The sequence below is a fragment of the Dipodomys merriami genome, unplaced genomic scaffold (assembly GCF_024711535.1).
Source record: "Dipodomys merriami isolate MVZ:Mamm:240054 unplaced genomic scaffold, mDipMer1.0.p SCAF_367, whole genome shotgun sequence".
NCBI lineage: Eukaryota > Metazoa > Chordata > Mammalia > Rodentia > Heteromyidae > Dipodomys > Dipodomys merriami.
In genome coordinates, this window is record NW_027205237.1 from 49,796 (window position 1) to 324,825 (window position 275,030).

General features: G+C 47.3%; 8 protein-coding genes, 1 long non-coding RNA gene and 1 other non-coding gene across 22 annotated transcripts in view; 9 read left to right on the forward strand and 1 right to left on the reverse strand.

Moving 5' to 3' along the window:
- LOC138804473 (arylacetamide deacetylase-like 2) overlaps nucleotides 1–11,947 on the forward strand; it is a 12,648-nt gene extending 701 nt beyond the window's left edge. Inside the window, exons 2-5 of the mRNA XM_069988745.1 lie at nucleotides 3,086–3,308; nucleotides 4,787–4,856; nucleotides 6,647–6,818; nucleotides 11,348–11,947. Of these exons, the coding sequence (XP_069844846.1) occupies nucleotides 3,086–3,308; nucleotides 4,787–4,856; nucleotides 6,647–6,818; nucleotides 11,348–11,947 (1,065 nt within the window). The remainder of the gene's footprint in view (nucleotides 1–3,085; nucleotides 3,309–4,786; nucleotides 4,857–6,646; nucleotides 6,819–11,347) is intronic.
- Nucleotides 3,812–3,919, forward strand: LOC138804515 (U6 spliceosomal RNA). Its single transcript, XR_011365285.1, has one exon. It is a non-coding gene; the product is annotated as a U6 spliceosomal RNA (small nuclear RNA).
- A 6,022-nt stretch (nucleotides 11,948–17,969) lies between the features above and the next one.
- LOC138804484 (mediator of RNA polymerase II transcription subunit 12-like protein) lies at nucleotides 17,970–233,155 on the reverse strand. Of its 8 annotated transcripts, XR_011365277.1 has the most exons (45): nucleotides 232,983–233,155; nucleotides 214,023–214,127; nucleotides 209,055–209,246; nucleotides 205,228–205,387; nucleotides 192,803–192,972; nucleotides 189,095–189,205; nucleotides 188,064–188,333; nucleotides 186,630–186,779; nucleotides 185,547–185,646; nucleotides 185,151–185,287; nucleotides 183,385–183,531; nucleotides 177,842–177,973; nucleotides 174,729–174,855; nucleotides 172,786–172,991; nucleotides 171,550–171,654; nucleotides 170,576–170,752; nucleotides 88,092–88,239; nucleotides 83,164–83,279; nucleotides 82,376–82,519; nucleotides 81,115–81,278; nucleotides 78,877–79,008; nucleotides 74,497–74,724; nucleotides 73,776–73,917; nucleotides 71,410–71,530; nucleotides 71,067–71,168; nucleotides 70,337–70,450; nucleotides 66,984–67,183; nucleotides 63,587–63,775; nucleotides 63,034–63,108; nucleotides 62,755–62,945; nucleotides 61,820–61,981; nucleotides 58,794–58,905; nucleotides 56,778–56,867; nucleotides 53,330–53,439; nucleotides 53,061–53,196; nucleotides 52,040–52,201; nucleotides 49,808–50,170; nucleotides 47,451–47,607; nucleotides 45,572–45,783; nucleotides 34,212–34,301; nucleotides 32,164–32,393; nucleotides 30,192–30,348; nucleotides 23,431–23,512; nucleotides 20,511–21,419; nucleotides 17,970–20,005 (listed from the first exon to the last, which is right to left on the reverse strand). XR_011365277.1 is itself a non-coding variant. In XM_069988754.1 (44 exons), exons 1-44 carry the CDS (start codon nucleotides 233,082–233,084, stop codon nucleotides 21,367–21,369), a joined length of 6,570 nt encoding a protein of 2,189 aa, XP_069844855.1. In that variant the 5' UTR covers nucleotides 233,085–233,155; the 3' UTR covers nucleotides 17,970–21,366. The 8 variants fall into 8 exon arrangements, 7 of the variants coding, with proteins under 7 accessions (XP_069844855.1, XP_069844854.1, XP_069844858.1 ...); XM_069988754.1 differs by having other exon boundaries at nucleotides 17,970–21,419; nucleotides 74,497–74,721; XM_069988753.1 differs by having other exon boundaries at nucleotides 17,970–21,419.
- Nucleotides 52,468–95,903, forward strand: LOC138804488 (P2Y purinoceptor 12). Of its 2 annotated transcripts, none has more exons than XM_069988765.1 (3): nucleotides 52,468–52,599; nucleotides 92,233–92,382; nucleotides 93,864–95,903. In XM_069988765.1, exon 3 carries the CDS (start codon nucleotides 93,878–93,880, stop codon nucleotides 94,901–94,903), a length of 1,026 nt encoding a protein of 341 aa, XP_069844866.1. In that variant the 5' UTR covers nucleotides 52,468–52,599; nucleotides 92,233–92,382; nucleotides 93,864–93,877; the 3' UTR covers nucleotides 94,904–95,903. The 2 variants fall into 2 exon arrangements, with proteins under 2 accessions (XP_069844866.1, XP_069844868.1); XM_069988767.1 differs by lacking the exon at nucleotides 52,468–52,599 and adding an exon at nucleotides 88,362–88,498.
- LOC138804489 (P2Y purinoceptor 13-like) lies at nucleotides 99,378–100,984 on the forward strand. Its single transcript, XM_069988768.1, has 2 exons — nucleotides 99,378–99,476; nucleotides 99,886–100,984. Exon 2 carries the CDS (start codon nucleotides 99,900–99,902, stop codon nucleotides 100,869–100,871), a length of 972 nt encoding a protein of 323 aa, XP_069844869.1. The 5' UTR covers nucleotides 99,378–99,476; nucleotides 99,886–99,899; the 3' UTR covers nucleotides 100,872–100,984.
- Nucleotides 109,363–127,830, forward strand: LOC138804487 (G-protein coupled receptor 87-like). The gene is made up of 3 exons (XM_069988764.1): nucleotides 109,363–109,545; nucleotides 120,080–120,193; nucleotides 126,531–127,830. The coding sequence occupies exons 2-3, from the start codon at nucleotides 120,160–120,162 to the stop codon at nucleotides 127,571–127,573; spliced, it is 1,077 nt and encodes a 358-aa protein (XP_069844865.1). The 5' UTR covers nucleotides 109,363–109,545; nucleotides 120,080–120,159; the 3' UTR covers nucleotides 127,574–127,830.
- On the forward strand, nucleotides 142,134–155,672 carry LOC138804485 (P2Y purinoceptor 14-like). 4 transcript variants are annotated; one of them, XM_069988761.1, is made up of 3 exons: nucleotides 142,134–142,345; nucleotides 142,718–142,897; nucleotides 153,820–155,672. In XM_069988761.1, the coding sequence occupies exons 2-3, from the start codon at nucleotides 142,818–142,820 to the stop codon at nucleotides 154,844–154,846; spliced, it is 1,107 nt and encodes a 368-aa protein (XP_069844862.1). In that variant the 5' UTR covers nucleotides 142,134–142,345; nucleotides 142,718–142,817; the 3' UTR covers nucleotides 154,847–155,672. The 4 variants fall into 4 exon arrangements, with proteins under 4 accessions (XP_069844862.1, XP_069844864.1, XP_069844861.1 ...); XM_069988763.1 differs by lacking the exon at nucleotides 142,718–142,897 and adding an exon at nucleotides 150,354–150,457; XM_069988762.1 differs by lacking the exon at nucleotides 142,134–142,345 and adding an exon at nucleotides 150,354–150,457 and having other exon boundaries at nucleotides 142,810–142,897.
- On the forward strand, nucleotides 159,019–166,147 carry LOC138804490 (G-protein coupled receptor 171). Of its 2 annotated transcripts, none has more exons than XM_069988769.1 (2): nucleotides 159,019–159,098; nucleotides 164,888–166,147. In XM_069988769.1, exon 2 carries the CDS (start codon nucleotides 164,936–164,938, stop codon nucleotides 165,893–165,895), a length of 960 nt encoding a protein of 319 aa, XP_069844870.1. In that variant the 5' UTR covers nucleotides 159,019–159,098; nucleotides 164,888–164,935; the 3' UTR covers nucleotides 165,896–166,147. The 2 variants fall into 2 exon arrangements, with proteins under 2 accessions (XP_069844870.1, XP_069844871.1); XM_069988770.1 differs by lacking the exon at nucleotides 159,019–159,098 and adding an exon at nucleotides 160,110–160,136.
- Nucleotides 233,156–235,977: 2,822 nt separating the features above from the next.
- On the forward strand, nucleotides 235,978–243,030 carry LOC138804474 (uncharacterized). The gene is made up of 3 exons (XR_011365273.1): nucleotides 235,978–236,094; nucleotides 240,227–240,282; nucleotides 242,908–243,030. It is a non-coding gene; the product is annotated as an uncharacterized lncRNA (long non-coding RNA).
- A 3,424-nt stretch (nucleotides 243,031–246,454) lies between these two features.
- On the forward strand, nucleotides 246,455–249,305 carry LOC138804509 (uncharacterized). The gene is made up of 3 exons (XM_069988812.1): nucleotides 246,455–246,533; nucleotides 246,933–248,771; nucleotides 248,848–249,305. Exons 1-3 carry the CDS (start codon nucleotides 246,455–246,457, stop codon nucleotides 249,303–249,305), a joined length of 2,376 nt encoding a protein of 791 aa, XP_069844913.1.
- The last annotated feature ends 25,725 nt before the right edge of the window (nucleotides 249,306–275,030 follow it).

The window sequence follows — 275,030 nt, forward strand, 5'->3', positions numbered from 1 at the left end:
TAACTTTCAACTATAGGAATGACTTTTCCAGGTTTTTGGATGACTTTAATACATTTCTTTCTTTTTTTTTTTGGTCGGTCGTGGGGCTTGAACTCTGGGCCTGGGCGTGTCCCTCAGCAATTCAGCTCAAGGCTAGTCTTCTGAGTGGTTCATTGTAGATAAGAGTCTCACGGACTTTCCTGCCTGAGCTGGCTTTGAATTGTGATCCTCAGATCTCAGCCTCCTGAGTAGCTAGGATGACAGGTGTGAGCCACCAGCGCCCGGCTAATATGTGTCTTTATGGTTACCAGCTTCTCCTGTCTGCTTCCGCAGTTCATGTGCTGTGCGCCATCTGGGTAGCCCTCCTGAGAACCCTATGTGCTCACTAGGGAAATAGAGTTTTGGTAAAGGTGAAGGCAGTGACGACATTCTGATGCTCTCTGAACAGGTCTCAGAAATTCTCCTGGTGCTTCAAATCCTATGTTGTTGATTTCCCCCGTCAGCATGTACTCAGCTGCCTCTTGGTATTCTTACTTTCATTCTTTTTTCTCTTCTGTACCAGTACTGGGGTTTGAACTCAGGACCTCACACAGTTACTTGGCTTTTTGCCTGGCAGGCGCTCCACCAGTTGAGCCACACTTCCACTTCTGACCTTTTGCTGGCTAAATAGAAGAATCTCCCAGATACATCTGCTCAGACTGACTTTGAACCATGAACCTCAGACCTCAGCCTCCAGAGCAGGGTCACAGGTGTGAGCCACTAATGCCAGGGACAAAACTGCATTTTCTAATGAGAAACTCTCAGTCTTTGGGGCTGGAAGCATCTCCACTAATCGGGAACACTTCCAAGTATTTCACATGGCTTTCCTTGCTAGTCTCTCCTCCCTCCCTCCCCCTCTCCTTCTCTCTCCCCTCCACTCCAGTGAACACTGGGAACTGGGACTGGGCACAGTGGCTCAGGCCCGGCATCCCAGCTACTCAGGAGTCTGAGATCTGAGGATTGTGGTTCAAAGCCAGCCAGGGCAGGAAAGTCCCTGAGACTCTTCTCCAACCAATCACCAGAAAACCAGAAGTGGCGCTGTGACTCCAAGTGGTAGAGCGCTAGCCTTGAGCTGAGCTCAGGACAGTGCTCAGGCCCAGAGTTCAAGGCCCACAACTGACCTCCCTCCAAAGAGAACCTCCCTTCAAGTATGATGGGAAATGAACACAAAAGACAGAGGAAATGGGAGTGGGGAAGTCTTCTTTCCCATAAGCATTCCGATGCACAGGAAATGCCTCAGCTATGTCTAGACCCACAAGTAGAAAGTCTCTCTCAGAATAGTTGCTTAAATCTCCCTTCTATAATACTTAGGCTCACTCTGAGCCCAGATCAAAACCAGAAGACAAAAGAAATAAGTGTGTAATTCACCCTCTTGTTGGACTCTTTATTCAAGCTTTGGATTTCTTCCTAAACACACTTCTGTTCACTTCTCAGAGTAGTATCTCTTTTGTATTGTGTACATAATTTGTAGTTGTGGTTAATGATTTTGAGTTCATTCCTTCTTGGCTAGGACTAAGCTACTCGAACCTATATTTTAACAATTCCATTGCAAATAAGATTTAATAATAAACATATCCATCCTCATATTCTTCAAGATTTTGAGAAACATTAATTAGAATATTATAACTCATAATAATATTTGTATGAAAAAATAAATTCATCTCTCTTAAAGACATTCAAGAATATTGAGGATAAGCATAAATAATTTAAAAATTGTACACTGAAGAATGTGATTGCACTGAGAATTCATCTCTATTCTACTTGCTTTTGACTTTTGACCAGATCTAATTTCCAAGAAGAGTAAACTAAGCCTACTTCTCGTTTCTTACCTGATGACTTGTTCCCTTGGCCAGCTGGCCTATCAAAGAGTTCAGCTAAGGATGAGGTGGCGAGGTGATCCTGAAGTGAACGAGACATGGCCATCACACACAGAGGTGTTCTTGCGAATTTAGCTCACAAAGACAACAGATACCTACACCTGACTTTTAGATTATGTTTCAGACTCCTCCTAGTTCCAAATTCCAAACATACGTTTATTTTGTGACTTGGATGTGGTGATCCCCTTGAGTATACGTTTTATGCTTGTGCATGTATTTCTGTGTGTGCTTTAAGTTGAAACTTAGTATCTTTAAGTAGCAGAACAGTTGCTTTGGGATTATACAAGGTCAACAGCACACACCAGTTCCCACATACTGTTCCTTTCAGCTATCACTTTTTAAGTTCAAAGTCCAGTTCATTCCAAGAACTTTTGGGGTTTTTTTTTTGGGGGGGGGGATTGGTCATGGAGTTTGAACTCTGGGCCTGGGCGCTGTCCCTCAGCTCTTCAGTTCACTTGAGCCACAGCACCATATCCAGTTTTCTGGTGGTTAATTGGAGATTAGTCTCATGGACTTTCCTACCTAGGCTGGCTTTGAACCGTAATCCTTGGAGCTCAGCCTACTGAGCAGCTAGGATTACAAGCATGAGCCACTGGTGCCCAGATTTCTGTGAGACTCTTAGCTCCAATTAATCACCAAAAAACTAGAAGTGGAGTTGTGGCTCAAGTGGTGGAATACTAGCCTTGAGCACAAAAGCTCAGGGACAGTGCCCGGACTCTGAGCACAAGCCCCAGGAGCAGCACAAAAAATATTCTATTAAATTGAATGACCAGTAAATTAAAATAAAATGAAAGTGTTAGAAAGATGAATACAACGAAAATATATATTTATCAAATAAATATATTTTTTCTGACAAAACTTTACAATTACGAAGCAATTAGACTCACCTCAGATACAGTATCGGGAAATTGATAACTTTAAATGAGGTTACTCTTATTCGGGACACCGCACACTTGCAGTATCTGTGAGTCAGTAAGAATACATGTTAGGGTATTCAAAAGACCATACTGTCGTATTATTTAGTCTTCCCTTTATTTTTGATAACTTATTATTGAGATTGATTAAACATTTCACAGTCTTGTAGGGCAGTGATGCTTAACATCACTAGTCTTCCCTTTAAATTGTGACGTTTTGTGCATTTGGTGTTAATGAAAATCTTCAGTGTTTTAAATTTTGCTTTGTGTCGCCAGGCAATGTTACTTGAAAACACGGGTATCATAACATACGAAGAGTTCTACCTGACAATATCGAGCGTGCTCCTGACAAGGCCGGAGTCCGACGGGAACCTGACAGTGTTGGACACGGACTTTGGTGGCGTCCCTGTGCGCCTGTACGTGCCCACGGGGGCCGCGGAACGCCAGAGGCCTGCGGTCGTTTTCCTTCACGGGGGTGCGTTTGTCCTGGGAAGCTGCAGTAAGTGCACCTTGTGGATATGCATGCATCGAGTCAAATGCATGACCTACATATGTAATGCATGTCACTGAGAGGACATTTGCTGACACAGTATCTATTTGTGAGTAGTCTCTGCATCTCAGTTGATGGTATCAATCACAACTTACCCAAATGTCCTCATAGTTAAAATAATAGATGAGATTTTATTAAACAAATGTATTGATAACATCGTCTTGGAAGTACAAAAAGCTAACATGAAGCTTATGTTTAAAAATAACAAAGAACCCGACTTCAAGTCCCCTCAAATTAAAATAAACCATATGGGGTTTTGTGGGTTTCTGCTGTGCTGGGACTCGAACTCAGAGCCTGGGTGCTGTCCCTGAGCTGCTAATACTCTACCACTTGAGCCACAGCGCCACTTCTGGCTTCTTCAGGGTAGTTTATTGGAGATGAGTCTCACTGATCCCCTGCCTGGGCTGGCTTCAAACCACAACCCTCAGCCTCCTGAGTAGCTGGGATTATAGGTGTGAGCCACTGGCAGCACATAAACTAAAACTGGGACGATTCAGAGATGATTCACATGGCCCCCACACAGGGGTGACGTGCAAATTCACGAAGAGCTCCAGATTTAAAAAAACAACAATAACAACAACCTGAATGTATTTTTATACATTGCATGCATGAGGCCCTGTGTTCAATTCCTCAGCACCACACAAGCAGAGAAAGCTGGAAGTGGCGCTGTGGTTCAAGTGGTAGAGCGCTAGCCTTGAGCTGAAGAGCTGAGGGACAGCGCCCAGGCCCAGAGTTCAACAACAACCACCACAAGAATGTGAATGTTCATGCAGATTTCTGACATCTCAGAGAGAGGATAGCTTACTTTGTTCAGTGACACTAAGAAGTATATTTGGTAATAGAGAAATTAACATCATTTCCTTGAAAAGACAATACTAACAGTGTTGGGAAAAATAAAATAGGGTCCAACCTCTGAATGTACAAAAACTGACAGTGCTGTCTGCAATACCACCTTCAACCCGAGTCTCAGTTTCTGGCTTATTGTATCAGACAATGTGATGAGACACCATGGAAATGAACACTTCTGTTGTAGTCAAGGTTCTACAGATACTCAGAGATCTGGGATCCAAATGACACGCCAGTTGCTCCCTGAGCTCTGCAGATGTCCTTAGCACTGGCAGCGGGCCCTTGAGCTGCGGACTCTTCCAGAAGAGCCTCTGGCAGGGCTGGCTGCCACAGGCCTTCCCAGGGCCGACACATGGCCAGGCCATCCCGGCCTCCCGCCCCGGGACGCAGCGCAAGGGTGGCCAAGGAGGACTCTGGTTCCCATTTGACTTAGAACTAGGAAAATTTGTCACTCGGACAGGATGTTCCTCCAAGTGGAGAGAGAGGGACCCAGCAGGGATGCCAGTGACACGTCACAAGCTCAGGTGATTTTCCAGTGCTCTTTACTTGCGGGGTCCTTCTTTATGTTTGTCTCATTGCAGAGCTGGAAGCCTACAACTTCCTGAACAGAATGGTGGCAAACAGACTGGACGCTGTGGTGGTGGGAGTCGAGTAAGCTAGCGATTGCTCCTCGAGCGGGGCAGAGCTTGATTTCCCAAGCCTGGGGGAGGGCGGGGCTGGGGGCTGGGGGCTGGGGGCAGGCAGCGCCCAGGCCCCTCCGAGACCCCTGCGTGCAGCACGGCGTGGGCCACACCGCAGACGGCAGGCCTGGCCTGGCCCCTGGGCAGCACACGCGGGAAGAGCGTGCCCCTGTTGCACACTTATACTGTGTTGAGACGGGAATCTACACAAGGAGCCTTCTATTGCTTGGAGTAATGTTAAGTAACCTGTGTTGGATCTGATGATTAGAGCATTTCAAGTCCTTCTCAAACAACAGCTTAGTGTCTCCTAACATTTAACCAAGTTTCAAAGAACATTTCACAGTCAATTAAATGCTTGTTACTTTGTAGCCTATTCAGGTGTAGTCTGTAGAATGCTTGATCCTGAGGAAAAGTTTTCCTCCTGTCTTGCAAATTCCATACTCCAGAACATACTTCAGAGACTTTAGGCTGTTTCCTAAATGAAATGTTCCTAAATGAAAATGTTGCCTGAATGAAGAATTTCTTTGCTAAGACAGAGTCCAAGGGGGTCAAATGGACAATAAGGGGAAGTCAGTGCTGTCATATTACAATCACTGCTTTCTACCAACCACAAAAGAAAAAGACATTTCATATTGATTTCCTTTTCTTCTGCAGTTTAATTATATAATGTCACCTAATCATTTTTAATAAACTTTTTAAATTATTAAATATGTTGGACAGGCTTAAAAAGTCTATCACTTACTTAGGATTTTTTTTTTTATCGGTCATGGGCCTTGAACTTAGGGCCTGGACACTGTCCCTCAGCTCTTCAGCTCAGGGCGAGCGCTCTACCACTTGAGCCACAGAGCCACTTCTGGTTTTCTGGTGATCAATTGGACATAAGAGTCTCACAGACTTTCCTTGCCTGGGCTGGCTTTGAACCATGAACCTCAGATCTCAGCCTCCTGAGTAGCTAGGATTACAGGAATAAGCCACCAGTGCCAGGCTTGTTTTTTACTTGAAAGAATATTTCAAGCAATGGTTGTATTTTTGGCATTTTAGATTATACTGTATTTTAGATACTTTAACAAGATTGCAGTTGATATAATTCACTATTTCTTATGAGTATTAAGATCACTACTATAAAAAATTTTAAACTGAAGAGGTGTGCTCCTATCACAGAAAATATACACACAGATTCACTAGAAGATTCTGTAGTAACATGTACAAATTCACAATGGTTAAACAAAATGTCTTGCATCATGATGCTTATATATTCGTAGGTCAGTTCTTGTTTTAAATGAAATTTTCACAGTGTTTCTGATATGAAATGGGACATATAACCTTATAAAGACCTAACTACAAATCATCTGCTGTCAGATTTTCTGCTTTTAAATTTTCTAGTGTATTTCCATCAACAGTTCTGGAAGTTTATGAATACCGACACTGAGACTGTAATAAACACAGTAGTGAGTCTGCTTTGCTCTTCCATAAGAATTTATTTTTATGGAGATGAAGAGAAAACATTTCCTCACTCATCTCTCCTAAAATAAACCCTTGTTCTCATTTCCATAGAATACCTGAAATCCTTTATACCAGGAAGTATTTTGATTTTTTTTTTACTGATTTAAAAAAAAAAAAACCCAGAAAGTACTAGTAAGCACAGGCTTAGCTGGTGAACGTCACGACTCCAAGATGGGCCAATTTTGATCAATGTGTCTGTTGGTTAAATTAACATGTATTTAATTATAAATGCTTTGTTGGTTTTTTGTTCCTCTAAAGCTACAGACTAGCTCCGCAGTATCATTTCCCAGTTCCTCTTGAAGACTGTATTTCCGCAGTCAAGTTTTTTCTGCAGGATGAAATCCTTAGGCAGTATGGCGTGGATTCCGCCCGCGTCTGCATCTCTGGAGACAGCTCAGGCGGTTTGCTCGCAGCCCAAGTGGTTCAAGCGGTAGGTGCTCAGCCGTCCGTGTGACCCGTGTGTGTGCATGCACTCTGTTTTATTTCAGTCTCTATTTTTATGTTAAGTATCTTACTTTAACATGAAATGGAAAGCAAGCAGGTCCTGTCTGTGTCACTTCACATTTAAAAGTGGCTTTGGTGTTATAAAGTTGAATAAAACTCTTATGTACTATAATAATTCTAAGAAAAAAATACAAAGACAAACATTAAGGAAAATAAATGAGCAAATACTATAGAGAACAAACTGAGGCCCTGAGACAAAGACTTTGTTAGGAAACTTCCAAAGAAGCCGCACAATTTTTAATTTATTAACAAAGATTGATAGGAGATTTGTTACATAACTGTTTCACGAGTTAGAGTGAAGAGAAATCCTGGCCACTGCCTCCATACTCAGCCTTCCTGCCCCAGGACAGGACCGCTCAGGCCGCAGGACGCGGGGATGACAAATGGGCTTTTCAAATTTGCTTGGACCCTAAAATGTTGATGTTTGCTTTACTTCCATGAGTAGCAAATAATCATCATTATGATGGTGGTGGTGGTGGTGTCCTGCCAGGAGACCAGCACACACAGGCAGACACTAGTGTCACAGACGCACACTCTGCACACACACAGGCAGGTGCTAGTGTCACAGACGCACACCTTGCACACACACAGGCAGGCGCTAGTGTCACAGACACACACCCTGTACACACACAGGGAGGCACCTAGTGTCACAGACACACACCTTGCACACACACAGGCAGACGCTAGTGTCACAGACACCCTGCACACACACAGGCAGGCGCTAGTGTCACAGACACCCTGCACACACACAGGCAGGCGCTAGTGTCACAGACACACACCCTGCACACACACAGGCAGGTGCTAGTGTCACAGATGCACACCCTACACACACACAGGCAGGCAGGTGCTAGTGTCACAGACGCACACCCTGCACACACACAGGCAGGTGCTAGTGTCACAGACGCACACCCTGCACACACAGGCAGGTGCTAGTGTCACAGACGCACACCCTGCACACACAGGCAGGTGCTAGTGTCACAGACGCACACCCTGCACACACAGGCAGGCAGGTGCTAGTGTCACAGATGCACACCCTGCACACACAGGCAGGCAGGTGCTAGTGTCACAGACGCACACCCTACACACACACACAGGCAGGTGCTAGTGTCACAGACGCACACCCTGCACACACACAGGCAGGTGCTAGTGTCACAGACGCACACCCTGCACACACACACGCAGGCAGGTGCTAGTGTCACAGACGCACACCCTGCACACACACAGGCAGGTGCTAGTGTCACAGACGCACACCCTGCACACACAGGCAGGCAGGTGCTAGTGTCACAGACGCACACCCTGCACACACAGGCAGGCGCTAGTGTCACAGACGCACACCCTGCACACACACAGGCAGACGCTAGTGTCACAGATGCACACCCTGCACACACAGGCAGGTGGTAGTGTCACAGACGTACACCCTGCACACACAGGCAGGTGCTAGTGTCACAGACGCACACCCTGCACACACAGGCAGGTGCTAGTGTCACAGACGCACACCCTGCACACACAGGCAGGCAGGTGCTAGTGTCACAGACGCACACCCTGCACACACAGGCAGGTGCTAGTGTCAGACGCACACCCTGCACACACAGGCAGGCGCTAGTGTCACAGACGCACACCCTGCACACACAGGCAGGCAGGTGCTAGTGTCACAGACGCACACCCTGCACACACAGGCAGGCAGGTGCTAGTGTCACAGACGCACACCCTGCACACACAGGCAGGTGCTAGTGTCACAGACGCACACCCTGCACACACAGGCAGGCAGGTGCTAGTGTCACAGACACACACCCTGCACACACAGGCAGGTGCTAGTGTCACAGATGCACACCCTGCACACACACAGGCAGGTGCTAGTGTCACAGACGCACACCCTGCACACACACAGGCAGGTGCTAGTGTCACAGACGCACACCCTGCACACACACACGCAGGCAGGTGCTAGTGTCACAGACGCACACCCTGCACACACAGGCAGGCAGGCGCTAGTGTCACAGACGCACACCCTACACACACACAAGCAGGTGCTAGTGTCACAGACGCACACCCTGCACACACAGGCAGGTGCTAGTGTCACAGACGCACACCCTGCACACACAGGCAGGCAGGTGCTAGTGTCACAGACGCACACCCTGCACACACAGGCAGGTGCTAGTGTCACAGACGCACACCCTGCACACACAGGCAGGCAGGTGCTAGTGTCACAGACGCAGACCCTACACACACACAGGCAGGTGCTAGTGTCACAGACGCAGACCCTGCACACACACAGGCAGGTGCTAGTGTCACAGACGCACACCCTGCACACACACAGGCAGGTGCTAGTGTCACAGACGCACACCCTGCACACACGCAGGCAGGTACATGTGTCATAGAGCTAGACTGCACATACAGGAATGTACCCTGGCTCTGTGTTTTTGCACTGATAAGGGACATTCTTCTTTCCACTGAAATATCAGTGTTCCTATCCTTCCTACCACTAAGAGAATCTTCTGATAGTATATAAAGTATAAGTGAACTTGTTTCTTCTTCTGCAGTATTTGCTAAGTTATTTCCCAGAATGCTTGTTGTTGTTGTCATTGATAAGGGTGTCAACCTTCGTTTACAGTGTGTCTGAGGAGTCTGCCTGCACTCTCTATGGGGTTGGGGTTTTTCTGATTTTTGGTTTTACACTGAGAAAATCTTAAGCTGGGTGTGGCAGCACACCTATAATCCCAAGCAGTCAAGAGGTGGAGTCAGGGAGACTAAGACCCAAGGCCAAAGCACAGGACTCTATCTGAAAAGCAAAACCACCACCACCACCACGAGGACAAAGGGGCCGGGCTGGCACCGAGGAGGAGCACCGGCCTGGCGAGTTTAACCGAGGTTAACCCCAGGCACTTGTTCTTCTAAGGCTGCTCCACCAAGGCTAGTGTGTGTGTGTAAGAGTGTAATCCTGCAACATGGCGGCCTGTCCACTCAGCACAGACACACTCCCAGGTTCCGACATGCCAGGAGTCTGCCCACAGCTCTCCGCGCCTGAGGCCCTGCCAGTGGCCCTATACTTCCAGTGCCTACGGCTGCCACTGTCCTAGGTTAATGCACACAGCGCAGGCTCTCGCCACTCATCTTTTGAAGTGAAGCAGGACCAGTATCAAGTGGACATACTGGACATCAGAGCACTTCTTAGGGATTTGCTGTGTGATCACCAGGAAGCACCATTTGAGGCTTTACAATAAAGGGGTGCTTACAGGGGTGCCCCGAGGACACATCTTCACATTCAGCCGAGGGGGCATCGGAAAGAGGGGCGCGGGGCACCCGACCGTCAGTGACGTCTGTGCGCTGGGCGGCCTCCACTTGGCCCCTTTCTCTAAAGCCTGGCATCCCTCCAGCTTCGGGCGTAAGGCTTGTGGCATGTAACAACTCCTATTGGGAAAACTAGTATTCGTTTCATTCACAAACTGTGAATCTCACTTCATTTTTCTTTATTCCAACGTAGCTTGGAAATAAATCATTGAAAGTATGAGCTCTCCTGCCTCAAGAACCAGCAGAAATTTCTAAGTCGTCTTTAAGGACCCTTTCTGCTCCTAACTCAGTTTTGTGTCTGTGGCCATGATTTCTTCCCTGAACTGTTAAGATGGTCCATTTCATTTCGGTAATTATCAATCAAAGGGCACCGAGGAAGGATTAAGATCCTGGAACATAAATAGGACATTGCTTCTTTATTTTCCTTTTGAACTTATGGGTCCTAGTGCACACAGACTATGTGTTCTGCAGGTGCTTGGACATTCTCCCTTGTGATGTGAATTTAATGTCAACTAGTTCTTGTGTGTTTCTGCACCGCCTACCTCGGTAGGGCAGTCCTGAAGCGTTGGTGGTGCGGCCATCTGCTCTGTGTTTGTGGCAGGACCTGGCTTTCTTTGGGGAGGCCAATCTAGGTTCTTTCTGTTGTGTAAGACTAGAAGAAAAAAGGCAAGTGTTATATCTGATATATGTAATAAGGAAGATGACAAATACTGCGCTTTTCCTGCTCTTCCGACTCCCCGGGGTCGCCGACCACCTTCCCTCACACCCCACCGCACAGCCGCTCACCAACCCGCCCCTGCTCCCGCCCCTCACAGCCCGCCGCACAGCCGCTCACCAACCTGACTGTGTTCCCGTCCCTCACACCCCGCCGCACAGCCGCTCACCAACCCGCCCCTGCTCCCGCCCCTCACACCCTGCTGCACAGCCGCTCACCAACCTGACCCTGTTCTTGCTGCTCTTGTCTAGGCTGGCTCACACCAAGATGGTCTCAGACAGCCTTTCCTAGGAATGGCACACTTGTATTTGCTTGGTGGCCATACGTGTACGTGTGCATGCATGATTGTTCACATTGCTTTGTCTGTAAGTTGTGAGAGTAATTACTAGTGATTTAGAAATTTTATAAACTACTGACCTCAGACGATTGAAGCCTAATTTCATTATGTTTTTCAGCTAAAGAATGATCCGGAATTCAAAGATAAAATTAAGGCACAGGCCTTAATCTACCCTGGGCTGCAACTGTTCGACACCCTCATGCCATCACACATGGAGAATGAATATGGCCCCATCCTGCCAAGAAAGATGCTCATTAAGTTAGGGTGTCTCTATGTAACTAAAGACCAAGCCCTGCCCCAAGCGATGTGGAAAAACCAGCATGTGCCTCAAGAGCACAAACATCTGCTGAAGTTTGTTAACTGGAGTACCTTCCTTCCTGAGAAGTATAAAAAGAGCCATGTGTATACTGAACCCATTACTGGAATTTTTAATGCTTCTTATCTCAATTCGGTAGCACACATGTCACCTTTGATAGCTAATGACTCTGAGCTACAGACCTTGCCCCTAACCTATGTGCTCACCTGTGAGCACGATGTCCTAAGAGATGATGGACTTATTTATGTCACCCGACTGCAAAATGCTGGAGTGAACGTTACTCATGACCACGTAGAAAACGGGTTCCATGGCGCTCTAGCATTCATAAACTCACCATTTCATCTAAACTTGGGCCACAGAGTCAAAGATAAGTATATAAGTTGGTTAGAGGAAAATCTATAAATGAGACATCTATCTAGATGATCACTTGCTTAGAAATGTAATACACACCAAGTTTGATGGACAGAATGAATTCATAATAAATATAGTTAAAATCAAAATAAGGGTTACTGCGTATCGTTCATTTTCCCAGTCATGGGAAATGAAGGCATTTTATTATTCCAAGGAAACATTGCTGCCATTGATCAAGAGCAGTGGGGCACTGCAGTGTGACTGTGGTTATAGGCAAAGCGGGCGTGACATCTGGCAGCGGTGGTGGTGGTGTGTGGCTGGCGGCTGGCAGTGGTGGTGGTGGTGGGTGTGCGGCTGGCGGCTGGCAGTGGTGGTGGTGGTGGGTGTGCGGCTGGCGGCTGGCAGCGGTGGTGGTGGGTGTGCGGCTGGCAGTGGTGGTGGTGGGTGTGCGGCTGGCGGCTGGCAGTGGTGGTGGTGGTGAGTGTGTGGCTGGCGGCTGGCAGTGGTGGTGGTGGGTGTGTGGCTGGTGGCTGGCAGTGGTGGTGGTGGGTGTGCGGCTGGCGGCTGGCAGTGGTGGTGGTGGTGGGTGTGTGGCTGGCGGCTGGCAGTGGTGGTGGTGGTGGGTGTGCGGCTGGCGGCTGGCAGTGGTGGTGGTGGGTGTGCGGCTGGCGGCTGGCAGTGGTGGTGGTGGGTGTGCGGCTGGCGGCTGGCAGTGGTGGTGGTGGTGGGTGTGCGGCTGGCGGCTGGCAGTGGTGGTGGTGGTGGGTGTGTGGCTGGCAGTGGTGGTGGTGGTGGGTGTGCGGCTGGCGGCTGGCGGCTGGCAGCGGTGGTGGGTGTGCGGCTGGCGGCTGCTTCAAAGCCCCTCACGCATGACACGGGGGGAGGGGGCGCAGTACGGGGTGGAACTCGGGGCCCGGTGCCAGGTGCGCCCTCCCCGCCAAGCACATTCCTGCCCCTTGTCGCTAGAGTTCACAGGAGCTCATGTTTCCCCTCTGGCTGTGGCCAGGACCACTTCCGCCATCCACGAGTGCAGGCCGCACCACCCGCTCAGCACTCTGTGGCTGTCATCGTGGCAGATCCTAAGTTCCAGAACACAAGGGACCCTTCCCCCAGTCTCACAGGGGCCGCCCGGCTGGGGCTTGAGCTCTGTGGCACGGTTGTCTTCCTTCACAGACCCGAGGAGCCCAGAAGGTACCGGTGCCCAGTCTGTAGGTATAAGCACCAGCAACGGCAGGGCATGGGATTCCCGGAGGTGCGGTCCCGAGACCTTCCCTGGCTCTGCGGGCCAGGGGCAGATGCGCTGGAGCCCGGGACGCAGGCTTTACAGTCCCAGGGTCTGTGGATGGAAGGGGCAGGCGGGCGGGCCAGGCCCAGCCGCCCTGTGACTGCGTGATGGGGTTGGGCTCTCCCGGATCCAGGCTGTCTGAGGGCTTCTGGCATGGGCAGCTGCCATGCCAAGGCCGGACCCAGGACGGGATCTATCTGTCCACCACTCTTGCTGAGCATGTCACCAAGGGCCAGGGCTGCTGGTGGGCATTGTGGATGTGGACGGCACGGTTCCCGGCTCTCGAGGACAGGACTCTGCACGGCGGGGGACAGTCCCGAGCCTGTGGGACAGGGAGGCCCGGCTGGCTCCTGCCAGGGGCACAGGCAGGACACGGTAGCCGCAGTCCTGGAGTGGACAGGTCTCCAGCTCCAGTGAACACGTGCAGGTATGGCGGTCCTCTGTGACGCCAGCTCAGTCCCAGGAGCGAGGCTGTCTCTGTCCTGAGGTGGTGGGCTGGCTGGCCGGGCTCTGTGGTGGTCCTGTGGCAGGGGCAGGGCCGGGGGCGGGGCGGCCCTGCGTGCGGCCCTCTGCCTGGGCTGCCCCCTGGCTCTGAGGCGGGGTAGGGCGCCTGCCCCGCCCTCTTCTCCAGCCCTGCAGAGCCCCAGCAGCTCCCTTGGCTCGTATTCACACATCCATCATGACCACGGTGCTTGGGTTTGTGTGTCAAGAAATTAGTTCCAATTGATAAAAAACAAGAACACCGGGTCCTCTTCTATTTCCTGTGTGCAACTCTCCAAACCTTGAATGTTTGCACAAAGTAAAGACGACTTGGTTCGCAGTCATACTACGCGCAGGCCCCCTCATGTGTCTGTCTAGTTTCATCCATCTGCGCGGCCCAAGTTGCTAACACAGAACCAAAGTCAGATGTTCACTATGGGCGTCCGTGGCCACAGACCGATGGGCCTGGGCTTATCAGGCTGGCGGCGGCTGTGCCCAGAGGAGTGGGTGCTCCACGCCAGCGCTGCCCCTCCACCCACCCCAACGGTGCCATCCATGCCCACTGCAAAGCGTCTGGCTTCCCAGCACGAGGTGCCCCCGCTGGCCGGCCAGGATGACGAGGACCTGCACCCGCTGGCGGCAGCGCAGGGCTCAGGGTGACACCTGGGGCTGCCGGGTGTCCTTCCACGGGGCTGGGACCGCAGAGGAAGGGGCTCCCCGGGGGGCGCAGAGCGCCGCGGGGAAGGTGCGACAGAGGGCCCCCAACCACCGCGCAGCTGCTGCAGGGATGAGCAGAGGGGCCCGGCCGGCACGGGAGCCACCGCCGGGGAAACCTACACCAAAACCAGTGCTGGCTGCCCGCCGCGAGTTCCTCTCCCAGTGAGAGGCAAAAAGGAAACTGCTCAGTTGTGGAGCAAGGGTGATGCCAAGACCTCGATTAACCAACAGCTGCGACCCAACATCACTGTGAGGCGCTCCAGATGAGCTTGGGCCACCGCGGAAGGCACGCGGCCCCCACGCCACCAGGACTGCCCTCACAGCCCCAGGGAGGCCCCACGGGCCTGCTGGCGATGCAGACGCCGAGGAAGTCAGCCGAGAAGCCCGCCGTGGAAGTGACGGCGGAGGGCGGCTCTGGGCCGGTAACCGCCACCGGAATGGCCGGGGCTTGACCGGATGCACAGTCTTCTAACGGGACACAGAGTCTCAGTAGCTGAGAACTTCCCTGCGACCCACCCACGCCACTCCTGGGCATCTGCGCAATGCCACCAGCCAGGACCCCACAAAGCCACTTGCACACCCGGGCTCACTGCGGCCTCTCCCCAACAGCCAAGGAACGGGGGCAGCCCAGATGCCCTGCCACAGAGGAGCTGACTCAAAAACTGTGGTTCCACACACAACAGGAGTTTACTCCTCCACGAGAAAGTAAGACCATGTCATTTGCAGGAAAATGGATGGACCCAGAGCAAATCATGTTAAGTGAGGTAAGCCAAGCGGAGAGACAGACAGACATAATGTAACTGCACATAAATATATCTGTACAGGACTCGTGGCATTCACACACAAGCAGCCATGCCAAAGGAGGGCACCGGGGAGAGGAGCCCAAAGACAGACTCTCTGGAACATGTAAAATACTGATTGAAACGAATGCCAGGAGATGGAAATACGGGTTGTGTAAAAAAACAAAACCTCACAACAATGCAGGAAAACACTGGTGTACAGCTAGAAATAAAGTTGGCAACACTGATAAATCAATCATGCGATGGTGGCACCGGTGCGGTCAGGTGGACCACACCCATCACCGCACGGACAGGCCTGGAGAGAGCGACAGCCTGTGACCATCTGCGGGCCATCTTCCACTAATGACTAACCTACAAGGACAGCGGCTGCCTTCCAGCCGTGAGTGTGGCCCCTGGCCGGGGTGAGGAGGGGACCCCAGGAGCCATGGGGGAGACACCCGGCCAGGGAGAGGAGGGGACCCCAGGAGCCATGGGGGAGACGCCTGGCTGGGGGGAGGAGGGGGAGACGCCCGGCCGGGGGAGGAGGGGGAGACACCTGGCTGGGGGAGGAGGGGGAGACGCCTGGCCGGGGGAGGAGGGGGAGACGCCTGGCCAGGGGAGGAGGGGGAGACGCCTGGCCGGGGGAGGAGGGGGAGATGCCCGGCCCAGCCGGGGGAGGAGGGGGAGACGCCCGGCTGGGGAGAGGAGGGGGAGACGCCTGGCTGGGGAGAGGAGGGGGAGACGCCCGGCTGGGGAGAGGAGGGGGAGACGCCTGGCTGGGGGAGGAGGGGGAGACGCGCGGCTGGGGAGAGGAGGGGGAGACGCCCGGCCGGGGGAGGAGGGGGAGACGCCTGGTTGGGGAGAGGAGGGGGAGACGCCCGGCTGGGGGGAGAGGAGGGGAAGACGCTTGGCTGGGGAGAGGAGGGGGAGACGCCCGGCTGGGGAGAGGAGGGGGAGACGCCTGGCTGGGGAGAGGAGGGGGAGACACCCAGCTGGGGGGAGAGGAGGGGGAGACGCCCGGCTGGGGAGAGGAGGGGGGAGACGCCCAGCCGGGGGAGGAGGGGGAGACGCCTGGTTGGGGAGAGGAGGGGGGAGACGCCCGGCCGGGGGAGGAGGGGGAGACGCCTGGTTGGGGAGAGGAGGGGGAGACGCCTGGCTGGGGAGAGGAGGGGGAGACGCCTGGTTGGGGAGAGGAGGGGGAGACGCCCGGCCGGGGGAGGAGGGGGAGACGCCTGGTTGGGGAGAGGAGGGGGAGACGCCCGGCTGGGGAGAGGAGGGGGAGACGCCTGGCTGGGGAGAGGAGGGGGAGACACCCAGCTGGGGGGAGAGGAGGGGGAGACGCCCGGCTGGGGAGAGGAGGGGGAGACGCCCGGCTGGGGAGAGGAGGGGGAGACGCGCGGCTGGGGAGAGGAGGGGGGAGACGCCTGGTTGGGGAGAGGAGGGGGGAGACGCCCAGCCGGGGGAGGAGGGGGAGACGCCTGGTTGGGGAGAGGAGGGGGGAGACGCCCGGCCGGGGGAGGAGGGGGAGACGCCTGGTTGGGGAGAGGAGGGGGAGACGCCTGGCTGGGGAGAGGAGGGGGAGACGCCTGGTTGGGGAGAGGAGGGGGAGACGCCCGGCCGGGGGAGGAGGGGGAGACGCCTGGTTGGGGAGAGGAGGGGGAGACGCCTGGCTGGGGAGAGGAGGGGGAGACGCCTGGCTGGGGAGAGGAGGGGGAGACGCCCGGCTGGGGGGAGAGGAGGGGGAGACGCCCGGCTGGGGGGAGAGGAGGGGGAGACGCCTGGCTGGGGAGAGGAGGGGGAGACGCCTGGCTGGGGGAGGAGGGGGAGACGCCCGGCTGGGGGAGGAGGGGGAGACGCCTGGCCGGGGGAGGAGGGGGAGATGCCCGGCCCAGCCGGGGGAGGAGGGGGAGAGGCCTGGCTGGGGAGAGGAGGGGGAGACGCCCGGCTGGGGGGAGAGGAGGGGGAGACGCCCGGCTGGGGGGAGAGGAGGGGGAGACGCCTGGCTGGGGAGAGGAGGGGGAGACGCCTGGCTGGGGGAGGAGGGGGAGACGCCCGGCTGGGGGAGGAGGGGGAGACGCCCGGCTGGGGAGAGGAGGGGGAGACGCCTGGCTGGGGGAGGAGGGGGAGACGCGCGGCTGGGGAGAGGAGGGGGAGACGCCCGGCCGGGGGAGGAGGGGGAGACGCCTGGTTGGGGAGAGGAGGGGGAGACGCCCGGCTGGGGGGAGAGGAGGGGAAGACGCTTGGCTGGGGAGAGGAGGGGGAGACGCCTGGCTGGGGAGAGGAGGGGGAGACACCCAGCTGGGGGGAGAGGAGGGGGAGACGCCCGGCTGGGGAGAGGAGGGGGAGACGCCCGGCTGGGGAGAGGAGGGGGAGACGCGCGGCTGGGGAGAGGAGGGGGGAGACGCCCAGCCGGGGGAGGAGGGGGAGACGCCTGGCTGGGGAGAGGAGGGGGAGACGCCCGGCCGGGGGAGGAGGGGGAGACGCCTGGTTGGGGAGAGGAGGGGGAGACGCCTGGCTGGGGAGAGGAGGGGGAGACGCCTGGCTGGGGAGAGGAGGGGGAGACGCCCGGCTGGGGGGAGAGGAGGGGGAGACACCCGGCTGGGGGGAGAGGAGGGGGAGACACCCGGCCCGGGGAGGAGGGGACACAGGGATGTCGGATGCTTCCCCCACAGGGAGCCTGGACGGCAGGACCCCACGAACGCACAGCAGAGATTCTACTCGGCAGTGACCTCGCGACAACTTACCTGATGAGTGATCTGATGTGAAGTAAAACTGAACAGTCAACACCAGTCAGAATGTACTTTCTGGAGAAGTTTAATCAAAGGCAGCCATAGGCATGTCATGAATTGCAATATTAAATTTACAAGGGACATGCAAAAAAAGACAAATGCATTATGAACTGATAAGGACTTCTTTAATGATCTCAGCACAAACGTTTAACTTAAGGCACTTTTATTTTGCCAACAAACAACAATTAGTAAGAGAGTAATGGTTCACTGTGAAATAACAAATAGCCAATGCACTAGAATGTGGTGTGAAGAGGAGATACTTTCCTTTTCCTGCCTAGTGTCCATCTTCTATCAATGTTACAAGCACGGGAAAGATGAACTTTGCAGCCTCTGTGTAAATTTACCATTTGATGTACATTTTGCCAGAACCTACAGAAAACAAGCACTCAGACTCTGATTAGACTTATCATTGGTTCACACTAAAATTTTTCATTGATGGGAAATACAAAATGTTTCAGTAAATGCATTTTAAAATAAATGCAGGCTAAATTTTCCACATGTAAAAAAGCAACCTCACACTTGCACATCACGAAGTGTGTAAAGGGGAGGAATTACATGTTGTCCAAATACATTAATTTAAAAAGCTTTACAAAATACATTGAAACTCATTTAGCTTTTAAACTCTTAGGTCGGGACTCCGGGATTTGAGCTGCTTCTGAGGAAAGTTTTCCAAGGAAGTCATTGCTTTAGCATTCTTTTATTTAAATGACAACTCTCCAGGAACATGTTTGGAAGAGTCTACCACTGTATTTAAATTTCCATCAACTTGCATCCTATCAGTGTGTGTGTGTGTGTGTGTGTGCGTGCGTGTGTGTGTGTGTGTGTGTGATCTTCCAGTTTCTACCCCACTTTTCTCCATGTAAGAATGGCAGGAATCCTGTGAAGGCTCTGACGGCTCAGTGTGCGTGCCAGCCCTGGCCGTGGGGTCGCTGGTGGCCGCCCCCTGGAAGGCTGTTTTTCTCACCAGCTGTTTTCTCTACACTCTGGGGCTGCAGGCTCCAGGGTGCCCACTGCACTGCACCCTTACAGGGATGGCAAACGGAACACGGAAAGAGCTGCTTCCATGGAGGAATTAGGACAACACGGCATGAGACTTCAATCTAAGCAAAATCTGTCTCAGGAATTCAAGACAATTATGGAGCGTTTTTTTTGGTGATCACTTCAATAGAAACGAACACATTTGCTCAAAAAAACATAAGAAGAAAAAGAAAAAAAATCAGTCAGGATAGAAAACACTTAGGAAATTGACTAAAGGAAAAATTCCCATTGCTTTTCTTTTCTCTTCTTTTCTTTTGTCAGTCATGGGGCCTGAACTCTGGACCTGGGCGCTGTCCCTCAGCTCTTCAGCTCAAGACGAGCGCTCTACCACTTGAGCCACAGCGCCACTTCTGGCTTTTTTCTTTTTTCTTATATGGTGCTGAGGAATGGAACCCAGGGCCTCAGGCGTGCAAGGCAAGCGCTCTACCACTGAGCCACCTTCCCAGCCCCCCCCCCCACATTGCTTTTCTTAGAATATACAGTGGAAAAAAGCTCTGCATTTTTACTAAACTTCCAAATTCCCACTTTAAAACAAGAAAAAATCTACCCATAGATTTCATATACAAAATGATTAATAAATTAACTTAAAAACATGTAAGGTGCATACAAATGCTATGCAAATATAACACTCATTCTTAAAACAGTATAACTGCTGTTTGTAATATAGACTATAAAAATATATGGTTCCAACTGAAAAAATGGTGTTTTAACTACCCATAATCTTGGAAAAGAAGCCAGCAAGGACGGGGCATGACTCGCTCACTAGGCACAATGTTCAGACTTGGGAGGCCCTATCACTCTCAGGCAGATACATACAACCAGATGAAAGGTAAAGAATGCTAACTTAGTGAAAAGAAGGGTGGGTAATGTTTTGGCAAAGTCTTTCCCAGCCCACAGTAAACATACAATGAGTGGCTGGAGCGAGATATTTTCACAGTGTACAAAGCAGTTCGCACGGCTGCTGCCACGGCAAAGTGAGCTGAGGCGCGTCTGAGCTCAGGCTCTGCCGTGAGTGACCCACCTGGGAGAGCAAATAAATAATTCACAGGATGATCTGTACAGACACGGCCTGGAGCTGTACTAGCTGCATTTAAAAAAAGTCGTTCTATGTAGTTTGCTCGTTATAGACAAATCTCACAGTATGCTCAACTATATTACATGTAAAAATTATACGGCCCAAAGAAAAGGAATTAACACAGAACTTGGGAAAATATCCCCCACACATTTTAAAATGCCCTGCAAGTTTCACATTCAAAATTTTATACATCTAAATCTAAAAAAATATTATATGGAGTACTTTTAAATTTACACAAACTGATAATAATTTACTGTATTCTTATTCTTATTATCTACTAGGAGCAAATTACCACATACTTGAACAAAGTTAAAATAGTTACTATTTCTTTATAATAAATTTGATGTATAATTTACTTGTGCTTTTTGCACCAACTTATAAATACAGTATATGTAATGCACAATCAAGATGGACAACATTGATAATTAAATTCAAAACAGCACATACTTACCTCACAAAATAAACATTAACGACACCTTTTATGAAAACCGGAGTCTCTGGATGCCAGGTCTGGGCAATGTGGCATCCCAGGCCGGCGTAGGACTGCGGTTCAGGAGGACCCAAACCAGGCAGTCGCGTCTCCCAAGCGGATAGCCAGCCAGCAGAACGCTCCGCTGCGGTCCCTGTGGGCCTGTTCCTTCCCAAAGACTCCCGCAAGGCGCTTGCTACTGAACACAAATCGGGGTGCAGCTGCTGACGGGCTCCCAGGGACCTCGGGGGGCTCATGCGGAAGCCTTGAAAGAAGTTCAAGTACTAAGCAACAGGTTGCTTCAGCACCTTTGACCACAACAGAAGCAAAGTCTTACATAAATAAGAATGAAGTTTATAAAGTGCTTATGAAATGATAAAACATTTCAAATAACTGTCCAATTCACCACCACAGGTGAATGAATGGGTCACTTTCCTGCACGATCTGCCATGCCTTTCCAATCAGCAGTTTGGTCCGCCAGTTTTGAAACAACGATACCTTTTTCACCATTAACAAATACATAAACATTTAAACTAACCATAATTCCTTCTGTAAATATGAGATTAAAAAAAGCACCAATTGCAAAAGGTTTGCTATCACACTCTGGTGTAGGCTGCATAATCTACATTTTTAAGTCTGCTTTAAAGTTGAATGTGACAACACCAAACCACGTGTTCACTTTTTCATTTAAATGCCTCTGTACGAAATACAGCATAAAATATCGGAAAACATCAAAGAAATGAAAGCCCACAAGGACCTCTGTCTGGGTGACTAATACATTAACTCTGCCTTTCTACGCTCCAGGGCACACATGAAGAGCACGTCTTCGTTTCCAGGTCTAGAAGTGTGAAGGGTGTCCGTACGGAGTCTCTCCCTGCTGTGGCTGGTTACCTAGCGAGAAAAACAAGGACAAGTTCAAATCATAGACGCAGTGCAATTCTGCTTTCCTCTTGCCACCGCACTCAGGAACAGCCCCAGGAACAGGGAATAGATATTCCTCGGGCAGATGCTGTTCTAGTCCTTGCAGACCCTGGCAGTGGGGTCCACGTAGTGCTGAGTCCACTCTGCAGAGGGGCAGACGGATGCACACAGGAAGTCAGCAGACACCAGACACGGACGGACTGCTGGCGGCCCCCGCGGGGGCCCTGTGCACAGGGCGGAGTCACACGGGGGCCGCCAGCAGCCAAGATGGCTGCCCTCACACTACGGCCGTCCGCAGCTCTGTCTTCCATTGTTAGCTGAATACTCTTGCAAAACCAATTCATTTGTTTGTACTTCTGGTGAAATTAGTTCTTCAGTAAGAACATCTAATCTCATAGAGCTGTTCAAAAATTAAATTAACAGATGGAAAGCCACAGGTTCCAGAAAAAGTGGATCTAGAAGATGCATTCCTCCAGCAAGTAAGAGCAGATACATGCCCCAAAGAGGTGTATTACACAAAGCCACGGGCGGCAGGGCGCTGGTGGCTCACGCCTATAATCCTGGCTATTCAGGAGACTGAGATCTAAGGATTGCGGTTTGAAGCCAGCCTGGGCAGGAAAGTCTGTGAGACCCTTATCTCCAATTAACCACCAGAAAACTGAAGTGGAGCTGTGGCTCAAAGTGGTAGAGTGCTAGCCTTGAGCTGAAGAGCGCAGGGATAAGGCCCAGGTTCTGCGTTCAAGCCCCATGACCAACCCCCCCCCCAACAAAAAAAAAATCATAGGCACCAATTTCTAGATACTTGAAAAAAAATTCTGCCTTAAGATTATTTTCTCTCAAGAACATAAACTCTAGAATTAATGAAACTATAATGAAGTCTTAATTGCAAATTGCTGTAATATCTATCTATAAAAGATTTACTTGATATAAATGAAATTAAATGACAGTTATAAGATAGCATTTTAAAAGAAAAATGCAAACAAAACCTTAATTATGACTGGCAGAGAGACACAAAAGTGTAGGCAAAGCCTTCCCTCTGTTGGGCAAGACCACACACACAGCAGCCAGGCAGGAAGTCAAGCTTGGACCCGGCTGGGTGGGGGCCACACCGGCCTGTCCTGGCAGCAGGGGCAGGCTGTGAGCCCCGGACAGCTGCCCTCCGCACAGACTGCCCTCCACTGCATCTCAGAAACACAGACCTGAGACCCAGGGAAAATGGCTCACTTTCGTTCTTGCTGTGCAGCCTAAAACAAAACAAAGCAAAACAGACGAACAAACCAAAACAAATTCATATGACTCAAGAAACCAAGACACCTGTGCTTTTACAGAATGCCACGAATTAAAAATATCTCCAGGGTTAGGCCAGGCGCTGGTGGCTCACGCCTGTCATCCTAGCTACTCAGGAGGCTGAGATCTGAGGATCACAGTTCAAAGCCAGCTGGGGCAGGAAAGTCCATGAGACTCTTATCTCCAATAAATCACTAGAAAACCGGAAGTGGCGCTGTGGCTCAAGCCGTAGAGCACTAGCCTTGAGCTGAAGAGCACAGTAACAGCGCCCAGGCCCAGGGTTCAAACTTCACTACCAACCAGCTACTGCCACTCACTACTGCCAACTCACTACTGCCAGCTCAGGCAGAAAAGTCTCCGTGAGATTCTTATCTCTAATTAGCCAATCAAAAACTGGAAGTGGCGCTGTAGCTCAAGTGGTAGAGCACTAGCCCTGAGCACAAAGAGCCTGAGGGACAGCGCCCAGGCCCTGAGTTCAAGCCTCACACTGGCAAAAAAAGGAAAAAAAATTCCAGGATTAGACAAAAGGAAACATAACGAGTTTAGAAAAAGACTGGAAAAACAGTATTTGGACTGAAATCAAACTCTTGAACTGCCCCAAATGTGACCCAGTGCCGAGGAGCCCTCCAGGCCCCAGGCCCCCGCCGCCGGTCTCCGAAGCGCGGCAGCCGGCACCGCGCCAGGGGGTACTTACTGGACAGCTGCTTCTGGAGCTGGCGCACCAGGGCGGCCGTCTGCTGCTGCTGCTGGGTCTGCTGCAGGCCCTGCCGGGGAAACTGCAAGGCAACAGGACAGAGGAGGAGTCAGCCTCAGGGCCGCCACAGACAGACGGACGGCAGTGCGTCCGTCACAGACAGACGGCACTTCAAGAGCAGGGGCTGGGCCCAGGTAGACAAGTCAGTTTCCATCTACACCTTGGTGCACTTCTGGTAGACAGCCGAGGTCCACACTGCTCAGAGACACAATGACACAAAAACGGCACAAAGACTTTGACCGACTGCTGTAGACCTTGCTTACATGCACAGAAGAAAAGCAGGCCCTGACCTGAAGAGGGTGCAGGCTGGGTCAGCCCAGAGCTCTAGCTAGATGAAAGAAGTAAGACACTGTCCTTCACACGCAGCCTTTACGGCTTTCAACACAGAAGGAAAAAATTATGAAAAACCTACTATGGCTGGTCATCCCAGCTACGCAGGAGGCTGAGATCTGAGGATCACAGTTCAAAGCCAGCCCAGCAGGAAAGTCCGTGAGACGCTTATCTCCAATAAACCATTCAGAAAAAGCTGGAAGTGGCGCTGTGGCTCAAGTGGTAGAGCGCTCGCCTTGAGCTGAAGAGCTGAGGGACAGCGCCCAGGCCCAGAGTTCAAGCTCCACAACCAACAAAAAAGAAAAAAGAAAAGAAAAAACAAAAAACCTACTACAGATTTCAGTACCCATTTAAATTACTCTGAATGATGCAGGACACTGGCAGCTCACGCCTGTCATCCTAGCTACTCAGGAGGCTGAGATCAGAGGATCAGAGTTAGAAGCCAGCCCAGGCAAGAAAGTCCATGAAACTCTTATCTCCACTAAAACTACCCAAAAAAGCTGGAAGTGGAGCTGTAGCTCAAGTGGTGGAATACTAGCTTTGAGCAAAAACCTCAGGAACAGTGCCCAGGCCCTGAATTCAAGCCCAGGACCAGCAAAACCAAACTTCATCAAAACAAACCAAAACCTCTGAATGATGGGCGCTGGTGGCTCACGCTGTCATCTTAGCTACCAAGGAAGATGAGAGCTGAGGACCACAGTTCAAAGCCAGCCCACGCAGAAAAGGTTGTGAAACTCTTATCTCCAGTTAACCAGCAAAATGCCGGATGTGGAAGTGTGGCTGAAATGACACAGTGCTAGCCCTGAGCAAAAATGCCCAGCGAGCGTGTAAGATGGCAAGTTCAAGCCCCAGCGATGGCATAAAAAATAAAATAAACTCACTACGAATGTTTCTCTAAAATTATTTCCCCACGAACACCACAAGAAGAAAAACCGCATGCAACTCTGAGCAGCATGCTCAATCCAAGGGGAATGGCGTGAGTCCAGTGGGAAACAGACCGCACGCCGGAAACCTCCGTGCCGGCCATGTCCCCACCCCACACACAGCGCGCCGACTCGACACTCACCAAGCCATCTGGCAAGCCAAAATGCGCCTCACATATCAGAATCACAAGTTGAGAAGTTAAAAAGTAGTAGTTGGAATACTGATAAATTTAAAGTTTACCTTTTGTTTACATAGGTGCTGCACAACAATCTCCCTATTAGCAACTGCTACCCAAAGTTTTGGGTACCTTATAATTGCATGTCCAAGGGTCCATTTGTGACTTGGTGGCAGAGTGCTAGCCTTGAGCAAAAGAAGCTCAGGGGCAGGTCCGAGGCCCAGAGCTCTAGCCCTCGGACCAGAAGCAAAACAAAACAAAAAAACAGGTTAAGACTTTTCCGCTCAGCATCAACTATTTCAAACATGTAACATGACTTAATTTCAGCAACATTACTTATTTTCGGCTTTCCTGAAGAATGCCAGCAGCATGTTTTATTGTACTATATACAGTAAGAAAGAGATCTACCAGATGCTCCACAGTGGAGGGGGATGTAAGCTGCTCCCTTGGTTGCACATTCTAGCATCACGGGTTAGACAGACTCTCACGTGTGGAAGCCTGGTGTGAAAGGCAGGCGTACACACCACACACCCAGGGTGCTACGCACAGGCACGCGGCGGCTAACGCAAGAGCCCAAAGCTGAGCAAAAGCCCAAATTCCTCTCAACAACCAATGCACCCCAAGCAGCATGCTTCAAGTGGCAGCATGTTTGTGGTAAGGGCTATGTGGAGGGACACAGGAGGAGAGGGAGGAAAGGGGAGAAAACGCAGCCATCACCGTCACTGTACATTCCCTAACAACTGAACTGCGTGAGTTGAGGTAGGAATGGGCGGGGGAACAGGTGAAAAGCGGCTGAAGAGCACTGATCAAAATGCACTGCAATAACGCCTGACACAGGGAGTGTACAACCACTTCATAATAATAAAAACCAGTAAGGAAAAAGATGACTCAAAGCTGCGTGCTTGTGGCTCACGCCTGTAATCTCAGCTACCGAGGAAGCTGAGCTCTGAGGATCACGATTCAAAGCCAACTGGTGCAGGAAAGAATGAGAGACTCTCATCTCCAATTAACCACCTAAAAACTGGAAACTCCAAGTAATACAGCATTAGCCCTGAGCACAAAGGCTCAGGGACAGTTCCCAGGCTCTGAGTTCAAGCACCACAACTGACAAAAATGAAAAAAGCAAAAAACCTCAAAACTTAAAGAGACAGGCAAACAGGGAGAAGAGAACGTTCTTTCTTATAATAGAGTATCAGGATGGGCTCTGGTGGCTTATACTGGTAATCCTAGCTACTCAGGAGGCTGAGATCTGAGGATCATGTTTTGAAGCCAGCCAGGGAAGGAAAGGCAATGAGACTCTTCAATTATCTACCAGGAAACCGGAAGTAGAGCTTTAGCTAAGTGGCAGAGAGCCAGCCTTGAGCAAAAAAGCTCAGAGACAGCACCCAGGCCCAATGCCCCCCACCAAAAAAAAAAGAGTATTGTGGGGCTGGAGGTGTGGCTCAGTTGGTAGAGTGCTAGCTACTGAGTGAAAGCATCAGGTACCAAGTTCTAGTCCTGGTCTCAGACCATAAAAAGATAGACTATCATCTATTAAAAACAAAAAATAGCCAGGCGCTGGTGGGTCATTGTAATCCTAGCTACTCAGGATGCTGAGAGATCTGAGGATCACGGTTCAAAGTCAGCCTGGGCAGGAAAGTCCATGAGACTCTTATCTCCAATAAACCACTAGAACAATGGAAGTGGCGCTGTGGCTTAAGCAGTAGAGCGCTCACCTTAAGCTGAAGAGCTGAGGGACAGCGCCCAGGCCTAGAGTTCAAGTTCCACGACCGACAAAAAAAAAAAGAATTAAAAAAAGAAATTATTTTCCTACTTCCATAGTGGCTTCAGGCAGGAATAATTAAGAACGTGTAAGTCTAGTGGGCGAAAGTCTGATGAGCAGTAAAACAGATTGGGCCAAACCATTCCTACAAATTCCCGAGTAACTACAAAGGGACAATCAGTAGAAAGATCTGTCAGTTTTTGGTATCACCAATAACATATATTCCAGTGTGACCCATCAAAAATGGCACAGTAACCATTCATAATATTCCAGCTCAACATGAACACAGAAGACTCAAATTACGACAAACCGAGTAAGTAACCTTCTAAAGTAAATGTCCCATGCAGTTTAAACTGGTTAACTTTCTGAAGTAAACATTCCATCCATTTTAAAAATGCCCTCGTCATGAACACAAAGGGGAAGGGCAGGAGGATTTGGAACTGGTCCTGGTAAGAGGTGAGAAAACAGACATGAAAGCGGCGCCGTGTTCCATGTGACACCAGAATGAGGGAGCAGCGGCAGCACAGGCCTGACAGGTGCACCTGGCGCAGTTCAAGACTTAGGGAGCACAGGCCCGTGTCCATGTCACAAACCCCAAGGTCCATCATCACGAAGCTTCTCCAAGAGTAAACTGGAAAACTTCCAAATAAATCGGCATGTCTATCCTTTCTACACATCACAAAGAAGAGGCAGGAGGCAAAGGGAGAGGGAGCGTGAGCGACAAAACCAACGCTGCCGCCAGCCATCAGGGAATCTGTGAAGGGTGACACGCCTCGGCACTACTCCTGCCACTTTTCTGTCAAAGTAAAAAAGTTACATCTTGTTCCTGGGCAGAGCGTGAGCAGCCATGAATTCAAAGGAGAACTGTCCCCCTGCTGCCTGGAACAGCCCAGCCAGACACACCCCGCTCCTTCCCTTCTGAGGACCAAGGGCGGGGTGGCGGATGTTCACTCTGCCACTGCTGCGCAAAGGCTTCTGCAACTGTAACAAACGCAGTCACCATCACTGGCAGCAAGGTTAGAAAAGCGAGACGCATGATGGAGAGGAACTGAAACCCGAAGCCTGTGCTGTCGAGGCAGAGTTCTGCTCCATGCTCCACTGACTTGCTCTGGCTGCCCGCAGGGCAGGCTCACTCCCCTGGGTACAGGCTTCCAGCCACCCGCACCCGTGCTGAGCCTTCCTGACGCCCTGCCATCCTCCCGCCGCTCCTGCCTTCCCACAGCCGCGAAACCATCTCCCAAATCCAGGGCTACACGCCACTGTGAGCCTACCGCTCGTGTGTGTGTGTGTGTGTGTGTGTGTGTGTGTACACCAGTGTGAGCCTACCGCTCGTGTGTGTGTGTACACCAGTGTGAGCCTACCGCTTGTGTGTGTGTGTGTGTGTACACCAGTGTGAGCCTACCGCTCGTGTGTGTGTGTGTGTGTGTACACCAGTGTGAGCCTACCGCTCGTGTGTGTGTACACCAGTGTGAGCCTACCGCTCGTGTGTGTGTGTACACCAGTGTGAGCCTACTGCTCGTGTGTGTGTGTGTGTACACCAGTGTGAGCCTACCGCTCGTGTGTGTGTGTGTACACCAGTGTGAGCCTACTGCTCGTGTGTGTGTACACCAGTGTGAGCCTACCGCTCGTGTGTGTGTGTGTACACCAGTTTGAGCCTACCGCTCGTGTGTGTGTGTGTGTACACCAGTGTGAGCCTACCGCTCGTGTGTGTGTGTGTACACCAGTGTGAGCCTACCGCTCGTGTGTGTGTGCGTGTGTGTGTACACCAGTGTGAGCCTAGCGCTCATGTGTGTGTGTACACCAGTGTGAGCCTACCGCTCGTGTGTGTGTGTGTGTGTGTGTGTGTGTACACCAGTGTGAGCCTACCGCTCGTGTGTGTCAGCATGGAACCTGGCAGGCCCGCGGGGCATTCCCAACATGCAAAGTCTAAACTGGGCTAAAACAAAGTACCGCCATGTATGGTCAGTGTTTCATTTACCTTTCAGGGAAAACATCTAAGAAAGATGCAGTTGGAGTCATAATGGTTAACTTTTTCCTTTATGGAGGTAGCCAAACATGAAAAAGAAGAGAGGCCATAACTGAGACAGTGGCAAATCGCCCTTTTTTTTTTTTTGGTGGTACTGGAATTTCAACTCGGGGCTTTGAACAGGAGCCATGCCCCCGCCTTTCCTGATTAGTTGCTTTTAGCTAGGGTCTCATCTCACCCCATGCCCAGGCGTGACCCGCCCTCTACCTATGTCTCCAGAGAGCCAGGGTTGCAGGTGTGACTCCCTGCCTGCCTTGTCTATCAAGCCGAGGGTCGGTCTCACCCTGACCTTCACCCAGGCTGACTCAAGCAGCTGGGATTACAGGTCAGAAAAACAACCGGGAGGAAGCAACAGGGATGGAGTGTAGATACGACACAATGGGATTAGGCTTTGCATAGCCATCGCCTTGAAGAACACCTGCGAGATAGAAACTGCTACGTAACTTAGGTAGTAACTACTGTTGTTACTTAGAAACGACAAATTTCAACTAGAAACAGAGTGCTTTGTATCACTAAAACTATTAACAGTCCCATTAGTGGAAATCTCAATAGTAACATTCTCAAGCTAGTACTTGGGCTGAATGTTCTTGTTTAATCCTGGTTATAACAGTATCATAATATATAATATCACCATACATATAATACTCCTGGTAGGCAGCAGGATTATTTTCTATTTTGTGGAGACTAGAGGAGTTTTACTGTTTTGTTTAAATTCATACCTGTACAACGAATAGGATCAGAATCCATAGGATGCCCTTCCCCAAACCAATGACTATGGACCACCATTAATGTGATGCAACTTTTCTTTCTGCAGTACTGGGTTTGAACTCAGGGCCGTGGGCTTGCTAGGCACACACTCTGCTACTGAGCCGTCTTCCTTTAGATACTTTGGTCTCATGTTTTATTTGTTGAGCTGGACTTGAACTCTGATACTCCTGACCTTTGCCTCTCAGACAGCTGTGCTGGTAGGAGCTGGTCACCTGCTCTAAGGAGAGTAGAACCAAGAACGGATCCATGTGAAGAACTTCTTATCTGAGCATCTCGGGCACTTAGGTCAGATGCGTGAAGGACAGTTTTTGGATTCTACGGAGAGATGTTCCTTGGAAATATTCTACCTGTGTTCTTCCCATTTCATAGCCTAACCAGGACAGAGATAACGCAGAAACGCTTCTGGGACCGATCAGAGTCCTGGCAGTTTTGCCTGGCTCCTCTCCCCGCCCCGTGCCCCCCACTCTCTCTCCTCCCCGCGCCCATGTGGAATGTGTGCATTCAGACCTCAGACGGCAATGGTCCGGTTACTGGGAAAGCTGTCCTAACCCTTTGTGAGAGGGGAGGAGGGGCTGCAAAGCGGGCTTTCCCACGTGACTGGGCACGCACTCGGCCACACTACAACTCAATCGTGCTGGCTTGGTTCCTGGGGTCGGGCCCATCGCCTCCCCCCTTTCTGCTGCAGGTCTGCCTCCCCCTCGTCTCCCTGTCCGTACCTGGAGGAGCCTCTGCTGCTGTCGGGCTGGCGGCTGTCCGGGCCTCCCGGGGTCCTGAGGCGGGGGAACTGAGGGGAGGTCTGGAGGTGCAGAGGTCAGCACAGCCGCGATGCCTGTGCCCACCAGAGGGCTCTGCTGCAGAGCCTGATGATTCAGTCTGGCAAAGAATAATGCGATTTGTTTTCAAGCCCACATGTGCGACCCCGCTGCAATCAGAGACACCGGCACGGCAGACACATCCACAAGAAACTGTCAGTGTTCAAAACTAACTTGCACAATTCTAACAGGAAAAGGCCAGAGTGTAGCTCGCAGACAGGACCACATGAGGGGGAGGGACTCAAGCACTCTGCCCAAGGTAAATGGCCATCCCCTAGGAAACACTGTCCTGACACTGCCAGGGAGCTTCATGTACACAGCGCCTGGAAGTCAGCAGGGCTTGAGAGAGCAGATGGAGTAACTGAAGCTGCTCAGAAAGTAAACGGCACAGGTGGGACTTGAACAAGAATTGTTTGATAGGAGAACACTATTTTTAATTTTTTTATTTTTTAAATCCAGAATTTATAATTTTTCTAGGCTATCACTTACTGTAAAAATAGTAAATACAATGTGTATGTTTCAAACGAAGTACCAACCTTCTCAAATTTCCCACGAGTGCAGATGACGTATTATCATTGATGCTGCTATCTGACAGATTACAAACATTTCCACAACAATGAATTTTTTTTGGTCAAAACTGCCCTGTGGACCCGTCTATGATGAATAAAAAGTTTTCAATCTGTACTAATAAAACAGACACAACCACTAAAACTCATTACCTAATTTTTGGGTCTCAATACAAAATCGCAGGACTTCTCAATCTGAAAGAAGATTTTTCAAGCCATAACAAAGCTACAGATCTAGCGAGCACCCTCATAAGTATGGCACCTAAGGTAGCTGCACAGATAACACATGCTGACGCTGGCCGCGCTGACCACACAGAGCCACATAACACTCGACAGGAGACTCATGACCACCCTAATTCCTATCGATAGCTACAGGTGGATGGCAGCTAGGATAGGGACTGATACAGTTCCATTGTATGTTTGACGACAACAAGAATAAAGAAGAGTCTATCATGATCATCCCTGAGGTACAGAAGACAGAAACTAAGTTATAATAGAGCTAGTTCTCACATGCACCATCTGGAATCAGTATTGCAATCTTGAGTTTTAATGGCTCCAATCAGCAAACTCTAGTGAGGCATTGCTAACAATGATAACCGTTTTCTCTCTTAGATATGGTAAGTTTAAAAAAAAAATCTTTAGGAAAGAGAAGCAGGGCTGGGAAGGTGGCTCAGTGGTAGAGTGCTTGCCTAGCATGCATGAAGCCCTGGGTACCAGGGTACCTCAGTACCACATACCCAGAAAAAGCCAGAAGTGGCGCTGTGGCTCAAGTGGTAGAGTGCTATCCTTGAGCACAGAGAGGCTCAAGGACAGTGTCCAGGCCCTGAGTTCAAGCCCCAGGATTGGCAAAAAAGAAAACGAAGTAAATAAAGAATACTACTATTGGCCGGGTGCTGCTCACGCCTGTAATCTTAGCTATTCTGGAGGCTGAGATCTGAGGATCATGATTCAAAGCCAAATGAGACAGGGAAGTCCGTGAGACTCTTATCTCCAATAAACCACTCAGAAAGCCGGAAGTGGCACTGTGGCTCAAGTGGTAGAGCGCTAGCCTTGAGCTGAAGAGCTGAGGGACAGCGCCCAGGCCCAGAGTTCAAACCCCACGACCAAAACAACAACAACAAAAAAGAACATTACTCTCATTTAAAATCTAACACATACACAACTTCAACAAGCAAGCTGAAACATTCCTTATTTGGAACTTCTCTGGGGACTGCTGAAAATGACTTGCAGACACACAGGGTCATTAACACAATCACAAGCTCCATCCTAGAAGAGGAACACAAGGGTTTGTTTCTCTAAGGTGGTATCACCTCTGAGCGCTAGCCAAGGTCTGCAGGTACTGCGGCGCCTGCCGCTGCACATAGCCACCGGGCTGCGGCTGCATCTGCCGGAGGCGGTCCGCCAGCACGGGGCTGGAGTGTGCGGCCGGATGGGCTCTGCCATTGTAGCCGGGGGACAGGACCGCACCACCGGCCTGCGGCTGTACCGTTGGCTGCAGAGGTGTCTGAGTTCCGTACATCGTGTACCCCTGGGGCATGGTCTGCAGGAAAGCACAAGGGAAAAAAATCAGTGTCCCCACTTCCTGCCAGGATTCCCATCACTAAGAAACGTGAGGCAAAGCAAGCCCCTGGAACTTTCTGCTCTTGGGGCCCTGATGACTGGAAATATGGCAATGCTGCTCTGGAGGCCAGAAGTGAAGCTTCTGAACTGGATGTCTGACAGCTTACCAAAGGTTTCAATCTACAAATAACCCTCATGTGGTTAATGTGGCTTATAAGATCAGCTGCTTATTTGTAGGGAAAGAAGACAATGGTTTCTATTCAGAAATAAACGGCCAAGCATTCATCTACACCTTCAGTGCATGGATACCATTTATGTACAATGGATCACAAGCATCATTAATAACGTTGCCAAGATTTGTCAGGCACAGATGCTCAGTTAAAATCATGGAGTACACCTTCCCCGTATGTGACAATACTATCTGGGACTAATAACTATGCCTGGAGTGACTAATCAGTACCAAGAAGCAAAACGCTATTAAAATACAAAGTGAGGTACACTGCTGATATGCTGATAGACAGCCTGGACCAGAGCTGACTTCAGTATTCCACGCACAGGAACCTGCCTGACACTAATGTATGGGCTCCTCCTTCTCTAACTCTCAAGGCCTTATGTAAGCAGACAGGTTTGATGGACCACTAGGCACAACTCATAGAGCAGGTCTGTGAAGCGCCTGATATTTTGGCCCCGAAGAGTCATGGATGATGAGCTTCTGCAACCAGCCATCAGGAGTGACCCACACAGAAGGGTGTGGGTCTGCCAGGCCCACCCTGGCTTTGCATTCAGCCTTGGACCCAGAATGGACATCAGCCATGCAGGGAATATTGCTAACAAGATCATGAAAGAAATGGGATAAGAGCATATAGATGCAGAAATAATAAAATAATTACAAAAGAATAACTCAAGATCCAGGCTAAAGCAAATGTACCCTCTGTTGGCATCTGTGCATTTCGCTGCACTAATTCCACAGGTTGTCTTATTCTCTCACATCTTTCATCTCTACCTCACAGAAGAGCAAACAAAGCTCAGCAGCATGTGTACAGTGTCACAGGACCCGTGAGCTGCCAGGAACTGTTGAGTCTAACAACTTAATCACAAATAATGGTACATATTCTGACATAAATAACTGATATTATTAATGCCAACTGATATTATTTAATGTCAACAACCACTAATATGTTTGAGTTCATTTGTACTTTTTTTGGGGGGTGCCTGGGCACTGTCCCTCAGCTCTTCAGCTCAAGGCTAGCGCTCTACCACTTGAGCCACAGCGCCATTTCCAGACTTTTCTGCTTATGTGGTACTGAGGAATCCAACCCAGGGCCTCAGGCATGCAAGGCAAGCGCTCTACCACTGAGCACCTTCCCAGCCCCCCCATTTGTACTTCTAATTCAAGAATGTTTTATGTTTCTAAAATGTTTTACACTCCTCAATCAATTCTGAAATTTGAAGTAACTAAGTTCTAAGTATCATTGGGAGTTCATATCCTATTTATTTTCTCTCTTAACTTAAAATAAGTTGCAATAGTATATGCCTGTATTATGTATGTATGTATGTATATATATATATATATACATATGTACACCATATACATATGGTAGTATATGCCTATATTATGTATATATATATATATATATATATATACACATATGTACACCATATACATATGGTAGTATATGCCTATAATCCCAGCTGTGGAGAGTCTGAGGCCAACCTGGCCCATTCTATCTCAAGCTAATAAACAAACAAACCCCAACCCCCACAATTCCCTTAGTGTCTCTGACACACACGTGAGTACCTGTGCCTGCTGCAGCCCTGGGTACTGAGGGGGCTGAGGAGAAGGCCGTGCTTGTGCAGCAAACAGAGCCGCCGGGTCCCCGGGCTGGGCCTGCAAAACAGACAGGCAAACTTGGTCACCGCAAGGGCCTGAGTCACCGTGAGTCCTAATGGCAACAGGCTGTCTGAAATCACAGATTTCTAAACTGCACAAACTGCTACCTCTTATCATTAGATCCTTGTTATAAGGACAGAAGGCTGAGCATTTCTTCTCTAAGACTATCCGTGTTCCCAGTAACAGCACAGATTTCAATGGAAGCACCGATGGTTTGCTCAGCAGAAGGCAGCCCAGACACGCTGGTGTCTAAGTGTGAAATCTCAAACCCTCAAGTGTGAAATCTCAAACCCAGGACTATACTGCCAATCCCCTTAAGGGAAGAGAGTGTATGGTACCCACAAATGACATATGAAATTTCATAACATCTTAGCAAGATTTCCTCACAGTAATAAAACATTCCCTACTTAGCCATGTGCTTGGGGAAAATTTGGTCCCTTTCATGACTTTAATTATCAATTACAGTATCTTTAATAAAAATTCTCCAAGTTCTTAACACTTCTAACCAACTACATGTAAAACATCTGTTCACCAGTCCTAGTTTAATTAATACATGGTTTTGGCCATAGGAAAACACATATTGCTAAGAACAGCTGTATTTGTTTTAAATTTAGTGGCAGAAGTTGTTTTATGCAGCAATCATCATTGAAAGAAGCTCAGCTTAATTTTTCCGGTATTTTTTGTTGTTGTTGTTGTTGTTGGTCATGGAGCCTGAACTCGAGGCCTCGGTGCTGTCCCTCAGCTGTTCAGCTTAAGGCCAGCGCTCTACTACTTCACACAGCACCACTTCTGGCCTTTTCTGCTTATGTGGTGCTGAGGAATCGAACCCAGGGCCTCATGCATGCAAGGCAAGCGCTCTACCACTGAGCCACCTTCCCAGCCCCTAATTTTAACGAATGATGTTTACAGTGGAATTCTTTTACTACGGGGTCAGATAACAGACGTCTTCATTTTTCTTACAGTACAAAACTAGAGTATCCTAATAATATTTTACTGTGCTGGGAATAGGTAAATCTAGAAAGAAGAAAGGGCAGACAGGGGACCAGGTCACGGAGGTTAAGAACACAGCAAGCTCCCCCACCGATACCTGCAGGGCTACTGACCTGAGCTTCCGTGAGCTCTGCTCCAGAGCCCAGACTCCTTCAAACTGTGATGGTTAAGGGCAAAAATATTTCAATATTCACTGCACACTTATTATTTTTAATTATATTCTTGGGTGCCATTGTTTACCTGACTTACGTAATTGTAACCCCTTTGTCTATGACCTTCATAATAGTAAACTAAGAAATTACATTTTATTGTTGTTAAGTAGTTGTACAGAGGAGTTATCATTCAGTTTAGGAATGGATGCCACCCTCTCATTGTCCCCCACCATCTCTCCCAACACTGACCTTCTCAATCTTCTAAGTTTTGTAGGACGTGTATTGATTTTTATGGCCACTTATTAAAATCACCCCAGTAAGAAATGTGAAGGCCTGAGAATGAGATAGTAGAACAAGTATCTATCTATCTCTATAGATATCTTAGCTGTGTAAGATATCTATAGATATAGATAAAGATCTCTCAGATGTTTTAATTCTTTTCTCTGATCCCTACAAACAAATTCTTGGAACCCTTTATGAAGACCCAAGTTAGGAGAGGCTGAAGCGTCATAAATTCATCCATATATTGTGAAATACAAGTTTTTGACAGCTTCAACAAGAACCTGACTTTCCAAAATAGGCTCCAATGAAGACAGCCTCCTCACTCGGTTCCTCTCCATTTCCACATTCTTGGGTTGAACAAACATAGCCCAAACTCCCTCGGTGGGGTTCAACCTGTTCTCCCGAAGTACCCACAGCTACTGACCCTCCAGAAACCACTAAGGGATCATTAATCAAGCGGGAATCCAAGGAACCAGATCTTTAAATATCACTACTCAAGTCTGCACCACAGCATCATACACAGTCCCTGAGGACAAACACCCAGAGAGCATGCTTTCAGCGCAGATGGTAATGGAACTTATGAGATCGACAGGTAGACTGCAAGACACAGGCTTGTGATCTGCGTGTGGGACCTGTCTGGACACCGAACACACATCTCTTCATTCCTCCTCTGATTACCCAAAATGTAAGGTGGGGTGCTGCAGAAAACTAGAACCCCCAACAAGGCATAGATGAGTTACTGGGTAGCTCCTATGGAAAGTATTAGTTGAGCTCATAAAGATTTGAGAAGTAAATTTTTTTCTACATTAAAAATTGTAAACTTTCAGGGAAAAGTATACTTACAAATGCACAGGGAGAAAGAGGTTAAAATTAAAATATAGTTTTGACATTCGAGAATTCATGCCCACCATTTATGTCCAATGGTGAGCTAGAAGCACACTAGGAAGCATCTGAGACGGAGAACAGTCTCTGAGCACTGAGCTGGCTGGCATGGCCTAAACTGTTTGCAGACAGCTGTGGAATCATATGACACCCTGAAAAGGAAACACCCTAATCTCTCCTGCCAGACTGAAATAGACTTCTGCTTGCTTGCTTGCTTGCTTACTTAATTAGTTATTTTTGGTTTAAGAATGCCAAGAACACATTATTTCAATTTGTGGAAATAGTTAAACTTGTTTAGGAAATAAGTAGGAAAAGTTCTTCTCTACCTTGAAATATTTTTACAAATGCTAAACATGGCCACAAGGTGCGGTCAAGGGAGAGGAGAAGACTGCAAATTAACAAAAAACATTTTTATTAGCAGCAGGTAGGGTTCTAGCTGCACTAAACCAAGAGCAGGTTACATAATTTATCATTCAAATTGGACAGGGTAGGTAGGACAAGAGGAAAAAGTAAATTGGGACATATGGTCACTTCCGTTACTTCACGAAAACAAATTAGGCCTTTTCATTTATGTTTAATCATTTGCCAGCACGATGTCGAATGCATAGAAAGTACTGAGCAAACAATTATTGCTGAGGGAACAGAATTTATATTTCAGCCAAAATCAATTCATTTAAAACTCCTCCTAGTTTCCAGTGTCATATTTTGTTTTAAAAACACATACTTAATTTTGCGCTGAGCATCTATCATTAGCTCGATTAGGATCTACCAAATGCTCTCCTTTTGCCTTCTTTTAATGGCTGCAAAGTAATTTTATTTTTCCTTCTTTATTCTGTTTCACTGAAACGATCAGAGAAGCCTCGACTCCTTATTTAATCGCGACATGGAAAGAATGGCCCAAGAAGCTGTGTTTGGAGGGAGTGTTTGTGTCACTCTGAGCACCGCATTGGGGGGAGCCTCTGTGTGGAGGACACGGTGGCCTGGGACCTTCCCGCACCGAGGCACATACTGCCCTTAGGTAAGTTCCAACACACAGGTTCTCTCTGCAAGCAAAAAAGGAACCCATTATGCTTTGTAAAGCCGTCACTCTAAAATCTGGTGAAGAGTCCCCGCTGTGTGTTATTAATTTACTCTCCTAGCCTTCAGAATAACAACTCTTTTATGTTATTGTTACAGGAAGTGTCCAAGGTCAAAAAGATGTTGACTCAGAGGCTCTATGCATTCATTTCAAATCTGTACAGACAGTACATTAAATTTGTTTTGGTCAGTTGTGGGACTTGAACTCTGTGCCTGGGCGCTGTCCCTCAGCTCTTCAGCTCAAGGCTAGCACTCTACCACTTGAGCCACAGCGCCACTTCTGGTTTTCTGGTGGTTATTGGGGGTAAAAGTCTCACGGGTTTTCCTGCCGGGACTGACTCTGAACCACAATCCTCAGATCTCAGGCTCCGGAGCAGCTAAGATGGCGGGACTGAGCCAGTGCCTGGCATATTACATTTTTGATAACAATTCTCAAGGATATCCCGCATTATTCTGGGCCAATAGGACAAGCACACATCGAGAAGGGCTTGTTTAATCTCCCGTAAGTATTACATGAGGCGGCATTTCAAATCCGGAGGCTCCTAGCCACTCAATTTACTTGTAATGATTCCTTCAAATTCCTAACTAGTAGCTTTGAAATGGTGCTTAAGAGTTGCCAAGAGACAAGTTGTATGCGGAAAACCATGGCCAGCTCTTGTCACTGTGTTTCTGAAAACCCTCATTTGGAGGACAATAACAAATGGCACACAGGGAAAGCCAGGGGTAATGCTTTAGGACTTGTCTAACAAAGGGTTTTGTTGATGATTACTAGTTTGAAAAGTGCTGCTCCAGGCTAAAACAACACCATGCTCATTGCATCACACTGCTCTGTTTTGATCGCAGATAACAGATAATGAGAAAACTTAATAATTATAAGAAGTTTTCTTGCTGACTGGTCATACTTGATAGGTTTATAAATTCAGCACATTAACTGCTAGAATGTCCTGGTTCATCTAAAATAACACATCCCATATTATAACAAACCTTTACAACATGCTTTATTAACATGTTCATAAATAACGAATATACAGAATGGATTAAGTATATATTCACTAGACTCCTAATAGGGAATGATGAGGAGGCAACAATGCTTGATAAAAAAGGCACTCCTTACCTTGCCCATGTAATTGTAACCGCGCTGTATGGTATTTTCACAATAAAAAAATACTTAAGTAATTATTCATTTAATACCTAACTTTGAAGGATATTAAAAACAAGGGTGACAAAAGGAGAGCAAAAATACACATTCTATTAATTTGAATACATATAAAAGTTGCCAGATTTCCTTTTACTGAAGTAACTACTAGAGAAATTGCCTATAAAGCAAGTACTTCATAACCTATATATTTTCAAAGTCTGGAAATTCACGGATGGAGACTTCCCCAAGTGAACAGGTGTCACCTCTGCACCTTCTTTTTATTCCACGGTTCCATAGGTTATGGGTGGGTGGCTGCCTGACACAGAACCTTCCAGTGATTAGCCCAGGCAAATCAGGCATTCTTAGCTAGCCCAGGCAACGCACTGGAGGCGGAGTCTTGTAACATACATGCACAGACCTATGTGCCCAAAGAAAACACCTCTTCCATACCAGAAAGTAAACAGCCTCGGCGCAGCCAGCGCGTGGGAGGTGATGAGAAGGGTATGGCCTGTGCGTGAGCACGCAGGCATCCTCCACGAATGATGTAAGTCGCCACAGAGGAAGCAGGAGCTCACCCCAAGCTCAACCGCGGACGGAGATGCAGGTGAACCGGCCTGTGCTCCCACAAGCGCGCAGAGAGGCATGGGACGATCGTGCACTGCACCGAACGTGGCCAATGTGTTCATGATTCCGTGTCTCACACAGAAACCAAGTAACCGTGAAATGAAGACGACCACTGTAACCAGCTATGGAAGAAAAAAAACCTGCTTCTTATTTTGATGTTAAAAGGGTAATGCTAAACCTTTAAAAAGTAGGTGGAGGGGAAAAAGAATGACAGCAGGGTGTTCCATTATGCTGCCAAAGTCTCTTAGAAGAGAGACAGCAGAGCTACATAATAAGCCCCACAGAAAGGGTCAGCAGGAAAATGGTAGACAGTGCAGATAAGATGTTGTAGCCTAAGGGTGTACGTAGCCAAAACACATTTGAAATATTTCATTTTAAAACAATGCATCATGGTGTCAAACCTAGGTCCTACACATCCTTTGTTCATATGCCAAATAACCTTGTTACAGACTGCTAGATTAATGCAAACTATAGTAAAATTCACAGCACAGAACACCCAAATGTTAAGTACTGGCAAAAAGAAGTAGAGGGCCTGGGAAGGTGGCTCAGTGGCAGAGTGCTTGCCTTGCATGCGTGAGGCCCTGGGTTTGATTCCTCAGCACCACATAATCAGAAAAATCTGGAAGTGGCGCTGTGGCTTCAGTGGTAGAGTGTTAGCCTTGAGCAAAAGAAGCTCAGGGACGGCGCCCAGGCCCTGAGTTCAAGCCCCAGGACTGGCAAAAAAAGTTAATTGAATGCTTTGCAAAAATTGCTACTTCTCAGTTAAAAGATTCCCTTGCCCAGTCTTTTTTTGCGGCTAAGGGGCAGCACCTGAGTTTGAACCCAAGGCCTCTGCCTCTGAGGTACCACCATGGAAGACAGGCCCCTCCACCACCTTGTCAGTTTTGTAACTAGAGTGACTAAAAGTTTAAAAAGCTCTGTGAGCTTACTGAGTTGTATAGACAGACATGAAGCAACAGGTTCTCAGAAAACCTGTTTCACTATACCAAGGGTTAGGAAGTGTAGGAGGGATTTTCAAACAACTCCCATCTGCTCTTCCCGGTTAGGCGCCTCATCATCCACTGCTCTAGCTCCAACAGCTTCCCTCCAAGGAATGGCTCCTTTTCTTTGTCCTTCCACTCCAATCCTTCTGCTCTCATGAAAATCAAACTATGTACACAGTTCTCTAGATCATTATATTTGCCCAGTCGCTTCCTCATCATTCAGATAAACAGAGAGATACCACATGTCAAGTAGCAATAAGCAAAGTACTTTCTTCCCCGGCCAAGGAATGGGTATGGAGCATGTCTCCGTTTAGTGGGTTTTTCCTCCTCTATTTCTGCCACTGAGATATATGTAAAAGACACTCTCTGAGTTAATGAATTGAAAGCTGTCCTCAAGATTCAAGATCTGTTTTAAAAAGATTATTTTGCACACGTATAGCAAAGAAGAAGAAAATTTAGAAATGCTCAATTCACATGATCTGGAACTTCACAAAAGGGCAAACTTGAATAGTAGAGTGGTAAAGGATGCGTAAAACTCAGAGGTTATCTAAAATGCAAAATCAAATGCTGCCCTCAGCATCATTTTACATGGTCTAGCCACGCCCAGGACTGCTGAAGACAGGAAAGCAGGAAGATGCTCACGTGGTGTTCGAGGAATGGACGGCACCTGCGCTGTTAGGTGTGCACCCTAAAATGCCTCCACACGTGCAGAGGAAAGACAGAAGAATCTCCACGGTAAGAAAAAAGCTGGAAATAACTTAAATAAACTAAACACTCACAATGGAACGGATGAACAAAACTGAGTGACACAGACACTGAGTCAAAATATAGCCACAGAACAGCAAGCAAGATGCTAAGCAATAAGGAACGCACGTGATTCCATTCTATAAAGTTCTGACTCTACAAAGTGAGGCCACTGGTACAATGAGAATAAAAATATGAAAACAGTCCTAAGGAAAACACACTGGTTGATGGCAGTGACTCCCTCTTCCTAGTAAGGGGAAAATAAGAGGGGCACAAAGATCCTCCTTCCATGATCTAGGGTAAGTATGGCAGAACAGAATTATAGACTGAAGCCTCACAGGGTAAGTACGTTAGCAGTATACTTGAAACACATCACTAAAGACAGAGGTGCGGAGGTGGGAGGAAGGAAGAAGAAGAAGAAAAGGAAACTCATCTATTCAAAGAGGTAACATATCTCCCACGGGCAGGAGACCAACCACTGGACCATCTGGGTGGGCGGCCAGCCTCGCCAATCCACAGGCCTGTGTGCACAGATTCACGGGCTCACTTTTGCCAAGAGCTACCCACTCTGGGAGGCTCTGACTCATATCTCCTTCCTTCCTTAAATTACCGACTTCCTTTATTTGCACACACAGTGATGACCCCCATCTCCTTACAAGCGAGGACTGGGCATGTCTGATCTCTGCCTGAAATCTTCCTTTACTGTCTCAAAAACCACTATGGACTCATTACATGTAATTGTAGCCAAATGTTTTCTTCTGAAGTTGCCTCTGTTAATTTAAACATTTTTGGTATAACTTTCTTTAGGTTCTAAAAATAGAGCTGGTGTTGATTATCACAAACAAGGGCAAAATGGTTTTGTATAATGAAAGAGAGAAATTAGGATAAAGTAACAGCACCGATCACAACATTTCCTGGATCAAAACTTAAAATGCATCTGAAAGACTCTGCCCCTAGTGAGGGGGTGGGGTGTCGGGAAGAAAGCACTGAAAAACAGACCGAGCAACACTGTGCATTATTATCATCAATACTCTACATTTCGTAATTGTTCTCAGTAAAAATAAAATGTAGACATTAACAATGTAACCGCGTTAAGAAACTAAAATGAGGCCGGGCACCGGTGGCTCATGCCTGTCATCCTAGCTACTCAGGACGCTGAGATCTGAGGATCGAGGTTCAAAGCCAGCCTGGGCAGGAAAGTCCATGAGACTCTTATCTCCAATAAGCCACCAGAAAACTGGAAGTGGTGCTGTGGCTCAAGTGGTAGAGCACCAGCTTGAGCTGAAGAGCTGAAGGACAGTGCCCAGGCCCCAAGTTCAAGCCCCACAACTGACAAAAAAAAAAAAAAAACTAGAATGGAGATAGGCACCAGTGGCTCATGCCTATAATCTGAGCATGATGGTTCAAAGCCAGCACTGGGATATGTGTAAGACTTTTTAAAAAGCACATTGCTGAGAGTTGGGGCTAGTAGGGCTTTTGAAAATGCCTCCTTGCATCATGCATTGGTTCATCTGTGAATTTCCCATAGATTTCTACTGGATGCCAAGCAGCAACCAGGACGACACTGAGTATTACAAGGCCCAGCACTAGACCTCCAGTGTGTCTAGGAAGCAGCACCACCCGAAAAGTCAGACTAAAACAGCCACTGGAATTCCACGACCAATTTGATTCAGATAAATACAAGTTCTTCAGTGTTTGCTATAGTTAAGGAAATGGACTTCTGGGAAAAAGACATTCACTGAGATAAGGGGGAAAATCATATCTATTTACTTTTACTTACAAGAAGCCAGGGGGACCCCAAAAACAACCCCCAAACCATTATATAGCTAAGAAATTCATATTATGTTTAGGTATTTAACCTGAGAAAAATCCTTCCAAAACTAGGATCAACATCCTTCAATCACGTCTTGTCATGAAATGATCAGTACTTAGAAAAAACTGACTGCTCATGTCCAACATGGTAACAATTTGTCAATACTGCTTACATTTTATATGAATCTAATTGTAAAAAATTCACAAGAGACTCTTTCCTGCCATAAAAGCTATTTAGCTGGGTTCCAGACACACTGATGACTGTCACGTGTGTTAGGGGAGAGAGGACGTGATGTATCAATGACACAGCTTACCTACTAAAAGAGAAGAGAAGGGCTACCATTCCCACAGACCTCACGGCGGATGCCACACGCAGATCCGCCTGTTCCTCCGTAAGAGGGGCGATGGGTGGGTTCTCAGTGGCTCTGGGAGGCTCACAGTTCAACGCCAGCCCAGGCAGTAAGTCCACAAGCAGAGACGGAAGGTACCAGGATGGCTGGGGCAGCAAAGTCCACTAGCAAGCCTGAGGACCGAGTTCAAACCCAATGCCACTCTACACACACACACACACACACACACACACACACACACACACACACACACACACACACACACACACACACACACACACACACACACGCACGCACGCATGCACGCACACACGCACGCATGCACGGAGCCTGTGGATGTCGCTGAGCGGCAGAGAAGTCTCTGCTTGTAGTAGGCCCTGGATCCAATCAAAAGAAAAGGAATACCTTCCTCAATTATCACTTCAAGAACAATGGGAGAAAGCATACGTCTGCTCGTGAAAGGACGTAAGACTTCATGATGCAAGGAGAGGGGGAGAGGCAAATACTAAAGGACGACTGGAAGAAGCTGAGATTGGCCTTACAGAGGAACTATGAATTCCAAAACATCACGCCAGAGTTACCACACAAGAATCTGTAAGAGAACAGACGGTCCATTTCTGTTTAACCCCTTCCAGAGTGTAATCAGTGCAAGTCTGAGTGTGCAAGGAAAAGAGAGAAGGTTAGAGAGCTTCTGGGAGGCGGCAGCTGCATTGCAGATTAAAATCTTGCCTTCCCCAAATATGCAAGGGTATCTGACTACATCTAGACATTCCGTTACACTCTTTCCAGACATCAGGATTTTTTAGGACAGGCATATTTACCTGTAATGGATTATCTGCAGTGACTCAAAGCTGGCTTCAGCAGCAAGTTTGAAAACAGGAATGAAAGTAGGGAGTATCAGATCTTGTGATGGAAGAATGGATGTGAAAAAAATAGAGCAACTTTTATTAAGGCTTTATTACTTTCAAAGGGGACTGTTCATTCTAGTGGCACGCTGATCAACTTCTAGTCATTTACTTACTTATCTAGGGAAAGATTTGAAGCAATGTCAGAGCTATTTTCACTCATCTCCAGGAAGAGCCCAATGTCCAATGATGGTTTTTAAATGTCTTCAAACATTGCTCATTGAAGCAAAATGTAGGATTTCTAAATATTTTACTTGAGTTCTTGTCACCTGTATGAAAGGAGCAACGTAGCCCCACCTTGTCTAATGCCTGGAGAGTTTTAAAGCCATCACGGAGAGACAAGCAGGCAATTCAACTCATTTTTTCTGTCTTGTCCTTACAAATCAAGTAACAAAGGAGCCATTTCTTTGCCTCCAAATCAAGTAAGTGGCCAGAGTGCAGATGCACTCCGAGTTTTACACACAGGTCAGTGGAGGAAGCGATCCCCGATGGTGAGTAATGTTGGAATGGCGTTCGTATCTCTTGTTATTCTGAGTTCTATGGTTTTTCTCAGGACACAACCACAAAGTATCTAACCCATCACTGGAGTTAGCTAAAACATTTCAAGGGTTTTGGCATATGGTAAGTGCTCTGCAGTATTAGCTATTATTATCAAAATAATGACTGCGTTTCAGAAAAAATAGCAAATATAAAAAGTATTAGCAACTAGAAAGAAAGCCACCATCTTACTTATATAGATTTTGTTTACATGTACAGACACATAGGTTTCTGAGCCTATGCTAAGTTTTATACAACTTTCAGGATGTTTTGTCAGTTACAATCACTGTCTAAAAAGAAAATTAAAAAGAAATAATAACCAAATATATCCATACATTGACTGTAATTTACTATAGGCCACACTAAGCATACACTAAAAAAATAAAAAATAAAAATAAAAAACAACCTGAGTCAAAGGCAGGCAATGAAGGAAAAAATCCAGACATCAGGGTTCAGAGAAACAATCCCAAAATAACAAATGTAAAATAACACAGGAAAACAGAGCTAAGGAGACTGCGACACATGGAGGTGACTGCAGTTCAGAATGAATGCTGAGAGAGGGTCTTTGAGGCCTGTTTCTAACTAAGGGAAAGCACTAGCATCTCTTTTTTTAAGCATAATTTAGATCAATCGAAGGTGTTTTGGTTTTGAGGCTCTCAGAGTATGTGTAAACTTGCAGGAGAGACCTGTTCCCACCCACACCCGCGTACAGGACATGCAGGCACAGGAGAGGCGGCACGCACACCCCCAGTTCATCCCTGGCTCTCGGGCAACCAAGTGAGAGGACAAACCTGCTGGAAAGGTCGCGTCTGGGCCTGCCTGAGAAGACGGTGCTGCTGCTGCTGCTGCAGAAGCTTCATCTGTATGAACTGCTGCTGGGAAGTGAGCCCGTGAAGGGTGAGGGGCTGCGTCACGGCGCCTGAGCGCCGCTGGAGCATGTAGGACAGTGCTTGCTTGGTGCTGGCTGGCACAACGGGGCCCGCGGGGTCCAACCTGGAGCCTCCTACAGCAGCACCAGAGTGGAGAGGTAAAGCAATCAGGCGTCCTTATTTTACCAAAACACAGGCACTTCACCTTCGCAGGAGGGAGTCTAATACTGTACACAATGCAACTTCACGAATGCCCTACTTCAGGGGAGAAAATGAGGAGCTGCCATAATTTGGCAGTTATATGAATTTCAAATCATCTAAGGCTATTGGGAATATATTACTGGCATAAAACACACTGCTTTTGTTGAGCACGGGTGGCTCACGCCTGTCATCCTAGCTACTCAGGAGGCTGAGATCTAAGGATCGCGGTTCCCCAGCCCGGGCAAGGACAGTCCATGAGACTCCTATCTCCAATTAACCACCAGAAAACCAGAAGCGGTACTGTGGCTCAAGTGGTAGAGCACTCACCTTGAGCAAAAGAGCTCAGGGACAGCGCCCAGGCCCAGAATTTAAACCCCACAACTGACAAAAACAAAAACAAAAACAAAACCCAAAAAGCCCACATTGCTTTCATGGCATATTTTGACAGGAGTCCTGAGCCAGACATAGAAACTCTTGTGATTTTAAACAAATCTGAAGCACATGTTATTTAAGCTTCATTCCCGGGACATAACAAAATGTATCTCTTGCAGTAGAAAAGCACAGAAAGTACTTTAACTTGAATTTCCTGGAAACTTCAAATATCACAAATCTAAAGAGAAAATACTTTTTGAAAGCTGGAAATCAATTAAACAACAAACATTGATTATACTGTTATTTAAGAAAACAAAGGAAATCCTTAGCATCTCTGGATACGGATTTGATTATTAAGTGCCTTCATGGGTTACAAAGTATTCTTTTTAGCGTAGCTGTGGCTCAAAGTGGTAAAGTGCTAGCCTTAAGCAAAAAAGCTCAGGGACAGAGCCCAGGCCCTGAGTTCAAGTTCCACAACTGAAAAAATAAAGTATTTTTTCACCAACTGCTGGCTTCACAGTAGCTGCCAACCCTGATGTACAGAGAAGAGCTCCCCATAAATGCCTCACCCACACCTACCCTTTTATAGAGAGCAGTTCACAGGACAGGCAGCTGAACCATGGCTACCCTACATGACTTCAGACTCAGCGCCACAGGCAGCCTAAGTCAGAGCCACCCACAGAGACCGTGTGAGAGGCGACCAGGGATCTGAGAGGTGGGCGGCCTGACCACACTGTGCTCACACGGTCCATTCACAGAAAGAGAATAGAGCTGTGATAGGTCAGTCAGTTTCTTTTATGGTTCGGGTTTTTTTAACTGTATTTTTTTGTCTTTTCTTTTTTGGTACTGGGGAATCGAACCCAGGACGTTGCACTTGCTAGGCAAGCGCTTTGCCACTGAGCCACATCCCAGCCCTCAGTTTCTTTTAATGTTCATAACCCTTCTACAGTCTTTACCTCTGAAGAAATGTAAGGTTATGAAATCTTTCTGTGCTGCCCAGGATGGCTTCAAACTCCTAGGCTCAGCCTCCAGAGTATCTAAGACTACAAGAGTGTCCTACTGCACCTGGCTGAAGCTTATTCAGAAGGAAAGATACTCTGAGTGAAGGGAATTGCTGAAACGTCAGCTGAAATGTGAGCTCTCAAGGTCTCAAGTTTTGTAACGCTCTCAGGGTGAAATCAAAGGGAACCTCATCTAAGAGTGACCTAACTGCGTTTTTGTTACATACCTGGAGTAAGAGACTGGTTCTGAAGGAAGAAGGCAGGCTGCGGGGGCTGGCCCACGAGGTTGTAACCCCACACGGTGGACGGTGCGTGGTGCATCACTTGGGAGGAAATGGGTGAGTAATTAGGAGGTGCTCGGTATATGTTGCTCTGTGGATACTCCTTCAACATAAAGATTAAAAAGAAAGTTTGAATCGACATATCCCACGCTAATGAATTATTTGAGATACTTCCTATGTCTGTGTAAAGGGGAAGGGGGAAGTGAATACAGGAGTCAGACCTTTTCCTTTACTCCAGTGCAGCTCAGTAGCAGGACATCTGCCTCTCATGCACAAGCCTCACAGTAAAAACCAAATCAAACCAAACCAAAAAGAAACCACTTATCTTGCAGTGGCCAGAGAAGAAAAATACCTTCTGTCAGTTCTTTAAAAAATTAAAAATGCACTCAGAATGCCCATACTGAGCAAGACTAACTACAAGCACCTTCCTTGATAAGTTCTTGATAATCATCTCAGAAGGCCGTCCCCAGTGTCTTGGGCCTCGAGGACATTTGTATCAGAAAGGCCCACAATGCTTCGGGACTGCTTTCTGCCTAGAAAGCATCCTACTGGAGTCCTTCTACTGCCCTTCCACACAGGTGGGCGCCCCAGTCCCGTGCTGCGGCTTCCTGAGGATCGGAAGCATGTCTGTCATGGTTCCATACAGCACAGGACAGAAGCATGTTCCCTGCCATTTTACACAAGGGTATATGCCACTGAGAGAAGGTGTAGAAAATAAGCTGAATTTGGAGCTCTGGTGTCTGAGATGAACAGAAGCCAATTCACATGGGCTGGTATCTGAAAAGAACAGTACCCCAGATCAGCAGGAGGCTCAGTTGGGACCACATTGAACAAGCTTTCGAGGTGGAGGAACTCGAGCACAAGAGTAACCAAGAGGCGCTGACACATGAGCACAGGCTATCAGGGAGGAACAGAGAGGTCTTGGTTTTGACACAGGTAAATTACCCTCAGATGTCTGAACACAAGTCCTTCTTATGCTGTGCAGTAAAAATTCCCCTGGGTTTTGTAGAAAGTTACTTCAAATGCTCAAGTATTTATCAGTAGAAAGAAATCCTAAGTACCACATCTTATGTTCCAAAAATCATTTATAAATTATAATTCGATACATTTCTCAGGGTGTGGAGAAATCCCGGCAGCTTGAACTTGAGGCCTCGTGCTTGGTAGGCAGGTGAATGGCAACTCAAGCCCCCCCCACCCTCGCTTCAGTTTACTTTTCATGTGGGGTAGGATTTATGCCCAGGATTGGCATCTGACTATGATCTTCCTACCTCTGCCTCCCAAGTAGCTGGGACTACAGGTATGTACCACCATATCTAGCCCGGTTTCTGATCATTGGTAAGGAATATGAGTAGAAAGCAAGAAAGACAGCATTTACAATTAGGTCTACTTATCTCTCATAAAATCTGATATGGAAAAGAAGCAGAAGGGCAAGAGAGCAAGACAATAGGAAAATAAGGAATCTCTAGATCACCATATTGGGCATCATATGTAAGTTAACACAGGGAAAAAGAAAAGCGTTTTGTTATGTTAATGTATTGCAAATTTTGTCAACTACCCAAAATTATAGGATTTGATATTTCAAAAAATTAAGGTTTCAAACCTGGGAAGTGATGAGGAACTGAGATTTAACCCAGAATTATCTACGAGAAGCAGCTCTTGGTGTATTTGTGAAAGTTTTAACATGGAATTATTTCAGTGAAATGGAGTTTGGATAAGGAAATGGCAGTTAATGGCTCTGAGAAGCAGTTCAAGTGGAGGGGAACCCAACTCTGTCCACCTGTTATGTTGTGCCATCCGGTTAAACGTCACAGAAACGAGTGAGCAAGAGCTGTCTCAGAGCTGACGGACGTGGGGACACAGGCCCAGTAGTGATTCTCACCCTCACTGCTAAGGAGCGTATGGACTTCCAGGGACGTGGGGACACAGGCCCAGTAGTGAGTCTCACCCTCGCTGATAAGGAGCGTATGGACTTCCAGGGACGTGGGGACACAGGCCCAGTAGTGATTCTCACCCTCACTGCTAAGGAGCGTATGGACTTCCAGGGACGTGGGGACACAGGCCCAGTAGTGAGTCTCACCCTCGCTGCTAAGGAGTGTATGGACTTCCAGGGACGTGGGGACACAGGACCAGTAGTGAGTCTCACCCTCGCTGATAAGGAGCGTATGGACTTCCAGGGACGTGGGGACACAGGCCCAGTAGTAAGTCTCACCCTTGCTGCTAAGGAGCGTACGGACTTCCAGGGACGTGGGGACACAGGCCCCCCTCGCTCCTAACGCGCCACGCTCTCCTGGCTCCCTACTCACATCCACGCGCGAGCCGCACTTGGTCTTGCGCTTCTTGCCCTTTGTCTTCTTCTCTTCATCGGCTGCGTTTTTCCCAGGATCTGACAGCTCAGCTGATTTCCTTTCTGGTTCCTGAGAAACGGGAGATGTGGGCTCTTCCTCTTCCTCCTCGGGAGGCAGGGGCAGCGGCTCCAGGTAGTAGCTCCGGGGCTTGGGTGTGGGGTGTGTGTGGTACAGGAGGAGGTGGTGCTGCTCCTCGTATCTGATTACTCTTCGATCCACACGGACAGTCCCAAACCAGGCCCAGGAGAGAGGAGCTGGGTTCTTCTGGCCCTCAAACAAGTCCCACGGGGACACTTTCTGCTTGGTAGAGACCTGGAGCCCCTGTGGTAAGACGGTGCGTGGTGAGAATGTGTTCAGATCTCGCCCTGGATCACGGGCAGCCTGCTTAAGACCTAGCACTCAGCACCCCAGACTGCAGAGCTAGGTCACTCACAAGAAGGCAGTGCCTACAATTCAGACCTTTATGTTCAGCTCTACAGTTCTTCGCTTGCTACACATAAGCAACACAAGTAGTCTATGTTGCTTAAAATCCATTTTTCATTTATCTTTTCAAAGAAGAATCTTTTTAAATAAAGAATACTGAAAGGCTAGTCTTACTAATACAAAGTATAATCAGTAATCTATTTTTTATGTTTGAGACAATATAAAACTTAAGAGCCAAAACACACTTGGCCCCTAAGTGGTTTCCTATTAACTTCAATCCAAACCTGCATGGACTTGATTCAACATGGAGACCTTTCACATACTTCACGAGCCAGATTATCATTACCATCATCATCATCATCTATTTTTAAATTTGGTGCCAGTGCTAGGGCCTGAGGCTCAGGGCCTGGATGCTGTCCCCCTGAGCTCTTGTGCTCAAGGCTAGTGTTCTACCACTTGAGCCATGGCTCCACTTGCAGATCTTCTGGTATCTTACTGGTGATAACAGACTCATGGAGTTTTCTCCCCTGGCTTGGCTGGTTTGAACCATGATCTTCAGACCTCAGCTTCCTGCGTAGCTAGGATTACAGTGAGCATCCTGTGACCGGCCATAAGCCAGATTCTGAACGAAGCAACAGGATGACAGAATTACATTACAGAAGCAATTATAGAAGTCTTTCCAGTCCAGCTTGTCTCTGCTAACTCCAGAAGAACACATTCTGTTTCTGAGTTATGTTAAATAAGAAATTCAACATTATTTTAGTGTCTCTTAGAACATTTCCTAGTGTACCAAGTTAAATATATTTCTCCTCAAAAACATTCATTCAGTCTATAAGATGAGAACCCTCCTTGTTCTTCTTATCTACACGTAATCTGCCACTGATGGCTTCTTCCAACACCAAGGTTCAATTAATTTCCCTTCATATGTGTCTTGAGACGAAATCATTTTCTAGGTATAAAGACCACATTACCACCAAATGGATTCTACAAGTCCCACTGCTAGAGAGCTGAAACACAGCTTGACCTGAAGTCCCACTGCTAGAGAGCTGAAACACAGCTTGACCTGATCCTAGCTTTTTCCTTTGTAGAACTACTTTGGAACTGGGTACACAGGCTTTTCTGATTGATGGCAGCATTAAGTCACATTTTTCTCCATTTTCTAATGTCCCCAACGCTCTCTACCATGACATACAAATCTTATTGCACTGTGGTTTCCTACTTCCTCTAGAAAGTAGGATGTTAGGAGCTCCACTTTTATTTCTGTGATTGTATAATGTCTGATTGCCTAATGTCCATTGAAAGAACATCTGACTATTTTTGTTCTCTTTTAGAGAACTTTCTTCAAAACAATGTCCTGAACTACTAAGGAAGATCCTGTCTCAAAATGCAAAACCATGTAAGTATTAAGTAATTTTTACTTGAAATAGCTTATTAGCACAATACACTATTTATCAATAAAATCTTTCTTGCATAAACATACAGTACTTCCAATTGTGAAATAAAATCAGAACTGGTCTTTGCTTTCATTTTCTTAAACTTTAGTTTCTCCTTGGTGGATTTCAGAAATTTATTTAGATTTAGGTAAAGATTTTAAATGAGTATCTTACAAAATATGATGTTTACTATAGTGCATAACAAAAATACCCCCTAAATTTTTTAAGAAACTATAAAGTTGAGATGTTTTAGGTACTTTCTAGGAAGATTAAAAAATTGCTTCATTTCTGTAAATAAGATGTATTTATGTGTGAGACAAACATTTACACTTGCCTGTTTTTTATCGATAGAGTCAAATCCAGCAATTTTGTTTCCTTTTGTGTCGATCAAAGAACCCATAGGCTCACAAGTGATGACATCACATGTCTGTTTGGGCAAAGGTAGCAACTGTTGAACTTTATCAATGCTTTCCGAACGCTTGTCTCCAAGCTCTTTCTATAAAAACAGAGAAAGAAAAGAGGAGAGGGAGAGGAAGGGGAGAGGGAGGGAAGGGGGGAGGAAGGAGAAAGGGAAAGGGAGGGAGAAATAAAATGGCAACTCATATAAATTACAGTGAAGGCAAAAGTTAACAGGAAGGAAGTTCCTTCATGAAACAGTTCCTTCTTCACAGCTAGCATGTTCTTTAACCCTGAAATATGCCATGGCACAGTTCCAAATCAGTACCATGCTTCATTTCTTCTATTCAAGTAGAAAACAGAAGACGGACAAAGGCAGCCTTGTTGCACAACATCACAGAGCAGAAATGACAAACATTCACGCTAGCATTTGGGAGCTGAAGACAGGAGCTGCAGCAGAGAGAGAACACACTCCCGCACCCAGGGGCGGACCTCAAGGTAACCATCCGTTATTTTACTGACAAAGTCATCAGATACGCGTCTTTCCTTCCTTGTACTGTGGGTTTATAGTTTATTTCAAAGAGAGTTAGTCAAATAAATCAGATTTTCAAATATTAATAGATGCTGATTGTTTAACTACATGAGCAAGTCCAAGCATGGATTAATCCTAAATCTTAATTTGGCATTTTGGTTAAGTTTTGATAATGAATTATTTCTAAAATAACTTAAAAATTAGACATGCTCTGTGAATAAAATTGGAAGAATCTATAGATTCTCGTGACATGCTTGTAACTTTGGGGCCTGGCAAGTGGGGCCTGGCAATAATTAGCAATCACATCACTTTACGTCGAATGTGTAAGCATTTAAATTACTGAGTAATAATTTAAGAGAAAATGCATTCATTAGACAAGAAACCCACAACCACCTTGAATGTATACCAGAAGCTGGTCACAACTTACTTTCAGTTTCTTCACTAGGTTCATGTATGCTCGTTTATTCTCTTCAGACCCCCCTGGGGATGCGTTTGATAGATCAGAGGCTAACGTCCCATTGATTAGGACACCCAGCATGTCAAGAACTGTGGTGAATAATTCGCTAAGAGGCAAAACAAAACAGTTTTAGTCCTAAAAGGAACGAAGCTAGGGAAGGCACAGAATTTTAATGGCACTAGGGTGTGGCAGCATCTGTCCTCAGGACATCAGCGCCAGAGTGTGGGGTGAGCACATACTTGTTAGTGTGCATGTCAACGGCTCCCGAGGTGATTATCTGCAGAAACAGGAGGGCCCAGTCCGTGGTCCACTGAGCACTCCTCTGCACGGTGTCGAACATGCCTCCCACCTATCATACAAACACAGCCCAGAGTCAGTATTCCCAAAGAGAGAACGCCACACCCACCACACCCACCAGGTCACCCGCACTACCACACCACATCACACCCACTACACCACCACGTCACGCCCACTACACAACCACATCACACCCACCACACATCACACCCACCACACCACATCACACCCACTACACCACCACATCACACCCACTACACCACACCACACCCACTACACCACATCACACCCACCACACCACATCACACCCACCACACCACATCACACCCACCACACCACATCACACCCACTACACCACATCACACCCACTACACCACATCACACCCACTACACATCACACCCACTACACAACCACATCACACCCACACCACATCACACCCACTACACCACATCACACCCACTACACCACATCACACCCACTACACAACCACATCACACCCACCACACCACATCACACCCACTACACCACCACATCACACCCACCACACCACATCACACCCACACCACATCACACCCACCACACCACATCACACCCACCACACCACATCACACCCACTACACCACATCACACCCACTACACCACATCACACCCACCACACATCACACCCACCACACCACATCACACCCACTACACCACATCACACCCACCACACCACATCACACCCACTACACCACCACATCACACCCACTACACCACCACATCACACCCACCACACCGCCACATCACACCCACCACACCGCCACATCACACCCACCACACTGCCACATCACACCCACTACACCATATCACACCCACCACACCACATCACACCCACTACACCACCACATCACACCCACTACACCACATCACACCCACCACACCACATCACACCCACCACACCACCACATCACACCCACCACACCACATCACACCCACTACACCACATCACACCCACCACACCACCACATCACACCCACCACACCACATCACACCCACCACACCACATCACACCCACTACACCACATCACACCCACTACACCACATCACACCCACTACACCACCACACACACCCACTACACCACACCACACCCACACCACATCACACCCACCACACCACATCACACCCACCACACCACATCACACCCACTACACCACCACATCACACCCACTACACCACATCACACCCACCACACCACATCACACCCACCACACCACCACATCACACCCACCACACCACATCACACCCACTACACCACATCACACCCACTACACCACCACACACACCCACTACACCACACCACACCCACACCACATCACACCCACCACACCACATCACACCCACCACACCACCACATCACACCCACTACACCACATCACACCCACTACACCACCACATCACACCCACTACACCACATCACACCCACTACACCACATCACACCCACTACACCACATCACACCCACTACACCACATCACACCCACCACACCACCACATCACACCCACCACACCACATCACACCCACCATACCACATCACACCCACCACACCACATCACACCCACCACACCACATCACACCCACTACACCACATCACACCCACCACACCACCACATCACACCCACCACACCACATCACACCCACTACACCACATCACACCCACCACACCACATCACACCCACTACACCACCACATCACACCCACCACACCACATCACACCCACTACACCACATCACACCCACTACACCACCACATCACACCCACCACACCACATCACACCCACTACACCACCACATCACAACCACCACACCACATCACACCCACACCACATCACACCCACCACACCACATCACACCCACCACACCACATCACACCCACTACACCACCACATCACACCCACTACACCACATCACACCCACCACACATCACACCCACTACACCACATCACACCCACCACACCACATCACACCCACCACACCACCACATCACACCCACCACACCACATCACACCCACCACACATCACACCCACCACACCACATCACACCCACCACACCACATCACACCCACCACACCACATCACACCCACCACACCACCACATCACACCCACTACACCACATCACACCCACCACACCACATCACACCCACCACACATCACACCCACTACACCACATCACACCCACCACACCACACCCACTACACCACATCACACCCACCACACCACATCACACCCACCACACCACATCACACCCACCACACCACATCACACCCACCACACCACCACATCACACCCACTACACCACATCACACCCACCACACCACATCACACCCACCACACCACCACATCACACCCACCACACCACATCACACCCACCACACCACATCACACCCACCACACCACATCACACCCACTACACCACATCACACCCACCACACCACATCACACCCACCACACCACATCACACCCACTATAGCACATCATACCCACAAATTGTCATTAGTTGAAAAAAGAAAGGTTTCTATACTCTGCTTATTATGAATTAGTCTGTTGTTTTTCTCACTTAGCTATGAGTTTATCACTATTTTGTGTTACTTCAGCATTTGTTTGGTCAAAAACTGAATGAAGATCAATAATGAGCGTGGACACTCATTAGATTTCTTTCCTTTGTCTTTCATGATGTTCAGTTTATAATGTAATTGCAATTACATTAAATCTGATCGTTGTCAAAACTATGTGATCCAATTATCTGCAGCTGCCACGTTGAATCTAACGCCTTTGAAAACACCTGCTAACCCAGAAGCAGTGCTTCTGAACTCAGCGGAGCTTTGCCCCTCAGGCTGCCAGCTCCTAGGTGTGTGACTTAGGCTAAAAGTCAAGTCAAGACTCCAGGCAAGGTGCCACTGACGGTGTCGTTGGGGTTAGCTCAGTAGGAAAGGACCAGTCCAAGGAATGTACCCTGTTTGAGAAATGAATGATTCCCATCAAACAGCCTTGTGAAATTGTGTTTGTGATCAATGTGACAGAAAGTCATAATTCTGAGATGAAGGATGTTATGGCTTTTAAATTCATCAGGTGAAAACTAACATATCCCAAAGTAGCAGTTTTTCTAGAACACCTCTAAGCACAAACTAAGAGAAAGAGACCTTTGTTAAAGAAAACAAATAATGCTTCAAACTTTGACTACTGTCTAGAACTTGACCCAGACAGGAAGGGAGGTGGCAGGGAGTGCAGAGAGTTGAAGGGAAGGGGAAGCCGTTGCTGAGGCTGCCGTCCACGCTGCCCGCAGCCCAGCTGGACCCGGAGCGCCTTCCACGCAGAAAGGGGGCCATTACAGGAAGCACACGAAGCCCCCTACCAGATTTAAGCGGAGCTGCAGGGCCTCGTGCACCGCCTGCCGTGCCTTTACGTCAGCCTGGTCGCGCTCTTCCCTCCAGTTACTTAAGATCTGAAAGCAGAAAAGAGAAAAAGAAAGGGAGAGACCAAACCCTGTCTCTCTAAAAACTGCTCTTATTTCCTCACAAAAAGGTCAGCGGAACTTGTTCCTGACAGCCCCAAACAATGTTTTAGCTTTCACAAATTAAGAAAGAAAGCTTAATAAAATTCTAGTTTTCCTCCTCTTTCACAAGCAGAGAATCTGTTGATACTGACAGTATCATTAAGCCTGGGGAAATGCCTTAGAAGGCCATTAAACATTAACAAAAAAAGTTAACTACACTATTTAATTGGTCTTATGAAGATAAATACTGGGGACATAGAAGGAAAATTTCACATTGGTCCAGGCTATATTTCCAGGGACCTGCTATGAGTGAAGACACTGCAGACGGGACACCGGGCAGGGCGAGGGGCAGAGTGACAGTGAACACGGACTTACACCGACACAGTGACCGAAACGGACCGGGAAACAAAAAGCAGGCTAGGCTGGCATCTGACAAGAACCTCTTCCAGCCAACAGCTAGGCTTCGTGGATGCAACTTCCACCCATGTGACGGCAGTGGAGTCTATGGGGCGTAACTGGTGCCGTGGTGGAGAGCAGTCAACGCCATTAGTCCAAACAACTAGTACAGATTTATTAGTCCACATTTCTAAGTTTTTATTGCTTCCTGGGATTTCAACTCAGGCCCTCAACACTAGCTGAGCAGGAGCTCTACCACAGAGCCATACTTTACCCGCTTTTCCCACTGGTTATTTGACCAGAGTGCGTATCTGAACCTTGATCTTATTTTATGCTTCCCACGGTAGCTGGAATGACAGGTATATGTCCCCCTCCCTCCCCCACCTTCCCGACTGGGTTCTTCTATTGAGATGGAGTCTCGCAGACTTATCTGCTCAGTTGGACGGGAACCATCAGCCAGAGTGGCAGGGGCCTGCACTGCACTCAGCTGCTGGATGTTCTAGAAGTGCCTTCTGTGAATGCCCAGGCTTGACGTGAACTGTGATCCTCCTATCTCAACCATTCAAGTAGCTGAGACTGCAGCTGTGGACCACCAGAACTTGACCCAGACCTTGTGAATTTTATTTGGATGTAAATATAAGGAGCTTAGACACCGAAGGTGTAGGTGATTCGTATTTCAGAAGTAGAGCTATATTTCACACGAGTAGCTATGTGGAGAAAAGAGCTCCTAGATCCAGCAGTGGGAGATGGCAAGGAGACCCGAGCAGGAGTCAGTGTCCTTGCTCGTGCCCATCACCGCCACGCAGGAGAAGACCTGGTGCCACGAGGTGGGCTCACTGCTCTGCCAACCTGGCCACTGCTCTTGATCCACGCTCAGAACTTTCTGAGTCATTTAGTTTCTAGGCAGTACATAAACAGTGTCCCAAACACATATCCAAAGAGCCACGGTGGCTGAAAAAGCCATCTCCAAACTCGAGGAATACGTTAAAATGCCTCCTGGTGCGGCCAGCGAGCTGGCATCAGACCACGGCAGACCCATACAAATATACTCCTGAACCCACCCAGCTCAGGCCGGGCCAGGCTGCGGGGTGCAGGGGTCACAGAGGCCACAGAGGTCTCATCCCGGCCCCTGCCCAGGCAGACTGTCTTCTCCAGAGGGCAGCAGCACACAGCTGCCCCGAAGTTCTCGACACTACGACGCACATCTTAATGCGCATGTCTATCTACCTTGTCACGTGGGTCACTGATGCTGTAACACCGTGAACCTGTGAGTGGTACTTGTGGCGGGCGCTCTGAGGAACACCAGGTGGGAGAAGAGGGCGTGGGTTACAGCGCCCAGCATCTACTGAAACCATGGTGCATCCTTATTGGTTAAAGCCCCAGCACGTTGTCAGGGAGTCGCTGGCTGCACCTCACCTGGTGCATCCTTATTGGTTAAAGCCCCAGCACATGGTCAGGGAGACGCTGGCTGCATCTCACCTGGTTCACTTGATTCTGGAGCGATGTCAGGAGGCCTTCCCGCTGCTCGTCCTGCCCCTTGAGGCAGGTGAGGACCAGCGACAGGAACGGCTGCTGGCTCAGGAGAGACATGCTGCAAGGGAAGCGACCACGGCACATCAGTCAGGAAGAGCTAGCCGTCACTACATCTTCACTGACTCATATTTATTTCACTAGTAAAGGAAGGAAAGGGCAGAAAACAGTGACAAGCAAGCGAGCACAGATTAAAACCCAGGCGAGGCTTCTCAATATCTAGGTGCGTTCTGCTGCCCTGGAAGGCACCGGCAGCCATGTCGGTGCATGCCGCAGGGCAGCGCGCCCCAAGGGGGGAGCGCCGCGCCTGCAGCGTTTTAAACTTTCATAAGGAAACAGATTAGCTTATATATGGAATAAAGTGAGAATTAAGACAAGGTTCACTTTAAACGTTGACTTTAAAATTCAGAAAACATGCCTCTTCACAGTGTTGATTCTTTGGGAGCTGGCTTTCCTTCTTAGCATACTTTCTTTTTCCTTTTTGCAAGTCATGGGGCTTAAACTCAGGGCCTGGGCACCGTCCCTGAGCTTTTTCTGCTCGAGGCGAGCACTGTATCACTTGAGCCACAGCACCACTTCCAGCCTTTTTGTACAAGTTTATTGGAGATGAGCATCTCCAGACTTTTCTGCTCAGGCTGGCTTCAAACTGCAGTCCTCAGATCTTAGCCTCCTGAGTAGTTAGGATTACTGGTGTGAGCCCCTAGCACCTGGCTTCAACACATTTCTTAAGACCAAACAGGACTAGCCACAAGGTTGGAGGACCGTAAGAGTGGGATTCGTGCTAGAAGCCCCTAGGGTCCAGGCTCTTCGACAACCCACAGCTCCCAATGATAAAGGGGCTTCAAGACATTTGACAAGAGCCAGGAATGTGAGGTAGAATTCTGGAGGATCCAAGTTAAGCCAGCCTAGGCAAAAATTTATTCTCATCAAGGGCAGCAATGGGAGGAAGGGAATGAGAGGGAAAGGGGGAACAGTTTACACTAAACAAAAGGAAAAAATGTACGTATCACCTGATGTGGAAGAAATAGAATATTGTCAAAGCTCATAGAATTCACAAACATTATAGACCACGATAATGACAATTTGCCTTGTGAAGCTTAAAATGTGTTTGTGACTTTAAGTATCACTATCCCACAATACTGTGAAATTTATGAAATCACTTAGTCTCAATAAGAAACTATTAAAATTTATTCTCAACAAATAAGCCAACCTAACAGTACATGCCTGTAATCCCAGGTACTTGAGAATTTGAAAAACATAGGTCGGAGGACCAATGGTCTGAGGACCCCTGCTCCCAAGATCCTACCTGGAAATTCACTAGGACAAAGGAAGGCTAGGCTGGGGGCATGGCTCAAGTGGTAGAGCACACGAGACCCTGGGTGCAATCCCCAGTACTAGCTACAAAAGAGAAAAAAGACAAAGAAGACAGACATTTGGAAAAATTTCTAGTTTCATTGGCATTTAAATAAAGTATCATCAATTAAAACAAACTGACCAAACAAGCGCTAGAGGGAAAAAAATCTACATGTGGGCTCCAGACCAAAGTATTTCAGTCAGCTTACAAAATACAGGCACTGGCCTTGAGTAAGAGGCCAACAAAGACAGTGTTAACTGGGGGATAAGACATCTGCCTGTTCTGAATTCTTAGAAAACGGAAGACATGATTACTTTTCCCCTTTACCCCAAAGATGCTAAATTCATAGTGTGATATCTGTTCCTCAGAAATGTTACTTTTTAAAAATTATTCAAAACCTTTAAGGGCAAGGTAGGCGCTAGTGGCTCACGCCTGTAATCCTAGCTACTCAGGAGGCTGAGATCTGAGGATCGCTGTTCAAAGCCAGCCTGGGCAGAAAAGTCCATGAGATTCTTATTTACAATGAACCACCAGAAAGTGATGCTGTGGCTCAAGTGATAGAGCACTCGCCTTGAGCTGAAGAGCTGAGGGACAGCGCCCAGACCCAGAGTTCAGGCCCTATGACTGGCAAAAGCAAGCAAGCAAGCAAACAAACAAAAACCCAAAACCTTTCAGGGTATAAAATTAACTAATATTAGTTTGGGTTGCTTAGAAACAGTACTAAATGGAAATGTCAGTAACTATTACAGGGCCTAGCATTCCAAAATTTCCATTTTACATGTTTTAAACACGAATATTACCTATCAAGAACTAGAAATAACTAAAACTAACTGTGGGTGTTGTGGCTTAATGATCGAGCACCTGCCTAATAGTGTGAACACCGCGCCAGCACCCCTTGCCAGACACAGAATGTCCTGGCTACCACGACCACTGTCCATTCATCTGAACTCAAGGTGCTTTCAAAGGCTCAACCATGACTTAGACTCACAGGGACAACTGAGAGCCAATGCACTCATGAGACTGGGTGCCCATATGTTAAGTATTACCACATGGCACTGGGAGCCGGGGTACTAAGTATTACCACATGGAACTGGTAGCCACGGTACTATTACTACATGGAACTTTCTGGGAACAGAACCTTGGCTGACAGACCATCTCTGATTCCTTAAACAATGAAATGCCTATGGGCTCTGGGGTCAGGACTGTGGGGTGGGTGGCAGGGCTCATGGTCTCTGTGGGCTCTGGGGTCAGGACTGTCAGGTGGCAGGGCTCATGGTCTCTGTGGGCTCTGGGGTCAGGACTGTGGGGTGGGTGGCAGGGCTCATGGTCTCCGTGGGCTCTGGGGTCAGGACTGTCAGGTGGCAGGGCTCATGGTCTCTGTGGGCTCTGGGGTCAGGACTGTCAGGTGGCAGGGCTCATGGTCTCCGTGGGCTCTGGGGTCAGGACTGTGGGGTGGGTGGCAGGGCTCATGGTCTCCGTGGGCTCTGGGGACAGGACTGTCAGGTGGCAGGGCTCATGGTCTCCGTGGGCTCTGGGGTCAGGACTGTGGGGTGGGTGGCAGGGCTCCCGGCCTCCGTGGTAGAACCAGACACCTTCGCAGACACACCCCCTTCAGTCCTACCTTTTCTGCTTCTGTCTGTCTCTCTCCTTCTTTGAAGAGGAGCCCAGATGCTGCCCCTTCTCTAGCTCTTCTCCAGCAGCCTTCAGCACCCTTCCCTGAACAGAGGTTGGCAGCCTGGCGATGAGGGGGGCCACCAGCCACACGCCCCTGCGCTCTGAGGAGCTACAACCAGAGGCAGGTGTTACGCCGTGAAGCAGCCGAGTCTGACCCCACACAAGGACGGAAGCGCCCACAGCAGTCTGATGTGCAGGACATACTATGCAAAAATTTCCTTCTCATTTCTCAACTATCTTCCTCTTGCCAAAACCAGACATGTGCTTCTACATCCCATCCATGTGTATGGAGAGTTTGGGGCAGACATTGTATATGAACTGTTTTTTTGCAGTTCTCTGTGATTCTGGCTTTTTGACTACTAACAATCATTGTGTTGGCAAACAATACACTTGGCTAAATAGTTACAATATCAATACTTTTAAGCTTTAAAATTCACTAGTTATTGTTTTTACCAAAATGATCAAAGACAGTCAATCAGTTATGATTAAAAGGATTACTTTACAATTCATACACCTACTGGTTCTAATACTGAATGCAAATTACCATGTCATATTACTGAATAACTGCCAAATAAGAAAGATAACAGAATGTGTTTCCGATTTAATGAATACCACGGAACACAGTAGCTCCTGAAGACACTGAAATCATGGCTTGAACCTGAGTGCATCTGTGGCTCGAAGGCATCTGAGTCTACTCAATTAAGTATGTTAAATGCCAAGAGAGATATCATTCACCTAGCTTTATCCTCTAAGTTGTTGCTTAATGGTAACTGTCACTAAGTAGTTATTTTCTCATACTTCCTGCATCTTAATTAAAAAAGTATTATGCCAATAAAATTCACAGTAACCTGTGAAGAGTTCATGACAAAGCACGAAAGATACCTCAGAAATGTCTTTATTCCGTTTTGCCTCGTGCTACTCGCATCAGCATTTCCAGCACCGTGTGGGTGGAAGAGGCTCAGGCCAGCGCTAGAGGAGCTGCTATTCAAATCTGCAGACTGCTGGAAGACCTCTATGGTGGCCTTTGCAATATTGTCCAATAAGTTGTTCATTTCAGCCACAGAACCGGAGCCCTAGAGCGAGACATGGGAAAGCTAGAGCCCACCAGGCTCTCCTTCCTCCTGAGATTTCATCCGTGTGCACCCTGCGACGCATACTCACAGGGTCCTTCACACACTGCTTGATCATGAGTTGTAGTTCCAGCCAGGACTGTCTCAGTGTCCACTGCTCAAGATTCTGGGGGAAGATGCAAAGATTTCCATTCGATATTAAGGACATTAAACCTGTGTTAACATGTGAGTTCTCACAGCACTCATTCTTTCAAGAAGAAGCAGGGTAAGAGGCACCAAAAGAGTTTACAAGGATCAAAGACTTACCATCAATTACCTATGTTCACTACACACAAAGAAACAAATAGCAACATCCAAATGATGTCACCATCTTGGCTAGAAACTGTGAGACATTTCATCTTTCAAAACCTAACAACTTCATTCCTAAGTAATTCTAATGCTTCTTAATATGTCTAAGACTGCTCCTCCGTAAGACTCCTTCCTCTGAGGTAAATGTAGTACAGATGTAAAATATCACTATTTGTGACAGCTGCAGCAATAAACTGAGGCAAATCCCCAGGAAAGGGCAAAGTGAGGGAGCGTGACTTGTGATCGTCACAAACAGCGTGTCAAGTGACCGACACGAGGCTGGAGAGCGCTCTTACCTGGAGAATGCGCTTGATGTGCCGCCTTTGCAGGCTCTCCCCCTCGGCACACTCTTTAATGCCATGCGGGTAGCAAATGAGCTGCAATAATTTCTGTGCTTGCACATTTGAAAGCACAGGGTCCAGAATAAGCTCTTTGTCTGTGCATAATCTTTCAGGTTCTTTTAAGCAATGTTCTCCTACCCATTCCTAAAAATGATACAGCAGTTAGACGGACAGGCACCAACTTACCACAAACCCATGTATTATGCTCTCACTTCTCAGAGCAAAATGGCATGAAAATCTGGTAAGACTCTACAAACAAAAAAACACATGAAAGAAAAAGGAAAAAGTTTTAAAAAGAAAAATTCTAGCATGTTGGCTTATCAAAAACACAAGGTGGAACTCTGACTAAAGAGAAACAGCTTAAAAATATATGCAAAAAAAAAATAAAATACTGGTGTATAGTTTCAAATGGAAAATGAGTACTTTTTTAGGGCACTATTTATGCATTTATTTATTATTTTATTTCAGAACTGGGTTTTAAACTCAGGGTACTTTGCTTTCTAGGTAGGTTCTCTAACACTCTAACATGCCTTCTAAATTATATTTTAATTGGATTTTAACACTTGCTCTGTAATGATATTTCTATAGTATATGCTCTTCATCACATTAACAGAATACATTAAATTGTATTCCGCTGAATAGGCAGAACATACAGATATTTAGAAAATACTGGACTTTATGAAACTGTTACCAACACAAATAGCAGTGCATAACTACCTTCTATACAATTGTTTTATAGTAATTTCAAAGAAATCTAACTGCTGGGTAGAGGTTGTACCAAAAACTTGAGGCTATAAATGCTGTGCTCTGGAGAGTCCCTGGTAATTTAAATTCTTAGCTCCCTTTCTTCATTACAAATTAGGACAAGAAATGAAAGTAACTGAACTGGACTCTGGGCCAGATCGCTTTTAGATGAACCTTGTTTTTCTACAGTAGTACCAGTAGTTTAATACTGACTATCCATTAAATTGCCTGACATCAGACCCCTTATATCAAACTCAAAAGGAGGCAATCAGAGCCCGTGGACGGCTTTATTCATACACAGGCATGCCGTGGGCGTGCACACAGGCCTGTGAGCATAGGTCTGTGTGTGCCGCCTGATGCTGGCGCCTGGACCTGCGCGTCAGCCCGGGTGCCCCCACCCCACAGGACGCAGACAGGGCGCAGACCAGACCCTCCTAGACCAGCTGTCGGGCGCCACAGAGGGCCGGGCCTCCCTACCGCTGGCCTTGCTGCAGTTCTAGGCATCAAATACACTGCGATCTCCCAGGCCTCCCCCCCCCCCCCCCCCCCCCCGTGCGCTCACAGCTGGAAACAACACACCACTCTCTCTCTCTACCTAGTGAGCTAAGAGGCAACTTTCATCACAGTTACAATAAAACACAAAAACACGACTCTGACAACCCTAGCTCTACAACAAATTACAAGCTGTATGAGGTATACAACGTTTTAAATATCACTTTTTAAAATAGAAAAAGCCAGAAAAACAATGAATTGTCACCTGAAGCCGAGAAAGGCACAGGACAGAAGGGCTATTGAAGGGGGGCACACCTCCGAGCGTACTTTTTGTGTGCTTTGACTTTTGGATGCATGGTATGCTATGTAGGCCCAGGGAATCAAAAAATTGAAACAAAATGCACACAAATAAATAAACCAGATTCTATTTCAAATTAACAACAAATTCTATAAGGGTGGAAAAAACAATCTAGTTTTCTTTCTTTTCTGCATTTTTCTGCTGTTTTTCCAAATGGCATTTGTTTGCTTCCTTTTTCTGGGTTGGGGGGTGGGGCAGAGTAACTTCTAGATGCAGTATTGTAAACCTAAGGAAACAGGAACTTCAGCTCTCCTTGGGAGGTTTGTATTTCCTGGTGGTGTAGCAACCTTTAAAGTACTTCAGGAAAGGAGACAACGGCTGATGTTATGGGAAACATAACTCTCTTGCACATCACCCATAATGTCAGCTATGTACACAGGCAACACTAACTGCACTGTGAGGGATTAGAACTAGAGGTGTCATATGAATTTGTGATTACATACACACACACACACACGTGATTTTCCTAGCTATCTGCTGAGAGCAATGAAGCCATGCTACTCCATTAAAAACAAAAAGCACAGGACCCCGATCTTACTAAGTGCCACTGTATACCAAACAGAACTCGTGTTCCAGGGGGGATGGGAAATAGCTCTGCAGCAGAGGAAGTGCACAAACGCTTTTTAAAAAGATGAAAATAGCCGGGTGCCGGTGGCTCACGCCTGTCAGCCTAGCTACTCAGGAGGCTGAGATCTGAGGATCGAAGTTCAAAGCCAGCCCGGGCAGGAAAGTCTGTGAGACTCATATCTCCAATAAATCACTGGAAAATCAGAAGTGGCCCTGTGGCTCAAGTGGTAGAGCGCTCGCCTTGAGCTGAAGAGCTCAGAGTTTGAGACCCACAACCAAAAAAAAAAAAAGTATATATATATATGAAAATAGGAGAAATGACACAAAAGATCGGATACAGGATTCCCATTAAGTAAACCTAGAATGACTTGAACATTAAATAAGTAATCCATAAGGTTGTAGATAGAAGGGTGGCGGTGTTCCGTAAGTAGAACACAAACTGATATGGTGGAGGACTAGGGGGCCTGGAAGGAGGGGAACCGTGCCATCTGACAATCGCCGTGGTGAAGACTGGTTAGGAGAGGAATGAAATGCATCTGAGGGTAGGGGAGTGTGAAGGGGAACAGAATGTGAACGACCTCTCACAAGGACAAGTGGAGAGAGTCGGAAACGATGGAGAAGTGCTGAACGGTGCAAGCGACACTGTGACCCAGTCAGCGTCACCAGTGAACGCTGGCCCACGCAGCGCACATCACACCTGCAGGCTGAAACTAAACTGCAGGCAGCGCAGACAAACCCTACTGCACCAGGTAACCAGCCACACCAAACGCTGCCTATAGCTGAGAAAAAATGTTAAATTCACACTAAATTTTCTAATTTTCACTAAATCTGGAAGAAATGAAGACTGAAGTATTCAAAATTAAAGAAGAATAAAGTACCCACTGACTTTCAAAGGGTACAAAACCTCTACACAGAAATACATATACACACATACACTCATGTTCATACACATGAATGATAAAACAAAGTGGCAAAACACAAAAACATCAATGAACTTCTATAAAGGATAATACAGAGGAGTTCCTATGCTTGCAACTTTTTTGCAAATTAGGAATTACTACTAAATACAGTTAACAACAGGACAAAAAGGACTGTCTATGTGCAGGTTTCTGAAGCTAGTAAGCGGTTGTCTCCAAAACAAGCTACACATTATTTTCTTTTTTAAAAAGCCAACCTCAACTGAAAAAATACCTGTTGGCAGATAGTCCTAAGCACATATCGCGCATACTCCCTTAAATTGGCAGTCTCCATGGAAACCCCTTTCCCACAGGACTTGGAGTTCTGTGAGCTCGTCCAGATATCTTCTGCATTCCCATCACGCCGCAAGCCCCTCACAGTGAACTCATCATTCTTCAAAGAGCTGACAGTGCTACTACCGATTTTGGCATCTCCTAAATAACAGAACCACAAAAGCAAAATCACAATTTTAGGAGGCAAGGAGGTTAGCTTCCAGGACTTAAAACATATGAAGGTTTTATTACTGAATAGCCAATTACTCAACAACAGAAAGAATGGACCAAGAGAACTAATCAGAGAACCCAGAGCACTGCTGCACATGGAATAAAAGCAAGGTCCAGACTCATTCCTTCTTCTATTTACAGAACTAAATATATTTCCACCAGATTTGGAAAGGTGATCCATTAGCAGTCACACTTAAGTCATCATGGAACACCATTTCACCAAAATTTCAAGCATCAAAGCACTCAAGTTCATCCGACTCACAGACATGCGTCCTTTTCCATTTCTTCTATCACGGTGACTTACTGTCCGCCCATCGCTCGGGGATGGAAGAGGGCAATGTAAACCAGGGTTCGTCATCTTCCTCATTCTCATACCCAACTTGGAAAAATGTCTGCTCAGCTAAGATTTAGGGCAAATCTTTTTTAGAAAGTGATTTTCCCTCATATCAAAGTCCAGGCGAGGTGGGGGGAGGAATATCTGAACAGTGGAAAATAAGGAATCTCTTGTTTCTCCATGGTGAGAGTAATAGAATTTGGTAGTAAACACTGTCAAACGACAGCAGAACTTTCAAACTTTTTGTGTGCTTACCAACAGTAGCAAACCAGACCTTAACAAGGAAATTTCCTGGTACCAACAAATGAGTTGAAGCAGTCTTCACTGCCTGCAGTAAATGAGCCCCGGACAGTGTAAAAGGGCATTCTAAAGCCATCAGACCAACCAAGAAAATACTCGGACTTGGCTGAAAGGGGCGGGGAGGGGGGCGGGGGGGGGGGGGTCTGGTCGTGGGGCCTGAACTCTGGGCCTGGGCGCTGTCCCTCAGCTCTTCAGCTCAAGGCTAGCACTCTACCATTTGAGCCACAGCGCCACATCCGGCTTTTTTCTTTTTGCTTATGTGGTGCTGAGGAATTGAACCCAGGGCCTCATGCATGCAAGGCAAGCACTCTACCACTGAGCCACCTTCCCAGCACAGGGAAATTTCTTTGAAAGTCTGAATGGCTTATGAATATTTACTTTTGAAATCTTAAAAATAGAGCACAGGCTGGGAATATAACTCAATGGTAGAGCTCTTACCTAGCATGCACAAGGTCCTAGATTACACACACACACACACACACACACACACACACACACACACACACACACACACACACACACACACACACACACACACACACACACACACAGGGTATTTCAATTCACCAGTATATTCTCATTAAAATACAAAAGAAAAGACTGAAAGTTCACCTAAAGGAATTTACTTACTTCAAGAGAACTTTTCAGGAATAGAAGGAAAAGACCAAATTCTACACATACCAAAATGGAGTGTGTATTTGGCATGCTTAGGTGATATAAACAGCTATCTACACATTGTAAACCACTGTAGAAACTAGGAACCAAATTCCATAGAAGATCTTGTCATCTGGTCAACAGGAAAGCGAAGGACATGGTGAGGTCAGGTGAGCTACAACTTCTGTGAGAGCAGGGACAGACGCTTCTGCCCGAGTTGGATATCCCCTTTCTTTTCAATGTTAGGGTCACAGAGGTTCGAGGAACTGGGCTAGAACTTGTCTGCAGCTGACAGACAAGTGAACACGCTCACGGGGTGCTGTGAACCCCCTGAAGCCCTGCTGACTTTTGGCAGGCCTGATCCTGACTCTTCAAACCCAAGGAGCCTCTCTACTATTTGAATAAAGCAGCAGACAGATTTCACTTGGGATCTGACTGGTCATGCAGGTGGAGACGGCAGTGATCTTGGCTTCTGCCATTAAAGCACCTGTCACATATTCACATTTCCAACATTGGCCTATCGAAAATCCAGTGAGCCTTAGCAATGCCATCAGAAAAAGCCCGTCCCTTCTTGGTGACTCTGACATTTATCACATAATAGAAGCAACCGGCTGACTTGTCTTCAAGCACTATCAGAGAAGGGACCTAAGCCCCTGGGCTCAGAGAGACTCTTCCTTCCCATCTAGCTGCAAAGGCTGTGGGTGTTTCAAGAGTGTGGATATAATTTGGTTGAACTTTCTATCCACTTGGTAATTCTGTTTTAGTCAGAATTTCTAACAGAAGGTAAAAGGCAATCATTAGTGAAGGACAAAAACAGGTACCCAAAGTTGGAAGTAGGCATCACTGAATACTTCCTAGCCATTCAAATCCTTTACTATTTACAGAGTAAATAAATGCCTAGAGTATCAGAAGTTAAAGCATAGATGGCTAAGGCCAGGTATGGTTGCCTCATCCCTTAATACTAGCAAATTAGGAGACTGAGATTTGAGGACCGAAGTTCAAGGCCAGCAAGGCGGGAAAGCCTGTAAGGCTCTGATCACCAGCTGATCACTGAAAAAGCCAAAGTAGAGGTGTGGCTCAAGTGGCAGAGCACACATGTTGAAAGTGGGGACAAACACTTCTGCCCATGTTGGATATCCCCATTTCTTTTAGCCTTTAGCAAAAAAACTAAGGGACAAAGCCCAGGCCATCTGTAAGCCCCAGCACTGGTGCCCACACACACATGCAGACATTCCAAGAAAATACATACAAATAAGGACGTAAAAGACATCTTAAACACTATGAATGAAAAATTACTGTCACAGCTAATACTGATTATTGACGAAACAACTATCACTTGATTAAAAAAACTGAGGCAGAAGAATATAGACTAATTCAGGGTCCCAACAAAAGCAAGAATACTACTATTAGAACTTAATTTTTTTGATGTTCTGAACCCAGAATATACAGTGATTAAAAAGTAAACCTTTAGTGAAAACAAGTCATTGATGTTCTTCTACCCACAAATGCTATGTTTCTACCAACACACGAAGGCAAAACGATGCAGCAGTTCCAATGGTCTATTTCACGTCAGAATGAGACAGTGTAATTATAGCAAAATGAAAGACGCCTCTATATAAATTGCTGCAGGATCGATAGGGACAAAAGACAGAATTCTCAGAGTTCTGATGGTTCTTGGACTCGGAAGCCAACCAATTCCTCCCGGGACAAACAGAACACATGGTTTCAAATACGGTTTAATTACACCTGAAACTCAATGCCAGTTATTTTGCCCCAATTTCTGGTGACAGTCTTACCAAGCATCATAATTGCTTTTAAGACGGCAAAAACGGCTCCCACTTCGATGCTGTTGTGAGCAGCGGCTAGCAGGTGTCTGTCACAGGAGGATCTTATGCCAGGGAAAGGTTTGCCTAGAAAAACAACAACAAACCCGTGACAGCCCCTGAGCACATTAGCAGCCATCTGCAGTCACTGTCGTCCGCAGGGCCTCGCCCTCGGCCTGCTCTAGGTGATGCTCTGGGATTCACCAAGAGACACTGCCAGTATTCTTGTTTTCTTTGTTTTAACTATTCAAAGTGTTTTTGCTCCTCAGAGAGATATGCCAGTAGAACTCCCAGGAACACATTATGTGTCAAATGGATCTTTAGGATTAGACATCACTGAAAGCTCTAAGATTTGTTCTTAGTACTGGTGCTATAGGAAGAGCATCTATGAAATCACTGCCCTGGGTGGGCTGAGGTGGTTCAGAGTCAACACGCAGTGTAATGGAGGATCAGGCTGCCCACCGGTGTGGCATGACCTCAGAGCAGAAGTATTCCACGCGTTTATTAATTACTTATTTCCCAATAAACCTTGATGTTACATAAGTGAAGTCCTGTCAGCCTGCCCACTGGAATTATTTCACTCCTTCATCACTCTCAGATCAAGCCACAAAAGTCAGGAAGGAAATTACTAAACAGCTTGTGAGGTCACAGAACTTCGGCTCCCCATGAACACATACCCGAGAGTTTCCAGCCATCGTCTTACCGGTCGCCTGCGGTGACAGGCAGGCCTGAGGAGCTCGGAAGAGGTGAAGCAGGAGTCTGCACGTCATCCTGGCCCCCGGCTCCGCGTCGGCGTCTCCACAAGCTAGGGGGGCATGAAAAGCAAGCTTGCTGACTCACACAGAACAGCTCCATCGGGCTGTCTACTAGGCTGAGTCTGCTGGCTCCGTGCTTCTGAGAAACCCGAGCGCAGTCCATTAGAAATGGGTGCACGGTTGTTTCCCATTCCCGAGGGGTCGCATGCCTCCATACACAGCGTCCACGGGTGACTCTGCCCCTGAGCCCGGCGCCCCACCCCGCAGGGCCGTCGGGCCGCGACCACTCACCTGCCGCCAGGAGCGAGGGCAGAGCAACGTGCTGCACGACGTCCTCCAGGGAGAAACACTGTCGTGCTATCAGAATAGCAATGAAAGTAGCTAATGAATCATGGAATGAAAGGTCACTCACCTTCAAGAAAAACATTGACAGGTTTTAATACCTAACACCCCGCAGCAGGAGCAAGATCAGTATCTAAGAGAAAGTAGGAAATTCCCACACGACCTCAAATCCCAACATGGCCCACAGAGGGAAATAACTATCTGCACCCCAATACCGTAAGAAGACACTGAGCCTAAACATGTATTCAACGGAACTGGAAAGCATGATAATGATTTTTGGCAAAATGCAATCTAATACATCATTGAAAGGAAAGAGCATCAGGAAGCAAAGAAAAAGAGAAGGTCCTTCCTGCAGAAAACAAGCCACAGTAATATTCTGGAGTTCCTTTCTGTGGCAACTAATGTGTTCTTTTTTGATGGTTTTTTTTTTTTTTTTTTTTTTTTTTTTGTCAGTCGTGGGGCTTGAACTCTGGGCCTGGGCGCTGTCCCTCAGCTCTTCAGCTCAAGGCTAGCGCTCTACCACTTGGGCCACAATGCCATTTCTAGTTTTCTGGTGGTTTATTGGAGATGAGTCTCACAGACTTTCTTGTTTGGGCTGGTTTTGAACCGTGATCCTCAGATCTCAGCCTCCTGAGTAGCTAGGATTACAGGTGTGAGCCACCAGAGCCTGGCTAATGTGTTCTTTAATGTGATTGAATTAATTTTAACAACTCTGAAAGTTTCCAAGTGACCCAAATTAAAAAAAAAATTAAAAAGTGGAACATTAATTTAGTAATAATGCAATCTCTACCTTTCCTGTTCTCACAGAAAGAAAAATGATACCTTCAATAGCCTTCCTAGTGATTGCTACTATCTGCCAGGGACTAGGACTAAGCAACATTTAAAACAAAACAAAACAAAATCTAAGAGCACACCATGAAATTATGAGTAACCTATTTTTATGGATGGCAGATTAAGGCAGAGTATACTTAAAAGTAACTGAGGACCTAATGAATGATGTTAAAGATAAAATCTTGGGTCTTTTCTAATTGAAAAATCAAGCCACAACTAATGGTTTGTTTGTTTTTTTGTTTTTTTTTTTTGTCGGTCGTGGGGCTTGAACTCTGGGCCAGGGCACTGTCCCTGAGCTCTCTGAGCACTCCACCACTTGAACCACAGAACCCCTTCCAGTTTCCTGACAGTTAATTGGAGATAAGAGTTTCATGGATTTTCCTTGTCCGGGATCTCAGCCTCCTGAGTAGCCGGGATGGCAGGCGTGAGCCACCGGTGCCTGGCTTGAGTCGTACCTTTATATATCATACTTAAACCCAGAGAATGAAGGACGTTCAGTCCTGAGACAGCAGAACTAGGGAGCAAACCTTCATCCAAGAGGCAGCTCTAAATTTTTTCTAAAGTTCCTTATCATAAGTTTTACTAACGTGGCGTAAGTGACTCCAAAAAGTGATTTGGCAGAAAAATGTAAATCAGGCAGACGTCTAAGAAACCCACACCTGGGGAGCGGCCTGACTGCTGCGGCATCGGTGCTATCTCTAGTTGAAGTGGACACTTCTTTGTCACTTTTGTAGACACACTCAGTAAGAAAGATGGGTACCTTCTTTTATTTCAAAGTTGGTTAACTGTTGATAAGGGTCTTATGGACTTTGCTGCCCTGGCTGGCTCTGAGCTGCAGTTCTCAGATCTCGGCCTCCTGGGCAGCTAGGAAGACAGGCGTGAGCCACCAGCGCCCGCGTCTTTTGGTCTCACTAGCCTCAGATGTTCATGAGCTCGCTTGCTGCGGCTCGAAGCTGCCACCATGCAATCCAAACAGGGCCCCTTCCATCTCACAGAAAGAGCTTGCACAGCTTTGCCTTCCAGGGCGATCGACACGTCCTAGTGATGTCTAAGGCAGCACAACACAATCGAACACCCTAGACAGAGACATTCACTAGCCATCTCCAGAGTGTCCAATGTTTTAGCTGTCTCCCATGACAGGGGACATATCACAGACATGTTCAGTTATATCCCAAGATGAAAACGAAAAATAAACAGCTGAGAAGAGATAGTATGTATGCATATGCCTAAAATCAGCTAACCAGAAAGTTCAGGAAATAGGAAACTCTTTCTTGGCTCCTGCTCAAATAAAGCTATCTATTTTATTTTGATTTTTTTCATGTGTTTAATTGTTGGCAACTACACTGTAATGTACTGCTTTTGGACAGAGAAAGAAAAATACTTACATTGCAATTGAGTAAGTTAAATAATTTTAAAATCCAAATAGATTACTTGGTAGCTAAATTTAAACTTTTTAAACATATTTAGTGAAAAGGAAAACTTACATCTACAGTGCAAAGTACATCATTAAACCCCCACACGTGATTTGAAGAACAACAAAGAGCCTTCAGAACACCCAGCCACTCTGAACTGAGGACCGTGCAACAGGCCGTAAGCTCGGAGGAGAAACTGGCTATGTCATTAATCCTAGAAAAGAAAAGCGCAACAGCAGAGAGTCACGGGGGACCTTCTCAGCACTTTATTTCACCACTATTCATTTTCTGAGATTTAAGGATATAATAAATACCCTTTTGTCAAATAACATTTAGAGCCTTAATCAACGACAACAAGAAGACTTTAAATGCTTCGTAGTAATCAATAATATCAAGGAATAAACAATAGTTGTTGCCACACTTAGGTAAATTGGCATTTTTTGATTATGTGAACAGAGCTGATCTAGAGCTTTACATTTTTATGGCTATCTAAAGTTAAAGACACTACATAGTATAAGTAGATTCAAAGAGTTTTTTATTTGTATTTTAAGGTATGTTTTTGAAACTGATTATATCACACATAGAGCATACCTAAAGTATTCCATGACTGAGGAATAAACCAGAAAGCATTATTGTTTGGGATACGAATATTGTAGGATAGAGCAGAGGTGAATTCAGAAATAAAGACAGGGAAATGAAGGCAAATGAGAGGCAGATGTGAGCACAGACAAGCGCTGAAGAGCTCAATTCCAAGTAGCAGCCCGGCGGGACCCCTGCCCAGGGCGGAACCAACCTGCTGGGGTCCTGGTGGCCCATGCACACGTTCATGAGGGTGTTGCAGACAAAGCTGTAGCGGTTGGCCGCATTGTCACTGAGGATCTTGCCCAGCACCGAGTAGTTGATGCTGCGGGCTGAAGGGTTCTCAATGAAGTCCAGCATGAAGTCTGGGTCCCAGCGCAGGTTGGAGTTTGCAGGCAGCACATTGTTATATATGGTTTGCTTTACCTTTGAACAGGCGCTACTGAGGTCACAAGAAGAAAAATTAGAAACCAGCAAAAAACACACAACAAGAAAACCATTGCATGGAAGGACATATGAAGTCCCCGAAGAAGTTCTAGGTGACGAGTTCTTAATCTCACATTCCTAACAAGCTGGGCATGGTGTCCAAAGTGTAGTAATGTCTCAATGAATCATTTACTCAATTTATGAAAGGAAAAGATAGAAAACTTTTAGTGTTAACCTTATTTTCTATATCCTTTCCAAAAGCTGTTCACTAACGTTATCACCAAGTATTATTACTTAAAAATGCAAATGGATTTGAGTCGCACACTGGACATCCTGGTAAACTATTGGCGGTACATGGACCCCGTGCTAAAGCACATGGGCAGTGGTGCAGCCATGAAAAACAGACATGCGTGCCGGCCTTCTGGCAGCTTCTGTTCCATGAGGGGTGAGGTGAGCTCTGTGATATACCTCAGCAGCATTACTTTTCAATGACTTTTTATAGGAGCTGGGGATGGTGGTGAGTCCATATGAGTCCAGCATTTGGTGAAGCTCACAAGTTGAAGACTAGTCTGGGCTACATAGCAAGACAAAGGCCGGCCAAACAAAACAAGGAAAAAAACAGTCTACAGACTGTTTGCCTGAGGCTGTTGCCACTGTCAACAGCTTTAAGGCAACAGATTGCTCCCTTCCATGCTTACTACAATATTGCTTCAGTCTTCTTTCGTCAGAATCAGTTCTGAGTGGTGTCTGTTAAAAACACACATGTCTGGGCCTCACTGTCGGTTTTCGACAAGCTCTCCCAAACACATGGAGTGCCAAATACTGCCTGTGTAGCAGTGGTCTAGCAGAGAGAACTGAAATCACTCACTATGTAACAATGATTACAGCCTTCTACATTCCGGAGTCTTCTTTTTTTCAGGCAAGTAATAGAAAAATTTGTCAATAACCAGGGAAAGCTGTGGCACTTTTTTAAATGACCCTCTTGTGGTCCCCTACTCTTAATCCTCTTTTGCTCACTGGGCTTACTGTGCCATCCTTTGTATTCGGCTCTTCATTCACGTTCATTAGCCACAGTTCTCAGGTTCTTCGTGTGGATCACAAAATGCTAACTGGGTGCTCTCCTGGTCCCCTAACGCCACAGACCCAGTCTGCTGTGCCTCCCATATCCTCATCTCAAGTCTTTAATAAAATGGACTTCTGCACATTGTAGAGTTACCAAGTTTTTGTTCAACTACTGAATTCTACCAATCTTTACATTTGTCTTTAGAAATAATTATGCCTTTTTTCTTAATTTTTATGAGGTATACTCTACTCTTCTCAAGCATGTAGATTTCTGTACAGTGTTCTAACTGACTGGACTGGGAAACTCCTGAATTCTGCAACTCATGCCTCATTTCTGGGCTGCCTGTTCTATTTACTGTAGTCTGTTTACAAATTTCTATGTTTAATGAAATACTAGTTACAATCTAACCGGTCTCCGTGGTATATAAGCCAAAAGCCCAGAATTTTCCTTCTGAAACAACACAAACCAGAAAAAACAGCTAGAATAATGAAATCAATATGTACTTTAAGGCCAAAGGGACTTGTGCTCAAATCTAGCATGGATCACGTATGAATTATGATTGAGAACAATGGCTTCTGGCAGGAAAGCCTACCAGAATTCCTGTGGTAGCTGTGAAGATTCATGATTTTCTTTTTCTTTCTGCTGGTTCTGGGGCTTGAACTCACGGCCTGGGCACTGTCCTTGAGCTTTTCTGCTCAAGGCTAGCATTCTACCACTTGAGCCACAGCTCCACTTTTGGAGATGAGTGTGTCAGGCACTTTCCTGCCTGGGCTGGCTTCAAACTCTAATCCTCAGAGCTGAGCCTTCTGAATAGCTAGGATTATAGTGTGAGCCACCAGGGCCCAGCTGATTCCAGGACTCAGTAGAGAAATAACCTGGTACCTGAGACATACCTGTCTTAAGCTACGGTTGCTATGATTAGCATTACAATTCCCCAAATGTTCCTCTCTGCATAACTATATGTGTTTTATGTAAGATTATTAAAATTGCTTTATTATACAAATAGAAATATTGCTGCACATCTAGCTTGCTTGAATACTCTGCTAATACCAAAACAATCCTAGCCACAAGATATCTCAAGAAAGTTACATTATCCGGACACCAGTGCTCACAGCTGTAAACCTAGCTACTCAAGAGGCTGAGATCTGAGGATTATGGTTCAAAACCAGCCTGGGCAGGAAGGGCCTGTGAGACTCTTCAATTAAATACCAGAAAACCAGAAGTGGCGCTGTGGCTCAAGTGGTAGAGCGCTAGCCTTGAGCTGAAGAGCTGAGGGACAGCGCCCAGACCTAGAGTTTAGGCCCCATGACTAAGAAAGAAAGAAAAAAAAAAAAGATTGTATTGAAATCGGGCCCATTTCCACATTTCGTCAAGACTGTGAAAATGTGATTTTGAGGGTCTGCCTTCCACTCCATAGTAATGCCTACAAATGAGTCAGGCGCCTCAGGGCACCGTCTGTGCAGTGCCCAGCAGACGCACGTACTGGGAGGAGCACCGCGGGCAGCAGAGAGACTTTCTGCCCTAGGAAATTTACACTCTACAGAGGAGCATGGTCATAAATCACAGTGTAACAAAAGGGAGGGGGGACGGACGAACAGGAGCTGGGCAAGGGAAGCAGAGCCATGGATGGCATAGAGAAGCAAGCGGGCAGGCGGCGGCGGGAAGTCCTGAACAGCAGGCGAGAGTAAGCACAAAGGGTTGGAGAGACAGGCCCACAAAGGCCCCGGGGTGAGCAAGGTCGGGGAGACAGGCCCACCAGAAGGAGATGGGACACTATAGAGTGTTTGAAAGGCTAGGGAAAGAAGGAAGGAAGGAAGAGAGGGAGGGAAGGGCAGGAGGGAGGGAGGGAGGGAGGAAGGAAAGAGAAAAGAGAGAAGGGAGGATAAGACAAGACAGGATATAGACAAGTAGGTAGACAGACAGGTAGGTAGTCAGACAGACGGAGAGGCAGATAGATCTGCCTGGAAAAGCTCTACAAGAGCACGTGGGGCCGAGGACCCTTGGCTGACTCACTAGGGAATGGTAACATTTTGCAGCCTCACGGAGAGTATTAAACCCAAAGTAACACTTAAAGCCTGATTTTTAAAATGGGCTTATCAAAGCCAAGGTGGTCAGAAATAAAAGCAGAGTCTCCCACTAGTGTAAAGGTGTGTGAGACATTTATCATCACCTCACTATGCCTTACCTAAAACATACTGCGGAACTTGGGTTGTGCTGGGGCGGTGGGCTTGCTAGGCAGGCACCCTGGCCCTTGAGCCACGCCTCCAGCTGTAAAACTTACAAAAATATAAACCCTCAAACACAAAAAATCATCCTCTTATTGTTGAAGACATGAAAGTCAAAGTTATGGTTTATGACATAAAGGTCACGGTGACGTAGGATTAGAAAAACCCCATGATCATATACCTACATCTTTACTGTGCTTTTTCTTTTATTGCAGTTAGGTATCTTTAGTCTTTACTTCAAACTAATCTTGAATATATCAACCAGTCACATAATGGAAGTAATTGTTTTTCCCATTTCCCATTTTTTTTTTTTTGGGGGTCCGGTCATGGGGCCTGAACTCTGGGCCTGGGCGCTGTCCCTCAGCTCTTCACCTTAAGGCTAGCACTCTACCACTTGAGCCACAGCACTACTTCCGGCTTTTTTCTTTTTGCTTATGTGGTGCTAAGGAATTGAACGCAGGGCCTCAGGCATGCAAGGCAAGCGCTCTACCACTGAGCCACCTTCCCAGCCCCATAATGGAAGTAATTGTAATGAGTTTATATTATTAAAGTGGATGGCAAAAGTGGAGCCAGGCTGTGGTCTGAGGACAGTCCAAGCAAATACGTTAGCGAAAGGCTATCTAAAAAACTAAGCTGGGCATTGTGGAACAGACCTGTAATACCAGCTATGAAAGTAAGAGTGAGAGGAACACGGCTGGGAGAGGCCTTAGGCAAAGAGCAGAAGACTACCTGAAAAATAACTACATCAAAAGGGCGGAAGGCCTGGCTAACAGACCAGGACGCCTGCCTAGCAAGCACCCACCCCAGCACCACACACAAACACACCAAACCAAGGGTACCACCACACACAGACATGGGCTCTGGATTTTCTTCTACTCACCTAAAGAGGTCTCCAAATTTACTTCTGAGGTGGCTACAGGACACGTAGAGATCGTAGAGGTAGGCTAAGATGCACCTCTCTGGAGAAGAACACTCTGAGGGGTTGACCACGTGCTTCACCACGCCGCACAGCCTGGGTGCAGAAGTACAGGAGGAATGAGGCACCGGTTCTGACACTGTGCATGTCATCCGCCTGTGTCTTAAAGAACACCAGGAGAAGGCACCGGATTGTTAAAACTAGTCTTTACAGCGCAGCGTGGGATCAAACACTAGTTTTTGTTGTAAAAGTTTCAACAACAACAAACAAACCCAACCAACCAAACCTCCACACATCACTGGGGGAATAAAAGCAGTGGGAGGAATGCCTCCAAACAAGCCATCTAGGGAGAGGAGCTCAGCAAGCAAGCTGCTCCGACTAGAATGCACAAAGAAGAAGGGCAAAGCGGAAAACAGCACAAAACCATTAGGAATGCAGTCAGCAGGAGGACTGCAGAGTTCACCCCTTTATAAAGAAGCAATTCTTTAAGGAAGCAGTTGTGAAAAACCTATCTGGTTCTGGCTTGAATTCATAAGCTGAAGTCACAAGCTCCTTGATCATCCAACTTAGAAACAAACATATCTGTGTTTTTCTTATATACAGAGATAAAGCCCCATCTTTTTAGTGACATATCTGTGACAGGATTAGTTCTAAAGTACCACATTACAATACTGTGCTAAGTTTCCCCAACTGCTCAAAGAGGGCTCTGAGGCACAGCAAGGGGAAATTTCTTGCACAAAGGCAAAAGCTACTTAGTAACAGAATTAGGGGAGCCTCTCTGCACCATTCAGGGGACAAGGAAAAGCAGGAGAGCCTGCCTCCCACAGGCTAAGAACAAGAGAACCGTGGGTGTCAGAGGCGGACCCCAGGAGACCAAAGAACACCAGTAAACGAGTTTCCGTATACTATCTTATAAGAATGGCTTGAATTAAAGAACAGGGGCAAATTCCCAGTTAGAAAGATTTGTTCAAGTCTGTAAGATGCATTAGCTATGTGATGTTGAGGCTGTGATGTTAAATATTTAAGTTTTATAGCATGCTCGTGGTCTACTAAATTATTTCCTAAATTATAATACATTGTCTTGTATTTACAAGTTTGAGATAGTTCAGATTCTACTCCTTAATGTGTATGTACAATGAATGTATATAACAGCCAGCACTTTTCCTTTCTCCAGAAAAGCTGCTGTTAAATTGATTCAACGTGATCAATAATCTAGAATTTGTTCCATGTGCTAGATACAAAGATGTTATCAAATTGAAGAACTCCACTACTTTTGAAGCCAAGAGCAAAAATATAAAAATATGGGGGGGGGGAACCCAGATTTTCTTTTGTCATAACAGGCTCGAAAGAGGGGAAAAAAGGGATGAAAGGGACTTGAATCAACTCTGAAGAGCTTGCTCTACTCAGCTGGTACAGGGAGGGTAGTCAGCGATTCTTCAGCCCAAATTCACTCACAGTGGCAGAGACAATCTTAGGCTACAAATACAAAGTGAAAAGAAGACTGAAAATGAAATCATTTGTTTCAAGTTAGCTCTTGACAAAAAGTATAATTTTAATCAAAAAGAAGAAACTGAGGAATCAAATGTCCACAATGGCAGAGTATACAATGCTTTATCTGGTGTTGGACTCCCAAATATATACATTGTAAACGCACACAAGAGAAGTTTCAAGTGTCCATTATTTACACTACATGAGGACGATGGGCACTGTCAATGACAGAATGATGTAAATAAGCAACCCTGTACACTTTTCAAGGGGTAGGAGCAAGTCAGAAAGGAGCAAAGAACCATACTTAACTGAAAAACATATTCTTTACAGATTTGTATCTCCAATACATGTTTTCTGGCAAATGCTCTTTTAACTACAGTCTTATTGCAACAGCCATCAGAATTATTTTTTCTCTTAAAAGTTTTATGTAGCGGGCACTGGTGGCTCATACTTCTACACAGAGGTGTGAGATCTGAGGATCACGGTTCAAAGCCAATCAGGGCTGAAAAGTCCCCTTGAGACCCATTACCTCCAATGAACCACCAGAAAACCAGAAGTGGTGCTGTGGCTCAAAGTGGTAGAGTGCTAGCCTTGAACAATAGAGCTCAGGGACAGTGCCCAGGCTCTGAGTTCAAGCCCCATGACCAACCAACAGAAAAAAGAAGTTTTATGCATTTTAGGACTGGAAATAGTTATGTTATTTTTCATACTAACCCTTCAAACACCTGGGCTGTCTGATCAGGATTCAGGATCAGACAGCTGTGGTACCGCCTGAGGACAGCCACTATGCAGACGCACAGTCCCGTTGTGTAATTTCCTGCCAGGCTGGAGGACTTTAGGAGCAGTTCAGCTTCCACCACACTCAGCTCATTTAGTAGCTACAACAGAGAAGAGGCTGGATAAAACTGCCGTTGCCCAAGCAAGTAGGAAAACACGTCCCTCCAAAGACCACTAAAATAGTGTCATTTGCTACACCACCCTTCCAAAACACAAGTACTGGCAAGTTAAACTGGTTTTTGCTTGTAAGCTTTAACCAATTTTTAGATTGTTCTTCTGTCTAGACATCAGGTGCATAGAAGGAAGTACCCAGTGCTAAATCAGTTACTGAAACTTTATGGCAGCCTAGATTCTGAGCTAGATAATTCTAGAGAGCATCCCCATTCTACATTTTCCCTCCTTAAACATAACAGGCAACTTTCCATCATTTTCTTCTTATTAATTAAGGTAATGCCTACTATAGAAAAAAATAAAGCCAAGTCAAATATCTATTCACTAATACTAGAAACAGATCAACTAAAATATCTTAGAAATACTATGGAAGAGAGCAAAATTATTAGGCTTTAGATTTTTTTTTTCTTTCAACATAAAATGTGCTGTAGAATGGAGGGAAAATAATCTTTCTTCATTCTGAAGACAAAAATTACAAAACTAAAAGAATTTTCAAAACTCTCACATATTAGATGATATCTATTTTTAGCACCAGTAATAAGTAATTAAATGAATGCAAATATAACTAATATACTACTTATACTGTTAAATCAGAATGTCAAATTTAAAAAAAAATAAGAGAAGAATGAGTATGTTTATTGGTAAAGTTATGGTCAGATACAAACAAAAGTTTGGGTGTGCTGTTCTACAGCAGGGCGGCACGGACATACTGTACATTACAAAAAGCCTGAGGAAATACATATCTGTATGCAAAACAACATTATACAAGAGATGCCTGTGCCTAAGCATCACAGGGTGTGTGATACATATGTTTTTACGTATCAATTAAGAAATAAATTTAAGCCAAGACGGCGGGGCACGCCCTAAGTCCTGGCCAGTCAGGAAGCTGAGGTGGAAGGTCACTTGAAGGCGGCTTCATGCCCAGCCGGGTCACTTGTTACACCTATGGGTGCACTTTTTATAAATGCAAAGAAATGCATTTCTTGATGCCTGGCAGAACTGTTGCCCTACAGGGTCTTTCTGGCACCTGTATTGCGAAATCAATCAATCCGTTGATATTCAGCGCCGGCTCCATGAGATCAAAGATGAGCTGGATGTGGTGAGCCAGCGGGAGGTGGAAGGAGGCCCCGGAGGCAAAGCTTGTGATCTGCTCCAGCACGTTGTTAGAGATCTGCGGGCAGGGCAGGGCAGAGAGAGAGAGAGAGGGTCACACAGCAGCTGCAGGCCAAGCTCCCTCAACAGAGAGGGTCACACAGCCGCTGCAGGCCAAGCTCCCGCCCACCTCAATTCTGACTGCTCAAGGGGGATTCCCTTAAGAGAAACAAAAACCACGTGCAAAGCAAACTCCCTTACGGTTATCATTTGAAGAAACAGGACGTGATCACTAAGATCTACACCTTACTGATCCTAAAACAATCTATGACTGTTCATGTTTTTAGACGATCTAATTGAATTTGCACCGGACAGTAAAGCAAACAGATGAGCAGATGTGGTTTCTTCTTGAGTTCATAGTATTTTAATTCAATCAACAGATTCATCCTTCATCAACAGTGATATGGGATCAATATGTAATTGAATAAACATTACATTAGGGATTGTTTTACATATTGATTATCGTCATCAAATAAAACACACAATAAAAACATATCGGAGGTAGGCAGCCTGATACTTTAAAATGAATGGTTTGATACACTCCCAAGTATAGTTGGTAAAATGTATTTGTGAATTTATAAAGGCCAGAAACATACTGCATAGAAAAGCTTTCTAAGGAAATAAAAACATTACACATGTAAACAGAGAACCTCAAATGGCTACCTGAGACGTCACCTGATGCTGATCAAAATACGAAAGGAGCTGGAGTTTTGTGAACACTGCCTCCAGGGTTGGGAAGGCCTCTTGTTTGTTCTTCCTGGCTCTTTGTCCTTCATCGCCTATAAATAAACATATAAAATAGATTATTTTTGCATTTAAATGAAATGCTTAATTTTAAAATACTTCTTACAGAGGTAGGGCATGCATTAGGAAAGAGAATAGTTACACATTTCCACAACATGAATGCATGCCTGTCGTGAAGGAGCCCCCGCAAAGCCCACCTGGCACTTTTCATGCTCCTCACCCACTGGAGGGGTGGGTCATCGAGTCTCCCTGCAGCCTGGACTTCGGGCCCCCATCTGGAGCTTTACACAGATGACGCACACAATGTATGCTTTGCACTGAACAACATTGTGCTTTGAAGACTGAGTCATTCTTGATGTGACTTTGACATGTTCTACAAATGAATGCCCACACCTGGCACTGCACCATCAACTCCAGTGAGGAGTATCTATATTCTGGCTATCGTGAAAGCGTCCCTAGGAACATTTATGACTAAATGACTTAAAATATAATCTCAGGTGGCTATGATAGACCAGGTACTTCCCGGGCCCTTTCTTTGGAGAGTCACCACTAATCTTTTCTGAATCAATTTAATATGTATCTCTTTAAAAAGAAAGACATGTACATAATTCCAAACTGTTTAGGGTCAGTAGAGGATTAAATCTTACCACATTAGAAAAGTACTATGCTTATCTCCTTAACATAAGGAGGTTTGAAGAAAATTCCAACTAAAAATATAGAACAAAAACCTGAGTTTAAGGAGGACTCTTGTTCTTAACAGTTTTAAGAACTTACTATAAAACAGATTTAATCCTACTGTAAAATATCTTAAAATGTCTTTACAAAACCAAATGGATTATATGTGCTATAAGGTCCTTTATAGAACTTTTATTCTAAGTGGTTAGGATCAATAGCCACAAGTTCTGCTGTCCATAGGTCCTTTTCCTTTTATTGGGAGGTTTACTTTCAGGGAATTAACGTCACTTTACAAATCTCTGTTAAAGACGTAAGACATGAACAAGATGTAACCAATCTCCAGGGCTAGGGTGCAGCTCATGGATTCCCAGTACCACCAAGAAGAAAACTTAATTCAATGAACTTGAAAATACTTTGCTAAAGGCAAATGGAATACTTTTAGAAAATGAAATTTATAAGGTGATGCCCCCTTTGACAATAAGCAATTAATATTATAGCCAAACACAAAAACAAATTAGACTGATGCATTATAACTGGCTAGCACAAAGCAAGTAGACATTGTTACCAGATGATCGACATGAAGAGGTGCTGAGGTAACATATGTTAGAAGCCGGTATCACTTTTGTGATACTGACTTCGTGAATATCCTTTTTTGGAGGGGGCCGGTCGTGGGGCCTGAACGCTGGGCCTGGGCGCTGTCCCTCAGCTCTTCAGCTCAAAGCTAGCGCTCTACCACTTGAGCCATGGCGCCACTTCTGGCTTTTTTCTTTTTTCTTATGTGGTGCTGAAGAATCGAAGCCAGGGCCTCAGGCATGCAAGGCAAGCGCTCTACCACTGAGCCACCTTCCCAGCTCCTTGAATATCTATTTTTATAAGCACAAATTGAGCATGGAATTCCAACTTCGTTCTAGCTGCACATGTCACGAGCACATTTAAAATACCAAAGGTTTTTTATTTTCATTCCTAACATCATTGATCTAAGGGCTGAAGAACTTCAATAGTTTTGCATGCAAAGTGTTTCAAAAGAGAAGTTAATAATATTTGGTTCTGCCTAGGACCAAAATAAACAAAAATATTAGGACTTGAAGCAGGTCCAGCTAAGAAATCACAAATGCACCTGTTTGTTTATACTAATCAGTACTATATATGTACACCACATTCAGCAAACTTAAAAAAAACACCTTATAAAAGTCTAAACTTGGGGCTGGGAAGGTAGAGTGCTTGCTCTACCTTCAGTAGAGTAGACTGCTCAGTGGTTGAGTGATTGCCTCGCATGCATGAGGCCCTGGGTTTGATTCCTCAGCACCACATAAGCAGAAAAAGCAAGAAGTGGTGCTGTGGCTCAAGTGATAGAGCGCTAGCCTTGAGCTGAAGAGCTGAGGGACAGCGCCCAGGCCCAGAGTGCAAACCCCACGACCAACAAAAACAACAAAAAAGTGTCTAAAACTCATTAGTGGAGGTTCTCAGAAAAATACTTAATTAAATGCTATTTACCTGAGTAACACTAGTCATAATATACAGATGTTCTTATTTATTTTATCTTCACTTGATTTCATAACTTGTATTGTTATTGTTCTGCTGCTTAATTTTCATTATTATTAATCTTCAAATTTAAAATGTTGAGATATTATTACAGTTCACTTATGGTTTCAGAAAAACATCATTAACACCCTAAAAAAGATGACTTAATAAAATGCTAAAATGAAGTCTGACCATTCTTAAATTGCAAATGTTTTAAACTTCAGGTTAGAACATGCATACTGATGCATAACGATGGAATTAAAAATCTCAGTAAAACCTGTTAATACTGGGAGAATGAGAGTGAGAAATAGAGAGAGAGAGGATCTGATTAAAATACAATGTATGTATGTGTGAAAATCATGGTGAAACTCTTAACTCAATTATTCCACCCTATGGAAAAGGAATGACAGGAGAGTTACGTAACCTGGTTGGGGGAATGGGGGAAAAGGTAACAGTGGGGAGAGGGAAGGTGAGGTTTGTTCCTCAAAATCTTATTTTTAAGCCAAATGCCGATGGCTCACACCTGTAATCCTAGCTACACCGGAGGCAGAGATCTGAGCTTTGCAGTTCGAAACTAGCCCAGGCAGAAAAGTCTCTGTGAGACTCTTATCTCCAATTAACCACTCAAAAACTGGAAGCAGAGCTGTGGCTCAAAATGGTAGAGTACTAGCCTTGAGCACAAAGAGGCTCAAGACCTGAGTTCAAGTCCCACAACTGACAAAAAAAAAAATCATATTTTTATGTGTTCCCCAAAATAAAATGGATGCTACACACAAGCTCTTTTTTCCCCAAATGGGCAAATTTCCATTCATTTGAAGTACAATCAGCTAGCTTCAGATGCATATACTAACTTTAAGTAGTGTAACTATTTACAGATGGTGAAAATTTCACGCCTTACAGTATCTTTGAAGATGTTGCTTCAAAGTGGTGTTTCTGACACTGATATCTCAAAAAGCAATACTGAACAAGTGATTTTCTCTTTGTGAATTTATATTCTAGAAGTACCTATTTAAGGAACTGGTACAAAGACAAAAAAAAAAAAAAAAAAAAAAAAACCACGAAAAAGATACCATGTTACTTCCCGCTCTTTCCCACACTGGAAATTCCCCAGTGTGCAGAAATACCATCGACAGGTAATTTAGATAAACCGTGGCTCCCACCCAAAACTGCACAGCACTCCAAAAATAGTTGAACAGGCTCTTGGCAGGCCCCAAGCCTGGTCTTCTATTGTCCCATAATTTCCTCTTGTCTCTGAGAGAGAAGAGAACCAAACAACAGACTGATTTCCTAGACAGAGGGGGCGGGGTGCTTCCCATCCAGGGCCCCAGGTCCCGGGGGGGGGGGTGGGGGGTGGGGGGAGGGTGCCAACCCTTTTCTGGTAATGAAAAGAACCTAGAAAATGTGACGCAAGAGCTGTGTTTAAAACTACCACCTCAGCTATCAGAGGGCCAGAACGACGTATCAGACTGAAACACGTCCTGCCGTCCCTCGTTTCTTACTGACAGAGGAAAAAAGCTGGTTGAATTATTTGTACAACTGCGTTTTTCTCCAGGGAAGGCCTAGCATGAAAAGCCTTGTGACTTAGTTGCTAGTCGAGGTGTGCAGACAACCTGGACGAGCAAAGCAGGACGGGGGGGGGGGGGGGGGGGGGCTCCATCACGCGTGGCAACCGTGGAGCTGGCACAGGGCAAATTCAAACATTCTTCTCCACTCAAATGAACAAAGTGGGTGGCAGAGAAGGGATGACATCATGAGATAAACAAACCTTGGAAAGAGTCATTAGGCAGATGAGAAGTAGATAACTACAGAATTTTAGTTACACAACAGGGTGACAGAATATAAAGTCATAGCTTTACTATAAAAATTATGTAAAAAGCCCTGGGAAAGAGAATTCCCAAGCAAAGAAAGCATCACCTTGCAACATCCAATTGTCTTTCTTACTTAAAATTATTTGATGATATAGTAACTATCACTATCTATTACAATGATCCTTCTGGATAATGTATGAAAAGATCAGCAACTATGCTGGCAGGATTTTTCAGCTAACATGGAATATGAGTGCCACAGAGCAAAAGCACATTATTTCAATCTTGAAAAAATAATATTAAAGAAATGGGGCAATCCCAAACACGGTTGCTCAGGCCTATAATCCTACCGATGCAGGAAGCTGGGATCTGAGGATCACAGCTCAAAGCCAGCCCAGGTAGAAAAGTATTTGAGACTCTTATTGCCTATTAAGCACCCAAAAGCTGGAAATGGAGCTGTGGCTCAAATGGTACAGTGCTGGCTTTGAGCACAAAAGCTCAGAGACAGTGCCCAAGCCCCCAGAACAGCACAAAGAAATGAGGAAATAGACTTCTTACAGACTAAGGGCTTTCCCACTCACCCTTCCTTCAGCGCTCCATTACTACTGCAGAAAATGTGCCACATAAAAGAGCAGAGAATAAAAATAAGACCCGTAACACCTATGAAGTGCAGTGCATGCCACAAAGGTTGCTATTAATGGAAGAAGGTCTTGGACGTTAAATGTGCTTGTTCATAATTCAACATGACAGTCATCAGGAGGAGGAAACACTGCGACAGTGACGTGGGCCACTCTGATAACGCCGAGGAAAGGGCACAGTGGGGGCCAAGGTGGTGGAGCCCCTTACCCCCTGTCTCTGTGGTGCTCTTCTTGTTCAGGATCTTCAGAAGGTCTTTGGTAATCTTCTTCAGTTGATGCTGAGCCTCCTCCCGCTCTTTGCCCACTCCGTAGAGAAGGACTGTGCGCTGGTTACACTCATGACTTGAAGATTCATCCTGGAAAACACAAGATGCCATCTGAGACCCTTGTCTGTGGAGAGGGGGCCGCTGTGCCCGCCCCTGGAGTGCGCTAGCCACAGCCTCTCCCACCGGCCTGCGGCCTGCGGCAGCCCCTACACCAAGCTTGCTCTCACCACAATCTCCACCGGCAACGCCCTGACTTTTCACATTTGGAGCCTGATCAAGTACAACACAAAAACGTGCCACCTGACCTGAAGTCTTGGCAGAAGCATCTGATGTGGGCCTATCCTACAGAGTAAGTTCTGGCTATTGAAAAACTTTTCCTTGTCTAAAACTGAACGTGACATTAATTCCACACATTTAACACACTATCCATTGATTTCTTAAGGAAATTATTGCTTCGCAAGCTTGGTTTTAAGCATAAAGTAAGAGTAGGTATTTTATATCTAGAAAAAATTCTTGCTAGGACATTCAAAAGCTTTACACACACACACACACACACACTTCCAACATGACTGTGTGGAACACGTCGGTATTTGCGTCCAAATGGTGTTTCTGAGCTAGAGTGAAGGCTTCTTTGGGTGTAAAGCAGCTGGCTTTGGTTTTTCCCATGTGGTCACAGAACCTCAGAAATGCACACACACCACCAGCAGTTCCTCAGCCAAGGTTAAGTAGCGTAGGATGTGCTCTTGCTCTCATGACTGGCTTTGATCTTACAGTTAAACTTCTTCGCTGAACAGCTTCCTCAGGCTGGGTGCTTACCCCAAGGGGCTCTTCCCTGGAAGCAAATACCGCTGCGCTCGCATTAGTGATGGCCCTAACCAACAGCAAACCCCGGCAGATGCCCGCCTGGAGTCTCGCATAGGCACACTCCTCGCAAGCCGCATGTTGCTTCTGCAGCCCCATTTTCCCTCAGCTTTGTCACTGTGCTCAGGGTCTCTATCACCATCTGGTCAGCCTTCCCGTCTGGCACACACTGGCCTTGACACCACACTTCCCTTACACTGGCTCCTTACTAAAAAGAGCGCAGCTTGCATGCCTCGCTGACTTATCTCCCCACACTCGCACTCGGGGTTCCAGTGTTTAAATCTGCCTTTACAGTGAGAGGGTCCACCACCTCAGCGGGGTGCTTCCCCAGAAGCCATTCCCCGTTTCAAAACACAAGACACAACAGCTGAGTGAAGCAGCTACAGGCACACAGGGAAGAGCCAGCCGAGCAGCTTGCTGATCTCAGGCTTTAGTTGTTACAGAACGTGAGTGCCGCTTTTTTCCTTTGTTGGGATGTAGATACCCAGACCTATAAAGAGAACAGCAGAAAACTGCGAAACTCAGATGGCACCCGCTGTATGCCCCGGTGACTCCAGGAAGGTACCGGTAACCGGCACCAACACTGACGTCCACGAGAAGAGTGACCCGCAGATTAGCTGCGTTATCCAATACCTCTACAGAATGTGCATCCACATGCCTGGAACTCTGAGAAAAACACAAGGAAAAATGGTCCCCATTGTCAAGCCACTGTAGAGCTATAGGGGAAGCTGGCCGGGCACCACAGGGCGGCCCCTGCTGGGCTGAGAACTCTGACTGCACCCGGCCCGGTCACTTAGAACTCCCTCCCCAACAAATCAGCAACGCCACTGCCCTTGCAAGGTAGAGAGGCGGGAGCACACTGCACACATGGTCGCTGCTGCCAATTCACCCACTGCGAATGACCTCCACGGCACCCAGCCACAGCAGCGACCCCACAGTCGCCGGCAGCTCCCACCTTTGCCGGTGTCTTCCTGTCACCAAATGCCCCAAAGCTGCACAGGTGCACTGCCGCGCCCTTGCTGCACTGAACCACCCAAGGACCAGAAAGGGAATTCTGTAGCATTTATCACAGTGCAGTACAGGTTTTTAAAGGTTATTTTCATGTATTTAAAGTCTGTCTTCCCTGTCTTCATTTTCATTTTCTTCCTTAATAAGCACCATTGGCATTGAATACTTGTTGAGTATTTGTTGAAGCAGACGAGGGGACAAACATATAGCTAAAGAAATGAGGCAGAGATAAAAATAAGAAAAAATAGTTTTACAGATCACTTAAGCTGATCGAGAGCTGAGGAAAGTGAGGGGGGAAGGAAACATAGAAAGTCCTAGAAAAAAATGTCCAGTGAACTACACTCTATAGAGGGAGGCCTAGCTAAGTACCCATTGCCAAAACTAACTACACTTAGCATTAGACATGAGGACTAGGAAACAAAGCCTAAGACATACTAAAAGGAAGAAAATCTTGGGCACCCAAATCTAACAGAAAATATGCATCTCATTAGATTTCAATACGAGCCCACTAGAAATATTTGTTGGAGACCCCCAAAAAGCACATGGAGCACTGAGAAAATAAGGGCAAAGATTCTGGAGGTAGCTGGAAATATATGGTGAGTATTATTTGGCACAAGCCGAGCGACGGGTCAGGGATAAAGACAGCCGTAAGAGGGTGCGGAAGCTCTCACGGTGCTTTAGAAGAGAAAAGTAGAGCTGAGACAGTGGACAGGGTATGAGGGCATCAAGTGAGGCATGCAGGCCTCAGAGTGGACAATGCTCTGATGACACACAGCAACCAGAGGAGGGACACAGACAAACAGGCCACAGAGAGTGTCCAGGGGAGTCACAGGCCCATGGACACACCATGGGTAGTTGTGGGGAAAGCAAGCCAGAGGTAAGGGTCTGAGCTGAGAAGTGACAGCAGGAGAGAAGCCCACACTTCCAGGAGTGAGCACGGGAGCAGCAGCTGGAGAGGACGTCGACGCCTGTTTCAAAGCTATGATTCAAACCAAGGGGTCTTCAGAAAGAAATCAAGAATGGAAAGCAGAGTATGCTACAGGGATAGGAGACAAAGGACTCTCGTTAAGATTAACAATACAAAGAATCAAACCACAGGGAATAAAGAAAATTAGAGAAAACAGAGGGAAATGTGCCCATCCAGGAGAAAGAAACTTAAAGGTAGAATCAGTGCATTGGTCTTGATGCATGCGGGCGGGCACGCACACACACACACACACACACATGCACGCACACACACTGACACGCACGCACGCACGCACATTTCAACCACATTTCCAGGTGACATGGAGCTGCTACTCTGAACATACGCTCAAAATTCAGAGGAAACAACCAAAGCGTGCTCACAGCAGCGGCGCCTGCCCATACAGTGTGACCGTGGAGAGGCTGGGCTTGGGGTACACAGGGGAGCAGCAACATTGGCATAAAGGCAACGCGGAAACAAGTTCTACCATCAAGTTTCATTCCTACCGTATCTTTGTCCCTTGGGTTTAAAAATTAAAAAACTGTATATAATAGTGATACTAAGATGCCTTGATTTAATGTTACCATTTTCCCCAAAACTAAAAGTTAAGGTAAAAAAAAAAAAAAAAAAAAACGTAAAAACCAAAACTGTTTACATTTAAGTTTCTCAAGAAAGCATGAAGAAATTATACAATAAGCAAGTATTCAACTGTTTTTTGTAATGTAATTTTAGATTCTGGCCATTTATAATGGGGAGACACTGTTCAGCCTACAAAGGAGTTAATCAAACACAGATTTAGAATAATGACATTATAAACAGGGAGGAACAAGAGCAAGAGGCTAAACACCCTTAACCAGGCCACATTCTGAGTTAATGTAATTACTCGTCAGAAGGTAACCCGTTATCCAATGTGAAGCATGGTATGTTTACAGGTGAAAATCATCTGAAAAAGGTGATTTTTGCCTCTTTCTTCAGGAAACAGACTTCAAATGCTTGACTTATGGATTCATTATCTGTATGGAAAATAACTTAGAAATCATCAGCTACTGCAGATTTCAGTGAAAAGCTTGAAAATCTTAAATTACTTTTGGTAGAGATGACTTCTGGCTGCTCTGGTCCTCATTCCCAGGAAGTAAACGCAGAAGTCCTAGAAGCAGACAGATGGGAAGTCCAGTGTACACACACAACGCTGCAGATAAACCTCTGATCGTGAAGTTCTCTCTTCCCTCTCTCCTTCCGTTTCCCTATAGAACTCTCAAGACTTTACTGATGAAAGCTCAGCAAATTCTCTACCACAAGTAAGTTTGGCAACTAACTTGAGACATTAATAGGAAAACACCAGATGCCAGTCTAACAACTACTACTGAAGATACAAATCCTTCAGAATCTACCATAAGCAGGTAATGTTCTGTCAGTATTTGACATACATATATTTAGATAAGACGTATGTGTAAATTTTTCTTTCACGTTTTTCTTAAAGTTGTAATTCTTAAGTAACAACAGCAAAAATATATTTGGGATAAACATTAAAATGCAAGTCATATTGATGGTGGTATCAGAAAGAACCATTAATCTCTTCACTAAAAAAATGCGTGGATATAAAAATACAAATGGTATTACCTATTTCATCTTAACTATAAAATGAGACTTAAATATAGACAGAAAGGTAATATTATAAATGTTGAGAATACTTGTGAAATATTTTACTATTTGGCAAAATGAGCACTCACAAAGGAGCTCAACTGCCAGAGAATAAACAAGAGCAAAAAACTGCACTAGTGAAGGTTATAAAACCAGTGATCTTGTGTCAATAAAGTACAGGATTCTATTCACTTTTTTGAAGGGGGATTAAGTGACTGGTGACAGTGGTCACAAGTTTACCCAACACTCTCGATGACTCCAATGTTTATTTTCAATAATTAAAGGATGAAAAAAGTGAACTCCAGGGTTCTTTGGGGAATTTGGAATCACTTCATTTGCCACGCTGAATCTTTTACATGGAAGTAGTGTGGTTTTTCTTTGCTTTCAACATGATTCTCTGATCATAAAGAATATTTTATGTAAAATCAGTTGCATTTGATGCAATAAAAATCTAAAGTTCATGTTAAGTTTCACGGTTTAGATGCTAGATGGTATACTGAGAAGTCAGCTGTTACTTTTCCAATAACTGCCTGTTGTGGTAAGAGCCTACGAAGTCGGAAAAGGGCCTGGCTTTGCTGTTTTACTTCAGCTACCATTGTACACGCTCTAAGTCTAGGAGCACGGTGGGCCTGGCTGCCTTGAGGGGTGGAGCGTGGTGAACACACGTGCACACACCTACACACAAGTATATGTAAATATGCATGTACACCTGTGTAACTAACGTGTATTTAGAAAATGTACATGAAAATTAAACCTAGTGAACAACTTGGAAATAAAGTACACGTGGATTCAAAATGCGTGGGACTAAATAATGGGTCTTTATAAAACAGGTGCTTGAATGGAGGACAGGAAGACAGGGCAGGAATGACTTCCACTTCTGTTTTTCTGTGACTCACTTTCATTTGTTTAGTGAGTTTACCAAGAGTGCTTTCACAATTTCCACTTTTTAATTTAAGATCCAATCATTTCTCCTTGTAATCCTTTGATGACACTGAAATAAAGCCAGGAGTAAGAATGATACAGGAAAGTAAGAAATGCAATATCATCCAAATATCCATTTCCTATGTAAATACAAGTGGGCTTGGAATAAAATCAGACAAGAATTGCAAAGCATCCATAATGTCACATCATAGAATGTCTCTAAGATGAGACTTTAGGGGGTTCAGTAACCATCAGACAGACCCTGTGGAGATAACAGCAAATGCCATGACTAAACAGCTCCCTTGCTTTCCTTCTCTAGGCAGCAAAGAGAAAATGCAAGCCCTGGCCAACGTGACCCCGGCCCCTGGGAACAGCAGCCAGTGCAGCCGAGACTACGAGATCACCGAAGTCCTCTTCCCGCTGCTCTACACTGTCCTGTTTTTTGTTGGACTCATCACAAACAGCCTAGCAATGAGGATTTTCTTTCAAATCAACAGTAAATCCAACTTCATTATCTTCCTTAAGAACACTGTCATTTCTGATCTTCTCATGATTCTGACTTTTCCGTTCAAAATACTTAGCGACGCCAAGCTAGGCCCCAGGCCTCTGAGGGCCTTTGTGTGCCAAGTCACCTCCGTTGTATTTTACTTCACAATGTACATCAGCATTTCCTTCCTCGGGCTGATAACGATTGATCGATACCAAAAGACCACCAGGCCGTTTCACACTTCCGGCCCCAGCAACCTCTTGGGCGCTAAGATTCTGTCTGCTGTCATCTGGGCCTTCATGTTCTTACTTTCTCTGCCTAACATGATTCTTACCAACAGGAGGCCAAGAGACACTCACGTGAAAAAATGCTCCTTCTTCAAGTCAGAATTCGGCCTGGTCTGGCATGAAATAGTCAATTACATCTGTCAAGTAATTTTCTGGATTAACTTCTTCATTATCATTGTCTGCTATACTCTCATTACCAAAGAGCTCTACAGGTCGCATGTGAGGACCAGGGCTGTAGGGAAAGTCCCCAGGAAAAGGGTGAGTGTCAAGGTCTTCATCATCATTGCTGTGTTCTTTATTTGCTTTGTTCCTTTCCATTTTGCCCGAATTCCCTACACCCTAAGCCAGACCCGAGACGTCTTCGACTGTGTTTCGGAGAACACTCTATTCTACGTCAAAGAAAGCACTCTGTGGTTAACGTCTTTAAATGCATGCCTGGATCCATTCATCTATTTTTTCCTTTGCAAGTCCTTCAGAAATTCCTTGACAGGCATGCTGAAGTGCCCCAATTCTAGAACCTCATTATCCCGAGAAAACAGGAAAAAAGGACCGGATGGCAGTGACCCAGAGGAGACACCAATGTAAAGAAATTCCAGAGAACTGCCGTTCTGCTGGGTTCGGGTTCCTTAAATATATCAACAATGACTTAGAAACCCCTAAGGTAACTAAGGTCACTCTTGAAGCAAGGGATATATAGCCACAAAAGTAATGTTCATCTACTTTTCCAGTATAAACACTATCCTAGAATGCAGAAAAGGGCTGGCTCCATACAGTAAAACTGTAGCCATGCCAAACATTATGGAATTCCTGATTTTCAGAGCGGGCACAAGAGGCAATGACAAAATGACATGGAATTCCTGATTTAAACAGGCAGTAAAAATGGGCAATCACAAGGCTGTAATTCTTTACAGGCACATTAGTCACAATCTTGTTTTCTTTACTGTCAGATGAGAAAAATGATCAATTTGATATAATAATCTACCCAAAAACAATACTAAGACACTGTATGCATCCTGGTTACCAAATCAAATCCTGGCTGATTGATATTATAAAAGTTTAAGTCGGATGTTGTTCTTGGGATATACCATGTATATATATAAAGTAGAAATTTATTACTACAAAACCTCAAAGATGTACAAATACAAGTTAAATGCTATAAAATCCCCAAAGATTTAAACTAAATGAGATGCTATATCGTGGAGTTGATTTTTTTATTAAGATGATTATGATTTTAAAAATACCATTCCCATAAAGGTCATAGTGAATACATTACTGAAGTACGAGAAGCTATCTTTATGACAGTCTAATACTAAAGAATATTATTAACATTTCCTTAACACTAGAATAGGAGGTTTCACTAACACCCTGAAAACTTCAACAGACACAATACTGTCCTTGACACTGTATGAATTAGCTTCTGGAGATACCTGCTCTTTGAGTTAACAAACTCTGCTCTGGTAAGAAACATGCATTCAATGTAACTACAGATTTGCTCTGCATCGCTAATAAGAGGCATGCGATTGAACTGTTTGGATTACCTGCTTGATTTGTGTGTATAATATAAAAATCCCACATTCACTCCGTCTTCATTTTGTGTAATTTCTTTGTTCAAAGGTTCTGGTCACCGTAAGTCACCTTCCTCTCCAAAAACATTACAAATCAAACCCACTTCAGCACTGCTGCCAACACTGGTTTATTGCATGCTTTTGGCAATCTCTTCTGAAAATGGCACACAATCCCATAAAATAGGGCAGACCTGGTGTCACACAAGCCTCATTTGATATTTTTAAATGTACTTTCCTTATATGTATTTAATGAGCAATACACAGAGAAAGGCCACAGCTGATCTTTTTAATATGAACCAAACCTGTAACATCATGTTCCTCAAGTATGTACCATCCTCAAATGTCAATATCTACATAAACTGTCAGCAGAAACCCAGAAAGCAGGTTGTAACATAGAGAAGTTTGCTGAGCTTCGATACTGTTACCCAAATGCACACATCATCTCCTCAGCGTCAACGTTCAGTGCAGGACTGAGCACGTGTAAACCTGCCAAGTGCTCCTCCGCCAGGTGCGGCACTTGCTCTCCCAGGGGGCTCCGGCTCTGGGTGGGACAGACCAAGACTTGAACCAAACCACACACACTCTCGGTGCTGCAAAGCCAGTGTGGTGATAACTCTCACGGCTGACGCGCACCGTAACGTCAGGTGCATGCGTTCACTGTTCTGCAGGCACACTGAAAGCTGCAAGGGGACCTACGGACAGCAACTGGAGTCATCAGACCTTCTGACTCCCTAGTTAATTAATTTACGTACATACGTTTGCATTTTAGCTGCTGCAATGGAAACATCCCAACGAAGACCAGAGCTACAAGTAGCAGTTTATTCACATTTAGTGGGCAATTTATCCCACTTTTTATTGTATCTCCTGTACTCCCTTATCTGCCGCTTTGGCAATTTCTCTTCAACCTCATACTTAAGTCTGTGGCAGAAAGTCTGACAAGTCCAGTAAGCCTTTAGATGATTCCTTTTCATGCCTCAATCTGTAAGTCCCAGATCAAGAACTCTAGCGTTTGGTGAACGATTAATTCCACGTTACCCTGACCTCTGCAGCAGGCACGTGGGCAGTTAGTTCCCTGCAGGGCTTGGATCTGCGCCCGGCAGGCTTGCAGTGGGCGTGGGGAAAACCGCTTCATTTCTGCCAGTTCAGTTTTCTCATTACTAAAACGGGGCAGTCTCTACAGACTGGGGTGAGGATGGTGGTTACTAAGAAGGGTACGCCATCTGCTTAGGGTCCAGTGGGAGTTCACATGTTCAGCTTGTCCTCTTGTGCCAGGCTCCTAAATTCTGGGATTTCTGGTTATATATATCACCTTGGCTCTACTCTCCTGAATTTTATGAGCTATCTGCACTAGTATAGGAGGATTTTATTTTTTTTTCCAAGTTGATTTAACATGTGATAGGCATTATTCTGAGTATATGGTAAATATTTTGTCAACTTTATTCTCTTGTAAGCAGACACTATTATTTACTTACATTGTAAACTGAAGGCAGCTACTTCATCAACAGTATAAGTAGCTTGCCCAAAGTCCCAAGAAAAGTAAGAGCAGGAAGAGGAACTGAGCCAGGCCCTGGGCCTGGCGTACATTCCAAGGGGGAGGCCTCCCCCAGCTCTGAACGCGTGGCTGGCGGTTAGGAGAGGAGGCCTCTCGGTTAAGACCCCCCCCAGCCACTCTGGCGCGGCTGGGGGGGAGGGTCGTTAATATAGTTACCAAGGCCCAACACTCTGAAACTCTCACACTTCTGTGAATCCAGATATGAGCACCATTTGTCAGTTCCCCTTTTGAAAGTTTCCCACACACTGGCATTTTGAAATTCAAACAACTTGTGATTTCCCACTTTCAGATTTTTTTTTGCAGCAAGAGATGGCCTTTATTTATTTTTCTTCATTGTTTCCTCCTCCTTTGTTTTCCCCCTACCATCCCTTCCCTCCCACCTCCACAACACCCCCCCCCCCACACCAAGGCCCATTTTCATAGTATCAAGTTATCATGTACATAATTCCCCTTGTTTAGGGTGAAACTATTCCAAATCTTCTTCTTGGTAACAGAGAAACCAGCTGTACAAAATTCATAATTAGGTAAGTTAAACCCTTTAAATCACAGTTTTAAAAGTATGCTTGGTTTTTGTCCTCAGCTTAAGCAAACAAACCAATATTCTAAAAATTTTATCTATTATCACATTAGTGAATCTTGACTCTATTTTCCAAGGAAAACATGTTTGAGGAGAACAGAATAATTACAAAGTGTGCCATATATTGTGAATAGAAAGTCCAAATTATTAGGCATTATGTTGCCTTGTATTTTAAAATGTTCAAAGAGAAAATAAAAAATTTTTTTTTTTTTGGGGTCCGGTCGTGGGGCCTGAACTCTGGGCCTGGGTGCTGTCCCTCGGCTCTTCAGCTCAAGGCTAGCGCTCTACCACTTGAGCCACATCGCCACTTCCGGCTTTTTTTTTTCTTTTTGCTTATGTGGTGCTGAGGAATCGAACCCAGGGCCTCATGCATGCAAGGCAAGCGCTCTACCACTGAGCCACCTTCCCAGCCCCCAGAAAATAAATTTTTATTTTCAAAATTCCAAGCCAAGTCATCTAAAACTTTCTGATCAACCAGTCCTGCAGTCTAGGCCAACTCTAAGGTAAAACTTGTGGCAAGGAATATGAAATGAAACTCATCAAGAACGCCACATCCTCCAGAAGATCTCTGAATTTCCTCTTTCCCTTCACCTATCTGCCAGGCTGGCACAATTGTAGACAACAACTTTCTCTATACTTCAAGAGACTTAAGGGGAAACATCACAGAGTTTGGTCGCAGGTGAGTCACGAAACCCCTGAAGTATTCCGTACTGCGAAGAGTTCCAAAAGTGTCACCTCCACTCAAATCTGCATACCACAGAGGCGCCCTCTGCCCCAGAGACCTGAGCCTGCCTTCAAATCTGTCACCCAGAAGAGGGAACGGGGCGGGAGGGGTCTTCCTTTACCCACAGTATCACGTAAGTGATAGGCCTGGGATTCGTACCCCAAAGTTTAGGGCTTAGCATGCCTACTTCTTACAGAATATGTTCTCTCTCATAGATCTCAGGACTAATAACTAAAACAAACATCTACAGAACAAGTAAGCCACCCTCCTGAAAAACAAATTCCTGGAAAAGCCAGTCTCTGAGGATACAGAAGATGATTCTGTCTGATGTTGGAGTCAGATCTTACTCTCCTAGTTGGTTCTAATTTGGGACTATTCCTTTATCATTCCACCGCCTACTACTATGTACAAGAAGCTCTCAAAGCTCACCGAATATGTACATTGAGAAGATAGGCCAGAATAGTAACTATGAGAAAGAAAAAAACAATTTAGCAACTAAATTTACTCAAATCATAGTGGATGCGGAGTGATGGTGTGAAACGCAGCCCTGGGCTGGCAAGCCCTCCAAGGGCTGAGCACGATGAGTTTCAAACAGATGACACCGCAGAAGCACACAGTGAAAATGAGGAAGGAAACACAGTATAAAAAAGCAGAACACGTGCTTCATGATCTCTTTTTTTGGCTGAACTAATGAACGCCACAATCAGAAGACAGAGAACTAAGGATCCTCTCCAACAAAGGTGAGTTTCACTTTTTCTTACGAATGTGCTTGCTTTAAAAAGGCAGAATATAGTTTCAACAAACAACAGTATTACTTTATGAGCATGAGAATTCATATAAGATACAATAATCTGACATGTAGGTTACCTCTTGATGATGTTTTGTTTTGTTGCTGTGTTAAATGTGATACCTGTTATCTGAACTTCACAGGGATTTGAAAGTAATAGGACTGTTAAAAAGTACCAAAACCACACTAGGCGTTTAAAAATTTTAGCTAGAAAGGCCTATCTTCCAGACACTGAAGGTATTTAATAAATAGAGGTGGTTAATATGCTTAAAACATACTTTAAGAAAGTAGTATTTGCAAAGTGTGAAGAGCTTTCTTTTCCTTTCTTGATGTACGTACTGGTGTATGGCGCTGATCTGAAGACGACACCACAGTGATGCAGAGTTTCAACGGGTCTGCGAGCTGCCCCCGGGACACCAGGGTGACTGGGCTGGTATTCCCCGCCCTCTACTCGGTGGTGTTCCTGACCAGCCTCCTGCTCAACACCCTGGCCCTCCGGGCATTCCTTCACACCCCGAGCTCCTCCACCTTCATCGTCTACCTCAAGAACACTCTGGTGGCTGACCTGATAATGACGCTCACGCTTCCCTTCAAGATCCTCTCCGACTCTTCCCTGGGACCCTGGCAGCTCAGGGCTTTCGTGTGCCGCTTCTCTTCTGTGGTCTTTTACGAGACCATGTATGTCGGCATAGTGCTGCTAGGCCTCATTGCCTTCGACCGATTCCTCAAGATCGTCAGACCTTTTGAAAAATATTTTGTTAAAAAACCTGCTTTTGCAAAAATGATTTCTGTCCTCATCTGGATCATTTTGTTCCTCATCTCCCTACCAAATATGATCCTGAACAACGGAGAAGCAACACCATCATCAGTAAAAAGGTGTGTGTCGTTAAAGGGGCGCCTGGGACTGAAATGGCACCGAGTGGTGAATTACATAAGTCAATTCATTTTCTGGACTGTTTTTGTCCTCATGTTTCTGTTTTATGTGGTGATTGCAAAGAAACTGTACAATTCGTATAAAAAGTTCAAAAGTAAGGACAACAAGAGCACCAAAAACCTGGAGGGGAAAGTGTTTGTGGTTGTGGCTGTCTTTTCTGTCTGCTTTGCTCCCTTTCATTTTACCAGGGTTCTCTACATTCACAGCCAGACCCACAATCAGACTGACTGTAAACTGGAGAATCAATTGTATATTGCTAAAGAAACAACTCTGTTTTTGGCAGCAACTAATGTTTGTATGGATCCCTTAATATACATCTTCTTGTGCAAAAAATTCCTAAGGAGACTACCATGTGTGAGAGGGAGACGGGAAGAACACCAGTACAGTCAGACAGACCACATCACCCTGAGCTGACAACTTACGCTTGGCTAACTTCCACTCCGTGATGAAACCTGAAAAGATCATTCATTCAGAAGTGAAATTTAAGCAATAAAAGGAAAATGACTGGAACAAATATTGTCTTACTTTATTATCTTAGGGTATTGGAAAGACTATCTAAATTTAACCCAACAGATTTACTTATAAGCAATCTGAACTGAAATTAAGAGAGTGTGAAAGAAAGCATGTGGCCACTAGAGGTCATCTCTAGAAACCACCTTTTGAGGGGCATTCATTTTCAGATGGAAAAATTACGAAGAAACATGGAGAGCTAAGAACCTCCCTCCCCTCTGTAAGTCTCGCATTCTGGTGCACACATATTGTACACAACACTACTACTTTTATAGCCCCCAAATGATGATAGTTGCTGGCATAAGTAAGCGAACAAGCCCCAGTTTCCAAAGTCATGAAGCAGGGCTTGAAAGGTATGCTCAATATTCAGAATCTGAGGACCGGAAGGGATATAAAAGGCCTCCGGGATCCTGGAGGAAGAATCGTCACCACTGAAAAACGATAGAGACCCTTGTCCGTATCACAACAGAACAGCCTAAGAGGCATAAGCTCTCGGTTAGACCAGACGCTCCCCCATTAAAGACCTCAGCTGAGAGAAGGCTGGACTCTTTGGCCAAGCCTTCTTGGAACACAGTGTCTATACCCCACTCCTCCACCCTGCCGGTGAGGTCAGCACTGTAAGCACGTTTCTACCGGCTAGTTACCATTCTTGACCACAGATCATGGGTTACAGATGTTTTCAACATCTTCACATCCGTGCTCGGTACATGGAAGGGACGGAATTGCTGACCCATAATCAGTAATACCAACACTTGAAGATTCTTTTTCAAAGTCTAGCTCTCCTTATTTGCCCGCGTATTTCTTCCTGAATCTGTGGAGAACTGAAGTGAGTACAGAGGCCGCTGAGACCCTCGGACTCACCCCTCACTTCCTGCAGCTTACCCCTTCCCAACATTTCAGGACTACACTAGTCCTGATCTCCTCCTTTGTAAGGAGGGACACTCCCAAGAAAGATTATGAGGACTATTTCAAGGGCTCTTTGGTTTATCACTAAAGGGAAAATAGGAACTTTCTAAATGCAACCACAATATTGTGGCTATACCTTGCCTTCCAAATTGAGAAGTATTTTTCACTTCTAATCACACCAACTTTATGGTGTATGCAGATCACCCCTACACACACACATTTGCTTACTCTTCCTCAGTGAGCCTTCCAGAAAGGAAAGTGGCATCATTCCACAAACACCGACCAAGTTTAAAATACTAGGAACTGCCCTGTGTGTATTACTTCATTTATTCATGGCCTTCTCCAAAAGATATTAGTGGTGTTACCCGAAATAAAAATGGTATGAAGTGGAGCGCCTAGGCTCCAAACTGCAGTCCACCTGACTCGCATTAACAGTGTTGCTACACTGCCACGCACAAGCAATTCCACAGATGGAAGATGGCTTAAGCTGCCCACCTTAGGAAAAAGTACCAAGGAGAAGGTAGATTCAGACGCCAACACATCTCTGGATTCAATCTTCAAAACACTTTCCCCCTGTAATCAACCATTACAATTAAAGTTCTCATACCAGAAAAGGCAAGTAGTTTATGTAAATCAGAGCTAATAAATACAAATCTCTTCAAGCCATAGATTAACCATAGTAATTCAAAGCAGGGACCCAAAGGAATATTAAAGGTTTGTAATAATTACACCCAGCACCAATGCACAGCTCCTAGATGTGAGCCACAATTAGAATGACTTTGCATACTCAGATCTGGTTCAGATTTTACTACAATCCTTGAATGCATGCTCTGGCTACAGGATAAAGACAGATCACCTACAGCTATGTTTCAATTATATCCTTGCTTATCTTCATTTTAAAATAATAAGTTAGTGTACCATAAAAGGCTTTGATGTCCTTTAGTGCACATTTTCCTTGAAGAAGAAATGAATACATTTGAGATTAGTGAACAGTGAGATTACAGCGTAAAGGCAATTCGTTCCTACATTGGAGGAGGAGACTTCAGCGACAGCACAGGGCCAGACCAGGGCAGAGAAACCAAGAGAGGAAATAAACCAAAAAGACATGTGCATGGAGAAACAGCCAGAATACAAAAGTAAGCCTTGGTAACACCTTTGCCCAGTGGCTCGCATCAACAGAGAGCAGCAGTCGGGCATAGGTGGCTACTCGGCAAGCTGAGGTCTGAGGATCAAGGCTTGAAGCCAGCCCAGGCAAGACTATCTCTACATAATCACCAAAAAGCTGGAACTGGAGCTGTGGTAGAACACCAGACTTAAGTGAAAGAGCTCAGCCTCAGGATCCGCGCATTGAAAAAGGGGGGTGGGGGTGGGGGGAACGGGGCAGGACTGGAAGAGTCTTACCAGTCATCTCAGGACTGAAAGAGTCTTACCAGCAACCCCTCCTAATTCTAATTCTTTGGAAGAGGTGAGGAAAGACCTACTATTCATTTAGAGACATGACACCAAGAGAAGACATCCAAGATCTCAAAGAAAATGTGAGTTTGGGTCTATCTACTTTTTTTTTTTTTTTTTTTTTGGTTCTATCTACTTTTTAGTTAAGGATCTACGGTCCATACACAGGGCCGGTGATGCTCTTCTTTGACCTCAAAATGCTAAGATCCAGGACAGTCTTCATGTCAAATGCCTCAAAAACATTTAGCACCCTGTTGATACACATTCCAGTGGAGGGGCTTAGCAGACACAGATTAAAGAAAAAGGAAAAACAAATTCTCTTATTCTGAAGAGTGGAAGTGTCTAAGAACGATAAAACTACACGCATTATGTTATGGCTGACTAGACTGCACTCAAAAAAGTTGCCAAATGCTGGGCACTGGTGGCTCACACCTATCATCCTAGCTACTCAGGAGGCTGAGTCTGAGGATCATGGTTCAAAGCCGGCCTGGGCAGGAGAGTCCATGACACTCTTATCACCAATAAACTACTTTGAAAAGTTCAGAAGTGGTTCTGTGGCTCAAGTGGTACAGCGCTCACTTTGAGCTGAAGAGCTCAGGGACAGTGCCCAGGCCCAGAGTTCAAGCTCCTCGACCGACACCCCCCCCCCAAAAAAAAGAAAGTTGCCAAACTAAAGCACACATATTTCTAAATGTGATTGTTTCAACATTGTTGCCATGACAATAGCATTTGATAAGGTAAGAGGTACCTCTTTGCTTTAGGGCAGTATATACTGAAGTAGTTAGGGGCTATGTGTTTATGTCAGTGACTCCACCTTCAAATACAACCTGCAAAACTTATGTAGGGGCAGCGGGCTTGGGGGAGAAGTAATGTGAAAAAACATTAATAATCTAGAGAGCTAGCCAAGTGCTCTTTCAGCTTGTGTATTAACCTTAAAATCTTTTTAAAGTGTTAGAAGGAAATATGAACAGTACTAGTAAAAGGAAAAAGGAGCTACAGAGCGCTTTAAGCATCACGGTGACACAAGCACCGCACACAGTTTTCCCAAACGAATGTTGGATTTGTACTAGCTGAACAGTATTATTAAAAAGAGCTGCCCTTCAGTTAACAAAATCACCCAATGAAGCAAGGTTAACTGTTATGAAGTCTCCTGGGGCTTCTATGAAATGTAAGACTTGCTATAACAATAAGCAGAAACGATATCTAAGTTGACGGTTCAATGATGTGGCTGGTGGCTAGCTGCTCTTTTCATGAAGCACCACTCAGTTTTTTGTGCGTGACTAAGTGTGTACAACTTCCCTCTTTGAATTTTAAGTGAGACTACTTGAACAAGTTCGAACTTGTGATTGGTATAAAATACTTTAAAATGAATGCGTAAAGGCTGACTCATGTTAACTTTTTCATTTCCAGGCTTAATTTGCATCAGTAGCTAGAGAAGTACTGAAGTACTATTCCCAGAGAGAAGTGGTTTTACAGAAGTCAGGAGGGCAATAAACTAAAACTATTGCCATCCCAGTCCATCCTAGACAGGACCTGGCCCTGCTTCTCCTGAACAACAAACACATGCCAAATCCAGTGCCTTATCACTCAGGAAAAACTCAAAGTTCCTTCATAACAGTTACAAGGGACTATCAAAAATCCCTTCAAACCACCTCCTCAGCAATTTTCAAAAGGTAATAAAATCCTGAATTATCAACACATTACCCTTTCAAAGCTTTCTAGAACGCATTGTTCTTTTTCTTCTTCTTCTTCTTCTTTTTTTTTTTTTTTTTTTTGCCAGTCCTGAGGCTTGAGCTCAGGGCCAAGGCACTGTCTCTGAGCTTCTTTTGCTCAAGGCTAGCGCGCTACCACTTGAGCCACAGCACCATTCCCGGCTTTTTCTGTGCATGTGGTACTGAGGAATCGAACCCAGGGCTTCACACATGCTAGGCAAGCACTCTACCACTGAGCCGCATTCCCAGCCCTCCTAATTTCTTAAAAAGTAGAAATATTATGTTTAGAAGCCAGCCAGAGGGCAAACCATGTGTAGAGACCACAGTTCTCAAAGCCGTGGCAGAGCCAGTGGCCGCACCCATGCAGGAATTATAAAGGGAAGGAACACAGTCCAAGCCTGGCCAGGCACACATGAGAAACCCTGGTCTAAAAACTAGAGCAGCAAGGCACTGCTGGCTCACAATTGTCATTCTAGTTACTCAGGAAGCTACATCTGAGGATCATGGCTCGAAGCCAGCCCAGAAAGAAAAGTCCAGGAGACTTTATCTCCAATACGCCAGCAAAAAGCTGGAAGTAAAGATGTGGCTCAGGTGGTAGAGAACCAGCCTTGAGCAAATATGCTAAACAAGAGCACAAGGCCCTTCATTATAAGCAAAAAATAATATAAAGCAAAAAGAGCTGGCAACTTGACTCAAGTAATAGCGCACCTGTCCAGAGGTGCGAGTTCCTCTGGGTTCAAACCCTGTATAATTTCTAAGTCCGTATTATGTTTCTCGACCCTAATAAAACAAAGTCAACCCAGATATTACACGCATTAACAGAAGTGCCTTTATTCCTATCACAAAATCCCATCAAATATCTGTTCCAGGGGCTGGGAAGGTGGCTCAGTGGTAGAGCACTTGCCTTGCATGCATGAGGCCCTGGGTTCAATTCCTCAGCACCACATAAGAAAAAAGAAAAAAGCCGGAAGTGGCGCTGTGGCTCAAGTGGTAGAGCGCTAGCCTTGAGCTGAAGAGCTGAGGGACAGTGCCCAGGCCCAGAGTTCAGGCCCCACGACCGGACCCCCCCCCCAAAAAAAAGAAAATATCTGCCCCAATAAACTTCCTATTATGAATTTTATACACACCACTGGAAATTTGGGGCAATAATCCCAAGACACTGCAGAGACACTCTGTGCCGCAAATCTTCAAGAGGACTGACAGCGACTATGATCTGGATTGGTGCTTTTAAGACATGGCAGTAAAATTTCAAATCACAAGCAGCATGTCATGCATCATGATTAAAAATGGCAAAAAGTCCATCTAAGATCTCTACAGCACAAGTTCCCCATTCTAAATTCTAAAAGCAAAATCCACAGAGAAGCAAAACGTTAGAAAGATTCAACCCCTAATGAAAAGTCACTTGTAAACTTGAAAACTTCTTGTAAGGTGGTGCCATTATTAAGCTGGGTAATTTTTAACCTGGGACCTTCTAGCTACTGGCTACCCACACATACACACTCACCCAAACAGACTGGGCAGCATTCGAACTCTGACTGTCTGGTTGCACAGGCGCATAAGTACACACCAAGTTACAGATTTACTAACTCCTAAAACGTTTCCATATGTAATTTAGACTCCGCTTACTTTCATCTGGCAAACATCTTTAAGGTTTTTTTTTGAAAGGGCGAATTCCGTTCTTCTATTAATGGCGGCAGGCACCTGTTTCCTTCCTCTGGGGCTCCAGCTCAAGGTTCCCCTGGAGCTGGCAGTGCTCAGGTCCGGGCTCCAACCTGGCCAACCTGGAGACCGCAAGAGCTAGGTCCAGAGGTCAGGGCCAGGGGCCAGGGTCGGTGCCCTGCAGTGCCCAGGGCCCTGGGCCAGGCTCTGGGCTCCGGGTGTCTGGCATCAGCAAAGGAGCTGGGCGAAGACTTTAAAAACACACAAACGCCTCCTTTTCCATCTCTTGGAGCTGATTTCTGTGTGCTTTGTCTCCTACACAAGTTTACGTGGGACAAGGGGCAAAGAAGAGCGGCCGAGAGACTCCCAGACACTATGCTGGAGACGGACCTCACCACGGGGAGGGGCACTGCTCAACAAGAGGCATGGGCCCTTACCTACGTACGTAACTGTAACCCTCTGGATCTCACCTTGACAAAAACAGCACAAGCCTTTAAAAGCCGACCAGGCAGCAAATATTTTAGGGGACTCATGTTTCATACTAAGCAATCATTTTGCCAAGCACTGAACTTTCTGGGTCCTATTTCCCTCCCCCCTTTTTTAACAGCCTTTCTGGTAGATTACAGGATCAGTATTTTAGTGACTCACTGATAAAGTAGCAGATTTGGCTAGAAGATGACCAAGTTTTTACTATAAGACTGGCCAATACTTTCCCTTATTTTCAAATGTAAAAGTAAAAGCAAAATATAGAATCTCAAACAGGAGAAAAGATTCTTCTCTCCTTCATAACTTTGAACTTTATAGTCAGGTAATATTCATGGGCTTGAGATGGTATGGTAACGAGTCCACAGGATACCAACTACCTTGACCTGGGTCAGGAGTATTTGACCAGGCCAGGCAATGGTGCAAAAAAAGAGGCTCAGAGATAGTGTCCAAGCTCGGAGTTCAAGCCCCAGGACCAGCACAAAAAAAGGAAGAAAAGCATATTGGAGCTGAGTATGACCCCAGCATTATGGGGAAAGGCAGGAAGACAGACAGGTGGCCCACCTGGACACCAGCACAAGGCCCTGGGTTAGGTCCCCAGCAAGAACGTAGAAAGAAAAGAAGAGAGAAAGAGAAAGGAAGAAAGAGGAAGGGAGGGAGGGAGGGAGGGAGGGAGGGAGGGGGAGAGGGAAGGAAGGGAGTAGGCAGAATGGGAATGGATTTGAAGCTTTGGCTAACCCTTAAACCTGTATTTTCTTTTTTTTTTTTTTTTTTTTTTTTGCCAGTCATGGGGCCTGAACTCTGGGCCTGGGCGCTGTCCCTCAGCTCTTCAGCTCAAGGCTAGTGCTCTACCACTGGAGCCAAGCACCACGTCCAGCTTTTTCTGCTTATGTGGTGCTGAGGAATCGAACCCAGGGCCTCATGCATGCAAGGCAAGCACTCTACCACTGAGCCACCTTCCCAGCCCCTTTCTTTTTTTTTAATGCAAGAAAACAGGGTATTTTTGTCTCAAAGTTCTGGAATTAATTAGAAGTAAGAAAAATGTAATTATATACATTTGCTACTATGTGATTCCTTTTAAAAGGACAAAACAAGCTGGGGCCCAATGGCTCACGTCTGCTATCCAGATTATTCAGGAGGCTGAGAGCTGAGGATCATGGTTCAAAGCCAGCTCGGGCAGGAAAGTCCACAAGCCTCTCGTCTTCAATTAACCAGCCAAAACGCCAGAAGTGGCACTGTGGCCCAGGTGGTAGAGTGCTAACCTTGAACACAAAAGCTCAGGGAGAGTACTCAGGCCCTGAGTTCAAGCTCCAGGACTGGCGCGCGCACACGCACACACACGCACACACACACACACGCACACACACACACACACACACACACACACACACACACACACAAACAAGCTGTATTTTATAAAAGAATACCGTTGAAGGGAGTCAATGGATCTGCTCCCTAAGTAACTCTGAACCATTTTGAATGTTTATATTTGAATATGTATAAAACTACATTATAGATTTCATCAGATTCTTGAATAAAACTACAGGTTTCCAAAGTTATCAACTACTACTACAAATATCCTTTAATTTTATTGCTGAACATGTAGAATAATACTTTTGAGAAATCACTTATTACACATATTCTTATTTCTTTTAATCCAAAATTTAGCCAGCGATTTAAGTTAAATTTCGGGGCTGGGAAAGTGGCTCAGTGGTAGAGCGCTTGCCTTGCATGCCAGCGGCTCTGGGTTCCATTCCTCAGCACCACAGAAGCAGAAAAAGCCAGAAGTGGCGCTGTGGCTCAAGTGGTAGAGCGTTAGCCTTGAGCTGAAGAGCTGAGGGGCAGCGCCCAGGCCCAGAGTTCAGGCCCCAAGACCGACAAAAAAAAAAAAAAAAAATGCGTATTTTCTAATTAGCAATAGAAAATCCAAAAGCAGGAAAGAGGGCAGACGCGCAGTGGACCCGAGGAGCAGGGCCGGTCCCGCCTCTCCTCCTCCGCCTCCCGCGCTAATTCCAGCCCTGAGTGCTCCCTCCAGTGAGTCACCTGAGATTCCTGCAGGTTCAGGGAAGGCTGCTCCAGCCTACAAATCTCACCTACTCCCACACTGAGTCACACACACAGCACCGAGAGTGTGAGTGGTTCCTGGGAAGTGCTCCAGAGGGTAGGCAGGGGCGGAGGGGCAGCGGGGCACGCAGCACCTCTCTTCCCCGGCAGCAGAAAGTCATGCTCACTTTTTATGCTTCACCAGAAAACCCACTTCCCAGCCAACCTTAGTTTTAGTCTCACTCAAATTAGACATGAGAAGCCTGCTTCAGCTGGACGACACTCCCGTCAGGGGGACGGACAGACAGCCATGGAAATGAAAGGTAAACAAAATAACTTTCCATTTTCTTAAGGTCGCGTTTAGTAGCACACTGAGTTGATTAAGAGTGATGAGGCTTCCGAAGCCGGTGTTTGAAGGGAATGTGGCAAGCAGCCTGCGGCAGCGCAGACCCTGCACCCTCCAAGGCGGTCGCGGGCTCGCAGAGCTGCCCAGAGGCACCGGCGGTCATGGCCAGCCGCATTTGCTGTATTAGACGAGTACAATTCACCGTCTTGTGATTGTTTCCCAAAACTCAGCACTTAAACGTGCTTCAGAATCTTCCATCCAGATCTTTTAAAAAGGCTCTTTTCTGTCCTAGTCATCTCATTTTGGTAACAAGCATCTGTCTCTCCTGGTACCTGAGGAACAGGGCAATCCTCATGGTTCAAGAAATCATGTTGAGACGTGTCAGCAGACAGTGCCACTCTCAACTGACAAACAGGCCAGGCCAGCGGGCTCTGCCTCCCTGCAGGGAGGGAGAGGGGAAGCAGGCATGCAGGCAAACGAGCCTCTGCCCCAGTGCTTCTGGGATTTATAAGGTTAGGGTTTATCTCCCAGAGAAGGCCACAGCTGCTCTCAACTGGAATCAGCGTTCACGTGAAGTACCATCACTTATTAAGAGCCGTTTTCTTCCCTAACACAGTTTGATACTCCAGTTTCCTAGCAATAGGAACAGCCATAGACCTGGCTCCACCTAACTGAGTATTGGAAGGAGACTCAGACACCCACTGGCACCTCATTTCATTATTATTTCATCCATCTCCAGGTTAACTCTTAAGATCTCATCCTCAGACTGTTATTACTCACATGAGCATTTGTGAAGGAATTCATGTATTTTGGAAAATGGGATCGAGGAATAATTTAATTTCTGAATTCCAAAGTTAAGGGTGTTGCTGAGAAAAGCAATGGATTTTGTCATATAATCATATAATTGATACCCTGAGAGGGTTTCCTGCTGTCAGGTATAAGGGAGGGAAAGGAGACAAACCAATATTCTTTTGTGCCTTTCCCTTCAGAGTCTGTTTTTCTTCCTTTCTCTTGGTATCTTAGTGTTTCATTCTCTTTAAGAATAAGACAATTATTTCATTATAGCACATAGATTTCAGATAGAGAGGACCAGAATGGCTATCTCTTCTTTGTATGCTCCTAAGCTGAGTAAAATGAAGGAAACACATGAAAACCCAAGAGGCCCAAGAAAGGCAGGGTCCTGAATCAAAACGGGATATGCCAAAATGCTGAGAGTCAGTACATCAGACAGGAGCAGACAGCGCACGGCCAACGGCCCATGGCCAAAGAAGCTTGCAATGAAGTGTTCACAGAAAAAACACTTCAGCCGTGTACACACGGTAGTGTCCGCTGAGTGGCTCTCAGAAGGACAGAAGAAAGCCAAGCCATCGCTGGGAACTGCCGCCTCAGACTTAGCGTCATCTGAGGTAGATGGCCTGCTCCTTCTCCTGCCTGTCAGGCTGAGCCATTACAAATAACATTGAGAATGGATCATTTTGGGTAAGTTGACTAAGAGATAAGATGGAAACGTGGCAGGACTGCTTACTGGATTGTTTGTTGTTTGTTTATTTTTGGTGCCCGTGCTAGTCTTTGACCTCAGGGCCTGGGCCCTGCCCCTGAGGTTCTGTTGGCTCAAGGCTAGGCTTCACCACTTGAGCTGGAACTCAACTTCTGGCTTTTTTGGCAGTCCAGTGGTGATAAGAGGTCCTGCCCGGCTGGCTTTGAAGCAGGCTCTCAGAGCTCAGCCTCCTGAGTAGGAAGGATTACAGGTGTGAGTACCAGCACATCCGGATATATGTATTCAGAGCCCGTTCCATGCTAGACAGCCACTACTCACAACTTACAGGAGTACAGTGCATTTGGCGAACCAAGGGGAAAGCTTTAGCAAGACAATGTTATGTACCTATGTACCAGGGCAAGATTGTCTCAGCACTACTCACCCAGGGAACAGCGTTCCTTCAAGCGTGCTACTAAGTTTTCATCATTCAGGTCTTTAAGTGTTTAATATAACTGAAAAAGTAATTGTAGGTGTATCTTTAACCTTCAGTTTTGTTGATGACATTTGAGTATGCAGAGGTCTGGACAGTGAGCCTTCCCTCAAAGTGTGCCACTATATGTGAATACGAGAACACTGAATGGTACCTGAAGGGAGTCTCAGTCTCTTTAGTAGCACACAGCTCTATCCATGTGCCATCATGCTATTTGATCACACTGAATCAGTGATAAAACTATACTATCTGTTAATGATCAATATTCCTTTTTTCTAAAACTGGTCTTAATTTCATTCAGGCTACAAACATTACACACACACACACACACACACACACACACACACACACACACACACACACACACACACACACACACACACACACACACACACACACACACACACACACACACACACACACACACATTTTCATATAATAAAAACTGTAGTCACTAGACCTCAAATTTTATTTCTCTCTCTCTTTTACTCCTGAGTGCAAGAAACTCTAAGTATCTGATAGTATCCAGTCTGAGCAAAGTCACGCCGGGACACAGCACAGCCATGTTTAGTTTACAGTGCATACATAACTACAGACCAGAGACAGACAGCCAGTGTACCAAACCGGGCTGAGCACGTGACGCTGCAGGCCGCAGAGGTGAGACACACTGACCGCCGCCTTGGTGACTTCTGTTCCTCTCCCAACCTGGAGGAGACTCAGCAGCACAACTATTTTAACTAGCGGGTACTCTGTACCTCCATCGTGAAGTTTTCCCCACCCCAGCTCCAATGGGAAGACTTTTTCCTGATGCTGTCTCATCTTCCACCAGTAACTTCACTTCACGCCAACAAGCAGTGCCTACCATGTACTCACACAGGGCTATTTTACTTAAGTAGACATTGCCAGGTTCAAACATATCTATGACTTTATAAAGATAGATACAATACATAAAAACACCAACATGCTTCACAGGAGGGACGCACAAATTAACTCTAAGTCAGGAGAGTGGGGGATTAAAGTCTGCTACACTCATCTCTTCCTATTTATTTGCTCGTGATGGGTCTGAAGGCAGACCTCAATTAGCAGGAAAACAGCTCCTACTAACTTAATGCTGTAAATTCCTCTGGAAGGACACAGATGGCTAAGGCTGCTGTGAGCACACTCGAGGGCGAGAGCAAAGAGACCGCTGCATGTGCGCTGGGCAGCTCAAAGGTGGTGCAGGCCAAGCCGGCCACAGGCCCGTGCACAGCCACACCGTGCTCCCCCTGCACAGCTGCACCTTGCTGCTGTGTCTGCATAGCTTACTCTAGGAAAGCCTCCCTGCACCCCAGCAGACTCAATCCAATGTCACCAAATATACCAGCTTCAATTCTGATACCACTTCAGCCTGTGATATACCAACACTGAGAGGAAATGTTGGCATTTTGAAGGAATATGCATCTCAAATCAATTACAATGCCATTATGTCCCAGAATCCCGAGATTATCCAAACTCTCCTTTAAAGCTACATCAATTTCAAGTAAAAAGGAAAGTAACAAGTTAGAGAAAGTTTCAACCCAGTAACAAGGCTCCAGGTCCCACAAGCACTGGCAGATGCTAGAGAAGGGAGACAGGGGCGGTTCCACATGAAGCTGGATGTTGCCCGTTGTATCCACAGACTTCAACAAACCTAAGCCAGCATTAAAGTTCAAGCCAAGTGTCTAACCATCCAGTTCTCTGGGTAAATCCCAGGGTCCCCGCCCAGTGCCTGCCCAGGAGCAGAGCCAAGAGCGGCTGCTCCCCGGGGCGGGGAAGGGGAGCAGGGGGGCTCCTCGGGTCAGGACTCAGGCTGCCGCGGTCTGGGTGGCCATGGGGCGCTGGCGCCTGGCTCGACATTATTTGGAGTAGGTGCTGGCACTTGAGTCTATAACTCCTCACTGCACTCGAGCTGTGCAGATACATCAGAAAGCTCAGTTTAGTTAGGCTTCCGCATTGTCTTCCATTATGCCTTATTAAAAAAACAGGTCAGCTGCAATCTCTACCCTCTGTCAAATCATCCTGGATTGTACTCCTTTGTTTAGAAGTCAGAAACTAGAGGAGAGTAGCCAAGATGAGCTGTGTGGAACTCCTCTCTAAGAGCCACGTTTGGTTTCACCCGATGAGACCCTAACATGACATCACGTGTGCGGGCAGCCGTCCGTCAGTCACTAGAAGCAGACCAGCGGAAGGACACAGGTGGTCGGGGGAGTGTGAAGACGCAATACTACCGCAGGGCAAATGGCACTGAAGCAGGGACTGAGGAGCACTTGCCTGGTGCAGGGAAACAGGGACAGCTCTAAGCAGTGTGCAGGAGCAGGCGCCGGTGGCTCCCGCCTGCCATCCTAGCCACCCAGGAGGCTGAGACCACAGGACTGCAGTTCAAAGCCAGCCTGGGCAGAAAAGTCCCTATGAGACTTTTATCTTCACTGAACCATTCATAAACCAAAAGTGGAGCTGTGGCTCAAGTGACAGAGCACTAGCCTTGAGCAAAAGAAGCTTAGGGACAGCGCACAGGCCTTGAGTTCACGCCCCAGGACTGGCCAAAAAAAAAAAAAAAAAAAGTGATGGACATTGGATTTGGAGGCTTGTCTCAGGTGATAGGGTACCTGCCAATGAGCGATAAGCGTCAAGTGCCAAGTTCAAGTTCCAGTGTCAGATGAAAAAGAAAAAATAAATAAAAGTGATGGAGGTTGATGATACACTTGAGCATACTATGATTATGATTCATAAACCTGCACTACGTATGTGTAAGGATGGGTCTTTGTCTCTAGGAGAGAAGATCAGAAATACTGAGGATAATTAATGCTGACAAACAAGTATCTACTCATGTCACAGACCTCATCAAGAATGAGTAAGGTGCAGGCTACCTACACTATAGATATTAATGAACACTATCGGTTATTTAAAAATATTTAATCTTTGTAAGTAACAATTTCTTGAGAAGCAGAATACAAGATCATAAAACTACTGGTGTGGATGGGAATTGGGAGAGGTGAGCAATGGAAGGGGCCATGGATCAATGCACTGCATTCATAAAATGATGTGTTGACACAACCACCTAAAATAATAAAGATTAGTAATAAGAATAATGAAACCATCAATGAAGACAAAGGAGATAGCTGCATGAAAAATATTCTTTGACTCATTCCATTAACTTAACACTAAGCTTTGGTTAAGACTAGAACAATTAGCTCTGCTAACCTGAGCACCATAATAAATGGCTAAGCTTAGTGAAATCTATCCTCAGTAAACCATAATGATGACCTTATCAGAACTGTGAAAAAATAATAAAAAAAACTCTTAAGTTTAGTGTTCAAGGCACAGGATGACCTTCTAAGACAAGGACTACTATCTAATCAGCTTATGAAAAGCCTTCTTCTCCCCTAATTCAGCTGCTAATAGTCAAGGATTATTCAACACAGAACATTATTAGTCTCAAGTCCCATTTTCTCTGACCACTTCAATGACTCTGAATTTACTTATTCTAAACTACACCGGGCCTAAACACAAAAATGAAATGTATGTTTCAACCCAAAGGCTGTAAAACTGAACCAAGTGAGTAATCAGTTTATTATTAAGCAGAAAAAGGTTGCCAAGAATTGTGCCTGTATATGGCATTTGCAATATAATATAAAGCTAACTTGGCATTATGGTATCTCACCAGATTCAAACATTACCTTTGGGAAGCAGTCAAGTATTTATTTTTCTCTCCATTTCACAGCTGAGAGGCAAAAACAGGAAAGCTGTTCTTGGGACCTTGGCCCAGGACTTTTCCTACCAACAAGACTCTTCAACGCAGTACAGCAGAGGCCAGATCAGCTCACAGACAGGACAGCTCATAGCCAGGTGGAGGCTGTGATCCAGTTTATACCCATATATGTATATCTATACACACCGGGCAGGAAACTAAAGGTTGCCTGTAACAAATGTGAAGGCTACACAGAAACCAAAATATACCTGATTATAAATGATGCACGTTCAGCACAGCGACGTGATTGCAAACCTGACTGAGGGGCGATGGCTCTGTACTCCACCTCCTTGGGAAAGACTCGAGCAGGCATTAATGAGATACTCTATGAATGCAGTGACCTGATGCTACTACAAACCATTTCCCCAGGTCTTCGGCAGAGCTACTGTCTCAGCTTACTGGCACACCCCACACACTCCATTTTAAAGCTGGAGTGATTCTTAGGTGATAGGTAGATATAAAATATAAGGGAGGTTGCTTCTTTCAGAAACTGCACCTGAAGGCTTCTGTAAATAGTCCTTTTTTTTTTTTTTGGTCAGTCATGGGGCTTGAACTCTGGGCCCAGGCACTGTCCCTCAGCTCTTCAGCTCAAGTCTAGCATTCTACCACCTGAGCCACAGCGCCACTTCCAGTTTTCTGGTGGTTTATTGGAGATAAGAGTCTCACGGATTTTCCTGCCCGGGCTGGCTTTGAACCACGATCCTCAGATCTCAGCCTCCTGAGTAGCTGGGATGGCAGGCATGAGCCACTAGCACCTGGCAATAGTCCATTTTTATCACTGAAACTTAAGCACCACATCAGTATATGTACATTCCTGGTGGGCTTAAATGTCACGTTGAGTAGGAACGCGACAACCTCTTAGATTTGAAATCCTTACCATTTTGTAAGGGTTTTTGTCCTTGTTCAAAAAAGAACAATATAGAACGGTTTGACACTACTGCTCCATCACTTGAGACCACTCCCACCAAACACCAAGTCCAAAGCATGAAGGTGAGGAGCACTTGACTGCATTTGTCTTTCAGACCTTGGCCTGACGGGCAGCAATGAGGCCCAGCCCATGAGGCCCAGAGCATTTGGGCACCAGCCCTGCCCAGCAGGATCTACCTGTTCCTCCTGATTAGAAAGAAAGGTGTGTCCCGAGTTGTTCAGAGGACTCTCCGCCCCCGCCGAGGCCTGGACCTCCAGGCTGCATGTGGAGGCCAGCAGTTCTTAGTCCTGGGCGTCCAGGCCTCCCTGGCCTCCCCAGCCTCCCCATGGCTCATCTGACATACGCCCTGCTCTATTCCTCCTAAACTTTTCCCAACCATAAAGCTAGGGCTATGTGGAGGCTTTTTTACTTGCAAGTCCCTGAAGAGGTCAGGCACAGAGCCAAAGTCAAGTGTGACAACTAATAAGGTCTTGGGCAGAAGCTAAATAAGAGCTCTTACAACTACCTTTTCTGGGGTGCTAAGTGGAAACAAGGAGGACAATTCAAAAAGCGCACTCAGCCAGGGCCACTAACGCCAGAAAGACGAGGGCTGGAGGAGGCGGCGGCCCAGAGGAAAGCATCTATAATCACAAGAGCACCTGAGGAATCACACAGATTAAAGGGTCAGGTGTTGGGAGACAGCAGGGAGGGGTCAGCAGGGAGCATCCACACGTGAACCAAGAGCTCACTCCCCAGCAGAAGGAGTAGCTCATCATGCCACAGGTGGGCAATCTTCTCAGCACAGGGCAAAACTCTGGGTTAATTTTTCATTTTCTTAGTAGTGTAGCTGATGTGATAACTTTTTAGTAGAATTTATTCACAACCAATGCCTAACAGAATATAAATTTCTAAATTTCTTTTCTTTTTTGTTGGTTGTGGGACTTGAACTCAGGGCCTGGGGCGCTGTCCCTGAGCTCTTTTGCTAGTTCAAAGCTAGTGCTCTGCCACTTTGAGCCACAGCCCACTTGTGGTTTTCTGGTGGTTAACTGGAGATGAGTGGTCACGGACTTGTCTACCCGGGCTGGCTTTGAACTGCAATCCTCAGATCTCAGTCTCCTGAGTAGCTAGGATTATAGGTGTGAGCCACCAGCACCTGGCTTAGAATAAAATTTTCTATTGTTACACTCTTCTTACATGTAATTTCCTGATGTGTGATCTTCTCATCCTCTGGAGGTGGGGAGAATAAAATATTTAGGTCACAGAACTGCTGTGATGACTGCATGAGAAATTATGCATTGGGTTTGGAGTCTAAGGGAAAGAAGAAATTGAGCACATGTGAATCCTTTCCCACAACCTTTATTTTAAAACAGATGACACCACCACTACCACAGAGAGACATTGCTAAGTAACCAATGCATGGTATCTGCCTGGAGATACCATCTAACCCCCAGACTGGATGTGAAACTGGGCCTGGAGCGGTTTCTCAGCAGGGAGCTGTGGGTGGGTGGCAGGACAGGAGCCCTGACCGTGAAGGGCGGAAGCTGGGGACAAGGGCAGAAGGCAGACGGGGTCTGGTGTAAGTGAAGAAGATCCAGCTTCATGAACAAGCATCGGCCAGATGACTTTGCCCTGAGCAACCCTGCAGGCTGCTCCCGATACTCATTTTAACACAAGCAGCAAGCTGCGAAGCAACAAGCATCTGGGACTGGATCCAGAGGGCCACACGGCCAAACCCTTCCTATTTGTCTCCCAAAGCTTTAATCCCAACTGGGACAATGGGATTTTAAAATGCCACGCATTAAGTGACACCCTTCACAAAACGCTCCCTCCACTCCGTCCCCCACCGCCCTGCACTCCTGCCTCCCCCTGCTCCTCTGACGAGGCCTGGCCTTTGCGAGTGTCCTCACCTCCCACCTCCCTGTGCCACCAGGCCGCTGCCTCTGCCTGAGCCACGCACACAGCCTGCCCAAAGAGCCCAACCACATCCAGAGGCACACTGCTCGCCCATGTCCCATGGCTCCCACGCCAGGAACACGCCAACTACATTTCCTCCTTCCTACAACTTTCTTCTAGGCCTTCAAGATATTCTTCTGATGATTCTCCTAGCTCTCTGGCCACTTCTTCAGGTATAGTCCTCTCCCTGGGACTGGGGCTTGAACTCAGGACCTGGGCATTGTCCTTTAGCTTTTCTGCTCAAGTCTGGTGCTCTACCACTTGAGCCATACCTCCACTTCCAACTTTTTGGGTGGCTAATTGGTCCAGGCTGACTTCAAACCATGATTCTCAGATCTCAGCCTCCTAAAACTGTGACTGCTGGCATGAGAAACTGGAACCAGCTTTACTGTCTTTTTTTTTTCTTTTCTTTTCTTTTTTTTGGTTGGTCATGAGGCTTGAACTCCAGACCTGGGCGTTGTCCCTCAGCTCAAGGCGAGTGCTCTACCACTTGAGCCACAGCACCACTTCTGGTTTTCTGGTGGTTCATTGGAGATCAGAGTCTCATGGACTTTCCTGCTCGGTCTGGCTTTGAACCACGATCCTCAGATCTCAGCCTCTTTAGTAGCTAGGACTACAGGCGTGAGCCACCTGCCCCCAGCTTCTTTTTTAAAAAAATTGTTGTCTCTAAGTAGATATACAAAGGAACTGCCGTTTAACCAAGTAGTCTATGAATACAATGTATCTTGATCAATGTGTACTTAAACAGAGGGCAGGGTATGTTTTTACATACTTTTGTCTTAGTTTTAAAACTGGGTGCTGGTGGCTCACACCTGTCATCCTAGCTACTCAGACTTGAGATCTGAGGATCGAGGTTCAAAGCCAACCCCTACAGGAAAGTCCATGAGACTCTGATCTCCAATAAACCACAGAAAACCAGAAGTGGCGCTGTGGCCCAAGTGGTAGAGCGCTAGCCTTGAGCTGAAGAGCTGAGGGACAGCGCCCAGGCCCAGAGGTCAAGCCCCACAACCACCACCACCACCAACAAAAAAGAACCTGTCACAACAGTGAGATGTTAGCCTGTTTGGGGATTCTTCGATTCTTTATATTCTTTCTTCCTTTTTTTGAGATATAACCAAACTTTCATTCATTTTTAGAGATTAGTGCCACCAACGCCATAATCCAGTTTCCATCCCTGTTAGCCTCTCTCTGTCCCAAGCCAAGCAAACGTTAATGTGATTTCTCTCTCTCTCTCTCTCTCTCTCTGGATTTACCTTTTCTGGACATTTGGCTTAAATGTTATAGGATCTTTTGTGACCACCTCTTTCTCTTGCAAAACGTTTCTGAGGTACATCCCTGTGGTAGCTGTACCCCTTTATATCTTGTTGCTGAGTAGTGTAATGGTGATACCATGTTTTACTACCCAATTAACCAGTCAGTACTCAGTCCTCTTGAAACCATCATGAATAATGCTACTAGGAACATCTGCGTGCAGACCCTCAGGTGGGCAAATGCCTTCCTCTCTCGTGGGGGTGCACACAGTAGTGTGGGATTGCCGGCCTGCCTGACACATTTAGGTCTCACTGCGTAGGGAGCCGCTGCCGTGCCACCCCAACTTCTCTCCGTGTCCTTCACTCTCAGGGCTTCATTTGTCCACGTTCTCAGCAGCACTCATTTCTACCCTTTTGATTGTCATCCCAGTAGATGTGAAATTGTCTGGGGTTGTGATTTTAATTCCTCTACTGATTACTGAAATTGAGCAATTGTTCACAGAAGCAGTCTGAATGTCAAAGCAGACTGAAAAAAAAGACATAAAAACATTTTTGTGACATAGACGTTCATGTCTAAAGAATGTCTCTATACGTGCGGGGTAATCTTTTTACTGAAAAGATCAACATACTGCATGTTCAGAGCTTTCTTTGTCCATTTTTCTCCCCAGACGCCGCCTCCCCGATGCCCCCGTCCCCCGTCCGCACCCCCTGACATGCCGCTCTGCTCACAGCTCTCCTCAGCTGAAGAATGGGGCTCAACCTGACACTGACAAAATTACCAAGTAAGGACACAGTAAGAGATGCCAAGAAAATCAGACTTTTTCTAGTGACTGCTCCCACTGTGAAAAGATTTGGGGTTTTAAGGGTCTCAAAACCAACAGCCAAGTACCTCAGTGTGTTGAGGGATTTAGTAAAGCTACAGCCAGGCAGGTGGCTCACGCATACAATCCTAGCTCCACAGGAGGCTGAGGCCTGAGGATTGTGGTCCAAAGCCAGCCTAGACAGAAAAGTCCCTGTGACTTTTTATCTCCAGTGAAGGGTGGAGCTGTGGTTCAAGGGTTAAAGAGTGCTAGCCTTTAACAGAAAAGGCTCAAGGACAGACACAGACCCTAAATTCAGGCCCCAGGACTGGCAAAGCAACAACCCAGCCCTCAGCTTCACAACTCTGATTAAGGAGAGAGGAGCTAACAGAGAATGGCACCACGAGGGCTTCGCATCACCTCTCTTAACTTCATGCCATCCACCACCATCATCTTCACAGGGATGAGGACTAAATCGAGTACATACTACTTTCCAGACTTAACAGTCCACACCAAGGCTCAGTAAGGTGCTCAGGAGGCCACAAATAAATCCACTTCCTCTTTAGGTACTCTTAGAAATGATCACACAAGGGCCTATGTTGTAGTGAGACGCCGCTTCATCTGTAGACTTTATTATGTGATCCCCCTGAGGCAGAGAGCAGGGAGCAGGGACATGCGTTGACACTTTGGCAGGTTGTGACGGGTCACCCCAGTGACCAATGGGCAAGGGCAGCAACATCCTGTGCTTCTCCTTGTACGACGAACACTGTGATTATACTAACATGACCATGCACAGCACTTACTACCAGCCACTGTGCTTGAAATAATGGTTGCAAAGAATTTCACCTCATCTACCGGCACAACAGCTATCAAATATTCCATTTAAGGGGCTGCTAAGTGTCGACTCCAGCACAACCATCTAGGACTTCTACAAACATGAAAACCTTTAATGTGGCTAATGCAACAAATAAACTGAAGTTGTAATTGTGCTTAAATTTAGATGTAAAGTTAAAAGTCACAGATGCATAGGGCTGTATTGGATACAAAGGCCAGACACCCTCCTAACCTATACACACATGCACCCAGGATGGTACACACATCCTCCTAACCTATACACGCATGCACCCAGGATGATACACACACCCTCCTATCCTATACACGCATGCACCCAGGACGGTACACACACCCTCCTAACCTATACACACATGCACCCAGGACGGTACACACACCCTCCTAACCTATACACACATGCACCCAGGACGGCCAGACACCCTCCTAACCTATACACACATGCACCCAGGATGGTACACACATCCTCCTAACCTATACACGCATGCACCCAGGATGATACACACACCCTCCTATCCTATACACGCATGCACCCAGGACGGTACACACATCCTCCTAACCTATACACACATGCACCCAGGACGGTACACACACCCTCCTAACCTATACACACATGCACCCAGGACGGCCAGACACCCTCCTAACCTATACACACATGCACCCAGGACGGTACACACATCCTCCTAACCTATACACGCATGCACCCAGGACGGTACACACACCCTCCTAACCTATACAAGCATGCACCCAGGATGATACACACACCCTCCTAACCTATACACGCATGCACCCAGGACGGCCAGACACCCTCCTAACCTATACACACATGCACCCAGGACGGTACACACACCCTCCTAACCTATACACACATGCACCCAGGACGGTACACACACCCTCCTAACCTATACACGCATGCACCCAGGACGGCCAGACACCCTCCTAACCTATACACGCATGCACCCAGGATGATACACACACCCTCCTAACCTATACACACATGCACCCAGGACGGTACACACATCCTCCTAACCTATACACACATGCACCCAGGACGGCCAGACACCCTCCTAACCTATACACGCATGCACCCAGGATGGTACACACATCCTCCTAACCTATACACACATGCACCCAGGACGGTACACACATCCTCCTAACCTATACACGCATGCACCCAGGACGGCCAGACACCCTCCTAACCTATAAACACATGCACCCAGGATGGTACACACATTCTCCTAACCTATACACACATGCACCCAGGATGATACACACACCCTCCTAACCTATACACACATGCACCCAGGATGGTACACACACCCTCCTAACCTATACACGCATGCACCCAGGATGGTACACACACCCTCCTAACCTATACACGCATGCACCCAGGATGATACACACATCCTCCTAACCTATACACGCATGCACCCAGGATGGTACACACATCCTCCTAACCTATACACACATGCACCCAGGACGGCCAGACACCCTCCTAACCTATAAACACATGCACCCAGGATGGTACACACATTCTCCTAACCTATACACACATGCACCCAGGATGATACACACACCCTCCTAACCTATACACACATGCACCCAGGATGGTACACACACCCTCCTAACCTATACACGCATGCACCCAGGATGGTACACACACCCTCCTAACCTATACACGCATGCACCCAGGACGGTACACACATCCTCCTAACCTATACACGCATGCACCCAGGACGGCCAGACACCCTCCTAACCTATACACACATGCACCCAGGATGGTACACACATCCTCCTAACCTATACACACATGCACCCAGGACGGTACACACATCCTCCTAACCTATACACGCATGCACCCAGGATGGTACACACATCCTCCTAACCTATACACGCATGCACCCAGGACGGTACACACATCCTCCTAACCTATACACGCATGCACCCAGGATGATACACACACCCTCCTATCCTATACACACATGCACCCAGGACGGTACACACATCCTCCTAACCTATACACGCATGCACCCAGGACGGTACACACATCCTCCTAACCTATACACGCATGCACCCAGGATGGTACGCACATTCTCCTAGCTAAGCAGTTTTCCCCCACCAGCCAATCGTGTGTGTGCGCACACGCATGCACACACACACACAGACACACACAGACACACACACACAAACTCAAGCAGTCCACAAAATAATTTTACAGAGATTCACCCTTCCTTTTTTAAATTTATTTTTGCCAGTACTGTGGCTTAAACTTAGGGCTCACACTTTTGCTCAGCTTACTTGCTCAGGGCTGGTATTACCTAAGTAAACCCTCCAGTCTAGCTTTTTTACTGGCTGAGTTTCGTGTACTTTTCTACCTGGGGTGGCTTGGAATCGTGATGTTGAGCAGCTAGGATTACAGGTCTGAGCCACTGGTACCTTACAGGAACTACTTATATGTCATTGCAGGTTTTTTGTTTGTTTTTGTATTTTGGGCATGGGGCTTGAACTTGGAGCCTGGGCGCTGTCCCTCAGCTCTTCAGCTCAAGGCAAGCGCTCTACCCCTTGAGCCACAGTGCCACTTCCGGTTTTCTGGTAGTCTATTGGAGATAAGAGATAAGAGTCTCACAGACTCTCCTGCCTGGGCTGGCTTTGAACCGAGGTCCTCAGATCTCAGCCTCCCGAGTAGCTAGGATGACAGGCGTGAGCCACTGGCATCCAGCTATCATTCACTGCAGTTTTTAATTTGCAAGGGGTTGGGAGGGGAAAAAAATCTTTATACTCTTTACTCACAATTACGATCATTCTATAAAAAGGCCTGCAATGCACAACACAGGGGCTACCATCTTAGCAAACAAAGAACATGTGAGAAAACAGCTCTTCTACCCAACAACGTCTTATCACATTTTTAACTGAATACCAAGCTATCATTATTAAAAACGTTCCCTAACAAATCAATTGCATCAAGTCTGGACCCCTGGGCTTGCGCATGCTAAGCAAACCCTTCAACATTAAGTTCTGAGCCATTCCCAGGAAATGTTTTTGTCTCTCTGTACCACATGATTTCACAAAAATAACCCAGCATAGGTCTTCACTACTAATTTGTTTACGCTGTGTTATAAATGTGGGATTTGCAAATGACATGATACTGGCTGAAGCCTAACCCACTGAGCTAAGGAGTCCTGTGTTTCAAAACATTAATCCAGCATGTATGTTACTGAGGCAAACACTATAACAGAATCAGTGACTTGAGCAACAAGGAACAACAGAAAGTCACAAAACAGCTCAGCAAGCACTGCGGAGTGAAGCACTCCTGCTTGCTTTATTTATAAGCACATTCAGACTTCTACTGACATTCTGATTTGACTCCTTAATAATAATCATAATTGCAAAGTTGTCGTTGAATAAGAGCACTTATCCACATAAGTAGGCCTTAGAATGTAATGATACGCTGGACTACTCCCTAGGAACGCTGGAATGAGGAAGGGCGGGTTCCTCCCAGACACCACGGGATGTGTGCGCAGATGCACAGAGCCAACCAAGGGTTGCAGCTCCACGCCACACCACACCCGTGGCTGGGGCCACCCCGTGGTCCACCTGCCTTGCCAGTCTGTTCACAGGGGACTGTTCCAAGGCGGTCACCACTCCAACAAGAGAGTGCTGCTGCTCCCTCCACACCGTGTCCCTCCGCTGGACCCCTTATTGTGCGGCTGACACTCCTTGCTCTCCCAGTACTTCCAGACAGGTCTACCTCTGTAGATGAAAGCTGAGCTAATAGCTTAATTGGGTAAATTAATCCAGGCAGATGTCTAAACCTCACTTCTCAGAGCTTCTACTGGCTTTGATTTGGGTCTTTTGGAACAAGGACAGTGACACTTTATTGAATAAAATAGATCTGAAAGATAGTGTTAAGATCTGAGAGCTGAATTAAGCATCTTAAAGCTTAAGAGTACTGTGAGTTTCATAGCAGGAATAAATTACAGACTGTGCAAGGATATTTAGGCCAGGAAAACCAGTTTTTAAAAGCATAGTAAAGTATAAAAGGAAATGAATTAAAAAGGGGACAAGGCTACACAAGAAGAACCGGCACTTAAAATTCCAGGGAGCAATTTAAAAACTCGTTTTTGGAGTATAATCATCAAAATTCTTTCCTGGTCCACTTCTTCAAAGAAGGAAACTGAACAAAGCATGTAATAATAAGCTGGCTGCCACACTGGGAAATGAGGGAAACACAACACAAAATCATTCTAACACACAGTGAGAAGAAGTATGGTCGGCGCCAGCCAGCGGCTCAGGCTTACAATCCTAGCCACTCAGGAGGCTGAGATCTTAGGATCACTGTTTGAAACCAGCCTGGGTAGGAAAGTCCAAGTAACCACCAAAAAAACTAGAAGTAAGCTGGGCACTGGTGGCTCATACCTATAATCCTAGAGACTCTTATTTCCCATAAACTACTCAGAAAAAGCTGGAAGTGGCGCTGTGGCTCAAGTGGTAGAGTGGTACCCTTGAGAGAAAAAACTCAGGGACAGTGCCCAGGCCTTGAGTTCAAGCCCCAGACCCGCCACACGCACATGTGCATGTGTGCACACACACATGCACGCACACACACATACACACACACACACACACATTTTAACAAAAAAATAAAAATTCAGAAATGATCTTCCTTCTAGTCTTTTATCTAAAAGGTGAATACTCTCCTCTGTCTTCTGAGTGTGCTGCCGTGCTCTGCTGGGGCGTGCTGCTAGACCCAGGGCAGGGTGGGATGGGCAGGAAGGGGGGGGGGGAGGTGGAGAATTATCTGTCTATCGCAGAGGCCACTTTCATGGATGCCTGTGACCGCTCCATCTAGTATGCAATAGTGGTAAGGCCTGAACCACAGGATTCTAATTGCCAAAAACAAAAAAATTCTTTAAAACTCCTAATAAATGTAATAGGCATAATCCAGCCTTGTAAATAAAACGGAGCAGTGCAGAATTACTGTAAGAAGCTGCCTACTTGCCTAAGAAGTTGCTTAGTTTAAATACTAAGAACAAGAAAGTAAAAAAGTCACAATAAAAAAATTTAAATAAAATAAAAAAACTTAAAAATAAAAAAAAATTTTAAATGCCTTTTTCACTAGGCTACCTAGTAACATTTACTAGAGGTATCTAACTATGAAAACAAATTTTGTTGAAAGGGTCTAAAATCATGTGCAATATTTATGGATGGTTATAATCCAAAATCCAAACACCAACCTGTAACTTGAGGTCTATCAAAGTGAAAATGGTCCTAAATGGTTCAGCAAGTTACATCTATGCTTAGAACTTTGCTGTGTCTGAAAACAGCAAATTTTTAGTTTTAAAAATCAAGGTATTTTCTTTATCTCTGCTCCTAAGTGGCCCGTGAAAGAGCCCTAGGTATCACCAGAAAGTCACTGACACTAAACCCAGAGCGCATGCCAGGCACTGACCCGAGTCTCCCACTTCTCCAGGCGCGGAGCTGCAGAGCCACCAAAGCCGCCCCCTGACCAACACGAGCGATGGGCCCCAGGAGAACACCACCCTTCACGGCGAGTTTGACACCATCGTCCTGCCTGTGCTTTACCTCATCCTATTTGTGGCAAGCATCTTGCTGAACGGCCTGGCAGTGTGGATTTTCTTCCACATTCGGAATAAAACCAGCTTCATATTTTACCTCAAAAACATCGTGGTGGCTGACCTCATAATGACACTGACATTCCCATTTCGGATAGTCCACGGTGCAGGATTTGGACCCTGGTACTTCGAGTTTATCCTCTGCAGATACACTTCCGTTTTATTCTATGCAAACATGTATACGTCCATCGTGTTTCTAGGGCTGATCAGCATTGACCGGTACCTGAAGGTGGTGAAGCCATTTGGGGACTCGCGAATGTATAGCATAACCTTTACAAAAGTTTTATCTGTTTGTGTTTGGGTGATCATGGCTGTTCTGTCATTGCCAAACATCATCCTAACAAACCGTCAACCGACTACTGACAACATTCATGAGTGCACCAGACTTAAGAGTCCCCTGGGAGTCACATGGCACATGGCAGTTGTCTACATCAACAGCTGCTTGTTTGTGGCTGTGCTGGTCATTCTGATCGGGTGTTACATAGCCATATCCAGGTACATCCACAAATCCAGCAAGCAGTTCATAAGTCAGTCTAGCCGAAAGCGAAAACATAACCAAAGCATTAGGGTGGTTGTGGCAGTGTTTTTCACCTGCTTTTTACCATATCACTTGTGCAGAATTCCTTTTACTTTCAGTCACTTAGACAGGCTTTTAGATGAATCTGCACATAAAATTCTGTATTATTGCAAAGAAATGACACTTTTCTTGTCTGCATGCAATGTCTGCCTAGATCCAATCATTTACTTTTTCATGTGTAGGTCATTTTCAAAAAGGTTATTCAAAAAATCAAGTATCAGAACCCGAAGCGAAAGCATTCGATCTCTGCAAAGCGTCAGGCGGTCAGAAGTCCGAATATACTATGACTACACTGACGTGTAAGCAGGCCAGGCCGAGAATCAGTGTGTAAAAAGTGTAAATAAATGTCTATTTTCATTATCTGGTCTGGAGTCCATCAAGTATAAATGAAAAAAAAGAGCGCTGAAATGGCATGCCGTTGGGGCACAATTGGAGCCAAGCTAAAGGCTCGGCAAAGCGCAAGGTAACTGAGGTACTGAGGATGTGGGAGGACCTTCTTTCTGGGGAGCATGTTACTGACTACGTTAGTGTCCTGAAGCACACTGCTGCTCTCAAGATACTTCTGCAGAGAACAGAAACTATGGAGAATCTTACTATTCAATAAACTGTTTGCACAACTCAGCAAATACTGATGACTAGATCTTCTGTCATCCCTACCCTTACTACCCTCTGTTCCTGCGTTTATCACTGCTCCATGCACATAAGAAGAAAATGTGTGATGTAATAGTGGGGACGTGAGCCAAGAGGAAGTTTGGCTATCTTTTTAAGAAACATATTGATAGTGTTCAACTATTGGATAAAAGTAAGTTCAACTAATGATTTCATATCAACTACCACAGAGGAAACACATAGTGGCATGTAAGGACTTTTTAGTACTCTGAATTACACTTGCCATCACTAAAACAACCTTATGATATATTTAACCTTCATGTACTAATAGTACAGAAGAAAATACAGAGGCTTGGCTGATGTGTGTGTGTGTGTGTGTATATATATATATATATATATATATATATATATACACACATATATATATATATACCTATGCGTGTGTGTGTATATATATATATGTATGTATATAGTTCATTGAATAGTCTCTTCAGTTTTCATTTTAAATATGTATTAGTAAAATGTTCTTCCCTGTAAAGTATAGCCTGCCTTTCATAGACCTGTCATTAATTTAAATATTTAACTATAAGATGAAGGATAGAGTTGAGTAAGTCAGGCAAAAAACAAGTTCAAGAGTAAACATTGACATCTTAGAAGATTTTCCCTTTCTTCAGTATGTACCTTTGCTTGAAGCAGCCTTCATTTTCAGAGCACTCAATGGAGGGGCACTGATGAAGGGTGTGATCTGTTCTCAACACTGATGTTGAATCTGGATGGTTACAAAGGAGGGCGAAGACATGTTTGCTAAGCAAAGAGGGCATTACAGGTAACAGAGGCAACGTGCACACAACCAATACTACATTTACACTTTTGTGATCTGTCTGCAAAAGTCCAAGAAGGTAAAGTGAGTGAAAATGGGGTGCAAGAACAACTTTGTGCAACCCTGCCTGCCGCTCCGAGGTGCTGGGAACCAAGTGCCTCAAGAGAGAAAGAAAGGGCCCAGGCGCTGGCAGTAGAGGGAGCAAGGAACTACTGGACAGCTCCCGTTAAAGCATCCAGACGCCAGCCTCACTACATCAGCGCTACGGGCTCAGACCTCCAACTGCATGCCAGGGACTAGAGGAGCTGGCAACCTCCCATCAGCTCAGAGGAAGAGGCTCCCCCAGAATACCCACAGGAGCAGTTGGGTCTTGGGAAACATTTTCAGTGCTGTGTGAACAATCCTCTTCGCCACAGTGCAAGTTTCCAGTCAGAATCTCAAAAATAACACTATACACTTACTGTTTATAGATAGTGCTAAATGCAGGGCCCCATTTGAATCTAAAAGTAAAACACTACCCTCTCTATAATATCAAGTGATTCTATTCGTACTCCTCATTTAATCCTGGTTAGTTCTTGGGGTACTCTGAATCCTTGAAGTTTATGGTTAGTTCTTGGGGTACTCTGAATCCCATCTGTCGGTTCCGCAGTTGAGTTGCATAGCTATCAAACACAGTACAGGACTGTTTACTTCTGTGAAATGCAATCAGTAAGTCAGTGAGACATATTAAAACACTGGTGGGGAGAAAGCGCAGAGCACACAGCCCTTTTTAAAAACTTACACAAGAAAGCCGGGCGCCAGTGGCTCACGCCTGTCATCCTAGCTACACAGGAGGCTGAGATCTGAGGATTGCAGTTCAAAGCCAGCCCAGGCAGGAAAGACTGTGAGACTCTCATCTCCAATAAACCACTAGTAAACCGGAAGTTGCGCTGTGGCTCAAGTGGTAGAGCGCTCGCCTTGAGCTGAGAGCACAGGGACAGTGCCCAGGCCCAGAGTTCAAGCCCCACGACCAACAAAAACAAAAACAAAAAAAAACCTTACACAAGAAAATCCATCAAAATCACACTGCATATGTATTTTGCATAGTTTTAACACTGGGCCAGAAAAATTTATCTAGGCCAAAGAATGAATCATTTACATGAATAAAATAATGCCAACAGGAATAATATAAATTGTAGCACTAGTGTCTAAAAGCAACACATAATAGCCCACTAATAGTTAAGAAAGAATTCCATTTTATTACTTGTTAAAAAGCTGATGATTCTGAAATAATCTCAAATATGAAACATCAAATTTCTTAAGCTTTTGTGTTACACAACTTGAGAAGACCCATCCAAAATGCTTGCAGCCAAGTATAGTTCAAATTCCAGCTTTGGGGAAATGCTGGAATATCTCTATCTATGGAACAAATGCCTCTGTACACAGAGCAGAGACCCCCTCCACAACTCCAGGGTGTCTGGTGGGGACTGAGCAGCACCCGACGGAGCACATTCAAATCCCACTCCAGGGTGTCTGGTGGGGACTGAGCAGCACCCAACGGAGCACATTCAAATCCCACTTCAGGGGTCATGTCAGAGTTTTGAGTATTTCAGGTTCCAGATTTCAGATTACAAATGCCTAAGGTGTGGCTAATATTGAATAAATACCATACTTACTCTTTCCTATATGCAAACAGAAAAGCATACAAAAAACTTAGAAAGGAAATTTTAATATTCATAAAACTGATATTCAAAGAAACTCACCTTGTAAACAATCTTTCAATTTGCTGTCTTATTAAACCAATTCATGATTTTTTTTTTTTTTGGTGTTTGTTTTTTTTTGTCAGTAGTGGGGCCTGAACTCTGGGCCTGGGCACTGTCCCTCAGCTCTTCAGCTCAAGGCTAGCACTCTAACGTTTGCGCCACAGCACCACTTCCGGCTTTTTTCTTTTTGCTTATGTGGTGCTGAGGAATCGAACCCAGGGCCTCAGGCATGCGAGGCAAGCGCTCTACCACTGAGCCACCTTCCCAGCCCACCAATTCATAATTTAATTCTCAGGAAGGAACTAACAAATAAATATTTATGAGGAACCTACAACTAAAAGTAGCACTTGGCATGATATAAAACAACCTTTTAATATCCGTAAGCTACTTCTAAATGCAAACGCCTCCTAAGATCAAACACATTCAAGGTCTCAGGGTCTGGTAAGGAAGCCAGCCAATTCCCCAGCTTGCCATCGCCATCTAATGGTCAAGTCATACAACAGGCGCATCAGACAACAGTACTGGACTTGGCACTCTGGAGCCTTTCCTGTAACCAGCGGCAATCACCACACACACAAACGAATGTCTTGGAGCAGACTCGAGCAGTGCAAATGGAAATGTCTGGAAAGAGTAACACAAGAACTTATTAGATAGCTGTAAAAGAAACAAAACTTTTTAGCCAAGGCCCACAAGGAAATGTGAATATGGACTGCTCTTTCCAAATTAACATAAAAAAATTTTTTTAAAAGTCTGGGAAATATACAACAAATCATCATTAGAACTGAAGAAGAAGGAATAAATTATCAAGAAATTCATAGGATTCAAATGGAGCTTTCATTTTGAATGCTCTTACTTTTTTTTTTTTATTAAAAACACTGGGAAGGTAGCTCATGGTAGAGCGCTCGCCTCGCATGCATGAAGCCCTGGGTTCAATTCCTCAGCACCACATACACAGAAAAATCCAGAAGTGGTGCTGTGGCTCAAATGGTAGAGCGGTCGCTTGAGCTGAAGAGCTCAGGGACAGCGCCCAGGCCCAGAGTTCAAGCCCCACGACCAACAACAACAACAACAAAAACCTATGATGAATAAGAACTCATCCAAAATAATAAAAATGGTACAATGTGGCTCTTAAGACCACACATCTGGGGCTGGGGTTTAGCCTAGCGGAAGGGCGCCCGCCCAGCACGCGCAAGGCCCTGGGTTCGGTCCTCAGCCCTGGGGGAAAAATAAAAAAAAGACCACACATCTTTTTTATTCCTCATTTGGAAACTCAAATAAGGAAACTGGAAATTCCATTATTTCAAACAGCTTCACAGGCAAATGTTCTAAACTGGCCAATTTTTATCTGACTTACACAAGAGGGCATCTCAGCATTGGATTGTGGGCATTTCTCAAAGTAATTCTCTCAGACAGGAGCCTGTACATGATTTTAAAAGTGAGGAGCAGCAGTCCCAGAGAGTCGTCAACTCTCCAAGTCTGCTCTCTGCATCACATGGTACATCAGACTTTCCAGCACTGCTCCAGGCATCCGTGCGTGCACACACATAATCCCACACACATATTCATACAAGCAAACACACACAGCACTTACCACTAGGAGGAATTTAGAATATTGCACAATCCTCTACCCTATTATCATTTTACTTTTTTATTTTTTGGGGGGTCCGGTCGTGGAGCCTGAACTCTGGGCCTGGGCGCTGTCCCTCAGCTCTTCAGCTCAAGGCTAGCGCTCTACCACTTGAGCCACAACAGCGCCACTTCCAGCTTTTTTCTTTTTTCTTATGTGGTGCTGAGGAATCCAACCCAGGGCCTCATGCATGCAAGGCAAGCGCTCTACCACTGAGCCACCTTCCCAGGCCCCCTATTATCATTTTCAAAGTCTAAAACAATCTCACCCAATGCTTCAGCTTATAGATAAGTGCTGGCCTAAATCAAAATACTGTCCATAGACAGAAATGTGTCAGCTATGAATAATAGGTACATGGTTTTCAAAATGCCTGAACCATGTACTGCACCTTTGAACACTGCATGTCTTCTTGCTTATTTAACTTAAAGTAACACAGAGTGAACATCTTCCAATGCTTTCCAACACTGTATCCTTTATCCTTTCAACATCACAGAATTTTTCAAGAGATCCTTCTCTGTGGGGTTTCTTGCAAGCACAACTTTCTCTAGACATCGCATCTTCTTACCACAACATTCTTATTGACCCTGAGTTTCTATGTATTACACTATTTAATACTCACGGCCAATAATAAATGGTATTAAGTGAACAGTAACAAAACCAATCAACTGTTTGCCACTTTATTTCCTGATAGAATAACCATGCAATTTACTGTCAGAACCAGAAATGGAAGCGTAACAGCATGGAGACATGAGCACAAGCCATGGTCACATTCATGACACACGGGGAGGGGCTGGGAAGGTGGCTCAGTGGTAGAGCGCTTGCCTTGCATGCCTGAGGCCCTGGGTTCGATTCCTCAGCACCACATAAGCAAAAAGAAAAAAGCCGGAAGTGGCGCTGTGGCTCAAGTGGTAGAGCGCTAGCCTTGAGCTGAAGAGCTGAGGGACAGTGCCCAGGCCCAGAGTTCAGGCCCCACGACTGGACCCAAAAAAACAAACAAACAAACAAAAACATTCATGACACACGGGGAATCATGTCTGCCCCCACAGTTTGGGGCACGACAGAGGAGCTGACCGATGTGGTCACCGCATCGGTTGGCACCTGGAATGCAACGCTGCTTCTCTCCACTCAGACAAGCTGTCAGGCTGCCTGCTGCAGCTGCAGCCATTCAGCAGACTGCCAATGCATACTTCCTGAGACCATGGGAAATGGTTTTGTTGCCTTTGACTTTGCTTGCTTAATGCACACGAAAGAACACAGCCACTCAAAGTGACCATTTCTGTACACTTTTATGTCTGGAAGGAATGTATAATCTAAATTCTTGTACCTTTTTTCTCCTCCCAAGCAAAATCATTACAAATCTTTCTTAGTACCATAACTGTAGGTACAAAGTTCATGATTTCTCAGTATGACTTTTAAGATTTTTTCAGAAATGGGGGCTATCCTGTGCTTCCAAGACAAAGCCTCTTTGGAGCCATAACTAAGTAGGGTGATATATGTAGCACTGATTGCCTAAGGCATAAACAAAGATGTTCTTAAATTACCAAAGAAATTAAAACTCCAAGGACAACTATGCAACTCTCACACAATCTGCAATTGCAAACAGGTGTTAAGCTGGCATCAATCTTGGAGACAGAGAGGACTGCTTCTACCACACAATTTCAGGTGTGGATTACTCTTTTGAGTGCACGCATGCATTGCTATGCACACGCACACACACACATTGGAACTTCCTCTCTTTTGAGTGCATGCATGCATTGTTATGCACGTGTGCACGTGCACACACACACACACTGGAACTTCTCTTTTGAGTGCACGCATGCATTGTTATACACGTACACACACATGCGCGTGCACACACACACAGGAACTTCCTCTCTTTTGAGTGCACACATGCATTGTTATACACATGCACACACACACACACACACACACACAGGAACTTCCTCTCTTTTGAGTGCACGCATGCATTGTTATACACGTGCACACACACACACACACACACACAGGAACTTCCTCTCTTTTGAGTGCACGCATGCATTGTTATACACATGCACACACACACACACACACACACTGGAACTTCCTCTCTTTTGAGTGCACGCATGCATTGTTATACACGTGCGCACACACACACACACACACACACACACACACACACACACAAACTTCCTCTCTTTTGAGTGCACGCATGCATTGTTACACACACACACACACAGACACACACACACACACACACACACACACACACACACACACACACACACACACAGGAACTTCCTCTGGCCTCAGTTAACACTCCATCAACTCTCAATACAACAAAGCCTTCCCCTAAACTGGCTGAGCCCTATCCCTCCAACACATCACCACAGTGTCAGCAAGGGGCCTTGTTGGCCAAAACAACTCTGGAGACATTTACTGGAAATGTATTTCCTTTCATCTATCCCAGCCCAACCCACGACACTCTCCATGACTTGGTAAGCCCTATTTTCCTAACTTGTTCTGACTAAAAAGCTGAGCTGTTAAGAGAACTCAGTAAACAAGACATATAAAGTGTGTATCATAGACACAGTTTCCACAGATGTGCAGACACAGGTGCTGAGATGATTTAAGGATTTATGATCCTGGGATAGTATTTAAAAGTATTCCTAGTCATTGTGGTCAGATTTAACTCCACCTTCTCACGCACCTCTACTTCCAGAACCAGAGCACAAGGTCGGGTGATGTTCCGGTCCCCAACATTTTGGCAGATAGAGTGCGCTATGGTAGTGGACACTGGGGATACTAAAACAAAGAGGCCATCTAGGACAGCCATGGCCTGTGTCCTAGGCTAATACAAAAACACAAGACAATGCGGAAGAGCACAAACTTTTCCAAGGACTGCCGTGGACACCTGTGAGCGACGCCGAGGGCAGGTGTGCGCAGTGGGGAACGTGACAGCGTGCCTCGGAACGCCTCCTCCTGCGTTGTCTGGGTCTTTGAGGAAAAAATACAGAGCGTGAACAGATGGAAGTTTTGAGTTCTTTTAACGAGGTCCCAAACTTTGATTCTTTGCTACCACCAACTAAAATGTAATACTCTTAAAGGTTAAACTCAATCTAATCTAGGAACACATAAAGTGCGGCACAAGGTAATTCATTTGATAAATTGCTACTTCTTCCAAGGATGGTAATACTGCACCAGTCATGTTCGTCAGATAAAGTACGATTGCCATAGAGTTCCTGGGTTTCACTCAGTGCTCAAACTTTAAGAGAGGGGCATTATTTTACATTGCAGTCATTTCTGTCATGGTTGTAATGATATGATCTCGGTCACCATTCATTCTCCACTACTTTAAGTCAACAAAGTAGGTTAGGGTTTAGTGGGGAAGACAGAAAGGCATGCTCTGTAGTGCTTCCGTCAGACTAACTTTTCAGAAACACATCTTCACAAACTTAAAAGCCTCCTCCATTATGCCCTGTCCGTTCTGACGTTCTGTTACATCCACACTCATTCCTTTCAGAGTAGGCTCTTTCTCCACCCTCTCCAGCAACCTCCTTCAGGAGGAGGAGGGTACTAAGGTACAACTCCCAAATTTACTTTCAGTAAGTATCTCTGCACTTGGCACAGTCACACGGAGTTCAGGTAGGGCCTGTGGGCCTTCTGCTGTATTCTCTCTGTCTTCTCACCCCGGTATTTCTCAAGGCCCACTGGATCTGGGGTGATAAGACCACTAGCAAGCACAGCACCACCATTGTGAATCACCTGTCAGAAGGGCCTTCCTTCACATTTCTTTGAAGTTATGTAAGCTATTAACACATGCTACATGGTTACATTAGTTCACTAAATTGATTCACTAAAATGACTTATGTCTATTCATCTATGAGTTCATCAGCAGGGACTACTGAAAAGCTATGAAAAATATTAAGTTCTACCGATACCAGGTTCATCTGACAAGTCTCCAAAGAAGGAAGCAGAACAAGGAAGGGTGTGGCATCTCTGAGCTTGCTCAATGTCCAATGAAGAAGGCTGGGGTAGGGCAAGAAACAATGAACTCATTTTCAAACTGACTTTAAAAATGAATGTAAAGCCAGGTGCTGGTGGCTCAAGCCTGTCATCCTAGCTACTCAGGAGGCTGAGATCTGAGGATAGCGGTTCAAAGCCAGCCCAGGCAGGAAAAGTCCATGAGACTCTTATCTCCAATAAATCACTCAGAAAACTGGAAGTTGGCTCAAGTGGTAGAGTGCTCACTTTGAGCTGAAGAGCTGAGGGACAGCGCTCAGGCCCAGAGTTCAAGCCCCATGACCATAAAAAAAAAAAAAAAAAGAATTTGAGAGTGAGACAAGCAAAACTCAAAAAACCCCCAAAATATTATATATTTTCACTTACATGTCAAAGCTAGACTTAAAATATGTAACTTTTCATGGACATGATCATGCCAAGATATGGTCATTTATATAACTATACATATAAAATCTAACTAAGGAATTGCTTAGGAAGAGACAGGGAAAGGGAAGGAAAAAATAGAGGGCGAATAATTTTGAAATTCATTTTGAAAGAGGATGAAAATGGTCAAAATAGATTAACTGCAACTATGAAAAGAGAATGAACTGAAGCCTTCAGATCTTTTCGGGGAGGGAAAAAGCAATAAAGGACATGAGACTCAATGTGATACACTGTAAACACATGTAGTAATGTAAAGACAAGATTCCCTTCTGGATAACTAAAATACAACATTAACAATCACACATAAGGTTGGAAGCAGTTCAAGAATAGAGTATTTGCCTGGGCTACATCCCTCACCTGCCCCTCCAAAACAATCATGAATTTTGGGGCTTTGGAGTAATAAAACAATAAGAACAACGACAAAAGGAATGCATGGAATAAACATTTATCAGAAGCTTATTACAATGTATTTGGGAAACAAATGGAAACAATAACAGACATATTTTAGAATTGTTTGTGGTAAGCTTCCTCTATGTGTAGTAAGAATACACAAGGGATGTTTTTATGTAACCAGTTTTTCACTGCCTGGAAACGTCTGCAGAAGGGAGCAGCATGCGTGTCAGTCTGCTTGTGGTGGCAGTCATAAGACATGTGGACGGTCTGAGAAAATGCGAGCCAGGTGAAAGCCCACCCATGCTTTATTTTGGGTGGGGAAGAAAATGGGTTGCTGGGGTCTAACTTTGGGCCTCTGCATGCTAGCCAAGCACTCCGTCACTGAGTGCTGAACGCTGAGGACAGTGATAGACCCAGGTCTCCCACAGTTCCTTAATGTCACAAACCCACAAAAGAAATGAACATGCTGGGGAAGAAAGAACATCTGAACACAATGAAAACACCACAGATAAAAGAAAACAAATATTGTCTACTCGAACTTTGCCCTTTTTTTCTTCCTTTTTGATAATAAGATTCTTAGAGGATGGGACTGACAATTGTATTTACTCTTTTTTTTTTGTCGGTCGTGAGGCTTGAACCTTGGGTCTGGGTGCTGTCCCTCAGCTCTTCAGCTCAAAGCGAGGCTCTACCACTTGAGCCACTTCCGGCTGAGTGGTTTATCAGAGATAAGAGTCTCATGTAATTTCCTGCCCAGGCTGGCTTTGAACCATGATCCTCAGATCTCAGCCTCCCGAGTAGCTAGGATTACAGGCGTGAGCCTCCAATACACGGACATAATTATTCTTTTATTGTTAATTATTTTGTATTGTGTTTGATGACTAGTATTGACTAAAGCCAACTTCTTATGTTGCTAATAAAAACTTGAAAACATGAGATTCTACTGAATACTGTATGTCAAGTTTTTTGTTTAAATTAAGACACTTATTTCTGATTCTAACAGAGACAAATATACACAAGTTAGACTTTACATTTAATCATAACCACAAAATGCCCAGAATTGACCTTAAAAAAAGAAATAGAGTCAAGATCAAGTTTAAGTCCTGCATTCAAGTACTTCTGAATTATTCACAAATATGCCAATGATCACAGATTGAATGTCTCACATGATGTCAGACAAGACCTACACACATGTCCTCTGATTTTACCAAAAAATTAACTGACCATTGTAAACACTATGCCCACCTTTGGTCCTCAGCTCCACCCAGACCTGAGCCCCTCCCTGCCCAGGAGTTCCCCACAGAGAGCTGCCCCTCCCTCCCTCCGCCCAGACCCACCTGAGCACCCATCTACCTCACTTCCTACCCCAGACCCTGCTGCTACCTAGACAGTGGAGGGTCCATGTGCTCTCTCTCCAGCACCTGCTTCCTCCGTGTGGCCCCCTGGGATGGATGTGACTGGACACTTTCAATCACAAACACAGACAACCAGGAGAGATAGGAGGAGGTCTATGGTAGCTGTTCAGCAGCAAACCAGGCACCACAGGAAGAAATACTCCTTCCTAATTCTGCTTAGTTGGAAGGTTAGGAGAAAGTGCCAAGATTGGTTACTTTTAAGGAGTTCAGTAGGTGAAGACAGAGGACTCGCTATGATGAGCCCCCAGAAAGAACGTAAAATGTGAAATTAGAAACAGAACAAAATTATTGACTTTTAAGAAGAGGGCCAAACTTGCAAGGCAGGATTGAACCGGAACAACTAGTTCTGAGGAAAAGACCAGGCCTACTCACCCCCTGGCTGTCCCTTCTACTCCAACCGGCCCATTTCCCCCCCCCCCGGCTGCCCCTTCTACCGTAATGACTAGTTTTGAAAAAGCAAAACATCTGGCCCTGAAACCAGGAACTGCCCATTGCTTTGGGTCAACTTGTGGGCTGGGAAGGTGGCTCAGTGGTAGAGTGCTTGCCTTACATACATGAGGCCCTGGGTTCGATTCTTCAGCACCACATAAGCAGAAAAAGCCGGAAGTGGTGCTGTGGCTCAAGTGGTAGAGGGCTAACATTGAGCTGGAGAGCTGAGGGACAGTGTCCAGGCCCAGAGTTCAGGCCCACAACTGACAAAAAAAAAAAAAAAAAAAAAAGAACTTGTTACAGGAGTATTTGTGGTTTTAATTGTTTCAAGAATGTTTGTGATTTACATGCTTGCAAAATAACTGCTAAGTTCTGCTTCTGCACACCAGCTTGCTTGCATCTGCTCTAAAAGAATGCATTTTTTGCCTTTATAAACCCTGAGCTATTTGAGTTCGAGGCTGCTCACTCCTGGTCAGTCGGCCCTGGCCCGTCAGTCCAATAAATTCCAGCTTTTATAATACTGGTCAGCGTCTGTGACTTTGTCCGGGGGGGTCAGTCCACGTCAGCTCCGGGTAAGAAGAAAAGCCTGAGGAATGCTGGAGGGGGAGCACGTGCCGTGTTTACAAACGGATCAGGACTTGAGCCACACCACCACAGCACTCGGCTCGGGATGCTGTGGGGTGGAGCCAGGAGATGAGGGCCTCTGGGGGCATTCAGCTCAGTGGTGCCCAAGACACCATCAACTGGACAAATTCTAGCAGTTAGTGAATTACAGATGAGCAAACTGCTACTGCATAATCAAAGGAAAACACTTACAAAGGTCAATTAACTCCTGTACGTCAAACCATGTGCCTTCAAAACCAAAGGTAAACACATCAACATTTTCTCTGAACCTTATGAATGTTTGAAGCATTCCCTTAATGTACAAGTAGCAGGGCGCTGGTGTCTCACGCCTGTCATCCTAGCTACTCAGGAGGCTGAGATCTGAGGATCGAGGTTCAAAGCCAGCCCAGGCAGGAAAGTCTCATCTCCAATAAACCACCAGAAAACCGGAACTGGCACTGTAGCCTTGAGCTGAAGAGCTGAGGGACAGCGCCCAGGCCCAGAGTTCAAGCTCCATGACCAACAAAAAAAAAAAAAGGAAGGAAGGAAGGAAAGAAAGAAGGAAAGAAAATGTACAAGTAATGCAAGAAGATGGAAGAGAAAATAAAAACAACACATAGTGTTGCACTGTTTTAATGCTGAGAAGAAAAATGGTGGGTGCTGTAAATATGAAAGCTTCTGTGCCTGCCTTAAATAGCTCACCAGCAACTGAGAGGAAACAGACAATTCAAAGACAGCAGTGGAGAGCCCAGCCGACCCGGGCCTGGCAGTGCCTGAGTACTCATAAATATCACTTGGTTCCTAGAGGAGCAAACGGAGTGAAGACTGAATGGGGAAGAGGGTGAATAATAATTGTTGGCAAATAGGAGGAGGATGGGTCTCAGCAGGGGGAGAGAGGGGAAAGGGCTCATTTTAATCCGAGTCTAAAGCTAGCCCACACAAGGGTGAGAAATATTAGCATGAACTTAACTCTCCAAAATGTGTTAAAAGCCATAAAATATTTTTTTTGGTCGGTCGTGGGGCCTGAACTCTGAGCCTGGACGCTGTCCCTCAGCTCTTCAGCTCAAGGCTAGCGCTCTACCACTTGAGCCACAGCACCACTTCCAGCTTTTGTCTTTTTGCTTATGTGGTGCTGAGGAATAGAACCCAGGGCCTCAGGCATGCAAGGCAAGCACTCTACCACGGAGCCTCCTTCCCAGCCCAAACAGCCATAAAATATTTGCCATATATTTTAACAGATAAAAATATGTGATGATCAAAGATGTTTTAGTTCAAGATGAAATTAAACATTTAAATTTTAAGATGACTACGTATTATTCAGATGTTTTGCGAATAATAATTATTTCTTTCTAAAATGCTCTATATAGTATGTTTTGACCTAGGCTGACTTCCAGTACGTGAAGGAAGTGTCGGGGCTACGTATCAGAGAGAATCAGAAGCGGATCCAACCAGGCAAAAGCGGAAACAACCCCAAGTGACCTGGATGGGAACACAAAACCCAGACCGTGTTGGACCCAGCCTGAAAAAGGAATGGCACTCTAGCCTAAGTGGCAGATGCTGAGTGACATACACTGGTCACAAAAGGACAAACATTAGTAATTTCCCCTAACCTATGGGATTCAATACATCTACAGAGAAAGAAAAGAGTGTGGCAGTTTCCATGGACTGGGGGAAGGTACCATTTAATGGCTCTGGACTTCCAGTTTTACAAGACAAAGAGATTCCTGGTGCCTGTTGCACAACAACGTGAATGTAATTCATTTCTCTGCAATAATAAGTTATATACTTAAAAATGGCCAAGATGTGAAGTTTCATGTTGTGTATTATCACAATTAAAAGGGCTGTCTTAACAATAAAAGGCATGCATTAGATGGAGCACTGGCAAAGGACCTGTGTGAGCAGTTCCAGGGGAGAGTAGAGAAGCGATCAGGAAACAGGGACCTGGCCAGCTGCTAATCAAGAGGACCTCAGGCTACGGAGCAAGCGCTCAAAGGACTACTTTCCGGAAGAGCATGACTACTGACCGCAGGCTTCTTCTCCAAGGCATAGGAACAAGAGTTTAAGAAATACAAGTTTGACAAGAGATGTACTTATTACCTTACATATATAACTATAGCCCCTCTGTACATCACCGTGACAATAACAAAATAGGATATTAAAAAAAAGAAGAAGAAAACACTCCAAAATTGGGGCCAAATACCAAACCAAGGTGGAAATGGGGTTTTCTAAGATCAGATTTCAGTGCAAGTGATAAAATAAAGATGAGAAGCCCTGGCGCCCCAATTAAGGCTGAGATTACGTCACACACCCCACAAAGTAGCTGCAAGCAGCGCAGCCCAGAGAAGGGCTGGGTCCTCCGGACCTCTGGCTCCAGCTCTAGTTGTAGTCATTTGTCTACAGGAATCAACTTTCAGGGATATGCTGGGTACACGGCCTTCCCACTCCCACCCCTCATGCTCAAGGTGGAAAAATACAGGTCTGTTTGTTGTACTCCCAAATAGTTTTCAATTTTCCAGCACGTTACGAGAAGTCAGTAGAAGCCATGTGAATTGCTACTTGATCATTCTCTCAAATAGAAAACAGAAGCTATTATTACTACAGCTTCACAGGGAAAGGTCACAGCCAGGCATGGGAAAACCGACCGTCCCTCTGGCTGGGCTGGGCTCCCTCCCCCAGCACACCCAGCTTCACACTATTTACTGACTGGCGGTCAAGTCTGGAACATTTGTGATCCTAAGCAAATACAAATCATATCCAACTTATACAAACACTTATTGGAGCTTGTCTCCAGAGTCCTGGACATCTGCAGTACTTGATGCTCACTCATTTGGCAAGAAATCAACCTTTCAGACAGCACTTCCAATGTTTGGATCTGAGAACTAATGCAGCATTTCCCTCTGGTCAACATAAGCAGTCCAGAGAGAAAACGAACTCCATCTACCTCCGTATCAGCCAGAAGCTACACTCACTTGCAGAACCCATCTTACCTATAGCGACTGTAAGAGACTGGAAAAACTGGTGAGTAGGAAAATTCCATCCAACGCCCAGTACATTAAAAAGAATATTTGTGATTCCCATGTAAAATGGCTTTTGTGTATTCATCCTTCTAAATTCTTTTTGTCAGATGGAATGACAGATTTACATGTGAGACTGAACTTTTCCAAGTTCAAAGAATAAGCTAGTTTTCTCTATAAATATTTTTAGTTTAATGAAGCATGGTTTTTTTCTGTGGGGCTGGCTTACACATTAAAATTAGGAGATTGCCCTTTTTTTACAAAATATATAACCCTACTAAAGGACAGCGTTACTTGTATGTAGATAGAAAGTTAACGTGAGCTATGAGAAATAGTGAAGTGCACAGTCACCACTGAGTTATGACGTCATCCCCAGCGCATAGGCGGACAAATCGCTAAAATGCTGCAGGAAGAAAACAAAAAGCAGAGAAGTTTTAGGAGCAAACAGAGAACCACCCCACAAAAACTGAAACCAAATGCAAAACAGTCCACGCAAAGAAGTGCCTGACATCTTCTCTGAAACACTGACTGCCCAGGCTACGGTGCGGACTGAACGGTAAGTCACCATTTATTTTCAAAGGAAAGAAACAGGGATCAAATAGGTCTGGTAGCTGCTCTGTATTCACTGAGAGGTTTCAGTTTTTGTCTCCTTGATTCTTAACTGGTGATTTCTTCCCTTTAGATTTGGCAAATACCAAGTGTTTTTTGTTTTTGTTTTAATTTGTAGATATTTTAAGGAGAAATAACAAATTTCATTCTACTGCTCACTTTTCTATAAACTGCACATTAAATTCCATAAAATCTTGACTAGTAATTTGAAAATGTTAACCCTGCTTCGAATCTATTTCATAACCTTCACTCCTTAAAAAAATGACTATTTATAAAACAGTACTATTTTCTGAAAAGTTGTAGCACATACAGAAAACAGTGTGCCAACGGCAGCCACCGGGCATGGGAAGAACTTTAAACCACCGTGTAGTATTTTGTTAGAATATAACTGAGAAGCTTCTCAAAACGTGACTCTAAATGGAGAAACTGCAACCTCCTCACAGACGTGTGCTGTGGATCTTTACCATGTGTAACCAGAGAGACTACACTAGTGGCTCCTCTCTCTCTCGGTCTGTCCTGGCTCAGTCCACACACCACCCTGCCCTTCAGGGCCGCTGGTGCGTTCCACGGGCTGCTAAGACTCAGCACATGCTCTCAAGGTTGCCTGGGAAAGAAAACTCAAGAGGAAAATTATGGTCTGGAAATAAACAAAAAAGGACCTAGATTTACCAGGGTTGTTGTTGTTGTGTGTTCCCTCTGATACCGATGCAGTCAAGATTTTTTTTTGTATTTATGTGTGATTTTACTCAATAACATATCATAGAAATTGCCACTTGGAGGCTGGGCACCGGTGGCTCACTGGAAGCTCATATCTGGAGGACCACAGTGTGAAACCAGCCCAGGCAGAAAACTCTCCAGGACTGGAAAGCATGGCTCCAGTGGTGGAGCAAGAAGCAGGAGCACAAGGCCTAGGCTCAAGCCCAAGTAGCTGGCAAAAAAAAGAAGAAGGAAGGAAAAAAATGAAACAGACATTTGGGAGCACTGATATTCTCAGCAATTTTATCACCTGATCTAAGAAAATAGATGGCCAAGCTCTATTTGCCTTTTGGCTAACACCATGGGCAGAAAAGTTCAAAGATACAATCTCAAAGGTAAACCCAGAAGCTAGGGGATGTGGAAAAAGCCACTGATGCTGTTTTGTGTAATCTTTCTGAGGTCGTTTTAATGAACAATCTTGGGTTCAGCCTCCATTTCTGAAGTCCTGGCACAGGCATTTCACTTCACAGGACGCTTCTCAGACTTCAAGTCCAATCCTTCCACCTTTCCAACCTCACTTCTGACTTAGGATGACTGTGTCCAATAAAACATTTACACACACACACACACACACACACAGAGCTCCGGGACTGCACCGGACCGGTAGCCCTTGGCTGCATGTTTACACAACAATGGCAAGAGCAGTCTTATTGGGACACAGATGTTTACAGAGGCAATCCAGCATTATGGGGAAAGGAGGCTTGTTTTGAAGATAAACAGCTAAAAGAGCATTTGTTGTAACCTTGAGCTATGATTTTTTTTTTCTTGAACTTTTACCTCTTTCACCCTCATCTGGTCCTATCCCTCATGTTAAAAAAGCGAGACACAACAGTGCCTGGCACACAGCAGCTATATGGAAAGCTGAATTCCCTCCCACCACGGCTAAACTTACAAATCAGAACAAAACCCACAGGGAACTGCTTGAACTGTAATCCAACACAAATATGTAACAAAAGTCACAGCAAAGCAAACTGGAATACTTAGTTCCCTTTACTTATGGTGTATTTCTTATTATTGCCATAATTATGTAAACAACCAGCCAAGGGCTAATAGTCCCGCACCTCTGTGGACCTCCTGGTATTCACAGCAAGAATTTTCCAAGTCATATACCTAAAAGTTAGAATGCTCAGCTATAGGGTGAATTGTTACCAAGCATTTCCAATTTGTCTTCTAGTGTGATACGCTCTAGAAACAACGACGAGTTGTGGTCCATAGATGGACTGGAGGTTTGGCTGAGAAATAGAATACCTGCTTTGCAGAGTGCAAGGTCCCAAGTTCAAAAATTAGTACTGCCAAAAAAGATTTCATATGGCAAGGCACTTTTTATAAAGGAATACAAACGCATATGGATTGATAACATTTGTTGTAAAAGGGAGGAAAAAAATAACGAAACAGGAGAAGGCAGGAGTAGCTATAGGAGTGTGTCAGGGGCCAGAAGAAGAGGGGTGGAAAGCAGAGGGGCGGGGGGGGGGAAAGCAGAGGGGCGGGGGGGGGGAGCAGAAGAACAGGGGTGGAAAGCAGAAGGGGGGAAAAGCAGAGGGGCGGGGGGGGGAGCAGAAGAAGAGGGGTGGAAAGCAGAGGGGGGGGAAGCAGAGGGGTGGGGGGGAGCAGAAGAAGAGGGGTGGAAAGCAGAGGGGTGGGGGGGAGCAGAAGAACAGGGGTGGAAAGCAGAAGGGGGGAAAAGCAGAGGGGCGGGGGGGAGCAGAAGAAGAGGGGTGGAAAGCAGAGGGGCGGGGGGGGGGAAAGCAGAGGGGCGGGGGGGGAGCAGAAGAACAGGGGTGGAAAGCAGAAGGGGGGAAAAGCAGAGGGGCGGGGGGGAGCAGAAGAACAGGGGTGGAAAGCAGAAGGGGCGGGGGGGAGCAGAAGAACAGGGGTGGAAAGCAGAAGGGGTGGGGGGGGGGGAAGCAGAGGGGGCGGGTGGGAGGGTCTCACTCTGAGTCAGGCCTGCAAGTGTCATATGGTTCATTAAGAAGAAAAATGATTCCAAAACAATCAGCACTGTCCGTGTCTGCCACAGGAGTTTCCGGCGACTGGTGGCTGTTTCTGTGGAATGTGAGGGCTATGAAAGGGAAGACAAGACTTGGGACAGCTTTCAGGTGGCGGGGGTGGGGCAGTAGTCTAGCTCAGCTGGGGTGTGCAAACACTTTCTTGTAAAACAGTACAACCAGCTCCTTCACCTCTATGGCTGCTGGGGCCTGGAAGCGCCACATTCAGGGCAAACTAATGTGATGTGTCAGACAATGAATTCAGAAATCTTCCTGACACACTTACGGTGCCAAACATGTACATGGACACCAATAATACTGTACACTTACATGCTCAAATATGGATGCATAAGCACCATCTACAGTAGCCCATGAGTACATGTGTGCATGCACACACACATGCATGTACACACACATACACTGTACTCCTTTCATTGAATCATTTTGGACTATGATGCAGGTAATTCAAACTCTTCCCTGACCATACTATTACTACTCCTAGGGAGGTTCCTGTTAATTCAGTCACAGTTAATCTGCCTCTTTTGATAAAGGACTTTACCTTCCTATTCACCATGTGTGGTTTTTCATGGCACACCATTTTTTTCAAGAGTCTAGATATTGAAAAAAAACCAGCCTGGCGGTTTTGCGGGCTACTCCTCATGCTGAATTTGTCTGCATCTTGCATAGGTGGCTGTGTGTGTCTGCATCCTGGCAGGGGCCACCCAGTGCCAGGTTATCCCATTATTGACAGGTGTGGTCACTCAGTGGCCACCAGAGACCCCTCTGAAAAGGCTCTAAAGGAGAGGAGGGTCTGCTTTCAGACTGCAACTGTTCATCTGAGGGTTTGGACAAGCACACAATTATCGCTGCCTATGTAAGTTATTACACTGACATTGCACAATGAGGACTTCCTAATTCTACTGCTCCTTCTGTCTTTACTAGCTGGTATTCCATCAAAACACAAAAGCAAACAAAAAAACCCAGCTTTCCCATTTTCAGCCTCCTTTTGATCTGTAGGCACAGTAATACTATGCCTTGGCTCTGGACTTGTATTTTTCCAGTTATGTTCATCAATTAGGCATTCTTGTTGATGCCCAAACTACCCCCATGTTAAAGAGCCAGAGTCAGCTTCTATGTTGCGTTCTGTAACTTCCCCACTGATCTGACCACAAGACATCACCTTTATTCACGCCTGATTTGAAATCAGTCATTTCTCCAAGAAGACCTAGTTTCTTTTAGTAGGAAGGGTTGTGTAGGAACAAAAAGAGTCCCATGGTCCTGGGAGGCTCCCTGCTCCTCCTGTGTGTGCCTGGCTATGTGTGTGTACAGAGGCTCCCTGCTCCTCCTGTGTGTGCCTGGCTATGTGTGTGCACAGAGGCTCCCTGCTCCTCCTGTGTGTGCCTGGCTATGTGTGTACAGAGGCTCCCTGCTCCTCCTGTGTGTGCCTGGCTATGTGTGTACAGAGGCTCCCTGCTCCTCCTGTGTGTGCCTGGCTATGTGTGCACAGAGGCTCCCTGCTCCTCCTGTGTGTGCCTGGCTATGTGTGTGCACAGAGGCTCCCTGCTCCTCCTGTGTGTGCCTGGCTATGTGTGTGCACAGAGGCTCCCTGCTCCTCCTGTGTGTGCCTGGCTATGTGTGTGTACAGAGGCTCCCTGCTCCTCCTGTGTGTGCCTGGCTATGTGTGTACAGAGGCTCCCTGCTCCTCCTGTGTGTGCCTGGCTATGTGTGTACAGAGGCTCCCTGCTCCTCCTGTGTGTGCCTGGCTATGTGTGTGCACAGAGGCTCCCTGCTCCTCCTGTGTGTGCCTGGCTATGTGTGTGTACAGAGGCTCCCTGCTCCTCCTGTGTGTGCCTGGCTATGTGTGTACAGAGGCTCCCTGCTCCTCCTGTGTGTGCCTGGCTATGTGTGTGCACAGAGGCTCCCTGCTCCTCCTGTGTGTGCCTGGCTATGTGTGTGTACAGAGGCTCCCTGCTCCTCCTGTGTGTGCCTGGCTATGTGTGTACAGAGGCTCCCTGCTCCTCCTGTGTGTGCCTGGCTATGTGCGTGGGGGTCGGGTCGCAGCTGTGGAGGTGCTGCTACTTCTAATTTATAGGTTTTTATTTTTTACCATGTTTTGGGTAAGATTATGGACTTAGAACAGGTTTGTATCTTGAAGTTGCCTCTAGATAGAGGTACTAAAAATACACACGAAAAGCAACATAATTTAAGGAACACAATAAGGAGGAAGCAGGTGCAGCTGCACCCCCACACTCTCAACTCTGCTGCACATGCGGGTGCACACACACACATGCACTCGCACACACACATGCACACACGCACACACGCACACACGCACACACACACACACACACACACACACACACACACACACACACACACACAAGATACTGGTCCTGGCCAGTATGAGAAGGCAACTGGGTAACAACATACAAAAGCTGGTTGAGAAAGTATTTGGGAATCACTTTTGTGCATTATTTCCACTTTCACTGAAAGTTCTAGATATTTATATTCTTCTCCCTCAGCTTTACAGCCTGAATCTTAGACAAACAGGCAGACGGCGGCGGCTGAGCTGTCGTGTTTTCATAAATGGAAATACCCCATCTGTACAGCCAAGCAGTAGTACCCACTCATGGCCCAGGCGCCACACCAGGGAGATCCCAGGGCTTCCTGCCTGACTGAGAGGTATGAACAGCAGCTCAGCGAGGGCAGAAGAGGTTCAGGACCCGTGTCCCTGCACAGCCCGGTATTCCAAAGCACTGCTGCAGAAGTACAGGCTGGGAGAGATTCAGGGATTCAGAGCAGCCTTGTTACCCTGGTTCCAGAAAGAGAAAGGCATCCGTCCCCCAAACCCTGAAGGCAGGGGTTTACTGAGAGCTCTGTGCAAGGGTCTCCGACACCCTGGGTGCAGACTTTCAGGGTAAGTAAGCCTACCCAGGAGAAGGCCTGCGAGACAGCATTCCGGAGGCAGCAGCCCAGTCACTCCAAACCCGGTATTGCCACTGAGTGACACACTGCCAGGCACCAAGCACTTGACGCTTCCAGAAGTGGAACAACCCTTCTTAATTTACACAGGTAAAAAATGATACATAGGAGCATCTGGCACTGATCACAATATCAAACCCATTATGAAAGTGAGCCACTCACTTCCACATGCCTGCTTCAAGTCACTGCATTCACTGCCTGAACACCTGTTCCAACAAAGTAGTACACAGAGCCCTTTGTATCCCCGAACTCCAGCACACAGGTTTTTAATGATGATGAAGTACACTTCACTTACAGCCTGGCACCAAATTCTGTTCTTGAATCAGATCAATAGGAAGCACACCCACAGTTAAGGAGCAGTTCCCATGGTTATCAATTTGGTCCAGAGACAGCGAGATGAAGTAATACTGACACCTAGTGGACAGAGGCCAGACAGCTCCTAAACACCACCCACAAGGAAGTAGAACCAGAAACAGGTGAGAGGTCATCACAGGTACACTCAATCTCAAGTCTTGGACAGAATGCAGTCAAGAAAGGTGGAGTTTACACTTCAGTGGAAGAAGTTCTTAATGGTCTACAACTTAGTCTAGAAAAACATGCAAATCCTTCTTAATGGTCTACAACTTAGTGTAGAAAAGCATGCAAATACTTCCAAATGAGAACTAATTAGCACAGCTCCAGGTGTGTGACTGATATTCGACATTCATCCCACTGTAAGTTATGCTACTGTATGTATATATATGTGTGTGTGTATATATATAGTGTATATATATGTATATGTGTGTGTAGGTAGAGAGATGGATGGATGGCAGTTAGGGGTCAAGGTAGGCTGATTGTGAGTTCACACCTGCAGCCAGAGAACACCAGCCAAAGGTGAGGAACCACAGGCTCTTGCCGGCTGTCCTCACACCAGTGGCTTCACACCAGTGGCCTCACACCTCATTCCTCCTGCAGCTACAGCCTCGCCACTTAACGCTTACTGTTGTTCAGTTTCATTGCTATCACCAGTGGATCTGTTCCATGTTTTTCCTTGGACACCCACCAGACAGAGGACAGGAAAGTGAATCAAATCAAAGCCACAGAGACGGCACAGGACTGGGAAAGAATGGGGAGAATGATGGGAGGGGACACTTAGGTGCTGTAGGCACAACCTGACCAGTAGAACTGAAACCTCTTTGCACAATTATGTAACGAAAATAATTTTTAAGCCAAAAATGCATCCTCTTAAAATCCTTTTAGATACTAGAAAAGGAAATATCTCTTAAACAGGGGGTCCTGGGTGAAAACTGGAGAAATTAAAAGTGTCTATCCAATACCTCACTGAACTTTAAGACCCAAATCCAAAAGGAGAGAGAGAGAGAGAGAGAGAGAGAGAGAGAGAGAGAGAGAGAGAGAGAGAGAGAGAGAGAGAGAGAGAGAGAGAGAGAGGGAGAGAGGGAGAGAGGGAGAGAGAGAGAGAGAGAGAGAGAAAGAGAGAGAGAGCTGTGCATACAGGAAGAATAACAGCTGACTGACTTCCAAAGACAAGACTCAGAAAAACGCTGCGGAGCGGTGCATGTCCAGGCTCTGGCACAGAAGACATGCTACCCTGTGTTCTCTCGGGAATAGGGGGATATGTATTCCCCAACAAAAATAGTCCAGTACTCACGTAACTAACTTCATTTTTCTTCTGTAAAACAGAACACTTAATGAGGACAACCTCAGACACTTTAAGTTGAGAAACACTCACTAGATGCAACTGCTTCACTGAAAGGAGATCTAATGTACGCAACAACAACTTAAAGGTAATTAGAGTATTTTATCAGGAGCTTTAACCAAAATACCCTAAAGAAATAATCTCTTCTTCAGAGAAAGAAGAATTATGCATACAGTTAGGATCTACATAAAAGAGGTCACTCTGCATAGATACACAGAAAATGGGAGATAAACTCAGACCTAAGCATACTTTTCTTGAGATGAGTGTATTGCTGAGGTGAGCAGTGCTTTGGAAAGGGCCTGAATTGACCAAGTTCTGTGCACACAGAGCACCCTGAAGTTAATATTGAGTTTGCAGTTTGCAGTTTTCCCTGCCTTGGTTTACAAAGCAGCCAGCACCAGGAAGAAAAGACAGCCTTCCCCATCAGCAGGTTCTCAAACCATTCTGTCCCTGACACAGACACACTCACCAGAGTGACCTCAACTCTGCCAAACAGCAGAGGGAAAGACCCAAGCAAACCACTGCACTGCCCACACACCACCCACCCTCTACAAGCTGAACTGGGTCAAGAAACCCCCTCCTATCAAACCCAGCAGGAGGACGGAGAAGCTAATGCCTGGGGTGCGGCCCAGAGGCGTGGTCCACACCCTTAGGGGTGCGCAGGGGCCTCACACGGGAGCAAGCACACCACAGCTCAGCGTGTTTAAGTCCCAAGACACTGACGGTACTGCTATTTCACAAGCAAAGGAGCTGTCTGTCTCACGACACTATTTCTAAATATAGAAATAATTATTTCTAAAAGAAAGGGAACTGGCTCTCACTGAATCATTTCTAGGGAATTCATTATTTCTCAGTGTACTACGTTGTTTATCTGGGTTTGATTTTGTAACTTAAATGCAAGTCAGCCTCCCTGCTCGGTGAGTTGCCACAAAGGAGGAGGCGGTGCCCGGCCCAGGACCCGAGTGAGACCGAAAGTACACAGTTCACCTCTGCTCAACCTCTGAGACTGGGGTTCGGACCCCACTAGAAGGGAGCCACTCACTCTCCATCACAGAGAACAGTAAAAACGTTCCGGCAGCCTGAGCGCCAAGTCCACACGCTGACGGCTGCCCCCTCCTCCCCCCCCCCCCCGCACTCCGGGGAGGGGCAGCCTCAGGAGGTCGGAGGTCACTGGGGCAAGCCCTCCCCGGGACACTGCAGGCCCCCGCACCCCCCTCCCACCTGTGGCCTGGATGTGAGCAGTTCTGTCCTATCACCTTGCTGCTCTGAGTGCTGACCTTACCTCAGGCCCAACGATCATGGCCTGGAATCCCCCAAACGAAGCCAAAACCATCTTTTTCTCTTTGTAGGATGAGTGTCACTGGCGTTTTGTTATGGTGTCAGAAATAAAAAGAGAATTAGAAAATTCAATCTAGAGCAAGATCGAAGGCCATTCGAGACTGAGAGAGAAGCGAATTGACCGTGTGGGGAGCCAGCATGGTGGGACTGGGGAGAGGGGCTGATGCAAGTTTGGGGGAGGAAGGCCTCCGGCCACGCTGAAGGCAGGCATTCTCGCGGGGAAGCTCGGGGAAGCGAACTCCGAGAAATGCAGAGAGCCGACAAGGGGAGCGTCCCCTACCTCCACCAGCCCCTTCCCAGGAGTCCGGGCCAAGCGCGGGAATTCAAGGCTGGTGTTTCCAAAGAGCACCGTCTTTATCTCACAAATATTTAACTAGTTAGCGTCCTCAATGTCATTCTAGGACCATCATGCTAACAAACCACAGTCTGGAGGGGAGGCCTCCAAAGGAAGGGGTACTGACAGGAGGGCTCCAGACGGGAGGCGGAGGGGGCCCTGCTCCAGGCGGTCAGGGCGCGCCCTGGGCTGAGCACAGGCACTGGATGGGAGAAGCAGGCAGCTGCAGGCTCTCTCTGCCCTGGACTGGTACTTCTGACAGTCACGAAGCCTGTAAAGGCTGTCCTGACAACTCAGACTGAAGAGCTGCCCAAAATGTGATTCTGAACTTTCTACAACCCAGATTCTCAGAAGTAAAATCTACTGAAATTAACACTGTATGTTTTGTTAATAAACTGTTCTCTTCCTGCCCTTTCCTTGGCGGTTCTCGTCGGGGCCTAGTAAGTGCTGTACTACTGGAGTCAGCCCACAAGCCTTTAGCTCTCTTATAGTTTTTTTTTTTTTTTTTTGTCGGTTGTGGGTCTGGGCTTGGGGGCTGTCCCTCAGCTCTTCAGCTCAAGGCTAGCGCTCTACCACTTGAGCTACAGCGCCACTTCCAGGTTTCTGGTGGTTTATTGGAGATAGGAGTCTCACGGTCTCTCCTGCCCGGGCTGGCTTTGAACCGCGATCCTCAGATCTCAGCCTCCTGAGTAGCTAGGATTACAGGCGTGAGCCACCAGCGCCCAGCTAGCTCTCTTATAGTTTTATTGTTTGTTTGTTCGGTGTGTTGTTCAGCTAAGCCCTCTTACTTTAGGATCCTTCTATCTCTGCCTCCCAAAACAGGTAGGATTACAGGTGTATATCACCATGTCTGGCCTCAATGAAATATCTTAAAAAAAAAAACAAAAAACTTGTCATTTCAGCATGTAATCAATATTACATTCTTTTTTTTTTATACTAAGCAATCAAGATCAACTTTATCTTCTAATATTTTTAGCAAATCTCAGTCTGCACTACCGATACTTGAAATGCTCCAGAGTCGCACAGAGAAAGAGCCATCACAGGGGACAGTGTGAAGTTTTAGAACATTCTTGTGGAAAGCATTTCTCAGCATTTTCACATGATTAATCATTTGTCTTTGTTTTCTAGTCATAAAAATAATGCAATCAGATTTTCCAAAAAGTCCCCATAATCTCTTAATAAAAACAGCAGTTAGTTAGCATGCGGATACACGTGCCTGTAAGATACTGTCTATGTATAAAATATATGCAGAGTAGGCCTAGCTCAACAGCTCTTAAAAAGTAGGTACTATTCAGATCCATCTTATGAATACATATAAAATTTGATAAAAAAAACTAATACATTAAAGAATTTCTGAATGAAATAGATTAATGTTTTACAATTACCAATTTATTCAAATTACTACTTCCTGCAACTATGGCATTTAGAGGAAAACTATATCATTTTAGGGAAATACTAATCTCTTAAACATTCTCACACTGCCCTGTATTCCTCTAATGTTTCCTTACTGTCCTATGTCTACTCTGTTCTTCCCTTTTCATCCCAAGTGGAAAACGAAGGAATACAAGACAGCGGAGGGAGCGAAAGTGAGGAAAGAAAGCAGAGGAGGTAGAAAAGAGAGGAGGAAAGAAGGCTTGAAGAAGGGAGGAGGGCATAACTTGTTGGATTTGGTTGTATTTACTGCCCTACCTTTTATTAGAAAATGGTGTGACACCAGGACAGGGCCCTGGCCTGGGAAGTGTCCTCCTGGTCACTAACAGGCACGCCTCTCTTTCCAGGCCTTACAAGATGACCAACTCCACCACCACCGGGCCTCCGGAGGAGCCCTGCCCCAGGAATACCCTCATCACCCAGCAGATCATCCCTGTGCTGTACTTCGTGGTCTTTGTGGTGGGGACCATCCTCAATGGAGGGTCAGGGTGGCTGTTCTTCTATGTGCCCAGCTCCAAGAGTTTCATCGTCTATCTCAAGAACATTCTTGTTGCCGACTTTCTGATGGGCCTGACTTTCCCTTTCAAGATCCTGGGAGACTCAGGCCTTGGCCCCCGGCAGCTAAATGTGTTTGTGTGTCGAGTCTCCGCGGTGCTTTTCTATGTCAACATGTATGTCAGCATCGTGTTCTTTGGGCTCATCAGCTTTGACAGGTATTACAAAATTATGAAGCCCCTCTGGACCTCTTCCATCCAATCAGTGAACTCCAGCAAACTGCTGTCGGTGGTGGTGTGGATGCTCATGCTCCTCCTCGCTGTTCCCAACATCATTCTGACCAACCAGAGTGTGAGCAATAGCACAAAAATACGCTGCATGCAGCTCAAAAATGAACTAGGACAAAAGTGGCACAAAGCCTCAAACTACATCTTCGTGGGCATCTTCTGGGCTGTGTTTCTCCTGCTTGTCATTTTCTACGCTGCTATCACAAGGAAAATCTTTAAGTCTCATCTTAAGTCCAGAAAAAACTCTACTTCAGTCAAAAGGAAATCTAGCCGCAACATATTCAGCATCGTGTTTGTATTTTTTGTCTGCTTTGTACCTTACCACATTGCCAGAATCCCCTACACACAGAGCCAGACAGAAGCTCATTACAGCTGCCAGTCAAAAGAGATCTTGCTGTACGTGAAAGAGTTCACTCTGCTACTCTCTGCTGCAAATATATGTCTGGACCCCATTATTTACTTCTTCTTATGCCAGCCATTCAGAGAGATCTTACATAAAAAGCTGCGCATCTCACTAAAAACCCACAATGACCAAGACACTTCCAAAACCAAAAGAGGAACTACAACTCTTGAAAGTACAGATACTCTGTGAATTCCCCTACACTCTTCCATATACAGTCAATGTGTGTGTTGACTGCACAGTAATGGAGTTAAGACATAAATATGCCTGTGATAATTAACATGTCTGATATTATCCAATATTAATTTTCAGTATCAAATATATTTAGTACTGTAATATATTTAAGTACTGCAAGGTGCAAATTTAAGTGCTCAGACTTTTTGTAACATCCCATCAAAAAAACCACCAGCAGATTTTTCTAACACTGATCTTTATTTTTCTTACTAGTAAAAAATATATCCAATTATTCAATTCTATTCCATGAAAATAAATTTAAATTTATGACAACTAGTCTGTTTAGTTAAAGTAAAACAAAACAGTAAATAATAAAGACAAGAAGAAATCAAAGACTACTGATGTAGGCGCCTTCTTTCTCTGAAGACAGATAGCTAGTAAGATATATGATCCTTTTAAATAGGTCCTTAAAGACTAATTTACAAGTAGGCAGACTCTGATAAGGGTTGTTTGTATTGAAAAAGTCACAGTTTCCCTGACTGGAAACAAGGTAAGAAGGTACCAATAAAATTACTTATTACTTATTACTGGGCAACAGTGGCTCACACCTGTAATCCTAGCTGCTCAAGGAGCTGAGATCTGAGGATCACGGTTCAAAGCCAGCCCAGGCAAGGAAAGTCCATGACCTTCTTATCTCCAATAAACCATTAGAAAACCGGAAGTGGTGCTGTGGCTCAAGCAGTAGAGCACTGGCCTTGAGCTGAAGAGCTGAGGGACAGCGCTCAAGCCAGAGTTCAAGCCTCACGACCCACCAAAAAAAAAAAAAATTACTTATGAGACCCACACTCTTTGCTGATTTATCTCAAAGAAAAGCAGACATAAATAATATACTTGGCAATAACACATGATTGTTTTCTAAGAGCATTGGGAAGATACTAAATATGTGTTAAATATATCTCACAGACAGTAATTAAAGGAAACTTAAACTCCGGTATTAGAATATTATTAACTTAACTGTATACAAAAAACAAAAACCAGGGCATGACGGACATCCTCGGCAAACAAACCTTGTGATGCCTGTTAATCAAATGCACTTGTAAAAGAACAACCTGCCTGTGCTTACCCTTCACTACTGCCACAGAGTGGGTTAAATGCCCACCGTGCCCCGACAGAAATGAAAGCGAAGGCAGCAGAGGAGCCCCGGCTGTGCCTGGGCTGTCTGGGCTGTCTCCTGGAACTCTGCTTTAAAGCCAAAGTGTCCTTGAGAACATCCACTTTCCTTGACCGACATCGAATGCCTCTGTGCCAGCACTGTAAAGCAGTCTACCTTTCAGAAAACGGCATGTGATGTGCGTGGGGTAACATGAACTATATTAGTCCTTGAAGGTCCTTGGAAATACCAGGAATAACAGGCTAACCCAACCCCGTCTACAGGGGACCCGTAACAGCACAGGCAGGCAGCAAGGGCTGCTCCAGTCACCGGCAGACGCCACTACAGCTGGCCTACAGGTTCATGCTCAACTCCGTTGTGCAGCTCAATGCAGTTCAGATGCCTGCAGTGGTAGGAAAACAGTGAACGGACAGCTCGGGCCTCCTCAAGAGAGGCCCACAGGCTCTTGGCCCTCATCAGTGCTTCCTGGGGTCATAAAGCCTTTTCTGAAACACTGCATCCACAGTTTACAAGAAGGCATACCTCTGCCGACTGTGACATTACAACAGGGCTCTGCAACCTGAGGAAAGAACTCAAGTAGGTGGCTAAAAGTAGCTTATGGACACAACCCAAAGTCTCCTGGATTGAGAAATTAAGAAAGGGCTTGGTTAAACAAAATACAACGTGCTAAAAAAAAAAATTAGTAGGGACAATATGGGGGACATGCCTGGTTACCTACACCCGCTCCCTAAAGGAAGAATGATTCAGTATCCCTATGAAAAGATTCACTTCCCTTATCCCAAGAGACAGGAAGCACCTCAAGAGCTGGGGCGCTGCACCCCACGTCTGCAGTCCAGACACATAACCTGTGGCCTTAGCAGAGCTTCAAGAACCGGTGCTTGTACTTGTTAATTCTGTCTACAACCATGATGTAAACACATAAACATGCCTACCTAAAATAAAGAGAAACTTGGCAAAAAAAATGATGCTAATTTTCCTTTCGATCTCACTGAAACCATTCATCAATCCTCTGCCTAGTAAGTCTCTCCCTCAGCCTTTCCCTGCCTCCGGCCCTGCCTCGCCCTCACCCCCACCCCGGAACGGAGGCTCTGATCCTAACTTCTCACGGACCTAAAGTGTCTTTTCTAAACATCCATGTGTGCTTCAATGAGTCCTGTCCACAACAAGCACATAAACCTTAGATGCCTGTCTTCACAGTAACACTGGTAAAGTAAACATGAAATACAAAGCTTAGAAAACAGCTTCCCACTACTTTATAGATAAATACACACTAAAAAAAAATGGCAATATCGAACACTTGATGAGTTTAGAAAAATGCCAGGATATCTGAAACAAATCACCACTACCATCAACACCCTTATTCCTTTCAAATGTCCTTTTAACTCTCCCTAAATCCCTTCTAATCAATTTTCATCTACTGTGTTGAAAGATTTTTGGTTTTATAAAGCTAATAACAGCCAGCACCAATGGCTCACAGCTGTACTTCTAGCTACTGAGAAGGCTGTGTTATGAAAATCATAGTTTGAAACTATGGGCAGGAAATTTCATGAGATTCTTATCTCCAAAACGTCAGAAGTGGAGCTGTGGCTCAAGTGGTAGAGCACCGGCCTTCAGGGAGAGGGGGGCACGGAAGGGAGATGAGAGACAGCACCCAGGCCCTAAGTTAAAGCCCCAGTACTGGTATACAACACACAGACACAGATAATAACAAGGAATCTGACTGAGTTCTAACGAAGTCTCTTCTGATTTTATTCTTCTCATCTGGAAAACTAACAAGAAATTATTAGGTTAAAAAAAAAAAAAAAAGAAATCAGTGTCCTTTCAAACCATGAAGCAGAAGAAGAAACCAGAACCAGGCAACAGCTTCCAGCTTGCAGATAAATCAACGTTTCCTATCTAGAAATAAGGCAGTCTTAACCGCCGGCTTCACACAGTCTGTGACAGGGCCCAGCAGCTCCTTCACAGACAGGTGCTGAGACAGGCTCCGTCCAGACACTCACCCCAACCACACAACTTAAATCCACACTGCGTATGATCTAAATCAATTTCTAGATACCTGTTTTAACTCCCTAAGCTGTTTGAATCAAATGAGAAATACTTTCTGCAGGTCTGTCTTACAACCTAGAAAACAAATGCAAGTTTTTGCTGGGCACCAATGATTCACATCTGTAGTCCTCAGGAGACTGAGATCTGAGGACTGCGGTTCAAAGCCAGCCTGGGCAGGAAAGTCCTCAAGACACTTTTCTCCAATGAACCACCAGAAAACTGGAAGTGGAGTTGTGACTCACGTGGTAGCATGCTAGCCTTGAGCAAAAAGAGCTGAGGTCCAGTGCCCAGGCCCAGAGCCCCGTGACTGACAAAAAACTAAAAAAAAAAAAAAAAAAAAAAAAAAAAACCCAAACCTTTAAATTATAGGCAAAGTACAGTAATATTTAAGGTGTTATATGTAAGCATAGAAAAAGATTCAAATGTAAAAACCAAAAAGAGTTAACAGCTGGTACCTTTCTATATAATAATGTTCCTTCATTCCTATTTCAATTTGTTATGCAATGAACAAAAAAGAATACCGAGGAATAAGATATACCCTTTACCAGGCTGTTAATCTTGTTTTAAAAGATTGATAAAAAATTAACTGATGTCTCAGCAGGGTTACAACAATATTTTAACTTTAATTTTAAAATGCTAATGAGTGTCTATACATCCTGAGGAAGCATTTGCTGAAATACCTTATAACTTTAATGCAAGCTCTTCCAAGGCATAGACAAATGTCATCTTTAAAAACTCTCATGACACAAAACTTATCTTACTTTAAGAAAAAAGGCAAGGCCCTACATTGGGTAAATGGGATAAAAGTACCTCCCCTCTAGAAAATACTGGCAAATATTAATTAAGAAAGATAAAATTATTTTTAAAAATAATTGAGGATACTTTCATACAGTTTAAATGCCTTGCAAACCACAGTTTCAACTACGTCAAACTACAACATTTTAAACCACACAAAGGAAAGGAAACTTCTAGTACAGCCGCCACCCTGCAGCATGCTGCTCTTAGAGTGTCTCAGGACGCAGAGCTAGGCTCCTCCAGCTGAGAAGACCTCAGGTATGTCATTTTAAGTAGCTAATCTCAAATGTTTTCTCACACTAGGGAAACTCAGGATTTTCAGTGCTACCTAGCAAAAGCCAACATGTAATAAGGTTAATATCTAAGACAGCACAAAGTATTAAATGATAAGTAGGTCTTAGCTGTGAAGTACTGCCATTTTCTGCTATCTTATGGCCCCATTGGGCTCAAAAAAAAAAAAGTTCAAATCTGACTAATTATCCAGGCAAGCATAACTCTTTAGTAACTCAGTTTTATAACCAGATGGATAAAGGCTACGTCATAGTTCTCCATAACAGGTTCGACAGGTCTTAAACAGACTTTCTTCTACAAGCATTACAACAGATAATTTCAAAAACTTTTTATAACTCCCACCGAAGGGGCAGGGAAGGTGGCTCCATGGTAGAGTGCTTGCCTAGCATTCATGAAGCCTGGGGCTCAGTAACACATACACAGAAAAAGTCAGACGTGGCGCTGTGGCTCAAGTGGTAGAGTGCTAGCCTTGAGCAGAAGCAGCTCAGGGACAGTGTCCAGGTCCTGAGTTCAAGCCCCAGGACTGGCAAACAACAACAACAAAAACAAACAAAACAAAAACTCCCACTGAAAATTTAAGAGTTTGTTTGTAAGAAGAATTGTTTTGATTTTGTTTTTTCCTAAGCAATAGGCACTCTATGGGAAATAAGATACTTAAAATCTTTTCTTGTTTTGTTAGAATACCTCTGAGGACATCTAACGTACACTGGCTAGTAACTATTTGGCAAAGAATAAATCAAGCACTTAGTTCTTAAATTTGTGATAGAGATCAAGGGATATTATTACAGTATAACTTTTTCCTCTACTAGACATGATCAAAAAATGTAAATAAGCTTTCTTATTGTAACCTAAATGGAATTTCATAAACATATGAAGCACTTAATGATTTGTAAGCATGATTGAATGAAGTTATACTGCAATTGTTTTAAATAACTTACCTAATGAATATATTGTCAAATCTACTTACAGAGAATATGAATCAACCAAAACTAATTCTCTTATCAAGTAAGTCATTATGAGACTATATAAGATAATTGTGCAAGCAAAGGGGCACTTAGAGGAACACATTATCACGTTGCTATTATTAGATAACATTTGAAACAAAAGAGCTTAAGTCAAAATCCTACAACGTTAAAGTTCAAATAAGCAAAGGTGAGGATGTGATCAATGTACAGAAAAGTAGGCTCAAAATTCTAAGATACAAATATATAAGTAACTATCAAAAGCCAAGAGTCATAAAGTCAGAGCAACCTGTAACAGTATTTGGAAACAAAGAACTCCCTTCAGGACGGTAGACAGATTTCAACAATAGGAAAGACAGGGTAGAAAGCATGACAGTGATCAAGAACAGATTCTAATCTTTTTCAAACATGAAAAATTCTGAGCAATCACCAGCACCGAACCTCAGGCTCCTCGAGTGAGGTGAAGAATGGACGGCTAGTGTCATTAAAGGTTTATCTACCATCACAGTCCCAGGCTTCCAACACTGATCACAGACAGGAAAGACCCCACAAGTCTTCAGTAGAAACTTAAGGCTGAGGCGCAGGGAGTACTAGATGGCGTGTGGCTTGCACAGCAGGCCCTGGGCTGGCTCAGCCCAACACCAGTAAGAGACCAAGACAGTGGGGAGAGCAGGAAGAAAGGAGGCTATAGAACTTTGAAAACAAAGTCTAAATATACAGGCTAAAATTAAATTCAGCTTTTAGACACATAAAGATGAAACATCAAAATACATCAACAGCTTCCCTCTTTGTAATAGCACTTACAGATTAAGAATGTTTCAATTCGTTTACATGGAAATGGTTTAGAAGCCCTCGAGAAAGGCCTGGCTGCGCACTTTAACCCGTTAGAGTCATCACGGAGACTATGAGTGCTGCCTGTGCCTTCTGAGGAGATGGGCTGGGCTGGCGTCCTGGCTCTGTCACTTCCAGCTATACAGGCCAAGGGATCTAACCTCACTGTGTTTCCGTTTTTCATCTGCAAAAGCACAGCTTAGAACAAGATGATGTATGTATAACGCAGTCACCGGACATAGAGTGCTTGACTACTGCTGCTGTGTACAGGGTGGCTTTATTCATGGACCTACAGCCCTGACTCAATGAGGAAGGGGCTAAGACATGGAACTTTTAAGTGACACATTTAGAATGTTTTATGTTCATCTGCCCTACTAATCTGTACACCCTGTTTTTTCAAGATACACTCAATGTGAGTATTCATATTTAGAAAGACTTGAAAAGGTTGTTTTCAAGAGAGACTTAATTGCTGAAATGGCTTCTGTGTCCAAACCCATTATTTACTATTTATTATTTTCTCTTTTCAAAAAGGTTGTATCTAAAACTTTGCCTGTTATAACCCAAAAGAAACCTGCTCATTAAAACCAACAGAGCTGGGCAATAGTGGCTCATGCCTATAATCCTAGTTTCTTAGGAAGCTGACAACTGAGGATGACAGTTCAAAGCCAGTCTGGGGAAGGAAAAGTAAATGGTTCTGACCTCCCAAAGTCAGAAGTAGAGGTGTGGGTCAAGTGGTAGAGCACTTGCTTTGAGCAGAAAAGCTCAGGTACAGCACTCAGGCCCTGGGTTCAAGGACCAGGACTGGAATAAAAAAAAAAAAAAGTTGTTTGTTTAATGTCCATAGGATGATCCACAGCCAGCACCAAACCAAGTTCCTGAGGCCCTGGGTGTGAGAAAAATGGCCTTTTCTTATCCAAGTGTGTTGCTTTGGTCAGAAAGTAAAAGAACTGCTTTGGGACAAGGAAGGATTTTTGAAATATAAGGTTTTTGTCTTAATTAGTTTTTTCCCTACATATTTCTTACTGTAAAGTAATGAACACATTTCCTATTAAGCTTTGTTACTGCCTCCTTTGTTTTTCCCTTGCCATCCCTTTCCTTAATTGGTTTTTATAAGATGAAATTAAGCCATACCTCAGAAGACAAAACCTTAGATGGTTCAAGAAATAGCAGAGTGTACCATTAATCTTATTTCAAAGTCACCTTATATAAACACATTTAACACTGTGCAAACCAGCCAATCATGAGCAGATTATGAACTTGAGCTCAATCCAAGGAAGCAGAGTGGCGGGGCAGGGAAGAGCTGATAAAGAAGACAGAACAAGAAGACCTTCTTATCCTAAGGAGGTCAATCTCAGTAGTTCTAAAGAAATGTCATACTTCTGGGATTTTGAACCCCCAAAATTTCACAGTGGGGGAAAAAAAACACCCAATGCTAAAGTTTTGATAGTGGAATATCTAGAATCTCACATTTTGCTTTTCACAAAACTACTTAAAATCACTTCCCAGAACTACATTAGTACTGTCCAATAGTGATACAATCAAAACACAAAAGTGATCTAAGCTTTTCTAGTAGTTGCATTTTAAAAAAGCAAAACAAATGATTTTATTAGTATACTGAACCTAATATACCAAAAACATCATTTCAACTGTTCAACCTAAAAACATTAATAAGGAATTGGTTCAAAGAATTGTAAGGTATATTAAGTAGGTAGGTTTCATTGGGTAGCCGATGAAGAGAACACCGTGTGCTATTCAGGCAGGAGAAGTTTATTACCTAACTGCTGTCCCCACCTGGGGTGACCCACCCCTGGGCCAGGACTTATCTAGACCAAGGACAGGAAGAGGTGTGGCCACACAGGATCCGAATGTGACCTCAGGGCCTGGGACCCCCCTTTGGTCAGAAGGGAGGCCTGTGACCAGAGGTGGCCCAGGATGTGACTCAGCAGGAGGGGGAGGTGGCTGCGTCCAGGTGTGCCGGTTACCTAGGTAACAGGACGGCTGAAGGCTTAGCCAGGAGGGAGGGAGATGTGTGCACAGGGCCGGCATGACCCAGGCAGACCTTACAAGAATGACTTGTGCAAAAAGGTGTCATTTACACTAAAACTTGAAAGTATGGAGCATATCTTCTGCTTGCAGCTCATGTGACCACTTCAAGTACTTCAGAGCCCGTGGCAGAGGACACAGTGTGTTAGATACCACAGGCCTCTCCCACCGGGAAACTTGGGGAGGGAAAGGAGGCAGCAAACACCACCCCAACACCACCTTTCAGTTCTTTCTGATGAGGGGGAAAGCGAAGAAAGGGATGACATTATCCAAACTTATGAAATGTTAACCTTTTTCTGTACACCTTAATAGTAACAGTAAAATTGTACTTGATTTTTTTTTAAAGAACAATGAAACCTCTGGAACTCTAATAGGTTTCACAATACAGAATCTATTTTCTAATTATTACTCTGTAATCTTAAAAGTTACTGTGATCCCTTACCTCCCTAGTCACCTAGCCTCAGACAGCATGAGGAACTAAAAATAAGTCTTTTAGGACAAAGATTTACAAGGGGGGGGGAGGGAAAAGAAAGGGGGGAAAAAGGAAGGGGGGAGGAGGAAAAAAGAAAAAGGAAGGAAGTAGAAAGAACAAAGTTGGGCACTGGTGGCTCACACCTGTAATCCTAGCTACTCAGGAAGCTGAGATCTGAGGATTGTGGTTCAAAGCCAGCCCAGGCAGCAAAGTCCCAGTAAGATTCTTTTTTTTTTTTTTTTTTTTTGGGGGGGGGTCCGGTCGTGGGGCCTGAACTCTGGGCCTGGGCACTGTCTGTCCCTCAGCTCTTCAGCTCAAGGCTAGCGCTCTACCACGAGCCACAGAGCCACTTTCGGCTTTTTTCTTTTTGCTTATGTGGTGCTGAGGAATCAAACCCAGGGCCTCAGGCATGCAAGGCAAGCGCTCTACCACTGAGCCACCTTCCCAGCCCCCCCCCCAGTAAGATTCTTATCACCAATTAATCACTCAAAAACTGGAAGTGGTGCAGTGGCTTACACGATACAGCATTAGGTTAAGCAAAAGAGCTCAGGGACCTGAGTTTAAGACCCACAACCGACCAAAAGCAAAAACAAAACAAAAAGAAATGGAGAAAACCAGAAAGCCTCACTGCAAGCTGTTCAGTCACTAACCACAACCCATTTCCTTTCTCTACTTCTCCATTTCTGGCCACTCACCTCCTCTGCAAAGAAATCTACAGGGATTTCCTGAAAGTCAGGGCAGCAGGCAATGGAAAACCCATGCTTCCTCACAGATCTAGCATGGGAGTTCCCACCAGCCCACAGAGCACACAGTGAACTCACCAACAGAATGACAGGAAATACAAAGACAAGGTATTCTAGGACAAATGGTTTTTGTCAGTGGTTAGTTTCCATCCAACATGTTTTGCTTATAAAGGTTTTGTTAGATAAAAGCTTTGGATCAAGCCGGGCGCCAGTGGCTCATGCCTGTCATCCTAGCTACTCAGGAGGCTGAGATCTGAGGATCACAGTTCAAAGCCAGGCTAGGCAGGAAAGTCAACAAGACTCTTATCTCCAATAAACTACCAGAGAACCGGAAGTGGTGCTGTGGCTCAAGTGGTAGAGTGTTCACTTTGAGCTGGAGAGCTCAGGGACAGCACTCAGGCCCAGAGTTCAAGCCCCATGACCAACAACAAAAAAAAAAGTAGTGGGGGGGGGACTCCAACACACTTTAGTTCTCTTGTGTTGCCCAAGCTGTGGAAGTAGAGCTATTTCATTTTTTTATTATTACTCAATGTATATTTATCCTAATATTTTTTCATGACAACTGAGTCCTAAACTGTTTATATACATGTAATTATAGAATACAGTCACCTGTAGTCAATGGCTAATAATAAAAGGTAATAATAGAAAAAAGGAAAGTTGTTTGTAATTCTAACTACTAACCACCCTGCGCTTTCTTTTTAACAGATTCACTGGATTTTTATTTTAACTGAAATATCGTCCTTTTCCCTCAAGATGACAAACAGTTCATTCTTCTGTCCCATTTACAGAGATCTGGAGCCATTTACATATTTCTTTTATTTAGTTTTCCTTGTTGGAATTATTGGAAGTTGTTTTGCAACCTGGGCTTTTATACAGAACACTACAAACCACAAGTGTGTAAGCATCTACTTAATCAATCTTCTTACTGCTGATTTCCTGCTCACGCTGGCTTTACCAGTGAAGATTGTGGTTGACCTGGGCGTGGCACCCTGGAAGCTGAAGATATTCCACTGTCAAGTAACAGCCTGCCTTATCTACATCAATATGTACTTGTCCATCATCTTCTTGGCCTTCGTCAGCATCGATCGCTGTCTACAGTTGATATGCAGCTGCAAGATCTACCGAATACAAGAACCTGGATTTGCCAAAATGATATCAACTGTGGTGTGGCTCATGGTCCTTCTGATAATGGTGCCCAACATGGTGATCCCCATCAAGGACATCAAGGAAGAGGCAGAGGTGGGCTGCATGGACTTTAAAAAGGAGTTTGGAAGAAACTGGCATTTGCTGACAAATTTCCTATGTGTAGCAATATTTTTAAACTTCTCAGTCATCATTTTAATATCCAACTGCCTTGTAATTCGACAACTCTATAGAAACAAAGACAATGAAAGCTATCCGAATGTGAAAAGAGCCCTTATAAACATACTCTTAGTGACCACTGCCTACATTATTTGCTTTGTTCCTTACCACATCGTTCGCATCCCATACACCCTCAGCCAGACAGAATTCATAACAGACTGCTCAACCAGGATTTCACTCTTCAAAGCCAAGGAGGCCACACTGCTCCTCGCTGTGTCCAACCTCTGTTTTGACCCTATCCTATACTACCATCTCTCAAAAGCATTCCGATTAAAGGTGACGGAGACTTTTGCTTCACCAAAGGAGACTAAGGCTCAAAAAGGAAAGTCAAAATGGGAAGACAACGCATAAATTATGGGCCTTTTCATGCTTTCACTTCTTGGCATACTATACCATAAAGTTACTTCAAGTTTTCAAAGAGAAATAAAAAAGAATCTTGGCAACAAAACATTACAGCTAGCCAGCCAATGCGCTGGTCTCTGCAGAAACCCTTTTTCTCAATGCAGGCAAGGGCTGTACTCTTTGGGAGATGGGGGATCTGCAGTAGGGCTTGCGCTCTGGGGTAGTGCCAACCCTCACCCACTGCTCATGGAGGTGGGGATCTGCAGTAGGGCTTGCGCTCTGGGGTAGTGCCCTCACCCCCCTGCTCACGGAGGTGGGGATCTGCAGCAGGGCTTGTGCTCTGGGTAGTGCCAACCCTCACCCCCTGCTCATGGAGGTGGGGATCTGCAGTAGGGCTTGCGCTCTGGGGTAGTGCCCTCACCCCCTGCTCATGGAGGTGGGGATCTGCAGCAGGGCTTGTGCTCTGGGTAGTGCCAACCCTCACCCACTGCTCATGGAGGTGGGGATCTGCAGTAGGGCTTGCGCTCTGGGGTAGTGCCCTCACCCCCTGCTCTTGGAGGTGGGGATCTGCAGTAGGGCTTGCGCTCTGGGGTAGTGCCCTCACCCCCTGCTCTTGGAGGTGGGGATCTGCAGTAGGGCTTGCGCTCTGGGGTAGTGTCAACCCTCACCCCCTGCTCATGGAGGTGGGGACCTGCAGTAGGGCTTGCGCTCTGGGTAGTGCCCTCACCCCCCTGCTCATAGAGGTGGGGATCTGCAGCAGGGCTTGCGCTCTGGGGTAGTGCCAACCTCCTTGCTCTTGGAGGTGGGGATCTGCAGTAAGGCTTGCGCTCTGGGGTAGTGCCCTCACCCCCTGCTCTTGGAGGTGGGGATCTGCAGTAGGGCTTGCGCTCTGGGGTAGTGCCAACCTCCTTGCTCTTGGAGGTGGGGATCTGCAGTAGGGCTTGCGCTCTGGGGTAGTTCCCTCACCCCCTGCTCTTGGAGGTGGGGATCTGCAGCAGGGCTTGTGCTCTGGGTAGTGCCAACCCTTACCCCCTGCTCTTGGAGGTGGGGATCTGCAGTAGGGCTTGCGCTCTGGGGTAGTGCCCTCACCCCCTGCTCTTGGAGGTGGGGATCTGCAGTAGGGCTTGCGCTCTGGGGTAGTGCCCTCACCCCCTGCTCATGGAGGTGGGAATCTGCAGCAGGGCTTGCGCTCTGGGGTAGTGCCAACCCTCACCCCCTGCTCTTGGAGGTGGGGATCTGCAGTAGGGCTTGCGCTCTGGGGTAGTGCCAACCCTCACCCCCTGCTCTTGGAGGTGGGGATCTGCAGTAGGGCTTGCGCTCTGGGGTAGTGCCCTCACCCCCTGCTCTTGGAGGTGGGGATCTGCAGTAGGGCTTGCGCTCTGGGGTAGTGCCAACCCTCACCCCCTGCTCTTGGAGGTGGGGACCTGCAGTAGGGCTTGCGCTCTGGGGTAGTGCCCTCACCCCCCTGATCATGGAGGTGGGGACCTGCAGTAGGGCTTGCGCTCTGGGATAGTGCCAACCCTCACCCCCCTGCTCATGGTTGGCTCTCGGCTTCTAGCCAGCCACGTTCTGCAGGTTTCTTATGCACCTTAATCCAAATACTTGCAAAAGAAAACTAAAAAGTCTTATTGAACCAATGTCAAACTGCTAATACCTTAAAAACAAAGAGAATTAAGAATGTAGACCCAGAGTTCTCACTTTAATGCTTAGGATTTCTTGGTGAAAATATGCAAAACAGCCTCCATGTAAGTTACCAGGAACCCTGTCGCAGTGTAATTTTAATTGGCTTCAGGTTACATTTTTTTTTTAAAGCAACTTACATGAAATACCTATTTCTAATCGATCATCACTTCAAAAGACAATAATCTTTCCATTTAAAACTCCAAGTTTTCTAACATGGTAACTAGCAATTTTTATTTTTAAAAAAGCTTGCAAATGCATGTATGATTTCTACTATGTATTATTTCTAATATGTCAAATATATTTACATTCCACCTGTAGATTCTGAAGGCTTGCTATGGTTAGTAATGATCAGTCTAGGGATTTCTTGTTTTTACTATGTGATAATATAGAGTATACAGTCTCTGTTACATTTTCAAGGGAAGCTGTTAAATTGACTCCTGAAGCTACTGTTTTGGAACAACACGCTCTCATCGAAGGTATAAAAAAATAGCACCAAACAGTCTTAAAACAGACATGGCCACTCTTCACTGGAAGGCTGTACTAAGAGTGGCACCCTGCAGGGCAGACAGAGGCTTTCAGGTCCAGAAGGGTGATGGCCTGTGCTTTAAAGTACAGATGACTCTTCCTTCCTGAGTCTCATCAGGGGTCAAATTAACTCCACTTCTTGTGGTCTAGACACTAACGGTACAGGTAGACCTACTTCGGTGTCTCCTTTCAATATTAGTAAAAACTCATAGTAAAACAGTTGGTAACACATTTGCACTGCTGCACTGTCTGCCATGACTGAGAAATAGTGCTTCTAGCTGGGTGCAGTGGTGCATACTGAGGTGCACATGTGCGTGCACATGCATGGTGTGTGTGTGTGTGTGTGCGCGCACGTGCGCACGTGTGAATATATAAGTAAGCAGAGAGATAGAGATACACTGTTCCTAGAAGCCAGGACAAAGTCTGATCCTGAGTTCATTTTTCCATTCAAAAAATTATCTTCTGGCAGTGCTGAAGGCACACACCTACTCAAGAAAGATGGATCTGAGGATCATGCTCAAAGAACCAGAAGGAAAGTCCGTGAGACTGTGAGATTCTTATCTCCAATTAACCAACAAAAATACAGAAGTGGGTACAGTGCCAGCTTTGAGCAAAAAAGCCAAGTGAGATTATGAGGCTCTAAATTTAAGCTACAATACACACACACACACACACACACACACACACACACACACACACACACACACATGCGCGCACACACACGTGCGCACGCGCACACACAACACACATGCATGCGCGCACACACAGCACACATACACACACACACACACGTAATTTTCTAAATCTTGCAACTGTCTCCAATCTCATAAGCATGTTTTCTGAGTCTAAAGTAAATACACGGGGAACAAAAAGCACAAAGTGCCTATGTGGAATTTACGAAGGTGCTAGACAAATTCTAGGTACTTAGAATGGCCCGTGAGAGAACCCATGCGGGTTGGAAGCCTAAGCATTACTCATGTGATAGTGTGCACAAAACTTGTTCACATTTCTGAAACTCTGTCAACTACCCTTTCGTCCTCACTCCTTGACCTTTTTTGAACCACATTCTTATATTGTCCCATTAAGGAAGAGAAAGAGACTCTTAAGAGTAGTCCTTCCACTGGGCGCCGGTGGCTCACGCCTGTCACCCTAGCTACTCAGGTGGCTGAGATCTGAGGATCACAGTTCAAAGCCAGCCCAGGCAAGAAAGACTATGAGACTCCTATTTCCAATAAACCACCAGAAAACCGGAAGTTCCACTGTGGCTCAAGTGGTAGAGCGCTTACTTGAGCTGAAGAGCTGAGGGACAGCGCCCAGGCCCAGAGTTCAAGCCCCACAACCCCCCCCCAAAAAAAGCCCTTCCTAAGCTCAATATTGTATTAGCATTAGTTCCCATATTGAAAATTTACTCTAAATTATACTCATGGTAAAGAAGGGTCTGGGACAACTAGTAGTGGAAAGGTATTTTAAAATTGTACCCTGTAACACCAATTGTTTAGAGGCCCTGTTATAACTGCACAATAGTTGAATTATGTCATGACTCAATGTGGCAAGGCTGTTGAAAATCACCAAGCTCTCTCCTGTAAGGAAGTGGACGATCTCCTTAGAATACTAAAAGCTGGATCAGCTTTGCAACTACGGTCACATGAACAAAAGAATGAAGAAGCCAATGTTTACTGTCTTGTTCAAACACCCAGATGACCAGACACAGGCACCAGGTATGTGGTACTGAGGAATCGAACCCAGGGCTTCATGCATGCAGGGCAAGCCCTTTACCACTAAGCCACATTCCCAGCCTTAGCCCAATTTTCATTAAAAAAAACAAAGCCTGACTCACTTCAAAATTAACACATCTCCCTGTTAAGACTCTAACATTAAATGTACCACCCAGTTTTCTCCATGTGTTTGCCATCTAATTATTAAATTCCAATGGTCCAAACCAGGCCCATCTCAACTACAAGTCCTCCGTGCAATTTCAAGGTTCTCATTCCCTCCAACATCCATTCCCTGAGAGAGGAAGAGACTCAGCAACACCACACGGTGCTTACAGCACTAACATTGGTGTTTATTATTTTATAAACATTTGTCTCTCTGTCCTGTACCCCAAAGCTCTTACTCATCTGTACAAACCAAAAGTACCCACCTCCACAGAGTACACATAAAAAACTACTTGGTAAATGACTTTCAAATTGAAGCAGGAAAACATATTTAGACATCAGCTTCGGTCATTCAAATGCTTTTCATGAGAAGATGCTAATATAGACAATTCTGCTAAAGCTAGCAAGACTATAATATCACACCATAAACTTGGACATTAGTATATAAGCTAGCTGATCAGAATTCTAACAAACACAGCAGCAAATGCAAAAACTTATCTATTGCCATTATGGGTATGCCAGAAAAGTAGGCGGCTGGCCAGACCCCCATGAATGACCTTACGATAAAATGACCAGTTATAAACTTATGGGAGCGATGACTTACCAGGGGTATAGGAAAATGTGTTGCGTACTGCAAGTGACGGAGGAGGTCATAATTAGATGGAAAAATTAAGTCTCTCGGTTTTTCTCTCTTCATGAATTTCTCACCATTCACCGACATCCTTCCGCCCAAGGAAGAGTTGACGTTTTCACAGGACTCTCCAGGCATGGGAGAAAAAATCTAAGTCATGTAAAGCAAACATTAGAGACTGTAAGTGAAAGAGGACAACAGCAAATCACAGAGCTACATACTAGCACTTCAGAATAATGCCTTTTAGGATAATGCCTTTTCCTATGCAACTACTGAGCAAAGCTACGTAGAAATTCTGTTAATTTCAACAGAATTCACAGTCAGAACAGTAGGAGTCTGTCAGGATCATGACTCCACATTAGAAGATGGAAAAATGAAAAACACAGGTAAAAAGAAAAAAAAATGGGTCCACACCTCCCCAGGGGCCAAAGATAAAAGGTGACATATCCTTCAAAAACATACCCATATAATAATTAACTCATAAGACACATCAAGGTTTCCATCTGCACCCCAGACATTTCTGTAGAGTTACACACCGAGATTCATGACACACATCACAACAATCCTGAATGAGTGTGCAAGTATGGAGACAAGGAGGCTATTCTCTAGAAGCTCAAGACATGTGCAGCACATCAACACGGCCCATCATGGTGAAACGGCACCCTCACACCCTGAGAGACGATGATCCCAAAGGAACAAAAGTGTAAACACGTAGTCCACTGGGAACACGGGAGTGATGGTATGCAAAGGAGGGGAAGCAACCAAAGCTACAGGTGAGTGAGGTGAGACAGTAGCACGCCACGACCCTTGTGACTCAGGGAGGAGAATGACAGCGTCTGCTTATCCCACAAGCACCAAAGTCATCCTCAAACACAGGACAAGAAATAAAAAGGACGGAGACAAGAGTGGGTGGGTAAATGCCAGTAAGAATTGAAGATTGAACCTACTGGAAACTCCGAACCAAAGTCAGTTTTAAAGTCACTCTTGTCTACTTCATCAAAAATGTTAGAGGCTCCTGAGTCAAGACCCATATGCGCCATAATGCTCTGTTCCTGGTGATTGCCAGAGAAAGAAAGTCACATTGTAAATGCTGCAGCTTGAGAGAGCGAAGCTAGGAGGTGGCGCAGCTCAAAACGAATGGACTCAACACCTGACTTACGTAACTGTAACCCCTCTGCTCCTCACCTTACAATCAATTTTTTTTTAAAGTGACACTACAACCTGACAGTGAGATCTTTAAGCCCCCTCCCCCAACAATGTCTTTCTTTCGCATTGCTTTAAACAGTCACAATTAGACCCCTCCCAGGAGGAAATTCTAACTTTCAGAACACTTTAAGAGCACATAGCTTTCTGATATGAAAGCTAACTGTCCATAATTTCTCCTTTGTCAGGCTGTTCTCAGTCACAAGCTCATCAACTTCACTTAGCATGGAAAACCCAAGACTGTAACTAAGATGTAAGATACCTAGATATTCAATAACAGAAAATAAAAAGGAGAAGCTTTAAAAAACAAGCAAACCTACTCTGGTGAACAAATTAAGAAACAAATGTATTTATTTAAAAAACCAGCATTTAAAATCCTATATATCTGAGGATACAACAAATCTTTAACATTTTCTACTTCCCATTTCTATGATTTGTCCTCTTTCTTACTTGAAATTTGAAAGATCTGGAACCATGTCAAAAATAGCAGCATTTGACAGCGATGCCATAGTATAAATAATAAGACATTTGAGAAACAGAGATTAAATTTTTAATTAATTGAAAAATAAGATACATTCTGACTGAAACATCATTTCCCACTATGTATAAAAGAGTGATATACGTAATGAACAGTACATTGGGGAAAAGATGCTCCTTAGAATGAAAATTCAAATGGGCTTTTTGGTCAAAGCAGATTCAGTCTGGAGTACAAGATTAAAAGAAAACTAGAAGCTAGAAATAGATAACACTTGAAGCATATCAATTTAATCTATAACATCATTTTTTACAGCTGGCCATATATCTCTTCATTAAACAGTCTTGTGATACACAAAAGAAAATTCTGGAAGGCAGAGTTTAAATGACCTTTCTGAGTGAAGAGGAGAAAGTACACAACTAAAACTCAATCACCATTAGATCACCAAACTAGCCACTCGAGAAGGTGGTGTGGGCTGGAGGTGAGCACTGCTCACGGGCCCTACCTCCATCCTCCCGTCACGGTCCTTCAAACAGTGCTCATCCATGTGCTCTCCCGCTGGGGACTGCGGTCCAGTGACTGACAGGTCTCCTCGGGAGATGAGGGTGCACATGTAGGCATCATGGGAGAAGACGTCATGGCGGATAAACTCACAGAAGAGCAGCACCAGGTTCACAAACTCCACCTTCTCACGCTCACTGTTGGGATCCGCTGAGGACAAACAAACTCAATCAGGAAAACACCAATCACTAAGTCCTAATCACATGTTCCTGCCCTTCATAAGCAACCTTTCTTTTTTCTTAAAACTTACTGTAATATCTGTGAGGCACCAGCATTTTGCACAGAGATGACAAGCAGACTTTGAGTGCTCAAACTCTAACTGAAAAGTAGTATCTGGCATGCTAGGCACAATTTCTAGTTTAATGACAGCAGTCCCCAACAAATGAGTGTACATAATAATGTGATTATGAAGCACAGCAGACTGCTATCATCTCAATTTGCCAGTTAGTTTGTGACTATTTTTATACCTTCCGTGCATCCGCCTATTTGTGGGATATGTATGTAAATTCTTCAAAGAAGAATTTAACTTAAATAGTATTATGGAAAAAAAACAGTAAATATGACCCACCGAGGTTAAAAAAAAACACCACAGAAGTAAAAGGCCAGAGATGACACTTTTTAGCTTTTCATTAAATAATTCACATAGTCCATCTATGTAACACATATCGTGACTTTCAATATCGGAACTATATTCTGAGGCTTTTGGGGGGATAATCTAAAACATTCAAGACTAAGCCTGCAGCACCTATTTACTGGCATCATTACATTCACAAACACCAATGGGAGAGAGATTTATTCACAGCACTGATCTCACGCTAACTTTGACCTAACTGTCTCCTGCTATCCATGATCACAGTGACAACAGCCTTTTTGTCAGTTATGGGGCTTGAACTCAGGACCTGGGCACTGTCCCTGAGCCTCTCTGTGCTCAAGACTAGTGCTCTACTACTTCTGGTTTTTGAGTGGTTAAGTAAGAGTCTCATGCAGACTTTTCTGCCTGGGCTGGCTTTGAACTTCAATCCTCAGATCTCAGCCTCCTGAACAGCTAGTATTACAGGCATGAGCCACCAGTGCCTGGCCTCTTCACAGAAGAAAGAACAGCTGTTTCCACAGGCTTGCTAAGGACAGGAGGAGACAGTGAAGGGGCAGCGTACAACCCTGGGACTGGGGATGCGAGAGGTAGAGCTGCCGGCTCATGTGCTGGCCACCAGGATCTCCGCCGCCCTTCCCTTTCTCTGCTTCCTTTTCTGTATTACCTACTCTCCACGTTCTACTGTCCAGGTGGCTCTAGTACTTTCACTCTCCTCCGATGCTAGAAAGCCACCACACCTCCTCCCCTCCCCTCCACACAGCCTCCTCCTCTCCTCACGCCCCCCCCTTCCCCATTCACCTGCCACCCCTCCCTGCTCTTATTCCTTGCTCCGTCCCTCCTCTCCCTAACGCTTGCTTCCCTCCCCTGTCCTTTTTCTCCTTTTAGCTTTCAATGTATCTGTTATTTTTTAACTACCTTAGACCCTCTCCTGTATTCTGTCATATGAAAACCTGAGTTTTCATAGGCACTAGTATTGCTTTCACAAATGTTTTTTAAAGCTACCCACTCTTAGAACAAACCTATTAGGTGGTTGCTTATTCCTCAAAATTTGAATTCCACCAACAATAAAGAAATGACAGAAAAATAGCTAGAGATGACATGAATGTCTAAGACAACATAATGAGGCATCTTTTTTCCCATTGGGGTAAAAATGCTACTAATGTGTGCTCACTGAAGCATACACTATATTCAGTGCCAACAACTTTAGAGACATGCATGCATGCGCACACGTATATACGTGTCCACACACAGGTGTGCAGACTCAATCTCTTATCTAAAAAGTAAACTTCACTTACACAATGAGGGAGCCTGTGTATCTAAAAACCTTAGAAGAACATTCTGGAAAACAGGCAAACTGGACCCAGTAAGAGAGGCTGAAGAAATAGACTCCTTCTCATCGAGAGCTTCAGACTCACCACATCTCTGCCGGTTAAAAACAAAAAGCTAGGGTTAATTACAGCAGTAACGAATTTGTTCATTTTTATTAACATTGGAGTTCTAAGATGAAACAGAAAATGACTTTAGATTTCTTTATTTACTTCAGAATCATGTGTCAAAGGTGAATATAATTTCTAAGAGTTGGGAAGAACAACGCAGAAGCATTCACCGCTTTTAGAGAAGTCTCAGAAGAACAGCAAGGCCTGCCCCGCACTGTGTGAGACTCTCACAGTGGTGACGGAGGACATGCTCCTATCCTGGGCAAACCCACTCAAAATCACCTTGGCCCGTCTCCACGCCGAAGGGCTCACGTTGAAACGCACTCTCCCAAACTATGTGGCACGCATTACTTAATTTGACTATTTTGTGTTTTTGCACTTTTGTCAGGAAGGGTACTGACGAGTGCATCTGGAGCATCAAATGAGAAAGCAAACCTAATTCTAATATTCTTTTGTGAGTTTAGGGTGGTTCAAATGGCAGGGTGCCTGCCTGGCAAAGTCAAGGATCTGAATTCAATCTTAGTACCACAGTAATAAAGAAAATTGGGGATAAAATGTATTCACTGACAGTAAGATGGAACATCTTATGAAACACAGCTACAATGCTTCCATAGTAACTGACATTTTCTTAAACTCTGAGTTTACTAGAAGATCAGGACCAAGGCAGTTTAGAAACATTCATAATCTTGTTTTCTATCCTTTGTAAAATTCCTTTGATTTTCGTTACTTCCTTTTTTTTTTTTTTTTTTTTTGCTCAAGGAGAACATTGTACCACTTGAGCCACAGAGCCACTTACAGTTTATTCTGTGTATGTAGTACTGAGGAGTCAAACACAGGTCTTCATGCATGCTAGGCAAGCACTCTACCACTATGACACAGGCTCAGCCCCGACTTATGCTTTAATTAACATATTCGTCATACTGAATAAGATTACTAAGATATTGTTTATCCAAACCTCTAGGTTTAAAGGTCAAATTTTTAAATTTTGCTTGATATTATCTTAAACAATTCTGAGAAAAATATGTCTTTAGAAAAGGATACCTTTAAGGCCTATTAAAATTACTAGGCAACCTGCGAGTGATAATGAAAAAAAAAAAAAAAACCTGCGAGTGAAAGCCCTTCTGAAAGCATCCTGCACACAGGTGCTGGGACGGACGGACGGACGGACACACACACACACACACACACACACACACACACACACACACACACACACACACACACACACACACACACACACACACACACACACACACACACACACACACACACACACACACACACACACACACACACGTACGTTCTGGGAAGAGAGGTGTAAGAGAAGCAACCTTACAGAGGCAATGAATGCCGGCAGGATTCAACTTCCGTTGCATACAGGAAGAAGCAGCGAAGGCTATTTCTAATGTGTTCACTATGTGACAGGTTGACTGCTATACCTTGGCAGCAGTATTTTCTTTTTTTTTTTTTTTCTTGTCAATACTGGAGTTTGAATATTTTCAAGTTCTAATTTCAACAATGTGCTCTTTTGTTTTTGGTGAGCATAGCATTCCTAACAGGAGAAAACACCTGTAAAGTGTTCTTTCCATTTCGTTTTTTTAAGAGCTTCACAGAAGTCAATGTGAACACAGAGAGTTTCCACGGTTCACTGAGCCTGTTCTGGGGGTCAAGGGCAAAGCCCTGAATGGGCAGGCAAGTGCACTGAATGAAACAACAAGCAAGGTAGCTAGAGTGCTGTGTTGTATACTGGGGAGGAGGGTGGGCTGGAAGAGCGTGGCTGAGGAGTCTCGGAGGCAGGCTTCAGAACCAGTGGTCAGGACTTCCCTGGCTTGGGGACCGGTTGCCTAGGAACGCTGCTCAGCAGGCAGTGCTCCTCAAACAGGAGCACCACACCACAGAGAAGCCTGCCTGCCAGGTCTGGGGAGAAGAAACATCAAGGGCAAACGCCTCAAAGAGCAAGTGAGTTTTCTGTGTTGGGGGAACACAAGGAACAACTTTAGGGCTAGAGCCAAGACCAGGAAATACAGGTAAGCAAAAAGGGCCAGGCCATGGTGGTAATACTCTCTAGTGATCTAGTTACATCTCTAAAAGATCATTTTGGGTCCTGCACAGAGGATGGTGGAAAGGAAGAGGGAAGCAGAGAAACCCAGGAGGCCAGGAAGTTCTCCACGTGGTGTATCTGAGGACCTCAGCACACCACACACCTTCCCTGTGGCCATCTCTGCCAATGCTACGGCAGAGAAGGAAGCTTGTCTGGAAATCCCACTTCCACAAAAGCTACTGTTGATGAAGTTAGCTAAGTGTTTCTCCTTTGGGGCTGGGAAGGTGGCTCAGTGGTAGAGCGCTTGCCTTGCATGCATGAGGCCCTGGGTTCGATTCCTCAGCACCACATAAGAAAAAAGAAAAAAGCCGAAAGTGGCGCTGTGGCTCAAGTGGTAGAGCGCTAGCCTTGAGATGAAGAGCTGAGGGACAGTGCCCAGGCCCAGAGTTCAGGCCTCATGACCAGACCCCCAAAAAAAAACAAAAAAAGAAAAAAAAGAGTTTCTCCTTTATAATGAACATCTGAAGTTTAAATGGCTCTGCCTAACACAGGCAAATATACTCTCAAAAATATAAACTGAGGCTGGGAAGGTGGCTCAGTGGTGGAGCACTTGCCTTGCATGCATGAGGCCCGGGGTTCAATTCATCAGCACCACATAAGCAGAAAAAAAAAAGCTGGAAGTGGCACTGTGGCTCAAGTGGTAGACTACTAGCCTTGAGCAAAAGGAGCTCAGAGACAGTGCCCAGGCCCTGAGTTCAAGCCCCAGGGCTGGCAAAAAAAAAAAAAAAAAAGACATCTTCTTTAGATTGATACCGCTTCCCTTTTATCAAGAGAAAAGAAAAGGTGAGTATAGTAAGGGTAAAAGAGAAGTCACCCTCCTGCAGTAGTGTGTTAACCTTATGAGATCCAATAAACAGAAAGAAAAACCTACCTCTGCCTCAATTTCTGCTTGTCTCTTCTCCAAGAGTTTGGCCACAGCCATGGCCCTGTGCTTGCCTGAGCGTTTGCAGCTCACAGCCCATTCACATAACAGTGTCACCACGGCTTCATCATTGGGAGCGACCTGAGGACCAGGGAAAAGAAAACCCACAAAGTCAAATGCTCCTTCACTCAACAGGAAGCGGGGAAGGGAAACAACAAAATGCTGAAACAAGGATACAGGTTGACCCATTGTAACAATGAGATGTATAAGACACTATGTTGAGAACCAACTTTACAACTTGGAGAGGCGGGGGGGGGGGGGGGGGGGGTGTGAAGGAGGAGTTGGGGAGGTGGGGAGGAAAGGGGTAGTTAACAATGCTTGATAAGAAATGTACTCATGACCTCAACTCATGTAACTGTAACCCCTCTGTACAGTATTTTCACAATAAAAATATATATGAAAAGTCAGGGAGCGAGCAACTTCTGTTTCTGAAGCCTTAAAGCTTGCTTGCCATATTTCATTACAGCAGTGTTAGGAAATGGGCCCAAATAATTTTTAACTGAGGTATAAAGAGTAAAACTTTAGCCATGAAAAAGGAAGTATCAGTTACAATAAATTTTTGACAATTCTCGGAGAATTACTTTCCTTATAGGCAGATGCCTTTACACACAGCCATAACCCAGCCCACCAGTCCCCTAGAACTCAATTTCAAATCCACACAAAAAGAGAAATGAGCAATAAAAACAGCTGCTAAAAAGTCTACATACTTCACTGTGAACACCGGGCCCTCAATTACCACCTCATCCTACCCACAATCCTGTCAGAAATCAGGTGACCGGGGGAGCCAGAAGGCTGACAGGAGACCCATCCCATCAGGAACAGCAAGTGCAAGGAGTGGAAGCCAAGCATCAAAAAGGAGCAGCTGCGTTGAAGCAGGCCAGGCCGGCAAGCAGCCTAGGACCACGCAGAGTACGCCAGTGCCCCTCATCACGGGCAGCCGTGACGGGGTGAGGAGCTCAGGGACCCAGGTGACAGGAGCAGCAGTGGAGGACAGCAGAGACTCTGCTTCTCTGCTTTCCTCTTAGAGTGTGCACACCACGCGCTGGAACACCAACTGCAAAGGTGTATTCAATATCTTCCCACGTGTGAACCTTATGCCAGACACAACGCATGATCACAGTTTCCCCTCCAATGCCATGGGAGCAGTTCTCAACATTGCAGAATCTCAAGTTCGGGGAAGAGGACAATGCAGCTACAAGTGCACTTCTGGCAGAAAATTCACACACCTCTAGCCCAAGGTTTCCTGTGGATTCTGAGAAGATAACAGCAAATAGTTTGTATTGTGAAATCAGTTTACTCCAAACCTATTTATTCACCCTGCCCTCAACTTAAAAACACATGTTGACTCAAAGCAAGTTATTATCTGGAGCAGATGCCTCAAAGGGAGCCCTGGGTCTCTTAATTCAATTAACGTATGTTAACTTTTAGTATGGCACTGAAAACAGAAACACAACTGAGAAGCAGGAACTGACACTGACCACATCAGGGGTGGGGCCTGGGGCCTGCTGTCACTCACTATCTGTGGAATGCATTCTTTTGTTTACCTTACCCACCCTCCTTCCCCGTTCTCCAGTGCATAAGAGGCACAGACCCTTGGACTAGGGCTGTGCCTCAGTGGCAGAGGGCTTGCATTGAGCATGTAAAGGCCCCAAATGTGATGTACCACAGGAAAACCAAAGGGTAAAAAGGAAAACAGAAACACACCACAAAGCCTGGAGAAAAACAAATGTGGACAAGCACAATCATGACAAAAATGGCTTTCAGATACTGGTGGTCAGACCTGGTTTGGGCCAGGAAGTCCCATGCACAAGGCAAATAAAGAATATTTTCTGGGGCTGGGAAGATGGCTCAGTGGTAGAGCGCTAGCCTAGCATGCATGAAGCCCTGGGTTTGATTCCTCACAGAAAAGCCAGAAGTGGCGCTGTGGTTCAAGTGGAAGAGTACTCAAAAGGAAGTTCAGGGACGGTGCCCAGGCCCTGAGTTCAAGTCCCAGAACTGGCAAAAAATAAAAAAGGATTCTGAATTTCTGCTACCAAAAACTCAGCACAAATGCATGTAAAACAAATACAAGCAACCCACATGCACACTTGAAGTTGGCTGGTGACAGTTTTAAGAGGGGGGAAGGGGGAGGGACAGGGGGCGTTTGGCATGGCATCACACACACACACACACACACACACACACACACACAGGGGGCGTTTGGCATGGCATCACACACACACACACACACACACACACACGGGGCGTTTGGCATGGCATCACACACACACACACACACACACACACACACACGCTAACAACCTGTTCCATCCACGCATGCGGCTGGTGTCCTGCTCTATCTGGCTGTTGATAACCTGTTCCATCCAGATGCTTTTTGACTACTCAGGACATCTTGCTCCCTGGGCCCCAAACAAAGAAGTGAAAGACAGCATTTCCTGCCACCTTTGGATAATCTTTTCTGTCCATGTCCCCAAGGAGCCCAAAGAGGCAGCGGGCTCTTCTCCCAGGCCCTCCACCACTAAGGACAGAGGCCAAGAGGAAGGAAGTGGTATAAAGGCTCTGGAGACTGAGGCCCCAGCCCTGCTGCCTGGAGGCAAGGTCAGTGCTAGAATCAGGGGTCCGTTGCCCCACCCCCTCGGGCTCGTATTCCGTGGCCATCCCCAGCACAAAGAGCGCTGGAGCACTAACCACATAAGCAAGTGCGTACTGCTTACACGCACCAGCAGCGGCAGCTCGACAGTGACTGGCACATAAGCCACACCCCCAGCGGACGCTGCTCAGCCTGCAGTGTTTGAGTCCTAGAATTCCATATAAAACTTGATGCTCCCCCCAACACAAATCCTCAAAGAAACAACTGCCCCATAAATAAGTGGGCTAAAGACTTACAGAGAAACTTCTCTGAAGAGGAGAGAAGGATGGCCAATAGACACATGAAGAAATGCCCAACCTCCCTAGCCATAAAAGAAATGCAAATCAAAACAACACTGAGATACCACCTCACCCCAGTTAGAATGGCTAAAATCAAGAACTCTAATAACAACAGATGCTGGAGGGGACGTGGCCAGAAGGGAACCTTACTTCATTGTTGGTGGGAGTGTAAACTTGTCCATCAACTTTGGAAAGTAGTATGGAGGTTCCTCAAAAGACTCCACATAGAGCTCCCCTATGACCCAGCAATCCCACTTTTGGGCATTTACCCAAATGTTTACAAACAAGACCATACTAAAGCTACCAGCACGACTATGTTTATTGCAGCATTATTTACCAAAGCTAAGATATGGAACCAACCCAGATGTCCCTCAGTAGATGAATGGATCAAGAAAATGTGGTCTATATACACAATGGAATTCTATGCCTCCATCAGAAAGAATGACATTACCCCATTTGTTAGGAAATGGAAAGACTTGGAAAAAATTATATTAAGTGAAGTAAGCCAGGCCCAAAGAAACATAGTTCCCATTGTTTCCCTTATTTGCAATAACTAGTATATGTTTGGGACAAGCAGAAAAGGACAAAAACTATGTACATATGACCAGATAAGATGGTATTAAGCGAAATGAACCCCAAGATAGGGACACAAGTGGTTTTGTCTTTCTTGCTATTGTTTCTAACGCATTTATAATGTACCATGTGATTCTTTTTGTTTCTTTGTATGTTCCTCCCCCAGGGTATAACCCTGTTTTCACTGTATTTGATGTCAGTCTAATTTGGGTAGGGGCAAGGGAAAAACAAAATGCTTAAATAGGGATACAGGTTGACCCACTGTAACCATGAGATGATGTACAAGACACTACGTTGAAAAACTTTACAATTTAGGCAGGGGGTGGGTAGTTGTGGAGGTGGGAGGGAAGGGATGGTAGGGGAAAACAAAGGCAACAATGACAGGAAATGTACTCATTACCTTGGTCATCTAACTTATTAAAATTAAAAAAAAAACTTGCTGAATAAGTAACCCTAAAGGTTTTAGCATTTTTTTTCGCCAACTACAACACCCAAGCCGTGGTACATAAGGCAGTGAGAGAGAGGGCTAAAAACAGTGCGTTCCACAGGGAGAGGGCGAGTCGGAGCACAGGGTACAACTGCCCTCACTCCAGTGACCACGGGCAAGTCCCAGATGTCCCAGGGCTTCATCTGAGGCATCACAGTTCCCAACTGGCTTTCCCCTAATAACAAAAGCCATTACACCCATCTGAACCTAGTACCCTGTCTCCTTCGCTCTGCACAGACGACCTCCTACTCCTTACAAGGAAGTAGAGAAGACCAGACGTTACGTCAGCAGTTCCAAAGAAAAGAGAAGGGAGAGGGTGAAGTGGGAGTTTCCCACGCAGCAGTGGTAGCCAGAGCCACAGCAGTCCTCCACACGCTTCCAGTACAAGCAAGCTCAAAACCACTTCAGCCCCTGCCTTCGTTCACATACCAGCTCCATCACATTGGCTTCTCAGATATAACACTGATAACAGTGGCTCTTTTACTTTTATTCACAACAGCACCTTCCGTCACAGTCCTCAAAAGCAAGTTTCCTTTGAGATGAACATGGTGGGCACTGTCCTTGTTAACACATGAGGGTGCTGGACACACATTCTGGCACCGTCTCTTTCCAGTCAGCCAGGGTCCCATGAGAGGCACACACTGCCCTCTGGTGGGCTTTTCTGGGAAAAACGGTCTCTATGTACATATTACCTACACCACCACAATAGTTTTGTCTATTATAAACTTTTAGATGACTGTAGGTGTAGGGTTTTATTGGGGGGGGGGGGGGTTCCTAATCTATTCCATTGATCATTGGGTCTATTTTTGTGCCACTACCAAGCTGTTTTTGTTATTATGGCTCTGAAGTAGAATTTGAGATCTGGTATTGTGATACCACTTGCATTGCTTTTACTTTTTTCTTTTTTTTTGCCTACAATTGTTTTGTTGTCTTCGGCTGTTCTCTGTGTTTGGATTGTTTTCTCTATATCTGTTAAGAACATCATTGAGATTTTGATGGGGATTGCACTGAATTTGTATATCATCTTTGGCAGTATGGCCATTTTCACAATATTGATTCTACCTATCCCTGAACATGGAAGGCCTTTCCACTTCCTGGTGTCCTCTTTGATTTCTTTAAATGTAGTAGAGGGCTGGGAAGGTGGCTCAGTGGTAGAGCGCTTGCCTTGCATGCATGAGGCCCTGGGTTCGATTCCGCAGCACCACATAAGCAGAAAAAAAATCCAGAAGTGGCGCTGTGGTTCAAGAGGTAGAGCGCTAGCCTTGAGCTGAAGAGCTGAGGGACAGCGCCCAGGCCCAGAGTTCAGGCCCCACGACCAGACACACACACAAAAAAAAAATGTAGTAGAAACAGAAGTTTAATGTCTACCAAAGTGAAATGCTTCATTCCTCACTTAAGATAGATGAGCTTTAGTGAGAATCCTGAAGAGGGTGTGATTTATTAAAAAATATCACAGCATACAATTTGCCTTGCTGTTCAGAAACGTAACAACACAATTCCTGACCTTGTTTTCAGTTTCCCCTGAAACACCTGTGAATTTCCTTGAGGGGACGAGGCAATGGTTCTGAAGCTGGATGTAACAGTCAAGTAACAACGGGCTGAAGTACTCTGATGGATTTGGCAACTTAGCACAGAAACTCAGCAAACCTCCCTATGAAAAAACAGAGTGCTTTTATTTAAGAACACCCTATCACAGAGACAGCTGCACAGCACCTATCCGACTTGGCCTCAGTGAGTAGAGAACTTTGCAGAACACAATCAGCCTGCTCTCCTGTGCGTGTCAACAGAGTCAGTCACAAGAGGCAGGGCCTCCAGTCTGTACCTTGCTCCATCTGATGCTGGACCCTCCCTACTTGTCACCTACAGTCTTGATCCTGGTCTGTAAGCCCTTCTTAGAAGGCTGCTATGGGTATCAGGCTCACATAAGGCAGGAATAGTCAAGGTTCAGGCTTTTTTTGCTTCACCTTTCATTTCCACACATGCATACCCAGAGGCAACAATGAAAGTTGTTTATGATAATGTCTTAAGACTTACTCCTTGATTTCTTTTGTCTAGCATAACTCTACATAAATTGAAGATGGGCATGTTTTGTTGCAGGGAAAAAATTCTTTTTATTTCTTCCAAGTAAGATTGACATAACAATTAAAAGTATTATGTTTATAGAGTAGTCATTGATGAAACAATCTATTACTAGGAGAATATAAAAACTGTGCTAATGTTGCATGCCTACTGGGCTAGTCTGTATAATCAATCCCTGGTCAAACATCAGCTGTGGCTACAGATATTTGGATATGATTAACATTGAAATCCGTAGACAGAATAAAGTAGACCAACCTCCACAATGTAGTCGGTGTTATCCAGTCAAGTGAAAAAAGCCCTGTCAGTAAGACACAGGCCCCCAGAAAAGAAGTCTGTCTCTGAGAAGATTCCGACAACACTTCCTTGAGTTTGCACCTGCCCCCCCACACCTGCCATCCTCAAGCCAAACCAATAGCACTGTCTCCTCTGTCAAGCTAGAGAAGTATACGTAAAAGACACACACACACACACACACACACACACAGAGTTTTGCTTTCTTTATTGGTTCTGAATCTCTGTATTTAAAGATTTTTCAGACAATTACCACAAATTTTCACAGCCTGCCCTCTGCTAGGCTATCAATATACCTTCCCCCTAAATTAAGCCAAAGCATGTTTGTATAAAGTCCAATCATGAAACTATAGCAAGCTAAAACTAAAATGAAGAGGATGGTAAAAGATCCAAGAGAAATCTTTCCCACTGGTCTCTTGACACAGACAGCCAAATACAGCTGATTTTTGACTCGTCCAACAGAGAAAGACCTCCAAGGCCATGTGCTTCCTAAGACATCATACACGTCACAGAAAAAGCTGTCCGAGATTAAAGAAAGAGAAAGAAATAAGCAAGCGTCTCTTTTTGTCCTGTTTGTTTGTTTGTACGAAGAGATAAGCAAGGGCATAGAAATGGAGGGACAAAGGGTAAACAAATGCAGCAGTGACATAGTGTCACTAGACACTAGCATGAAGATGAAGGATACAACTTGTGGATAGGGACAGGAGAGAAAAACAAAGAGAGTGAAGGAAGGGGTGACACTGTGCGAAAAGAAATGTACTCGTTGCCTGACATTAAACTGTGCGAAAAGAAATGTACACATTACCTGACTTACAAAATGGTAATAACAACCAGAAAATATTTAATTAAAAGAAGCTAAGGAAACAAAAGGCAAAAGAAGAAATAAAATATTAACTATACCTCCTGGTTGTCTTTGTTTTGGTTTGCCCAGAAAACCTTATGATAAAGTGTCTCCATTGAATTGCTGGGATCAGTTCGGTCAAAACAGTGACGATCCAAGACCTCCAGGGTGTGCAAAACCCGACCAATTGTCACCCCTAGAGACAGAAAGTAAGCAGGCAGCTAAAACAGACCAAGTGAAGCCAGACAGCGAAGTGTAATATCATCACTATGTAAGGCAATGGGAATGCCATGTATCATTCTCAGCATATACTAAGAAGCAAAGAACTGCCAACACCACCCAACAGGACGTTCCCCACACAACCATAGCCGAGGAATGGCCTCAAATCAATGCTTCCTTTATTCATGTGGTTGTCCAACACGCCAAAGCACTCACTCTTTTGTCGTGTTCTGTACCTGCTGTTGACTCTTGGCACTTGTCAAAAGACCACCGAACTTCCACTGCACGGCCTCTTTGTTTTATCTGCTGCTCAACCTCATAAATCCTTGCCCGAACCTAAAAGATAATTGCTTCTAATTAACTTGTGCTTCAGGCGCCACAGCGGCTGTCTAAAAATCAAGCTTTTCTGCTAGAATAGAATTCCCTAGAGTGAGCCTCAATCTTCAGTGCAAGGTAGGGAAAAATGCAGAATGCAATCCAAGAAGTTCATTGATTACGTTTTACATTGACACATGGTGACTCAGTGTCAGTTTTGGATATGAAATGTACATGAACACCTAGCCAGGTGCCGGTGACTCAGACGTGTAACTACTCAGGAGGCTGAGATCTGAATATCCCAGTTCGAAGCCAGGCTAGGCAGGAAAGTCTCTGAGACTCCTACCTCCAATAAACTCAGAAAAAGCTGGAAGTGGCGTTGTGGCTCAAGTGGTAGAGTGCTAGCCTTGAGCAAAAGAAGCTAATAGATAGCACCCAGGCCCGGAGTTCAAGACACAGGACTGGCATAAAATTTTTTTTTAAACTACAAAAATATTAATAAGTGAAATATCTCTAGGACACCAAAAAGAAAGGTACAAATTTTAAAATACTCTCTGTAAGCCATTGTCTATTCAAGAAAGCAAACTACCAACATTTATGTAATTTAAAAACTGGTAAAAAGGATCTTACTGTATTATTAGGTTTATCCTAACTCCTGAGGTTCTATTTGCAAGAATCCTTGAAGCAACACAGTACTAATGATGTAACAGTATCACAAACTGCTATGATGGGAATATGCTCAGGTATTAGAATCACGACCAAAGTTATTGTCTGGATGATAGAACTGTCAACAACTACCACCCAGCATGGGGACAAGGAGCAACCCTCAGGAACCTCTGAGGGTCACAGAGGCAAAAGAAACCCAAGGTGTCCAGGGAGTTAGGGGAGAGCTGGGAAAGATGCTCAGGTACCCCAGGTGCTAAACTGAGACTTGGGCCGCTGGCCTGACACCTCTGGAGAAAACAAAACAAAACATCCACCAACCCACTGACGTGGAGGGCTACCTGCTGATTGAAAGCTGTGTTCCCACCGGGCATGGGGAGGCTGGAGGGCGCCACCTGCAGCAGGTCCAGGGGCGAGCCTGGGGCCGTGCTCTTGTTTTCGTTGGAGGAATAGTTCCACACCAAGGCACTTGGGCAACAGAGAGTGACAGTCTAAGAATGGAGCAGGGAAAAATCCAGATACTCAGAGAAAGGAGAAACGTGTAACAAGTTTCACAGTAAATATGACACTTTAGCATCGCTATAGAGTATTCTCCTACTAAATTTAAAGTACATTCTCACCTTTTTCCAAATGGCAAGACAAACTAAGAATTATTCATTTGAAAGGGAAGAAGTATAACCATTGAGAAATTAAGGAGTAGTAACATTTATTAGCTATCTTCCAGCATTGGAAACTGTCACTTGAAATGACACAGTAATTAGAACATTTAAGTTCTAAGGTTATAAAATCTAAATTAATCTCTTTGAAATCACTCAAGTAGCACAACAAGCCATTTCCTAAATGTGAGGAGGGCAATACCAGAAGTTAGCAAACTTTTCTATGAAAATCCAGACAGCAAATACTTTAAGCTTATGTGTCACACACTCACTCTCCTCTTCTGATGTTGTTTTAATAATCCCTTGATTTGTACATTATTTACTGACACAATGTCCTTTATGTGATCAGTCTAACTAGTTAGATGTCACACCCTTCTCTGAGCTAGGTGGTATTCCTCCAGTTCTACCAAGCAACAGAAGAGCTTTGTCACTGGCTCAAGTCTGGTCCCTGCAACTGTGCTCTGAATCCTTGTGCTACCCTGCTATCCTCTGAATACTTATTCAGCACCCAAGTAACTGCGGATCACTACAGCCTCCCCCTAGGAGGGAATGGGACAGGAGTGCAACACGAAGTTGCAGAGAAACATCCGGTCTACGGTGAGTCTCACTACCCACTATGCTACCACACCCCTGTCCGCAGTACATGAGCACAGAGAACAAAGGCAATGCAACGCATCCTGAGGCCTGAAAGACATCCTGGTGTAGAGTAGATGGCAGATGCAAAGAACTTCAAGTCCCCGAACTCCACCAACACATCTGTCTCCACTAGTCCACACCCCACCGCCTCCCTCCTGCCCCGGCCGGCACAGGCTGTCATTCCTGATCATATGCCTGAAGCCAGCATACCAGCAGATGTCCAAGGACCACACAGGCATCAGTGTCTGACGGAGGACCACAGCCCGATAACGCAGCTGACCTTCTGTATGTGTGTTCAGTGAATGATTCTGACTGCCTACCACTGGGATACCTCCTTCCAAATAGATGCAACAAATCTCAGCCTCCATACAGAGCAATACATTTCAGGAAATTCATTAGATTTAAGACATGATAGCTGAAAGTTCTATTTTCAACCCATTGTTTCCCATGCCAAATTTTAAAATAAACAAGCCGTGGACTTACTTGTAACATACAACTGAGTCCATAAACCAGGGGGCCATGCTGTGCACAGGAAAGGAAGTCCGAGAATGCCAGCTGCACAGGGATCACGCCAGGGCCGGGGGGCCCGGGGCTGGGGGCCCCGATGCCTGCAGTGCCTGGTGCGATCATCATGTGAGGGGAGTGAGCAGCCAGCAGGCTGGGGCTGTCACTCAGCAGCAAAGAGAGACGCCGGGCACAGAAGTAGGCAAGACGTCGGGACAGGTAGGCTGACTGAACAAATTCGTCTGAATACTGAGGAAAAGGAGAGCAAATAACTAACACAGACCTGAAACTATATGGACCAATACCGTCCATCAGAAATACAACGTGAGATACATACATAAATTTTCTGAAAACTATTTAAAAAATAATAGGCAAAATTAAAAGAGTAATATGTTGTAATTATCCCAATATAACCAAAATGTTATCATCTGAACACAGATCAATCTGAGGAGTATTACCGTATACACTTTTTTGCACACTAAATCTATAACCTGATGTATGCTTTAAACACAGTTCACACTGAGCACAGGTCCAGTCCAGTGCTCGGCTGCCCCTCAGGAGAGGGCACAGCACTACAGTTCCAGCGAGAACTGTGGTTCACCAGACACTCTTCCGTATCACATGCTCATCACATGCAGGTACTCCTCCAGGAAGAAAAGTTTTGACACCTCAACTTTCACAGCTCTCAGACAAATCATTATATTCTTTAAATGAGGTAATTTGTTTTCTTTTCACAGCCTTTGTGAACAAGGATACAGTATGTAAAGAACTGCTTGCTTAGTACAGACATAGGAAAGAAAGAGTGTGGTGAGATTACATGAAGATGAAAGCCACAAAGTGAACACAAATGCAGCAATCCAGTAGAAACATCTCATGGCTTCATAGATCAGAGCATTTAAGATGTTTTTCCTTCTGTTTCAACAGGAATGTTTTTCTATCCCTCATGACTTAGCTAGTCATTCTTATTGGTCTCATAAAAATCAACTGGCTCAAGGTGGCATGTACCATACCTGCAACGTTAGTGGTAACAAGAGTTTAAGAAGATCGTCATCCATTGGCCTGATTTTCTCTAGAACATCCAAGATCCACGTAAGATATTCATGCTTTTCCAGCATTCCTTCCTTAAATGAGCAAAAATAGTACAATAACAATGTTAAAGAAAAACTATGTTTTTAAAGGGACATTATCCTTCTTTTGCTTAAGTGTAACTGAACCATTGTTTTACTAATAGATAAGACATGGTCTCACTAATCACAGTCCCAATTCTAAATATATTTCATATATTTGGTTTGGGGTTTTTGCTCCTTTTATTTGGTAATCTGCTTCACTCTAAACAGTAAATTTAACAAAAACTGAAAAATAAGGAAACTCAGAAAGTATCACACTCCCAGGACAAATTGGACCCTGGCAAGATTTTAATTAAGGGAATGTGAATGAACTTAAGCTCACAGAGGAGATCTGGAACCGGTGATGATTATAAAGAAAAGCACTGCTCATGTATATTATCATCTCAACAAAACCTGTACCCTTAGGAGCCTTCCTCGCTATTCTAAAGTGACTGAGATTACAGCCTACATATAAAAATAAAACCTTACAGAGTGCTAGACTTGAGCAAAAGCAGCTCAGGGACAGCATCTAGACTCTGAGTTCAAGCCCCCAGACTAGCAAAATAGATAAATAAAAACTTAAAAATCAGGGGCTGGGAAGGTGGCTCAGTGGTAGAGCGCTTGCCTTGCATGTCAGAGGCCCTGGGTTCGATTCCTCAGCACCACATAAGCAGAAAGAAAAAAGCCGGAAGTGGCGCTGGAGCTCAAGTGGTAGAGCGCTAGCCTTGAGCTGAAGAGCTGAGGGACAGCGTCCAGGCCCAAAGTTCAGGCCCACGACCAGACCCAAAACAAAAAACAAAACAAAACAAAAAAAACCTTAAAAATCAATTTAATGCAGGATGCTGACAGCTCACACCTGTAATCCTAGCTACTCAGGAGCCTGAGATCTGAGAACTATGGCTCAAAGACATATCCAATTAACCACTCAAAAACCAGAAGTGAAGCAAAAAGAGCCATGAGTTGAAGCCCCATGACTGACAGAAAAGAAAAAACAAAACAATCAATTCAGTAATTATATAAAGAAATAGAGGAAATGCACAATAAAATCATATGGAAGTAGTCCAACATAATCATGCTAAAAAGTAACATTTCTACAGATCTTCAAATCCCCCTGGGTGGAGGCGCTCCACCAATCCCCTGCTTTAAACCCGCACCCTAGAGCTGTGCCCAGGCTAGCCAAGGGCTCTTGTGTGACATCCCCAGCCACGCCACTGATCTTGGCAAACACCGTAAGCATCCAATATCAGCATTCTTCATCCACTACCTTCATACACATACACACAGACATAAATGCATTGTTTCATGGCATTCTGAGTGTCTATAGTCAACGTCACAATATACTTTTGTACTATGATTCAAGAATAAATCTTCTAAACAGAAACAAAGAGCTGTGATTTCTTAAGAAGACACCCTTGCAACCAACTTAGTAATTAATTAGGAATTCTGCCCTGTTCCTGGTAACTTTTATGTATTACTAGTGATCTACTACAACGGTTATTGAGACTTTATATAAAAACATTTAGCTGATAAGCTATAGTTCCTGTATTTTTACAATTACAGTAACACTATATTTGACAAGACATTGAAGAAATATTTACTTGATAATTTCTAGTTTTAAAAATACTGAGAGGGGCTGGGAAGGTGGCCCAGTGGTAGAGTGCTTGCCTTGCATGCATGAGGCCCTGGGTTCAATTCCTCAGCACCACATAAGCAAAAAGCCGGAAGTGGCGCTGTGGCTCAAGTGGTAGAGCACTAGCCTTGAGCTAAAGAGCTGAGGGACAGCGCCCAGGCCCAGAGTTCAGGCCCAACAACCGGACCCAAAAAAAAAACAAAAAAAATACTGAGAGTAGCCAGGTGCTGGTGGCTCATGTCTATAATCCTAGGTACTCAGGAGGCTGAGATATTAGGATCACAGTTCAAAGTCAGCCCAAGCAGGAAAGTCCATGAGACTCTCATCTCCAATATATACAGAAAAGGCTGGAGTGGTGCTGTGGCTCAAATGGTACAGTGCTAGCTTTGAGCATAAAGAGGATCAAGGACAGAGCCCAAGCCCTAACTTTAAGCCCCAGGACTGGCAAAAAAAAAAAAAAAAAATCAAAAGGGATTAATAGTTTATTTAACAGACAAAAAAGACCTAAGTGGCGCTGTGGCTCAAGCAGTAGAGTGCTCACCTTGAGCTGAAGAGCTGAGGGACAGCGCCCAGGCCCACAAGTTCAAACCCCACGACCAAAAACGAAAGACCTAAATTGTAAATCAGCCTTAAATACAAGTCGAAGACATATGTGAACTTTTAATAAAAGAAGATTTGTCGATCTGAATAAACAAACATGTTTAAAATAGATAAAGCAGAATTTTGCATTGAAATATAAGAGATGGTAAAAATAATCTAGCTACTCAGGAAGCTGAGATCTATAGATCTACAGGCAAACTAATCCAATTGGCCAGTAAAAATCGAGAAGTAGAGGCGTGGTTCAAGTGGCAGACTGCCAGCCACAAGCAGAAAAGGCCAAGTGAGTGCTCAAGACAGTGTTAAAAACCAGGCAAAAGAAGGGAGAGAGAGGAGAGGAGATGGGAGGGGAGGGGAGGGGAGGGGAGGGGAGGGGAGGGGACACAGAGCTGGAACAGTGAAGGAAGGGAGGAAGAGGAGAGGAGAGGAGAGGAGGGGAGGGGACACAAGGCGTTCGACCCCCTCCTCCGCTCCATGTGCCCTGGCCTGCCTGTGCTCTTCTGTTGCACACACACACACCCCACCGCACATCTCAGGGACAGATTTTTTTAAGACAGCATTTTTAATTTGATACTGTTTTAAAATGCTTTCTACGTTAAAAATAACGATGCCAATGTTTCTAATACGTAAATTAGTACTTTCAAAAATGTTAAGCATGCAAAGAATACTTTTTCCAAGGCACAAACTGAACTCTTAGCTCAGGAAAACTCATAAAAATTCAGGGCAGGCACTGAACTTACTTCAGGATGACTCAAATATTTCTATGCCAAACGGGATTAGATTTGTAAGAGCTACTTAAAGCAATGCTATTTCACAAAACACCATGCTCTTTGTTGGTGGTGGTGGTGGTGGTCATGGGGCTTGAACTCTGGGCCTGGGTGCTGTCCCTCAGCTCTTTAGCTCAAAGCTAGCGCTCTACCACTTGAGCCACCGCGCCACTAACAGGTTTGTGGCAGTTTATTGGAGATAGGAGTCTCACGGACTTTGCTGCCTGGGCTGGCTTTGAACCACGATCCTCAGATCTCAGCCTCCTGAGTTGCTAGGGTTACAGGCGTGAGCCACCAGCGCCCAGCCCATGTTTTGTTTTGTTTTTAAACTACACTGAGCTCAGAAAAAGTCACTTACCACCTGGATATTATACTAAAGGGGACATTTAGAAATGCATCCCCTTCCTCCTTAATTCTAAGATCCTACTTAACTCCCAGAAAACAAAGCACAGCCACAGCCACATGCTGAACACTCTAGGTTTGCGTACGTTTTCTCTACATGTGTGTCCATGCAAGGATAATGTCACCTAGCCACACACTGCAACACCGGTCCCGGTCCTTATGCAGCACACAGATTTGGGTGCACAGAACCTGTCTTGCTTATCATGGAAAGACCACCTGGAACATGTGGAATGCCAGCTTCTCATTGTACTCCCACTGCTTCATGGCCTGCTCCACCTCGGCAGACACAGGGACAGGGCCATCGCCTGTGCAGGAGGCCATGTGGTAAAAGTCAGAGATCTTGACCAACTGCTCTCGAAGGTATCTAGTAGATATCTGTGTCCACTCTGAAAGAAAAAAAATATTCTGAATTCTGGACAAAGGTATGAGAATGATACATTGTCCTCTCCATTTCTGATTATGTTGAGAATGTTCCTATAAATCAAATTGTGTGTGTATGATAGAAAGAGAGACACTGGGGTTTGAACTCAATGCCACACTTTCCAGAGAAGCACTCTTATCGCTTGAGTCCACAGATTACATTAAAAATGTAATCTTGCCTGTGTGGTACTAGTCAGAAAACATGCCCACCCCAAAGCCCTTAAGTACGTCACCTTAGTGTAAAGGTTCCTGCCCCATAAAAGTCTCTCAGGAGGAACTACTGTGCTTCTATACAACCCTAACCCAAAAAGGAAAGACATCCACTTAAGCAGCATGCCAATGACTCATGCCTTCCGAATGTCATTCTACTATTCAGGAGGCTGAGTTCCAAAGGTCACAGTCTGAAGTCGGCCAAGGCAGAAAAGTCCAAAAGACTCTATCTCCAGTTAAGCAGCAAAAAAGCTGGACTGGAAGTGTGGCTTACCTGGTAGGATGGCAGCTGTAAGTGAAAAAGCCAAGCAAGAGTGCAAGGCACTGAGTTCAAGCCTGAGTGCTTGCTCCAACTTACATGCATACCAAAAAGCTTTAAGGTATTCAACTCCAGTAATAAACCAGTTCAAAAAGATGATTCAATACTAGGTCTACACTGTTCCTAGTTTAGCAGTTTTTCAGAAAGCACCACTGATTGATTGTGGATATTATCTTTGAAACGGATCTATTTGCAGTAAAAACAAAACGTTAAACAATCAATTGCCAGCATCATCATCTTGTGTCCCTGTAATGAACTAATGGTTTCATGACACTTGCTTCACAAAACAAAATGACAACCACCATCAAATGAGACATGTTTGGTTTGGCTATAATAAGCAAAAGCAAAAGTAACAAGATCACAAATGCTAGCCTTCATATGCCTGGCCTTGCTATTAACTTGCTCTTTCTCAATATGGTACTATTCTCAACACCCCCACAGAGTATTTTAGCCAAGAGCTAAAAATAATGCACACACTTGCTGCACACCCCTAACTTTGTCTTCTTGAAACTGATTTTTAAAATACAGGACAAATACATGTTTATTACAGAAAACTATAGCTATGAAAAGAATGGAAATAATCTGCAATGCCTTCGCACACACCCTTTAATCTGGTGAAGGCTCATCTTCCTGGCTACAGTATTTCCTTTTATCCAAACGATCGGGAATTTACTCTGTGAAATGAATATACTAAGATTTTGTTTTGGTTTTTGTTTGTTTGGATTTTGGCTTGAACTCAGAGCCTGGGCACTGAGTTTTTTCAGCTCACCTCTGCTTCCAGCCTTCCTTTCGGTGACTATGTGGAGATAACAGTCTCAGACTTTGCTGCCTGGGCTGGCTCTTTCAAGCCTCAGATCTCAGCCTCTGAGCAGCTAGAATTACAGGCTTGAGCCACTGATGCCCAGCTTCTGTTTTCTAAACCCAAACTTGTCCATGAATAGCAAGCATGTGTTTAGGAGACCTACTTAAGTCTAAGACATAAGGAAAACTCTTTCCTTGGAACTTTCTGGAAATTCCTGTTAAAGCTAGGTGGACCAGAATGCCAAAAGTACATCCCTGTTTGTTACCATGCACAAATAACTCAAAGTAGATCAAATACCTCAACGTCAGACCTGAGAAATTACTACAAAAGGAAGTAGGAGAAACACTCATAGGCAAAGGCAGAACCTTCTTGAAAAGAGTCCCAGGGCACAGCAGATAGCAGAAACTTGACAAATGGGATTACATCAAACTAAAAAATGTCTGCACAGCAAAGGACATAGTTACTAAACTAGAAAGACAACCAACAGACTGGAAGAACATCAGACGTAGGCCTAAAGTCCAAAATATACAAGGAGCTCAAGAAACTAACAAAGCTAATAAATCAATCACTAAAGAGATAAAGGAGCTAAGGAAGAGGCAAGAATGGCAAAGGAAAAGAAGGAAATGTTTGTCCTCCCTGGCCATAAAGGAAATGCAAATCAAACCAACTCTGAGATTCTATCTAACCCCAGTTAGACTGACCAACATTGTGAATTTGAACAATAACAAATGTCAGAACAAATAATGTCGGTCGGGATGTGGGGAAAAGGAACCCTGTTGCACTGTTGGTGGAAATGCAAACTAGTACAACCACTGTGGACAGCAGTCTGGAGGTTCCTCAAAAACTAAACATAGATCTTTCCTACAACCCAGCCATACCAATCCTGGGCATCGACTCAGATCAGAACATCACAAACCAGGATACCGTCAAGACGCTCCAACATCGGTGATCACTGCCGCACTATTCACAACAGCTAAGTTGTAGAAACAGCCCAGATGTCCTACAATAGAGGAGCGGTTCTGAAAATGTGGTACCTGTACACAGTGGAATTTTACACCACCATCAGAAAGAATAAGATTATGTCATCTTCAGGGAAATGGATGGATCTAGAAAAAAATCATGTTAAGTAACAAATGGCAAATGTTTTTCCTCATACGTGAACATTAGATCTAAAATACTGGGACACAATAAATTATTCAGGTCCCTAGGCATTCCCACACATTAAAACCAAATTAGGATTCTCTTAAGAGAAAAACAAAAAGCAAAATGCTTATGTGCATCTGATCAAACAAAATAGTATTTACTGAAATGAACTCCAGAAAGTGAAAACAAGAGGATTTTTTTCTTTTTTGCTGTTTTGTTTCCTTTCCTTTTTGTTTTATCTGTTTCTTTATATGTCTTTGGCAAAGTAAGGAGAGGCACAGAAATGGAGGGACAAAGTGTGAACAAATGCAGCAATGGCACTCAGTGGACACTATGTTGAAAATGAATTATACAAATTGTGGGTGGGGATGGGAGAGAAAAACTGGGACAGAGCAAGGGATGAAGTGACACTGTCTAAAAAGAAATGTACTCTTTTCCTGACTTCTGTAACTATAACCCCTCTGTAACACTATAATAACATTTTTTTGTCAGTCCTGGGGCCTGAATTCTGGGTCTGGGCACTGTCCCTCAGCACTTCAGCTCAAGGCTAGCACTCTACCACTTGAGCACCACTTCCGGCTTTTTCTGCTTATGGGGTGAGGAATCAAACCCAGGGCCTCATGCATGCAAGGCGAGCACTCTACCACTGAGCCACCTTCCCAGCCCCTAAAAATAACAATTTTTAAAAGTAAACATTTTAAATAATTTTATAATAATTTTATATGTAGTAATTTTTACAAAGGTAGAGGGCAAACAGGCTTTATGATGCACTTCTACACCGTTATAACTGAAATGTTCATGATAAAGGCATTAAGTAGCTCATCAGCTGGAGCCTGTGTGAGTACCTAGTACCTGCAGCCCTCTTTGCAATGCTCTCTGCATGCAGGGTGGGAAGGGGTGGGAAGCCTGATGGGCGGTCTGGACTGAAAAGAACAGCACAAACGCAAACTGCTGGCCGGGTACAACATGAGGTGACAGTCATGAGGTGAGTCTGGGCCAGACTCGGCGCTCTGAGTGAGAAGCGTGGTCCCTGGCAAGACAGCAGTAAGAGAGGCGAGGGTAGGGGAGGCTGTGGGTGCAAATACACCACAGAGCACTAAGTTTCTGAAACACATTTCTGCTTTTAAAACGTCTTCATCACTGGGCGCTGGTGGCTCACGCCGTAATCCTAGCTATCCAGAAGGCTGAGATCTAAGGGTCACTGTTTGACACCAGCCAGGGCAGGAAACTATTGTCTCCAATAAACTACTCAGAAAAAGGCTGGGTTTGTGGCTTAGTAGTAGAATGCTTGCCTAACATGCACGAAGCCCTGGGTTTAATTCCTCAGTACCTCACACATAGAAAAAGCCAGAAGTAGCGCTGTAGCTCAAGTGGTAGAGTGCTACCCTTGAGTAGGACAGTACCCATGTCCTGAGTTGAAGCGCCAGGGCCAGCAAAAAAAATTTTTAATTAAAATTAAAATTTTTAAGTAAATAAATTCTTCATCCTGCTGGATATTACTGGTCCACATTTGTACTCCCAGCTACTCAGGAGGCTGGGATCTGAGGATCAAGGTTCCAAGTCAGCCTGGCAGAAAAGATCCATGAGACTCTTATTTCCAAAGCCAGAAGCAGAGGTGTGGCTCAGGTGGTAGAGCACCAGGCTTGAGAGGAAAAAAGTTAAACAAGTTCAAGCTACAGTATTGGCACCAAAACCATTTTTTTTAAGTTTTCCCCTAAAAATAATGTAAGGGTTAAATGTTAAGTACTGAATATCTGATTTTGCTGTTACTTTTAACTGTTTTTATTATCAATGACATTGTGCCCAGTATTGCTACTTAGGAATCGGAAGAACAGTTCAAGACAAAATAAGTAATAGAGAAAAGCCACCAGTATTTATCAGCAAACATTAAACAGCTACTGCAGGGATCTGAAGATACAGGGTCTCTATGAACACAGCAGCTCCATCCGGGGGCCATGAGGAGACGAACAGGTGCAGAATGGAGGAGCAGGGGGGGGAAGGGCTCTGACATGCCCTGGGGCATGAAAGAGAGTGGAGGAGGGGCACTAGAAGGAAGGTTTTAAGACATTCCACAGCCAGAAACTGCAGGCAATTCAAACAGACTAGAGGTCTTCAAATGCTAGACTACAAAATGAACTCCAGAGGGCGCTGATGAAACAAATTTCAGCTCCAACTCCAGAGGCCCAGAGTGGGGTCCAGAAATCTGTACTTGTCACCGGCAGCTCAGGTATATGACCCAGCCGGTGACAGGCCACGGAATATCTTTAATGACGAGTAATTAACAGCCACTGAAGGACTTTGAGCAAAGGAGTAGCAAGCTCAGATGCATAAATTAAGATCATCCTGAACCTATAACCTGCACAGAATAAGTGCCCCCAGGAGAAATCAAACTTGTGTGACTTACAGGGCTAGGTGAAGAGAAAACCACAGAGGAGGAGAACACAGCCTTGAGTAGAAGGAGATTCTGCCCAGCCAAGGAGGAGGGAGACGGGCAGAAGAGCCACAGCTGTGTTTGTGCAGAGCATGCTGGGTTGAAGAGGTAACAGGCAGCTAAGAACTGACAGGATTACTCCCTCTGAAGTTCAGGAACCAGCAGAGGGGGCAGAAAGGAAACCAGCAATGTATAAATGACGGGGGGAGGGCAGGGGGGGAGGGGAGGGGAGGGGGGAGGGAGGAAGCGCACATCAGCACACGGCGGAAAAAGCTTCATGGGGGCATGGGGGATGGACAGTCCTGGCCCTACCCAGCCTGCCTCCCCTGGAAACTTCTGGAGAGGATGGAGACCTCTCTCTGTTAGGGCTTTAGTTCTTATTTTAGTGTGAACATGCTAACTTAGGCTTAAGCTTTTATCTCCTAGTCCTTTTTCTCTATCAACCCCATTCTAGCCCTTAGAATGAGAAGTCCGTATTCACCACATCCACCCCCAGGTGAGAGAGACACTGGGCACCCTGGAGGCCTCACCTCTGCCAAGGCCTGAGATCATGAATGGTGTGCAACTAACGTAATGGTCACATGGTTTCTCTCATCTTTTCAGATTTCTGTAGATATCTGAGCCATCGCATGGTGAAATATTCCTAGCACAGAATAGTAAGGGCAGTGTCTGTATGTAAACTACAAGAGGAATAGTTAATTAACCCCATAGGAGACATCACCACCCTGAGACCAAGTCTGGGGTTCTGCTGCCCCAGGAGAGGACACCTCTAGCGAGACAGTACTCTCAGAGCCCAGCCCACCCTTGGCTCCTCTGTACGCAGAACACTCTCTCTGCACTGCCACCCTGGTGTGTGGGCAATGCCAGCACCAGGCCCAGGAAGAACCAGGTCGGAGGGTCTGGTGAGGCAGGAGAGAGCAACACAGACAAGTGTCTGCCACCGAGTCCCCACCCCAGCAAAGAAACTGAGAAGAAGCAAGCTTTACACTGATGTCTCTTGAAGCCCAATCTTCTGTGGAGCAAAAATAAACCTGCATCAAGTGCCAGTGGCTCATGCCTACAATCCTAGTTACTCAGGAGGCTGAGATATGAGGATTGAGGTTCAAAGCCAGCCCAGTAAGGAAAGTCCATGAGACTCTTATCTCCAATTAACCATTTAAAAGAAGTGGAGCTGTGGCTCAAGTGGGAGGGCACTAGCCTTGATCACAAAAGTTCAGGGACAGCACATAGGCCCTGAGTTCAAACCCCAGGACCTGCACAACAAATAGATAAATAAAATAAACTATGGCTTGTCTCCTACTCTGCACCAGAATGTATTCCACATGGTCACAGGACCAAGTGTATCCCAGAGGTCCTAAATACAGCTGTTGTAAATTCTCTACCTGTGCAGGAAGAAGAAAAAGACCCAGATTTTATAAAGGTAAGGGTTTAGAATCATTAAAAGAACACGCTAGTGGATACACAGTGTAAAAACGTACCAACCTTTTGAAGGACTATTTTAAAAGTACATGAAATGGACCTCAGAAGATAGGCAAGCCAGGTAAGAGGCCAAGGGTCAGGGGATGCAGCCAAGTGGTGGAGAAGTGACTTCGCGTGCATGCTGTGTGTTTTGGCCATGGGCACGTGTTATCCACTAAAACCTAACTCAGACAAGAAGCTTCATTTTCTGATTTCTTTTTTTGTTTGGTGGGGGCGGGGTGCTCCGGTTGTGGGGCCTGAACTCTGGGCCTGGGCACTGTCCCTCAGCTCTTCAGTTCAAGGCTAGCACTCTACCACACAACGCCACTTCAGCTTTTTTTTTTTGCTTATGTGGTGCTAGGAACAGAACCCAGGGCCTCATGCATGCAAGGCAAGTGCTCTACCACTGAGCCACCTTCCCAGCAAGAAGCTTCATTTTCTGAAGCAACAGCTCTGCAAGCCACACCCTCCAGAGTCCCGGAGAACTCACTGGAGGTGCACTGCTTGGACATGCTGTCCTGCCAACAGGATCCAGAACTGGACGTCCACAATGGACCTCCATCCCCCACTTCCAATAACTTTCTTAGATACCCAGCTCCTTCAGAGGGCTTTCAAAGGGAGAAAACGTTTTCCTCTAAATACTAGAGGTACACATGGACGTTTACAACCATGAAAAAGTGGAGCAATGAAGTCAGGGGCCTGACATTTTACCCCAAAATCTTCTTTCAAAACTGAACTCCAAGTTACTTCCTCTGTGAGTCTCCCTTGGGAAACAGTACGTGCATCTCAAGTCCTTCTCCAATCATCTGGACCTGCAGCCTCCGTGCAAACACCTACAGGACAGGGTCTGCAGCCTCCCCGGTCCCCACCAACCACGCATCCAGGTTCAGGCTTTCGAGCCGACGTTGGACCTGTGAGCTGAGGCCTGCACCACTTGCACATGCAAATCCTCCCTCTGTGCAATCAGAAACAAGCAGCTATCTCATAGAGTACCCAAAAAAGTAAGAAAGCGGACAGCATGTGTGCAGAGCCTAGCAAATGTTCACTGAGAAGGGAACCATGATGCCACTGTGCCACAGTGACATGGCAGAGAATCAACAGGCCACAAGACCGGTGAAGGAGCAAACACCCTTACACAAACCAGCTGGTCCAGCCTCGGCAACGCACAGGGGACAGGCAACTGCAGACGGAAGCTGACTCGAGGAACTTATATCTCGTCCCTGGCACACACAACACAGGCATGCAGTGAGCACATGCTGGGCACACATCCAAGATTCCCTAAGGTAACTGTGACAGTAAAAAGCACTTTCAATATTATTACTCAGTTCAGCAATAAATAGTCTTCTCCCAGGATAAATTCCCACAAATAAGTGTACAAAGTTCTGTTATGAACGGTAAAGTCCTATTTCCTAATCCGTTTATAAAGACTTTAATCACTCAATGGAAGTTTGGGTGTTCCATTGTTATATTACCCAGCCTGCTTGAAATGCGTTGCTCTGTTAGAGTCCAAAACATGTAAAACACGTAGACATTCTTGTTCCTTTAAAAGCAATACTTATTAGTTCAACTCTGTAGATATCCAAAACCAAATACATGTTATTTCCAGTATGTTACCTCAAGTAGCAAGCATCACTTGCAAATTTGATATCTCCTAAAATCAAAAGAACCTATGAACTGCTTCTATTTCAGGTCTCATTTGGACTATGCATTACAAATCTTCTATAGAGCTTACCTGCTCTATCTTTACTTGAAATTTCTACTCTGATGTTCAGATTTGTCAAAAACAAACATCTCACTCCCTTTCCCCCTTGAAACTGCACATGAAACTTCACTCATAGACCCAAGGCCCTCTGTACCGCCAGCTGTCCAACACACAATGCTTGAGTTCATCTCAGCTGGCTGCTCATGCCCCAGGGCATCAATCCACTTAACCTACATTTTAGATCAGTCACTCTACATGAAGACACCAAAGTCTATGTGTTCTTTGTTGCTATTATCCCACTTAACTTTAGATAAAAATTCCTTCAATAAAATCAAACAACAGCGCTTGATAGCTATGTTCCAAAACTGAGCTGAACACAGCAACTGAAAATAAAACGTATGTTTCCATTACAAAGGAATAAAAGCCATCATTACTAAAAACATCTCACAAATCCTAAGAACAGCCATCAAGACAAGGAAGACATCAAACCAACACTAGGAGAGGTTACACTTTATAGTCAATCCCACCCCAAATATGCAGAACAAAGCCAGAACACAAAACCTATTAAGTTAATCTGCACTGAATACAACTTCAAGCTACTCAATGCATCTATATGCATGCACTTGCTTGTACTTGGTACTTTATGGGTATGCTGAAGAAAGTGCTGAGGACAGCAGAGAGAACAAGAGATACCCAAGCACAACAAAATGATAGTAAGACAAGACTGGATAGCCAAAAACGCAACCTTGTCATATACTTGTAAGGTCCGCTCCTGGATGGCCAGCAGACTCCACCCTCCTCGCAGCAAAGTCCCCACCCAGTACCTGCGTTACCTAGGCAACTGGGACACCTGGAAGAGGTCACATCTGCATCCGCTGAGGTCACATCTGAATTTGATGTGGCCACACCTTCCCCACCCATACCCTACATAAGGGCTAGCCCAGGCCCAGACTCTCTCTCCTCTCTTTTTTCTCTCTCTGTTCGTTTCTAGCTCTTGCTGCTCTTTTCTTGCTCTCTTGCTCTCTCTCTTTCCCAGCCACGTGGAGTGCCAACCTTGCCTGGTCCCAGCAGGTCTACCCCTTACCTGAATACCACGTGAGTGCTACTGTTCTTACCCCTCTCTCTGCTCTTTTCTCTCTCTTTCCTCTCTTCCCAGCTCTCTCTCATTCCCAGGCCTTTCCCAGCCACGTGGAGTGCCACCCTTGCCTGGTCCAAGCAGGTCTACTGAATAAACCTACCACTTATCTGAATACCACGTGCGTGCTGGTGCTGTTCTTACTCGGCTTCCTCTTTTTAAAAACCTAACATAAATGGTGCCGTGACTCGGATAAAGGCTTAAAGTCAGGATAGCTGGGATTTCTCTGTTTTTTTCTTCTTTTTCTTTTTTTTGTTCTTCCCTTTATGCTCTGAGGAATACCCGCAGTTCTGACGGCCTTTTGCGAACCAGTCTGTCTGCGGCGGAATCAACGCATCGATACCATTGCTGCCTTCACATCCACGTCCACACTTCTCTACTCTGGTGAGTGAAACTACTCTACGGCTCTCTGTCACTCAGTCTCTGTCCAGACGTGGCGCCACGCCAGAGAGCTCCTACGGCCTTTAGCTGAAAGGCGGTCACCTCTGAAGCCGAGGACGCTTGGCTTTGGGGGCTTGGCCATTTCTCTCTAGAGGGCTCTGGGGGAATTCGGGACGCCGCTTCTGCCTGGTCAGCTCTCCTTCACTCACCAGACTGACTCTACTCATTTAATGGGGTGCTGTGAATCACGCCTGAGCCGTGAAACCCCTTTGAAATGCCTCCCGCGCTCCCTGGAAAGCCAGAGAGCCTCATTTTTATGCCATTCTCAGAAGTACACAGTTTTTGCTACTGCAATGGTAAATGATCAGAAGTCTGTTTACTTTCGGGCTCTCTTTGCTTCTCTCTCTGCCATTCATGTCCAACTTTCCCTATCTCTCCCTTTCTCTTTTCTACAACTTTTTGGCTTGTGCCTTGAAGAGTGCGACGCAGGCTGGGTCCCAGGGACCCCCCTCTAGGTTCCCTCTCAAAGGCTAGCCAATGTTGGCTTAAATCTATTCAGGCTTTCTTTGCATTCTTTCAGAAATTCTCCATCTTGAATCCGCCATCTTGGCCACGTGGTGGGTTAAGGGTTTGGCCCCATCTGACCCTTAACCTTCCACTAAGTTTACTACTCCATCTATTCTAAGGTGCCTTGCTAACAAGTTGCTGTTTTCACAGGCCCTAGTAACTGAGGCCCAACCATCTGATGTGCTTTGTTAGCAAAGATGTCTAAATGTTGTCAAAATTTTAGGTTTTGAGTTTTGCCTTTTTTGTTTTGTGTTGTGTATTCTACTACTGACTACATGGTTCTAAAATACTGGGCATATCTGTGCTAAAATTCTCATCACATCTAATGAGTTTTGTCATTTCAAAATATTTGTTGGCAATTCTTGATAAGAACCAGGTAAGCTCTACTTATTCTACTTGATCTCCTTGTTGCTTTAATTGGAAATAATAAAGGGCTTTTGTGGCAAAGATTTCAGTTCAAAGCCAGCTCGGGCTAAAAAATCCCTAAGACTCCGTCTCCCAGCTAAACTCTGCAAGTGGTACTATAACTCAGTGTGGCAGAGTGCTAGCCTTGAGCAGAAGTGCTCAGGGACAGTGCCCAGGCCTTGAGTTCAAACCTCCTTAAATACTAGTGGTACTATAACTCAAAGTGGTTCAGTGCTAGCCTTGAGCGGAAGCGCTCAGGGACAGTGCCCAGGCCTTGAGTTCAAATCTTGAATACCAACTGGGACAAGCCATCCCAGCAACGAGCACCTAGACTCAGCCAGTCTAGGGAACAAGGGAACGTTGAAAGGAGTAAGAGGAGATGATGTCACATCAGCTACTTTGTGCCTGCCCTTTCAAAATTAACCTGAGCCGGGAGGTCAGTAGAAGTAAGAAGCCTGCCCAGCCAATGTCTATACCTGTCTACCTATTAACTGAACAGGAATTTCTATTCTTGCCTTTGTCACCTGACTTCTCTACCTAGTCGTCAGATGTCAGAAGTAACTAGGGACATTTCTACCAACATTTTCAGCCCCAAGTCCTTCCTCTTGCCATTTATTTGCTCTCTAGTATTTTTTTTCCAGCCCCTCAATGCTCATGAGACTTCTCCAGATTTCATCTAAGGACTCACGCCACCAAGGTACAGCTGCTGCTCACTGCCTTCTCTGGGAGGAGACCAAATTCCAGCCTTTTACCCCTATTGTCGACGCCCCTTGTCAGCAGGAAGTAGCCAGAGAGAATCCGCGCCCTATTTCATGATTATTAAAAGGCTGGAATGTAAGGTCCGCTCCTGGATGGCCAGCAGACTCCACCCTCCTCGCAGCAAAGTCCCCACCCAGTACCTGCGTTACCTAGGCAACTGGGACACCTGGAAGAGGTCACATCTGCATCCGCTGAGGTCACATCTGAATTTGATGTGGCCACACCTTCCCCACCCATACCCTACATAAGGGCTAGCCCAGGCCCAGACTCTCTCTCCTCTCTTTTTTCTCTCTCTGTTCGTTTCTAGCTCTTGCTGCTCTTTTCTTGCTCTCTTGCTCTCTCTCTTTCCCAGCCACGTGGAGTGCCAACCTTGCCTGGTCCCAGCAGGTCTACCCCTTACCTGAATACCACGTGAGTGCTACTGTTCTTACCCCTCTCTCTGCTCTTTTCTCTCTCTTTCCTCTCTTCCCAGCTCTCTCTCATTCCCAGGCCTTTCCCAGCCACGTGGAGTGCCACCCTTGCCTGGTCCAAGCAGGTCTACTGAATAAACCTACCACTTATCTGAATACCACGTGCGTGCTGGTGCTGTTCTTACTCGGTTACCTCTTTTTAAAAACCTAACAATACTTAAATATGTATTTTAAAATACAGGAAAAGAACACTGATCAAAATGTACTATATCATAAATTGGCATGCTGAATTGAAGCGTCTTTGTACAACTGCTTAGGGATTAAGTCTTTTAACAAAACCCAAATAAAATAAAGAAATCAGGAGTAGTGTAACATGCCGGTTAACCAAGCACTTGAGAGTCTAACTTGAGTTATAGGCCAACCAGAGCTTCATAATAACTTCCTGTCAAGGAAGAAAGGGAAAGAAGAAAGGTAGGGAAAAAAATAGAGAATCACTTACCCAAATTAGGATCAGTAGGCTGACGTTTCTTAATCTTAGCTTCAGAAATAGCACAATAATAGGCACAGGTCATCTTGATCAGCCACATGGCTCGAACCATTGGCACAGAATACTTAGCTAGATATGCAAAAACATCCTCTTTTTTACTAAGAATGGGAACCTGTAAAGAAATAACATTTATAACCATCACATGCTATGACTGACAAACTTAAGAGAGAAGGGAAGCAAAAGAAAAAAGGCTGGACGTTACGACAAGAAAGCACACATTGGACAGATATTTGAACAGCATTTTTTTTCTTTTGGTCATGGGGCCTGAACTCTGGGCCTGGGCGCTGTCCCTGAGCTTCTTTGGCTCAAGGCTAGCCCTACTCTACCACTTGAGCCACAGCACCACTTCTGGCTTTTTCTGTGTAGGTGGTACTGAGGAATCGAACCCAGGGCTTCATGCATGCTAAGCAAGAACTCCACCACCAAGCCACATTCCCAGCCCCAAACAGTATTTTTAATGGAATACTTTAAGCCAGTTATCATTAAGGAAAAGCAGCTGAAACTATGTTTAATACAATGGCAAACAGTTTCATCAGCTGTGCTGTCTTACTTATAGAACAAATTATCTTCAAGTTCTCCAATGCTAAAAGCTACTCATCAACAGAGGAGAAAAAAATAATTTTATGACAGTATTCCAAACAATGTATCTCAAAACTGGAAAGGACAGATCAAGTGAAAAATTGTCTCTATGTCTTATCCATGAACACTTTTTTCCCCTAACTGCAACATTCATTAGAGTAACCATTTCCAGAAAGCTTCTCAAAAGTGCCATTGGCCCAAAATTTAAAATAGAGGCTAAGATGAAGGATCAGTGAATCTGACAAAAAACAAAAAACACCGAGTTAGAAATAGCCAAGTAGTTAATTTGCTGGTTCTTCAAGTAGGCACTTGAGACTATTTTTTCTTCCAGACCACAAAGGTGGAATTTAACAAATTAGTAACCCAATGTACCACTGAATGGTTTAAAACTGTTGATTCATTCTTCCACAATACCTCATAAATAGGGTAGGAATAGCCTAACCGTCTAGATAATCTATTCGGTTTAGGAATGTGGAGAGACCACCAGCTGTGAGGCACCAGGAAGTCGTCAAGGACCAACCCCCAGGACACAGGCCTCTCCCAGGCACGGCTCCGACTTCATTTATGAATTCTGGGAATACCAAGCCCACTCACCTAGGGGGTGCAAAACAAATGGTGTATCAAAGTTATAGCAAGGGCTATTTTACTGGGAGCTTTCAAGGAGTTCTTCACGCCAGAAGAACACCTCTAAGCTATGGGTCCGACCCTCCTTAAGCGGGGTTGTGAAGGAACCCCGATCTCTTGGCCTCAAACTCTTAACTTGATTTTGTTCTGAAAAATAAAGGCCTCCAACCAGCTGATTTACATAGCACGACTCATCAAATCTTCATTTATACTGTAGACTTCTCTATTTGTTACAACATTTGACTATTCACACACTTGGTACTAGATGATTATAGAATTAAAAGATAATTATTTTTGACAAGGTAACTATTTTTTAATCAATGTCTTTTAATCTTTTTTAATTTTTTATCATCTTTAAGTAGTAGTACAAAGAAGTTCCCATTCTAAGAACCAACACAAAGTCTAGATGCCTGATGTGTGTGGCTTTCCACCAACAAAGGGATTGCCCCTGGAATGTACTAACCATTAGCATCTCCTAGTGGCTAAGCCGGGTACAGGCAAAGGAAGCCCATGACCCAAGCAGCCACAGGGCAGTAAACAAGGCACCAGGAGTAACTTTGCAAGAGGTACAAAAACCCCTCTGGTTGCAGGAATTTCTATTCTCCCCTAGCCAAGCCTGTGAGTGAAGGAAATATCCTTCACAGGCCTGTGGGCTTTATGTAACACAAAGTAAGAATCATGGCCCACCCCCACTCAGCAAAGTACTCAGTGTCTAGATAAGAACTCAAAGATGACTCAGGATCATGGGTTTACCTCACTTAAGCTATCTCACAGATCAATACCTTCAGATGAAGAATACTCAAGAGTATATAATCCTTTTCCCATCCAGCTCTGAAAGAGCTTTAACCACCTTCAGATGATGAAATGCTGAGGAGAAGAGGTCTGGAAATGCCCAAGACAAGAGTACTTCAAGGTATATTCAATGCTTCCACAAATAAGTATCTACATTTGCAAGGAATTAATGTCAGAGCTTACCTAAGGAACACCTGACTTGGCCAGAGGCAGCTGCTAATAAAGAAAGGACAGAACAGTAGCTAATACACTACACCATGATCCATCTCCTAAAGATGAGACCCTACACCTCTAGAACAGAGGCGTAAGCCCTACATCAATATTCACTTTAGGGAAACATCCAAAAATAGACTTTTCTAAATGTTTATAATAAAGGAAAATCTAAAAAGATACCAGGTTGGCAGCACAAAGACTATGAACTGTAGTTAAAACCCATAAAACACTAAAGTCCTATCATTTACATGAGCATCAGGTACAATCAATGGGAGTACAAAGTAAGTGTTCACTCCTGGAGATGAAGTGTTACATTGCTTAGCTGAATGGAAATAGCAGCACTGTGTGATGCCAAGTCTTGTGCTTTTCAATGATTTCAGTTGCCTTTAACCACTAGAATCTATCCAAGGCGATACAATGTTCTGATAGTAGGGAACTAGATATAAAGATAGAGTGAGAGATAGAGATAGAGATAGAGATAGATTTCCCCTACCCAGTGATGGGGCTTGATCTCAGGGTCTGGGCGCTGTCCCTGAGCTTCTTTTCTCAAGGCTAGTAGTGTCTCTACCACTTTGAGCCACAGCTCCACTTACAGTTTTTGAGTGGTTAGTTGGAGATAAGAGTCTGGTAGACTTTCCTGCCTGGGCTAGCTTTCAACAGCAATTCTCAGATCTCAGCCTCCTGAGTAGCTAAGATTATAGGGGCAATATAAAGCCAAGAAAAGATTGGGCACTATATTCTGAGTTACTTTAGAAAACAAACAAGCTAAGGAGCCTCCAAAGTGAGCCTATAACAGCTGGAAATGAGCTCTTACTACTAAGAAGCAAAACCAAGAGCCCCTAACAACAAAGGGCATCAGAAAACATGAGAAAAAGACCATGCAAAGGTGTGCAACAAGGCAGAGATACAGACTATGAGGCAGGTTTCTAACTTCTCAATTGGTGATGTTTGAACTGTAACATTTTTCAACCTGTATATTAATTATACCCCAAGAAGGAAAAAAATCAAAGGCAAAGATTGTGGAAGAACCTCCTGACATACATACTGCCCCCTCCAAAAAGAAGGCTGGCAACTATGAAGAAATCTGTACATTTTGTTCAAAGCTTTTTCATAAAAGCAAGCACACGTAAAGTCAAAATCTTATTTCATTTTGTAGGAAGCAGACTTCGCTTTAAGCATTTGGATGGGTATTTTTAAAGACAAGGAAATAACCTCAAAGCAAAGGATCTTTTTATCACATCTTGGACATACTGACCTAAGGAAGCTAAAAATATAAAAGAAAAAAGTCTTATTGCTTATTCTTTTTAAATCTCTTTTTAAAATCTTGTGTATCTAGAATCTACAGAAACTGCTGGCTGTATGGACCACTTGGATTCATTCACAGAGGTCCTGAGCACAACAAATCAACAAAGAGCACAAGGCAGACACATCTTGTATTGTATACCTGCAATTTGACCCTCAGCTTTAGAGAGGACTAGGGAGAATAATATATACTCAAACACTCCAATATATACGCAAACAGCTCAAGCTTATAAAACTATAATTATAACAATGTAAGAAGTGTTTGATACCTTTTTTGCCAAAATAGCAAGTGGTTTATTTCCTGCTAAGTCAGAGAACCAACTATGAATTGCAGTCTGAGATCGAGCTGTTACAAGCCAGTAATTATCTTTAGCATTAACTTGGGGTTTCTTCTTTCCAGTATCTTGAAAAGTGTTCAGCTTTAGTTTCTCAGCTAATATGCTGCTAAAATAAGCTCCAATCTGTAGAAAGAAGAGGGAAACAAGAAAAGAGAAAGGTTAAAGACAATAAGCAAGTATTTCAGTACTATATATTTTAGTCCTTGAAGCCAAGCAGTGTGATCGCCACACACTAACACTAGGCAAAAAGTCACACAACAGCACCTCTGTTTACTATTAACAAGAAGCCAAGGAAAGAAGAGCAGTCTTCAGATATTTCTGGTAAGAAGAAATGAGTAACACTCTAAATACATTGCAAGGAATGAGTTCTGCCTCTACCTTCAGGGATACTTTCTCCCTGCACACCAAACTGGAAAAAATAATTTCCCTGCAAGGTGATGCGTACCAATGGAGACAGCCCAGCCAGATGGTAATCATTCGTGTTGTATTTCAATAGCACATATTTTTGGAAATGAAATTCTGTACTTACACTTAGTGAAGTCTTTGGAGAGTATTTATTGTAATGGAAAATTACAAAAGGTACAATTAAATTAGTTGCTTAACATTTGTACTTGGGCTGTCAACCTCTGAGTACAAGGATTTCCACAGAGGTAGGATTGCTCTGTATAGCTAACAAGACCTCAGAGAAAGCATTGTAAACTATTTTATCATTTTCACATTATCCAAATTATAACACGGACAAAGGGTGGAGAAAAGGACAATAGCAAAGAAGACAAAGAAGGCAAGGAATAAAGTATCATCTAAATAGTACATCTATTTAAAAAAAACACTGCTTGAAACCTTCAAGAATCTTATAAATACATTACATTTCATTCTCATAGAATTTAAATAATATGATACAAACAACCACAGGGTTAGCAAACAGTAGCAACTATGAAAAAGAAACAAGGGGCTGGGAAGGTGGCTCAGTAGTAGAGCGTTTGCCCTTGCATGCTTGAGGCCCTGGGTTTGATTCCTCAGCACCACATAAACAGAAAAAAAAGCCAGAAGTGGCGCTGTGGCTCAAGTGGTAGCTGAGGGACAGCGCCCAGGCCCAGAGTTCAGGCCCCACGACTGGACCCAAAAAGAAAAAGAAAGAAAGAAGGAAAGGAAGGAAGGAAGGAAGGAAGGAAGGAAGGAAGGAAGGAAGGAAGGAAGGAAGGAAGGAAGGAAGGAAGGAAGTAGGGAGGGAGGGAGGGAGGGAGGGAAGGGAAAGGAAGGAAAGGGGAGGGAGGGAGGGAGGGGAGGGGAGGGAAGGGAAGGGAAGGGAAGGGAAGGGAAGGGAAGGGAAGGGAAGGGAAGGGAAGGGAAGGGAAGGGAAGGGAAGGGAAGGGAAGGGAAGGGAAGGGAAGGGAAGGGAAGGGAGGGAGAAAGGAAGGGAGGGAGGGGAAAAAAAGAAACTATGTCTTGGGGAAGTAATGACATCTTAGTTAACAGTTATGTGGTCACAACAGCTTGTTCTCAGTTATAAGCCATTAGCCAAGTTTATCTCCCAAGATGAAACATTGGCATAATTTCTTTTTGTGTATGTGCCCATCAGTCCTGGGACTTTAACTCTGAGTCTGGGAACTGTCCCCAAGCATTTGTGCTCAAGGCTAGCACTTTACCACTTGAGTCACAACTCCACCTCCAACTTTTTTGGTAGTTAATTGGATATAAGAATCTCACTGGCAGGGCTGGGAAGGTGGCTCAGTGGTAGAGTGCTTGCCTCGTATGCATGAAGCCCTGGGTTCAATTCCTCAGCACCACATAAACAGAAAAATCTGGAAGTAGTGTTGTGGTTCAAGTGGTAGAGCACTAGCCTTGAGCACAGAGAGGGTCAAGGACAGTGCCCAGGCCCTGAGTTCAAGCTCCAGGACCAGCCAAAAAAAAAAAAAAAAGAATCTCACTGGCTTTACTGCTCAGGCTGGCTTTGAACTGTGGTCCTCAGATCTCAGCTTCCTGAGTATCTAGGATTACAGGTATGAATCTCTGGCACCTGACCGCAACTTGTTTTAATGTGTGTTGAATTCCCTACTTCTTGTAATTGATATGTAATTTAAAAGTTTGTCTTGGATTGTTGATCTAATAAAAGCTAGAGTAAGTAGGGAAAAGATGGAGATACTCTTTTTTAAAGACGAAACAACTTCGGGGCTGGGAAGATGGCTCAGTGGTACAGCACTTGCCTTGCATGCTCCAGGCCCTGGGTTCTATTCCTCAGCACCACATAAGTTAAAAAGCCGGAAGTGGCACTGTGGCTCAAGTGGTAGAGCGCTAGCCTTGAGCTGAAGAGCTGAGGGACAGCGCCCAGGCCCAGAGTTCAGGCCCCATGACCGGACCCAAAAAAAAAAAAAAAGAAACAACTTCATTGCAGTTTTTATGTTTCAAGCAAATATTTGCAAAACTTCTAGTGAATAAATTAAGTGTAACTGTAAATAAGCAGGCACAAACAGCTAATTGTTTGATTTAAAAATTTTCAACTGGTATCTGCTCTCTGCACTAAGCACACCTAGAAACACAGATTGTTTGATATTTGAAAGGTCTCACATTTGCAATATAACTGAGCAATTTAATGATAATAAAGGCATAAATAAAAAAATCATAGTTTAAACAATCAATTGTACTTTTTTCTGAACGACAGCAATGGATTAGAATGAATACCCATATTTTGCTCCCTGCTAGGAAAGCTTTTAAACAAATGTAGACTATAATCAAAATTCTCAAGCAAAAGAAGAAAATACAATTGGGACTCAAAAAAATCTAAGCATGTTTATAATATTTAATGTAACTCACTTTGCCTCTGGAGACAGTGTCTTGCTTTGTAGACCATGCTGGCCTCAAACTCAAAGGTTCTCTTCCCTCAACCTCCCAAGTAATGCAGGTAAGCATTACCATAACTCAGACAGTAACATTTAAATTATTTTCCACACAATAACATTTAGACATATTTTATCTGGTTTAATTTATGGCTTAATTTTGAGACCATGGTGTTTATTCATTTATTATTTATTCATGCATTAACTGGCACAGACAGATAACTCAGGTTTGTATCATAATGTATAAAATAGCACATTCTAAAGAATAAAACAAGGCAAACAAGTATGCAATTATTAACAAGAACAAGAAGTATCTATCATCATATTTTCTTTTTTATGTACATAGCTCATGAACACTCACAGTCTGAGCTTTCCATGTCTACATATGGCTAACTTCATTTTTCATAACACAAAGTTACATACTATAATATGGCTATATCATCTTTCACTTAAGCTACTGTTAAGGAACATTTGGAGCTTCTGTTCCAAATTTGTCCTACTATGAATAACATTAAAACAAATAGCCCTTCACATCTGTTGCTTCAGACATATGCAGGGATAGCTTTAAGATAGATTTTTAGAACTCCAATTCCACAATTCAGAGATTTCAATAGCACTGCCAAACCGTCTTCTAAAAGAGAGTGTTGTGTGTGTAAGAAAGACTGGGAAGGCGCTGGGGGGGGGGGTGGGGATTGGTAACTGAACCCAAAGCACCCCCCTTGAGCTACACCTCAAGCCTTTTTAGTTTCTTGTTTTTTGTTTGAGGTAACATTTCACTAACTTTGCCCAGGCTGCTTCCATGAGTAGGTGGAAATAGACTCATGCACCACCTCGTCTACTCTAACTTTCAACCAAGTTATATGCTTTCAAACAAGTACACTTAGTACTCGTTTTCATCCATCCAAAGCTATTTGGAATGTATTTTATTTGGTAAGAATATGGAAAAGGCCTAATTAGGAGTCATACCATCATTCATAGGTTTCATATGTATAAAGTCCAATTCCCTTAGAAGACTTGAATCCTTGAGTAAATCTCAAAGAAAACTTGATAGAAACTGTTGTAAATGTTGTTTCTGTTTATTAAGTTATTTAATTTGACATAAAACTTGACATTGAGAACCAAGGATGATTAGCAGTTCACATCAATAGATAAAGCATCAGGCTGAGGCCGGTGACTCACACCTGTAATCCTAGTTACTCAGGAGGCTGAGTAAGCCGGCTAGAGTAGGAAAGTCCATGAAACTCTTATCTTCAATTAACCACTAGAAAACCAGAAGTAGTGCTGTGGCTCAGAGTGGCAGCCTTGAGCAAAAAAAGCTCAGAGACAGCACCTAGCCCCTGAGTTCAAGTCTCATGACTGACAAAAAAAAGAGACTGACTGATCGACAGACAGGCAGGCAGGCAGGCAAGCAGAGACACACAGACAGACAGACAGACAGACAGACAGACAGACAGACAGACAGACAGACAGACAGACAGACAGACAGACAGACAGAAAGCAGCTGTAGTTTCTAGCATGACCAATTGTGAATAACTCCTGAAGGTGCTCCCTGGAGTCTGACACTCAGGTGACTGCTTTTCAACACCAGGCTTCTGATTTGGCTTAAGGTGAACGGAGATCTTAAGGCCCAGGCACTAACCAACATGAAGGTCTCTTTGATAGGAGAAGGAAGACACACACAAAAGTGGAAATACCATGTAATGACAGAGACAGGACAGCCACAGAAAAGCCTCACAAAGGTGGGGCTGTAGCTCAGAGGTGGAGTGCTTCCCCAACATGGAATGGGCTGGGAGTTTAATCCCAGAACCACCAAAAGAAGTCTAATATGTGGAACTGCAGTGCCTGGCAACTGGCCAGACTATTCTACAAGGGCAGGCATGAAAGCCTTTTAAAAACACAGCAAGCCGCACAGGACGCTATCCTAGACTGAAGTAGCATAACAGTGTCAGCACAAACCCCGGCTACACCAGGGGCAACCCACAGAAAAGAGGTTTGAACTTGCCAGTTATCAGCACTCACCATGGAGGATAGCACAAGCATTCAGAATTCTAGGGAACAATCTTACCTTTGATGGGTTAATGACAATGTTCCTGGCAGAGCCATGCTCATCTCCAGTGAAGGCTGGCTGGTTGTTGAAGCCTTGCTTTACATTCACAGCTGTGAGCTCATCCTATTCAAGAGAAGGTATTGAGTAAGCAGAGGATGGAAAGCTTCCACTTAATCCAAACATTGTGGCCTGAATAACAGCTGAGTCTGAGTCTGTTTCTTCTTTGCAGAAGCTAAAGTTCAGAAATCAACAGAAAGAGATGTGGCATACCCTAGCAAAGCACTGACTTGGTGTATGGCACATGGCATCTGTTACTCCAGCCTGTCACCTGCTCTATGAGTGTGGAACCAGCACAAGAAAACCAAAATGATGGGGCTGGCAAGGTGGCTCAGGGGTAGAGTGCTTGGCTAGCATGCATGAAGCCCCGGGTTCCATTCCTCAGCATCACATATACAGAAAAAGCCGGAAGTGGTGCTGTGGCTCAAGTCGTAGGTAGAGCACTAGCCTTAAGCTGAAGAGCTGAGGGACAATGCCCAGGCCCAGAGTTCAGGCCCCACAACTGGACCCAAAAAAAAAAAAAAAAGATCACATTCCCAACACACATACCCACTTACAAAATCAAGCCAGCCACATGGAAATGAAATACTATCTTCTAAAACATAGACCTGGAGAAATTTCAATGCCACTAAATAACAAACACTAGGTGAAATGTTGTCTAAAAATATTTAAGTACAACATCAAGATTGCCTTAAAAAGCTCTCAGACTGTCATACTGGATAGATCAAGGAAACTCTTACAGGCTCACAGCACACCAAAGACAGTCTAGTCACACATATATGGAGGTAGGTAGGTAGGAAGGTAGGAAGATGTATATATATATATATATATATATATATATATATATATATATATATATATATATGTATGTATATATGCATATATACGTATATATGTGTGTACATATATATGTATATATATGTGCATATATACGTATATATGTATGTATGTATACAGAGAGAGAGAATCTCTTCCTTGTCCTGACCAGATTATCCCTGAGACCAGATTATCCCTGATTTATGGTACTAAATCAGAATCCCTAAAATACAGACTGGAAAAAAAAAAAAAACATGGGCAATGAGTTGGAGGAAATGAGGAAAACTTCTGCTCCCCTCAAGAAATGGTGTTAGTGACAGCTGGACTAATGGTCACGCAGAGCAAAAATATGAACACACTTATTCTTCATAAGTAACTGAGGTGTGTGTTAACATGAAAGGGGGAAAAGCAACTAATCAAAACTGCTATGGCATTTAAACACCTGACCAGTCTGCAAAGGTCACCTTGGATGAGAATGAGATCTGCTGGAGACAAGCCATGTAACTTAATTATGTGTGCTCTTACTAATAACTTGGCGGGCTGCTGCTTTGGCAGGCTTTCAAAAGACCCCACAATAGGAAATGCAGCTTTATGGGTAACAGAGTCTCCTCCGAGCAGAGAAGGTCACTGAAATCATGATCTGCACAGAGGTCAATTGTCTCACATAAGAAGACATCTCAATCTGCTCCTGCATTTTTCAAATTAATTATTCAAAAATGTAGGACATAACTATATAATGCATATTTTTAAGTCAAGAAGGTTTCATTCCATCAGTTTAAATAAAGCAAATATACTGAGTCAATTTGCTTAGCCTGAGGTGGTCAGAAGTAGAGATACAAATAGATTATGAAGGTAATATGGCAAAAAAATTAAATGTGCCTTTATTTTTAATTTACCAGTAGAAATTATTACAGGAAACATTAATCAAGTAACAGCATATGTTTTTACTAAAAATGTGCTGTAACTTAATCAAGAGAAAGTGGGTGAGACTTTCAGGATCAGTTAACTCTACACAGTTCTGCTGCTCTAAACTGAGCATGCTCTTTTACTACTCACTTCACTTGACTACTAACCACTGTCAGTCAGCTGCCTACTTTAATAAAAGAAGATTAAATCTAAGTGTATCACCCTGCTAGTCTATTCCCAAAAGTTTTTGCAACAAATAAACTGAGTTAAGAATTACCTTCAAAAGAATAACACCTCTCAAGATGCACTGAACTCATAAACTGATTTGTGAAATAATTCCTTTGTTCGACTTAAAGATAATTTTAAAAAATCATTAAAAACAAAGAAGCTTCAAATTACAGTATTCACTACTGCTGGTTTAGACGGCATTCTTCAGCTTCCGGTTGAAGCGCCCACAAAGTACTGTTTAGAGGAAAAGCATTCTCTCCAACCTGAAGGTATCTATAGGTATCAATTTGACATTGGCTCAGGGCACAGATTCTTAACGGCATCATGCAGATTTAAGAGATTCAGAACAAAAAATGTGTGTTACGTGAGTCCAAACAACCAATTCTTATAACACTGCTCTACAGTTCTTTGCCAAGTCTAATTAGGTAAACAGGAAAAGAGAAAGTCTAGATTGGGAACAAGCATGATTCTAAAACCCCCAAGCCAAATCTGAAGAAAAAAAAAAAAAAAAAAACAAAATCAAAAAACCCACAAATACCTTCCTATTGCACTAGCCTTGAACCTACTCAAGTCTTTTTCAAAATAAAAGAGAATCAAGCACCAACGTTCTTACAAGGGCTTTCCTTACAGAAGTTTAACCCTCTTCTGCCATGGGTCTTCCCTGGCCCACAGTTCTTACAACAGAACCATCTGCCAGCTGCTCTGCACACGTGCACAGGTAAGACCTCAGGGCACACAGCCGCCAGCAGGATCTATTCTAGGCTCTACATCAGCAGGTTTGAACTTTTCCCATTGAAAGGACTCTTCAGGAAGGGTTGAAACTTTTTCCATTGTACAGGAGGGGAAAGCATTTCTAATAACAGCAGGGGAGAGAGGTAGCCATGAATTCTGAGATGTATTTCTTCCAACAGCATTTAGGACAAAAAAAAAAATTGTACACACTGTGTGAGACCAAAATATTCAGCTAAGAGGCAGTGGGAGGTGAGAGCAGACTGGCAGTCGCCCTGTCTGCCCATGGACCGCCACACAGACCTCGCTGGCGAACAGACTTAGTGCCAACAAGACAGCCACAACACTGAGAAAGAGAACTCCTGACAACCACGTCAACTAAAAGACCAACTTTAAGGCAATTTTTTCCAGTCCTGGGACTTGAACTCGGGGCCCAGGCTCTGTCCCTGAGCTTCTTTTCCTCGAGGCTAGCACTGTGCCACTGAGCTACATTCCCAGACCCTTTAAGGCAATTTTTGAGACAGACACCTACAGAGAAACAAAACCAAAAGCCCACATTAATGCAGAAGGTTCACGCTCCTTCACATTTCTTACTGATAGAAAAATCAGACCTTTAATACTTGTGGTACATTCCAAATGGATTCATCAATCTCACATTTACCTTGGAGTTCAGAGAACTATCCTGTTTTTGGATCTCTTTCAAAGCAAACTTTAAATTTCAATAAAATATTTCATCAATAAAGTGAAAACATTTTGATGGTAATTTAGAAATTGCTTAAGTTCCTTCTCACGCAAAAAAATAAAAAGAGGGCTGGGAACATGGCTTAGTGGTTTGCCTAGCATGCTTGAAGCCCTGAGTTCAATTCCTCAGTACCAACTAAATTAAAAAAAAAAAAAAAAAAAAAAAGCCAAAAGTGCTGTGGTCAAGTGGTAGAGTGGTAGCCTTGAGCAAAAGAAGCTTTGGGACAATGTCCAGGCCCTGAGTTCAAGTCTCATGACCAGCAAAAAAATGAAATTTAAATTTAAAAAAGGAAGCTGAGCACTGGTGATTTATACCTATAATCCTAGCTACTCCAGAAGCTGAGATTTGAGACCACAGTTCAAAGCCAGCCCAGGCAGGAAAATTCACAAGACTTTTTATCTCCAACAAACCATTTAGAGAAAGCTGTGGCTGAAGTGGTAGAGCACTTGTCTTGAGCAAAAGCAGCTCAGGAACAGGACCCACGCTCTGAGTTCAAGCCTCAGAACCAGCTAAATAAATATATAAATAAATAACAAAGTTTAACACAAACTCCAATGATCCTCTCAAAGGCAAGAGAACAAAAACAGGTACACACAAACATACAGGTACACACAAACATACACACAATCTTCCACCCTCAACATCTAATACTTAAAATGTGCAAAAAGTCCGAATTTCCTCAGTCACTTTATTATCTAATAAACTCAATTACAATTCAATTAATTAGACAGAAATAATTATCTACCAGGAAGTAGAAAAACAGCACACTATATGCTAGCCAGACAGGCAGTGTTAACTGAGATCCTACCTAAACTAACAAAATTACTTTTCCTAAACTTATCTACCTTTCCTTCCAAAGAACAGACCCCCAAGGAGGGGTATGATAATCTCCATCATGGATGTATTTTGTGGTCATAGCAGTGAGTATGGGTAACGGGTACAGAGCAAATGAGCCAGGAGAGAATGGGAAAATCTTTCGCTTCCACAGCTCATCGTTAAACAATCCTGTCCATACATCTCTCAAAATCTGTCTCACACTTCTTCCTTTCAAGCACTAGTTTGTGGTCACTAAGACAGCAGGGTCCGGCCGCTGCTTCTTACTCCTCTGGCCTGGGTGCGTCATCAAACACCATTTCTTTCTGCACTACCTTGTCCAAAAGCCTCAGAAGGTTTTCTTCTATTCTCCCTGGAGCTAAAACAACAAATAATACAACTCTCTATAGACCTACATAACACCTCTGAGCATTCTTCCACCTGACCCTGGCCCCAACTCAAAACACAATTTCCTAGGACTTGAACTATCAAGGTAAGTATTTCAGTCTGGTTTCTAGTCTAAGTGTTGGAATCACAGAGATTTGTGTTAGAATACAGAGCCCCTCACCTAGTACAAGAACATGGTCACGAACCTAGGACTGGAACACAGTACCCAATATCTCTGTACCTCGACAGAAATAACTCCTTGGGCTGAGGTTACATAAGATGACATATGCAGAGCTCAGCACAGTGTCTGGTCCATTATTAAGTGTCCTATAAATGGTAGCCACTACTATTACAGCTGTTTCCTATTTTTATATTTTAACTGCCATTTCTTCTACTTGACTATTTTATACCAATCCACACACATAGTCTTTTTGACTTCTAAGCACTAACATCCTGCTATATTTTTATGAAATCCTTTTCACTTTTCAAACCACAATCCAGTGTTCTCTGTCATTCCATCAACATGGAATTACAAACACAGCAAAGGCCAAGAACTGGAGACTACACAGTAAGCAAATGGCCAATACGATTAACAATGTGAAGAGGAGTACTGCTGTTACAAGAGCAGATAAGGGCTTTATCCAGTCTGGAAACTCCAACAAGCACTCCCTGTGAAGGGCGCTTGAGGTGAGCCTGATGGTGAAGCAACAGGAGTTAACCACAGAGGAGAACCTTACCATGGGAAAAATTCTAACCTCTTATGGGATAGTAAGGCTAAGGAGATTATGAAAGGTTTGGAATAGATGTTGTAATTCAAAGCTTGGGGGAAAAAAGCCAGGCACCAGTGGCTTCACGCTTGTCATCCTAGATACTCAGAAGGCTGAGATATGAGGATCATGGTTCAAAGCCAGCCCAGGCAGGAAAGTCCATGAGACTCTTATCTCCAATGAACCACCACAAAACCAGAAGTGGTGCTGTGGCTCAAAGTGGTAGAGCACTAGCCTTGATCTGAAGAGCTGAGGGACCCGACTCAGGCCCAGAGAAAGAAAGAAAGAAAGAAAGAAAGAAAGAAAGAAAGAAAGAAAGAAAGAAAGAAAGAAAAGAAAGAAAGAAAGAAAGAAAGAAAGAAAGAAAGAAAGAAAGAAAGAAAGAAAGAGAAAAAGAAAGAAAGAAAGAAAGAAAGAAAGAAAGAAAGAAAGAAAGAAAAGAAAGAAAGAAAGAAAGAAAGAAAGAAAGAAAGAAAGAAAGAAAGAAAGGGAGAAAGGGGGAGAGAGAGAGGGGGGGGGAGGGAGGGAGGGAAAGGAGAAAGAAAGAAAGAAAGAAGGAAGAGAAAGAGAAAGGAGAGAGAAAGAAAGAAAGAAAGAAAGAAAGAAAGAAAGAAAGAAAGAAAGAAAGAAAGAAAGAAAGGAAAACAAAGGGCAACTAACTTATCAATGGATAAATTAAGAATCTAATAATCATAATCTAAAGTAAATAGAAAATGAGTAGTAAAATAATAGACCCAAATCCAACCATATCAATGACTACATTAAAGAGACTCCAATTAAAAGAGATCAGAATGAATTAAAGGAAAAATAAAGCTCAATAATATGTGATACTTTAAATATAAAGGTATACTTAAATATAAAGACAGACTGACAGTAAATGTAATAATATAGAAACATAAGTATATGTAAACATTTTATATATATATATACATATATATATATATATATATATATGCAATAATCCGAAGAGCATTAAGAGGGTCTGGTAGCTACATTAGTATCAGATAGATTTCAAGACAAGGACGACTACTCAGAGAGTAAAGGGCACACCATAATGATGGAAGAGTCAGTTCAGGCCTGGGAATGTGGCTTAGTGGTAGAGTGCTTGCCTAAATGCACAAAGCCCTGGGTTCGATTCCTTAGTACCACATGCACAGTGTGACATTGTGGCTCAAGTGGTAGAGCACTAGCCTTGAGCAAAAGAAGCTCAGGGACAGTGCCCAGGCCCTGAGTTCAAGCCCCAGGACTAGCAAAAAGAAAAAGAAAAAGACAACAGTCACTGGTGGTGTGTGCTAACAAGAAGGTGGAGGAAAAGAAGAGTCTATAGGGTTGAGAAATAAAAGGAAAATGTTATAGCAAGAGCAGAAGGAAGGAAGGGAGGAAGGAAGGAAGGCCTAAGAAGATTCTGAAACAGTGACAGAGGTGATATAAAGTCCAGTGGGCGGGCCAAATGAAAAACTTCTGTCCTCACTGTTGGATTCTTCTGCACAACTTTGCAGAGAAGAGAAGTGAGACAGTGGGGCCATGGCGGGAGGAAACTCTGAAACAAGATCCTGTTGCACGCCCCATGACAACAGAAAGGGACCAGTGCAGGAAGCAAATGGGCTAACTACAAGTTTATGGAGAAAGAGGCGCAGATAACTTACACGGACTCAGAATCCAGACAGTGATGAGCCACCTGGGACCTGCAAAGGAAGATGTGGAAAACATACCTAACAGGAGAACCACATACCCTAAAAAAGAAAAGCCAACCGAACACAATCCCATACCGGTGTGTGTGATCTTAGAGTCTTTAGGCAGGTATTCAAGTCAAGATGGGGTCATGTTTAAATAAGGTAGATCCTAGCCTAGTATGACTATGTTCAGACACAGAGGGAAGACAGCAATTATGAAGAGAGGGCAGAGACCAGTGTCACATGGCCACATGCTGAGGAGGAGGAGAGACCTGCCCACGGCCTCAGAAGTGAATATGCCGCCTCTGTCTGGGCTTTTCAGACTTCTGCCACCTAGGACTGAGAAAACAAATCTTCACTGCCAGGTGGGAAATGTTTAGTCCACGGAACGTATAACACTCTCCAAACTTGGCTTCCAGATAGCTATCTACCTGTAACTGTGTGTGACCTGCAAGTGATATTACAAATATCCAAGTGGCCGACGGCAGATAAAAGGCCCTCGCCCCTGGAGCCATGGCTCTGCAGCACTCTGTCTCCTGGGCCTGGGGAAGGGAGCCCTGTCCCACCCCTCAGCACCGTCAGGACCAGGGGTGCTCTGCCCCACCCATCAGGACCCAGGCCCTTCCAGAGCATGTGGGCACCATCACTGGGGTCCACAGGAGTTGAGAAAAGCAGCGCCACAAGCCTCGGCACCAGCCGACCCCACATCCCGCACCCTTCGACCTGGCATGCCACTCAGTGGCAGTGGGAAAAGTTACCATGGTTTAAAAGGCAAAACAAAAGGAGTTCCCAGTTCAGCCAAAACACCGGCTGAAGAAAGAACTGGCACCAGCCTGCTGGAAGAAGGCAAGACTGCCCTCCCGTCTCCACTAAGATGGCCACTCCTGAAGCTGGGCACTGGTGGCTCAAGCCTGTAATCCTAGCTATTCAGGAGGCTGAGAGTTGAGGATTACTATTCAAAGCCAGCCCAGGAAAGGAAATCCAGGAGACTCTTTAATGAATGGCCAGAACACTAGAAGTGGAGCTGTGGCTTTAAGTGGTAGAACACTTGAGTAAAGGAGCTCAGAGACCAAAACCCAGACCCTGAGTTCAAGCCCCACAACCAACCAAAGAAAAAAAAACAAAAGCAAAAACAAGCTACACCCCAAGTGTGGGGGTATGTCCCTGTGATCAGGATGTAGAGGGAAGGGGTAGAGTTCAAGGCAGGCCTGAGGTACACAAAGACCTCAAAACAACAACAGTCATATGCATAAACCAGCTCGTCACCTGTATCACAATTAGCATTGTCCCCCACTTCCAACCACACCTGCATCCTGTCAATCACCCATGGAGACAAGCTCAGCAAGAGCTGCCTTGGCACCTACACTTGGAACAGGCAACATGCATCTAAGGGCAGTAATGCCACATCATTTCACAAGGTAAGAAACTGAGGCAGTGAAGAGGCAAAATGAAGTGCATCGTTAGGAAGCCATGTAAGAACCAGGCCCAAGTACGTCTGATGTCTTATCTTCTCTAAGATAGGAGTATCTCTGAGAGAGCAGTTTCCTACAAACCTAACCTTGAATCCCGGATCCTTTCCTCTTCTGTGAAATGGAGCTAACCACTTCCCGCATATGCCCATGATAAAGAATACCCAGAAATTGTGTGTAACAGCACAGTTACTAGAACACATTAAAAATGTAAAGCATTACCATCATCATAATTACAATCTTTATATGGCCAGCACACACAAGCCTGAACCGTGCACATGACTGCTGCTTATACTCTTCAGAGGGCTGGGTGAAAACGTCTATCATGGATGAATGCTGTGCGCACTCCCATGTGCCAATTCCCCATGACAACTTCCCTCAACTCTACCCAGAGGTGGCTAGTGAGGCGGGCCCTCCTCCTCCCCACTGTGAAATAGAGAGGCTTTGATCCTAAGTATAGCTAAATAAAGTACCCTTCAAATTTACCCCACTCTCATCTAAATAGTTGAATCCTATTAATTCATATCCAAATCCCACTAATATCAAACACCTAGATGTGGCGCTCAGAAATTCCAGGAAACTGCAGGAGAATATATCTGAACTTTCAGATTTGCATATTCACAAAGCTACAAAGAGCTGAGCGTGTGGCTGAGAAGATGTGAGTGCCTGCCTAGCAAGCACACGGCCAGCGCCCATCCCCAGGCCTACCAAGGGGGGCTTCAGAAGCAGCTACTTTATCCTGCCCAGGACAATTTTCTCTTTTGCACCTCTATTGCTGAGGTAAACCACCGGCCCAGGGACCCCTGCACTGTACTGCCACCTAATCCCATGTCTTCCTTTAAATCACGTTTTCACTCGGAGGGGGATGGAAGGCAGGCAGAGACAAGCACAAGATGCGCTTCTGTCCTTGGAAGTTCTCCCCTTCCTCAGCCCCCAGTGAAGCCTACTGTGGGAGGACAAAGAGTGATTTCTCCTCTTGTTGTTGCAGATAGAGACTCTGTTCATTTGTTTTAGATCAACTGCTCACAAAAAAAATTGGGAAACCTAGACGGGTGAGCCACTCAGTTACTACCCCTCGCGCGCCCCACCTCCGGCATTTTCTTGGGGCCTGCTCACTCTGACTCTTCAGGCCTGCCAGGCAAACCTCCCAAGCAACCCTGGCACACCAAGCCAGCAGCAGAAAGCCAGCAGAAGGCCCACAGCAGGTTACTGCAGAGGGGCTGAAGCCCAGGACAAGCAGCACCAACAAAACTATGGGACCCAAGAGCACTAAGACCTTCAAGTAAGCTGGTTAATGCCCCGAGGTCAGGACTTCGGCATGGGTATTTGTTCCAATTCATGTTAATTTAAATGCTTTTTACTACAGACCCAGCACAAAAATGTGCCCTTCTATGGCCCAGGCACCAGAGCCTGCCTCCCTAGTTTCCCTGTCCAAGGACATCCGTGCAAGTTTCCACTCTCCTTAGTTTCCTTTGGCCAACCAGTCACCAACGGTCAATGCTTCTCTACAGTCCTGTTCAAAGGGCACTTTTTACTTCATGCTTTGGTTACTGAAGCGGCCTTTCTGGAAGGTTTCTGGACTCCCCTCCCCAACACTGGATCTCTAAGACAAGAGTTAGTGCCATAGATCTAACAGTAAGGCCCTAAGCTCTCACACATCAAGCACCCAGACTCCAGCTGCACCCCACACAGCTCCTCCAGTCTCATCCGCAAAGGCATCACCCTGCCCTGCCCGCCAACCGGCACCCTCCAGTGAAGAACCTGGCCTCTTTTCTGAATTCATACATAACTCTTTTTTTTTTTTTTTGCCCATCCTGGGGCTTGAACTCTGGGCCTGGGCGCTGTTCCTCAGCTCTTCAGTTCAAGGCTAGTCCTCTACCACTTGAGCACCACTTGAGCACCACTTCTGGTTTTCTGGTGGTTTATTGGAAATAAGAGTCTCACGGATTTTCTTGCCCAGACTGACTTTGAACTATGATCCTCAGATCTCAGCCTCCTGAGTAGTTAGGATTATAGGCATGAGCCACTGGCACCTGGCTACTGAGTAATTTATTGGAGATAAGAGTCTCATGGACTTTTCTGCTTAGGCTGGATTGGAACTGTGATCCTCAGATCTCAGTCTCCTGAGTAACTAGTATTATAGGTGTGAATCACTGGTGCCTGGCTTCATACAACATTTTTAGTCCAATTCTAACCTGTCCTTATGTCACTAACTTACTTTGAACAATTTAGCACCACTCCGTGCCTCAGTTTCTTCATCTGTAAACAGGAGGTAAACAAGTGTCATGGCTAATGTAAGAACACACAAAAAGCACTCAGAACAATCAAAATGATAAATATGATTGTGATGTGGTCCTTTGAACACTTTACTGAAAGCAAAACAGAATCCTCAATTTTAATATGAATAAAACGAATGCATCTGTCACTTTAGAAATTGCTGTGGGTCGCCAGGCGCTGGTGGCTCACGCCTGTAATCCTAGCTACTCAGGAGGCTGAGATCTGAGGATCACGGTTCAAAGCCAGCCCGGGCAGGAAAGACCCTGAGACTCCTATCTCCAATAAACCACCAGAAAACCAGAAGTGGCGCTGTAGCTCAAGTGGTAGAGCGCTCGCCTTGAGCTGAAGAGCTGAGGGACAGCGCCCAGGCCCAGAGTTCAGGCCCCACGACCGACAAAAAAAAAAAAAAAAGAAATTGCTGTGGGTCAACGAACAGGCGGTTAGGAGCAGAGCTCTCACTTGGAGGGACTGTGGGTGAGACCGTTGCTTTTTGACACAACATCAGGCATTTAATTCATCTAGTTATTCATGTTAATCCTGTATTTGTACCAGTCTGCAACAGACTGAAAAGTAATTTTGAAAAAGCAGGTCCTTCACCAGTTATTTTAAGAAGTGTCACTATGAGGGGACAGAGAGCATTTTTCTATTTCTTTGCTGTATCCCACACAACCTAGCACAGTGGGAAGCATACATAAACTGCCCACTATTTTTTAATGAATTAATACACACTTCCAGACACTCTTAGTTCATAACTTATGATGTATAATACAGTAAATGAGAACTCAAAAGCTCTATGGGATTCTCAATGCCTACGACTGTAAGTGATCTGGAAAGGAGGTCTTTGGGGAGCTAATGGAATATTCTTGGGCTCATCCCTCTCAGCTCATATACCCACACTGCCTCTCCAGCTATCCAAATTACCTTTCCCGTGACTCCTCCTCTTTGCTTCCTTCCCCAGCCTCTCAAGTCCAAAGGCCAAAAAATACCAACGCAGAATCCCCAAAACTGAGAATGTGCCAGGCACTGTGGCTCACACCTATAATCCTAGCTACTGAGGAGGCTGAGATCTAGGGATCAAGGTTCAAAGCCAGCCCAGGCAGGAAAGTCTGTGAAACTCTTATCTCCAATAAACCACTCAGAAAACCTGGAGTGGTGCTGTGGCTCAAGTGGTAGAGAGCTCGCCTTGAGCTGAAGCGCTCAGGGACAGTGCCCAGGCCCAGGCTTCAAGCCCCACAACCAACAACAACAACAACAAAAATGTGGCCTTACTTGGATAAAGATCCTTGCAGATGTCCTTGTAGATGCTATGTCTCAGTGGCCTCCCACCCAATGCCACGTGTCCTCCTGACAGACACTCCAGTGTCGGGGAGAAGATCATGGGAGGGAGCAGGCAAAATGAGTGCTGTGGCTTCAGCTGAGGAAGTCGGAACAGCTGCAGTAACCGAGACTGGAGAGGCCAAAGGGGCCTCCCTTACCCAGAGCCTTCAGCACATTCCCATTCCCCACCCCACCCCCGATCATGGGGCCTGAACTCTGGGCCTGGGCGCTGTCCCTCAGCTCTTGGGCCATAGCACCACTTCCAGTTTTCTGGTGGCTTATTGGAGATAAGAGTTTCATGGAGGGGCTGGGAAAGTGGCTCAGTGGTAGAGCGCTTGCCTTGCATGCATGAGGCCCTGGGTTCGATTCCTCAGCACCACATAAACAAAAAGAAAAAAGCCAAAAGTGGCGCTGTGGCTCAAGTGGTAGAGCCCTAGCCTTGAGCTGAAGAGCTGAGCGACAGCGGCCAGGCCCAGAGTTCAGGCCCCACGACCAGACCCAAAAAATAAATAAATAAAGAGTTTCATGGACTTTCCTGCCAGAGCTGGCTTTGACCCATGATCCTCAGATATCAGCCTCCTGAGTAGCTAGGATGACAGGCGTGAGCCACCAGCGCCCAGCTCTCCAGCACCTTAATTTTGGACCCTGGCCTCCAGGACAGAGAACAAGCTTGCATTGCTTTAAGCCACCCAAGTTGTGGCAATCTGCACAGTTGCCACCCCCAACCCAGCTGCCAGCCAACTCACAGCAGGTTAATCTATCCACTTCAATATAACCCTAAACTGCGACCCACCGTTCCCTACTTCTCATCCCCTTAACATCCTTCTCCCACCCCAGCCCCGAGGGCAGTACACAGAGGCCCCAGGACTCGAGCTCCTCCCGGTCACTCCAGCTACACCAGGCCCAGGCCGTGACAAAGGACAACTTATTCTTTCTGGCCCATAAAGCTCACGCTGGTCCCGGTGCCCAGAATTTCCTTTGTCTTCAGCCCCACACGTTCCCACACAGATTCAAAAGTTGCCTCTTCTAAGAGGCCCTATCAAAAAGTCAGGTCATCCCTTCATTTTCACAGCACTTTGAAGATTCTTCCCCAGGAAAATCTGAAACCCCATCCATGCTTCCCTACCTCAGAACTCCTGACTGGGGTGGGGGCCGGCGGTGGCTCAGGGAACAGCCCTGCACACACACCCACCAACAACCACCACAGTGTCCTGAGGGAAAAAGAAGGGAAGCACACAGCTCAAGACCAGGGCTGCCAGTGGGTCACTCTGGGGTCCCAGGTAACACACGTGTTTATTCTACATTGGTTCACAAAAAGAAGTTCATGCCCACAATCCTAGGCCTTCAGGAGACTAAAATCTGATGATCACGGTTCAAAGCCAGCCCTGACAAGAAAGTCCATGAGACTCTTATCTCCAATTAACCACCAAAAAAAAAAAAAAAAATGGGGCTGTGGTTCAAAGTGATCAGAGCTCTAGCCTTGAGCAAAACAAAGCTCAGGGACAGTACCCAGGCCCTGAATACAAGCCCCACAATAGACAAGAAAGCTGGGGGGTGGGGAAGCAGGTAGGGATTTCTCGTCCCAGGTGTGAGCCAAGCACTATGCTAGGCAGAAACCCCACGGGAAAGAAAAGCTTTATGTCTGTCCTCAGGAGGCCACATCGGGCAAAGAGCCTGCGAAGTACTCAGTATATTAGCTCAAAGACTGGATGTCTTTGGCACATTATATGTATCACAGCAAAAGCCAATAGCTAAAATTCTCTCCTTTCCTTGGGGCTGTTGTACTACACACCTAAAGGGCATCCACGATACAAGGCCACAGAGCACTGCTCCTGAAGACCGCTGGCCGGGGCCGCTCACACGGGCACAGCCGCCCCTAAGGAAAGGAGAACTCAACCAAGCGAGAAACTAGAGCACATCCAAGACCAACATGACAATGCCAGAGCTGAGCCAAAAAGCTGGAGATGGGGGCTGGGTTTCTTCTCCCAGTTCACGCGTTTGGAGTATGCTCTCTGTCCAGGAAACACCCCCAGGAGCTCTAGTGAGCCTTCGGAGCACCAGAAAGCGAGCCACACTGCCCCTGACCCTCAAAAGGCACTGGGAGCTTAGCAATGGCTTGTCACCTCGGGTCCCGGGTGGCCAGGCCAGGAGCAGCTCCCACAGCTGGGCCGGTGCTTCCATCTGAAGCCCTGGGGCGGCCCGCGCCCACCACAGCTTCTCCAACAGAATCCAAGGGAGGATCTGGCTTTCTATGGCAGTTGTGTACCTGCTACATACAACATTTGAAAACGTGTAAGGGGCCTCAATCATGATGCTACCCCCTCCTCCTCAACTTGAGCCTTAAATCATCTTGAGTCTCAGCCTCCAAAATTGTGAGGATTGTCTTGCCCTTAAGAATTATGAAAAGACAACTGTGTTCATTTAAAATTTACCCAGTATCCTGATCTAGCAATAACATAACTGTCCACAAGTGTTGACAACTGTAAAAATCCCTCCAGATGGAGATCACCGCTTTTTGAGTACAGTTAATTTTATTTCATGATTGCTGGCATTTTTCCTTATTATTTAAGTTTCTACGATTCAGATTGGAGAGAACAGAATTCTGTCTCCATCAGCCAGTTTAAGAAATTCTCAGGAGACGGTTAGGTCCAGCATTTCCAGCTCTCTTCCCAGAGGCCTATGTGGGAGGCAGGTACCTCTTCTCTCCATTTTCCTCCCTTCCATCCACCTGGCTTTCCTCTCTCAGACCTCCAGGTCAGCTCCTTTCCAAGCTAGACCAATGACCCCCTTCCTCACTGCTCCAAGAGTCAAAGTTTTAGGTCCCCAGCAGTCTGAAAAGCAGTAGCCTCTGAATGTACTCTAGAAACAGTATAATTCATGGAGTTCCCAGCTTCTGCTCACGCCACAGTTTTACTTCTGCTTTACTGTGTCATGCCTCTGTGCAAACCTGAAGGTGGCACTGCTCAGCTACACCTCCAGTCTCTGGTTCATCCTCATTCTCGCTACCTATGACCTGCTGTGGTTGGCCTTCTAGGCCTCTCTTTGTGGTCCCCCAACGTCCTAAAGATAGTTCTCTATGGGAAACGACTAAAAGCTACATCTGCTTCTCCTACCCTTCCGTTTAGCCAAGAGAACAGGAGAAGCTGTGGATAGTTCAAGACCTAGTAACGTGATCCTACTTGGCTATGTACCTTTTAAAGGGCCCTCCCTGGGACCCTTATTCTCCAATCCATTCTCCTTATTAATTTAGCTTTCCTGAACATATGTGTTTACTACTCAACTGACAGGGCTCACCACGCCGCAGCTCAATAGTCTAGGGTTTAATTTCACTTTCAGCCTTTCCCCGACACTTCTCAGTCACCAGGCCCCCTTCTCCATCCATCCCACTTTTATTCATACATTCCAACAAGTTTGTGCCCTGAATTAATCTGCACCAGGCACTTCAGTATTGCCTAAAACAGATCTTCTCCCTTTCCCACTAGCGTACTAGTAGCCATCAGGGATAGCCAGAGGGCAACCAAAAATAATAATTAACTTGTTGTTATATATCCTCCAAAAGGTCCGGAGGCTTTTGGACTGGGACCTGAATGATGCATAGGCAGGCCTTACTGGCGTTCACAGCAACAATATCTGGGTGCTGACTCTATGCCATATTCTGCTCTAAATTATTTACCTGCATTACCCATGCAATCTTCCAGTAACACTGTGGGATAGTGTATTCTCAAGAAAGGAGACTGAGAGACAGGAAAGGCGCCAGACCCTACCTTCCAGACCACAGACTGAAGTAGAAGAGCATTGTGCAGTATTAGGGGTAGGGGCGGAGAGACAAGACAGACAGATGTCCAGCCACACAGACCAACATACACAAGAGCCCTAGGCAGAGAAGATTTAGCCTGGGGACAAAAAGGAAGCGGAGTGTGTGGAGGAGCACCAAATAAACCGAAACATTTTATGATCAGATTGCACAAGATGTGCTACTTAGGAAGCACAACATGTTTCTCAAAAGTTAAAGAAAACTTTACAAGGGCAGGTGGTGCAAGGACAGGGTAGAAATGTCCAGGAGGCCGGATGTAACTGAGGCTTAGAAACCTCCCATCATCTAGCCAGCCACAGGCCCGTTCTACATCAGACTTCCCATCATCCAGCCAGCCACAGGCCCGTTCTACATCAGACCCAGATCTGACTACAGCCACCCATACCTTTCTGCTGGAGACAGAACACTGGCTACCTTGAGTGATGCTACAACATAACAGCATGCCTGCCAGCTCAGCCGAGACAGGAAAAAATAGGGACCACTAGTCCAGGATGCCTGGGCACAAAGCAAGGCCCTGTACCAAAAACAGCCAGACCCTGGGCACTGGCAGGCTCATGTGTGTAAGCCTAGATATTCAGTGAGAGCCACAGGTTAAAGTCAACCAAAGCAGGAATGCCATCAGACTCGTCTCCAATTAACCAGCGCGTGCGGGAAGTGGTGCTGTAGCTCAAGCGGCAGAGCACTAGCCTCGAGTACAAAATGCTAAAGGGACAGCATCCAGACCCTGACGTCTGATGGAAAATAAACTGAAAGCACGTACCTTTCCCTCTGACAGCACATTTTAGAACTGTCCTTGCTTCTGAACCATCTCCCTTCCCCTTGTCCCTAAACAAACTTACCCTGACATCTTGGAAGAAAGCCTGCCATCTAGGCGACTTCTGGCACAGGTTGACACAGACGCCACTGAAACCTTGAAACTCCCAAGATCTTAAAGACTACTCTCCTTCCTCGCCTCACTTCCACCTGCCCCACCTGACCTCACCTAGTTAGTTGGAAGGGAAGGATGCCATTTTTTCTTTAGCCAGACTGAAAAAGACTTGGTACCCATCCCAGGTTTTTATCCCAAATAAAACCTGTTGGTCTGTTGAGCTCACCTTTCTGCTCTTTTTTTAGTGATCATCCCAGTGTAGCTACTTACAAGCTCAAGTTCCAGGACCAACACACACACAAAAGACCTGCTTACCAAGCATGTGGCCCTAAGTTTAAACCCCAGTACCAAACGCCAAGGGCTGGTGGCTCGCGCCTGTAGACTGAAGCCAGCCTGGGCAGGAAGGTCCTTGAGACGCGTATCTCCCATTAATCACCAAAATGCCGTAAGTGGAGCTGTGGCTCAAGTGGTAAAGTGCTGGCCTTGTGCTTTAGAGATCAGGGACAGTGCCCAGGCCATGAGTTCAAGCCCAGGAGCAGAAAGAAAAGAAAACACCCTCTGTGGTCGCTTCCAGAATCACAGAAGCCCCCACGCTGAAGTACATGTAGTCCAGGAGAAAATACGCTCAACAAAGGCCTCTACTGCCCAGGCCGCGCCTGGCCCAGGGGTCGGTGCGCCGGCCGCCCCCGGAGCAGCTGACCCCACCGACCGCACCACGGCAGCCTCCGGCCTCGGTCCCAGCTGTCCCGGGTGCCCGAGGGGGCTCGGGGTCGGCGGCTCCTCCACAGGCGCCTTTCAAACCCCTCGCCTGCGGGGACGGCCTGGGCACAGGGCCCTGACTGTGCGACTGTTCCAGAAGCCCGGCTGTGGCAGTGCGCGCGGCCCCCTCCGCGGCCTCCTCCTCCGGGCAGCCTTCCCGCCGGCCTCCCGGGCCCTCCGCGGCCTCCTCCTCGGGGCAGCCTTCCCGCCGGCCTCCCGCTCCCCGCTCCCCGGCCCCGGCCCGCTCCCCTCCCCGGCCCCGCTCCCCTCCCCGGCCCCGCTCCCCTCCCCGGCCCCGGCCCGCTCCCCGGCCCCCGCTCCCCTCCCCGGCCCCGGCCCCGGCCCGCTCCCCTCCCCGCTCCCCTCCCCGGCCCCGGCCCGCTCCCCTCCCCGGCCCCGGCCCCGGCCCGCTCCCCTCCCCGCTCCCCTCCCCGGCCCCGGCCCCGGCCCGCTCCCCTCCCCGGCCCCGGCCCCGGCCCCGGCCCCGGCCCGCTCCCCTCCCCGGCCCCGGCCCCGGCCCCGGCCCCGGCCCGCTCCCCTCCCCGCTCCCCGGCCCGCTCCCCTCCCCACTCCCCTCCCCGGCCCCCGCTCCCCGGCCCCGGCCCCCGCTCCCCTCCCTGGCCCCGGCCCGCTCCCCTCCCCGGCCCCGCTCCCCTCCCCGGCCCGCTCCCCTCCCCGGCCCCGCTCCCCTCCCCGGCCCGCTCCCCTCCCCGGCCCCCACTCCCCGGCCCGCTCCCCTCCCCCTCCCCGGCCCCGGCCCCGGCCCCGGCCCGCTCCCCTCCCCGCTCCCCTCCCCGCTCCCCTCCCCGGCCCCGGCCCCGGCCCCGGCCCGCTCCCCTCCCCGCTCCCCGGCCCGCTCCCCTCCCCGCTCCCCTCCCCGGCCCCGGCCCACTCCCCTCCCCGGCCCCCGCTCCCCGGCCCCGGCCCCCGCTCCCCTCCCTGGCCCCGGCCCGCTCCCCTCCCCGGCCCCGCTCCCCTCCCCGGCCCCCGCTCCCCTCCCCGGCCCCCGCTCCCCTCCCCGGCCCCCGCTCCCCTCCCCGGCCCCCGCTCCCCTCCCCGGCCCCCGCTCCCCTCCCCGGCCCCCGCTCCCCTCCCCGGCCCCCGCTCCCCTCCCCGGCCCCCGCTCCCCTCCCCGGCCCCCGCTCCCCTCCCCGGCCCCCGCTCCCCTCCCCGGCCCCCACTCCCCGGCCCCCGCTCCCCTCCCCGGCCCCGGCCCGCTCTCCATCCCCGCTCCCCTCCCCGGCCCGCTCCCCTCCCCGGCCCGCTCTCCATCCCCGCTCTCCATCCCCGCTCCCCGGCCCGCTCTCCATCCCCGCTCTCCATCCCCGCTCTCCATCCCCGCTCCCCGGCGCTCACCTCCTTCTGCCGGGGGTCCTGCGGGTAGACGTCGGGCGGCCCGAGCCGCGGGCGCTTCAGCGGCCTCTGCTCGTAGCTGAGGAGCCCGAAGGCGGCCATCATCTCTCATGTTAGCCGCGACGCCGCCTCGGAGCTGCGGCCGCCGCCTCGGCGACCCGGCGCGGCGTGCGGGGCGGGGGTGCGGGACGGGGGCGCGGGGCGGGGGGGCGGGGGGCGCGGGGGGGTGCGGGGGGGGGGTGCGGGACGGAGGTGCGGGGCGGGGGGGCGGGGGGCGCGGGAGGGTGCGGGACGGGGGAGCGGGGCGGAGGTGCGGGGGGGTGCGGGACGGGGGTGCGGGACGGGGGCGCGGGACCGGGGCGCAGGGCGGGGGTGCGGGGCGGGGGCGCGGGGGGGTGCGGAGGGGTGCGGGACGGGGGCGCGGGGCGGGGGCGCGGGGGGGTGCGGAGGGGTGCGGGACGGGGGTGCGGGGCGGGGTGCGGGGCGGGGACGCGGGGGGGTGCGGGACGGGGGTGCGGGGCGGGGGGGCGCGGGGGGGTGCGGGACGGGGGTGCGGGGCGGGGCGGGGGGGCGGGGGGGTGCGGGACGGGGGTGCGGGCCGGGGTGCGGGGCGGGGGGGCGGGGGGGTGCGGGACGGGGGCGCGGGGGGGCGCTCCGCTCGCTCTCCTGTCCCCCGCGCTCCGCTCGCTCTCCGGTCCCCCGCGCTCCGCTCGCTCTCCGGTCCCCCGCGCTCCGCTCGCTCTCCGGTCCCCCGCGCTCCGCTCGCTCCGGTCCCCCGCGCTCCGCTCGCTCCGGTCCCCCGCGCTCCGCTCGCTCTCCGGTCCCCGGCGCTCCGCTCGCTCTCCGGGCGCTGCGGGCAGGAAGACCGCAGGTAGGACGCGGCGCGGCCGCACGCCGCCGACACGCACGCCGGCCGGACGCTCGCTCCTGAGGCGGAGCAGCCGGAGTCCGCGCGGGCCGCCGCCCCCGCCTCACGCCGCCTCACGCCGCCTCACGCCGCCTCACGCCGCCTCACGCCCGCCTCACGCCGCCTCACGCCGCCTCACGCCGCCTCACGCCGCCTCACCCCCGCTCCCCCCCCCCCCGGGCCTCTCCGCCCCACTCCCCCCCCCCCGGGCCTCTCCGCCCCGCTCCCCGCCCCCGGGCCTCTCCGCCCCGCTCCCCCCCCCGGGCCTCTCCGCCCCGCTCCCCGCCCCCCCCCGGGGCCGGGGTCGGAGGAAAACTTTCCCGGGCGCCTAGGCGTGAGGCGCAGGTGCCGGCCGGGCGCAGAGGCCGCCCCGCCCCGCCCCGCCCCGCCCCGCCCGCGGGCGCTCCGGGCCTTCGCCGCCGGCGTGGAGGTGGAGGTGGAGGCGGGGGTGAAGGCGGGGCCGGGGGGAGCGGGAGCCGGGCCGGGGGGGGAGCGGGAGCCGGCTGGGGGGGGAGCGGGAGCCGGCTGGGGGGAGCGGGAGCCGGGCGGGGGGGGAGCGGGAGCCGGCTGGGGGGGGGAGCGGGAGCCGGGCGGGGGGGGGAGCGGGAGCCGGGCGGGGGGGGAGCGGGAGCCGGCTGGGGGGGGAGCGGGAGCCGGCTGGGGGGAGCGGGAGCCGGGCCGGGGGGGGGAGCGGGAGCCGGGCGGGGGGGGAGCGGGAGCCGGCTGGGGGGAGAGCGGGAGCCGACTGGGGGGGGAGCGGGAGCCGGCTGGGGGGGGAGCGGGAGCCGGCCGGGGGGGGAGCGGGAGCCGGCCGGGGGGGGAGCGGGAGCCGGCTGGGGGGGGAGCGGGAGCCGGGCCGGGGGGGGGGAGCGGGAGCCGGGCGGGGGGGGGGAGCGGGAGCCGGGCGGGGGGGGAGCGGGAGCCGGGCGGGGGGGGAGCGGGAGCCGGGCGGGGGGGGGAGCGGGAGCCGGCTGGGGGGGGAGCGGGAGCCGGGCCGGGCGGGGGGGGGGCGGGAGCCGGGCGGGGGGGGGCGGGAGCCGGGCCGGGCGGGGGGCGCCCACCGGCTGGGTCTCCGGGCGGCCCCGCCGGCGGTTTACCTGAGGCGCCGCTAGCGCGGGGACGCGGGGCCGGCCGCGGCCTCCATCCGCGGGCCGGGGCGCTCCCGGGGCCGCCGCGAGCCGACCCGCCGGAGGCCGCGGGCCTGCGCGGACGGGAGGGGGTGGCGGGCCGGCCGGGGCGGGCGGGCGGCGCGGCCTGCGGGCGGGGCGGGGCGGGCAGGCGGGCGGCGCGGCGGTGTCGCCCCGGCGGTGTCGCCCCGGCGGTGTCGCCCCGGCGGTGTCGCCCCGGCGGTGTCGCCGGCGCCCGCGCGAGGCTCCGCGGCGGCGGCGCGGCCGCACTGAGCATGCCCGGCGCAGCGGACGCGGCGCGGCGGCTGCGATCCGCCCTCGGCGCGCAGAGCGCGGGCGGGGTCGGGGGGTCGGGGGCTCGGGGGTGGGCGGGATCGGGGGGTCGCGAGCTGGGGGACCAGGGGCTCGGCGGGATCGGGGGCTCGGCGGGGTCGGGGGTCAGGGGCTGGGGGATCGGGGGATCGGCGGGGTCGGGGGTCAGGGGTCCCCGCGGGTCGCACCGCGCCGGCCGTGGGCCTCTGCCGAGAGGGAGGGGCTGCGGGCGGCCGGGTCCCGCACCCGCCCCGCCCGGGGACTCGCCTCGCGGGCGCGGAGCCCCGGGTTCGATCCCCATTGCCACCCGCACCCAGAACACAGCGAGTTACGGGTAAGTCTGGTATGTTAGGCTGGTCTTTTTCTCGGATGCCTACTTTGCCTTCTGGCTCAATTTCCATTTCAGAATCAGTGTTTAAGCCAAGGCCAGCCTAACATACCAGACTTAGCCCACAACCCGCTGTGTTCCATGCTGAGCTTCATTTCCCACTCGAGCTGGGCACGGTGGTACACACCTCTAATTCTAGGCAGACACGCAGCACGGCTTCCTACAGAAGCCCACAAGGTGGTATTGTTTGTAAAGCAGATCTCATCATTATCTGGGTCTGAAAGCAGTTTGTGTGGACACAGAGCAGAAATTACGGAGGAGGGTAGAGCCTCTCCAGAAAGGCCTCAGCTGGACCTCGGCCTAGCTGAAAATATGTGTTCAGAAACCTGTGGAAGTTTTTAACAGCTGTGGAGAAAGAGGGTGAAATGTGACTGGAGAAAGGTAAGTAATAAGACACCATAAGCACAGGGGGCTAGAGCCACCAAATCCGATTCTAACTGGAGCGTAGCTTTGAAAGGTTGCAGATGTTTACAAGCTGTGCCTTTCTTGAGTTACGCATATGGGCCCCTCAAAGATTCCTCAGCACCGGAGATGCGCAGTAACCTGTTTCCTCTCCCAGCCTTGGTTTCCAGCATTTTGCTGGAGGGCCTGGCACTTGAGACCACTTTTGTTCTCTGGGCAAACCAAAGTCCCTTTAAGATAGCTCAGGGATGGCTTCTGTGCCCTACATTTGGTCTGTAGGAAATAGAGATACTGCCTGCACATGCCCTTTGAAGGCATTTCCGAACAGGCTCTCTCCCCTTGCCAACTGTGGACACATCCTGCAGGCCACAGTCCAGTCCGCCTTCAGCGATCTCCAGGGCAGGCCATATGCCAGTGCTTCACAGGCATACTGACTACAGAGAATAAATGTCAAAGGCTTAGGTCAGCGGAGTGCTTTTGTTAAGCTTAAGATGAAAAAAAGCAGACACGCCATCATATTTGCTGATCAGATTTTGAGAATGAGAATGAAAGGCTGTGTGAGAGAGCACATTCCTGTTTTACAGATTAGCAGCCAGGGCTCCGGAGTGAGCTGTTGGCCTAAAGCCATGGAGTGAGCCAACAGCAAAGCGGGATCAAACCCAGCTCCCTTTGACTCCAAACCCATGTTCATTATTATCATCTTACTACATGTATTAATTGTCAATTACATAGCATATATAAAAGTGAACCATTGGGCTGGGAAGGTGGCTCAGTGGTAGAGCGCTTGCCTTGCATGCTCGAGGCCCTGGGTTCGATTCCTCAGTACCACGTAAGCAAAAAGAAAAAAATCCGGAAGTGGCGCTGTGGCTTAAGTGGTAGAGCACTAGCCTTGAGCTGAAGAGCTGAGGGACAGTGCCCAGGCCCAGAGTTCAGGCCCCATGACCGGACCAAAAAAAAAAAAAAAGTGAACCATGGAAGACAGTTCTGCCATAAGAGAAGCAACACTGACAGCTTCCACTCAAGTGGAAAGAAACAATTCTTAGTACTCCGCCAGTAGGTGAAGTAATTAGAGTTGCTGTCTCCTCTCGAGACTGTTGCTTGTCCGTGTGTATATATTACTGTTTCGTTAACAGATTGTCTACAGGCAGTCTTACTTTCAGTTTTTCTTATACTGCCATTACATTTTGAGTTTGTCTAATCCCCACTTCTGAGTCAAAAAATAAAAATTCTCCTTTCAGCCTCTGAAAAGAAGGATTTCAGACGTAGCTTGATGGTAAGAGCGCTTGTCTACCATGCCAAAAGCCCTGGATTTGGTCTCCATTGTGGAAAAGCTACAAAACTGCTTCATATGTCACTTTGGACACACAGCCATTAAAACTGAGGCAGTACAAAGATTAGCCAACCTCAGTACAAGCACAAAACACAAATGGTGATGCATTCCATATCTGTATATAACAGAAGAAACGATGGGAAAGTTGATTTTTAACTTTGGAATGTTACATCCAAATTGAGTTTTTAATAGTGTTATGATTTACAAAAATGGAAAAACATACAATTAAGATACTCAAGCAAAACTGATCCAGTAGAATCATAGTGCTAGCCAAATATGTAATTTAAGATTTTCTAATAAGCACATAAAAGATTAACTATAAAGCAGTTGAACTAATTTTAACAATACAGTGCCAACCCAGATGCCCCTCAGTAGATGCATGGATTAAGAAAATGTTATACACACACACACACACATACATACATAATGGAATTCTATGCCTCCATCAGAAAGAATGACATCACCCCATTTGTTAGGAAATGGAAAAACTTGAAAAAAATTATATTAAGTGAAGTAAGCCAGGCCCAAAGAAACATAGTTCCATGGTTTCCCTTATTTGCAATAACTACTACATGTCTGGAACAAGCAGAAAAGATCAAAAGCTATGTATATATGGCCAGATAAGATGATGTTAAGCGAAATGAACCCCAAGATAGGGACACACAAGTGGTTTTTTTCTTTCTTGATATTGTTTCTAACATATTTATAATGTACCATGTGATTTTTTTATTTCTTTGTATGCTCCTCCCCCACAGTATAACCCCTGTTTTCACTGTATTTGATGTCGGTGCCCTGCATCTTGTATATACACATCTCTATTTTGGGTAGGGGAAGGGGAAAAACATGGTGGCTCACGCCTATAATCCTAGCTACTCAGGAGGCTGAGATCTGAGGATCGCGGCTCAAAGCCAGCTCGAGCAGGAAAGACCAGGAGACTCCTATCTCCAATAAACCACTAGAAAACCGGAAGTAGTGCTGTAGCTCAAGTGGTAGATCACTCGCCTTAAGCTGAAGAGCTGAGGGACAGTGCCCTAGCCCAGAGTTCAAGCCCTATGACCGACAAAAAAAAAAACAAACGCTTAAATAGGGATACAGGTTGACCCATTGTAACAATGAGGTGATGTACAAGACACTATGTTGAAAATAAAGTTTACAGTTTAGGCTGAGTGGGGGGGGGGATATGAGGGGGATTGTAGTTGTGGAGGTGGGAGGGAAGGGATGGTAGGGGAAAAACAAAGGAGGAGGCAATAATGTTTGATAGGAAATGTACTCATTACCTTGCTCGTGTAACTGTAACCCCTCTGTACAGTATCTTTACAGTAAAAAGAAGTATTAAAAAACTACAGCATTTGACTCAATGTCAAAATATTGTCATTTCAATATGATCAATATAAAACTCGAGCTATTAAGTCTTCTAAATCTAATTGTGTATTATACTAACAGCAGTTCTCATTTCACACCAGTCACATTTCACATACTCCATAAGACATACATAGCTAGCTACTGGCTATCCCATTGTCCAGCCCAACTCTAAATGGGTGCTTCATGCTAACAACCCTGTAACATCCAACCTTAATAAGATCACTAGGGAAGTGAGTAGTTTTCAAGATTAAGACAGTAATGACAGATACAACAAGAGAATGGAGATGTAAAGAAAGCAGTCCATTCAACAAGACAATAGCTACCCAATAAAAGGACTTAATTGCTAGACAGATGGAAGTTGTGGAGGGACAGGAACAAGAAAAGAAATTTTTCTCTGAAAAAAAAAACTATATTGCTATAAATATGATTTTGATACATAAAGTATCTGGGCAGATTAAATGATGAACTAATACCAGATTTTATATAAGAATAAACCTTTCAATCTATTAGGCACGTCAGAGACAGTGTCTAGCCCATGCCAGTGGCTCACGCCTGTCATCCTAGCTACTCAGGAGGCTGAGATCTGAGGATCACAGTTCAAAGCCAGCCCGGGCAGGAAAGTCCATGAGACTCCTATCTGCAACTAACATCACTTCTCAGCCTTTTGGCTAAGATCAAGTATTATCTCCAACTAACTGCCAGAAAACTGGAGGTGGGTGCTGTGGCTCAAAGTGGTAGAGAGCTTGCCTTGAGCAAAATGATCTCAGGGGCAGGGCCCAGGTCCCAAGGTCAAGCCCAGTGACCAACATTAAAAAAAAAAATTTTTAATTCTAACCGATAAAAGGTATGTGCTGCCAACCCTTTCAGTAGCACTGGGGAATGGCAGAGCACAAATGAATTACATGAACCCTTTACATAACCGTGTACTTAGTATTGTTAAATCATCGGCTGACGTGCTCACCACTATGGTTTTTCCCAGGACTTTTAGCAAATAGTACAGTTTATCAGTTTAGTTTTCCCATCTCTACCTCTTCATGCTGAACTCCAACTAAAGTTTACTATCAATTGTATCATTACTACACCCTGTCTGGCCTGATTTCCTCTTAATGGGACTGGACCAGGTAGCTAATGAGAGAATACAGGGGTCATGGGTCAAGAGGAGAGAGTGAATGCAGTTGTGATGTGTAGATTTTCAGACTGAGTAAAAAATCACAAGAAATACTATAAATCAAGATGAGAAAGTGTGTCCTAGAGGCCCGAGGCTGAAGGGGCAGGCAGGCCCTGTGCCCGGTGAAATGCCTGGCATAACTAATGGGTGCTGATGAAGATGTGGAGGATTCTTCATGTCTTGGATACTTTGGGCTGCCAAAGGAAACTATGGGCTGGGTGGCTTAGATGACAGAAACCTATTTCTCACAGGTTGAGGTTGGAAGTCCAAGGTGCTAGCAGATTGGGCTCCTGCTGGTTTGCAGAAGGTAAGAGAGATGATCTTTCTGGTATCTTCTTATATAGACACTAGTCTTACTCATAAAAGATGCACATTTATGACTTAGTTATCTCCTAAAAGACTCACCTCCAAATACCAGTGCATTGGGGATTGAAGTTCCAGTTCATGAATTTTAAGGTAATACATCCAGCCCTTACAGTGCACATACGTGGCTGAGCAAGCAAAGGGCAAAATATCCCAACCTTTCAATAGAGAAGTGAGCTTTATCCAAACATATCCAAATCTCTAGATTTGGCCTTCCTCCAGACTATCAGCATCTCTTGCTTTGTGTCACCTTTACACATTATCAACAACTCGTGCTTGTGTCACCGTACGCACCACCTTGGTGCCATGCCCTCGTCACTTTTCTACTTGAGACCTATCCTCAAGATTACCAGATTTCCTCAAAATTCCTCATTTTACAGACCCCCTCTGTGCTAAATCCCTGCTACTTCAATTATAGAAGTTAAACTCCTCTGTCTTACAAATCAAGCACGGGATCAGGTGGGTAAGCTGGGAAGTAATTGAGACATCACCCCGGGTGCCTCTTTTACAGGATTCCACACGCCAGCCCCGCGCACTGCAGGGACACATACTACATTTGGAACTGCTGACTGAGAGGTCATAGTTGACCCAATGACCTCTTGTTCTTAAATGAGATTATAGATATGCTGTGGCTGAAGCCTCGTGCAGCTCCGACTCACTCTGAAACAGGTGAACAGGCAAAGCAAGCAGGAATAAGATATTCCTACCGCTGGTGCAGTGAAGCCAGCACCGCCCTCACTCCTTCAAGGGGCTGGTAATGGGCCTGAGGGCCCGGCCAGTGCCCTCATTACCAGCAGACTATGGCATTCCCTGGGAGGAACAGGGTGACGAAGGAGTTACCTGTGCCTGAAACCCTCCTAATGATGAAAGAAGAAAGCAAACACCATGGTCTCCAACTAGCCCCATAGCCCACTCCGTACAAACCATACCCAGCCTAATTCCAAAAGGAAAAAAGAAAGCCAGGTCTAATAAGCAAGAAGTAGATGGCCGGACAGTTCATGATGCACTGACTCCACCTGAATCTAGATGTCAGGCAGTTTGGTTGTCAAGCCCAGTGGTCTGAGCCAGTCCATCCCTCACACCTAGAGTAGACTTTCCTGGACATGGGTCTGGAACGCAGAACATTCACATTCTGGAATCCCCGACAAGCAGACTGATCACACACTGTTCACTGGATCAACCAGTGGATCCTCACTACATCTGTTTGGAGAATGTGTCCAACAAAAACTTTTTTTCCTAAGCATGCATTTGTTGAGTGCCCATGATGTGCAGGAACTGACAATGCTGAGGGTATGATACTGATAGGCATCTGAGTTGATGCGTTTACAATATATAGAAGGAAGACAAAAAAAAAAAATGACCAACAATAATCCATCCCACAGACTAGAATACAACTGCAACAATGACAGGAACTTCACAGTCAGACAGACGTCCCTTCTAGAAGGGAGATTTCCAAGAGAAACATTGCTTGACACAAAATCTGAAACTTGAATAGGAACTTAGGCCGGCCAAAGAAGGAAGACTCTTCAAGCAGAAACAGCATATGGCCGGCAGGACAGAGGAGAGAGAAGGGGACCCTAGCATGAGGCTGGGAGGTAGAAGGGGCAACACTGTGTAAAGTCCTGGTTGTTCAGTAATTAGGAAGTTAGAAGCCATTTTATGGCTTTAAACCAAGAGACAGGTTGGGCATCAGTGGCTTACGCCTGTACTCCTAGCTATTCAGGAATCTGAGATTTGAGGATGCCAGCCCAGGTAAAATGTCCATGAGATTTTTATCTCCAATGAACCATCAAAAAGTTGGAAGTGGCCGGGCACCTGTGGCTCACACCTATCATCCTAGCTACTCAGGAGGCTGAGATCTGAGGATCACAGTTCAAAGCCAGCCTGGGCAAGAATGTCCGTGTGAGATGCTTATCTCCAATAAACCACCAGAAAACCGGAAGTGGCGCTGTGGCTCAATTGGTAGAGGGTTAGCCTTGAGCTGAGGGACAGTGCCCCTAGAGTTCAAGCCCCACAACGGACAAAAAAAAAAGTTGGAAGTAGAGCTGTGGCTCAACTGGTAGAGCACCAGCCTTGAGTGAAAAAAGGTAAGTGATAGTACCTAAGACCTAAGTTCAAGCCCAAGTACAGGCATACACACACACACACACACAGAAATCTTACTATGATGTAACATGGCAACGAACTACATCTTCCTTCCTAAATTATCTTGCCTCTAGAGATGACCATATCACATGTTTCTAGCTAATAATATATCAGCTCAGTTTCACCAAGGATCCTGAGGAGGTTTCTGCTACCATGAATGCAGACTTTATCCCTTAATCTGACATGCAGTGGACATATTATGACCAAGAAGGAAAGAGTAAAGGTAACCCTAATTATCCTAATTTGCTTTTTCCCTGAGGAAAAGCAAAGATAATCACAAAGATGTGATTATTTTAATTGGCCACTGAGCCAATATCTGTAACTGTCTCCATATTTCTGATTATATGAAGAAAAATAAGTCCAACTTAATGAATTAGTTGACTTCTTCATTATATGAAATGTATTCATTTTATTCCCCTTACAGATACAACCTATACCCAAGTGAACTGAGCAGCAGAAGTAGGGGAAAACACAGCCTACAGGGTTGGGGCGCCCCGGGGAAGGGGTGCCCAGTGAGAGGTTATCGATTAGAAGGCCGTGGGGAGAGAGTGTGAAAGAAGACGCTGTTCAGATTGGACAACTTTCTAGCAAGGAGACAGGAATCCAGAGATCAGAGTGGAAGAACGGAAGGAAGGCTGAGGCAAGGATGACCAGCTCCATGAGGATGATACCGCGCCTTCCTACACGGGGCCTTGGCGAGACCAGAGGCATAGGGATTGGTCCCCCAGTGTTTTGTAAGTAGAACCTTGCTTTCTCCTCTTCAGGGTCACCAGGTCACACCAGGGAGGGGCATCACCTTTTCACCCCCTTGTGAGGGAAGAAAGGAAAATCTTCACCCTTCCATCTCTCTAGAGAATTGACAGACAGCTTCAAAGCTGCCTAATGGGACCTGGCAATTTATCTGGCTCCCCTCAAAATCTCTCCAGGGGCAAGAGCAGCAGCAGCCTGGAAGGTGGAGGGCAGGCGAGGCAGACATTTGCCGTCTCCTCTGATAATTGGTCCACGAGGGCGATCTCCCTGCCCAGGCAGCTGTTGCCCTCTGGGAGGCCTCCTCCTCCCTGTGCCTGCGAGAGTAGAGTCTTCGTGTTGCCATAGCAGCAGCTTGCCCCCGGAGGAGGCCGCATGACAGAAAGATCCGGTCTCTTTTAAAGGTTGCTGATGTGGGCTTGACCAAGAATTCAGCCCGAAGCCCTCAAGCCACGCATCCACAGGCTTAGGAATTGTACCCCAGATGCTCAAGATGGTGAAGAGTCTGAGAACGAGTAAAAGCTGAGTTCACCAGCCAGGAGCAAAGACCAAAGAGCGGGATTCAGTCGTGGAATCTCCGGGGCATCCCGGGACGGGTTCCTGGAGGAAGCAAAGGAGCACTGGGGCTGTGGCGAGGGCCAGGGACGCTGCTGTCTGGGGCTCTTCCTCCCTGGCTGCTGGTTGCTGGAGTGCAGGGACCAGACCATGCCGTCCAGGGACTGGTGCCGCCTCTGCTGCTGACACCATGCCATCTCAGCTCCTGCCCGTATCCGTCCAAAACACACTGCGCCGCGGGGCAGGTCAGCCCAGCAGGCCTTCCCGTCTCCCCCAGCGTGTCCGACTGGAGGCTCCCATCTGGCTCAGTGCCCAAGAGCAGGCTGCCTCTCTCCCCAACTTTCAGATTGTCCACAGCCAAAAACGAGGCTCCTGAGACCCCAGATATATTTGGTCAGAATCGCTCCGTTCTTTGCCTGACGTTAACGGCTCAATGGCCGGCCCCACGATGCCCCACGATGCCCCACCTGGGCCCCAGAAGACTACGCTTCACATTACCCTGTTGGGGGACCTCTGCAGCCCCCTGCCCAGCACAGCCCGACCCCTCCAGCTCCTATGGGACTGAGGGACCATCTGCTGCAGGGCCACGTGACTGTGTTTACCACCGCCCCCGGGCTGGGGAGGAGCAGCCAAGGGCTGCAAAGCCAGTGCCTGGGCGAAACGTTCATCACCCACGTGTGGACAGGGGACGTGTGTGGACCCTCAGGACCCTCGCCGTGTGCGGCAGGAAGCGCGGCAGGCCTCCCTCCCTGACGGCCTGCTCACAGCGCCAGGGCCAGGGCCGCAGCACCAGGAATTCTATCCAGCTGTGCACCAGGTCCTGTCCCCAGGAAGGTGCTGTCCCTGAGCTTTGTTGCTCAAGGATAGCACTCTACCACATTGAGCCACAGCTCGGCTTTTAGGTGGTTCATTGGAGATGAGAGTCTCATGGACTTTCCTGCCAGGGCTGGCTTTGAACCACGATCCTCAGATCTCAGCCTCCCGAGTAGTAGGATGAACGGCGCGAGCCACTGGCGGCCCAGCAGCTGCTCTGATTTCTTTCCTGGTCCAGCAGCAGCTGGGCCCCTGAAGCCAGACCAGGGTGAAAAGAGCTGGACCTGAAGTCCTGCGTCTCCGTTGCTGCCTCACAGTTTGTGATGTAATCAACTGTAGGAGAGTCATTTCTTTGCCCTTCAGGTGCGAATCTGTGTCATGGAGGAACTAGAGACTAGACTGTACACCACAGGCCTATTGGGGATGACTACATAGGGAATCCTTTGGAGGGCACCTACCCAGCCCCCTCCCCGTCGGAGGCTGGAACCCGAGGAATGAACAAGCCCACAGCCAGTGACGGTAAGGGGAATGGACTTACTGCGGGCATCCCGAGAAGCCGAGGAGAGAAAGCCGGAGGCTCAGCCCTGGATGAGGGACCACATGCCCTTTAGCTCTGGTGCATCTGTCCCAGTATCCTGCTGCCGGCAGATTTGGCAGAAACATCTTCAGAGTCCGTTCCAGACATCACGACCCTTTTCTCCTTCGACCACATTTTCAACATGTCCACACAAACTGATCAAAATGCCTCATAGTGTATGTTCTAATTTTCCAGTTACTCCAATGACGCTGTTTATAGCATTTTTTTCTAGTCCCAGATCACGTACAGTGGTCATTGTTTGGCACTGCGTGAGGCATTTCTGACTGTTCCATGATCAGAAATATTTTCTTTTCTTTTTTGCCTGAGGAATTTTATAGTTTTAGTTCCTTTTTGCTGTGTGTGTGTGTGTGTGTGTGCGTACACGCACATACGCACGTGTACATGCGCATGCACACAGGCCAGTCCTGGGGCTTGAACTCAGGGCCTAGGCTCTGTCCCTGAGCTGCTTTTGCTCAAGGTCAGTGTTCTACCACTTGATCCACAGCGCCACTTCCAGCCTTTTCTGTGTATGTGGTGCTGAGGAATCAAACCCAGGGCTTCATGCATGCTCGGCGAGTGCTCTACCACTGAGCCACCTTCCCAGCCCCTTCAGGATTCTTTTTATTCTCTCTCATATTCATATTTGTTTTTTCCCATAACAAGAACACTAGCTCCCAACATGTCACCGGTGTATTCATTTGCTTAATTCTACAATACATTGATAGTTTCAGGATTAATATACACATAAGCTACAAAACACAAACAGTCAAAGTATTGTGTTCAATGAGATTAATTCTAATTATATTCTTTTCTTTTTCTTCCATGTGTCCATGCAATTGACATATTTCATTTCTAGCTGCATTCTGCTTTCATTTTTCTTCCGCAGACTAATTTTGCTTTTGAGTTGTAAAATGTTTAGTAAAAACTACACTAAAAGTTATACTTAGAGTTAAGTGTCTCTTCCTCTTCTAATTCCTCAATTCTATTCCTATCCACATCTGTAGGAAACTGATGCTTCATTTGTGGTTTTTTTCTTCCTGTGTTTCTTTTAGAACAATAAGCTTTTTAGTCATATGGCATGAAACCTACGTATATATGTATCTGTGTGTCTGTGGTACTGGGTCTGTTTTTACTTACTAGCACCCTTTTAAAGTGCCTTCATGTCCACTGACAGAAATCTCTTCATGTGTTTTTCTCGCTGTGAAGCCCTTGATGGTATGAGACCCGTGTCCACGAAGAGGGATTTAGATTGCTCATAAACAGTTCTGCAATGCGAGTAATGCTCCAATACATCGCGCTGGCTGGGTATTTTGCACTGTTCGGGGCAGTGTCCGTGTGGCTACAGATGCCAGCACCAGGTAAAGCTGAGGCGTCGGGCGCCAGGCGTGCCTGAGCGCTGGTGGGGAACACATTCTGTACGATGAATTGTAAATAAAGCTGGCAAACTTTTCAGCAGTGGAGCCGAGCAACTATTTTGGTTGGACTGTCTTGGTCACAAGCACGCAGTGCTGTGTCAACAGTATATAAACAAACGGGCCTGGCTATGTTCCCAAGCAATTTTATCTATTATAACAGGTGGTGAACTGGACTTAGCCAGCTGGCCATCATCTGCCAACCCCTGCTCCAAAGAATGCCCGAGGGTTGTAGGGGCCACCGAGACAGCACAGAATGGGACAGTGGCTGCCCCTCCTCGCGGGGACTTGGCTGGAGAATACTTGCTGCAGCCCCCCTGACCGCCCTGACCACACTGACCATAGTGACCACCCTACTGACCACACTGACCACACTGACCACACTGACCATACTGACCACACTGACCACACTGACCATACTGACCACACTGACCACCCTGACTGCCCTGACCACACTGACCACACTGACCGCCCTACTGACCATAGTGACCACACTGACCATACTGACCACACTGACCGCCCTGACCACACTGACCATAGTGACCACCCCGACCACACTGACCATAGTGACCACCCTACTGACCACACTGACCACACTGACCATACTGACCACACTGACCACACTGACCACACTGACCATAGTGACCACACTGACCACACTGACCATAGTGACCACCCTACTGACCATAGTGACCACACTGACCATAGTGACCACCCTACTGACCACACTGACCACACTGACCACACTGACCATACTGACCACACTGACCGCCCTACTGACCATAGTGACCACCCCGACCACACTGACCATAGTGACCACACTGACCATACTGACCATAGTGACCACACTGACCATAGTGACCACCCCGACCACACTGACCATAGTGACCACACTGACCACACTGACCATAGTGACCACACTGACCATACTGACCACACTGACCATACTGACCATACTGACCATACTGACCATAGTGACCACCCTACTGACCATAGTGACCACACTGACCATAGTGACCACACTGACCACACTGACCGCCCTACTGACCATAGTGACCACACTGACCACACTGACCATAGTGACCACACTGACCATACTAACCACACTGACCACACTGACCGCCCTACTGACCATAGTGACCACACTGACCACACTGACCATAGTGACCACACTGACCATACTGACCACACTGACCACACTGACCGCCCTACTGACCATAGTGACCACACTGACCATAGTGACCACACTGACCACACTGACCGCCCTACTGACCATAGTGACCATAGTGACCACACTGACCACCCCGACCATACTGACCGCCCTGACCACACTGACCGCCCTGACCACACTGACCGCCCCGACCACACTGACCGCCCTGACCACACTGACTATACTGACCATACTGACCACCCCGACCATACTGACCACCCCGACCACACTGACCGCCCTGACCACACTGACTATACTGACCATAGTAACCACCCTGACCATACTGACCACCCCGACCACACTGACCACCCCAACCACACTGACCACCCCGACCACACTGACCGCCCTGACCACACTGACTATACTGACCATAGTGACCACCCTGACCATACTGACCACCCCGACCACACTGACCACCCTGACCATACTGACCACCCCGACCACACTGACCACCCTGACCATACTGACCACCCCGACCACACTGATCACATGGACCATACTGACCACCCTGACCACACTGACCACCCTGACCACACTGACCTCCCTGACCACACTGACTATACTGACCATAGTGACCACCCTGACCATACTGACCACACTGACCACACTGACCACCCTGACCATACTGACCACCCCGACCACACTGACCACCCCGACCACACTGACCACCCCAACCACACTGACCACCCCGACCACACTGACTATACTGACCACCCCGACCACACTGACCACCCCGACCACACTGACCACCCCAACCACACTGACTATACTGACCATAGTGACCACACTGACCATACTGACCACCCCGACCACACTGACCACCCTGACCACACTGACCACCCCAACCACACTGACCACCCTGACCATACTGACCACCCCAACCACACTGATCACATGGACCATACTGACCACACTGACCATACTGACCACCCTGACCACACTGATCGTACTGACCATCCCTGACCACACTGACCGTACTGACCACACTGACTATACTGATCATACTGACCACACTGATCACACTGTCCACACTGACTATACTGACCATAGTGACCACCCCGACCACACTGACCACCCCAACCACACTGACCACCCTGACCATACTGACCACCCCGACCACACTGATCACATGGACCATACTGACCATACTGACCACCCTGACCACACTGACCACACTGATCGTACTGACCATCCCTGACCACACTGACCGTACTGACCACACTGACTATACTGATCATACTGACCACACTGATCACACTGTCCACACTGACTATACTGACCACACTGTCCACCCAGACCACACTGATCACACTGACCACCCTGACCATACTGACCACACTGACCTGACCACACTGACCACCCTGTCTACCCTGGTCCACTGTGTCCACACTGACCATACTGACCACACTGACCTGACCACACTGACCACCCTGTCTACCCTGGTCCACTGTGTCCACCCTGACCATACTGACCACACTGACCACCCTGTCTACCCTGGTCCACTGTGACTGCCCTGACCAGGGTGGCCTGGTGGCAGGAGGCACCTGGCACAAAGCAAACAGGGCTAGCAGGGCCTTCTTGGTGCCTTGCAGCCCCATCAGGAGACCGACAGCAAGCTGGTCACCAGCCCAGAAGGGCGGGAGAAGGCCCTGCCTGAGCCCCACCTGCTCCCTGCGGACGCGGAAGGACGCAGGGCCACAGAAGTAGATGGGGGGGGGGGGCAGGGGGAACACGGGATTGCCCTGCCCTGCAGTGTCCTTCCAGCGCCCTCTGCTGCCCAAGTGGAACACAGCCCTCCTGGAGCAGGCTCTGAACGGGAGCGCAGACCCCCAGATAATGCATAGCACCAGGACGCAGGGCTGCTGGACTGGATAATTCTATAGTCTGCATTTTCTAGTATTTGTGAATGATATTAATGTTAAAAACAACAGTCACAGGGGCTATCTGAAGTTGGACTGAAAACAAGTGTTCAACGAGCCACTTCAGCAAGGCTGCCTAAAGGCTTTCTATGTTGCTAGGGTGTAAATTGGTAGGACCTTCCTGGAAAGCAGTTTTGCATTCCATGATTTGATTTATTAATTGCATCTGGGACTTTATCATAAGGAAATAAGAGATGCAAAGATGTTTTTGCAGAGATGCTTACCATGTTAATTACTAGAGTGCTAAAAATTAGAAAGAAAACCTACTATGAGTCTTGGAGCACATCTGTTGTCCTAGAACTGGGAGTTGTGAGTTCAAAGCCAGCATGGGCTACATGATGAGACCTTGGCTTAAAAAAAAAGAGCCAAGCGCCAGCGGCTCACCCCTGTCATGCTAGCTACTCAGCAGGCTGAGATCTGAGGATCGCAGTTCAAAGCCAGCCCAGCCAGGAAACTGCATAAGACTCAAATCTCCAATGAACCACCAGAAAACTGCAAGTGGCGCTGTGGCTCAAGGGTTAGAGCGCTTGCCTTGAGCTGAAGAGCTGAGGGACCGCACCCAGGCCCAGAGTTCAAAGCCCAAGACGGACAAAAAAAGAAAAAGAAGAAATGAAAGAAAGGGGAACCTAACTGGGCCCCACGGAGGATCGGTTGCATGCGTTTAATCACGGCCATGCCTTGGTGCGGCGGGAGGAGACCCTGTATTCGAGGGCTGGCCAGGCTTACCTCGCTCGACTGCTCTTCGAGTGGGATGGCCAGTGAGGAACAGGTCCTCAGACGGGCCTCGGCTGCCGAGAGCCCTCTAAGGCTTTGCTGTGCAGCCCGTGCTGAGCCTCCTGTGTCATCCAGGCTGACCTGAACTCCGCATCCTTCTCCCTCTCCCTCTCACCTGTGAGATTTCAGGCCTGCCAGAGCTGTTTGGTGGCTCAAAGTCCCAAAAACATTGGGACTAAGAGAGACAAGGCAGGAGAATGAACGATGGTGGCTGAGATGTGACATCCTTGAGCCACCAGGGCTTCCTTCCAGATGCCACGTTGTATGAGAAAAAGCAGCCCACTGTGTGCTGTGCCAGCAAGGCCTGTTGATGTCAGACAGACAGAACCCAAAAACAGCCCACTGTGTGCTGTGCCAGCAAGGTCCACTGATGTCAGACAGACAGAACCCAAAGCAGCCCACTGTGTGCTGTGCCAGCAAGGCCTGTTAATGTCAGACAGACAGAACCCAAAGCAGCCCACTGTGTGCTGTGCCAGCAAGGCCTGTTGCTATTTAAGACTGGAATAGAGCATGACACTGAAGGAGAATGCTCGAAGGCAGGCCCGGGTGAGTTGTGCGCGGTTCTGATCTTGTTAGAGCGCGTGTTGTGAGATTACGAGTACGCTGAGCGGTGAGCCGTGGCTCGTGCAGGACTGCGACGTATCAGTGTCGCACACCTGGCCTGCGTGTCACTGTGTCGCACGCCTGGCCCACGTGTCAGTGTTGCACACCTGGCCCACGTGTCAGTGTGTCACACGCCTGGCCCACGTGTCAGTGTGTCACACGCCTGGCCCACGTGTCAGTGTTACACACCTGGCCCACAGGTCAGCGTGTCACACGCCTGGCCCACGTGTCAGTGTCGCACGCCTGGCCCACGTGTCAGTGTCACACACCTGGCCCACAGGTCAGCGTGTCGCACGCCTGGCCCACGTGTCAGTGTCACACACCTGGCCCACGTGTCAGTGTCACACACCTGGCCCACAGGTCAGCGTGTCGCACGCCTGACCCACGTGTCGGTGTCGCACACCTGGCCCACGTGTCAGTGTGTCGCACGCCTGGCCCATGTGTCAGTGTCACACACCTGGCCCACGTGTCAGTGTCGCACACCTGGCCCACGTGTCAGTGTGTCACACGCCTGGCCCACGTGTCAGTGTGTCACACGCCTGGCCCACGTGTCAGTGTTACACACCTGGCCCACAGGTCAGCGTGTCACACGCCTGGCCCACGTGTCAGTGTCGCACGCCTGGCCCACGTGTCAGTGTCACACACCTGGCCCACAGGTCAGCGTGTCGCACACCTGGCCCACGTGTCAGTGTTGCACGCCTGGCCCGCGTGTCAGCGCGTCGCACGCCTGGCCCACGTGTCAGAGTGTCGCACGCCTGGCCCACGTGTCAGTGTGTCACACGCCTGGCCCACGTGTCAGTGTCTCACACCTGGCCCACAGGTCAGCGTGTTGCACACCTGGCCCACAGGTCAGCGTGTTGCACACCTGGTGTCAGTGTGTCGCACGCCTGGCCCATGTGTCAGCATGTCGCATGCCTGGCCCGTGTGTCAGCATGTCGCACGCCTGGCCCACGTGTCAGTGTCGCACACCTGGCCCACAGGTCAGCGTGTTGCACACCTGGTGTCAGCGTGTTGCACACCTGGTGTCAGCGTGTCGCACGCCTGGCCCGCATGTCAGCGTGTCGCACACCTGGTGTCAGCGTGTCACACGCCTGGCCGTGTGTCAGTGGGTTCAGCGGAGGACTCTATGTTCAGGGAACAGCCTCTGGCCCAGGCGTCTGCCCGGCCGCTCCCCATCTCTCCCCGGCCAGGCAGGAGAGGTCGGGGTCACCGCACATGGCCCAGCTCCTGGCCTCGGAGGGATCCCCCTCAGACACGTCGGCCCGTGTCTCCAGCAACCACTTGCTCAGCAGCACAGCTTCTCCAGTGCCCTCCTGCCGCTTCCGGCCTGGCTTCCCAGACCCACCTCCCCGCTGAAGAGCACTTCCCACACCCTCCCCTCGGGCTCCAGGACAGGACAACCGAGGGGGCGGGGGTGGGAGGAAGAAGAGAACCGGAAACGGAACCAGGAACGTGAGCGTAATAACCCATGTCCTCTGGTAGCTGGAGCAACACTTCAAATGCTAAATACACCAGAAACAAGGTGTCTGAGTGCAAGGCACAGAAGGACGGCTGGGCGCGATTCCATGCGGCCCCTGCCTCAGGCTGCTGTGGGTTGCATATAGCATCACAGTGAAAAACGTACTTTTCTTTGAATTTTGATTTAAATAAAAAGCCAGGTGACCCTTGATCAGATGCCCAAGGAAAGCTAGCTTTGTGACTCACACCTGTAAACCTAGCTACTCCTGAAGCTGATATCTGAGCGTCACAGACAACTCTGAGGGACTCATCTCTAATTAACCACCCAAAATCCAGCAGTGGAGCTGTGGCTCCCAAGTAGTAGTATGCTAGCAAAAAAGCTCAGGGACAGGGTCCAGGCCCTGAGTTCAAGCCCCAGTACTGGCATGCACGTGTGTGCATACATGCACACACACACGCACACGAGGTCCAAGGCACCCTTGTTCTGCTTTGCTCTAATAATGCCACTAAACTTTTAAGAAAGAAAGAACATCCTAGAAACCTACTCATAAACCATTAGTATCAAGACTAGGAATCAGAGTGAAGGAAACAATGTTTAACTGTTCGATACAGTGTAATTTCAACTTGTAAGAGAATAACAGGAGTAAATGACCAGAGTCACTCACTCAATGCACGCATTATACAATCAGTCAACCCTCAAAACACATCATTAAAAGGTCTTTAAATGGTGTTGTTACTTGAAAAAAGGGAATCGTTGAAAAGGTGATAGCTGTGTTCCTGTGGCCTTGCAGATGAGCGTGGGCAATCCGGACCGGGGGACGGAGAAAGGTGGTCCTACAACAGGAGGTCAGCTGGTCAGCAGGGGCTCACACCTGTCACCCCTGCCGCTCGGGAGGCTGAGCTCTGAGGATCGTGGCCCAGTCAATAAAGGCTAACTGCTTCTGTAGTCAGGCTCACATCTACCCCGAGAAAACCTGCTGCTCCACAGTCCCGGGTCCGCCATGGGCGGTGCCCCATATGGGAGACCCGCACCCCAACTAACTGACTCGCCAGCTTCTGAGCGGCCTCTGGGCTTTCTTCTCACTCATCTGATATTTCATTAATTTATCAAATATTTATTGAATACCCACTATGGGGTAAGTGCTGGTGCTCCAAAGATAAATAAAGCGCAATCCTTACCTCAAAGTGCATCTCCCCGAAGAAACTGTCCATTCAGTGTTTATCACACAAGAGGAAAACAGCTGTAAAGACGTAACGTTTCAGGAGGAAGTTTTCCTCCTTGGACATCCCTGTCCAGTAGACTCTCACGGGTCAGGAGTGCTCGGGCCCTCCTGGGGACAGCTGCCCTGGATGGGCCCCTCCTGGGCCGGCTGCCCTGGACCGGCCCTTCCCGGGGATGGCTGCCCTGGGAGGTCTGCCCCGCCAGCTCTGCTTGCTGCTCTTTGGCTGCCTGTCATGACTCTTGAATCTCAATTGCGCCATCTCATCTCTCCCCTTCCTGGCTTGATCATAACTCTTTGAAAACAAGGACTTCCCAGATGGGCACCAGAACTATTAAGAAAGTAGAAGCAAATAGTAGGTGACAAATGCATGCACAATAATATTTGTTTATTGCTTCCAATCACCTGGTTAGATCTGGTTTCCAAGTAAAGCCTGCGAAATGTCTCTGTGCAGTAACTGTAAATGTGTGCCGCCACACCACACCCCTTTGGAGATGATCCTGAGAAGTCTAGCCATGGCCGTAAGGAAGCGTCTTGCTCCAACCAGTTAGAACCCTTGATTTTGTGGATTCTTAAATATCTGGTTTCAATGCAAGGACAAAGGAAAAGAGGAATAAATGGAACACTGCAAGTGTTTGAGCTGATTCTCCGTCAACCCAATCTCCAAGAGCTTCACCTGAGGACGATTTCATCACAGTCCACCTGCACTGCAAGAGCTATGGTCACGAAGGTCACTTCTGTCCCCGCCCAGACACCCGAGGGTACTGGGTTAATTTCTAGTTAGCCAGAATGACTTGGCCCCTAAATGAGGTCTGATTGTGCTTTGATTTCTTCCTGTTAGTAGTGCTGAGAAAAAGATTGATATTTACAGTCAAAACAGGGACGAGTTGATTGTCCTGGGTCTTACAAACAAGAAGACAGCGGTGACCGGACATTCTCTGCTTCAGCGCTGCTCTGTGTCCCACTGTGGCCTGCAATGTGCTGCGTGGAAAAATCAGCTCATTCTGAGAGAAAACAAGAGTTTGGAGGCTCCTAGCTCCTATTTACGGCTGTATTAATGTTCCAACTCTCAGTTTTGGGCAAGTGTACATTAGCCATTAAAAATTAATTTATTTTTATTTGTTCTCCAGATTAATGGTCCTTCTAAAATAGAAAATTGAATTAGGACTTAGCAACTTCATTTGCAAAAGCTAATTGAAGCACATAGTGATGAAATTAGACGTGCAGAAGTGAACTTCTGCCACCCACTCAGCCATGGTAGGGAGGGTGGTTTTACTTCTGAGCAGAGAGCCGGGAAGCAGCCGTGTGCACCTTCCTCTCACCTCCGCTGCCCACTGCGGCGCTGGGGACAGGACAGGGACAAGCCCGAGCGTGGAACGCTGAGTGGTCTGGATTTTGTGTTCTTTCAAAGCATGAGTGAAACATGAGTCTGTTTTACAGACAGACAGGTTAAACGGCAATTGTTTCTTAAGAGAGTGTAATAAAGCCGGGCGAGGTGGTACAAGGCTGCTTTCCCAGGATCTGAGGCTGGGGCACGAGATGGAGGATTCAAGGCTAGTTAGACTCCGTCCCAGGGACAGCAGCCGGCTTCTCTTGGGAAGTCGGCAGCCTCCAGGAAGGCAAACCCCAAACACCATGGCATCCGGGCTCCTGGGGGGTTTGCTGCCGTGCCAGGGTGCCGCCAGCCAAGTCAGGACACGTGACCAGATCACAGGGACTGCCACACACGAGGGCTCACTGGGACTGAGGGCAAACCATCTCCAGCGCGGCTCAAAGAGCTAAAGAGACCAGGAGGTGAGGCTCACAGGTAGAGGAGCAAAACGGCCAGGCAAGCGTGTGAGGCCTGGGCAACAGCCCCGGCCAGGCGAAGCCAGACTCTCAGTGTGGCAAGGATTTCCGTGCCCATAACTCAGATGGAGCCCATCGCCTGCATTTCCTGACTCCATTTCATTTCAGTAATGTTTTACCTTTTACCTTGATCATTAGAATAAACTAACTGTACGGAAGGATTTACTTTGACTAAACTCACCCCTCCACTGCTCTTTCCTAGGGAGTCTTTTGAAGAAGGCCCAGGAGCTCTCCAAAACGCACAGCACAGCCGTCGCGGTCCCTGCCCTGCAGGGCCCTCTGCACCTGAGCAGAGCACCGCATCCTCTCCTGAATGTATTTCCTGTTGTTGCCAGAAACAATGGCCCGTTCAACTCCTAGGTCTCATGCTTGGAAACACAGTGCCTTGGAAATTCCTCGGATAACAGTTTGCAACAAAGACATGTCTGTGGACCGAGGGAGTCAGGTTCTGAGGGACCAGGACATGTCGTGGACCCTGGAAGTCAGCCTTTTGGGGATGCAGCAGGGACTACATGTCAGCTCAGAAAGAGACGTTGATTTGTCCAAGTTAGGGAAATCTTTTATTCTTCATCTTTGCATACTTTTCCTAATTTCTCCAAGAGACTCAGCAGAAAGATCGCCACTGATGTTTTCAGGAGCCTTGTAAGAATGTGGACTTGATAAAGACTCTTACCCAGGATAGTAAATCTCATTGGTTCCCAGTTTGTTTGAACGTCATGTATTCATTTGGCTTTATAGCAATGTGAGATCTCTAAGGCATTTACAACAAGTTCTACATACATTCAAGAGACAGTGTAATAAAAATACTGTAGACGGACTGCGGAGGGCGCAGGGCGGAGGGCGCAGGGTGCAGGGCGCAGGGTGCAGGGCACTGGGAGGAGGGCACAGGGCGGAGGGCGCAGGGCGCAGGGCGGAGGGCGCAGGGTGGAGGGCACTGGGAGGAGGGCGCAGGGTGGAGGGCGGAGGGAGGAGGGTGGAGGGCTGAGGGAGGAGGGAGGAGGGTGCAGGGCACTGGGAGGAGGGCGCAGGGCAGAGGGCGCAGGGAGGAGGGCGCTGAGAGGAGGGTGCTGGGAGGAGGGCACATGGCGGAGGGTGCAGGGCAGAGGGCGCAGGGAGGAGGGCGCTGAGAGGAGGGCACTAGGAGGAGGGCGCAGGGAGGAGGGCACTGGAGGAGGGCGCAGGGAGGAGGGTGCAGGGAGGAGGGCGCAGGGAGGAGGGCGCAGGGAGGAGGGCACTGGGAGGAGGGCGCAGGGAGGAGGGCACTGGGAGGAGGGCGCAGGGAGGAGGGCGCAGCGTGGAGGGCGCAGGGAGGAGGGTGCAGGACACTGGGCGGAGGGAGGAGGGTGCAGGGAGGAGGGCACTGGGAGGAGGGTGCAGGGCGCAGGGAGGAGGGCGCAGGGAGGAGGGTGCAGGGAGGAGGGCACTGGGAGGAGGGTGCAGGGCGCAGGGAGGAGGGCGCAGGGAGGAGGGTGCAGGGAGGAGGGCGCAGGGAGGAGGGTGCAGGGAGGAGGGCGCAGGGAGGAGGGTGCAGGGAGGAGGGCACTGGGAGGAGGGCGCTGGGCGGAGGGCGCAGGGAGGAGGGTGCAGGGTGGCCCACAGGGCAGGTGGCTTCTTTGAGGCCTCTGGGCTGGGGCCGGGGACATAGTCTCAGGCAGCTGAGGTCATGGGGCACAGGAAGGCAGAAGAGAAGCACCAGGGGCCACGCGAAGTGGGGTGGGGAGGGGCTGGAAAGGCAGCGCTGGCTCCAGCGTCACCATGACTGACAGCTCCAGCGTCACCATGACTGACTGACAGCCCCGTCGCTGCGGGCAGATCCCCTGGCAGGCCTCCCCCGGCCCACACTGGCTGGTGGGTTGTGGCTGCTAGTTCCCCACAGAGGTCTGGCGATGTGATTTGAGTGGGAAAGGGCCCAGGGGGGCCGGGGGGGGCCCAGGGGGGCCGGGGGGGCCCAGGGGGGCTGGGGGGGCCCAGGGGGGGGGCCCAGGGGGGTCAGGGGGGTCAGGGGGGCCCAGGGGGGTCAGGGGGGCCAGGGGGGCGGGGGGGGGCCAGGGGGGCCGGGGGGCCCAGGGGGGCCCAGGGGGGCGGGGGGGCTCAGGTCCAGGGCTGGGGAACCCAGGGGGGCGGGGGGGGCCCAGGGGGGTGGGGGGACCTGGGGGGGTAGGGGGGCCCAGGGGGGCAGGGGGGCGAGGGCCCAGGGGGGGCCAGGGGGGCTGGGGGGCCAGGGGGGCGGGGGTCCCAGGTCCAGGGGGGCCCTGCAGGGAGTGGAGCTGCTTTCCCGGGGCCTGGCCTTGGCCAGCTGCACTGGTCAGTCCTTAGGCCACAGGCACGGCTCCCTGAACATCTAGGCAAAGCAGGCCCAGCAGGTGGGAGATGGATTCTAATCTACAATTTGATACTTTGGAGAAGAATAAACAGCTCTCACAATTGCTCCAGGCTAATTGCTTGTGGTAGAGGGGCCCCGAGACCACACCGAGCACGCAACCTGCTCATCCAAAGCCTGGCAGCAAGCAGAGCACACTGAGGAGCGGCCTGTGGAAATGAGGTCGTTCAGTATGAGACGGACAATGAACAATCCTGTGGCTGAAGAACGGGAACAGCCAAGCAGAAAAGACAAGGCCAGCAGCACGGTCTCTCTCGAGAAGTAATTAAGAGCATCCTCGCAGGATGGAAGAGGCGCAGCAGCAGCTGTGGCGGGCAGACACGTTACAATCACACACACACACAGCGCAGGAACAGCTTCTCATCCAACACAGGAATGCAGAGGGAGGAGAGAGATAGGAGAAGAATGACCACGGTTTGTGTTTGACCATCGGACTGTCACCGGGTGCATGCTCCGGCTTGAATACTCAGAAGTACTACGGCTTTGAGATGGGTGTGTTTCCTGCCTCCATCCTGACAGCCCTGGTTCGAGTGACATCCATGGCCCTAAAAGTCATTTTTAAATTTAGTATTCCTTCACATCCTCAAAGGGAGATGCGGGTTTTACATGTGACTTTGTCTTCACAAATTAAAGGCAGATAAAAAGGAACTGTGGTAGACCTCATTAATTTTGGACTACTCTAAATAACTCTGCTCTTTGCAGTGATGGTGGACTTGACCTTTAGAGAAAGATCTTTTCCACAGGGCAATCAATTTCTGTCATTCCCTGGAGCATTTACCCCAAGCTCCGCCCCCGTGATCAGGCCTCCTTGGTAAAGACATTACTTCTAATAGCTGCCAGTTCTCATCATCAGAATTACACGGTGTGAGGTCCGTGCTGAGCTGAGCTGTCCCCGCCGGCGGGTAGGCCTCCTGACTCAGATGAGGCTGCGCACACACTGTGTGCAGACATTGTCACCTAAAGGAGTTTCTCCTGTGACAAACTGTTCTGACAGTTTTTCCACCCATTGCAAACCTCTTGATGTTGCAGGCTGGAACTTGTAAAGGAACGTGGGCCTTTCCTTCTTGTGACTTCATGTAAGCCTGGAGGTGGCTCTCCTGGGGGAGAGAGGCCAAAGGCATTGAGAGAAACACTAACCGAATTTTCCTCCTGTGTCCCTGCTCCACAATGCTTGAGTGAGTGGTTACCAGGCTGGAAGCGGCGCCTCTCCCCTGTGTGATGCTCATACCAGAGGTATTTATAGAAATAAAACAGCATCTCAAGCTCTTCAGCAAAGTTCTGCAGAACTGGTTCCAAATAAAAATGAATAAGGAATGTTTATCTAGGCCCCACAGATAATATTAAAAAGCAAAAACATTGATTAGTCCATCAGTTCTGTTATATGCTGCCACTAACGCATGCATTTTAGAGAAAATGGTTTAGAAGATGCAGGGGAAAACAGAAGAAAAACCCCACTAATAGGTATTGATTGTGTTGTAACATTAATTTGATAAGTTTGCAATTGCATTCTAACAGTGGTGAACTAGCGGAGTTAATGTGACTCAATTAAAAATTAAATGCATATACATTTTATCAAATGTATACATGTATAAGATTTGCCATTCTATTTCAGAGAAAGATCTGAGATCTAAAAATCAGCTGCAATGACACTGACAGACATTTGAAATCAGTTCTTAACCATGGAAACTCAGGCTGCTCATTCTTGAGCTAAAGAGTAAATGTGAATCTGAACCAACGCATAAGAAGCACCTTCAAATGCCCCTGAATTCCAAGCGCAGATTCGTTATTAAAGATGTAAATGTGAAAGTAATAAAACTTGAATGTCGTACTTTCTTTAAACACCTGCTTTCCACACGTCGTATCTACGCTGAGCCTCAGGACTTTCCCACGTGCCTTCCAGGCACAGAAAGCCGTCACCACACACTTCAATGCCTGCTTTTGAGGCAGCGATCTGACCGAGCTGGTCTTTAAGTCCCAGGCTGAATGCACACTGCAGCACACACAGTAGGCCTTGTATAAATATCTGTTTGTTAAATGGGGAAACCTGCAAAAAGTAGTTTCCCTCCCACTGCGAGTCAGCCTGAGGTGTGCCAGGCCACTGCAGGGGAGACCCACTGGTTTTCACACTCATATTTTGGCCTCGGACTTTAAAATGTCCACAGTAAGAGGAAACCCCAGGTCAGATCCCACTGTGGTGTGTGGAGGGCGTAGATCTCACCCCGAGGGTTCTGAACGCTGTTTCTGTCGCTCCCTCTGTCTGTCTGTCTGTCTGTCTCTCGCTCTCACTTTTGATCACATGCACAAACACAGATGAGAAGAGCACATCCTTTCTGAAGGTAAAGATTTGCTTTTCCATTTAAACCTTTCAGTAGATAAAGAGAAGGTGGTGGGCAGACTTGGTGATGATCACACTGAAGAGTCATTTCAAAAGGAAGGTGAGAAGTAGGCGGCGTGAGGGACGGAGAGGTGCGGCGAGGGCACCAAACCAGCTCCAGACCACGAAGCAGTAACGAGACAGACTAGAACACTTCCCTGCAACGGGAAGAGTCTGCCGATGGAAAGGGCTCACACGTTCCAGGAAGGACTGAGAAAACAGAAACACTAAGACATGCCGTGATAAAACAGCGCATGCTAAGGATGAAGAGAAAGCTCACACACTTCCTAGCAAAGAAGTGCAAACCCCAGGGGACCCATCTGCAGTGTGGAGGACGGAGAATTCCGGCAGTCGCTGGGCAAGCTCAGCGGTGCACACCTGTAATCTCAGCTGTGCAGGAAGCACGGGAGAACCACTGAGGCCCAAGACCAGCCCCCGGCAAAACCTGAGGCCCCATTAGAAAAATAAGGGAAGCTAAAAACACCCAGTGTGGATCAAGGGGCAGAGCACCTCTCTAGCAAGCCAGAGTTTCTGAGTACAAAGTCCAGAACCCCAGCAAACAGACAACAACAAAACACAAAACAAAACAAAACTCAGCATGCGCCGGGGCCTTTCCTGAGAAAGCTCTGCCCATCGGCCAGAGACTCGAACTCACCCCCACACCCAGCCTTTCAGCATTTCCAAGTCATTGATCATCCAAGGACCTTGTTAAAGTGCAGCTTGAATTTCTACAGTTCTAGGACAGAGGTCAAAGATGCTTCATTTTTAACAGATTTCCAGGTGGTCCCTAAGCCGCTGGCTCACAGCCCACGGTCCTCAGGGTGACCTTTGGATTTGGTCTCCTTCCTCCCTCCTTCCCTTCCTCCCTCCCTCCCCCTTTCCCAAACTTATTCTTTTAATTTTCTGTGCTTCTGCTCCTTCGTTCACGAAGTGCAGGAGAGGACACTGGCCTCTGCGTTGTGGAGTTCAGGAAGTATCCCATAGATATTGTTATTCGACAAACACAAATATGGATGGTTACCTCGTGATAGACTCTCTGGGATCTGTACCGTGACTGTTGAATCAGGGCTTTTTCCAGCCGTTGCAAAAGCTATTTTATTACTGTAACTCAAAGAGCTAAATGATCTTAGCGAGCCCTAGGCCGTGGAGACCCGGCGCGACCCAGCCCGTCCAGGACCGTCTGAGGGGGACGGGACTCGGGAGGGCAGGAGACGGCTTTGGAGCTCAGCGTGTGGGAAAGATTGCTAGCTCACTTCAGGTAGGTGAGGAAAACGGCTTTCATGTCCTGCGAAAGTGCGAGCACCTCCAAATTAACAAAAGAAAATAGAGAGGCGAACAGAAAGTTTGTGAAAACCACTAGAAAATGTAGGCAAGAAAAGTGAGTAGCACTCTTCAGCATCTTGCAAGAAAATCCGGGAAATTGAAAACACAACCCAGGGGCAAGAGAGGCCTGAGTCACCTGACGCTCCAGGCCCCGGCCGCTCTCCAGGCGCCGGATGCGTAGAAACGGCAAACACAGAGGCACAGTTCCACGCAGACAGGGCCACGGGAGACGGCAGCTGCTCGGGAAATCGCTCCTTTCCCATCACACTTTTATAACCTGGCCGAGCTGTAAGTCGTGTATAATAAATCACATCATCAGAGCGAACCATGTGGCAAGTTATGCCCCAGGAGTAACAACCATGAAACCATCCTCACAACCACGTTCCAGAAGTTTCCATCCTCTGTCTCCACGGCTCCCCCACCAGGTCCTGTCCAGATGACACACTTCGGAGTGGCGCGGAGGGGCTCGGTGGGGCCGGGCCTGCTGCCGGGCTCGGCCTGAGACCTCCCCAGGCCAAGCATTTCTTGTCCTGCATGGATGGCCAAGGTGCCCGAAGAAGCCCCTGGAAGACAGAGGAGCCCCCACCCCAAAGTCCGCACCCACCCCTCCTCCGTTGCCAATAAACACCGCTCCGTGTTGAACCACTGAGGAGGGTGGCAGAAACGGGACCTTAGTGCGGCTCCCGTGTAGAATGCTAGCCGAGCAGCAAGCTGAGCAAGCTCAGGCCCTGAATTTAAACCCCGTGCTGGCACCCACAATACTAGGAGCTGGGGCTGGACGTATGACTCATGTGATAGAGCACCTGCCTAGCAAGCGCACGGCCCCAGCTCAGTCTCCACTGCCACAAAAGCTGTGTGCGTGTGTGCACATGTGTGTGCAGGTACCTGTGCAACGTGGGCACGCATGTGTGTAATGCACGACACACAAATCTCATATTGTCTGCATGTGTGTAATGCAGGTGTGTCTCTTGTGTGCCTTGTGCAATGCCCACATCCGCGCGCCTCGTGTTGATGTATCCGTGAGATGCTGTAATTCTGGGTCAGAGAGTATTCACACCAAATTCTGATGAAACTTACATCTTTATGGTGGTTATGCATAAAGCCTGGACCAATCTAGTCTCCCCACGCAGACTCTGGGAAAGCCATCGCCCCACATCTTGTACAATTTTATAAATATTTGTAATATGATTATAAGCCTTTGAACTTTTTGCCTTCCAGGCAAACATGATGAGCACGCTTCTTGCATGTTTGTTCTACGCCCATAACTTCCACGCTGAGCGGACGGCTACCACAGAGCACCCTCCGGTCAGCGCTGGGCCTGTTTCTGAGCAGCCCACCACCGAATTCGTCTCTCACTCCAGAAAGCGTCTTTGGTGAGGATAGCAGTAAAAATCAGCCTATCTATGAAGGCATGTGATGTAACACAAATGAATCATTAAAGTCATTGTAAGAAGAGCTCTCATTTAAGTACATAAAAGTCAGTAGGGATTTTTTTTCTGGGCTTGCTACAATAATCTACACTGACTTAATGTCTTCTCTTTTACACGATTCTAAAAGCTTTGCTAAATTTATCTTGTTCACCTGCCACGCTCCACTAACGTTGAAAGGAGCTGAATCTACACCGTTGAAGCTCTGTATGGTAAATATCCAGTTACCTTTTTTCCCCCTAAAGATCTCTGAGTAAGCCCACAAGGATATCGCCATTCCTTCCTTCCTTCCTTCACTGACCATTCAAAGCACCGGGGATTCAGGACTAGTCATCCTGTAAGACGCAGGGTGTGGTGGCAAACCTGCCCCTGCCCTGCCATCAGGGACCCAGGGTCCGGCAGACAGGCCATTTCTGTGCTGTTTCGCTCAGGTGGGCGTGTGGAAGGGTGCTGGAAAGGAGAAGCGGACCGTGCCCGGGGAGCAGGCCCCCAGTGCTGCTGGGAACCTCCGCCCGCCCTGCGGCCACCACTGGTAGTCTTGGAGCAGACTCTCCATGTCTGTGTGCTGAGCACTGTACCTACCCGGAAGAGCCAAAAACCATAGTGCACACAGAAACCCGAGGTGCAACGAATGACCACAGAAAGCGGCCTAAGCCAGGTGTGCGCGCTGCGGGCCAGAATCGAAGGCGAGTGCGTTCCCCCTACAGAGCGAGGTCCTGATGAGTACATGTGCACGCGCGAATGTTTTCCTGGCTGACGGAACACAAAGGCGGGCAAGGGCAAAACACACGCAGGAAAAATGAGATTATTCCTGTCACCAAAGGACAGGGCGCGCGGGCAGCGTGGGCAGCAGGGTAGAGGGCCGGCGCTGGGTGAGCCGTCAGCGGGCGGCCGGGTGCTACAGGGGAAGGGCGGGCGCCAAGCAGCTGCGCCAGGGGGAGGCCATCCTCCACCCCGAAGAAGTGAAATGGCTCCGGCTCCCGATTACAGCTCTGAATCTGCAGAGCCGGCATGGAGCTCCTGAAAGGGATCGCCACGCCTGCTGACACACTGACAGGAATCTAAAAACACACAAGACTGGGGGTGAAAAGTGAGCCCTGAGCGGGCAGCCCGGCTGGACGGCGCGTGCGACTGCACCCAGGAGTTAGTAGGACAAGCACCGGAACAAGACGATCACGGCTCGGCGCCTCAGTGAGCGGGCCGGCGCCTTGTCCTCTAGGGTGGAGGTGTGGCCTTGGACCACACATTCCAGCACATTCCAGCCCCCCCCCCCCGCCTTGCTGTCCCCTCCACCCTGGCAAGCGCACGCCTCTCCTCCAGCATTCTGCACATGGACAGGGTCACGGGGGTCGAGCCGCAGGAGGACCGAGTCCCATGGGAACCACGAGAGCGGGGCGGGGGGGGGGGCTGAGCAGAGGGGGGGGCTGAGTGGGCGAGGGGGGCTGAGCAGGCCAGGGCGGGGGGGCTGAGCAGGCCAGGGCGGGGGGGGACTGAGCAGGCCAGGGCGGGGGGGGGGCTGAGCAGGCCAGGGTGGGGGGGGGCTGAGCAGGCCAGGGTGGGGGGGGGCTGAGCAGGTGGGCGGGGGGGGCTGAGCAGGCGGGGGGGGGCTGAGCAGGGGGGGGCTGAGCAGGCGGGGGGGGGCTGAGCAGGCCAGGGCGGGGGGGGGGGGCTGAGCAGGCCAGGGCGGGGGGGGACTGAGCAGGCCAGGGCGGGGGGGGACTGAGCAGGCCAGGGCGGGGGGGGGCTGAGCAGGCCAGGGTGGGGGGGGCTGAGCAGGCCAGGGTGGGGGGGGCTGAGCAGGCCAGGGTGGGGGGGGGCTGAGCAGGCCAGGGTGGGGGGGGCTGAGCAGGCCAGGGTGGGGGGGGCTGAGCAGGCCAGGGTGGGGGGGGGCTGAGCAGGCCAGGGTGGGGGGGGGCTGAGCAGGTGGGCAGGGGGGGCTGAGCAGGCGGGGGGGGCTGAGCAGAGGGGGGGCTGAGCAGGCGGGGGGGCTGAGCAGGCCAGGGCGGGGGGGGCTGAGCAGGCGGGGGGGGGCTGAGCAGGCGGGGGGGGCTGAGCAGGCGGGGGGGGCTGAGCAGAGGGGGGGCTGAGCAGGCGGGGGGGCTGAGCAGAGGGGGGGGCTGAGCAGGCGGGGGGGGCTGAGCAGGCGGGGGGGGCTGAGCAGGCGGGGGGGGCTGAGCAGGCCAGGGCGGGGGGGGGCTGAGCAGGCGGGGGGGGCTGAGCAGGCCAGGGCGGGGGGGGGGGGCTGAGCAGGCGGGCGGGGGGGGGCTGAGCAGGCCAGGGCGGGGGGGGGGGGGCTGAGCAGAGCCGGGAGCCACAGCAGCAGGAGGTCTGCCGCTGGGTGCTGCCGCTGGGTGCTGCCGCTGGGTGCTGCCGCTGGGTGCTGCTGCTGGGTGCTGCTGCTGGGTGCTGCCGCTGGGTGCTGCCGCTGGGTGCTGCTGCTGGGTGCTGCTGCTGGGTGCTGCCGCTGGGTGCTGCCGCTGGGTGCTGCTGCTGGGTGCTGCCGCTGGGTGCTGCCGCTGGGTGGGAAGGTGCTCCGGGAGGAAGCCGACCTTCGGCCCCGGAGGAGGCTCTGTGCAGACAGGGCCAGGCTGCGTGGACACCAGAGAGGAGGGAGGGGGCCGCGGCGAGTCTGTTTCCCCTCGTTTGGGGACGTTCTCTCGTACACACCATCCAGGGTCCCCGCGAGTGCTGGCAGTTAGCGCGGTCTATCACTCATGGCAGGGCTGCTCTGATCAGCTGAGAGTAGCCTCCTTCTCTAAGACTCCACCGCGGCCATGGTGCCGCGCCCGCACTGGGCCCAGCACAGACAGGGAGGATCTGGGCGGGATGTTGGTTTGCGCGGTCACCGAGATGCTCCCAGCAGGGAACGGCTTCCGGAAAGGCCCTGAGGGGTCACCTGACAGAGGTGCAGGCCAGAGCACCCGCGGGCCCCTCCCGGCGCCTGGGGGAGGGAGGCCAAGCACTCCACAAGGGTGGAGGCCCCGTCCGCAGAAGCGTCCGCAGGAGCACGCTAGCGCCTGTGACCAGAGACAGGCGTCGATCGCGCAGCACGCAGCTTTGTTTTCTCTCTGTGGATGGGAACCACGTGACGTATAATAGCAGGTCCCGGGCCGCCCGACCCGCCACGAAGCCCACGTGCTGTTGCACGCGTGAACACACTAACGCTTGCAAGAGCGGGTGCCACCCTAAGCTCTGCGCAGCACCCTCACCCAGGCTGCCACAGCCCACCAAGAAAGGACCAGGATGACCCTCCGCCCAGCTATTATTTCCAAAAGCGTAAGCTCATGGTTAGACCAGAATTTGGAGGGAAAGGAAGGCCTTCTGGAAAGCCCCAGGGACTCAGGCAGCCCTCCAGGCTGGGCCCGGGCCCACACCTGTCACCCTCGCAACGCCGGAGGCCGAGAGCTGAGCGCCCGACGGAGGCCAGCCCAGGAGGGAAAGTCCATGAGTCTCTGACCTCTAATTAACCACCAAAAAGCCAGAAGCGGCGCCCTGGCTCAAGAGGTAGAGCACCAGCCTCGAACAAAAGAGCTCAGGGACAGTGCCCAGGCTCCGAGTTCAAGCCCCAGGACTGACCAAAACAAAACCCCCAAACCAAAAAAGATCACCCAGGCTGGGCCGTGGCTCTGAGAAGAAGTAACCGGCCGCCCCAGGAGCGGCCTCCAGCACAGTGAGGCGGATTTATTTTTGCACCTCTGAGTTTGAGACTGAGATTTATTTTAACTCTGTGAAGACTGAATAGGAGAAATTATGCATCTTGGCTTCACCTCCTTCAGACTCTGGGATAAATGACAGAAAGAACATTGGTTTTGTAGCCAAAAATAACCGGCTTCAGATCCCGGCACTGCTATTTATTTGCTAAGAAACCGTGAACATTCGCGAAGGCCGTCCACGCTGTAAAGCGGGGTCCCTACGGCCTTGGCAGGGCTGCACCTGCCCAAGGTGGGGCTGGTCACCGCGGCGCGGCCCGAGCTCTGCCTGGCCGGCTCTCTCTTTACTTTTATTCTTATTACCATCAAACAAGGTTCCAGTGGGGCGCGCTCTCTCTCTCCCTCTCTCTCTGTCTCTGTCTCTCTCTCTCTCACACACACACACACACACACAAACACACATCCTCCCCATCCCCTTCCCCCTGTTCTCCATTGGGCACAAGCCCCCTTTGCCCGCTCTTGCCGCTCCCCTGGGCCCCCATTCCAGAAAGGCTCTTCTCGGCCCCTGGAACTCTGTCTCTGTGCGTGCACGTTCCCCATCGCCGTAACCAGCCTGGCCCTGGCTCACGCTCCTGTTCCCCGTCCCCCGTCCCGCAAGCTCTGTTCTGCCGGCTTCCCACGCAGACCCCGTGTACGTCCAGAGGTCAACAAGAAAATCGAGGCTCGTCTGCTGCAGCCCCGTGACCCGCCCCTGCCCGACGCCACCTCACTAATACGTTTGTGGAGAAACCCAGCTGTAATTTAAAAACCGGTGTGCACGCACCCGACACCTCCTCCTGCTTCTAAAACGGGAAGGCAAGGAGGTAGCGTGCCCATCTGCGCGCCCACACCCTGCATGCGCCTGCCCGGCTGCGCACAGCCCTCCTGCACGCAGCCACGGAGCCACGTCCATCAGAACTGACCCTGCTCGCCGCACACCGCGAGGAGGAGCAGCAACGGCCCGTGAATGAAATCACACCAAAGCCTGAGCTCAGCGCGGCCGTGAGAGGTGAGAAGAGCACCTGACCGCCATCCCGCGTGGGCCCCGCCGGCCTCTGTCCCGTCCCGTGTGGGGCCCGCTGGCCTCCGTCCTCCTGTGGGCCCCGCCGGCCTCTGTCCCGTCCCGTGTGGGGCCCGCCGGCCTCCGTCCCGCGTGGGCCCCGCTGGTAACCCCCACACCCGGCACACGTGCCCTTGCTGTTGGCTGCTGACCTGGGCAGTCCTGAGGTTGGAACAGCAGGGCTTGCGCTTTTTCCAGGCAGGTGCTCTGCGGCTGACGACCTCCCGCCGTCCCTGTGCTGGTTGTTTCTGAGGCAGGGGTTCAGCGTCAGGACGGAGGGCCGCCCACCTTGCTCCCCACTGGACACGATGCAGAGAGCTCGCTGGTCGGGAGCCACTACCAAGGTGAAGTGAAATCAAACCCTACCTTGTGCACAAGTTGCACGGCAGGAAAAGCCGGTCAGAAGATACATAACGTAATAAATATGCGAGGACGGTGGGCAAGAATGTGCTACAGTTTTAAGGCTTCTGTTTTATGCTTTTGACATGGTATAAAAATACATGGCAAGTATCAGTCCTTGGTCCAGTGGTGTTCTCAGAACATCTCTAGCGTGTCGGCATGACTGTTACACGGTTGTCCGCGGCACTCGGCGTGCTTCATGATGAGCAGATCAATGGGGTCTTTATTGTCAATTTAAGACTAGGATGAACGGTGACCACAGGAATGAGCAGCCGCTGTCCCTGGAGGGGGGAGACGCGGGGCAGGCGGCTGGCGGGCAGCTCCCACGCTCTGGCAGTGCCGGGCACAGAGGCCACCGCGGGGCAGCCGGCTGCGGGCACAGAGGCCGCCGGGCACAGAGGCCGCCACGGGGCACAGAGGCCACCGCGGGGCAGCCGGCTGCGGGCACAGAGGCCGCCGGGCACAGAGGCCACCGCGGGGCAGCCGGCTGCGGGCACAGAGGCCGCCACGGGGCAGCCGGCTGCGGGCACAGAGGCCGCCGGGCACAGAGGCCGCCACGGGGCACAGAGGCCACCGCGGGGCACAGAGGCCGCCGGGCACAGAGGCTGCCACGGGGCACAGAGGCCGCCACGGGGCACAGAGACCACCACGGGGCAGCCGGCTGTAGGCACAGAGGCCGCCGCGGGGCAGCCGGCTGCAGGCACAGAGGCCACCACGGGGCACAGAGGCCACCACGGGGCACAGAGGCCACCACGGGGCAGCCGGCTGCAGGCACAGAGGCCACCACGGGGCACAGAGGCCACCACGGGGCACAGAGGCCACCGCGGGGCAGCCGGCTGCGGGCACAGAGGCCGCCGGGCACAGAGGCCGCCACGGGGCACAGAGACCACCACGGGGCACAGAGGCCACCACGGGGCACAGAGGCCACCGCGGGGCAGCCGGCTGCGGGCACAGAGGCCGCCGGGCACAGAGGCCACCACGGGGCATCCGGCTGCGGGCACAGAGGCCGCCGGGCACAGAGGCCACCACGGGGCATCCGGCTGCGGGCACAGAGGCCGCCGGGCACAGAGGCCGCCACGGGGCACAGAGACCACCACGGGGCATCCGGCTGCGGGCACAGAGGCCGCCGGGCACAGAGGCCACCACGGGGCACAGAGGCCACCGCGGGGCAGCCGGCTGCGGGCACAGAGGCCGCCGGGCACAGAGGCCACCGCGGGGCAGCCGGCTGCGGGCACAGAGGCCGCCACGGGGCAGCCGGCTGCGGGCACAGAGGCCGCCGGGCACAGAGGCCGCCACGGGGCACAGAGACCACCACGGGGCACAGAGGCCACCGCGGGGCAGCCGGCTGCGGGCACAGAGGCCACCGCGGGGCAGCCGGCTGCGGGCACAGAGGCCGCCGGGCACAGAGGCTGCCACTGGGCAGCCGGCTGCGGGCACAGAGGCCGCCGGGCACAGAGGCCACCACGGGGCACAGAGGCCACCACGGGGCAGCCGGCTGCGGGCACAGAGGCCACCACGGGGCAGCCGGCTGCGGGCACAGAGGCCACGGGGCACAGAGGCTGCCACAGGGCAGCCGGCTGCGGGCACCGAGGGGTCCTCCGGGGGCCCTCAGCTGGGGTCAGCATTGTGTGCCGGGCCAAGAAAACTCAGCTGACTCAGGGCACGTCAGGCTGGCACGGGAGGAGGCAGCAACTCTCTTCCTATAGCTCTTTCCAGGGTTTCACTCCCGTTTCTAAAATCTTTAGGAGACGTAATCTATGTGGTCCAGAGGCCCAGCCCCAGCCCTGGCTGCTGCTGAGGTTGTGGGCACTGAGGAAATTCCTCAGGGGCTGGCGGGGGCCGGCGGACCCCGATGCCCGCGCCACACTGCGGGCTGGGGTTGAACCTGTGTCTGTCTGTCTTTCTGGCTCTCCCTAGGCGATTTTTTTTTTTTTTAAATCTGAACATAACGAACGTGACGCTCCATTTGGCCATCTGCTGCTTTTGCCATCTCTGTACTTAGTTCGGACTCTAACAAAGCTAAGATTTTTGAGAGGATAATCGTCTGTTTCTATGCAATTTATTGCGAGAGACGTGTGCATGGATTTGCCCACCGGCCTCCATCTGCAGATGTGATGAGCTGGGGACCCACCTCCTTGGACCGTGACACCTGCCCTTCGCCACGGCCCATTTCTGGACACCAGGCCACCCAACTCCAGAGTGAGAAGCGCATTTCCTGGGACATAGCAGAGAAGGAGTGGGAAATCCAGTAACGGCCCCGTTGGCATGCGTGAGGCCCCAAAATAGATCTAGACATAGGAAACTGCCCCGTGTACTAGAATTGTGTTAACACCAGCACTCTTATTTGGGAAATTGTCCATATTTTAGATATCACAAACACAAAGAAAGCACATCTACGATAATGGCAATGATTCTTTTTTAAATTACTGCCTATTCTAGCCTCTACCCCACGGTCTATCCATGAGGGAAACTGCCGTCCATCTGTCTGGGGGACACAGCTTCCTCTTATTGCCAACGTGCCGCAAATGCGGGCGTTTCGGTGGACTAACCACTCCTATGCTCCTGCAACGGCTCGGACGTTCTGTTTCGGTTTGAGCCACCACCCAGGTGTGAGGCCCCAACAGGATTCCTAGGAGGATCTGGAGGCCCCCAGCACGCGGTCTGGAAGGTCAGGAGACGCCGTCTCCACGCTCCCTGCCTCCTGCCAGACCCGGCCCTCGCTTCCTCGGCCCTCCCCACTCCAGCCCCAATCCACTGTGGGTTCATCGTGTTTGAGGAGAACTGTGTTTTCTTTTCTTCCCTCCTTCAAATCCTTTTAGTCTTCTAGTTCAAGCAATTAGCTCTACAAATATTAGCTGCAATCAAGGTTTAGCACATGTGGTAATTTTCCCTCTAACAAATCAACCAATGCTTTCCGTGGAGTGCACCCCCCACTGTCATTACAATGCTACTCGAGGATCATCAGCAACCTGAATTAGTCAAGAAACATCCATCAGATTTGCCAGATTCTGCTTTAAAGATGAGAGAAATGGGACAGATTCACAAAGGCCTCTTGTCTTAGTGGGCTTGATAAACCCTGTTGGATCTCTCTGATAGAGGCCTTGGGCGTCTAATGATCCATTGAAGGAAAATCAGACAAGGCACAGAGCTTCTCATTAGATAATCCAAGACTTCATCCTTGGACTAATCAGCCCCGCCAGGCCCCAGCAATGCACATCCCGTCAAAGCTAGCAGGCTCCGGTGGTGAAGGGGAGAAGTGAAGATCTGAATTGTGCTTCTGAGCTGACTTCAGGGCTGGGGCCTGAGAGCCGTGAGGACCGGATTTGTTAGAGGGGAAATGACCACATGTGCTAAACCTTGATCGCAGCTAATCTTTGCAGAGCTAACTGCTTGAACACCCCAGCGAGGAAGACCCGCACCACCCCTCCGCGTCCAGTTAGGGAGAGGTGATCGGGACCCCGACGTGGCCTGGCCACTGTTTCCGTAAATAAGAAATTAAGAAATGCTCAACCCAGCCGCAGGTCCGAGAGCAGCCCCGGCCGCGTCCACACGCCTCTGCTGCTACGTTGGGGATCTGGGGTGGGTGAGGCAGCAGCCACCCGACCGTCTGAGTCTTGATGGTTTTTTCCTTCCTTTTTCCCTGCTTGTTCTCAAATGGGCCTGGGGGGAATGTCCGTGCGGCCGAGTCAGTGGAGCAGAGGCCGGACAGCCACCTTGGAAGTAGGACCAGAGCTGTGGTGGTGGGTGCTATGGTGGGTGCTGTGGTGGGTGCTGTGGTGGTGGGTGCTGTGGTGGGTGCTGTGGTGGTGGGTGCTGTGGTGGGTGCTGTGGTGGGTGCTGTGGTGGGTGCTGTGGTGGTGGGTGCTGTGGTGGGTGCTGTGGTGGGTGCTGTGGTGGGGGCTGTGGTGGGGGCTGTGGTGGGTGCTGTGGTGGGGGCTGTGGTGGGTGCTGTGGTGGGCGCTGTGGTGGGTGCTGTGGTGGTGGGTGCTGTGGTGGTGGGGGCTGTGGTGGGCGCTGTGGTGGGTGCTGTGGTGGTGGGTGCTGTGGTGGGTGCTGTGGTGGGCGCTGCGGTGGTGGGTGCTGTGGTGGTGGGTGCTGTGGTGGGTGCTGTGGTGGGTGCTGTGGTGGGTGCTGTGGTGGGTGCTGTGGTGGTGGGTGCTGTGGTGGGTGCTGTGGTGGGGGCTGTGGTGGGGGCTGTGGTGGTGGGGGCTGTGGTGGGTGCTGTGGTGGGTGCTGTGGTGGTGGGTGCTGTGGTGGGTGCTGTGGTGGGTGCTGTGGTGGGTGCTGTGGTGGTGGGTGCTGTGGTGGTGGGTGCTGTGGTGGGTGCTGTGGTGGGTGCTGTGGTGGTGGGTGCTGTGGTGGGTGCTGTGGTGGTGGGTGCTATGGTGGGTGCTGTGGTGGTGGGGGCTGTGGTGGTGGGGGCTGTGGTGGGTGCTGTGGTGGGCGCTGTGGTGGGTGCTGTGGTGGGTGCTGTGGTGGGTGCTGTGGTGGGGGCTGTGGTGGGGGCTGTGGTGGTGGGTGCTGTGGTGGGTGCTGTGGTGGGTGCTGTGGTGGGTGCTGCTGTGGTGGGTGCTGTGGTGGGTGCTGTGGTGGGTGCTGTGGTGGGTGCTGTGGTGGGTGCTGTGGTGGGTGCTGTGGTGGGGGCTGTGGTGGGTGCTGTGGTGGGTGCTGCTGTGGTGGGTGCTGTGGTGGGTGCTGTGGTGGGTGCTGTGGTGGGTGCTGTGGTGGTGGGGGCTGTGGTGGGTGCTGTGGTGGGTGCTGCTGTGGTGGGTGCTGTGGTGGGTGCTGTGGTGGGTGCTGTGGTGGGTGCTGTGGTGGTGGGTGCTGTGGTGGTGGGTGCTGTGGTGGTGGGGGCTGTGGTGGGTGCTGTGGTGGGTGCTGTGGTGGGTGCTGTGGTGGGTGCTGTGGTGGGTGCTGTGGTGGTGGGTGCTGTGGTGGTGGGGGCTGTGGTGGGTGCTGTGGTGGGTGCTGTGGTGGGTGCTGTGGTGGTGGGTGCTGTGGTGGTGGGGGCTGTGGTGGGGGCTGTGGTGGGTGCTGTGGTGGGTGCTGTGGTGGGTGCTGTGGTGGGTGCTGTGGTGGGGGCTGTGGTGGTGGGTGCTGTGGTGGGTGCTGTGGTGGGTGCTGTGGTGGGTGCTGCTGTGGTGGGTGCTGTGGTGGGTGCTGTGGTGGGTGCTGTGGTGGTGGGCGCTGTGGTGGGTGCTGTGGTGGGTGCTGTGGTGGGTGCTGTGGTGGGTGCTGTGGTGGTGGGCGCTGCGGTGGTGGGCGCTGTGGTGGGTGCTGTGGTGGGTGCTGTGGTGGGTGCTGTGGTGGTGGGTGCTGTGGTGGGTGCTGTGGTGGGTGCTGTGGTGGGTGCTGTGGTGGGGGCTGTGGTGGGTGCTGTGGTGGGTGCTGTGGTGGTGGGGGCTGTGGTGGGTGCTGTGGTGGGTGCTGTGGTGGGTGCTGTGGTGGGTGCTGTGGTGGTGGGTGCTGTGGTGGGTGCTGTGGTGGTGGGTGCTGTGGTGGGTGCTGTGGTGGGTGCTGTGGTGGGTGCTGTGGTGGGTGCTGTGGTGGTGGGGGCTGTGGTGGGTGCTGTGGTGGGTGCTGTGGTGGGTGCTGTGGTGGGTGCTGTGGTGGGGGCTGCGGTGGTGGGGGCTGCGGTGGTGGGCGCTGCGGTGGTGGGCGGTGGTGGGCGCTGTACAAGCCGGGGGCCCAGCTGGGCCGTCCCGCAGCCGGGCCATGCACAAGCCGGGGGCCCTGCCAAGGCACATCAACCGGGAGTTTCAAGGCTAGAACTTGAAGCCCGCCCTGCCTTCCCTCCTGTAAGTTGTTCTTATCTTGCCTAAGTTTCCTTTCCTATAAAATAGAGATATGATTATCATCATCATTACTTTTTTGTTGTTGGTGGTTGTGGGTCTTGAACTCTGGGCCTGGGCGCTGTCCCTCAGCTCTTCAGCTCAAGGTGAGTGTTCTACCACTTGAACCACAGCGCCACTTCCGATTTACTGGTGGTTTACTGGAGATAAGAGTCTCATGGACTTTCCTGCCTGGGCTGGCTTTGAACTGTGATCCTCAGATCTCAGCCTCCTGAGTAGCTAGGATTACAGGCGTGAGCCACCAGTGCCCAGCTTCATTCATTACTTTCTCTGATACCCGTGAGAACTAAATAATAAAATTTAGGTAGAATACTTGGCAAAGAACCAGTCATATGAAGTCTTTACTAAAAGTTAACTTTGTAGGCCCAGCTCAGTTCAGCAACCTGCAATCTATAGATATTCAGGAACAATCTCTCTCTCACACACACACACACACACACACACTGTTAGTGTTATGCCCTGTCTCTCTCACATACACAATTTTACATGTCTCTCCTACACACAATTCTCTCTATAAAGATCCTCACACGTGTCTCTCTCACACACAGTTCTATGTTTGCGGAAGGAGGACTATCGCTGGTCATTCCGTGAAGAGCTGTCACTGCATTAAGAGCACTCACCCAAACCCACTTTGCGCATCTTGTTCTGGCTTCTTCTCCTGACTTCCGACAGCTCGCTCACGTCCATTCTCTGCCCCCCTTCTTTGCCCCCCCCGCCCCCCTTTGCATAACAAAGGCCTGGAGGTCACGGATTTTGGCATTTTGGAGGTGACCGATAGCAAAGCAAACGCTGTACATGAAAGCATTCAGAACTGATTTGCAGCTGCGTGTCCATGCGTGTGTGTCCGTCCGCTGCTCTGTGACCACATCCTTCTACACGTGACTCGGGGTGCGGGGGGGGGGCGCGG

What these genes read in the sequence shown, in the direction of transcription:
- LOC138804488 (XM_069988765.1), top strand. Translation starts at nt 93,878, where the DNA reads ATGCAAGCCCTGGCCAACGTGACCCCGGCCCCTGGGAACAGCAGCCAG.
- LOC138804509 (XM_069988812.1), top strand. Translation starts at nt 246,455, where the DNA reads ATGCTCCAATACATCGCGCTGGCTGGGTATTTTGCACTGTTCGGGGCA. An exon ending in GCTACAGATGCCAGCACCAG is followed by an intron (nt 246,534 to 246,932) that starts GTAAAGCTGAGG and finishes CACTGACCATAG; the next exon opens with TGACCACCCTACTGACCACA. An exon ending in CATCCCTGACCACACTGACC is followed by an intron (nt 248,772 to 248,847) that starts GTACTGACCACA and finishes TACTGACCATAG; the next exon opens with TGACCACCCCGACCACACTG.
- LOC138804484 (XM_069988753.1), bottom strand. Translation starts at nt 233,084, where the DNA reads ATGATGGCCGCCTTCGGGCTCCTCAGCTACGAGCAGAGGCCGCTGAAG. An exon ending in AAGCAGAAATTGAGGCAGAG is followed by an intron (nt 174,856 to 177,841) that starts GTAGGTTTTTCT and finishes TTTAACCGGCAG; the next exon opens with AGATGTGGTGAGTCTGAAGC. An exon ending in GGAATAAAGACATTTCTGAG is followed by an intron (nt 61,982 to 62,754) that starts GTATCTTTCGTG and finishes CTCTGGTTGTAG; the next exon opens with CTCCTCAGAGCGCAGGGGCG.
- LOC138804487 (XM_069988764.1), top strand. Translation starts at nt 120,160, where the DNA reads ATGGGGCTCAACCTGACACTGACAAAATTACCAA. An exon ending in GACACTGACAAAATTACCAA is followed by an intron (nt 120,194 to 126,530) that starts GTAAGGACACAG and finishes CCACTTCTCCAG; the next exon opens with GCGCGGAGCTGCAGAGCCAC.
- LOC138804485 (XM_069988761.1), top strand. Translation starts at nt 142,818, where the DNA reads ATGCAAAACAGTCCACGCAAAGAAGTGCCTGACATCTTCTCTGAAACA. An exon ending in GCTACGGTGCGGACTGAACG is followed by an intron (nt 142,898 to 153,819) that starts GTAAGTCACCAT and finishes CTCTCTTTCCAG; the next exon opens with GCCTTACAAGATGACCAACT.
- LOC138804490 (XM_069988769.1), top strand. Translation starts at nt 164,936, where the DNA reads ATGACAAACAGTTCATTCTTCTGTCCCATTTACAGAGATCTGGAGCCA.
- LOC138804489 (XM_069988768.1), top strand. Translation starts at nt 99,900, where the DNA reads ATGCAGAGTTTCAACGGGTCTGCGAGCTGCCCCCGGGACACCAGGGTG.